This window comes from Neovison vison, chromosome 3, assembly GCF_020171115.1.
Source record: "Neovison vison isolate M4711 chromosome 3, ASM_NN_V1, whole genome shotgun sequence".
NCBI lineage: Eukaryota > Metazoa > Chordata > Mammalia > Carnivora > Mustelidae > Neogale > Neogale vison.
Genome location: NC_058093.1, coordinates 36,869,725 through 37,158,082, shown reverse-complemented (window position 1 = coordinate 37,158,082; position 288,358 = coordinate 36,869,725). Strand labels below are relative to the sequence as shown.

The following is a 288,358-nucleotide window of genomic DNA, read 5'->3' as shown; positions in this document are numbered from 1 at the left end:
TGTTGCTTATATCATTAGTTCATTTCTTTTCATTGCTGAGTACTGTTCCATGGTATGATTGTTACAACAACTCAACCACTCATCACTGAGGAGCATCTCCGTTGTTTCCAGTTTGGGGTTGTTATGAATAAAACTGCTACAAACATTCATGTAAGAATTTCGTGTAACTATAAGTCTTCATTTTTCTGAGTTAGATGCCTGGCAGTGCAATTACAGCATCAGATGACCAAACTGCCTGTTGTATGTTTAGTTATTTTAAAAACCTCCAAACTGCTTCCTAAAGAGGCAGTGCCATATTACATTTCTACTAGCAATAGATGAGTGATTCAGTTCCTTCACAACCCTCAACTTTTGGAGTATTGATAGGATTTGTATATCAATTTGGAGAGAAAATCTTTGCCATGTTGAGTCTTCCAATCTATGAACATGGTACATCTCTTCTTTTATTTAGATCTTTGATTTCTTTCATCATGATTTTATATTTTTCAAGATTCAAATCCTGTTCATGTTTTATTAGATGTACACCTATGTATTTCATTTTTGTGTGATTGTAAGTGGTATTTTAATTTTAATCTTAGTTCATTGTTAAAATATAGAAATAAAATCCTGTAAATTTTCTGAAATTAATAGTTCTAAGAAAGGAGTTCTAGGATTTTTTTTTGACAATTCCTTCAGATTTTCTATATAGAAAATCATGACATCTTGAAATAGAGACAGTTTTATTTCTTCCTTTCTGATCTATATGCCTTCTCCCCCAATTTCTTTTCTTGCTTTATTTCACTGGCTAGAACTTCCAGCCTCATGATGAATAAGAGTGGTGAAAGCAGGCACCATAATTTTTTTTTCCAATTTTAGAGGAAAAGTATGAGTTTTTCATCTTTAACTACAATCTTATCCATAGGTTATTTATAGGCTTTTTATCAGTTGAGGAAATTCTGCTCTATTCCTATTTTTCTGAGAGTCTTTATCATGAACATGTACAATTTTGTGGAATACTTTTCTTACATCAATTGATATATCACATAGTTTTTGCTCATTCGAGCGTTAAAATGGCTTCTTAAACTGATTGGCTTCCAAACACTGAACCAGGCTTGCATTATCTGAACAAACTTTAGTTTGCCATGCTGTTTTATTCTATTTTATATATTTCTCAGTTTTACTTGCTTAGATTTTGTTAAGGATTTTTCTGTCTTTTATTCATGAGGTATGTTATGGTTGTCTTTTTGTAAGGCATTTCATTTTGGGGGGTAATACTGACTTCATAAGATAAATAAATATTCACTCCCTTTCTATTTTCTGAAAGAGACTGTGTAGAGCTGGTGTTAAATCTTCTTTAAAAATTAAATAGAACTCTCCAATGAAACCATCAAGGTTTTGAGGTTTCTTTTTTTTTTGAAGTATATTTTTATTTTTAATCCACTTTCCTTAATATTTATAGAGATACTCAAATTATTTCATTTTTAATGAGTTGTGATAGTTTGTATTTTTTGTGGAATTGTTTCATTTCATCTAAATTACCAAATTTACATGTACTTAACTGTTTTAATAATCTGTTATACCTAGAAAATGTAATAACTACAAATTAATACTAGAAAAGTAAAGAAACTAATAAAAATACATCGTCAAAGTCCCTGAACAAACATTACATCAAGGAAGATCATTGGGTGGCAAAAACAAACAAACAAACAAAAAAACCCACATGAAATGATGTTCAAAATTCTCAGTCATTGAGAAAATGCAAATTTAAATCACAGGGAGGCAGCATTTAACCCTCAGCAGCTGGCTAAAATCAAAAAGACTGACTACACAAAGCATTGGTAAGAATATGTAGGAACTTAAGAGTGGGAATGCTCATTTACACCTACTGAAAATGTAAGATGGTACAACTACTTTGGAAAACAGTTTGGCAGTTTCTTATAAACTTGAACATTTATCTATCATATGACTCAACCATTTTACTTCTAGATATTCATCCATTAGAAATGAAAACGTGTCTCCACACAAAATGCTGCACACAAATATTCATAGCAGCTTTGTGTGAAGCAACCCAAATATCCATCAACAGAAGAATGGATAAGCACAGAGTGATATGCATCTACACACTGGAACACTACTCACACACAAAAAAATCCATTATTAGTCCATACATTAACACAAAAGCATTTCAAGTTAATTATGCTGTGTAAAAGAAGCTAGTTAAAAAAAAGTAAATATTGTATAATATCATTTATATAGTGTTCTAAAATCCAGATTAAGTTCTACAGACCGAAAGTACCTCAGTGATGGTTTGTGGATGATGGCAGTGGGCGGGGGAGATTAGGGATGGAGGGATTACAAAAAGATACAAGAAATTTAGGGTGATGACTATGTACATTGACTTGACTGTAATAATTATTTCCTCTGTGTGAAAATATTAAATTAAATTTAATCAAACTGTACACTTTTTAAAATTTTTTAGAGAGAGTGTGTGTATGCTAGTGGTGGTAAGGGGTGGAGGGGAGAAGGGGCAGGTGGAGAGGAATAGAGAGAATCTGAAGCCAGCTCCATGCCCAGCACAGAGCCCAATGTGGGCCTCTATCCCAGGACCCTGAGATCATGACCCAAGCCAAAATCAGAAGTTAGAAGCTCAACTGACTGAGTCTCTCAGATGCCCCAAACTGTACAATCTTAGTGTGTACAATTTATAACATTTTAATTATACCTCAATATAGCTGTTAAAAACACTAGAAATAAAGAAGAGTACGTCAGGAAGTTTACATCAATTTGTTCTAGTAGCCGTTCATAGCCAGATTCTTTTATTCATGGAAAATTTGTGTAAATTAAGAGCTTCGAAAGTTATTAATAAAAAAAAATAAAATACAAGTATTCATCCCTAAAGATTAACACTCTAATCATCCCAAGACAAAACATCATGTAAGTAACACCTCCAAGAGAGGCTGGTCATACTTTCATTCTTTTTTTTTTTTTTTTAACTTGGATAACAGCAAGATACAAACGTGAGGATGGAGGGTCTTGAAGAAAATTTTACTGAAGATGATATTTTTATAGTCTGGCATCAGACTTTGACACATGTATTCTCTGTCAGCAACTTAACAAAGTTGGTAACATTCTTAACACACCATGAGTGCCTTGTCAATCAGTGTTTCAAAGTATAGGGAAGGCTGAAAGATTTCAGGTGAGATTAAAAAAAAAATGCAACTGAACTTGTGAAAGCAGCATTATCACATTTTTATTTCAAAGATCAGCCATGAAAAAAAGCTAGTCTTTATCCAAAGGGTTCTATTAACTAGGTTTCAAAATGATATATATTTTTAAATAGCCCATAAAACTTCTACCTTTAAAGGCTGTTGAGGAGTCCATCTTACATTTCTATAAAGAATATTTTTCCTTTAAAAGGAAAGTTCTTTTGAAATTAGATAGCATATTGTTAACTGAAAATATGAATACATATTTTGAGTACCCATAAAATAAATAGAAGAAAAGCCCTATTAGCCAAGCCTAATACTATTCATGCATTTGAGGATAGACTTTAAACTAAATTTCTTTGGAATCATGTAGAATAAAGTGATTTCCTCTGCCAAACTGACCCCATATTCTCCCACAGTGCATTTCACTGGCTGTACATTAAAGCTGCCTAATAAATATTTTCCCTTCAGTTATTAGCAACTTCACTTTCTTCCACAAAGATTTTCATAAGTCCCTAAATCACTGCCCTCACCTAATGGCTCCATCTCTTCCATATCCAGATGGTCTCTGTATTGGGCTGGAGGAATACAACCCTAGCAAATTAAATGAATCTTAGTACCTGAAGAAGTGATTTTATGCAATTCAGGACTCCCATAATCCTTTCTCAGGGTGTTAGCCTTCTTCTTACATCAATGATACAGTGGTATTCTCAGTTTTTTAAATCTATGTAAACAAAACAAAACAAGGGGTGCCCAGCTAGCTCAGTTGTTCGAGCACTAGATTCTTGATCTTGGGGTTGTGAATTCGAGCACTATGCTGGGTGTAGAGATGACTTAAAACAAAACAAAACAAAAAGAAAAGAAAAAAAAAAAAAACCCTGTCTAACATTTGATAGCTTCTTGCCCTAAGGCAACATTTCTTAAAGTACACATTAATCATCTACATCAGACTTGATCAATCATTTCTAATCACAATATGCTGATTTCTATATCTATCACTAGTCTCAAAGTCATTGCCTATGTTTAAGTAGGATGGAGGTATAATTGGGCATGCTCAAGTCTGTTGTCCTAGGAAGCTGAATTCATTTTCTCACGTTCTCACTCCCACCTGATTCTACTGTTGGCCACAGTTACTAAGGGCATTTTAATGTCAGAGGGACCACTGTGCATTTTGGTGCCAAGGATATTAATTCAATTGAAAATGAAACTTGAGAGGGCCCCTTGGGTGGCTCAGTGGATTAAGCATCTGACTCTTGATCTCATTTCAGGTTCTTGGTCTCTCAGGGTCATGAGTTCAAGCCCCACATTGGGCTCCATGCTGGGCATGAAGTTCACTTAAAAAAATAAATAAATAAAATGCTGCTGCAGGAAGGGAATCCATAGTTCTTAACATAGTTTTGAATGAAGTAAAACAAGAACATGATTCTTTAATGTCCATCACATTTTCTTTTAAGATTTTATTTATTTATTTGCCTATTTACAAATAGGCAGAAAGGCAGGCAGAGAGAGAGGAAGGGAAGCAGGCTCCCCACCAAGCAGAGAGCCCGATGTGGGGCTCGATCCCAGAACCCTGGGATCATGCCCTGAGCCGAAGGCAGAGGCTTTAACCCACTGAGCCACCCAGGCGCTCCAAGTCCATCACATTTTTGAATGTGCTCCAGGTAAGTATGAAATGATAGTAAAACAGTGCTGGACTATGAGTTGTCTCATGTATGAACTGGATAATGCTGTAGAAAAGGAGAGAAAATGTGATAATGAGTGGAAAGATAGTTTAGAATACTTTAAGACTTCCAAAATGACACATTTTCGAAGAGTGAGATTTAAAAATGTCCTTTTCCCTGTCTTATTCCAAAGATTAATTTTTAATCTTCATATTCATGTTGTTTTTTTTTTAACACAAATTCTGTTTCATTCATACAAATGGCAGGTCTCTGCACTCAGCCACTGTAGTTAACAAAAGCTTGGACTATAGATCAAGATTATGACTCAGTCTGAGCTCTTCCACTTAAAACCATTTGAACTTTGGCTTTTTATTTCAACCAGTCTAGTTCTAACTTTTCATAACAGTAAAATAAGGGTGTATATTGTTTCCTAGAGTCATGGTAAGGACAAGGTATGTTACTATAGAAAAGCCACTACAACAGCCCTTGGTATTGTAGACACTCATTCACTCTTAGTTCCTTGTAGAGCTGTTGTCTCCTTCTTTGCGCAGCAGTCTGTAATGACAATGGAGAGAAGCACTTTGTGACTGCTACTTTTATCTTATATGAAAATCTGTAGTTGTGAACTAGATTTCAAAAGATAAACTGAAATAATGGCTTTTTTCCCCTCCTGATAATGATACTGAATATGCTGCAGATAAACATGAATGACTGCAAAACTGTGCTTGACTATTGGTTGCTTCATGAGTAAGTACCCAGTGAATGATGGTGTCTCCTTGACTTGTGTTATGTATCCAGGATCACAATTAGAGCTGAGGTTGAATATTTTAACTGGAGAATTTGGAGCTATTCTAGATGCTCTCTGATATTTAGTGAATAAAGATACATTAAGAAATGTTATGGGTTTAATTCATGCCCCTTCGGTGCCCAATTTCAAACTCAACCCAGAAATCAGAGTTTATTATTTATACCATAATTCTCATACTTGATACCTAGAAGAAATAGCTTTTCTTCCACCGAATAGGGAAAAAAATAATTTTTCTTTTAAGTATCCATGGTCCAAAAACTTTAGGCCTTGGCTAGACACGATATAAGGATGTACCATTTGGAAAGTGATTATACTAATTTAATTTTGTAAGCACCAGGTAAAATGTATCCTCTGTTTGTTAGGTGCATTCATTATTTTTGCAAATCGAGCAAACCCCCCCCTTAAAAACAAACAAACAAACAAACATAAAGGAAGCAGTAATCGCCTTTCCAACTTAAACATGAGGAGTCCTTACACCACCACTTTATGGTATTAACCAGCTTTGCTTTAAAAAAAAAAAAAAATACAAATGTACATTACTGGCTTTCATCATAGCACTACCTCCATCTCCTTTTTTTTTTTTTTTAAGGATTTTATTTACGTATTTGACAGAGAGAGAGTACAAGCAGGGAGGGACAGAGGGAAAGGGAGAAGCAGGCTCCGCACAAGGCAAGGAGCCCAAAGCGATCCTAGGACCCTGAGATCATGACCCAAGCTATTGACAGCTGCTCAGCTGATTGAGCCACTCAGGGTCCTACTACCTCCATCTTCTGAAATACTTTACCTCAATTTCTGACAATTTCATGTCCCTTTTCTATTAATGTTTACTTTTCATTAGCCTCTTATACACAATGTCTTGGCCAAATGTCATGACCATCACCTCTTTACACTGATGCCAGGTAAAATAATGTTTAAGAATTAGCAAAATGAATATCACTCCCTAAAGTTAATATATTATTCTAGCTTTTTAGCGCTTCTCCAATATCTGATAGAGATACTAAAGTTTTGTCAATGTTTTGTCTTATTTATTATACAAGTCATGGTTCAATGACTTATATAATACAAGTATAATATAATATAATATATTATATGTAATATATTTAATATAATACATTATATAATATAATGTATAATATAATATAAAATCACATACAAATCAATCTGAAATCATTACAAAATAAACTTGAAATATTTTGATAAACTAAATATGTAACATGTAAGAATCACCCTGCATAGTTTTACTGTTTACATGGTAATCTACTATTATTTACATGGAAATCTACAAAAAAAAAAAAAAAAAAAACAGCAAGCCTGGGCTGCTATCTTTCAAAGAGGTTGCTTTCAAGGTAGGCTGTTAGCTAACTCTTGGCTAGCTTCTGGAACTTTCCCTAACTGATAGGGTTGTTTTCTTATGCTTGTACATACAACATGATTTATCATTAACATTTCCTGGAAGTCTGGAATTTTGCTAGTTGCTAGCAGAGAATATGGTATATGTGACCTGCCTCAACTGGGCTTCTCTGGGCAGAAACATCACACACACACACACACACACACACACACACGCACAGCTGCATTTTTGCTACTAGAGGCTAGAGGGAGAATGTGCTCTGACTGCTTATAGGAAAGAGAGAACATGGGAAGGTGAATGTGTATTTAACCAGACAACTCCTGTATTCTTTTCTCTTACAGAACCAGCTGTGTCTTTGTACTGTGTTGATGTAATTTTTACCTCCTTGCTGACTTCTGACTTTTTTCTAGCAAATCACGGAACACATGGGTAGTCTTGGAGACCCCCCAAAAGAGTCATCTAATTATATAAAATACTAATTAGTATGAAATAAAATAGTAAAAGTTGCCTTTTTCAAACCCTCCAGAAACAACATCTCTTTTCTCATAGCACATATGTTACTTTGCTGCTTGAAAATCTGTCATCACTATGCACTGTGTTTAAGATCCTATTCTTCATAAACATCTACCAATTTCCTCCCCAAACTCCTCTCAAATTCCCTTGTTCCCTTGCTCCCTAGAATTTGGCCATGTTCTCCACCCTAGAAGAGAATCATGCATTATATCCAGTCACTAAATGGACCTGCTTCTCTCCTCCTTGCTCCTAATGCCGTTACAAATCCATTGCTCGGCCATAGCTCCTACAAATCACTTAATCTGAGGCACAGAAATGTGGGCATTGGATAATCTCCAAATTTGGTACTTTCTTCATAATTATTTATGAGCCATAAGATGCCTGAAACTAAGTTTAGCTGGCAATTCCTTTATAAACCATTTCAGTGGGTATGCTGTTTCCCACTTTGGGTATGCCAAAATTTCAGTATACACAAATCTTATCACTTAAGATGTGTTGACTGAGAATAAGGTCACCTTTGACTACATATGACTGAAACTACAAGGATATTTATTACAACTTACCTACCAAGAGCTCTGGGATAGGCAACTTCCAGGTCTGCTCAGGAGCTCTGCAGTATCAGACTACTGAAGTGACATTTCTGCATTTCTCTTAGCCTTCTCCTTTTAGCTGTGATTTGGCAGCTCTATCACAGACATCACACAACTAACTGTATTCACGCAGAAACCAGGGGTTAGGTGATGTGTTGGTAGTAAAATAGATTTTTCTTCACAGGCTGGCTCTCTCTTTTATCAGAAAGCGGAATGTTTCCCACAAAAGAACAGCTGGCTTCTCTTATAATGCATTATTGGCCAGAAGTAGTTGGCATGCCATCACTTATAGCAATGCTGGTGAAAATAAATAGAAGTCACAAGACTGGCTCAGGCCAATCATAACTTGATCCCAATGATGGCAGGAAAGACTTCAGCAAGTTGCTACTAAATGAAGCAGGAATTAGTTAGCAGTAACTATTGGATAGGTCAGTGGTTAATCTAGAGTACTAATTAGAACACAGATCTGGAGGGCCAACCACCTATTTCCGCTTTAGTTAAGTCTCACGTGGAACCCGAGAACCTACATTTCTAATGACTTCCTATGTGACACTGCTGCTGTTGCTTTGGTCGGCAAACGTCAGCCTCGACCACACAACTCCATGGGTTCCAGTTGTGGTCAAGTGTTATCAAGTTATTTACACAGTTAGGTAAGGATTAGTGCTGATATCATATACTGATATAGACAAGGCTTACACTTTGATCTCCCATACTAATGTAGACAAGAGTTAGTACTAGCCCATCAATCAGAGTAGGAATATAAATTGCATCAATTCCAGTTGTCATAGTTTTAAAATCAATTTTGTGATGTGCTTCATCATGTCAAACATATAAGGGAATAAACTATTAAAAAAAAACTCTTTCTTTGTGCAAAACAAATCAACTCTTTAAGTCAAAATATTGGCCAGTCTAGATCATTCAAAATAATAGGAATTCTCTTACAAAATTTAAATGTTACATAGTATTGTATTTTTCTCCAAACACCTGAATGTATAGAAATGGGAAGGTTAAAAATGTTTTATATTTTCTAAAAATATTACATCCTAGGAAATAGAATCTTGACATGGGTTAATGTCAAACCAAATAGAGGGCTGGAAAATTAGCCTGTTGAATACACTTTTATTGGTGGAGATTAAGAAAATTGACATATCATGTTGAAGAGACTCCAGAACATGTGCAAAAAAAGAATGATTTGAATACATTACGTAGAATAAGTACAGTAGGCAGATATGAATGTAGCAGGTAACATTATTGAAAAGTGTCTATTGGTGCCATATGCTATCGATATGGACTTGTTGATTTATTATGTATCTAGGGGGACAATAATGTCCTGTTATATGTTTGTAAACAATATATAGAGGCAAAAAATTTATCCACGTGAAGTGTCTAAGCAATAAAGAAAGGTACAAGGAAAGGGATATTTCAATGTCCATAAGCCCAAACACTATGATAAAGAGTTTGCACATGGCCTGCAGTAAATGGGAAAGACTCCACAGAGGAAAGTTCTGTCTCAGGTTATTCATCATAAAGGGAAAAGGAAGGAATTTTAAGTTAGGATAACAGAGGGGGGTAAGAATATTAAAAAGTTGGAGAATAAAAAAAGTTGGAAGTTTGATTCTAGGATGAGAATTTTAAACAATTAAGAAGTGTACTGGCTTTTGATCTCATTGCTTTATCCTGGTGACCTTCAGATGTGAATAAACAAGCCTAGGACAAAAACTGATTCAACTAAGCATTTTCACAGGGTAGATTTCTGAGGTTAGGATTTCAAGATTAAAGAACTACTGCGTGTGAAAATAAGTTCTATATAAAATAGAGAAATACTTTGCATGCCATAAGGGATAATCTTATAAACACACATCACATTTTACGTGTATGAGGAGCCAAAAAGGCCCATCTGTGCTTCAGATATTATTTAACCATCTAGAAAGAACTCGGGCTCTCCCTGAGCCTTATATTTGGATCAACACTTATGATCTCATATAACTAATTGCTCTTTTGTCTTGGGTACTTTCATCTTCCTCTTGATAAGCCCCATATTTTTGTTAATTTTTACTAGTACTTCCTACACATTGCCCATATTCTTTATGTAAGAAATCTGGGCTAATATCATAAAGTTGCTTTAAATGTTATTTCAAAGATAAGAATTTTTGGAAGAGTACAGTGAGGGGAAAATGCTTTATCTTTTTACTTCATGCACCTCTGTTTTACTCAAAAATTTTAACAGGCATTTACCATTTTTGATAAATGTTTAAGCTAATAACTTTTTATTGTGGTAAAATACGCATAGCATTAATTTATCATGTAATGAATTTCAATGTACAATTCGTTGGCATTAAGTACATTCACTTTGTTGTGCAGTCATCATTCATGACTGCACATCCAGTACATTCTTATCATCCCAAACTGAAACCCATTAGACAATAACCCCACTCCCTTCTCTTCTCAGCAACTAGAAACCATTATTCTATTTTCTGTCTGTATGAATTTGAACACTCTAGGTATCATAAGTGAAATCATACACCATTTGTCTTTTTTTGTCTGGTTTATTTCACTTAGCATAGTAGTTTCAAGATTCATCCATGTTGGAGCATGTTGCAGAATTCTATTCTTTTTTAAGGCTGAATACTCCACCGTATGTCTATATCACATTCTGTTTATTCGTTCTTCCATCAGTCCATTCATCCATGCAAGCAACACCTGGGTTGCTTCCACTTTTTGACCATTATGAATAACATTGCTATGAAACGGGTGTTCAAAAAATGTTTATGTTCTTGCTTTCCATTCTTTTGAGTGTATATCCAGAAGTGGAACTTCTGGATCCTTAAACGTAATTCTACGTTTAAGTTTTTGAGGAAGCTCCATACTGTTTTCCATAACAGCTGTACCATTTGACGTCCCCACCAGCTAGGCGTAAAGTTCCAGTTATTCCACATCCTCACCAATATTAGCTATTTTCTGGTGGTTGGTTGGTTTGTTTGCTTGTTTTTATCAGTAGCCATTCTAATGGAAGTGAAGTGGCATCTCACTGTGGCTTTGATTTGTATTTCATTAATAAGTAGTGAAGTTGAGCATCTTCTCATGGGCTCATAGGGCCATTTTGTATATCTTCTTTGTAGACCTGTCTATTCAAATTCTTTGCATATTTTAAAATTGGATTGTTAGCTATTTTCTTGGGTTTCATCCTTTTGCATGTGGCTATTTGTTGATAAAATACTCTTGGCACCCTTGTCAAAAATCATTTGACCATGTATGCAGAAGTTTATTTCTGGACTCTCTATCATATTCCACTCTTCTATTGGTATATGTTTATGTCATTACCACACTGATTTGATTATAGTAGGTTTGTAGTAAATTTTAAAAACAAGAAGTTTGAGTTCTCTTGGTTTGTCCTTTTTGAAGCTAGCTTTGGAAAGTATGTATTTCTGCCATTTTGCTATTTGTTTTTAGTATACCTTATAGCTCTCTTGTCCCTTATTTCCTGCATTACTTTCTTCTTAGAATTTATCTGATGTTTTTATAGTGAAATTTTTAAGTTCCGTTCACATTTTTCTTTTAAGTATATTCTCTTGCTATTTTCTTTGTGGTCACATCAGGGATTACAATCCTATTTGAATTTACCACAGCTTGATTTCAACCACATACACAAACTCTGCTCCTTCACAGCTCTGTCAGTTACTCCTTCTGTAACTAATGTCATAAAATTCTACCTTTATGCTTTGTGTGTCCAAAGCATATAATAATAATTTTTTTAAAGATTTTATTTATTTATTTGACAGATAGAGATCACAAGTAGGTAGAGAGGCAGGCAGAGAGAGAGGAGGAAGCAGGCTCCCTGCTGAGCAGAGAGCCCAATGTGGGGCTTGATCCCAGGACTCTGGGATCATGACCTGAACTGAAGGCAGAGGCTTTAATCCACTGAACTACCCAGGTGCCCCCTATAATAATAATTTTTAATGCATCTGTCCTTTAAATCATGCAAGAAACAAAAATAAATTACAAAAACCAAAATTATAATAACACTAGTTGACTCTAATATTTATGCTGAGGATAAATCTAAGCATCATTTATAAGTTTTCTAATTTAGAAAATGTTGGTATGAATATATATATTAACAATTAAATGAGATGGAAGCTGGGTCTTCTAGCTATTTATACATTTAGTGTTTCACTTGAAGTTATAGATGTAATAGAAAAAATTAAATTTTATTTACAGTATTTCCATAGAACATATTTTTATATAAATAATGGTTGGGCAAATCACTCTATTAAGGTAAATTGATATATTTTAGTTTTAAATCTCTTCTTACAGGGTAAGAAGATTTTTGTGTTTAAATTTCAAGATTAAGACCTGCAAAATGTTTTCAATTCTGTGATAAATATCTTCAATATGTTTTTGAGGTCTTAGGAGTAAATAATAGAAAAATATATTAAATAAAAGTCATGAGGAAAGCAGAAACACTGAAATACATAACATATTAGAGCTCGAGCTCAGAAGGACAGTTCTGCCTCAGGCCAAAGTATTTCCACCTAAAATAAGCAGTTTGGTGTATGTGTGTGTGTGTGTGTGTGTGTGTGTGTGTGTGTTTTTAAAGAATCTCTAGTTTTAATTCACTTGCACTTGTTAAAAAGCCAAAAAGCTTTGTTTCACAGTCTTTTCACTGTATTTTAAAACACAACAGTATCTATAGCTTAAAGTGTTTTTATAGACTTCTGGTTGAAATACATTTATTTAAACCATTTTTATTTTAGCAAATTGCATGGTTTATGGCAAAGTAGAGAACTGAGTCCTAATTTTTATTCAAGGATTCCTTACATGAGTAGAATTGTAAGTGAACTTTAAAGTAAAATTCTAATCCAGGATGAAAATATGAAAGGAAAAGGAAAAAAAAAAAAAATATATATATATATATATACATTTTGAAAGGAAATGAAAACAGAAATTATTCTATCACTAAATCAAAATTTAATAAATCAAAAGGCATCTAAAAGTTAAATAATTTTCATACATAATATTCAAATCATATTAAGACTGTTAATTTTAAAAATTCTTATATTCAATAAAGAGAGCAAAATATTAGTGGCACATAGAAAAGATTATTACTCAGACCCACACTTAAATATAGTAAGAGATGTGCCAGCCACAACCACAACTGTTTTCTACAGCTGAGAATTTTGCATGAAAGGAGAAATGCATAAATGCGGTTAAGGTTCTGGGACCAAATTCCAACGTGAGTTAGGGAGGTTTCCACACACATCCAAGTGATTCTCTGGACACCAGCTAGATAGCTTATAATTTAACTCAATTCCAACACTATCTAATTGAAAATAGCATCAGGTCCCAAAGGTTAAGGGCTCAGTCCTACAAGACTGCCCCCCACTTCAGACAGGAGTCACAAATCCTGGTTATCATCTGTGCTTGTTTTTTTTGTTTTGTTTTGTTCTTTGTTTGTTTGTTTTTTAATGGAGGTTTCATTACATAGACATGATTGCTTAAATCATTGGCCAATGGTGATTGATTCAATCTCTAGCCCTCTTCCCTCCCTGGAAGTCAGGGCATGGGACTAAAAATTTCTACCCTCTATCAAAATGTTGATTCTTCTAGTAACCAAAGGTGTGTTACAAAATCACCTCATTAACATAACAATAAGCACCTCCCCCACTTTCGAAATTGCAAGGGTTTTAGGAGCTCTCTGAGGGAAATGGAACAAAGACCAACTATGTATTCCTTATTATAAACCACAATATCACAGTGTTACTGGGTAATAATTAAGAGCAATTAGCTGGAGCCATTGGCAAGTGTGGGCCTTTCTTGCTCTAAAACCTCAATCAAATTTCTTAACCATTTTGTGACTTAGCTTTCTTGTTTGTCAAATAAACTTAACAATAGCACCTCAAAGGTGCTAAAGGTATTGAGAATTCATTAGTCAATATATGTAACATACTTAGGTGCGTAGTATACATATTCATGTTTTAAAAATTTAATTTGTAGTGAGATGATGATGATGTTGATGATGTCTGAGGTAGGGGAGAAATACTTAAGAATGGAAAGGTATATGCTGTTACAGGTTAAATTGTGTCCCCTAAAAATTTACATATTGAAGTCCTAACTCCTGCATGTCAGAATGTGACCTTATATGGAAATAGGATCATTGCAGATAAAATGAATTCATTTGATAAGTCATGCTGGAATAGGGTTGGACCTACTCCAGTATGACTGGTATCCTTTTAAAAAGGAGAAAATGTGGACAGAGACATGTACACAGGAGAATGCTGTGTAAAGATGAAGGAAGACATTGGGTATTGTTCTGTAAGCTAAGTCATGCCAATTATTCATAGCAAACCACCAGAACCTGGGAGGGTCATGAAACAGATTCTCTCCCACAGACCCTAGAGTCACCAACTTTCCAACACGTTGATCTTAGACTTCTAGCTTCCAAAACTGAGAGAGGAAATTTCTGTTGTTTAAGCCATCTATTTTGTAGTACTTTGTTATAGCAGTTCTATTAAACTAATGTGCTGGTATGTTACCGGTAATACATAAATCCATCCATATTCTTGATTTTCTGAAGTAAGGGTACAGGGAACAAAAGGAAAAATCTCCTTGCTGTATCCACCTGTGTTTTTACTGTTTGATAAATTGTTGTACACACCATGTTGTTTCATGAATCTCACAGAGCTGTTGAGAGGGTCCCTAAGTGAACTCTTGAAAGAGACTGTGATTACCAGGAGGAAATGAAGATTGGCCTTTATCTACTGGCTGAAATCCTGAAGGACTGCAGAAGCACATCCACCACTTGAAGCTGCTATGGACACAGCAGTAGGTGTGAGCCCTTCTGAGAAGCCAATAACACTTTCTGGAGTTTGAGGTTGCATATGAGCTCTAGACTCTTGCCTCTTTCTGTGGCGAACTCCCTGGTATTTTACTACTTTGACGTGTTTTTTAGAGAGGCAGTGTATTAAAAATGTTTATGGCTCTGGGGTCAGATTTCCCCACGTTGAAATTAGAGATGTTACTTTGGACAAGATACTTAACATAAATGTCCACATTTTGCTTAAGTGGGGATTATAATGATTGCACTTTTTTTTTTAAAAGATTTTTATTTCTTTATTTGACAGAGATCACAAGTAGGAAGAGAGGCAGGCAGAGAAAGAGGAAGAAGCAGGCTCCCTGCTGAGCAGAGACCCTGATGTGGGGCTTGATCCCAGGACCCTGAGATCATGACCTGAGCCGAAGGCAGAGGCTTTAACCCACTGAGCCACCCAGGCACCCCATGATTGCACTTCTTTTATAAGTTTTTGGAGAAATTAAATATAATGTAGGGGTGCCTGGGTGGCTCAGTGGGTTGGGCCTCTGTCTTCGGCTCGGGTCATGATCCCAGGGTTCTGGAATCGAGCCCCGCGTGGGGCTCTCTGCTCAGCGGGGAGCCTGCTTCTGCTCTCTCTCTCTGCCTGCCTCTCTGTCTACTTGTGATTTCTCTCTCTGTCAAATAAATTAATAAAATCTTTAAAAAAATATAATGTAAAATGTGTAGAAGAGCTTCTGCATATAGGAAATATTCAATAAATATTAATTATTATTATTCTGTAATATAATTTTTAAACATGTCTGTATTCAATAAAATGTGAAAAGAATCTCACAGTCAAAACTTAGTCAAATAATTCTCATGTAGATCTTTTGTGTTCAACATGATAGCTGAGTAGAAATACAGTCTCATGGCAGAAGATACAGGATCTGCATAGTTTCAAAAGAGGTAAGAAAATTCTCAAAACCTCCTCCTCACTTCAACATACCAATTTTTTTTCCTAATATGATCTGGAGTCAGATCAAGGAGTTGGGACTGAACAGTGAACAATCAGGGAAGCAGAGTTATCTTAGGGAAATGCCAACAGTACTTAATTATGGAAGAGCCTTAAGAGATAGTTTATAAGGAATTTGAGTCTTAGAATCCCATACCATGTCACAGTAGAGAGGAAACTAGAAAGAGACCCAGACTGAGTATGTTCCTTGTATTTACAGAGCACAGAAAGCACTTTTTAGAGAGGAGTTATCACAATTAAAGCTTACAAATCTTCCACAAATGAAGTCCAAATCATAAGTCCACAAACATCAAGTACCAAGGAAGACAAACTTCTATACATGAGAGCTAACAGAAATATAAAATGATGTTCTTATTTCTTCAAGGATCACAGATATTGGAATTGCCAAGTTCAGCTATGGGTGCATGTATTATGGAAATAAATGATTCAAAGATAAGCATGCAAAGGAGATCATCAAGAATATAATAAGAGGAGTTATTTAAAAATAGAATCTAGGGGTGCCTGGGTGGCTCAGTGGGTTGAGGCCTCTGCCTTCGGCTCAGGTCATGATCCCAGGGTCCTGGGATCGAGCCCCGCATCAGGCTCTCTGCTCAGTGGGGAGTCTGCTTCCTCCTCTCTCTCTCTACCTGCCTCTCTGTCTACTTGTGATCTCTGTCTGCCAAATAAATAAATAAAATCTTAAAAAAAATAAAAATAAAATCTAGTGAAACAAAAAATTAAATTTTGAATTAAAAATTTCAATAGATAGCCTAAATATCAGCTTAGAAATAATTGAAACATTTAGTGAAGTAGAAAATATAGAACTAGAAGATGTATCAGAAATTATACAGAAAGACAAATTCTGGATGATTTCTCTTATATGTGGGACCTAATATCCCACTCCCTCAACAAAATAAGCACATAGAGAGAACAGATTGAAGATTGCTAGAAGCAGGGAGAAATAGGTGAAGGGGGGCAAAAGGTAAAGGAAAAAAAAAAACTTTTAGTCGATGGAATAGAAAGCTTAGGAAAAGGAAAACTTAGCTACTGAGAACACACAGAAAATGTGATACTTAGTGGTGTAAAAGTAAGTATTCCCACAAAGATAGGTGTCAGATGGTATTATCTTCGAACTCTTGCTATTCCGGGGACTACTTAAAGAGTTGCTAAATCAATAAATTTGATATAAAAAGGAATATAAAGTTTGAAAGAAAAGGTTCAATTGAAATTGAATTGAACTCCAATTCAAATACAGTTATTTATTAACAATATCATTGTCTAGACAGAAAATGCAAGAAAGTCAAATGAGAAATTATCCATAAGTATTAGACTACTAAGTGAGATTAAAAAACAATACCACCAACACCCAGGACCCCATTCATCACTGACACACACAAAAATTCTAAAGTACTTGGGCATAAATTTCAAAAACATAAAAGATATAAAGAAAATTATAAAAGTTTATCGAAAAACTAAAAGAAGACCAAAAGAAATGGAAAGACATTTCTGAATGAAGTTTGTTATTGTATAGATTTTCCCTCAAATTAATCCATAAATTCAATTCAATCTTAATCAAAATTTTAATGTAATTTTTTTGGTAGAACTTGATGAATTTGTTTTAAAATTCATGATTATGGACTACTTAGAAGGACAGATAAGAAACTGATAATATCGGTTGCCTCTCAAGGGAGAACTAAATCATTGACTATAGGAGGAACACTTATTTAATTATTCTTTACCCTCTTGTGTTTTTGTATATAATATCATGTATTCCCTAGACAACAAACTAAATAAAATTAAACTATAGGCTTTGTGTGGGGCAAATCTATTTAAAAAAAAAAGACTTTTTAACAAAATATAATAATGGCAAATAGGAAAATATATAACCCATAATTAAAGGTTTTGGTATTGAGGCAGAAATAGTTGAATACATCAGTGGAGCAGAATTGAGAGCTAAAAACAGAGTCGTGTGTATATGGTGATTCTCATTATGATAGAGGTGGCATTTTAAATCAATGGGTAAAAGAATGGACTATTAAATAAATATTGAGCCTCTCAGTTCCCTCTCTGTAAAACGAAGATAGTGACTTCATAGGATTCTTGGGAGAATTAATTCAAATAATGTAAAAAAAAAAAAAAAAAGAAATGACAAAGAATGCATCACATACAGAGTCAAGAAAATGGCAAATGTGAATAAATCTTAAAAGATATGGAGGATAGACTGAGAATTAGGTACATATATCCAAGAGCAGTTTCATAAGAAAAGAAAAGGGAATATTTGAAAAGAGAAGTAATATTTGAAAAGATTAAAAAATACAAATATTCTAAACTGATGAAAAACACAAATATATGTATGGGATAACTACACACCCATGATGATAAATTAAATCCTGAAACTAATGACATAAACATTGGAAAAGAACGATTGGAAACTAATTAAACTTTTAATTTGCATATGATATAATTACCTATATAAACCTCCTAAAATCTACAGGTTCTTAAAATAATAACTTTTATTTTAAAAGGTGGCGAAATATAAGATAAATACGTAAAAATTAACTACACTTCTAAATTCCAGAAATAAACAGAAACTTTATTTTATTTTATTCTATTTATTTTTAGAGAGGGAGAGAGATCAGGTAGGGTGGGGCAGAGGGAGAGGGAGAAAAAGAATCTTAAGCAGGCTCCATGCCCAGGGCAAGCCTAATGCCAATCTCTGCCTACAAACCCGAGATTGTGACCTGAGCTGAAATCAAGTTGGACGCTAACAGACTGAGCCACCCAGGCACCCCAACAAAAAGAAATTTTTAAAAAGATCCCATTTATAACAAAAAGAAATAAAATGAAATGAATCAAAGAATTCATCAAATAGGTATCACTTATATCAAGAAAGTCATATAATTTTTTTTTAGAGTGATGTTTTTCTTTTGTTTGTTTGTTTCATTTTGGTTTTTTTTTCCAGTTTATTTATTTTCAGAAACAGTATTCATTATTTTTTCACCACACCCAGTGCTCCATGCAATCCGTGCCCTCCATAATACCCACCACCTGGTACCCCAACCTCCCACCCCCCCGCCACTTCAAACCCCTCAGATTGTTTTTCAGAGTCCATAGTCTCTCGTGGTTCACCTCCCCTTCCAATTTACCCTAACTCCCTTCTCCTCTCTAACACCCTTGTCCTCCATGATATTTGTTATGCTCCACAAATAAGTGAAACCATATGATAATTGACTTTCTCTGCTTGCCTTATTTCACTCAGCATAATCTCTTCCAGTCCCGTCCATGTTGCTACAAAAGTTGGGTATTCATCCTTTCTGATGGAGGCATAATACTCCATAGTGTATATGGACCACATCTTCCTTATCCATTCGTCCATTGAAGGGCATCTTGGTTCTTTCCATAGTTTGGCGACCATGGCCATTGCTGCTATAAACATTGGGGTACAGATGGCCCTTCTTTTCACGACATCTGTATCCTTGGGGTAAATACCCAGTAGTGCAATGGCAGGGTCATAGGGAAGCTCTACTTTTAATTTCTTGAGGAATCTCCACACTGTTCTCCAAAGAGGTTGCACCAACTTGCATTCCCACCAACAGTGGAAGAGGGTTCCCCTTTCTCCACATCCTCTCCAACACATGTTGTTTCCTGTTTTGTTAATTTTGGCCATTCTAACTGGTGTAAGGTGATATCTCAATGTGGTTTTAATTTGAATCTCCCTGAGGGCTAATGATGATGAACATTTTTTCATGTTCTGATAGCCAATTGTATGTCTTCATTGGAGAAGTGTCTGTTCATATCTTCTGCCCATTTTTTGATATATTTGCCTGTTTCGTGTGTGTTGAGTTTGAGGAGTTCATTATAGATCCTGGATATCAACCTTTTGTCTGTACTGTCATTTACAAATATCTTCTCCCATTCCGTGGGTTGCCTCTTTGTTTTTTTGACTGTTTCCTTTGCTGTGCAGAAGCTTTTGATTTTGATGAAGTCATATAATTTTATTTAAATATATTTAAGAGACTTCAACAAATAGATATTTTATTAGATGGGTAGAACGATTTTTCAATTCTCCCCAATTTGTCCTAAGCAATATAATTTCAATAAAAACTCAAGTTCATTTTATGCAAAACTTGACAAAAATATTTGAAAATGTACTTGGAAAAACAAAGGGCAAAATATACTCAAAGCAATCTTAAAAAATAAAAATAACAAAATACAGCTTTTTCTACCAGACATAAAAATGTATAAAGCCATTATAATTGATAGAGTTAATTTTGGTGCAGGGACTCACAGAGTCCAGGAAAGGAATTACAATATAAGATAAAAATAGCATTAAAAATCATTAAGAAATGAGTAATTATTCAATACATGAAAAGTAGATAATAGGATGCACCATAGAAAAATACATAAAGGACATGAAACATATCTTATGTAGAGGAATAAATACATATGGCTGACATATGAAAAGATGTTCAATCTCATTAGTGATCTAAGAAATGCAAGTAAAGATCACAGTGGGATGCTATCTCACATCCATTAGCCTGACAAATATTTAGGAAACTGACAAACATCAAATGTTGCTATGGATATGGAGCAACAAGAGCAACATATTTTCTTGTGGAAGTTGTAACTGGTACTTTGTCAAACAGCTTACTTTCCATTTTGTGGAAATGTAAAGAGAGACGTATCCATAACCCAGTAAATTCCTATCTTAAAGAAACCCCTGCATATTGTACACCATGAGAAGGGTACAAGAATATCCAAATGTTTAGGGGAGATAAAAGTCCATCTACTGGAAGAAAAGACAAGTCAATTTTTGTATAATCACCATGTAGTATTATACAGCAGTGAAAAAAAAATGAGTCTCATTTCCAAATGACTGAGATGAATTTTAGAAATATCCAATTGAGTTTAACATCTTGGGCCTGAAAGACAACATATGAATTTCACAAAACATATACACACACAAAAAAGCCTGATTATTGTATTGTTAAGCAATATTACATATGTGCTAAAATTGTTTTTTAAAACAGGGAACTAAAAAACATAAAATCAAAATATTAGTTACTTAGTTACATGTAAGAAAGAGCCAAGGGAGTGAGATGAGGATCCCACACAGATATGAAAGTTGTTATTCAAGCATATTGATTATATACTTATGACTTACAAGGAAGAAAAAAAGCCTCTCATTTAAGAAAACTCCATATTGAATTCCTATTCCTAAACATAGAAAATAGAGTTAGTATTTGGTCCTTATTAGGCACTGTGGGAATCTCAGTCAAATGTTACAAAACCAAGAAACCATCGTATAAAGGGGATATATCTGACCATCTCATTCCATTATAAGTCATAATAATATAAAAATACCAAAACATTCAGGGAAAAAAGTCTTTCTTTCTCAGAAAACCAACTTAAAATCATAGCATTTTCCTAGTGATTTGGTTGACTTTCTAATTGGAGGCCATATGGTTTTAAATGGCAGTGAGTTTTGTCAAAGTGTGCTGGTGCAAGGCTGCCATTATGAAGGATTACTTGAGGATATGTACATTGTGATGAAAGACAAATAGAAAAACATGTGGTGACTCACTGGGTTGGCCAGAAACAGCTGTCACTGAAATAATAGAATGTGGGGAGATGGAGTTCCTCCAGAGTTAAAATTAAAATATACTATGGTCTTAAACAGGAATGTGTTTAAGAATGCAGTTGAAATGTCAGTCTTTTTTGAACAAATTTATTTAACCTATTAATTATTTCTGATTCAAGATCAGTATTAAAAACTTGGATTTCAGGGAGAGAAAGGGAACAAGGGTCTAAGTATATATGTGTTGAAGACACTGGTTGATCCAACCTCCTTGTATTTCTCTCATAGTTGAGGTCAATTTCTTCTTCCTCTGTTATTGCTCAGAAAATCATCAGGGATTGTCCCTTATCTACCAGGTCGGGGATCATGGTTTTCCTTCTGCCAAAAATAATATTTATTTTAAATCACTTAGTGAACATCTAGGCATATATTTTGTTAGGCAAATAAAACAATAAAAAGTATTATTAGTCTCAAAAAAAAGCTCAAAATTTTTAACAATCAACAGTAACCATAATAAGGAACAACAGTTTCTTTTTAATATAAATTCCTAAAATTAAGATTAAATTATTGAAAGCTGGAAACCTTACAGGTGGTGGGTTTCTTACCCATAAACCAACACTTAGAAGTCATCCCACTTTATAGATAAGGTAACCCAAGCTCAGAAAGATAAACAACCTATGTTGAAAGAGTTTATGGGTACAAAAATGTGGTTCAAACCTTATTTCAAGAACCATGGTATTTGTTCCAAAATTTAGAATGGTTGTCTACTTAACACATGCTTACCCAATATAAGCCTCTGTAGGACTCATTTCCAACTCTGCTCACTCCCTGTTCATTTCATTTATTTGTTCCATACATACATATTAAGCACTTTCTCTCTATAAGGTCTCCATGTCATGGATTGAGTTAGAGAACCAAAAATTATAGTCTTTAGGGTTAGAAAGTAATTCTGGCTAATCACTGGAAAATTGCTACAGGAGGGAGACACCTGTACATATAGTCACCCAAAGACAACAGGCCATGCCTGCCCAACAGATGTCAGAGGACTGGAAGCAGGTATTCTCCAGGCAATGCAATCAACTTGAATAATGGCTGAATATACCAATAAGCAATAACTAACTACTAAGGGTAGAGGGATAAGGAAGTTAGAAAGGTTGGGTTTGGAATCAGAGCTCTGTCATTCACGAGCTGTGCAAACTTGGGCAGTTTGCTGAACCTTCCTATGTTTGTTTCCTCATCTGCAAAGCAGGAAAATAATAATAACCAACTTCTTGTAAAAATTAGATGAAAACATATAAAGTGCCAAACATACAGAAGATACTCAAACACAACATTTAATACTATCATTTTCATTGTACTCAAACTTTCCCATCACATACACCAAACTTACTCTGATAGAGAAAGGCATCATCTATTAATTTAATAGGACAAAAAATCATAATAAATTGCTACCAATTTAGAATTCTCATTCCGGAATTTAACTATAAATAAATGCTTCTTGAAAATTAGTTCTCTTTTAGAAGCTGAAAAGCACAATAAGCACATTCAAAGTGGGTTATTGTCTTTTAAAAAAGTGTAAGAGCTCAACTAAGTTGGATTTTGTTCTTTCATTCTGCTGTCATCAGTCAGGTCCCAGACATGGCTCACCTCCAAATTGATGTGAAGCTGAGGCCTCTCTCTTTCCTCTTGCCAGAAATCCTCACAACTGGCTTCCCATTGAAATCATCTGCAGAAGTTTAAAACCTACTGTTGTCTAGCTCCTCATTCCCAGATATTCTAATTAAATTGTCTGAGATGAAGGCTCAACATCAGGATTTTTAAAGCTCCCCAAGCAATTCTATGTGCAGTCAGGGTTGAGGGTCACTGCCTTGCCCATCCCTAAATAGCTTCATGATACACCTACCACTGACTAATTAAAATTCGATGTGTGGGTTGGAGTAGAAGAGAAAATTAATGAACCATATAATATGGCTGAGGGAATTACCAGAATGAAGCACAGAGAGAGCAAAAAATGAATGCAAGATAAACCAACATGGAGGATAAAATGATAGGATCAACGTGCTCTATGTTTCAGAACAAGAAAGAAAAGATAGTAAGTAGGTATCAATATGGCTAAGGCTTGTTCATTCTTGAAAGGAGAATAAAAACCCTCAATTTGGAGAAACATATCAAGTTGGAAGGGGCGAGGTGCTCAAGAGGACAGGATTTGGCATCCTGAGATACATTTATATCCAAGAGGGGTCAAGATCTAGATAATAAATGGAATATATTTGTAATTTAATTATAAATGAATGATATACCACTAAATTCAGTAATAAAAATGGTAATAACATCTGCAACAGACACTTCATTAGATACTTATATTTTCATATCTAGTAAAAACACTATGATAAATTCATTATAATTCTCATTTAAAGTTGAGAACACTGAGATTAAGAAACATTAAATATTATAGAGGTTATAGAGGTTCAACATGGCAGAGACATCATTTAAGCCTAGGAATATCTGGCTCCTGCAGCAAATGAACCAAAGAATTAACTTCACGCTGAGTCAGGGAATGGACAATGTCCTTTGGGAGACTATTGGTCACATGAAAGAAAGAGAAATTGTATTTTCTCATTAAGTCACCCATGCAACTCTTTGGAAAGCGAGCAGAAAAGCAAGCTTCCACTCTTCTTGTCATATATGCTGATCTCATACATGATTGCTTAGAAGTTCTTTTATGGCAGACACGTATTAGGCAGATAATATCGGGATAGAGTAAAATTAGGATTGCATATTTTACTCTGCTTATTTATTAGAAAGTTACATACCATTTAGGAAACACATGTGGGCTTTATTATGATTTTTTGGCAATTCTTGCAAGGGAGGTGACATGTAATAAAATGTTCTCATTTTAATACATCAAAAAGAATTGAAAGTAAAGTGTGAATAAATAATCTCAACCAAAAAATATACAAGAAAATAATTCAAAACATTACAGGGAGGCTGCCTATTAGGTTGTAGAAGTGGATGTGAGGATGGTTTTATTTAGTTTTGAGAATCCACTGCTTCTAGATTCTTTGCATTTTCGTAGTCCTGAGAACTGGATTGCATGCATAAATGTTTCTGCATGTGTTAAAATAAGTCCATGTGTTGGAATTTCCTATTGATAACGATTGCTAATAATGTGTGCATCCAGAACAGATCATCCACAAACAATGGTAAGTGTAAAATCTTTGCCTGTAGTAGCTTAGCTATCTATGAGATTTCTCTCACAACAAAACTCTTTCTCCCTCATTTCCTTGGGTATGGAGGCAACCTAGAGCTTTTCCTGCCTCTTCATCACCTGTCCCAAGGCTGCTGCACTACACAGCCTGATCTGGAGGAGGGAGGGGCACTACTCACATTTGAGTTGTGCTCCAGAGGTGCCCTTTATATATAAACCATGATATGAAGGTCCTTTTTGGGATTGTGCCACCTAGTAGCCCTGACCTGGCCACCTGCTTACCTCCCCAGCCTCTTCTGGTACCACACTGGCTTGTCAAACATTTGCCGTATTGGCTTCCTTTTAGTTGTCCAAACATGCCAAGTTTACTCTTCCTCATAGGCTCTGCACTTAAGCTCCCTCCCTCATTCATTCAACAAACACTTTACTTTTTTTTCAGTTTTTAATCTTTTACTAGAATTCAATATCCATTCTTTATTAACATATAATTTATTATTTGCCCCGGGGGTACAAGTCTGTGATTCATCAGTGTTACACAATTCACAGCTTTAACTATAGCCCATACCCTCCCCAACTTCCATCACCCAGCCACCTCATCCCTCTCACCCCCTCCCCTCCAGCAACCCTCAATTTGTTTCCTGAGATTAAGAGTCTCTTATGGTGTGTCTCCATCTCTGGTTTCATTTTTCATTTTTCCCTCCCTTCCTATATGATCCTCTGTCTTATTTTTCAAATTCCTCATATCAGTGAGATCAATAATAATTGTCATTGATAATTGTCATTCTCTGATTGACTTAATGATAGACTCTAGTTTCATCGATGTCATTGCAAATGGCAAGATTTCTGTTTTTGATGGCTGCGTAGTATTCCATATATATATATAAAATATATACATATATATCTCACAGATATTATATATATGGTGTGTGTGTATGTGTGTGTGCATATGTATATGTCTCACATATTCCTTATCCATTCATCTTCAACAAACATTTTTAAAATGATTTTATTATGTTTTCTTCTGTGCTGAGTTGTAGTACAATAACCAGGCATTGACAAGTTTGAGAAGAATTATTATTCATTTCTTGCTTGCATGGTAGAAGTATCATCACCATGGAAAAGCAGAATACTTCAAATAAAATTAAACATCACTCATACCATAGAACGGAACACTGTACTTTTATATTTTCACCTGTGTCCACTGAAAAAGAAAGAGCATATATGATCATTAGAACTCTGAGTCTTTAGTAACAGAAATTCATCTTAAACTGGTTTGGCAGAAAAGTGTAGTGGTGAAATGCTCAGATAACTGGGAAACCCAGAGACCATACCTGAGACCCAACAAGATCCAGAAGTCCAAACATTACATTCTGAACTTTCCTCTTACTCTTCTTTCTTTTTGTCTATGAATTGCCCTTTGGGTTACCTTCTCTTTTCCTGTTGCATTATTCCTTTGTGCTTCAGGCAAGCTTTTGTGGGATTTTTGTTTTGTTTTGTTTTTTGGAAGTCGTGATCTGCATCTTCAGAGACTTCAACCCAGAAAGAAGGAGAGGCTGTCTGTCAGCAAGCATCTATCAAATGTATGGCTAGACCGCTTGGTTCAATCACTGAGTGAAGGGGGATAGGATATCATTTTAACCAGGCCCAGGCCAATGCCTACACCCTTAAACTAGAGGCTGACAGTTCTTTCAGAAAAACTAAGGTAGAACATGAGGGGCTTCCTTTTAGAAAGTGGACATTTTATCAAGTGTAGGAAAAGGAAAATGTGTACTGGATAATGAAAACTGTAGTCTACCTGTCCTTATTCTGATTACCCTCAAAAAAGAATCTAAGACAAGGCCTTGGGTATGGATTGTGCCAGGAAACAGAAATGAGGAAACGTAGAAATGAAGGGAGACTAAGGAAGAAAAACCGTAAAGAATAAATTAATAATCAGTTTCCTGGTAATGTGATTAAGGCTTCATCCCACTTAGAACTCTTCAGAAACCTAGTGGAGTATACCTGAGAACTGGCATCCAGAAGAAGAAAGTGGGTGTGGTTTATTCACTGATGACCATTCCCCTTTGATTGAAGTTTGTGCTGATGAGGTGTTAACTCTTCTTACTTTCAGTGGAACAAGAAAGTTCTCAGGAAGACAAACAGGAGACAGGTGGGCCCTGCCGTGAGCAGCTGTTGCATACCAAGAATGGTGTTGCAGGCAACCACAGAGATATGAGACAAAGTATCAGCAGTGCCCACTGTGCTACCACAAACCAATACAACATAGAAAGAAACATTCCAACAAGAGCAGGGTGTGTGAAAATTTTAAATTTGCAATAAGATATGGGAAAAACAAAATAAGAAATTCTTATTTTTGGGGGGGCCCTCAGGAAAAAATAAATTTTCTTCTCTGTCCATTCTTTAAGAAAATAAGAAATAAACTAGTCTCCTCTAATATTTAATCTATAGGCTACCACTGTGCCATCCCTCAGTCTCCTGTGGTAAGCAAGGTCCACTGTGGGAGGAGAAAGGAATCACACAGAAACAGTTTCACAAGGTGCCTGCTTATTTCCTCCATGCACTGGGCATTTGAAGTTATTGCACTTTGCATGTGTCCAGCTAAGAGGATCTACAGATAATATTATTAACTAAATTGACACTCAAAAAATGGAAAGTGATTTATAGAGTTTGCTTTTTTGCTTTTCTGAAAGAACATCAGATGGATAATCACGACTATAATATTGTAACATAGGAGAGCAAGGAAATGCAGAGGTGAGAATTCTCTGGAGTAAGAGAACATATGCTATCATACATATGATTTCATTCCCATGTAATTTATTTAAACTTATATTAAATGTGGTAGATTTTGAACTAGATTTGAACTAGGTAGGTTTTGTGGATGAATGAAAAAAAAAAGGTGTGAATTTCACCTTTGCTCATGGCACTATTCTGTTCACATATATTTACTAAGTCAGATTTTCCAACCAGTTCAAACCAGCTTTAACTTCCTAATTTTTTGACCCTTAATTCTGTTGCCACTGAGAGAAGGCTTTTTAAAATCTCCCATTAAGTTTGTGGAAGAATGTGTGTGTATGTGTATGTATGTGTGTGTGTGTGTGTTGTGTGTATTGTGTGTGTTGTGTGCGTGTGTGTGTGTATTCAGATTTTTGGCACATGGCCTAAAATATGATCTGATCCCTACCACTTCTAACATGAAAATCAATTCATCTATTTAACTTCAAACATGCTAAATATATCATGAGATATAATTATATTTATTTTTTCATTTAACTATTTCAAAATGATCTCCTGATCCAGTCTAGTAGATAGATACAGTGAATTCTCATAAAAAAGAATGGTTCATCTTGGTAAACAAATTTCCTATAAATAGATGTTCTCAATGTATTTTTCTATGTAATATAATTGTTGATTCATCAAGTCTCAGTAGAAGGTTTAAAATAATCACCTTCAACAAAATAAAAAAGTATCAAAGCTCTTAAAGAATTAAACTTACAATTTGAAAAGAACATAAGAATATAGCTTCTAGAAAGAAATAAATAGCAAAAGTGAGAGGGAACAGGTAGTAAGGAAAATACATTGGAGGATAGATAATTATCTTCTAATTTTCCCCCAAATATATTCAAAGTTGTTTAGCTTCAGCATAAAAAAATCATTTTGCATTTTAAATTTGAAAACCTAGGAAAAAAATATATTTCTTTTTTTATACAAAATATTTGATTATTCCAAATGCAGGTGTATTCATTAACTATGAGGCAAGACTAAATAGGCATTTAATAGAATCATGACACAGAACTGGCACTCAATAAGCATTAGTTGAGTAAAAGAAGAGCCAGAATGAGAACAATCTAATGGATGTAGTAAATAAAAATTGTTCGTAGTAAAATCCAGAAGTATCTGACTACATTTCAGTGAAAGTTCAAAATTTTAAATGTATGTCAAATATTTGGACAAATGTTTATCATCATTCATAGGTAGGAACAGTGATACTCCCAGTTTGTTTTTTTTTTAAGATATATATATATATATATATATATATATATATATCACATGCACAGAAAGTGGGGTGGGGCACAGGAAGAGAAAGAATCCCAAGCAGACTCCAGGGAGCAGGGAGCCCAAAGTGGGGATCAATCCTATGACCTTGAGATCATGACCTGAGCTGAAATCAAGAGTTAGATGCTCAACTGACTGAGCCACCAAGGCACTGCATCACTTCCAGTTTTGACATTCTACTCCATCTTCTTCAAGTCATCAGCATGTCTGTAAAATTATTGTACTTGGACATTCCAAATACATTTTACAAACTATTTTATTGTATAAAAAATATTTATCTGGATACCCCCAATATTTGTTTTTAAAAGGTTGATCATTGCTTGAATGTCAAGAACAAAATCATAAGCCCCTTAGTAGAAATATAGATGAATATGTGTTACAGCTTAAGTAGAGAAAGATTTTTTTAAGCAGGACACAAAATAACATTGACTAAATGGAAAAGAGCAATTGTTTGTGTTAAAATTAACTTCTGTTCATTGAAAATGCTTTAAAGAAAATAAAAACACAGTTTATAAACTTGTACACACAACTGAGAAAGAAATAACTCTAAGAACTCCAATACTCAATTTAAAAAGCATAGATGACCCGATACAAAGGAAAGATACTTTGAAAAGCAGTCTTTTCAACAAATGCCATTGGCAAAATTGGACAGACGCGTAGAGAAGAATGAAACTGGACCACTTTCTTACACCATACACAAAAATAAATTCAAAATGGATGAAACACCTAAATATGAAACAGGAATCCATCAAAATCTTAAAGGAGAATACACGCAGCAACCTCTTTGACCTTGGCCACAGCAATCTCTTGCTAGACAAGTCTCCAGAGGCAAGAGAAAAAAAGCAAAAATGAACCATCAGGACTTCATTAAGATAAAATGCTTCTGCACAACAAAGAAAACCATCAACAAAACTAAAAGGGAGGCTGTGAAATGGGAGAAGACATTCACAAAGACATACCAGATAGGGCTAGTATCCAAAATCTATAAAGAACTTACCAAACTCAACATCCAATAAAAAAGAAAATCCAGTCAAGAAATGGGCAGAAGATATGAACAAATATTTTTCCAAATAAGACATACATATGGCTAACAGACACATGAAAAAATGCTCAATATCACTTGACATCAGGGAAATATGAATTAATACCATAATGAGATACCACCTCACACCAGTCAGAATGGCTAAAACTAACAACTCAGGAAACAGATGTTGACGACGATGTAGAGAAAGGGGAACCCTCTTACAGTGTTGGTGGGAATGGCTGGTGTAACCACTCTGGAAAACAGTATGGAGGTTCTTCAAGAAGTTGAAAATAGAGCTACCCTATGACCCAGCAATTACACTACTAGGTATTTTTTCAAAGGATATAAAATAGTTATTGAAGGGCCCCTGCACCCCAATATTTATAACAGCAATGTCCACAATAGCCAAACTAGGGAAAGAGCCCCAATGTCCATTGACAGATGAATGGATATAGAAGATGTGGTGTATGTGTGTGTGTGTGTGTTTATATTTATATATAAAATGGAATGTATATATATTCATATATATACATATATATTCACATATATAATAGAATATTATTGAGCCTTCAAAAATAATGAAATCTTGCTATTTGCAAGGGCATGGTGGAACTAGAGGGTATTATACTAAGCGAAATAAGTCGGTCAGAAACAGACAAATAAAATGATTTCACTCATATGTGGAATTTAAGAAAGAAAATGTTGAACATACAGGAAGAGAAGATAAAATAAAATAAGACAAAAACAGAGAAGGAGACAAACCATTAGAGACACTGAACTCTAGAAAACTGATGTTTACCAGAAGGGTGGTGGGTGAGAGAATAGGTTAACTGTGTGATGGGCATTAAGAAGGGCACGTGATGGAATGAGCACTGGGTGTTACACGCAAATGATGAATCACTAAATTTTACCCTGAAAATAATAATACACTATGTATTAACTAAATTGAATTTTAATTTTTTTAAAAAATAAAAAATGTAAAATAAAATAAATAATCAATTTCAGAAAAAAAAAATCATCCCACTATGCCAAGAAACAAATGAATGGATTTTTAACAACATTAGTGGAAAAAAGACAATATAATTGCAATGACGTGTAGTCATTTTACCAGGTACAAGTACATGCCACCCGATTGACAAATTTTAAGTCTGAAAAAACACAAAGTTTGAATAGGATTTTGAAACACAGACTCTGGGCGCCTGGGTGGCTCAGTAGGTTAAGCCGCTGCCTTCGGCTCAGGTCATGATCTCGGGGTCCTGGAATCGAGTCCCGCATCGGGCTCTCTGCTCAGCAGGGAGCCTTCTTCCTCCTCTCTCTCTCTGCCTGCCTCTCTGCCTACTTGTGATCTGTCTCTGTCAAATAAATAAATAAAATCTTTAAAAAAAAAAAAAGAAAAAGAAACACAGACTCTACTCTGCATTGCTTCTAGAAGTGTTAATTGGTGTCAGCACTTTGGAAAACATGGCACCACTATCTCCTGAAGTTTCACATTCATATATCTGAGGCCCAGCAATTTCACTTTTAGGAATATCCCAAAAGAAACTCTTGCACAAGAACAACAGGAGTCAATAAGAGGATATTGATAATAACACTGTTCATGTTGGCAAAAAATCTGCAGACAACAAAAGTGTGCACCGAAAGAGGATGAGTGAATAAACTATTCTTAAAATGGGATACTACAGAATGGTCACAATTAATGAAATATAACAATATGCAACAACGTGGAGGAATCTGGGAAAAATAAAAGTGGGTAAAAAATAAATGAATCTCAAAAGATCAAAAGATTTCATACCACATACCATTTTCATAAATTAACAGGTAAAATAGATATGCTTACTTTCTTAAGGAGTGGGTATAGATGCAATCAGATTAGACAAAAATGGAAGCAAAGTGATGATGAAAATGACACCCAAGGTGATGTTTGTTTCAGATGGGTGGAGGCAGGATGAACTAGAGGGTTACATATAAATTACATCAAGAACTCTGCTTCTATTTGAATGGTGGGCTTAAGGATGCTGACTACGTATATAAAAGGGGGCCATGCAGTGACCAAAAAAAGAGAGGATGTCATGACCATGGAATATATGACTACCCAATTCTGTGCATCTCATTCCAAAGAAGAACAAGAAATCAACCTTATGGTCCCTGTAGGGGTGGAATGGAGGAGCCATTCCAAACTGAGGGCAATGTGGGCTGCTGAGGATGGCTCTTCCAGATTCTCTGTAGTAATATGACCAGACAGCCTTTTGTTCAGTATCTGTGATGTACCAGCCATGTGAATGCACATATTTATATACATTATCTCATTCAATTCTTGTTATTAGATATATTTTCCATTGTACAGAGAAGAAAACTGCAGTCAAATGCTCTACCACTGAGCTATACCTCCTGTACAGAGAAGAAAACTGATGTTCAAAGGTTTTACCGTGTCTAAGGATCCAGCCCAATGTAGCAGAGTTGGCATCAGAGGGGCAGACAGGCAGAGCAGGGGTCTTATAAGGAGATTGCTGAAAACAAACAAACAAAAAGACAAAGACAAAAAGACAGAGTGCCAGCAGGAGACAGGAGGCATTTTCAGCTGAGACTGTGGCTCAAACTTGATAAATGGGATACTAACACAATTATGGGCAAGGTCAAGGAAACCAACAGGAGATGTGCCAGGGCCAGCCTCAGCAGGTCCAGGTGTCCCTGAAGGAGGGATGGTGTCGGCGAGAGGAATGAGAGCCACACAGCGAGTTCTGGTCAGTAGTCAGGCATCTCCATCTTTATTCTAATTTTAGAGCTTCTTATATAGGCAATTTACTTGGGGTAGGGGGTTACATTCGTGCAAAGGATATTAAAGGACTCAAGCACTTATCAAATAATTTCTCTTTGTTCAGCACCTATTATTCTAGTTAAGCTATAATGGGTACAGACTCACGCCTGGATTGGGGGATAGGGTCTTGCTTCTTGCGTAATCATGTCCTTCAGAAAGCCATGGGAGGTAGCACAAATATGTGCCTTTTGGTAACTTACTCTGGGGTCTGCAGGAAAACAGGATATAGGTTAATGGAAAACAAGAAGCTTTAGGGATAAACTAGATAGTAAAGAACTATAGGAAATCAAGAGATAGGTTAATGGAATACAAAAAGCTTTCTGAAAAAACTAAGTATATTGGAAAGAAGTAGGAACAAGAAGTCATCACCTTTGCAGGAGGCAGGACGTATTTTAATGGCTCAGCTTATGAAAGCCTTGGACAAACATCAGCCTAGGGAGGAAACCGTCTATTGCGGTACACATCTAAAGTTGTCCATTGTCCTAGGTACAGAATATTTATCTCCTTGAAGTTGCTCAGGCCCATAAGTTTGAGAGATGTTTGCAGCAGATTAGCAAAGGGCTCTTTATTTGAGAGAGATAAGGGGATCAGAGGAAAGGGCAAGAGACTATCAGACCCTGCTTATCTGCGGGGCTATCCTGCCCTCGGCAGGACTAGGCCTGCATTAGTTCAAACCTTAACCTAGTGGGGCAATGCCCTCCCCCAGGCCTCATGGCTCCCAACAGGGATGTTAAGTTTCTCTGGCCTAGCAAGCTCTCCCCCGGGAGGGGGAAGAGGAGGAAACTCTGACAAGAGTAGGAGCCTTGGAAGGGTGGGACCATCTGACTGGCATTGTGGTCAAAGAGAGACAGCTCCTACAGCAAGCACAGACCTCTCCCTGCAGCATCTCCTATTAGCTGAACATAACATGAAGCAAGGTCCAGAGATCTGGATACAGCAGTATATAGATGTCAGTCCCCTTGGGGCCCTGGTCTTGAGAGATCTCAGGATGAGGGGAGAGCAAATGGACAGGAAGAGCACAAGTACATTTACAAAGCGGCCATATAGACTATATTTCGAGATTCCTTTTTTGATGACTATGACAAACACATAATGTTTGTCCAGAAGTCAGTCATTGGTGGATCAAGCTTGTTCCCTTTCTTTCTCCTAGGCACACACAAATAGCATGGTCTATTACTTGAAAATGCATACTCAGTTCATAACACATGTTTAAGCAATATTTTCCCTTTTACTTTTAATCCTGACCCTAAAGATCTCTACCCCTTCTTAAGTTCTCCTATTATCCTATTACTAGACAACTACATGATGATTTACAGCATTGCACTAAAAAAGGGAAGACTAACCTGTGACAAAACATCATTGGTGTATTTTAATTTAGGCATTTATTTTATGCTTTGTGGGGGGAGAGTAATTGATATAAAATTGGAAAATACTTTGCAGCTTTTGTAGCCATTGTGTTGAATAATGATCATTTATGTGAAAGGAGTCATATTTTTCCATTCACTGGATGCAGTCCCGCTCTGTCTGTCGTGTCTTTGTTTTCCATCTCTTGATGACATCTCCAGTGGATCCCTGGTTTCTGGTCACTTCAGGTTATAATTGTCTTCCTTTTTTGATTATGCCACTTTTCAGATACAAAAAGGTGTATTCATCTAAATCAAAACTTTCTTTGCACATTCAGTTCAGCCTGGTAGAGGGCAGAGGCAGTGGAATATTCTGAGCTAGGAGATGGGAGCAGCCTACCTGAGATGAGGGCAGTAATGAAATGAATTAAAGGACTATCACCATCCATAGGCAAATTTAAACAATGTCTGCAAAATAGTCCTCCCCACAAAAAATCTTTTATATAATTCAACTTGTAAACAATTTCCAAGGTTATTGCTGAATTTTAAGAATACCATCTAAGTTTCAAATGAGCACATTTATCTCACTTTCCCTTTAATAAATGTGGTATTCTACACCAAGGCTAATTTTGGGAACTTCCAGTAATGGAGTTGACCCTAAACACACTGCATTAGCCACACATTAATTTCAAGAGTAAGTTAGCAAAGTCTCCAAATCATTCGAACTTGATAAGACACAGTTCATGTTACCAGCCCCTACATACTCTTGGATGTACACAGGATGTAACAAAGGGTAAAACGGTGAGCAAGCAGTGATACTGTATACAGTTTATTCTTTCTGAGTTATTTTTTTCTGATGTGAAGTTTTAGATGAATCTAATGAGACACAAATTTGCAAAACAATCAGAATCAAACTTGAACAATGTACAATGAATGATACACTGGGCTTTAAAACTGCTCATTGTAGAGAATGTCATTGACTATGCAAAAATAAAATGTAAGGAAATAGACTTTATATAGTGAAAAAAATAAAAATTTAAGGAATACTATGAGAAATGACAGAAAACGACTTTGTAATGCCAGAGACAATAAAAAGACGGTATTTGAATGTTTTGATCATTTTCACCAAGAGCCACACTTTTTAAAATAAATGAATCAAGTAAAGCTATTTGGCCATTTGCTTTGACTTTTGCAGAAGAAATAAATTTCAAAACTTCTTCCAAATATAACAGAAGTCTGTGTTAAATTTTCTGGTGAAGATATTTTAGTGGAAATATTTCAACTGTAGAGCTATTTCATTGCCTCTAGAATCGACTCAAGAAATAAAGATCTAAATAGTGTTGCAATTTCTGGAATTTATTATGAAATGATATTTTTATGAATTTCTGCCAAACTTAACCTTATGTTTAAGACTTTGGTTAACTATATTTAGATCTGTTGCCACATGTGAAAGAAACATTTCACAATTAAAATGAATAAAATTTTTCATCAATCAGATATGAGCAGATCAATGCAAAGAACAAATTTAACAGTCACTGGAATACTTGGAGAAAACTGAGATTATATTATTCATGGTTGTGGTAGATTAATATATTGGTATAGGTTTTTTCTTTTAAAAGTATAACAATACAATTTTAAAGTATCACTCCATTACATTTTCCTCCTTTTACCTTAACATTTATGTTGTTTTTTAAATATTAACTTTATTTAATATTATTTAATTAAATTAAATATTATTAAATATTTAATAAATATAATATTTAATAAAATTTAATTTAAATATTTAATAAATTAATATTTAACTTTATTTTCATTTTAAATTTCTTTTAATCTTTTTCTGACATGAGTGTGTGTGTATATATATACACATACACACACACACACACACACACAGAGACACACACACACATATATATATGAAGTTCAATTAAAGAAAATTTCCACCATCTGTATTTCTTTTCTTGCCATAATAATTTTTTCAAGATGATTACTGAAAGTAATCTTTTCATATAAAGGATGGTTTTTAAAAATATGATCTGGCCCAAGTGTTAGTATGCCAGTTACATCATAGATGAGTGTGTCTTTCCTCTCAAGAATTATTCCTCCTTGCTGTTTCTTCTTCCATACTTCTATTTCTAGTTCCTCCAAGGGGTGAGAAAGAGGGTTAAAGAAAAGGGCCAAACATCACTGTCTGGATACCTGTACTGCAGCTGGAGTCCCTGCTTGATGTTTGATGTCCTCTGGAAAACAATGGTGTTTTATGGGCTCCAGAACTTGGTTTCCTTGAGGAGACCCTCTGGGAGTTCTACTCTGGAAAATTCCTTGATGTGGCTGATGTGATTTTACCACTATCCCATCTTGGCTTGTATTTGGAAATACATCCTACAGACTTGCAGAGTGGCATCTCCTTATGCTGGCAGACCACTCTTGGGGAAGGAACCAGCTGTGTTTTATTGTGTCCATCAAACCCAAGGAAAACCCACCAATTTTTGCCATTCCAATCAGCGGGAACAAGGACTGCCTAAAAGTTACCCACTCCTCTCCTACTTAACAGAATTCTCTGGAGCATCAGTTATGTGTCTTGCTGTTCATGCATACCCCAACCCAAGGATGTGCCCTAAATTCCACACACAGCACGTTTCCACATGGCAGTCCCAATGGGCAGAGGTGATTTCCTATGGCATGAGTTTTTATGTGGAGTGCAATCCTCGTCTCCCATTCTTGCTTGCAATTCCAGTCTTGCTCAGTGTTTTATTGTTGCTTCTGTTGTTGGTTTTAGCTTTGGGACCTTAGTACTCAGAAGTGCAGAGAAGTCCCTTCCACAGGGACAATAGTGGCAGTCTGGACTCAAGCAGACTTGCAGGTTTTTCTAGGCAGGAATGGAGAAACCCTCCTTTCATTATTTCTATTTTGTCTATGAAATAAAAGATGAGACTATGGGAGGTACAAGAGAAGATAGAAAGGGAAAAATAAAATAAGACAAAAACAGAGATGGAGGCAAACCATAAAAGACTCTTAACTACAGGGAACAAACTGAGGGTTGCTGGAGGGGAAGTAGGGGGTGGTGGGATAACTGGGTGATGGGCATTAAGGAGGGCATGTGGTATAATGAGCACTGGGTGTCATATGCAACTGATGAATCACTAAACTACGTCTGAAACTAATAATACAGTTTGTGTTAACTAAATTGAATTTAAATAAACATTTCTAAAAAAATAAAAAATTAAAATGTGTAATACACTTACACATAAAATGTGTAAAAATGGGAGAGCAAGCTAATATGGGAGAACACATTTAATTATATAAATTGTTGAGTATTTACTATATACAAAATACTACCCATCAGGGAGGGAGCACACACGCTGAAGGATGACAAAGATAAACCAACATTGTCTGTGTAGATGGGTTGATCATTCATGTTACCATATATGGAATTCCTGAGATTTTTCACTCAAATTATCTCCAGACACTTCATTTTTGAAATTAGAAAGATAGAACACACTGAGGACAATAAAATTAAGTTTTAGTGCTCACTTTCAATAACATAATGTTCTTTATCCTTCAATAATAATATGGGTTCTTAGATACGTCTCTCTATACATATATATATGTATATGTATATATATACATATGTCTTTATATATTTGCGTAAGTTTATGTTATATATTTATTTATTCCTATGTGCATATTTATATATGGTTCTCTTACACTATATTTAAAAATTAAAGTTCCAGGGGCACCTGGTTGGCTCAGTGGGTTAAGCCAGCAACTCTTGATTTCCACTCAGGTCATGTTCTCAGGGTTGGAGTTTGAGCCTATCAGGCTCTGAGCTGGGCGTGGAGCCTGCTTGAGATTCTCTCTCTCTCCCTCTGCGCCTCTCCACTCATGCACATGTGCACATGTGCACATGCTCTTTGTTTCTCTCTAAAAAAAACTTAAAAATAAATAAAAAATTAAAATTAAAGCCTCCAGTATGTTTTGAGGAACACATCACATAGCTTAAAAACAGAAGTTAAATGGATCTCAGGTAGATAATTGGAAGAAAAGGCTCTAGTTTTCCAAGTCCAAAGGATAATTTTCACAGAGACCTTCCATTCTGCTGCCTCAGAGGTATTTACAGGACACATCATGATCTCTTCCTAAACAAAACCCTTCGCCTCTGCTATTTTTAGTTTCCTAATTCTCCTTTCAGTTGCTTAGTCCACAGCTTGACACATCTTTGGAAATGATCCCTTGGTGGGCTTAGTATATTCTGTAAAGGAGCAAAAAAGGCCTTTGCTTTCTTGCTTCATGTGTGAGATTCCCACATCTCACCTCCGAGCAAAGAACAACCACGTTGTGTGCTTTAATGCACATGATAGACAGTGTTGTCTTCATTTGCTTTTCATTAACCATCAGCATGGCATGTTTTTGAAAGGAGAACTATCTTATTTTCACACACTAGGAAGGATACACAGAACTTTGATGTTGATTTCTTAAGTGACAAATGTGACTGTTATAGAAAGGCTATTTGTTCCTGGTTGACTTCCTTTGGTTTACGGGGAAAATTTTCCTCTGTGAGTCATCTAAAATGCCCCACACATTACTTTCGTTTGACATCTCATGTAAAAGACTGTAATTCCCATTTTCACAGAGGAATAATTTGTAGAACAGTTTCCTAAGGGTAGGTCAGCAGTTTGCTTGTAAACCTCCTACTGACAGATATGCTTTCTTTTACAGCGGGCAGGAACATCATCACAATTGCCTGTGGTTTCTCTTTCTAAAATTGTCTGTTACATGTGTCTCCAAACAGGAATAGATAGAAATGAGAGAACCGATCTTCCTTTAAGGAAGGAAGGCAACCAGAGCTATTCAGTTGAAAAGAATGATATAATGTATGGTGGAATGAAGAAGTGGTATCAGGGGGAAAGGCTGAGGAAACAAGTGCAAGAATATGGGCCCAGAAAGCATAAAAAGGGATATTGCTTCCTGGAGGCATTTAGGAGGAAAATGGTACCATGACCTTCCACCAGATGGCCTTGCTTTGCCACTTGCTTTGAAGCAAGGGGCTAGTCAGTGGGCAATTTGAAAGGGAAATGCCCTTTGAAAGAGAAGAATTGTATCAGCCTGGCTGGGCTGGATCAACTACCACCCCAACATCCATGTCTCCATGTGATTCCCAGAACCTACCTTCAGGGATTGAGCTCTGGTCCTGGATGGTATAGTAAAAAAACTCAAAGATGAAAATGTTTTATGATCTTGATTTGAGAGGTGGCTGGAGAGCTGTATATATTTGTCAAAACTCGTTGAATTTTACCCTTGAAAGGAGTGCATTCTTGTTTGTGTATTAGAAACTCAATAAAGGTAATGTCAAACCTACTAACTATAAAAATAACAGATTTTATGGAACATTTTTGTAATACAGTGCTATTTTATGACTTTTTATGAAGATATTATTTCACCTTTAGAGTGGAAAAGAGTTGCTTGAAAAACTATGCCTGAAAAATGCACCATATTCCTGATGTAATCTAGAGTGATAAAATTATCTCTTCTGGTAATTAAAAAGGTTTAATATTAAGAATTTTTTAAAAAGCAAAACTAAAGTTTGACTCCAGTTTTGGTATCACCATTGAAGTTACTTTCTGACTTTTTCTTTCCCCATTCATAAAATGGGAATCTTATTTGTTTTACTAAGATCACAAGGTGGTTGTGAATATAACAAAAAATAGTATGTTATGAAACAACTTTATTAAGTGACTTATAAATGTTGAAGTTTAAGTTTGTAACCCATTTAATGCTCTACTTAGTCTCAAAGTGGTTCCTTGTTGTAGGATGGATCTTATCCACATTGTAGCCTCCAACAGCTATCATAACTCGGTGAGCATTCACGAGGTGCTTAATAAATATTTGTTGATTGAATAAATTATTGTAAGTGAGTATCAGCTATTACCAGAGGTTATAGCAAGCCCAAAAGGAAATACACATATTCATCAAATAAAGATCTAATGTGAAAAAAAATAACACTTATTCACATAATTAATAAGATAATTATTCCTCCGAAGGAATGTCACTTAAACAACAACAAAAATTCATTAGCATGGAAAGGAACTGGATCTTCTTGGTTCTTTGGTAGGAACATAATCTTTAGAGAAAAAATGTAATAATATAAGAGGAAAGAGGATTGAGTTACCCAAAATGAAAATCGATTATAAAGACCAGAATGACCATTCACTTGTTCAATACTAGAGATAAATCTCTCTCTCTCTCTCTTTCTCTATACATACACATACACTTATTTTCTCTGTATCTCTGAATCTGTATATTTTCTTTGTATCTTTAAATAATACTGAGAAACATGGACAGGAAAGAGCACTTAATTGAGAAAGTATTAGTAAACTATTGATTTAAAACCTTTTTGATTCTCCAGGGTCTTCAAATCTCATATAAATATTGTCAATAGGTTTTTTTTACAAAAAGAACCTCAAGAAAAAAAATCATCTTTCATTTCCATTAAAAAACAAGGCATCTGGGTGCCTGAGTGGCTCAGCTGGTTAAGCATCTGCCTTTGGCTCATGTCATGATCCTGGGGTTCTGGGATTGAGTCCCACATCAGGCTTCCTGCTCAGTGGGAAGCCTGCTTCTTCTTCCACATACCACTCCCCCTGTATGTGCTCTCTTTCTTTCTCTATCGAATAAATAAAGAAAATCTTTTTTTAAAAAAAGCATCTTTTTCTTTTTCTGGGAAAGAAGGAAGTCCTTCTTGGACAGAAGAAACATTTCTCTTGTAGCTAATGTGTCCAAATGTTGGGATCTCTTGCTAAGGAAGAGCTGAGGGCTTGCTGGATATAAGTGAAGTAATCCCTGTTCTCCTGTGAGGACATTAGATTCAGAGAATGGCTTCCTTGAAGCCACCAGATAGGTTTCTACTTAGAAACTATAGGTTTTTAAACTTATGAGGGTTTAGAATCCTCAGAAAAGTGTTCTGGCATACAGTAACAAATTCCAGGAGTCCATAAGCTCCTTTATTTAGCATATTTCCTAAACTTGAAAAAGTGTTATAATCACTCTAAATATTGCTATACCCAGAGCAGTCACTCATTATGTCCTACATTTGGTGCAGCCAATTAGTAAACCTAACCCATTATGCCCAGTGGGGACTCCAGGGCTAAAATTATTTCTTAAAGCATGTGATGAGGTTTCTATATCTTTTCAATCTTTGTAAAGCTGATTAGTTTTTCTCACTAAAGATCAAGTTACCTATCAATTTGGAGGAACCCTTAGATATATCTGCCTTTAAAAGTACATAAAATAAAAAGTACGTAAAATAAAAGTACATAAAAAAATGTTCTGGGGCACCTGGGTGGCTGTTAGTTAAGCAGCTGCCTTCGGCTCGGGTCATGATCCCAGGGTCCTGGGATAGAGCCCTGCATTGGGCTCCCTGCTCGGCGGAGAGCCTGCTTCTCCCTCCCCTCTGCCTGCCTATCTGCCTACTTGTGCTCTCTCTCTCTGTGTCAAACAAATAAACAAACAAACAAAAAATCTTAAAAAAAAAAAAAATTCCCAAAACCAGTGGGAACATTTATCCATTTCCTCTGATTTTTTTCTACATAAACTGAGGAATGCCCTTATTACCAAGAAGATCTAGCAGCAATTGTCCATGGTTAGCTGTGATATGAGCAAAACTTTTATGTGGAGTACAAATGTTTGCATGCTGGTCTTCTAACAATTGACTGCAGGGTGAAAAGTTTTATCACTGTTATCTCAACAGACTACCATCTGTGCTGGAAGTTTTTTTTTATATTGGTCAGCAGGTTGTGTTCCCGAGACAACCTATTTATGTCAGCACAAATGTTAGGAATATCTCAAACAGCTATTGAAAATCTGAAACCGTATGCGAGATGAGGCTATGTCATTTGGTCTATAACCAACCTGCCTCATGGAAATTATTTTCCTTTGTCTTCTTGTCCTTTAGTCATAGAAGGCTCTGGTATCATTTCTTTGTCAGAAAAAAAAAAACAAAACTAAATCTGGGATTTACAGGTTGTTCTCTGAAGCAAACCTGCATTGTAAATTAGGGAATGAAAGTGGTTTACATATATGCTAGAACTGACACAGGCCTTTTGGGTCCCCATCAAGGACATTGGGCTTAAACATAAAAGCCTGAGTTGAATGAATTCTCTAGACTTCTATTCCCAAGTATCCTGCTATTCATGGAGATTAACTCAGGTATTTTGTAAAAACATTCTAGCATGATCACTCAGAGGACATTTTAAAGTGTCAAGTGTGGTGATTTGCAAGCACTTTCCACTTGAAGTCTCCTTTTCATCCCCCTCCTCCAACAAGAGACAAGTGGCAGAAAAAAATGCATATTGGGCATGTGGTTATCTCTTGGGAGTAAATTTAGTTTGGTTAAATGTTCATGAAGCTGAAAGTGTCACAAAATGAAATGCGTTTACAAATTAGGTTGGAAATCTTTCAAGGATAGAGTTTGGGCAAAGGCTTCTCACACCTGATTTGAATAAACTGGGAAAATCTGCATAGGTTCACAAATCTCATATAAGAACAGTGTATTTTACTCTTCTTTTCTATGGAGTCCATATTTCTTTACAGTGGACTATGTGAATTTCAAGGCAACACAACCTTCTACCTTGAGTGGCCGAGAATAATACTCTTACTCAAATTCCCATCTGAAGACTTTAACTGCTTAAAGGATAATATCTCATTAATTTCCTTTGAAGGGGAAACCATTTAAAGGAATTTGAGGGATGTCTATTGTGATAATTTTGGAGGGGGAGAGTTGAGGAATCAGCATTGTGTTGACTGTTCCTTGAGACTCTTATTGTGTCCACAGTCCCTTCTAGTTGATTCTTCTTGTGCTGGATATTCTGATAGTAACCCCAGCCTCATCTTCAGCCTCACAGAAATGCCTGTACACTCTCTCATCCTGTCACTGACTACTAGGCTGTACAGTCCAGTGGCACAGAAACATCATTACATACAAGGTGACCTATTTTCTTATGTCCACTGTTTACCAGGTGCCAGAAAGTAGGTATTTCACCTAACCACTTTGATATTCAGTTTTCTCATTCATTCCTTTTTTCCTTTATCTATTAAACACATAGTCATTGAATGTCTACTCCAGGCCAGGTACAATGTTAGGTAGTTACAATAAAAACAGTTTCTCTAAATAGATTGTAGTTGCTGGCCCCCCCCAAGATGGCCAATTTCTTCCCTCCCCATATATTCAATCCTTTTTCTTATTGTAAGCAAGAGTTGATTTCCGCTCCTTTTATTTTAGGTAAGGGACTATTTGACCAATCAAATACAATGGACTTGATCTGATGTCAGTTTCCAGGACGGCTTTGAGGGACCACAGGTTTCCACTTCCTATCTCTTGGAACACTTGCTTGTGTGGAATCCTGAGCTCACCATGCAAGAATTGCAAGAATTCCAACTATCCTGAAACTGCCCTCTGTGAAGAAGCCCAGAGCTAGCGATGTGGAGAAGAAATGGGGGTGGGGGGGGTGGGCAGGCAGTTCAGGCTTGGTCAGTCTCTCACAGTTCCAGCCCCAGCACCCTGTTATATGACATCTTAAAAGTGAGTCCAGTCTCACTTGACATTTAACTTTAATGATGAAAAGGACCCAGGTGTCAGTTTCCCAGTATAGCCCATCAATTCTCCAAACTACAGAGAGTAAGAACAAATAGGTCTTCAAAGCAACTAAGCTTTAGGATGGTATTTACCTAACAATAGATATGGAATACATACTCACTGCCATCCCGGAGCCTAAAATTTTATGCAAACAGAAGAAGACTGAGCAAATGATCACAAAATGAATATAAAGTTACCCTGCAATTAATGTCATTGAGGGAAGATATATGGGGCTGTATATATAAGAGGGAAGCGGAACCACATTTGGGGTCAGGGAAAACTTCCATGGGCAGTGATGTTGGATTGCAATCCAAAAAAGGTACTATGTAACTGAGCAAGGAGAAGACGATCTTTTTTTTATGAGGATGGTGTTGTATGCAAAGGGAGTGTTATATGCAATGGCCCTGACTCGGGGAAGACCATGATGTATTCACTGGGCAGGAAGACGGCCAATGTAGCTAGCTAGCTGTGAATGCCAGAGGATAAAGTTAGCAGGAAAGGGTGGACCAATCATGCCCCACCTTCCACAGAGTTAGGAATGTTTCTGAAGCACCTGACTGATTTTAATGAGAAAGTAATAAAATCAGTTTGGTCATTCATTGAAAAGTAATGTACTTCCCCAGAAGGATTGCTGCTTGCCTCAAGTGTTATAACATATGGAAACACTTTATAAAACCAAAAGCATTATTAAAATGGAAAACATTGCAATTAATTATTACAAAAAATAATGATGACAGAAAAATTTTAGTGAGTTCACAAAGAAAAAGCCAATCCAGAGGATTTTGATCAGTACATTTTCAAGAAATATTCACAGTGAAGGAAAAACCTGGTATTAACCTAATGGAGTATGTGGTTAAAATCTATTACAGGAAAAGTAAAGCAAAACTACAAGTAAAACAGTTTAGTAATATTTTCTATTTGGTATGGTATGATCAATGAATTAGAAGTCAGAAATTGTGGTCTGTCATGTCAACAATTATCCATGTGACCTTGGGCCAGTCTCTATAGACATCAGTTTCCCATCTGAAATAAAGAGATGATATTAACTGATATTTTTCCAGCTCTATGATTCAAATTATATCTACTGTCTATAAATTTATTGCATGTCTAAGAATGTGTGAACATATAAAGAGAAAACTCTTGTATTATATATTTTAGAATTTCTGACAAATCTTAAGTTAAAATTGTTTATTTATGACAGTCTTTGCAATAGTTTATCACTCATAAACTGTTTCTTTCAAAGACTAACTGTCCTTAACAAAGTTACCAAGTACTTTGTTCTTTATTTTTTAAGGAAGCACATAAGAACAATTGATCACTCTGAGTCTTATTAGAATAAAATGTTAATGCATTTTGTAAAAGGTTGGTTATTTCTGCTGAAACTAACTCGTTGTCACATTAATTTAAAAAATCTTTAAAATAATCTATTGTTTTATATCTACTATTTGCAAGTCTCATACAAACTCTTTACAGATCTTTTTGTGAAGGGAGATGAAAGTTAACGCTACATTATGTAGCTTAAAATTTTGTGCGTTTATAATATCCCCAGTTTAGGTGAAATTTCTGGCTCACAGAACTCCACCATTAGAATTTACATGAATATGTATGACTAAATAGAAATGAATTTCTGTAGCACCGTCTATGTTCAAGTCTGCTAACTAGATGAAAGTGAGATACATATGAATAATACTTGGTCTTTGTCTCAAGTAATTTATAGTTCATTTAAAAAGCAAATACCCACACAAATAAGAATACAGTAAATTTGATGATGAAAAGAATGAAGTGGATTTCCCAGCAAGATAGCATGTTAATGACAGACTTCCAAAGACTATTTCCCACGTATCACTTCTGAGTAATATCTTTAGGCTAAAAGAGCAGAGATGAAATTAAAGGAAGTTATCAAAGAGGAAAAAACAATATATCAATGTGGTTTTTAAAAATACGTTTTGTGTTCATACACAAGTAGGTTAGTTTACCCACTTAATATCCCTAAATAATAGCAAGTCATGTAAATATTCTCTGTCTGACTCCACATCTGTAAAATGTGAATGATGGATATCTTCCTCACTGAGTTTTTGGGAGGTAGTTTTATTAAGAAAATAGCTACATCACAGATATCACAATGCCTGGAACGTAGTAAGTACTACCTAGATCTTACCTACCAGGATGCTAATATTGGTAAAATTTCTAACTGATGAGAATTAACAGATGCTGGTGTCTGCAAGCCAGTTGCAACAGTACACATACATGGTCACTGTTTTCATATATCAGGCAATACATAAAGAAGCATGTTGTACAAGCAAGCCCAGGGATGTAAAATACCTCTTGAAATAGAGTCTCACAGGTAAATCATGAAAGAGTGAAGATTGTGTTCCAGATTGCCACTTTACTGATAAGGTAAAATTTTTCTCCCACTAGTTGTAGAACAACTTCTCTGATACCCAGTCTCTTCACAGGAATTCTACTTTTCTCCAATGAAAGTTTTCTCTCAGTATCAGATTGAGAGTACGTACAAAGACCTGCTAACATGTTATAGAGCGACCCTTTCACAGAGATTCCCTTTATAAAGGACTCCAAAATTCTAAACAAATCTTTTGTAGGCACCAGTTACTGAGTGAATAAAGACTTTTCCATGCTGAGAAGAACGCAGATTCTCCTTCACATACAGAAAATTATGTCTATTTATCTATGACTAAAGCCAAACTTACTTTGAGACATTTGTTTACAATATCTGAAAAGTTAACTGTCAATAGGGTATAAAGTATGGAGACTATATAAGCTAATTGATGTATAATTAACGTATAAAAGTGTCTAGCTAATAAATATTCATTGATCATGCTCTTGTCATTGCGTGAATTCTTAGTTGAAGGGACATAATTATGCAAATAGTACAGGTTCCCAGGTTCTAAAACCAGTCCAAAAATAGAAATCCATGAACATTCTGACATTTTGATTGATTGCATGTATTTTATATCACTGTTTAGGTGAAATCCAAAAAGCTGTACAACAAGGTGCTGTATTTCATATCTCTTTGCTTTTTTTTTTTTTTTTTAAAGATCTTATTTGTTTATTTGACAGAGAGAGAGAGAGATAGATCACAAATAGGCAGAGAGGCAGGGGGAAGCAGGCTCCCACAAAGCAGAGAGCCCAACGCAGGGCTCGATCCCAGGACCCCGAGATCATGACCTGAGCCAAAGGCAGAGGTTTGACCCACTGAGCTACCCAGGCGCCCCTCTCTCTGCTTTTTAAAGTAAGTGGATTCTCAAAAATCTTAGCTCTTTATAAAAATGAGATAGGGGCACTTAGGTGGCTCAGTCGGTTAAGCATCTGCCTTCCACTCAGGTCATGATCCTGGGGTCCTGGGACGAGCCTGCATCCAGCTTCCTACACAACAGAGAGTCTGCTTCTCCCTCTTCTTATCCTTCTTTCCTTCCCCCACTCATGTTTGCACTCTCTCTCTCTCTCTCTCTCAAATAAAAAATAAATAAATAAAATGTTTTTTAAAAATGAGAACTACACACTCAAATGCCAGAGAGAAGATATAAATGGGTGTCATGCATGCTAAGTCACTGATCTGGTGGAGAACCAATAATTGAGTATGAGTGCACACAGAGCTGCATATAAATGGGCACAAATGAATGTTAACCTAATGGTTGTGACAGTAGAAAAAAAATCCATTATTTATCTATTCCCTAATAGTTAGCTGGCACTGATGTCAGCTGTTTTGCATACATTTGTTCTCCACTTTACTAACCACCTGGAGAGGCAGATACGACCTAGAAAGCTGAGGGTGAGAGAAATTAATGAACTCCCCCCAAATCACACAGCTAATGGGTTGCATATCTATGACTGAAACCTAGGGTCCCAGTTAGTCTGGGCTGTTGTAACACAGGATCAGCTGAGTGGGTTAAATAACAAAAGTGCGTTTCTCACAGTTTTGGAAGGTGGTGGGTCCAAGATCAAGACAATGGCAGATTCAATTCCTGATGAGGACCCTCTTCCGGGTTTGCAGACAGTCTCCTTCTCACTAGTTGTCCCAGGACAGGAGAGAGAATGAGAGAAAGAGAGAGCACTTGGTATCACTTCGTACCAGGACACCAATCCCATTCATGAGGGCTCTATGAGCTAATTACCTTCCAGAGGCCCCACCTCCGAATACGATCACATTGGGGATTAGGGCTCCAACATATGAATTTGGGGGAAAGGGGGCACATTCAGTCCGTAGCATCTAGTTTGAGTAATTCCATAGTCTGTCTCCTTCTCATTCTGCTAGTCTTCCTCATTATTCCCGTCTTTAACTACTTTGGTTATAAAAGAACAATTACATATTTTTTATTTATATAATATACATTTCTTTCATGTTGCACTATCATTTGAAATCTTAATGATAAGGTTTCACCTTGCTGCATTTTTAAAAGGTCAGAAATGATTTCCTTGTGTCTAGAAACAATGCTAATGTTGACGTTAAAAATCTGCCTCACATTCCTGGTTAACTTTCAATCCTTTGTATCTTATCTGATGAAAGAAAGGCAGGAAAGCCATTGGGTGAGACTTAGCTTTGTTCAAGACAGAGCTAGAGCAGTAATTACATAATGTCTCATCTCAAATAAGACAACAATTTCAAATATATCATGTCAAGGTTTAAATTTTTTTTTCTAATGTGGTTTATTTTGCAATACAATTGATATATAGCATTGTATTTGTTTTAGGTATACAATATAATGATTTGATATGTATATACACTGAGAATAATTGCCACTACAAGTCTAATTAACACCCATCACCGCACATAGTTAATTTTGCGTGTGTGTGATGAGGATTCTTAAGGTTTACTATCTTAACAACTTAGAAATGTAGAATATAAAATTGTTAACTTGAGTCACTGTGCTGTGACTTCCTCATGCCCATTACATGCCCATTATCTTAGAACTGGAATTTTCTACCTTTTGATGGTTGCTATTTCTGAGACAAGATTGAAAGTGAACTAAATAAAAATTGTATGCTGACAGGTGAGAGCAATTTAGTAATGGTGTTAGGGTAATTATAGGAAAACAAAGCCTGTCTAGGGTAAAACAATAGTAGTAATCACAAGACTCCAAGAGGGGGCCATCATGATATTTCATGGCTGCTGCATGAACCACGAGGAGCTGTGTTTCCTGTGAACCTTGCTGTTGGCTCTACCTAAGTCTGTCCTGGAGCCTGATTCTTTGGGTGCTATGTTTTCTTCTTTAATCCAAGCTGATTTTCACTCTTTCAGTTCAGAAGAGATATTTATCTTTCAATACCAATTCTGATTGTTGAGGTTATGGATCATTTCTATTTTATTGCCCTATACTTTCTAAAGCATATTCCATATTTTATTTGATTCCTTTAAAGATCATAAAAAAATACAGAAAATCCTTGTGAAGGAATCGTTGACCAGCAGTGATGAGCATAAAATCGATTTTCAATCAGCACTCCTGAAAAATAACTGTGTTTACATTTGTTAGTTCACATTAGTTACCATTTCTTACTTCCTCAAATCTCCCATTTGCATTATTGAGTAATAAATTTACATTTTAGGTAATATTTGTGTAAATTAAATGATTCATATATTTCAATCAAAACAGTTTTCTAGATTGTTTTATTAAAAAAAAATAAAAATGTTGATGGAAAAGAAGAAAGAGTGGAAACTCATAAGGGATGATGCTTTGTTTATTAGTCCAGAGTGGTATGACTCAAGAGCCATTATGGTGTATTTTGTCAATAACTCCAATGTGAAAGACTTCTGAATAGCACGAACAATTGTTACTCATGACGTTACCTTGTGTATTTAGTAGCATTTTCCAAATCTCAGGTGGCTGAACCGACATTTGGGGGAATTCCAAGAAGAGCTCTAATCCAAGTTCCATTCTGAAGGTGTTGAAAGAAAATGGACTAAAGCAAATCTGTTTTCTGCATCAATGAGTTATAATTGATTTTAAATTCAATTTGGTCTTTTTAGGTCCAGCTCGCAGCACTGAAATGTGTAAGGTATCTGGTGTGCCCACATGCTGAGCAGAATTGAGGGTTCTGATGGGCAGTTCCTCTTATTGTGTTTGGTGTCAGCAGGCAAACTGTGCACCATGAACTTCTCAACGCCACCAACACCATCACTGTTTTAATATCAACAAAAACTAAAAGATAGGACTCTGCGTGTTTTCCATTGCAGAGAAAAGCTAAAATTGTCCCCTTTTTTCCTGTTATATGCCTTCACTTTCTTTTCTGTCCTCTATTTTCTCAAAGGTTTGATGTGAAAAATAAATTCTGATTGTAGGACTTCCAGGAGCTGAAGAAATGAAACAAATCTTGTTATCAAGATGTCCAGCTAATTGGAAATGTGGCAGAAACATAAAGTCCCAATTCTTTAACTCCAAGATTCAGGACCAGGAAATGTAAACCTAACTATTTTTTTGTTACAAGCTTCTGAGATGGACTCAGGTTTATTTTTTTCCCATAATATATTGTACTCCTCTTTGTATTTATATACATACCAATACTGATTAAATGCTAATCCACTTTCTTTTGAAAATTTGTTTCAAGATGCTTATTTATCATTTGGATTCCTGTGTTAAAGCTACTTTCCCCATTTTCATTAGCATGTGCTATATATTCTCTAACAACTAAAGGATGTATACAGAGGTCCCATTATTCTGAAATCTATCATTTACTTCGCATGTTTCAGAAAACACTCCTGTTATCAGTTTTCCAGAAAAAAAAAATAATGTTTGGTATTCTCATTCTCCCTTTTATGTCAATCTACTCCATCTTCATAAAAGCATATTTGGAGTTTGACTTCACTCTAGAATATTCTAACTCACAGCTGAAAAGCACCTTCAAGTATTTGCTATTTCTATTACTGGTTGTGGTCTGTTTTACATTCTATTTACTTTGTATTCCTCCTAAAGGGAGTCCTAATGTGTTATCTGTATCCTAAGGAATTGGATTGAGTTCAAATCAGTTGTTTTGGCAAGAGATATAAATTTTACACAGTAATTTCCCATTCCTCTCATGGATCAACTTAGACTCCTTAAGCTATTAATAGCAGAAAGATTACTTGTGCTAAACCGATCTTCATGCTATAGTGCAAGCAACTCACATTTTCCAATGGCACCTTATCTTCCTCCTCTATCTAGTGTTTTCACCAATAGTTTCAAAGAAAGTCAAAATCTAGAGAAGAAAAACCTTCAAGTTTTTACTGAAGCAATCACCTTCATTTGAAACCATTCATTGAGACCCCACCTCTTTTTCTTTGAAGTTAAACTGGAACATGTTCCCTATTTTATTTTTTTTCATATTACTTTAATACTTTATTCCAGTAATGCATGGACATGGCATCAACAGTCCCATAGGATAAAATGATGGCCCCAAAACCCATACCTCTTGATACCCAAGGCAAATACTTCAAATTATTTTACAGTACTTCCTCAATATTTTAAATGATAGGCTCGTCTTCTAATCCTTGATTCCTAGATCCCAAATATCAGGCCATGATTTGTAATTCAGGTCACTGTGGATGAAGTGTCATCCCCTCTCTACATCATCAACCGTTTCCCCTCCCCCATAGTTCCAACCTGTGTGTGTTATGTTTGAGGACATGCATCAATAGCTTTCTTCCATCTCCTGGAATTTATTGTTTGCATATAAAATACATAACACTATTATAAAACATGATGTCATTTTATATATATTACTGCATATATTTCTTCTCATATTACAATAATTTCTCTCAAGGAGAAATTAGAATATTGGTCCACCTGACATTGAGAATTATCAAGAAATTGTTTTCAAGACAGTATTCAGTATTTTCTTCTTCTTCTTCTTCTTCTTTTTTTTTTTTTTTAGTACCAGCAAAGTATTTATTTAATTTTTATAGCCTTTATTTTTTTTAAATTTCTTTTCAGTCTTCCGGCATTCATTGTTTATGCAGTACACCCAGTGCTCCATGCTATATGTGCCCTCCATAATACCCACCACCAGGTTCACCCAACCCTCCACCCTGTCCCCTCCAAAACCCTCAGTGTGTTTCCCAGAGTCCACAGTCTCGCATGGTTTGTCTCCCCCTCCAATTTCATCCAACTCCCTTCTCCTCTCCAGCTCCCCATGTCCTCCATGTTATTCCATATGCTCCACAAATAAGTGAAACCATATAATTGACTCTCTGCTTGTCTTATTTCACTCAGCATAATCTCCTCCAGTCCTGTCCATGTTGATACAAAAGTTGTGTATTCACCCTTTCTGATGGAGGCATAATACTCCATAGTATAATTTGGACCACATCTTCCTTATCCATTCGTCCTTTGAATGGCATCTTGGTTCTTTCCACAGGTTGGCAACTGTGGCCATTGCTGCTGTGACATGTTCCCTATTTTAAAAGAGATTGTCCTGTTTGTTTCGGGGCTGTCTTCCAGAAGAGCAGTTTGCTCTCCATTGCCTCCTTGGTTCATTTCTTTCTTCTTAGCCTGGCAGGGGATAGTATAATCATCTCCACTGCCTCACCTCCACTTTGTAGAAAACTGGTTTCCTGCACTCCTATCCTCTTGTTTGTTTCTTTCATTTTCCCAATTCCAACATGTCTGACATCCTTGAACATTCCAGGTCCTTGCACAATTGCTTGCCTTTACAGAGGTTGTTTTCTCTGACAAGAATGCTCCTACTGTCCATCCTTCCCCCAGTTTAATCACTTGAATGCCACTTCTTCAGGGATGCTTTATTGTCTCTTTCTAGTAGAATTCATTGTTACTTTTCTTACCTAACTCTTTGTCTGCAACCTGGTTTGAAGCCTAACACATTGTATTGTGATGCAACTGCTTTCCTGGCTTTTTTCTCTTTAATCTGGGAAGGGCAGTGGGAAAGAGGTACACTGAAGGACCCCATTCTGCACGCCTGCCTGTGTCCACATTGTATTAGACAGGGTTCTCCAGAGAAACAGAACCAGTAGATGTCCATATATATAGAAGAGATTTATTCCAAGGAATTTGCTTATATGATTGTGGAGGCTAGCAAGTCCAAAATCCACAGGGTGGACCAGCAGGTTTGTGGAGACCCACAAAGAGCCAATGTTGCAGGTCCAGTTTGGAGGCCTCTTGCTAGGAAGAAGTCAATCTTTTTCTATTTAGGTCTTCCATTGATTTGATGAGGCCTACCTACATTATGGAAGGCAATCTGCTTTATTTGGAATCCACTGATTTAAATGTTAATCTCATCTGAAAATACCCTCACAGGAAATATCCAGAATGCTAGACCACAATATCTACAATGGTCCAGCCAAGTTGACACAAAAATTAACCATCAAACAGATTATTTTTTAAAGATTTTATTTATTTATTTAAGAGAAAGAGGGGGGGGAAAGGGAGTGAAGGGAGGAGCAGAGGGAGAGGGACAAGCCGGCTCCATGCTGACCATAGAGCTGGACTTGGGGCTCAATCACAGGACCCTGAGATCATGACCTGAGCCGAAATCAAGACTTGGACAATTAACCAACTGAGCCACTCAGGTGCCCCCATCATACAGATTATTTATATCTGTTCATGCACACCCCTGGCATCTTTCTGTGTACCCCGATCCCCTTTTCTTATAAGGACATCAGATTGGATTAGGATACACCCTAATGGCCTTATTTTGCCCAATGAGCTCTTGAATAGTCCTGTATCCTGGTCACAATGATCCTAAGGTGGGTAGGACTATCTGACATACTGAACAATAGCTTCTAAGTGTTCACATCACCCTGTCTTCTGTTTGGGAAACCCATACCCAGAAGCAAGTGCAGCCTCAAGTATAGAGGCATGAAATGGTTAAATATTAAAGTAGCTGCCACTTCCAGGGGATTGTAAGATCATTTTCACCTTTCCAGGTTGGAAATAATCTTCCTGCTATAAAAGTATAAATACTTTGGCATTTCCACAGAACCCAGAGAATGCCCAGACTATGTTGTAAGGCACACAAGCTAAGGACACACCAGGTACTAATTAAGGAGGAAATAAAAGGCTGTGTGAGAATAATATCACATAGCATTATAGTGGCACAGAGTCCCATTCCAGAATTTGGGTTGAGTCATTCTTAAGAAGTCACATTAAGAAAGCCTTCTACTTGTCATCCTATGTCACATGCAGATGCTGGTACTGGTGAGACCAGGCAAGATTCTTCACCAGTGGGAGCAACACCATGTAGACTTCATGCTGCCCCTCACAAAATCACATGAACCCACGCACACCCATATACACCTTCAAAAAAGTTTGTCTTTTAAAGTCTTATATCTATGTGGTACACAGATCACCAAACAGCCATCCAGATGTGGTGAGTCTTGAAGGATCACCCCATTAAAGAACATTGCATGTAAGGGAACTTCAAGGTCACATACTCTCATTCCCTCATTTTACACATGATTAAACTGGGAAGAACATAGGAGGTCACCTGAGACCACACAGCTTTCTTTAATTACCTTTCCTAATGCGACTAAGACACATTATAAAATACAGTAAAGTTCATATTTACCATAAGATCTCCAGACTTTGCATGTAGCTTTCTGGGGGGGAAAAAAAAAAGGAAAAGGAGAGAAAACTATGTGTAAAATCAGATATGTTAATGGTGTCCTCTGGAGTCCAGAACCGAAGAGTTTTCTGTTTTTGTTTCTTTTTGTTTTGTTTTACAAAATGCCCTAGGTAGATGGGAAGGAGTTTATGACAATGATATGATAATATAGAGTAGTTAAACCATCAAAACCTTTTCTTTGAGCAGAAAAACAGGTACAGCTCATTTCTCAAGCAATCCAGAACTTTCTGCTGCTATTTATTGTTACAAAGTTATTTCATCCTAACTCAAATCAATTGATCCTCCTCAATCAGGAGCTTTGAGGGGAAGAGAATTTACAAATAGGAACTTGCTTCCTGGGGTTTGGGGAGAAATCAATGGCAGTTAGGAAGCCCACTGCCAGCAAAGGCACCCATCACAGACACTTGAAGTGTAGGCTGTAACGAGGTCCTGGAGGGGTTTAAAGAATGCTCTTCTCTGCTCCTCCTTGGAAAAAGATGATCTCTAATAATAATCATTGTTGTATTTAGCATTTGTTAAGACTTTTAGTATATGTCAGGCACTGTGGGAAATTTCATGCAGCATCTCATTGAGTCTTCACGGAACTCCTATGAAGCAGCCACAGGGAAATTAAAACCCATGTCAAGAGGTTGGCAGTGGGAAAAAATGATTCAGAAAAGAAAAAGAATAAGCTTGTTACAGCTGAAGCCATGTAACTAGCTGATTGAGAAAAGGGTTCCATGAACATTATAAAGAAGAAAGAACGCACCACTCTCTATGAGACAAACGATTCACAAGCAATGAGAGTTGCAAGGCATCCTGTTATCCATGACTAGGAAGAGACATTTCATGAAAGTCTATTATCCATATCAAAGTAGCCATTTTCAGACTGGTCATGAAAAGTCAAACTGTCCTACCAACCCCCATGCACCTGTTAAAAGTGTGTAACATATTAGGTTGATTTTTTTTCTTATCCCTTTTTTATCACAATTTCTGTCTTACAGGGGCTCCTCTTTCTTGTGTGTTATTAAGATCATGTTAGTTTCTGAAGTCTAGTTCATTAGTTTTTATGTCCTCAGTATTTGGAAAATATATGATTACATAAATTATTCAAGCTCGTTTTCATTTTTAGACCAATAGCAGGATTCTCTTACAACTTTCCTCATCAGGAGCAGAAACCCTTTCCCCCTCTATCATATTATTTTATGATACAATTACTCTGTATATTAGTATTTACTAAGTTTCTTTCTCTAGGTGTTGTCTCATCTTTCAACAAAAGGTGTTTCAATGCTTCTAGGAAGTGGGGTTTCAAATGTCTAGGAAGTGTGGTTTAGGAAAGTTTCTTTCTTCCTTTCTTCCTCTCTTTCTCTTCCTTCCTTCCTTTCTCCCCCCACCCCTCTTCCTTCCTCTCCTCTTTCTTTCTTTCTTTCCCCTCCCTCCCCTTCCTTCCTTTGTCCCCTCCCCTTCCCTCCCCTCTCCTCTCCTCACCTCTTTTGTCTCCTCTCCTTTCCTTTCATCTTTCCTTCTTTCTCCTCTAGTGGAAATATTTGTATTTAAACATTTCATACTATCTTTCTTCTTTTTTGTACATAATCTTTCACTCTCTGATTTGTCCTTAGTATGCTTTGACCCCCCCATCTGTTAACGGTCAAATACTCAATGATCTTATTTTACATCCCCTTCACTTAACTTCTACTCCTAGTTTTTACTTGCATTCATTCCATTTCTTCAGAACAAATAATGTTTATTTGCCTTTTTCCCATTCCTGTTGTTATTCTTATTTTAGTCATAATTGTACAACTAAATTCATTAAATGTCTGCCATCAATCTTTCGCTCAAGTTTCTCTGTTTATCTCTTAGTATAAGATGAAATTCATCATATGGAATGCTCAGGAAAGGTCACTGTATTTCATATTCCATGAGTTATTGCATAATTAAAACTGCTCTTCTGCAGCCTCCATATTTAAAATATAGCTTGGCAGTGAAGAACATTTTTGCCCCATGATCTCTTTCTTTGTGTTTCTTGAAAATTCTGCTTTATTGTCCACTTGCTCTACATTCAGTTCTTATGAAGTCAAATGCCAACTTAATTTTCTGACTTTTATAGCTTGATTTTTTTTTTTTGTCTGAAGATTCTGGGATTAAAAAAATAATCTTTGAGGAATAACAATTTTGCTAAAAGTCTTAGATTTTTTTCTAAGCCAATTTTCTCAAATGGATTCTTTCAATATCCTATTTCAAAAAAATGTTTTACTGGAGTGTAATTTTGGATATTAGTTCTGATGGATTTTTTTATATGCTTGCTTACTTTTCTTCTTCAAGGACTCCAATTTCATGTATGTTGGAATATCTTTTCCTGGCTTCCTTCATAACTACTTCTCTGAATATTTTTGTTCCTCTTTTTATCTAATTTTCATTCTCTTGGCTCTTTTCCTATCTTTCCTCAATATGTCTTATTAAATTTTTCTTGGAATCTCTTTCCCTTTGAGCATCGCATTTCTGAGATAGTTTGTTTTCTTTTATTCTTTTCTCAAAGTTCTTCCCTACATTCAGAACACTCTGAAGCAAAGGGAAATATAAAATAAAGGTAATCAGATTGCAAAGAAATAGAGGACTTCAAAAATTGCATTTAAAATATTTTATTATTATGAATTTTGTCTAAAATATGACATGGACACCTTATTCAGATCTCTGCAAGGATGCCTAAAGGCCCATCAGTGTAAGGCTTCCTGAAGCCTAAGATTTACTAACATCACAGTAATTCCACTTCTGGTAACAAATGGACACCCAACAGCATACAAAGTACTTTGCATACATTATCACCCCTGATAATTTTATCCAATATCTACAGAGCAATTCTTTAGGATAAGCAGTGTTTTTTTTTTTTTTTTAAAGATTTTATTTATTTATTTGACAGAGAGAAATCACAAGTAGATGGAGAGGCAGGCAGAGAGAGAGAGAGAGGAAAGCAGGCTCCCTGCCGAGCAGAGAGCCCGATGCGGGACTCGATCCCAGGACCCTGAGATCATGACCTGAGCCGAAGGCAGCGGCTTAACCCACTGAGCCACCCAGGCGCCCCAGCAGTGTTTTTAATGCTCATTTGATGATGAGGGAAATAAGACAATAAGTGCGAAATTCTAGACTAGAATGTAGTCTCCCATCACTGGAGGTCTGTGTCTTCAGCCGCTTGATTTTGATGCCCCTCTGAATTACACACTGAGTACCCCCATCATATCCAAGTGCATCCCATTCAGTTGTTTCTGCCCAAGTTGCTTCTAACTCCACTTCCCTTCTGTCAATCTCTTCTTTAAAATCCTTTTTAAAAATATGCATTGCACTACCTCTTTGAAATCTCTGGTCCTAGTTCAGTTTTCTGCTTACTCATTCTGTTGCAAGTCCTTAAACAAGAAACACACAGGGCTTTCTCTACAGCCCTTGTAGCCATGGTAGATGTCCCTAGCACACTCACCACAGAGCTTTAGAAAATGAAGAGAACAGCATTAATACGTTGAGCAATTTGGCATCTCTCCCCCCTCTTGAACCTCCTGGCTTACTTACCACCCCCTATCTATGAGTATAAAGAATTAAAGAAGAGAGAGGACGGGGCTAAAGGATGACCACTAAGATGTTATCTTGAGCTTGTGGGTAACTGGGTAACTGTGGTATCATTATCTGAGAGGTAGAAGGTTGGTTGTTTGTGGTTTGGGAATCTTTAGTGACAGCTGGCCTCTCTTTAAAATGGAAGCATCAAAAATGGAGCTCAAAGTTAAGACAGGTATCTTGGAAGAATGAACACACAACAAGATTTAATTTCATGCTTATTGGATAAAAAAAAATTTAACTGTCGAATTTTAATGCCTTTAATAATCCTAGCAACTCAATTTTTTTTTTAACCTCGGAGAATATGGCAACAGTTTTAATAATGAGACTTTAACCAATATATTTATGTGTATATACAGACATTTATTTGATCATAGTTTGTTTTGGTTTATTTGTTTGTCTGCCTTTCGAACTAGGTCATGAGCTCCATAGGGAAATGAATCATGACTTCCTTGTTCATTGATATATCCACAGTACCAATTGCGATGTATTTGCACATATTAGGCACTGATAAACTCATATTGAATGACAGAATAAGATAATAACTTCAACTATGAAATGCTGTAATGAATATAAAATATTTATCAAAAATGGATTGGATTCTGGATTATTTTAATATTGATATCAGTAAGCACTTTTATTACTGAAATTAACATTTAAATTAAAAAGTTCATTCCCAGCAATAAAGTGATCATTCTTTGCTACAGCTCCCTGTCCAATTACTTACCAATGCACCACCAGAGCAGCTGCTGAATTGCTTGGTATCTACAGTAATTCTAAAAATTCCTGTTTCTTTGCACATGGCTTCAGCTTTCATTTCTTGGACTGTAGATGTGAAAAACAATAAGATAGCAAATTGTTTTCACTGAATCCTTGTGATGGCAGCCTCTTTGGCACACAGATATTAATTAAACCACCTCCAGTCTGCTTGAGGATTTTGCTCCAGAAAGAATGAGTTGCACTGAAAAGACATCAAAAATCCACAACATCTGCAGTACCATTGCTGTTTCTATGGGAAACACTTGTGCATAGAGGATATATAGCCCTTCTGGTACATTAATAAATAGCTTATGAAGTCTCCCAGGAAATGTATAGGCTATTGTCAGATGTCATGTTTCCCTTTTCCAGAACTTCTAGAAATATCTGGAATATGCAAATATATATTTTAGTTATATTTTTTAAATTACAATAAATTCTACAGAAATAACCTCCTGTGGCAGGCTGAATAATAGCTCTAACGATTTTCTTGTTCTAATCCCCCAAATCTATGAATAAGTTACTATATGTGTCAAAAGGGACTTTACGGATGTGAGTTAGCTAAGGATATAATCTTGAGATGGAAAGATTATTCTAGATTATCTGGGTGGGCTCAAAGTGTAATCACTGGATTCTCATGAGAGAGAGGGAAGAAAGTCAAAGGAAGGAGAGGGTGATGTGACAGCGAACGTATAAACAGGAATCATCCAGCCACAGATCAAGGAAAACTGGCAGCTTCCAGTGGTATATGGTAGGGAGCGGTATATCGTGGGAAGAAATAGGAAATGGATTCAGATTTTCCCCCTGATCCTCCAGAAAGACAAGCCTTGCTGACACCGTGTTTTAGCCTCATGAGAATCTTGTCACACTTCTGACCTTCAAAAGGCATTGAGTTTAAAACTTAACTAATGTCAGATGTGGGATATGAGAAGGGGGAACAAAAGCATAGAGAAGAAAGAAGAATTGCTAGACACTTCTTACTCTGTGTCAACTTGGTTTGCTGTGTTTGTTGACTAAGCTTCTTCTTAATTTGCTGCCTCCCAGGGGCTTCCTGCTTAATGCGCCTGAAGCAGGAAGAAACTGAGCCACACACAGGTCATGTTTCCACAAGTGGCAACCACTAGTTTTGGGGGTAGGGATCAGACAGTTCCTCAGTTTTAAAATTAAGCTGAATGGTTAATTAGTCTGTATGTCTGAGGATCAGAATTTGATCATCCTATAAAATAGATTCATAGTCTTCCACTTACCGTTTTTTAAATTTTTGCATTAAAATAATGTTTATTGGTCCCTTCTGATTAACAAAGTAATATCACTCAAGACAAAGTTTAGAATGCACAGATCAACACATAGAAGAAAATAGATTTTCTACAGTCCCTGTATCCAGAAATAACTATTGTTATTTTTATAGAAATCAATCTAGTTTTTTTTTTAAACTAGTTTCATATTTTTTGCTTGGAAAGAAACAGCAGCTTTCCTACTTGGATATAGTAAGCTGAAGAGATTCTCATTCCCATTCTAAGGACAGCAACAAAAACGCACAGAAAGTGAGTTTATGGCTGTCTTTGAACCTGTCAGAGATCTGAGGTCCCTCAGGGATGAACTGGCCTGAAATCCAGGTAGACAGAGGTACCCAGGAAAAAGACAGGGAGAAAGCAGCTGTTTACCTACAAGACACATGTAGGAAAAAATCAGCTAGAATAGTTAGGCATTGATGGAGGTCACGTGGGACTTGACAACAGAGTGTACAACACCTGGCACTCTAGGTCAATTGAGAGTTCTTGTGTCTTACAGGATTTTTCTCCATGGATCCCACAAAAATGTTTTATGAGGGTTCTGGGAACATATCCTTGTGGAACAGGCCTGGGTGAGAACAGCAGCTGCTGCAGAAGGAACATTAAATGGGTCCACCTCTCTCCCCATCTACTCTAAGGAGCAAAAACCTTAATGCTGGGACAGGGAAGTAGGGAGGAAGCCAAACCCAGTATCACCTTTAGGAGACTGTTGAAGCCCATTGCAGCTGGGGAAGTGAGCAGAAAAAGTTTCTACCCTGGGGAAGGAGCAGGAATACCTTGACCTGTACAGAACTACAGCTGGGAGAGGCAGCAAGGAGAAAGTCACATGCAAGAGGTCCAGGGACACAACGTGTGCTTTAGTCTGAGGTTTAGTGAGAACTAAAAGAACACGATAGACCACTCCCCACCATATACCAGCAGAACAGCAAGTGCAGAGTAACAGGTAACAGTGGAATGCTGCTTGGACAATGGCCAGAGCCTCGAGACACATCCAACATATGTAAGGAGACTCTAAGGGTGAAGGTGGGACAGATACTGAATGAAACCTTCTGGCAAACCAGCCCACCTCCTAAACATACTTCATCCTAGGGTTGTGAAGACTATAGGTTCTTCAGAAAGGGAAGCAGGCAGAGGAAGGGGCCAGAGTCTGCCATACAGGGCCAACTCCCCTTCACCTGATGAAAGCTCTCTCACAGAACTTCTAGGAATACAAGAATCTGGTCTCCTAGGCATTGTGAAGATACTTCAATCAAATAGGGCAATACAACCTGTTCTATTTAACAGCTTCTTAAACAACTTGCCATCAGAACATAGGGTTTGTGAACTTCTGTTGGTACTCTTGCCACAGGTCCCACAAATGTTATGGGTGTACCTGGGTGAAAGGGCACTTTCCTCGTGTCCTTCAGCATTTTAGACATGGAGGGGAAAGATCTCCTGGCTTCCAATTTCTTGTTTCTTTTTCTGTGCTTTTCCTACAACACCATGCACTCTCCCATAATTCACTTCATCTATTTTCAACATCAGTAGAGAAGTATTATTGAATTTCAGTAAAGATTCATACAGACTTCAGACATTAGAATCACCCACAGAAACTTCTATAAAATGCTGATGGCTGGGCACCATGTCCAAAGATTCTAATTTAGTGCATTTTCATGGGGCTTAAATTTTGATATACAGAGAGGAGGAAAGCACACCAACTCAAAGATCATGGTTTAACTATGTTCAAGACCAATCTTCTACAGGTGTGAGTTAATGTGTTCAGGTATTTACTGACAAAGTGGAAAGTGGATTGAGAGTTGTCTTGTTGAGTTTATCAATATCACCAATGCTGTTGCAGACATAAGGGAGGGATACTAAGAGGCTACCAAAAAGAGTTGCCGTAGATGGGTCCTCTGGGTACTTCTTCCCATTTCATTGCTATTCCTGAGATCATTATTGACTTTTGATTTCCAGACTCCTTAAGCAGCTGAACAAACTTTATATCCCACTTCTCCTCTTCTATACTTATACCTTGCAAGCTAAGTAGGTCTTCCTTTAATGCCAACTGAGGCAGATCTTTGTCATTGTCAAGCATTCAGGAATCGTGCAGGTCCTACACAATATTCTTAAAATTCTATGACTACCATTGAATCTTGGATATGAAACTTCTGAGTCCTTACATTCTAGCTTCTCAGACTTTTTCCAGAAATCTGAACCAAACCAAATGATTTCTGACTCTGTTTTAAGACCAGATTAAAAGTACAGTACCTGGCACCCCACCCACACCCTCAGGAGCTCAAATTCTGATGGCCACCATCCAGAACCATATGCCTAATGACACCTCTCTCTTCCTGCTACCATAATTGGTAGAAGCCGACATTTTGGAGAGCAGTGCCACAGGCACCAGTGTTGAGAAGCCTGGCGAAGCTAAGAAATTGAAAAGGAAAATTTTAGTCAAACTAATGTTTTGGAGAGTTCCATGATGCCATATTCTCCATCTGCTTTTTCTTTTAAATCTAAATTTCCCAACTGTTTATGTTAACATGATACATAAAAAGTTAGAAACAACCTCCATTAATTTTTTTGAAACATCATGGCTTAGTTGTTTTGCAGTGTACTATAATCATTGCAATTGCAAAACACAAGAATGTTCTCCTATGTTTTGTAAATTAAGTCTCTGAGTCTCAGGGGGTGCCTGGGTGGCCCAGTCAGTTAAGCATCTGGTCATGATCCCAGGGTCTTGGAATAGAGTCCTACATGGGGCTCCTTGCCTAGCAGAGAGCCTGCTTCTCCCTCTCCCTCTGCCTGCTGCTCCTCCTTCTTGTGTTCTCTCTTTCTCTGTCAAAAAACAAAAAACAAAAAACAAAAAAAAAAACAAAAAAAACCCACATATTTTTAAAAAAAGACTCTGAGCCTCAGTAATCAAGAAAATTTTAGGACTTTGAATGCACACAGATATTTTCCTTCTTTCATAACAAGTACTATACCCTAATGTGTGACGTATAAATTACAGACTGAACCACTTCTCTGCAACAGCCATTTCTTCCTTGATACTTTGATTTTTTTTTTCCTTATTTTTAAATGGGGAAATATATTATCATGCCTGTCACGTATCTTGGAAGAAAACCTCAATGCTTTCAGTGGTGGGTACAGTCAGTACAGATAGTTATGAGGACATGAAGAAACTCACAGGATAGGGGAAGGAAGGGGAGAGGGAAATACTATGTTGCTTACTTCTTGGATTTGGCTTTGACTTTGTACCCAACCTGAGAATGAATTGCGAAGTACAAGCTTTAGAGGGCCAAATCCTACATAGGGTAGAGGGAAAGCCAGCACAATGCAGAAAGTGTGCTCCTAGATTCAGGAGAAATTTCAGTAACTATTTCTTCTGCCTGTTGGCTGAGGTCTTTCCCCTAGATCTCTGCATGTTTAGCTCTTCCTGGCCTGGTGTAATCTTAAATGTTCCCTTTTAAGAAATATGTTCCCCAACCATTCAATCCAAAGTTACCTTGTTGTACATAATGTATATTGTGCCTTGTCATCTAAAAATCTCATTTTGTCTGCTTCCTCTCTCAGAATAGAAACTCCATGGGAGCAAGCAGGAGTCTTGCTGTGCTGGTTTAGCTTGATGATGCCTATCACCTACAGTTGTACCTGGGTCACAGGACCTGCTCATTGGTATTTATCAGATGATGAGAGTGTGAAGAGTCAGAGGAGAGGAGTGAAAGGAAGTTAACAGGTACAAGTCTGTAATAGAAAGTGTGGGACCAGAGACAACCTGGGGATTCTTGCAATAGTAGATTGTGTTTAAGAAACAAAGATAATGGCATGTCACTGCATTTGAGGTGCATTCTCCTGCTTCCCGCCTTGGCCCAGCAGAACAACTGATTGTGGTCGGTAGACTGGTAGCCCCTCAAATTCATTCCAGTGCCCCAGTCCCCAAAATGCCTGTGACTATGTTAGCTTATATTGGGCAAAGCAACCTGATAGATGTGATGAGCTTGAAGACTGAGTTGAGGAGATTATCCTCGATTATCCAGGTGGCCCAGTCTAACGGTGTGAGTCCTTGAAAGTGACCAGAAGCGTATGTCAGAGACATAACATATAAGAAGGATGTGACTCACCAGCACTGGCTTTAAGATAGAGGGAGAGAGCCATGATCCATGAAATATGGTAGCCTCTAGAATTGGGAATAGCCTTGGGTTTGCAGCCAGAAGAGAAAGGGGCACATGGGCTCCATAACAGTAAAGAACTGAATTGTACCAACAACCTGGATGGCCAGGAAATAGATTCTCCCCCAGAACCTCCAGGACAGAATGAAGCCTGCAGACACTTCAATTTTAGCCTAATGAGACAGTAACTAATTTCTAACTGCCAGTACTGTAAGATAATATCTTTTTTGTTATTTTAGGCTGCTAAGTGTGTAGTAATTTGTTATAGCTGCAGTAAAAACTGATCACAGAAGCCCTAGATTAGAAAAACAGAGTAGAGTGAAATGCAAGTAAAATCAGTGTAAGGTGTGGTGATGGCGAATGCACACTTGAGCCCTCACTTTGCCTGCCTGATGAGTCTTGTGATCTGTGGTTCTAGATACAGTGAAGCTGATCTTTCAGAGACCTGCTCCAACAAAATAGTCCAAAATCATTTTATTCAAGACCTACTGTAAAGTATTAAAAGCCTTTAAAAAGTATCCCAGAATGTTTCCTTAGTGGCAAAGTCATGATAGTGCATCTCTATTCCACTGTGGCTAAGATGGCTTCGTATCAGTCTCTCTTTTCTTCCCTCTCTCTCACTTCCCCTCTCTTCCTCCTTTCCTCCTTTTTTTTTTTTTTTTTTGTCTCTACTTATCCCTAATTGTCATTGATTATGGACACTTAGAATGCAATCATTTTCTTTCTTTAGTGGAGACAGTATAATCTTGAGAAAAATTTCTAAATTTGTCTATAGGTTCTATACTAATTACCCTATGGAATATACCAGATGATAATATTAAAACAATTTTTTCTTTTTCTTTTTTAAACTAAACTTCTTTTTTCATTTTTGTGTAATTATCATTTCACATGCAGTTGTAAGAAAGAAAAGAGAGTTAGCCAATATACTCTTTATCAGATTGTTTGTTCACACCTTCACACCCTCTAGAGCTTCTTGGGTGAAGTCAGAAACCAGCCCCCAAATACACAGGAAAAAGAGAACTGAGGAAAGTAGCAGACCATTCCAAATTGGTAGACGGCAGGTTTAATAAGCAAAGGAACTTACTTACAAAGCTTATCTTGCATGGCTACAAAGTGAGTAGCTTCCAAACTGGTCTCCAGAATTCTAAAAGTTTATATTGAGGTCTTAATGGGGTCCAGGCACATGTCTGTCCAGTTGGCCTCAACAACACATAATCTCAAGGCTAGATCTCCAGGGCACCTTCTAGCACAAGGAAGACAAAGTGCCATGTACATCTAAAGGATATGGAGGGAATGGGAGCTTCCATTTGCCTGGGTCTGTTGGTCAACCAACAGACAGAAGCTCTCCATGACTTCCTCCCACACCAATTTACCCAAATGATAACATGTTGCAAAATCTAGCATGCAATATCACAACTAAGATACTGACATATGTACAGGCAAGATCCACAATATTTCCATAACCACAAGGATCTCTCACGTTGTCATTTTATATGTACACCCACTTCCTTCCTGCTCCCAGACCCTCTCTAGCAACTGCTTTGTTTTTCTATAATTTTTTTTATTTCAAGTATATAATATAAACACAATCATATGAAAATGTAACATTGAAATTTCTTTTTTTACACAGAATAATTCTCTGGAGAGTCATCTAGGTTGTTGCCTATACTAATAGTTTGTTCTTTTTTTAATTTATGAATAGTATTCCATGTTATGGATGTACCTGTTAGTATAATCCTGCACCCACTTTAGGACATTTGTATTGTTTCTAGTTTATGTTATTGTGAATAATCCTGCTATAAACATTCAAATAAGGATGGTGTGTGAACATAAAATTTCATCAGCCTCTGAGATAAATACTCAGGAGTGAAATTCCTGGGTCATGTGGCTCCTAGAATATTTAGCTTTTAAAGAAACGGTCAAACTGCTTCCAGAGTGGTTTTTACATTTTCCATTCCCACCAGCAATACATAAATGATGAATGATTAGTTTTCTCTGCATCCTCACCAGGACTTGGTCTCATCAGTATATATTTTTTTAGCCATTCTGATAGGTATACAGTGAAATGGCATTGTGGTTTTAACTTACATTTCTCTAATGGATAATAAAGTTTAACATCTTTTCATATGTTTGTCATCAGCAAATCCTGTGCTTTGAAATGTTTATGTCTCTTGTCCAAGTTCTAGCAAGATTTTGTTTGTTGGTTGGTTTTTTTAAAGATTTTATTTATTCATTTGAGAGAGAGAGAGCAAGTGGGGGAAGGGGCAGAGGGAGAGGGAGAAGCAGACTCTTCACTGAGTGCAGAGCCTGATGCAATGCCTGATCCTAGGACCCTGAGATCAGGACCTAAGCTTAAAGCAGAAGTCTAACCAACCGGTATCTCTGCTTGTTAGTTAGTTTGTTTGTTTATAGTTGACTTTTGGGATGTTTTAAAAATATATTCTAGATACTAATCTTTTGTCAGATATCTGTCTTGAAAATATTTTCTCCCAGTATGGAGCTTGGCTGCATTCTCTTACCAGGGTTTTCTCAGAGCAAAAGATTTTAAATTCAATGTGATTTATCAAATTTTCTCTTTATCGGTTGTGCTTTGCCAAGTCTAAGAACTTCTCCCTAACCATAGGTCCCAAATATTTAGTCCTATGTTTTGCACTAAAAGTGTTATTGTTTTATATTTTACATGTCAGTCTGGGATTCATTATAGGTTAATTTTTGTATATGGTGTAAGACCTAGTCAAGGTCCATTCTTTTTTAACATAAGAATGTCCAATTTTTCCAGCACTATTTGTTGAAAAGGCTGTCTTTCCTCCATTAAATTCTTTTGCAAATTTGTTAAAAATCAGTTGCACATACTTGTGTGGGTCTATTTCTGGTTTCTCTATTCTGTTCCATTGATCTATCCTTTCTTTCCCCCATACAAACACAGCTTTAATTAGAGTAACAACATGTTAAGTCTTGAATTCAAGTAGATTTATTTTTACTAAAAACAATTTAAGCCATCCCAGTTCCTTTGCCTTTCTTTGTAAGATTTTACAATAATCTTGTCTATATTTGTCTGTATAGACAAAAAATAAGTGACAAAAACAAATAAAAAAACCCCACAAAAAACTAGCTGAGATTTTTACAAGAACAGTGTTAAACCTAAATACAAATTTGGGGAAAACTGACATTTTTACCATGTTGAAACTTCTAATTCAAGAGCACAGTATGTATCTTAATTTATTTATAGTCTCTTTGATTTCTCTTTTCAATATTTTGAATTTTCAGCTATAAGAGCTGTATATGTTTTATTAGATTCATAGCTAAGTGTTCCATTTCTTGTGTAAATTTAAATGGCATTGCATTTTTAATTTCAATGTTTATGTTCTCATTACCAGTATATAGAAATTGATTTCTGCATGTTGACCTTGTATTTTGCAATCCAGAAATTTTTAAGTTCTTGGCTCTGCAGAGCCAAATTACATATTCTAAAGGCAGAAGCACTTTTATTTCTTCCTTTCTGTTGTGTATGCTTTTATTTCCTTTTTATGCCTATTACACTGGCCAGAACTTCCAGCATGTATAGTGGAATAGAGCTCATCACACCTGTCAGGTTGCTTTGCCCAATGTAAGCTAACATAGTTGCAGACATTTTGGAGACTGGGGAATGAATGAATTTGAGGGGCTCTCAGTCTGCCTTTGAAAAGCTTACCTTGTTTCTAGCCCTAAGAGAAATGATTTAGTCTTTCACTATATATGTAAGTACAATGTTAGCTGTAGGGTTTTGGTAGATGTTTTTAATCAAGTTGAGGAAGTCCCTATTTTTCTGAGTTTTCTTTATCATAAATAGTTGTTCAATTTTATTTGATACTTTTTCTGCACTCATTGAGCTGATCTTTTTTTTTTTTTAATTGGTTAACATGGCGGTTTACATTGGTTTTCAAATACTGAACTACACTTGGATCCCTGAAATAAACCCCAGTTGGTCATGGGTGTGTTATTTTGGTAAGGATTTTTGAATCTATATTCATGAATAATGCGTACATAGTCTTTTTTTCTTTTAAGATTTTATTTATTTATTCGACAGGGAGATCACAAGTAGGCAGAGAGGCAGGCAGAGAGAGGAGGAAGCAGGCTCCCCACTGAGCAGAGAGCCTGATGTGGGGCTTGATCTTTGGACCCTGGGATCATGACCTGAGCCAAAGGCAGAGGCTTTAACCCATTGAGCCTTCTAGGTGCCCCCATAGTTTTCTTTTCATTTCTCTAGTTTTGTTATCAAAGAATATGGACCTCAATAAATAAGTTGGAGGAGTGTCTGGTTATGTTACCTCAGTTGGTTAAGGTTACAACTCTTGGTCTCAGCTCCACTCTTGATCTCAGCTCAGGTGTTGATCTCAGGGTTGAGAGTTCAAACACTATGTAGGGCTCCATGCTGGGTGGGAGCATACTTAGAACAAATAATTGAATAAATAAATAAATACATAAATATTCACTTCTCTTCTATGTTTTTGGAAGAGACTGCATTGAACTGGTATTAAGTTTTTCTCTAAGTAGTCACAGAATTCTCCAGTGAAACCATTTGGGTCTGGAGAATGTTTTAGGAAGGGTTTTCTTCTATTGCAAATGTCCTTAATACTTATAGGGCTCTTCAAATGATTTGTTTCATTCGGTCACTTCAGATGGTGTCTAAGTTTCTTAGGGCTTCTTTTTTTAAAAAAAATTTTATTTATTTACTTCGACAGAGAGATCACAAGTAGACAGAGAGGCAGGCAGAGAGAGCGGGGGGAAGCAGGCTCCCCGCTGAACAGAGAGCCCGATGTGAGGCTCGATCCTAGGACCCTGAGATCATGACCCGAGCCAAAGGCAGAGGCTTAATCCACTGAGCCACCGAGGTGCCCCTTCTTAGGGCTTCTATAACAAAATGCCACTAACTGAGTGGCTTTGAACAGAAATTTATTGTCATAGAGTTCCAGAAGCTAGACCTCCAAAATTGAGATGTTGGAAGAGTCCCTCTGAAACTTGTCAGAGAAGGATCCTTTCTTGGTCTTTCTAGTTTCTGATAGCGCCTTACGGTCCTTTGCTTACGGAAATGTAATTCCAATCTCTGCTTCCCTCATCACGCAGCTTTCTCCCTGTGTCTCTTCATATCATCTTTACTCCATATGTGTGTGTGTCCAAATTTCCCATTTTTATAAGGACATCTGTCATATTGGATTAGGGCCCACCCCAGTGACCTCATCTTAACTTGCTTTAATCTACAATGGCTCTGTTTCCCAATGTATTCACATTCTGAAGTAGAGAGGATTAGGAATTCAACACATTTTTATTTATTTTCTTTTTTTGAGATCACAATTAAATACATAAGAAATATTTTGTATTTTTCAAGGAATTGGTCCTTTTCATCTGAGGTGTCAAATTTATGTGTACAGAGTTGTTCACAGTATTCTCTTACTTACCTTTTGATGACTGCAGGATCTGTGGTGACACCCCCTATTTAATGACTAATTTCGTGATTTGTACCTTCTTGGCTTTTTGTTCATCTTGATAAAAGTTGGCCAATTTCACTGACCTTTTTAGAGGCATATCTGTTTCACTCAATTTTTGTTTTTCTGTTAGAATTTCATTAATTTCTGCTTCTGTCTATTATTTCCACCCTTATTTTTTTTTTTTAATCAAGGTTTATTCTGTTCTTCTTTTTGCTAAGTGCTTGAGGTGGGACCTTAGATTATTGATCTGGGAGTTTTTCACTTTCTAGTATGTACATTTAATGTGATAAATTTCCTCATCTGGCTAGTAATGTCCCACATATTGTGATAATGTTATATTTTCAGCTTCATCGAATTCATTGTGTTTTAAATTTTTTTTGAGACTTCTTCTTTGACCCATGGATTATTTATAATTGTGTTATTTAGTTTTTAGGTTTGGAGTATCTTTCTTTTATTTTTCTGTTCTTGATTTCTCTTCTATTACAGATGGGGAACACATTGGATATGATTTCAATTCTTTTAAATTTGTTGATGTTTGCTTTGTGCTCCAGGTTATAGTCTATGTTGGCATCGGTTCCATAGATTCTTAAAAAAATATAGGTATTCTACCATTTTTAGGTGTAATGTTCTGTAAGTGCCATTAGATCCTGTTGGTTTATGATGCCATTAAGCCCTTCTATATCCTTGGTGATTTTCTGTCTAGCTTATCAATTGTTAAGAAAGAGTGGTTGAAGTCTGCAACTGTAATTGAGGATTTGCCTGTTTCTCCATTCTGTTCTACTAGTTTGTTGCTTCACATGTTTTACAGGTCTGTTGTTTGGCGTGTACATATTTAGAGTTGCTATGCCTTCTTATGGGTTAAACTTTTTTATCCCTATATAATCTCCCTCTCTTTCTCTGGCAATTTTCTTTGTTCTAATGTCTACTGTATCTAATGTTAATAGGGTCACTAATGCTTTCCCTTGAATAATATTTGCATGGTATATCTTTTTCTACATTTTTACTCTCAACCTTCTTATGTAGTCATATTTGAATTCCTTATAGACATGATATAATTGGGTGAGTTTTTAATCTAGTCTGCCATTTTTTTTTGTCTTTTATTTTTTGTGTTTAGACCTTTTATATTTAATGTAATCATCAATATATTAGGAATTAAAATTGACATTTTATGGGTTTTTTTGTTTGTTTTTCTTTTTTTCTTCTGTTTTCTTTTGTGTGCCTTACTGTGGTTGCTTAGCATTCTTATTATTTTAATTTTATTCATCCAGAATGTTTTGAGCATATCTATTTACATAGCTTTTCTTAATGATTTCTTTATCTTTTGCATGGTGTATGCATAACTTATAATAGTCTCCTGGTGTTGTCAATTTACCAGTGTGAGTAAAATGTAGAAATCTAAGATCTCATATGTCCCTTTATCTTCTTTCCTTTATAATATAATTGTCTAAAATGTTTTCTCTATGTTTAGAAACACATCTGACAAGGGTGCCTGGGTGGCTCAGTGGGTCAAGCATCTGATTCTTAATTATGGCTCAGGTCAGGATCTCACAGTTGTTGAATCAAACTCCATGTCAGGCTCCATACTCAAGTGGGGAGTCTACTGGAGATTCTGTCTCTCTCATTCTCTCTCTCTGCCCCTCTCCGCCACTTGCACATCTTCTTATTATCTCTCTCTAAAATAAATAAATAAACCTTTATTTTTCTTAAAGAGGCACATCTGACAATGTTTATAATTTTTGTTTTAACTGTCAAATATAATTTGGAAAATTCAAGAAGAGAAAAAAATTCTTGTGTATTTACCATATTACTGTTTATTGTGTTCTTTCTTCCGGATGTTCTAAGATCCCTTCCGTATAATGTCCTTGGCATTTAGAGAACCCTCTTCAGCCCTGCTTTCAGGGTAAGTCTATTGGTGACTGATTATCTTATTTTTCATTCATCTGAGAATGCTCTGATTCATTTTAATTTCCGAAGAATATTTTCACTGGATAATGGATATTTTGTTGAGAGTTGTTTTCCTCAGCATTTGTTCTGGGAAGGTGAAACTTCTGACTCTCCACTCTGCCTCCTCTTACACTCCCCCAGTGCCGAATGGAAGCGGCCTCATTACTGCTGTGCTACAGGAAAATACAAGCTTCACTGACACCAAGGCTACAAATGGCTGGCTCCCTACTTAGTCTTCAAGGACACCAGCTAGGCTGGGGGGGAGGGTGCTTCTTTAGAGCCTAGACATAGTAGAATCTGGGTTTCCCAATTGTCTTTTAATGGTTTAGGTAAGGTGGGACTATGGGAATTTTTCTTTGGTGTTCTGACATAGCATAGCCATTACTGTCTATAAATTTTCTGTCTTGTTAGATTATCTTTTTTCTGGTCCTATAGCTAGAAAGAGGAGGGTCTTCCTGTCTGCACCCATTGACATTTCCAGTTTGCCAGCTTCTTCAGCCCCAAGGCTGGGATATGTGTGGCAAAAAGAAAACCCAGGAAGTCACTGTAATGTCAATCCTTGTATCCCAAGGTCCCTAGCTTGCCTGCCTTCTTCTGTGTACCTTCTTGTTTTCTCATATTTGTTTTGTAATCTCCAGTTTTTAGTTGCCCAGGAGGAATAGGGCAAAATACAAATACTCCATCTTCCCATTTGTGGGAGTTCTATGGTTTTCTTTTATATAAATATATTACATATATGTTTCATGTAATGAAAAAGGATCAGAGTCAGTAGTACCCTCTTAAGAGTCATTTGCTACGACGAATGTCTTTCTTCTTAAATATCATTTTTGCTCAAGGAGATACTGAAGCAGGCACTGAGGAATTTTTGTTACAGATCTTCCTCCCAGGGCCTGGGTGCTGGTCTCTGATGGATGGCCACTGTCATGGCTTTTGAGATCTGTGCACACAAGCTTCTAACAAGCAAGGCATAAGTGAGTCACAATTAAGCAAAATGAGTTAGATGAATTGTGAGAACCCGAAACAGGAAAGAGAGTCTACGTAAAAGGAAAATAGTTGGGGGATCAAGGAGAGCATTGCATTGCCGGCAGTTATCAGCCACTAACATTGCGGAAGGTAACAAAAAACTCCCCAGATCTAGAGAAGCAGCCAGAGGACTGGTGCGCGACCAGTGGGGAATATGGACATTGCCAGTAGAGCGTGAATGTGGGAAAGTGGGTGCACAACTTCGGGGCTGAGACCTGTTATACCCTAGAGGTAGAGGGAAGGAGACGCTACGGTGGGGCGGGGAGAGAGAAATTCTGTCGGAGTCATCTCTACTGGGCTCCAGGAGAGGCAGGAAAAGCTCAGAGGGAGCCTGCAGCAACCTTGCCTGGGGCTTCAGTGGAGAAGGGCAGGACGGGAGCAAGGCAAAGGACTGCAGCTTTGGCCCCGCGCTCCAGCCAGATCTGAGGGGCGACCGGGAGGGGATCTTCCAGCGGTCGCGGAGCGCAGCGCTTCCCGGCCGGGGCGGAGCGTGTCTCTACAGCGGTCCCAGCCTGCGCGCCTCTGTCCCCGCGCGCGCTCGTCCGTGCGCTCCGGGAACCAGATCCTCGCGCCACAGACTTCCGTCCTTCGCCCGCGCTTTCCGCCTTTTCTCTGAGCGCCCATCGGCAATGGATGGCAACTCCCTTCTCTCCGTACCCAGGTAAGACCTGCTCTCCCCGTTGCCCCACCCAGTGGCCCTCAAACTCCGCCGTGCGCCTCGGGTGGCTCTCGAGCTTGCGGGGCGTTAGGGTCTACGCTTGGTAGGGTCTGGCCGCCCTGGGGACGGGTGACCCCCGTCCACTGCCCCACAGGGCGCGGAGCTGGGTGCGGCCTGCGCGCCGGGGCAGCTCGGGGTTGGGGTACAGCTCCGGCCAGCTTCTGGGGCCGGGCCCGGGGTCTGCTCTCCGCGGCGGGAGCCAGGAACCGCACTTTCCGTGGACGCAGCCTGCACGGGTTTCGCGCCTTGAGGGGAGCTCCGCTTCAAGGTAGGGATGAGAATAGAAGGGAGCAAGACTCGGGCAAAGTACCCCCATCCCTATTCATCTGGATCTGAGCGAGTGTCCGCCGTTGCCGGGGTGGCAAGTGGCGCGGGGAGAAGGGCAGGGGAGTGGGGTGGTGAAATTGCCCCTAACCCCCGACGACATCTAGGCTGAGCCCCATTTGAGACCTGGGACAGCAGGACCTGGGCCGCTCCAGTCCCACCCGTTCCCGTATCCTAGACAACTCTGCGCTGGCCGAGCGCGTCCCCTGCCTCCGTCCCAGCCTGGGGTCCACACGGGGTAATTCAGGGACGCCACCTTCGACTCAAACCAGGTGGGAGCAGCGCGTTTCCCCGGTTTGCGTCTCCTTCTTCCCGCTTTGCCCCTGTTCCGCGCTCCTTCACACTCAGTCCTTTGTGAATTTGAGAAACTGAGATTTTTATATTTCAACCCCCCACAAAACGTTTAGGGGTAAATTGAGGTTGTAGCACCGGTTGGGTTCCCTCAGCTGGGCAGGTGGCTTTTGTGTTCTTTGTGCAGGTCAGAGGGTCCACCCAGAGAGCGGGAAATGTTGAAGACCGCTGGGTGCGGGGGTCTGGCTCCTGCCCTCACAGCCCCACCTCTACTGGGCGAGGGGCTTCCTGTTGCTCATGCTGTCATCCCTTCCTTCTCCCTTTCTTCAAGCTCCCATCTAGGCAGCTTCCCGCCGAGATCATCAGGCACAGGAATAAACATTTTTCAGCTCGCTTTCTTGGACAGCAGCAAAACCCGACATCCGCAGGCTAGGGCACACATGTAGCTGATACTATATTGCCAAGTAGCCAAGATGGGGGTGAAGTGGAGTGGAGGTGGCAGAGGAGGACGAAACTGCTTTTCAAGCGCGTTGAAGGCTGCCATCTAGAGACTTGAAGTATTTATATTCTGTAATGAAATAGAGCTTTCCCAGCTCCACAGGCAATTTCCTCTTTAAGCATCCCTTCACTGTGGGGGTAGCAAAGGGTTCTGAAAAGGCCCCTGGTGGTTTCAATGCCTGGCCTGAAGCTGCTCTCCAGTGCAAAATCTCTAACCCTGGGCCAAACATGGTCAAACTACCAGGAAGTCTCTCCATTTAGCCCTAATGCCTGATAAGGACAATAAGAATTGCAGGAAGCTTTTTGTTTTGTTTTGATTGTGTGTGTGTGTGTGTGTGTGTGTGTGTATGTGTTTTGGTTTAAAATTAAAAAAAATACTGTCACTGATTTTTAGGTAAAAGTGTGGGACACTTTGAAAGAAAGCCCACTGGGGCTTTACTTTCTACACCCCCTATTCTACTGCCTAAGATCTTTGGAATTGTAAACTGTGATTCCAGCATTCCCATAGAGACATCCCTCTAAGATAAGAAAGACCTTGCTTGCCTTACACACAGGTTTGCAGATGCCCGCGGTGCAGTGCCTGAGTAAGGACTATATTCTTATTCAAAAACTGGGACATTTTCTAAAATATTAAAAAATTTCTAAAATATTAAAATTCATTATGCTAGTAATTCTTTAAAATTATTTGTATTGCATTTCAGTAAAAATGATTTTATAAAGGGTTGACCAACTGCTATGATATTGCTGTGTCTTGTAGTATTCTATTAAAATATTAATATAGGTTTAATAGCAGCTACAACAAATTGAATTGAAATTTAAATAGTATTGTTTGTTTATCAGAACACATCATATTTCCACAAATCAGTGTAGTAATTCAGCTATTTTATTAACATCTTTTCTTATATAAGACATATTCAGTTAAAGCTTATAGAATAGCTAATTTGATCCTCTATTTCAATGAATGCAAGAAACATGATATTTTATTGGAAACCAGAGGCATTGATAAGCAAAAAATAAACTAGAACTACCAAACAGTGTGTGAAACTATTATATTAGTCATACCACTTGTCCAAAGAGCTTTGAACTTAAGGAATTGATGACTGGGAAGTTTTACAGTTTTTTTTTTTCCAAGAAACTGGCAATGATCAAGAAAAATCAAGTGGTTGTTCATCAATATTTGTGTTAAATCTGAATATTTTCAGTATCTAATATAATTAAATCAGTGATTATAAATCAGTTTCTCTTAAGAATTATAAAGCAGTTGAAGACATTCTGTTTAACACTTGGGTAGGAAAAACAAAATGATTTAGTAATACATTGAGTTAATTATAGAATTTTTCATGTGTTGGCTTTTACAGTTTCTTAACATTTTCAGTGAACCAAAGATATAGATGAAATTTTATTCAAGCAGTGTTCTGCAGTGATTGATCTCAAAATTGTTTTTGATTCATACAGTTTAGATACTTGAAGCATTTTTTTAAAAAAGGAATTATTTGTGTTTTAAGCTGTTGTATTACATTACTTCTGTGAAAGCTCCAATTAGTTGTTAATATTTTCATTTTTAAATGCACAATAAGCTATGTGGATTATAGTAGAGAGTTCTTTCAGTCAAAACTGGAAGGTGTTTCCAGACATGGGTCTGAGCTATGGAAAGACAAAATGTTCCCATCTTAGTTGCATTATAGATCCAGAAGCCAAGTGTGTCCCGACTAGTACTCAAGTTCAAGAAGAAAACATAAAAAAGGGGGAAATTTTTTTAGTTATCTATTTTACAAAAAGTTTATTTGATTTGCTAAGGTCACACAAGTAGCCCTTTTGAAAATAAAAGAATATCTAAAGACTCTCACCCAGCGTGCTTTGTTTCTGTAGTTCATGGTGCTACAATACAATAGCTACCCCTGTAAGTCCCAATTATATAGGTAACTGGTGTGTATAAAATAAGGTTTGTATTTTATGAAGTATTAGTTTATTAAATTGTTTGATCATCACATCCTGGTGAGTTAATATGATGGATATAATTATCTCTATTTCTTACTTGAAAAATTTGAAGCAAAAGGAAATTAAATGAGGAAAATAATTAGATTTACAAAGTCACACAACAGTAGCAGAGCTGGGTCATCCACAGAGTTCTTCTGGCTTCAGGTGAGGCTTTCTTTCTTGTACTGACTGAAAAATCCACACTTCCTTCCAAAAGAGATTTTGGTGTACAGTTTGGACAAACACTAATATCTTTAGAACACATGGGGGCAGCCTAAAAGCAAGATCATGTTTTAAAATCAACTAATACTGAAAATACTATTTTTGTAAACAGAAATAATTTGTCAACTTTGTCAAATATCTAAGGTTTAATTTGAAGTTTAAGAAAGGGGCTGTCTCATTTCCTAAATCACTTGCATTTTTATACTTTTTTGTTTTGTTTTGCCTACTGGATTCTATTTTAGTAATTTAGTTTTTATATGACACTTTGAGAAAATTATCAAAGATGAACTTTTGAGAAAACAAGGTATTTTGATATAGATTTCCTGTGAATTTATTTTAACAAACCTAAGATTAACCTAGCAACATTTCACCAAAATCTCAATGCTTTTCCTCTAAGAATGCTAGTTCTAGGGAAAAAGGAAAAAAAAAAAAACAACTGGATTTCCTTTCTTTTAATGGAGCAAACAACCCAATACTGTAAACTAGACTATGGTCTTCTGTCAACAAGTTTTTATTGAAAGGTTATCTGTTTTCAGATTCATACGAAAGGAAATATTCAAGAGTGTTATACTTCTGTGTACTAAATTCATACAAAAGGAAATATTCAAGAGTATTACACTTCTGTATTCTATTTATCTGAAACTCTCAGAAAAGATGAACCTATCACTCTTAACAAATAGAGGAGAAGGGACAAATAACAGATAATGTCTTAAGTATAAACCACAACCATTCTGTATCCTGAAAGTCATGCTCTCTTCAAAAAGCAGCTCTGACTTGACCACATTCTCCAACTCAGAATTCACAATGAAATGTGGCCCAAGAGGTGCTGTTTCCTACAAAGAAAGAAAGTGGAAATTGGTCCTGGTGCCAAGGACTCTGAGATCCACATTGCCTCAGGGTAACAGGTATCTGGAGAAGAGACAGACTCTGAAGACATTCTGGTCTCTCTCTCCATGTGGTTCCTGTGGTAGAATATGTATCTGATACCAAATACTCAATTTTTTAAAATGAACTGTAAAAGCTTGTCTCATTCACAAGAAGTTGGCTTTGTCTGGTACTAGTTATTTTAATGGGGTTTTATTCTGTGCATGAGAGTCAACAGCTACAGAGACTTGTACAGTGAGAAAGAAGAAATAGTGATGTATTTGATGGCAGGAGACCTGGGGTTTAGTCCTGTTCTGAAAGTGATGGCTGTGAGTGTCTCAGCATGTTGCTTGACTCCTCTGTCATCTCTTAGATGTCATAACATATACCCCGAATATTCTGTTCTTCTAGGTCCCTTTTACTTCTAACTTGTACTGCTATAGGCTTTATTGTAGCAGTGCCCTTTGGTTGTACATGATACGGATGAACATCTCATTCTTCTGAAAGAGACACATGAAATTAAGACATTTGAAAGAACAGAAGCATCCAATAGAAAGCCCAGCTTAGAGAATGGGTTGGCTTGTTTTTAATTATCCTGCCATAGGGAGAGGAGCATAATGTTCACAGAAAGTACAATAAAATCTTATTTATTGTAAAGAACACATTACAGTATCTTGGTTTTACTACTTAGCAGTTTGCCCACATTGGGGCAAACTGGAAGACTTGAGATAGCGTGTGTGAAGTATAAGGAGCAGTGAACTTTTAGCTGTTTCTGCTTATCATACTTGATAAACTCCTCCAAATTCAACTGTTTCATGATAGATTTTTAAAATCAGTGTTGGTGAATAGCCCACATAACTCAGACATGAAGCACACTTTAGCTGACCTTGGAATAGCTACTGCAGCTTCCTCTTGGCTTAACTTTTTCCATCTTTTTTCTCCTAACCTAAGTCTTCATGTTGAAAGTTGTTTCTTATAGATAGGCTTTTGTATCTTACTTTTTAAAAATCCCATCTGATAATCTCTTTCTTTTAATTGGTATGTTTAGACCATTCACATTTATTATGATTCTAGAAAGTCTGGATTAAAATTCACCAACTGACTAGTTATTTTCTGTTTGTGTTATCTGTTATTTGTTTCTTTTCTCCTCTTTTCTGCCTTCCACTGGGTTGATAATTTTTTAATGATTCCTTTTATCTTTATTAATTTATTTGTTTATACTTCTTTTTTAAAAAATTTGTGATAACCTTATGGTTTAGAATTTATAGGGGTGTCTGGATGGATTAATTGGTTAAATGTCTGACTCTTGATTTCTACTTGGGTCTTGATCTCAGGGTCATGGGATCAAGCCCCACACATGGAGTCTTCTTGGACTCTCTCTCCTCTATCCCTCTCCTCCGTGCTTTCTCTATCGCTCTGTAAATTAAATAAATAAGTCTTTAAAAAAAGAATTTATGTATATCATTACTAGCTTTCATTATTTACCTTCAGATTAAAATATACCACTTCATACCCAGTGTAAATCTCCTACAGGTATATATCCAAATTCTCTTCATGCTATTGTCATATATTTTGTTTTTGTGTATGCTGTAAACACTATTTATTGCTACTATATTTGCTTTATAAGTAAGCTGTTTCTTAGAGTAATTGGAAATAAGAGAATAAATTTCATTTTGCCCTCATGTATTCCATTTCTGACACTTTATCTGTGTAGAGCCAAGCTTCTGTAAATAAAACTTCCTTTAACTTCTCCTATAAGAAATGTCTGCTGGCAATGAATTTTCTGTTTTTGTTTGCCTGAAAAAGGCTATTTTCCCTCTACTTTTTGAATCATGTTGTTTGGACTATAGCTGTCTGTGTTGGCAAGATATTTTTTCTTTCATTGTTTTAAAGCTATCACTCCATTGTCCTTTGGTTTTTATGGTTTGTGCTAAGAAACTGTTTTCATTTTTATTTTTGCTCCTCTCTATGTTACATGACCTTTTTCCCTGCCTGCCTTCAAAATGTTCTTTTTAATCTTTTATTTAGAACAATTTAAATGTAATTTGCCAAGGGGTGTGTGTGTGTGTGTGTGTTGTATTTATCCCACATGGTATTCTCTGAGCTTCTTAGGATCTGTGGTTTAGTGTCTGTTATTAACTCTGGAAAAAAAAAAAAAATCCATGATCTCTTAATATGTTCTCTACCCTGTCCTTATTCTCTCTTTTTCTTCAATTGTGCATATATCAGAATACAGTTCTTAAATACTCACTTCCGTTTTTGTTTAGTTAGTTGGTTTTTTATTCTATTTTTTCTCCTTTTGTTTCAATTTAAGTAATTTGTATTGGCCAACTTCAAGTTCATTGATTCTTTCCTCTGCTAACTTGATTCTACTGAAGAATTTGTTAGAGGTGTTCTTCATTCCATTAAGTGGTTTGCATTTCTAACATGTCCATTTGATTTTTCTTATAGTTTTATGTCTCTACAGAAATTGCCCATGTCAGCTTGCATACAGTGTACTTTTTCCATCAGTCATTAAACTAATAATCATTTTGAATTCTTTGTCAGATAGTTTGAACATTGGTGACAGAGTCAAGTCTGGTTCTGTTGGTTGCTTTGTCCCTTGAAAGTGGTTTTTTTTGTTTGTTTGTTTTAATTTCCTCATTGCCTTTTAATATGTATTATAACTTTTATTAAAAGTCTGGTATTATGTATAGGGTAATAGAATTTCCTGCAGTGGAAACTGGAAGTCAGTGCAATTATTTTTTCCCATTTTAAAGATGAAGAAATTTAGGCTTAGAAAAGTTAAATGACTTGTCCAAGATGATACAACTAATGAGAGACAGAGTCAGAAATTGAACACTGCTTTTTAAATTCCAGTGTTTGAAGGTTGCCAGACTACATCATTGTCCTTTTCTGTTTCCTAATACATGCACTTTCCTACTCTGGAGGCCTCCAAGACACTTATCCATGCCACATGGCTTCATGTATTTCAGGTATTTTTGAACTTCTAAGAAAGTTACTGAGGCATATATATATAATAGTGAATAAGAAATGATTCTTGCTCTCCATGACCACAGTATATAATTTCAGCATGCATTTCTTTTGTTAAATGTTTTTTGATTCAACTATGGTCCCTAAATCAAAAGCAACTGAGAAGACAGGTGGATGTTGCAAGAGATTTTGACACAACAACAAGAAAGCAGTGGAAACCCAGCACATGACTGCCAATAGAGTCAAGCACATGAATGAAAAAAAGTTTGTATCTGTTCCCAAAGAGGTGTAAGAATCCAGGCACTGAAAAATCTACCTGCATATCAAGCCACACTCTGTAGGAAATAGAAGAGATGGCATATTAGACCTATGGTTTGAGAGAATTTCTCTCTAAAGAAATAATATGCAGGCCAGTGTGCTTCTTTTTATTCCTTTAATTTAAAATACATATTGCATGGCCAAATTATTGAAATAGTTAACAGAATCTCTTAGAGTAGCCATGGTTTTAGAAGTACAAGCTAGTTTAAAAAAATAAAGGTATTATATTAGTTTTTCTATTTTGCTTTAACAAATTGTAAAATTATTGGCTTAGATCAACATAAATTTATTATCTTACAGTTCTCTACACTGGAAGTCTGCTATGGGTCTCACTGGAATAAAATCAATGTCTTCCCAGGTCTGTATTTTTTTCTGGAGACTTTATGGAGGAATTTGTTTTCTTGCCTTTTCCAACTTTCAAAGGCTGCTTATAACATTTTCTTGATGACACCTTTCCTCCATCTTCAAAGGCAGCAATGGTGGCTTGTGTTCTTACATCACATCCTTCTGGCTTCTGACCTCTTGTTCTGCCTCCCTTTTGCACTTGTAAAAATTATAAAATTGTAAAATTACATTGGATCCTTACAGATGATTCAGGATAATCTCCCTACATCAAGGTCAGCTGATTAATAACCTTAATTCCATCTTGAAACTTGACTCTACTTTGCCATATAACAACATATGCACAGGTTCTGGGTATTTGAAAATGGAATCTTTGGGGGTCAACACAGGTGTTAATTTAACTAAAAAATTCATCATGCTGGCTCTGAAATGGCACTTGAGATTATACTAAGAGTACCCTCTCTCTCTCTCCCTTTCTCTTTTTCTCTCTCTCCTTTTTTTTTCTTAAATAAAAGGGAAAAGTGACCGGATGATTTGTTTCTCCACTGCTATATATGAGTCATTCATTGTAGCTGAACTGACATAATGACCCAGTTCCTGAAGTTTATTTAAGAACATAAGACCAGGGCACCTGGGTGGCTCAGTGGGTTAAGCCACTGCCTTTGGCTCAGGTCATGGTCTCAGAGTCCTGGGATCGAGTCCCGCATCGGGCTCTCTGCTCAGCAGGGAGCCTGCTTCCCCCTCTCTCTCTCTGCCTGCCTCTCTACTTGTGACTTCTCTCTGTCAAATAAATAAATAAAATCTTAAAAAAAAAAAAAAAAAAAACATAAGACCAGGGGCCACCTGGGTGGCTCAGTTGGTTAAGGATTAGACTCTTGGTTTTGGCTCAGGTCATGATCTCAGGGTGTGAGATAGAGCCCCATGTTAGCTCCATGCTTAGCAGGAAGTCTGTCTGGGATTCTCTCTCTCCCTCTGCCCCTCCCCCTGTACTCTGTCTCTCAGAAAAATTTAAAAAATAAAATAAAATCTTTTTTAAAAAAATGACCATGAAAGCAGTTCAGAGTAGAACTGGTGACCTTACAGAATTCACTGTTTGGTGCATCTGTTTGTTGCAATGGCCATTAATGGTTTTCAGCAAATATTTCTAGCTGTGTTCCTAAGCATGGGGTAGGATTCCAGTTGCTCATGTCTTTGGTGCAAGCTATGGCCATATAGCTTGGGCCATATAGCTTGCTTGGGCCAATTGTAAGTATGTAGAAGGGACATGTGTCTTTTCCAAATGGAAGTATTAAAGAGGGCATTTATGATTGCTTCATTTCTCCTGCTTTCTGCCATAGTGAATAACAGATTTCACACAGTGCATGCTCCACCAGCCTGAGTTTTAGAGTGATCACAGCTTGAAGCAGAGCTCTCAGCCAATCCATGATAGATACATAACATGAGCAGGACATAGACCTTTGAGATTTTAATTCTCCGGGATTTTGGAGTTGTTTGAAACTGCATTCAAACCTAGCATATTTTGCCTGATCTAACAGAATTCTTTCTTTGCTTTGGACTTCCAAAGATCCTCATCACTAATATCCAGTGATATGAGGATGGGATTGGAGAAAGGGAGAGATGGAACTCACCTGGACTAGTTGAAGCAGTCAGGAAGCAGGCCCTATGCACCAGATCCAGATAATAATGAATACTGTGGCCTGCAGGTCTCTCCTCCTGAGGACATGGAGTGTGAATGGGAAATCATACTCATCCTGATGTCAATTCACACCTTGCCCATTTTACAGTCCTCCAGAGCTGCTGCTATTTATGCTATAATGGCATACCATAAGCACATTTAACCCATGCAGATACAATGCTATATGTTTATTTTCCTTTTTTAAAAATATTTCATTCTCCGGCTCTTTCTCATTATTAAAAACATGGTAAGCTTATATTTATTTGTATTTTTATTACATATTATATATTTCTACATAGTACATACACACACAAATAATGTTATAAGACTTTTTTGCAAAAGTCAACATGCCATAATTTATAAATTTCTTAAGGAATTTTTAAAGGTTATTTTAACTGCACACCCTTTTCAAGAAAAGGCAATCGCATGAGACCTTAAACTCTGCATTAGATGCTTCTAATTCTGCACAGTGATTCTGGTAGCATGTCAACAGAAGAAGAGGAAGACTAGTGACAATTATTGATCGGACACTCACTTCTGACACCTTCAAGATTCTGAGATAGGGTAAGACTGAGTTTCTGTCCTCCTTACATGTCATACTGGGGGCAGGTGGCATTGCAGATGGAGGCAGATATACTGGGAGGTAGATACTGAACACATGTTAACTCTAGTTTCTCCTCATTTCCTAAGAGACTGCTCTCTGGCTAACCAAGCTGATCAGTTCTTTTATTTGATTGAGATTGACAGATGACCCCTAACTTCTTTAACCAACTGTTTAAAAACAACTTCTTAAAACAATTTCTTCCCTAGTAAGAAATTTACCTATAGGGGCGCCTGGGTGGCTCAGTGGGTTAAAGCCTCTGCCTTCGGCTCAGGTCATGATCCCAGGGTCCTGGGATCGAGCCCCGCATCGGGCTCTCTGCTCAGCAGGGAGCCTGCTTCCTCCTCTCCCTCTGCCTGCTTCTCTGCCTACTTCTGATCTGTCTCTCAAATAAATAAATAAAATCTTTAAAAAAAAATAAATTTACCTATAAAATATGTTTTTTGAAAGATCAAGTGTTTTCTTTCTGTACTGGAGAGATGGGAACCTATCAAACATGAGATATTAGAACTACAAAGAACTTCTGTAAAGGTTATCTTGTTCAATGCCCTTCCTTTACAGATAAAGAAATTGAAATCACAAAAAGTTAAATGAATTACTCAAATCATACAAATATTTAGAGACTGGGTGAGTAATAAAACCCTGACCTCCTGATTCTTATACTTCCCATTGCATGGGATTTATTTAAAATAATCCTAACAATAAACGCCAAAACACAGAAGCTCTTGGCATTTTTTGGTGCAGCAGAATTTGTCTATCACCCACATCTAAATATCTTCTCTACTTTTCCTCAAGAAATAGAATATCTATAGAACAGCCCATGTCTCCACTTCAGCTGCCAGAAAGCCCAGAAACAAATTCAAAGTTCACTTATAACTTATAAACTTGGAGTTTATTACCTGAATATCTGTGCTGTTTTTAACCATGATACTGATCTTTTGCTATAATTTCTCTTTTGTAAGTATTTTATTTATTTATTTGAGAGGGAGAGAGAAAGCACAAGCAGGGGGAGCAGTAGAGGGAGAGGGAGAAGCAGATTTCCCCCTAAGCAGGGAACCCCATGCAGGGCTCCATCCCAGGACCTGGGATCATGACCTGAGCCAAAGGAAGACGCATAGCCATTTGAGCCACCAAGGTGCCCCATGATCTTTTGTTATAATTTCTATTTTCCTTAGCCTTGAGTTTTAACTTATGTTTTACCATTTTACTGTATATATCTTTTCTGTTAGCAGTTACAAATTCCGAGTGCAACAAGATGGAATATCCATTATTAAATGACCCACATAATCAATCATTTTCTTTAAAAACAATGCAAAAATTTTCCTTTGTATTGGAGGAATTAAATTGATCTGTGGCAAAATGGAACTCATATAAAATAATGGTCTATTCATATTTAATTAGACTTCTAGACTTTCTTTAATGATAGCTTGACTGTATCTAAAAAGTTAGAAGCAGTTTCTTTAAAATGATTATCAGATTTTTTTTAAAAAGATTCTATTTGTTTATTTGATGGAGAGATAGAGAGCACTAGGCAGAGTGGCAGGCAGAGGGAGACAGAGAAGCAGGCTCTCCACTGAGCAGGAAGCCTGATGTGGGGCTCGATCCCAGGACCTGGGATCATGACGTAAGCTGAAGCCAGCTTCTTAACTGACTGAGCCACCATGCTGCCCAAAGATTATTAGATTATTAACGTTAAAGTAAAGCCAACTCTTTCGGAACAAACATATAATAAAATAGAACGCTAAAGTTTTGTGAGATATATTTTTAATTATTTATCATATTATACATAAATTTTTAAAAGTATGTGTGTATGTAATGGATATCAATTTGTGTCAAATATTTGTGCCCAAAAGTGCCCTTTTTATTTATTTTTTTTGTGGTTATTCCACTATTCTTATTTTTTTTTTCAATTTATTTATTTTCAGAAAAACATTATTCATTATTTTTTCACCACACCCAGTGCTCCATGCAAGCCGTGCCCTCTATAATACCCACCACCTGGTACCCCAACCTCCCACCCCCCCGCCACTTCAAACCCCTCAGACTGTTTTTCAGAGTCCATAGTCTCTCATGGTTCACCTCCCCTTCCAATTTACCCAAATTCCTTTTAGTTTGTAAATTTTACATTGCAGCATACTTCAAGTATTAAAATGTATTAAAAGGAGAGAAATTTTAAAATATTTAATTTTGCTTCCATAGATACTAGGAGAATTGATAATTTTCTGTCTGTATACTTTAGTATTAACATAAGTTAAGCAATACACTTAATTGTTTTTTGTCCTAAAAATTTATAATTTTTAACATAATAACATAAGAATGCCATAAGTAACTCTTGATAGATTATGCCTATGAGTAGATTTATTAATTCATTTATAGTTTGAGTAGCCAATACTTCCACTTAATTTATACAGACACATAAAGAATGTATCTCATTTATTTAAACAACAACAACAAATTCAAGTAAAAAATAAAGGACCAGTTGAAGTCAGTTTTGCATTATGAAATCTTGGCCCCACCTGATGTGCTCATTGCTGGCTCATGCACTCAGTATAACCTGAAGGTTTTTAATTTCTACTTTTTTTTTCCTGAATGAATTAACAGTGCTTAAAAATAGCAATTAAAAAGGTACATACACTTCACCTCTCTGATTATCAACAGGTCAGTGAGCTGACCTGGCATTCTTTTAAACCATTAGTATTTTTTTCTTGCAAAGGTAACAAAAAGGTGGTGACTTCATTGCAGCCTTGTTAGGAAATGAGCTATAGTTTCATCATATGAATCACTATTAAAGAAGTATCCAAAAAGGTGATTCAGTATCCAGAGAACATTTTATCCAGAGAAACTGTCATCCCAGACTTAATCACACCAGTCCTTGTGGATCATAGTCATTCTTCATAAAGAAAACATATCATGATACAAAATATTAACAATGGCACTTTTCTCAGTTTTTCCACTGGGTCTGAGATATTTTCCATAGGATGGATAAGGGCATATATAAAGAGGGAGGCAGAAAATGTGGAGATCTAATCCAAGTTTTAACCTTGAAGATTGTATGTGACTGGTATGGTTGTTTGGGAGAGGGGGAAAAAAAATAGCTGGGAGGACTTACTTGCTTTACTTGAGAGGAGAAAATGAAACCTAGTGACTTGAATGCCATCTTCATCATGTGAGGATGACAGGAACCTGAAAAGGGGCAAATGAAGTAAATTCACTATAAAGAAGAATAAATGTCATTAAATAATGAAGATAATTAATGTATTTGACTAGAAATTTATCTGAAAAATCATAAAATTTATAAAAATTAGTTCATTTTACCAATATTTTAAAAATAACAAGAGTTAGACAACAATGGAGTAGGTGTTGATTGGGTTGGATGATCATAATTTTCCCTTCAAAATTGTTAACATGGCACTTTGACCACAATATCATAAACAGTGTTAGTACTATATTCAGCAGCCTCATCCGTTTTGCCAGTGCTCCCTTTAATTCTTTGATTCTCAAGTCAGTCTCTTGTGAAAATATTTGTCACGTTATCCCACTTATTGATTTTCTCTTCTTCCAATGTTAACTGATCTCACTCTACCAGTTGCTCATTTGCAGATGGTTTGATATGTGATAAAGAGTTCTCCCGTATCATTTTCTTCTCCTTTCTGATCCCTGCATCCTTTGCAAGATTTATTTCAATTGGTTAGCATTTGATTTAGATAAAAAGTTACAGTCTTTGAACTCATCAACAGAAAACAGACAATGAAGGTGTTGATGCAATGCACAGAGAAAAACACTCAAGTGGGAAGGATCTTCTCTGGAGACTAATTGTTATCTGTCTGTTGGTTTGCTTTCTTACACGATTTTGAAGCTTCAGGGACTGGCTCATGAATAACTAGGACACCTGCTCTTTGTGGGGGATAAGGTCCAATGACTTTAAGTTTACCAGATTTTCTCCAGGGAATGACACTGCTGAAAACCTTTTCTATTTTTACAAACATTGTCGGCAGATGAGCAAATTATCTAATGAAGTCATGCAGGTACAATTTAATATTTCAAAAACTCAATCTTCTGGAATCTTCACTGTAGTTAAGATTACAGAAGTCTTAGTGTTTCTAAAATATCTCATAATTATTAGTCATTTTTAATGGGAAGGTAGTAATTTAGATTGAATGTATGAGAAGGCATCAAGGAAGGTGAATAAATTAAATATGCATTTTACCTGATAATTCTTGAGCCAAGTTTACCTATGAGTTCAGAGAACATAGATGTTAATATCTCAAAGGGGAGACCAGGAAAGTCCAGGTAAGGGAAGAGGAACTGAGTCTAGGACCCTGGATCCTAACATTTATTACCTTACAAATATGCAAAGGGTTAGAATATGTTGAAAAAGTACACGTCAAAAATATTCATTGTCCCATCAAAGTATCCTTGACTGGTATACAAAAGTCTACTCTTAACCAAATAAATGTATCAAAGCATTTGATTGAGAGGGTTCACATAGTTCTAAGATCATTTGAATGTCCTTGTTGTTGAGAAGATGTACATCCCACAACATTGCACAATTCCTGCTTCTCAGCCCACAAATGCCACTGACAACATCGCCTCTCAGATTCATTCAAAACACTGAACTAAGCTGGAATTACTCCTCTTTAATCTGTATTTTGGATCACTTCTGTCTTCCGCACAGGGATGAAGGTTTTATATTAAAGCCCTTCCCTGGCAGCTGGAGATAGCACCCAGATCTCCCAGTTTCTATAGGAAGGAAAGAGCCTCACTTCTATAGGCACCTTTGCTCTAAGTTATAAAACTGTCTCCTACCATGAAGACATGAGAAAGTTTACTTTTCCTTTGCTAATTCCAAATAACACCACAACCACCTCTGCTCTTAAAAACTGTCCTACTCTTGTGTGTGGTGTAAGGAAATGGTCCAATTTCATTTTTCTGCATGTGGCTACTCTTTGTTTGCAGGGAGTTGAATTTAGACTACAGTCTCTCCTTTTGCCCTATATAAAGTCTTCCTTACCTGGTTAGCTTTGGTATAATTTTTGCTTTGACGTCATGTTTAGAAACCTGGACTATGTCCAAGTTGGTTAGCAAGACAGTGGTGGGAGAGCTCAGACCTGGGGTTCCCACAATCTAGACTAGAATCCTGATTCCACTGTTCCACAAGGCAGTTGGTGGACAATTGGTACAATAATTAGGAAGTTGTTCTAATGCGTGATCGACCCTAAACATCAGCACTGGTTAAATTCACTAGATAATTGCTGCCTTTTCCCTGTTGCTTGGTTTTAGTGCAAAGTCATGGATGAAATGAACCTGTGAGTGTGGTGTCCATTCTGCTGTATTATTCCTGACTTTCTGCAAACATATTGGTCATAATTAGCTTCACTGAACTAGGCATGCTGTTTTGCCCCTGGCATTTCCACATCAGTCTTGTGCATTCTGAAGCAGGGGAATACAGCTTAATGAATAGCAACATTATTGAAACTTTGGTTCCTTGTTTTTCTTGGTAACTTTACTTTCGAGAATCATAATTATTCAACTTAAACAGAACAATTACTGAGCTTCTGTGGCCATCCAAATAATCCAAATTGCAGCCGAGGTGTTCATTTTCAAGACTCTCCAAAGAAGGCTTTCATAGCAATTGTAAAGCAGTCCAACTCTTCCAAATTCCAGGGTCTCTGTGAGCTATCCCTGCCTTTAAGAACATATACTTCTCTCTTTCTTCCATTGCCTTTCCACCAAAATGATGTCTCTTTACTCCTGAATTAATAGGCCAAAGCTATAGAAATACCTGTAAAGAGGCAAATAGACTCCGAATCCCTCTGAAAGTAATTTCTATAAAAAACGAATAAGAAACGGAAATAACAGGTGTTCCCTTGCTAATTATCTGGCTGCTTCATTCTATTCTTATAGAGTCCTGCTCCCTCTGAGCCTGTGAGTCGAGAACCCTGAAATATTCAGATGCATATTTATTCTTTCAGAACATTTGGATATCTCATCTCCATGGTATTCAATACACAACTCTTTGCAAGCATTTAATTTACTTTGGGTACTGTGTAGACAGTGCTTTGTAGTGGAAAAAAATCCTAAGGCATGGAATTGGAAGACCTGTGTGTAAGATGTTCTTCGATGTGCTGTGATTTTGGCCAAATTATTTAACTATCCTGAACTTGTGTGTTAATGTTTCTTGACCTAATTCTCATTGCTTATGTGCAAAGAAAACCAAACAACCTATGTGAAAATATTCAACTTCATCAGAGTAATATTCAAGTATTATTTTCCTTAATCTTTTACATGTTCTACTTTTATATGTTTGTTTGTTTGTTTCTCTCCACCAGTGCAACATAAATGCCATGAAGTCAGGGATTTTGGTTTTATTCTTGTAGTGTCTTGACCACTTCATACAATGCTTGGTGCTCAGTAGCTATTTATTGAAGGAAATTAAAAAAAAAAAAAAAGGTGCCTGCAGATTTCTATTTAGTTTTATAATTGCTTAGAAAGGCTTATGTTCCATTCTGCCCTTTCTGCTTGTAAAGTGGCTATTAGAACTTAACACATTGTTAAAAAGGAATGTCTTTTTGTTTGAGCATTTCAGGAAAAATTAAATGCTTGTGTGTTTCTTGAACATCTTGCCTAAGAAAATGAGAGGCTCAGAGGTAAATCTGAATTGGTGGGTCAAAATGATTGAGATATATAACTGACTATTTATTGACATTAGCCCTAACTCTTGTCATTTTTTTGGAGATGTAAACTTCATTCATCTACAGGGGGAAAGAATTGAGCCCTTTAGGCAATCCTAAGCATACATCAAGAACACTGATGTAAGTAAGGTTTCCTTGTGGTTGCTGTTTGTAGGTCTGTCACAGTCAGGATGTAGCTACATTTGAGACGTGCACATCAGATTCTCTGAGAAATCAAAACGTAGACACTGTGAACGTATACCTAAAAGATAGTAGTCTTATCTTGAAACCAGTGTTGAAGAGGAAAGAAAAACTCTTGTTCTCTTGGTTGGCATATTTTAGCTTAAATCTTTCAAAAGGGAAGACCTTTCTAAGCGGGATGATCCCCTGTCTAGGACACATTCTTTTCACTTTGCTGAGAACCAGTCTAATAAGCTGGATGGTCTGTTGCTTTCTCTCCCTGAGCTATAATTAACGGCAGCTCCTAAACTTTGAGCCTTTGTTTTCCCTCTTTGCCTGTGCCACATAGCTATTTGATTGCCTGTTTGCAACTATAACTTGCCATTAAATATTAAATCACAGGATTTGTCTCAGAAACATGTTTATTGTACTTTGAACACTTTGGAAATAAGAGAGTGAGTGTTTCAAGGCGCCAAACAGCCTGGAAATCTCTTTACATAATCTCCCTAGTTGGATTTGCTGACTGCTCTTGGTTCACTTTTCTCAGTGGCGTCTAATGAGGCAACAGCCTTAACCTGCTGTGACAATGGTTATATTGTCCTAATAATGATGAAACACGTTCATCTGCTCAGCCTCAGTAAAATTCCGTGCTCTGTGTCCCCTAGAAAGGATGAAATGTGATTTCCAAGAACAAGTCAAGGTGTCTTGAATCTTGGCTATTTGGGAATCTATGGAGTTATACAATCTGAAATGCATATTTGTATGCATTTTATGGTCTTTTTACTGCGTGAACTTTTAGGTTGCTGTAATTTGTATGTGACATAATACTTGAGGTTTTCATTAATAAGAGTTGCATGTAGATTCTGTTTAATCATTTGTGTTCTGATTGCTCTGTTCTCATTTCTAGCTTTAGAAAGCAAATGTCAAATTTTGTCTCAGAGATAGGTACCGCAGAATAAGTGACGAGAGTATTCATTGCTGACTTTCCAACAGAGATGCTGGTCTTAGCTCTAGGCCTCGATTTCACCTCCCAAAAGCAGAAGGATTGGGCAAAGTTAGCTTTAAAGATGAAATAAGAAAAACAAATCCTTTAAAATTCAATAATTGAGATTAATCTAGATGAAAAAATACTATTGGGACAGTTTAATGATGCCTCATGGTATCTGGTAGAGTCACTTGGAATCAGGAATATGATTTACACAAAAAAGGAAGAATGTTGCTATATCATTAAAAAATGCTTTTTTAGGTGGGTAAACTTATAAATGGATAGTTGGCTTAAAAATAATTTATCTAAATTTGTGCAAAGATATAGTTTACCAGTAATATCAATTATTCCAATTTCTTATTTTTTTTAGTTGCATGAACCCCTGAGAAAAGAGTAGATGTTTGGATTCTTTCCTTGATGTCTCCATCTCATTCTAAAACCTGATCATTTTTAAATTGCTTTTTTAAAAAAATAAAACCAGAGTACAGTGATAGAAAAATTGATCATTCTGCCTGTCACTCTAACATATTGGATTGTGCTACTCAAATTCCATTAGGGTAAAAAATGCGTTGTGGAGAAAGCAATTTAGATCTGGTAAGGAGATAGCATGCATCCTATCTGAATTCTGTATGTGAGTCACTTACTTAAGCTTTTTCTACAAAATGAAATCTATACACACAATGACAACATATTGTTATAATGAATTTATAACACAAAAATATAATATTCAATGATTATCAGTAAATTCAGTTATTGTGTTTTCTGTGCCTTCGCATTTTGATATATTGTGTAGAGGTAAACTTGCTTTAAAGTATGCCTGCTTTCCTAGAAAAAGATTGTGTGCTATATTTATCTATATATGAAGACCATATTTTTCAAACTTTCCAAACTTTTCAGCACTTAACCTGCCAAATATGTGTTTTTGAAGTACAGTTCTGTAAATGATTTGAAATCAGGTCCATCCTGAAAAATGTAAATCACATCAGCTGAATATTAATCTTCATAAAACATGAAGATGGTTTTATTTAACTTCTAAGTGGTGATATATAATAAATATTATTGCCATCATTGTTTCTGCTTTTGCTATAGTGTCCTGCTCTTGCATGAAATGTCTGAGTGACTAAATATAACTTCACGTCATTTAATTATCTACTCCCTTCTCCATCCCACTGCTTCTCATTCTTCATGAAAAGCTTTTCAGAAAATGGGTTAATTGTTTTTAACCTGCATTTTTCTCATCCTTAAAACCTGTTGGTACTATTTTCCTCTCTCTGTGTCCTTCCCCACACCATCAGATAAATTTGAAATACCTATGAGTTCTAATTCCAGGAATATAACAAAGTTATTCACCAGTCCTCTTGCTGAAAATGACTGAATTTTAGTACATTTAAAATTTACTAATAGAATTTATAGGTTGATATCATCATAAGATTTTATTAGCTAAATATCACCAGGCCATCAAAGAAAAACAAAATGTTAAAAGTAGCTAGAAAAAAAGATACATTACCTTTAAAAGCTAACAATTAGATTGAGAGCTTGTATCAAAAAAAGCAACAATGGGAACCAAAGATAATGAGGTGATTTCTTCACAATATGAGGGAAAGAGTTGCCAGTTTAGAAATCTATGCTTTGTGAAAATATCCTGCAAGAATAAATAAAGATATTTTCTCACAGGCAAAAACTGGGAGCGTTACTAAGTAAAATTATGAAGGATTTTGTACATATCAGTAATTACATTAAAAGTAAATGGACTAAATGCTCCAGAGAAAATGCAAAGATTATCATTTGGATTTTGCAAAATCAAAGAAAGTAAGACATTTAAAACATAAAATACTGGGGCACCTGGGTGGCTCAGTGGGTTAAGCCGCTGCCTTCGGCTCGGGTCGTGATCTCAGGGTCCTGGGATCAAGTCCCGCATCAGGCTCTCTGCTCAGCAGGGAGCCTGCTTCCCTCTCTCTCTCTCTGCCTGCCTCTGTCTCCATCTACTTGTGATCCCTCTGTCAAATAAATAAATAAAATCTTTAAAAAAAAAAACATAAAATACTAAAAGAATGGAAAAAATACACAATTAAGTAGCTAACCCAAGAAAATAGATGTTGCTTTATCAGACAAAATAACCTTTAAAGCTAAAGAGCATTGCTGGAAGTTGACTATGTCACTGCATGATGAAAAGGGTTGAATAATCAGTAAGGCATACCTGCTGTGTATGCCTTACACATTTAAGGCATACCTTAAATGTGTATTCATATAACAAAGTATCCTTAAAATAAAAAATGGACAGAAATACAAAATAATTTATCCAAAAAATATCAGTATGTACTTAGAAGATCTATCATAATCAACTTAACTTAATGTACATACCTAGACTATGATAACCCAAACCTGCAGATGACATATAACATTTACAGAAATTGGCCACATACCTGGATTACAAAGCAATTTGTCATACTGAAGATCAGTGTTAGCCACATCATGGTATCTGAGTAAAATGCAATTCTATTACAAGTCAGTAATGAAAAGATAGATTGAATTTTCCATATAAATGGAAATAAAATCAACAAAATTATAATGAAAATTAGAAAGTCTTTGAATTGAAGGTTAATAAATATACCACATTTCAATGCAGGTAAAGCCATCATAAGAGAAAAATTCATGTCTTTAAAGACATACATTAAAAAAAAGGGAAAGCCTAAAGATGATAGTAAATATTGATCTCTTGAGATTTTAAAAAGGAACAACAAAATAACCTCAAAGAAAGTAAATAATAATGAGATCTGAAATTATATGATTGAAAGTAAACATAGATTCTAAATCAAAAGATGTTTCTTTGAAAAGGCAAAAATCCCTGACCCATTTAATTTAAAAAGGAGATAGGTGAAGCACAAAACCACGATTTTAGGAATGACAAAAAAAATGAACAACAACGAAAAAAACTACAGATACTATAGACAAAATTATAGTAATAGTATAAAACATGTCAATACACACACACACACACACACACACATACACATACATACAACTAGGATTAAAATGGCAATTTTAAATAAAAACAGAACCTACCAAAGTAACTGAAGAAGAAATAGGAACCATGATAAACATTAGAAATATTGATTTTAGTTAAAACCCTGCCAACAAGAGAGCTCCATTCCCAGACAGCCTCACTAGACTAGTTAATTCCTGTACCACCTGAGCTCCTCCAGCAAATAGAAGAGAAATACCCTAAATCTCTTTTATGAAACTGGCATAACCTTGATACCAATCTGACAAGGGAAGAAAGGAAATACAGTCAATCTTATTCATGATCACAGAGGGAAAAAGAGTTTCCAACCAAATTTCTAGCAAGCTAGGTCTCACAACATATAAAAAGGATAATACATTTGTAATCAAATTGAGTTGATCTCTGGATTTAATATTACCAATCAATAGTAATTCATCAAATTAACAATCTAAAGGAAGAGAGTGATATGGTTATATCAATTATTGTAAAAACACTTTTGATAAAATGCAACATTCTTTTATTATTGATAGGATAAAAGCACTAGGAAAATATAAAAAAAGATAAGAACTTCCTTAATAAAGAACTATAGGAAACATAATACCTAGTGGTGTAACTTTAAGGGATTTTGAATTACTCTATTCAACATTTCACTGAAGACCCTAGCCAATACAGAAAAACAATAATGAGAGATCAAAAGAAAAAATTGTGACAAAGAGGAAACCAAAATTCTCAGCATTTGCAGTTTATTTGCTTATGTGCACAGAAAACCCAAAATAGCTGAAGATTAATTATTAGAATTAATAAATTAGTTTAGCATGCTTGCTGAACATAAATCAAAGCACATACATAAGGTACATTTTTTTTCATATGACTTACAAGCAAAAAGTGAAATTTAAAAAGGAAATTTTTATGCTATCAATAAATTGGATTTTTTTTTTAGGACTAAGTCTAAAAAAGCAGACAAAAACCTTGTCAGAGAAAACTATAACCTTTAGTGAACGGCGTAGATTGGAGGTCTAATATGACCACATATGGTGCTACCCATGCCGCCACATCAGGTATCTCCTGTTTTTATAGCTCTCATATCTTACTGCCTTGGTCTTCTCTGGCATCTTTATCCACACAATTCATTTCTTAAATTTTTTTCATTTACTGCTAACTACCAGCCATGGAGTTGCAAAGATAATTTCACTGTCTCCTTATACATCTGTTATATATCTGATGCTCTTATAAATCTGATGTATAAGATATAGATATATCATTGTTTTTTCATAGTTATAGTGACTTTCTAGCTTTTGAGATTTGCGGTATTAACATACTAACTTGATTTGAAAAAAAAAAAATAAAAGGACTAGAGCATACCTACAGGTAAGCATTGTATAGAAACTTGATTACAAGGCATTCAATTTCCAAAAAATCAGTTGCCCTACTTTTCTCTTACTATTAAGCTTAATATTAAAATATTAAACTTAAGAAGCAAAAATGCTCCTGACCTACAGATACCCAAAAACTAAGTTAGGAGGCTCTGAAATTCTTACCTACAAGATGTGGGTTATTTTTTGATGCATCAAAGACATGAAGGCAAGTCACACATCCAGCACTTTACGCAAAACAGAGGCTATCTGAAAATATGTATGCAATCTTTGAACCCTTTTCTGAGGTTTTTTCGTTTTGTTTTGAATTATTAACCACCTCATCATCTAGCTACTTTTGTTCTTTTTAAGGACAGACTTCTTGAGTGTACCTTTCTCCTTGAATGACACTAAAACTTCTATTTCTTTTTTTTCCCCACCCTGTTCCTCTCCTGCCTCTTCTCCAAATCTGCTGGTGTTTGTAACTTCTTTATTGTGGGTGTGGTCCTCTCCATCAGCCATGTGGGTAGTTGAACCAAACTCACCTACCAGCCTCTCTGCTGCCTTGTCCACCAGGAGACACTCCCAGGAATCCAGGTTGGTTGTGGGGTGTGGGGTCCAGGGCATGTATGCAGCCAAGTCATAACTATGGCTTCCTCTTTCATTCCAGCATCCCATGGATCCCCTGGGCTCCCAGCTCTCAGAGTTTGACCCTGATTGCAGCCTTTCTGGTTTGCAACACTATTTCTGCCAAACTCCAAACTGCAGTGCATGTTGTCTCTTTCTTACCATCAAATTTTACCCTTTCTGTGTCCCATCCTTTTGGAGTCCTGCTCCCTCTTTCCATTTGAATGACTCTTAAGGCATTTGCAGTGACTCTGGCATCCACATTTGCTAGGTGGCAGAAATTTTTGATTAGGTCGGAGCTTTCCTCATCCTTGAAATCACAAAAGGAGGTTGTTTTTCTATTCCATTTTCATGGAGGCCTGGAGCTGGCAATGTGTTTGGCTGAAGCGCCCGTCTCCTTTTAGGACTGGTTATCCAAGCTGGTGCAACAGCCAGAGACATCCCCTCGGGTGTACCCTCACCTCTTGTCTGCAGTTTTCTTCTCTAGGCCCAAAGGTCCCCATAAAATGGGAGCATCGGAAAGAAAAACAGTTCTTAAGGAAGTTAGCGTGTGACCAAAGCAAGTCGTACTATGTGAAGACAGCTGGGCACCTGAGAGAGAGCATAGGCCAAGATTCATCTAGGTTTGCATTCCAATTTGTGCCACGTAATTAACTGTGTAACTCTGAGAAAATTCTAAACCTATGAATCTTAGTCTTATGGAGATAATAGGCTAACAGCCCCTCCCACTATCCTGATGCTGTGAGGCTATGCAGTGACAAAGGTAAAAGTTCCTGTCATAATGACAAGGGTAGAGTGAATGTCAATCAAGCGGATCTGCTACTATTGGCTGAGATTTTTCTCCCTCCAACAGCAGCAAATCATGAAAAGTAACCAGTATTGGGGCACCTGGGTGGATCAGTTTTTAAGCGTCTGCCTTCAGCTTGGGTCATGATCCCAGGGTCCTGGGATCAAGCCCCATATCGAGCTCCCTGCTGGGAGCCTGCTTCTCCCTCTCCCGCTCCCCCTGATTGTGTTTCCTCTTTCACTGTGTCTCTCTCTCTGTCAAATAAATAAATAAAATCTTTAAAGAAAGAAAGGAAGAAAGAAAGAAAGAAAGGAAGAAAGAAAGAAAGAAAGAAAAAGTAACCAGTATTGGTCTCATTTGACAGATGAGAAAACTGAGGCTCAGGGAGATGAAGTAACTTTCCTAAGCTCAAATTAGTAAGAGTGACATTTGGGACCCAAACTTAGGTCTTCTGACTTCCACCACACAGTCATGTTTTCACTGTATCATATGGCATAAGAGTTTTTCAGTTTGAGCATATTTATATTAACTGCTTGTCTTCTCATCTGGCTTATTTGTTTAACGTGTGGGTGTTGTCACATCTCTTCATTTATTGTGGTGGTTTCAAATACTGCAATTATAATTTACATGAGTTTCATCTTGACAAAAACCATGCTATTGCCCTTATGGTTTATATGGATTATTTCTAGCTGTCTGATAGTTTCATTAACATTTGTATTTTAGGACTGTAGACTATCAGAGACAAAAGCATGAAGTGAGAACTGAGAGCCTGTCTTTACTTTTATCTGATAAAGACAAATCGCTAAGATTTTAAGTGGTACCGTTTATTGGCCCTACCATATTTACTGAGCACTGACTAATTGTAGGTGTTGTGCTAAGCACATTCTGAGGTTCAGTAGTGAATTAGATGTTCTTTCTCACCTCAAGAGCTAAATAACAAATTTGGAAAGAAACTAGCAATTTTAATTGACCTGAACTAGACTGTAGAACCCCTGTTCATTTGATATAAAAATACAGATGCGCCTTATAATGGAAATCGATACATATTAATTTGATGGGTGAAGATTTGTTTCCTGAATTGTGATTTCCACAGATGTCGTGGACCAACAAAGAACCAAACAAAGACCAACAAAGAACCCTGCATTTGTGCAGTGTATTGCCTGTGGGGTGTGTGGAGATTCATAACAAATAATAAACAGTAGAGAAATACCTTCTGTTCTGTGGGATGTTAGAAGATGATACTGATACTAGGAAGAGCAGAGCAGGATAGGAAATATTAGAAGCTGGGGACAGGGAGGTCTGTTGGCAGTTGTAAACAGGATAGTCAGGGGAAGCCACATCCAAAAGAGGCCTCGGAGAAAGACCTGAGAGAGATGAGGAAAGGAAGCGTGCAGGTCTCTGGGCAAAGAGCATTCCAAGCTAGGGAAGGCACTCGGACAGCAAAGCCAGTGGAGGGAGACCAGGAGAGCATGAAGGACATGAGGTCTCAGAGGTGACAGGGACATCAGGCACTAGGGCCTTACAGCCCACGGCAATGACTTATGGCTTTCTTGGAAATAAACTGCAGTAATACTGCAAAGTTTTGAGCACAGAAATGACCTAGAATAACATTTTGTGTTCACCTGTGTTCATTTAACAGAGCCACATTTTCCTGCACCTTGTTCTTGGGGGGGGTGGCTGCGGGGGAAGAAGAGACATTATCGTAATGTCTGCATACTAAATTCAGCAGTGTATCTGTTGGTAACATATTGTTTGTTTTCAGCTTTTTCTATTAGTAATACTGAGTTGAATATCTCAGGACATACTTCATCTTGCTCTCCGTGCCCTAGAACAGATTCCCGTAAAGGGCATTTCTGGGTGACTGGTGTGCATGGATAAAAAAAAAAAAAAACCTTGAAAAGCATGTGCAGATTGTTTTCCTTAGCAGTCATTTCAATTTACATATTCCCAGAAGCAACATGCATTATATCACACATTGTTTTTTTTTTTTTTTTCCAAAGATCTTATTTATTTAAGAGTGAGTACTCAGTGGGAGGGGTTGAGGGACAGAGGGAGAGGGAGAAACAGACTCCCCACTGAGCAGGGAGCCTGACCTGTGGCTCACTGCAGGGTTCCATCCCAGGACCCCAAGATCATGACCTGAGCTGAAAGCATATACTTAAGTGACTGCATCACCCAGACACCCCTTCATATAATTGAATTTAAATATAAGTGTCCGGGGTGGCCTGGGTGGCACAGTGGGTTAAGCATCCACCTTTGGCTCAGGTCATGATCCCAGGGTCCTGGAATTGAGCTATCATTGGGCTCCTTGCTCAGCAGAAAGTTTGCTTCTCCCTCTCCATCTGCACCCCCCCCCCCGCTCATGCTCTCTCTCATTCTCTCAAATAAATAAAGTCTTAAGATATATATATATATATATATATATATATCCAGCATGCATGGTTCAAATCTGGATCCCACCCCCCTAGTAACAGTTCTTTAATTCAGATCCATGATGTGATGTTTGTGATAACTGAAGGAGGGTTCCATGGAAGCCTAATTTCCAGTATCTCCAGAAGAAAGGGTATCCCAAGCAAATGAAGAGGGCAGGCAGAAACACAGAGGGAAAATATAAAATGCCCTAGAAAAATTACTTCTATGTATTTATTATGGTAATATTATTAAATTTTTTTCAACTAAAGTGGCATTTTGGCAATACATCTACCTTTCCCTAGAAACACTTTCAATCAAATTTTCAATAATATCAGATGAGTCTTTTGTGAGCTTTGTGAATTTGCTTCAATTTTCTGGATATTTTCCCATGCTGATAAATATGAAAGTTGATAAATATAGAAACTATGTCTGAATGGGTCACATCTTTGTACAGAATTCAATGAATTCTGTGTTTTCTTGGATTTTAAAAAAGTCTTAATTATTCTTCATTTTATAATCTTGTGATGATAGTCAAGAGCCAGCGTAAGTATGAAAATCTTTATATATTTTCAAAACCCACGTCTGAGAACAGGAAAGAGAAATGTCACTGTAAGAAGTATTTATGCATTTATTCAAAAGAGTTGTATATGTTTAATTTAATATAAAAAATTTACTGAGGGGTGCCTGGATGGCATAGTTGGTTAGGTCTCCAACTCTTAGTTTCAGCTCAGCTTGTGATCTCAGGGTCGTGAGATTGAGCCCTGCATTGGGTTCCATATTGAGCAGGGAGTCTGCTTCAGACTCTTTACCTCTCCCTCTGCCCCTCCCTGTTGAGCTCTCTAAAATAATAAATAAAAATCTTTTTTTAGAAGTGCCAGAACTCCAATAGGGAAATTATTATGAATAAATTAGTTTATAGGGGTTAATGCAATATCATTTCTCGATTTATTTTTTTAAAGATTTTATTAGTTATTTGACAGAGACAGAGATCACAAGTAGGCAGAGAGGCAGGCAGAAAGAGAGAGAGAGAGAGGAAGGGAAGCAGGCTCCCTGTTGAGAGCAGAGCAGAGAGCAGAGAGCAGGGCTCGATCCCAGGACCCTGAGCCAAAGGCAGAGGCTTTAGCCCACTGAGCCAGCCAGACACCCCTCTTTCTCAATTTAATATAACCCTATGCCAACATCACATTACTGGTTTACAAGAATAACCCTATTTAACCACCAGAACAGTTCTGTGACAAAGCTTCTATTATAATCTGCATTTTACAGATGAGGAAACCAAGGCTTAGAGAGGTTTCAGTAACGTGTCCTTTTCTTTTATTCAGAGAGGGCGGAGGTACGTGGGAGGGCGAGAGAAACTCTTAAATAGAGAGGAGCCTGATGCAAGGCTCAATGTCACAATCCTGGGGTCATGATCTGAGCTGAAATCAAGAGTCAGACACTCAGCTGCCAGCCATCCAGGAGCCCCTCCAGCTCCATCCAGGGAATAAGTGGTAGAGTGGAAACATGAATCTGGGTTTCTCAAATGCCAAAGCACTGGGCTGTGGCTGCACTAGAACTCATTTGTATGTCCTGATCATAGAAGCAAAGGATTAGATGGAATATGAGAGATCTTAGTGCAGAAGAACATGGTAGAGTGCTAAGAGAAGCAGGTGAAATCTTAGATCAGTTATTTACAAGTAATATAACTTTGGATCTACTATGTTAACCTCTAATTCTTTACTTCTTATCTATAAAGGGGGTAAAATATTTCTTAGCAAAATATTTCTTAGAGTTCTAAGCACCCACTATACATTAAATGATAATAATTGTTGTTAAAGGTAATATAGAGAAGGTAAAATAGAGAAGATTTTATAAAAACACTTGGCCAGGTGGTTTGGTGGAAGAACAGAAATCCTTGGGTGCTGAGGTGGTTCCTGTAACATACATTCTGAATGTATCTGAAAAGTTTAGATATAGTAGAATACAGTGACATACATAAAGTGTTTTGATGATGGAAACAATAGGCACTTAACACTTTTTTTTTTCCCCAGAAACAGCACTTAGGCATAAATACTTCAGTAGGAAGTATCTACTAATCTTCATGGATAAATACATATTCATCCAACACTAAATTAGCAATGGTGATGTGTGTGATGTGTACTTTTTGCCTTACATTAAAATAGTCTTTTTGCAAACACAATTTGCATGATATTTGCCTTGCAAAATTTCCTTATAGCCCTCATAATCAAAAAGGGAAAAAGAAGCTAAGTAAGCCATCATACAGTTTTGCTTGATCCTCTTTTCTGAACAAAAATATATAATTTTAAAATGATTTCTTGGGGTCTTGGTGGAGCTTGAGATTGTGAAACAGCTTTTTAAGGTCCAAAGCTAATAAACCCCATATTAATGATTAGATTCATGAGGACATTACTTGCTGTTACCTCTTCTTAGAGATAATATGTGGACTTGCAAAGCATAACATCTGACACACATATATTAATTTTCTATTTTATATATGAATTATATATGTATTACCCATCTATATCTGTAGCTATATTTCTATTTCTCTATTATCTATATATATATTACACAATATATATAGATATAATCTTCAGTAACACTGTATTCAACAGTATTTTTTTTTTAAGATTTTATTTATTTATTTGACAGAGAGAGATCACAAGTAGGCAGAGAGAAAGGCGGGGGTGGGGGGAAGCAGGCTCCCCACTGAGCAGAGAACCCAATGCAGGGCTTGATCCCAGGACCCTGAGATCATGACTTGAGCTGAAGGCAGAGGCTTAACCCATTGAGCCACCCAGGTGCCCTTGCCATTTCTTATAGAAAGAAGTTGTTTGGTCTTTTCTATTGTAATCTACTTATTTTGCACTGTATCTACATATGATGAGATTTAGGTTTCACTGGATATATCTGACAGATTTTAGAGTTGTCAGAATAAAAAGTCTCTATTGAGTAATTTTCTATATAATTTCTCAGGATAAAAGACTTCAGCCTAACTAGTATTAAAATAGAGAAATCACTAGCCCTTAGTATACGAATTGTATCCCAGATGTATTAACTATGCTATAGTCATGTGTCTTTTTTGTTTATTTTTATTTTAAAGATTCTATTTATTTATTTGAGAGAGAGAATGTGTGCACAGGTTTGCCTGTAGGAGAGAGAAAGAGAGAGAGAGAGGGAGAGTGAGCACAGCAGGAGGAAAAGCAGGAGGAAAAGCAGACTCCCTATTGAGCAGGCATTCCCAACACTGGGCTTGATCTCAGGACTCTGGGATCATGACCGGAGTCAAAAGCAGACACATAACCAACTGAGCCACCTAGGCACCCCTGTTTATTTTATTTATTTATTTTTTTAATAATCAAAATTAAGTTAGAGTATATCTAATTTGAAGCCACTATTTTTGCTAAGAAGAAGCTACTTGTTTTATTATTCATAATGAATGACCTGTTTATATTCTGCTTATTACCATTTGCTAGTTCCCAGACTTAGGTCTTCAACTACAGTTTCACTGATTTAAAGGCAAAAATGATAGTGAAATGTATCAACTATCTTTTCTTAAAAAGAAATAGTCTTCATTCTTAAATAATCTATCATAGTTTTTTGTTACATTGTTAAATGTCCTTTATTTGAAGAATTATGGTGAAAGCAGAGGTAGGGATTTATTTTTACAGTTCTTATTGGGAATACAAGGATGGTTGCTTCATAATCTTACTGCTGTTCTTATTGTTATTTCACTGGTCCAGGAGATGGGAAAATATGAAATTCACCATTCTATAGTTATTAAGTTGCCTTTTTTTTTTAAGATTTTATTTATTTATTTGACAGAGATCACAAGTAGGCAGAGAGGCAGGCAGAGAGAGAGGAAGGGAAGCAGGCTCCCTGCTGAGCAGAGAGCCCGATGCAGGGTTAGATCCCAGGACCCTGAGATCATGACCTGAGCTGAAGGCAGAGGCTATAACCCACTGAAGCCACCAAGGTGCCCACTAAGTTGCCTTGAAATATTGAAACAGGACATTCAACAATACTTCCAAGTATTTTCAAAACTTGGATAGTTCTTCCCTCTGAAAAGCTTACTGAAATTAATGTAAGCTTACTGAAAATCTTACAAAATTAATGAGGACCATTTAGGTCTGCCACTAATGAACTGGGGACATATTTAATTTGTATGGGTGGCATGATAAGAAAATCATGCTCTGAAATCTCCAACATAGAAAAGAAAAATACGAGTATAGAAGAAAAAGAAAGAAAGGAAGGAAGGAAGACAGACAGACAGATGGGAGGAAGGGGAATGAAGGAAGGAAGGAAGGAAGGAAATGAAAGAAAGAAGGAAAGAAAGAAGGGACTTCATACCTAGGAGATAAAACCAGAGAACTAGCAGAAGAATATAAGAGCATACATTGGAAACAAAAACTTTTGCACCAAGCACTTGCTAAAAATGCAAGACATATTTTATTTGAGTTACTGCAGTAGGGGAGAAAGACATCAGTATAGAATATTGAGCCCAGCTCCACAGACAACAGGGACAAATGGGGACTTACAGCCAATAGGCAGAGTGAGGGGGTCAGTGTACTAACTGGAAATACTGAGAGTAGGGAGATTCTTGCCAAAATGGCCTAATAAGTATTCTTCTAAAGGTCAACCAAAGATGTAGCTATCAAAGGTGAGCCATGAGGACAGATGTCAGGGGTGGAGAGATTCTTGTTTAACTAACTTAGTAGGATTCCTTGCTGAAAACTAGGCTCAGTGGGTCAAGGAGAGGGCTGCAGTTCAAGGTCAAGATCTAATTGAAAGGACAGTTGGGGGAGGCTGACTAAAGTCTGGTCAAGGAGAGAGCCTTTGTTAACAGACTGGTCAGAAGGTGAAGGTCATGGTCACTGATTTGTTAGTTGCATGTATCACCCAGTGCTCATCACATCATGTGACTTCCTTAATGTCCATTATTGAACTCCCCAAAACTAAGGATGTACTATATCTTGACTAATTGAATTTAAAGAAAAAGGAAAAATGATTTTTTTAAAAAAGAAGATGAAAACAAGAGAAACAAACATCATGTGATTTTAAAAACAAATCGGTTTTTGAAAGATTGACCTAAACCTCTGAGCTTTGAGTAAAAAGTTAATCCGTTTGGGTGAGAGTAAAATAAGGACATCCACTTGAGCACACTTTCACCCTGAACCACGTGAAATTGTGTTTTAAAGTCTTCTAAATTCTTAGTTGGTATGCCATTAAATTGAATTTAATGAGACCATCTCAATTCCTTTTCAAAGATCTCTTCTGATAGATGCAAGCCTTTATTTTTCTTTCAGTATTGAGACGAAAGGATTTAGTATAAAGCTCACGAGTAAATATCCTTAATAGGAGAGAGATAATCAAAGGAATGGAAATTGCTACATTTTACTGCAAACATTCTATAAGTGGGCAGGAAATAAGAACAAATCTTACCTTTAAGAATCTGCTAAATTTATTTTAACTTTACACTCTGTTTACTTGAAATTTGAGCGATAATAGCAGCAGGATCCCTTTTCATTAGAACTATCCTGGGAAACTCTTTAAAATGATCTCCTCAGATGTGGCTTATCTCACCATCTGTCACCACTGCAGAAAATTGAGCATTGAATTCAAACACACTTTTCTGCCTGATCTGTTAATGTCCACCAGGACGCTCAGAAAGGTAAGAACAAACAACATGAATAAGGATTAATTCTGCATCCACCCCTGCCTGGTGCTGTTCTCCATCCTCCTAACAGGTCTCTGTTCTTTCAGTATTGACAGCCTAAAGGGGAGATAAACAAATATTAAAAAATCATATGCCATTTGACAAGTGCTGTAACAGGACATGGTACAGGGTGCTGTTGGAGCACACGAGAAGAGTGCCCGTCCCATTTCTTGGGTTAGGGTAAGGTTGGGAATAGGAGGAGTGGTTAGAGTGTGAGTGTGTTTGTGTTTTTGTGAGGCACTGGTGAAATGTTGGAGAGAAATAGTGGCCTTCTCGGGGAGGAGGGAGGTGCAAGAGGTGATTTGTAAATGGAAAAGGTAGAGTACGCATTATTCAGGAGGAAGGAGGGGGCCTGGGATGGGTGTTCTTCAAAGAAGAAACACCACATGCCAAAGATTTAAGGGCCAATGGGAATGTGTATTTAATTTAACACGTCAGATGAATGATTCTCAAAGTTGAACAGACATGTGAATCCCACAGGTTGAATGTTAACATGCAGATTCTGATTCAGTAATTCTAGGGAGAGACCTGAATTCCTGGGTATATAACCAGCCCCTAAGAGATAGCAATGCTGTTGGTTCACAGACCAAACTTTGAGCAGCAGCATACAGACAACTTGATTTCCCGTAACAGGACACTTCTCTCTCTAAATCTGGATAAGTCACTGACTATTCCCTAAGCCATTGTCACTACTGATGGTGACCTACTTATTCACACTGCATGAATCCTTGATGATTGCCCTGTGGTGATAACTCAGCACCTCATTCACATAAGATATTTTCTGTAAGGGAACCTACTTCTCATCCCATAGTATTGTTAAATTCACTACTTCAAACTCTACTTTTGTACCTTCTTTTCCACCTTGATCTACCTCCTCATTGAAACACATTTAGCAGTTTCACCATGAAACCGACTAGAAAGGATGTGCTTAAGAAATATTGTCAACATTTGTCAAAATCAAAGAAAATGTCCTGGGAAAGAACTTGCAGCCTTCCTCATTAGGAGCAACTTATAAAGCTGTACTGTATCTTGACAGCAATTCTTTTAATGCCAATTTGTACTCATTTTAATAAATGCATGAGTCTCATCTTGCTGTCTTTGTCTCATACTGTAGCAGTCAATGTTCTGCTTCTCCAGAGACCAAGGAGAGCATCTTTGCAAATACTCTAAAAATTCCTTCTCCCTCCCAAAGGCATGGGAACAGATTGGGCTACATTATTGAGTTACTTACTGGGAACTCACACCCATGTCACATGGTCTAAAAGAGAATCCTCTCTATGTATATTAGACGTCACCAAATTGATTTTAATGTGTTTCTGGGGACTAGAAGTTGCTTTCGCTTTGAATATTGGTGCAGTGGTACTGTGTCAGCTTTATCAGATAATGCACTGATTTTACTCCAATATGAGACTACTACCATGTTTAATTTTCATAATGATAGATAAAATAAATTAATTCATAAATAAATACACACATAGATGCAGATATATATTTAAAATCACTTTCTGTATTAGTGCTATACAAAATTAGCATTAGGACTAAGGAGTGAAACTTAGAGGCAAGCAACACTTTCAAGGTCCTTCCTCACCTTCATTTCCAGCTGGGATCTCAGAGTCCTCTCAAAGGCAGTCGGGCTCTCATATCAAGGTATATGTGGGTAGACTTTTCATTTCATCCTTCCACTAGACTAACACAGCAGTCTTTAAACTATTTTTTTTAACCTTCATTTTTTTTTCATTTATTTATTTTCAGCATAACAGTATCATTATTTTTTCACCACACCCAGTGCTCCATGCAATCCGTGCCCTCTATAATACCCACCATCTGGTACCCCGACCTCCCACCACCCCCACCACTTCAAACCCCTCAGATTGTTTTTCAGAGTCCATAGTCTCTCATGATTCACCTACCCTTCCAATTTACCCCAACCCCCTTTTCTCCTTAAATTTTTTTTTATGCAGAAGATTACCATAGCACCTTGTTTACTTGCAGTCATATACAACGTGCTTTATGGGGAAACAAGGAATTTCCATGGGTGATCTTTTACTTTTTTCTGTGTTCCCATTAACCCTTGCTTTGGACCTAGGTAACTCTCCCCAAGGTAGATGTCATTCCCCTCTAGAGCAATCAGAGATTGGTGACGCTCTTTTCCTACACTGTTTTATATCAGATCTGTCTCAACCTCACTTCTCAGTTACTTCCTTCTTACTCTTAAGGTTGTGAGCCCTGTAAAGAGAAATGTGAGATGTCCTAACCCTGGAAAATATTATTTTTTTGACTCATGAGCCAAGTTATTGCAGACCCAAGTTAGCTTGGTCTATTGGCTTACCTTCCACACCTACCAATGATAAATGTTTGGCATTTGGGTAAAAGCTGAGCTGTCTTCAGGCCAGGAAAGCATTCACAGGGAATCTGGATTTGGGTGTGAGGGATAGTCACATTTAAGTGTCAGTTCAAAGTGACCAGCCCCACATTGTGAGACACCCATAAAAATAAGGCCATGGGCTCTCCATGATGTTTCGCAAGTGATTTCTTGCGCCAGAAAGGACCACAGACTTTTCTCCCAACATTCATTTAAAAATGAAGGGACAGACCCAGAGAGCAGGAAGCAGAGGCCTAGGAATCTGGAGCCAAGTACAAGCCTCCTTTCCTTTTTCCTTTCATGGCCTTTTCCTAGTTAAGCAAGGATTAACATGAGTGCACTCCTTTCACTTAAATTAGCTCACTCTAGTCCTCAAGGTAGCAATTACTCAGAAAATAATAAAGAAAATTTAAAGTAAAACAGATTTTGTGTGAATTAATCTGTGTAATTTTTAGCCAAAGCTGTGATCTGATATATATACCATCCTTAGTTATTTAAAAAGAAACATTCATAATAATTAATAATGTAAAAACTAATAGACACCACATTTATGTATTTCTGACTTGTGTTTAATTCCAATGGAATGAAAATGGATTTAGAACTTAAAACTTAAATAATTTAGAACTTAAAACATGAGGGTTATCTATTAGAAATGCATTAACTAATCTATTTGCTGTTTCTTTTAAGAGAAAATTGTTAGATGTTGGCTTGATAATTATGTAAAGAATTATTAGATCATATTCCAAAAAATGTATTTTGAGGAGTTGTTCATATTCTATGTGATCAAGAACAACAAAAATAAAATGTGTAGACTTCAGATACCCATACCTTTTTTTTAAAAAATTCTTAGTATTCATGTTTTCAGAAGAGAGATATTTAGGAATCCATTAAATCAAGAGGGCTTTTTGTATTATAATTCAACCAAATTCAAAATCTCCCAGCCATATCATGAAAAGTAGGATTGGCAATGATTTTCAACTAGACATAGGGAGACGGGATATAAGTCTAGAGTTTTGGAGACAGAGAAGTTAAAGTAATGCTTCCAGCCAGAGAGATCTAAAGAGGTGATGTGCCTTTTTGTAAAGCCCACATTCTTTTCATGGTAGCCCTACCTCCTGATCAAAATTATGTTAATGTGGCATTCAAAAAGCATTATTTGGCTTTTAAAAATGCTTGCTTAAGAAAAACTAGCAGGCCTGGAAGTCAGAAAGATGCACCTGTGCACGTAAGCCGCGAGAAGTCCCTGGATTACAGTGTCCTGTTCCCAAGAGAATAGCTCACATTGGTTCCACCAATTACGGGAGCAAAGCCAACAGAAACAGTGTCAGCAGGATTTGCAGTTTCCATGCACTCTGAAAAGCTGGCTTTTGCTAAAGCACATCATGTTTCTTCTCTTCTGAATATGGAGTTGTCTCACCAGAATGTGTTCTCTTTTGTGTTTTGGGCACCAACAGCAACTTGGAGTCACCACTGATGTACGAGGTGTCAGCGGCACAGGAGGGCATTGCCAGCGGGAGCTTGAGAGGTGGCCTGGGGAGCTCCATCACAGCCTGTAAGAAGGTAACCTTGCCCTGTTGAACTTGACCGCTAGTGTAGTTTGACTCTCCGAGTACTTCTCCTAAAGCAGAAAACAACAACAACAACAACATCAAACACTGGAGTAACCCACAGTTTGCTTGACAGGTTAACCTCCGATGCCACTAAAAATGTAATTCATGAGAATGATCAGAAAGCTCGAGAAATTCAGATAGGTAGGACTTGAAAGCTATAAGCCTCTGCTGCGGGTCCACCAAAAGTTCCACCTCTTCCCTTCACAAACTTGGCCATGGGTAATGGCTTCTCATTTCCTTTCATGCATCTCCTTTCAGAAAAATCTTCCGAGGCTTTGAGTGGCTCCTCTTATAGCAGACACCTAGGTCTGTACCTAAGGAACACTCTTGGCTATTCTTTTTCTGATACTTTCTTAAAGAGAAGGGTGTGCTTGGCTTATTTTATTATGAGACACAGAGTTATATTTCCTAGAATATAGACTTTAGAACTAAAAGACAAGTCTTGCTTTAACACACTTGCTGAAAGTTGTCATTTGAACATTATAAATTCATCTACTTTGTTTTTCCAGTCAATCCAACCTAAGGCCCAGAAACTTAAAACGTCTGCTTTCCCACCGGTAGCTTTTGTTACTATTTGCTGCAGAATTCCAGAGGAAAATGTGTTTAATCTCATCTAACCTTAGATGAAATCACACTGCATTATTTCATTAATTATTTTAAAAAGGTAAAATGATTAAAGATACTCATGATTATAGGAGTATATACCCCTATAATATAGGAGTATGTCAAGACAAATTCTCTTACCAAACATATTATATAGTGTGTGTATATATGTATGTGTGTGTGTATGTAATTATGTATAAATATTGTAACATCATGTATGCATAAGTATATTAATTTATTGATTACTATACCCAGTTAAGCAGTCTTATTTATCCTCTGCTTGTGTGCTTTTTATATAATTTTCAAGTACCAAGAAAATGAAACACACATATCTGTGTTAGAGAAGATATGCTATTTATAGAAAAGTAGCATTAAACATAATTTTACAAAAGTATTTGCATGCGTATGTTCATAGCCAGATATAAAAATAAACTGGTCTAATCAGTTCAAGGCTCTAATGTTTATGTGTTGTATGATCTATTATTCATTCTCCTCTAATAAAATTCTTATAGTAGAGTCAGTGCTATAAATGTCCATTTTTAATGCAGAAAACTGAGGTAGTATAATTCAAAGTGATTTTGAGTTACTTCTATAAGAGAGCTAAAACTGCAGGTCTTCAAGCCTTGGGGTATGTTCTATCAGCTCTGTAACTCTTCATCAGATCTACACATTTCCCAAAGCTAAATGATTTTTCATTTATTTTAATTTTTAAATAACTCCATTTCTATTGATTAGAGTCCATGTGGTATTTAAATTAAGGATTGAAACCAGACTGCTTGTATTTGACATCCAGTTCAATCATTACTAGTTGTGTTATCTTGAGCAAATTATCTTACCTCATCATGCCTCAATTTGCTCATCTGAAAAAAGGAGGTAAAGGGTGAGGATTCAGTGAGCTGATAGATGTGAAATGTTTAGAATGGTGCCTGGCTTACCATAAGCACTCAAAATGAAGACTATCTATGTGTAACACTATTCTATAGCATAATTTTTTGATAAGTACATGGTGCCAGAAAATAATTCAATATACATACTGCCATGCTGAGAGAGTTAGCATTTTATGCTCTGTTACCTCGACTACATTTTTTTTTCCTGGGGAAAAAAAGTAATCATATTCACTTCTTAAAAATCATGTCTGGAAGCTACTGAATAGAGCTCTTTGGGGCTAATGTCTATTCAAAAAATAAAAACCCAAATGCAATCATTTATTTTATATATATATATATGTGTGTGTGTATATATATATATATATATATATAATACCTGTGTGTATATATCTATGTAGGGGTGTGTGTGTGTGTGTGTGTATATATATATGTATATGAATTTAAAGTTTTAAATATAATCATACTCTTACCACAACCATTTCTATAACTGTTAGCAGGTTAAACCATATGAAGTTTTCTTTTTACAGATTAAAAATGATCAATTATAGGCAAACTCATATGGCCTGGTACAAATACATTCAAAATTCTGTTAGATCTTGGGGAGAGATACAAGAATGCATGTATATTTATAGGCTAGTTTGGGAGATAATACTGGTTTCTCATTTGAAAAGTCAAACAGTAATTCATATGTGAGATAACTAGATAGTAATATCTGAAGATAGTCTCAATTATGGGAAAATGAGTATTGTGAGCATTTATAATGAAGAACAGAGAGAAACTCTGGACCTGAAACAGACAACAACAGTCTTCAGAAAGAGAATTGGATCTTAATTTGGGCTTCCAAGTATGATCAAGATTTGAATGAGTGAATTAGATTGATTATCCAACCTATTTTAGGAAGGGTTGCTACAAATTAATGCAGAAGTTAACACCTTTGTGTCCTGGAGTATTTTTCTAATGTTCAGAAGTACATGCCTTTCCTTTTAAATGTTCTCTTAAGCTTACATAATAATTGCATTTAAAGAAAGTTTAGTAGTCTTCTGTGCCACATGTTAACTTCCACGTGGCTCTGATTGTTTTCCTACCCTTCAAAAGAGTAGTTCACTGTTGTTTACTTTTTTTATATCTGGAACGGAGGCCCTCAATAAGAAGACACTGAATATCGAGTGAGTTCATGCTTTTATTTTATTATTACATATTACTACAAACTGATTTAACTGATCATTGATCAATTTGAAAAAACAAATCTTGTTAATCACAGATAATGGGCCTGGGCAATTGAGAATCTATAAATGCACATATAGAGTGTACTCGAAGAGACAAAAGACAAGGAGAGCTCTATCTTAGAAATAGCAAGGCTGTCCAGCTGAATCACCACAGTTCACAGTCAATCAACCTTCAGTAAGAGTACCATGGATAATTGAAATCTGATTTTATGTAATAGCCTCATCTTCTTCCCCATCAAACCTTCTTATCAGAACTGACATATTGCTAAATTAACTGGTGGATGAAATAAAACAAGGTTCTGAAAGATAATGCACTAGTTGGATAATCAGCCTCTGAAAAATTGCAAATTGGCTGAGTTTCTCTCCTGTGTGTCACATTGAATCTCCAAGGGTTTCAGGAATCCCACCCATGTGCAATTGCTTCAGTTCCTCTTTGCTGTTGGGGAAATACAGTTGCTGGGAGCCACAGCTGTGAAAAAGCCATGGCATCAGGAAAAAGATTTGGGTGGACTTACTTGAAGAAGGAAGTCCCTTAAGGATAAGGGACTGCCTTTCCCCAAAGCTAAGATGACTATACCACCTAGCCGTAGTTTACATATATTGTCCTTGCATTTTGTTAATAGACCCCCTTTTGCTGTCAGAAATGGCACAGTAAGTCATAGGATTCTATAGAATGAGCTCAAGCTTCAGAACGATCCTTTCTCAGTCTTCTTCCCTTCCTCTAAATGCTAGGAAAGTTACCAGATAAATTCTCACTGAGGTAGTAATGATTGTGTAGGTTAATATAGTTTCTGCTACTGCTGAACTAGTTCTGTTGCCCCCTCCCTTAACTTCCATTGGTAATTAATCCTATTGAACCCGGACTTGAATTCAGAATTCTCCAAGTCTTGAAGCTCCAAGCTTCAAGACACCATCAATTCATCCAAGTTGGAATGTGAGATCTCCTCTAGGTCACAGTAATTTACTGATCTCTGAACTCAAAGAAAGTCTTAATGTGTGCAATGTGATCATCCAAAAACCATGTGTTTAAAAGGATGGGATTTCAAAATTTTACAGAAAAAAAATGGGAGAGAAAGAGTAGCTGGTGGAGAGTGAATGCTAGAGCCCTGTGTGCTGCCTCTTGAATCTTACCTCACATAGATCTTATCTGATGTTACTTCTTCTCGTAGGACTAGTCCTTCCTACAAGACCAATACGATCACTATTGTTAAACTGAATCATAGGGAATTTTCATTAAATGAGTTAAATGATAATAAATGCTATGATTTTATATCTGTTAGACACAAAATGAAAAAAGCCTTTGTATTCTCTTTATTATAAATCAAAACCTCATCTCTAGGCGGCAGTAGGGTGCCATATTAAAAAAAAAAAAAGACCTAGAATCTAAAGATCTGAGTTCGATTGCAGATTTCTCTTTTACTGTGTGATCTTAGGCTAGTGACATAAGTTCTCTGACTCAGATGTCTTAGGGTTGGTGTGATGTTTATATACAAAAGAGTTTGGGGTGGGGGGTGCGCCTGGGTGGCTCAGTGGGTTAAAGCCTCTGCCTTCCGCTCAGGTCATGATGTCAGGGTCCTGGGATCGAGCCCCACATCGGGCTCTCTGCTCAGCGGGGGGCCTGCTTCCCCCCTCTCTCTTTGCCTATCTGTCTACTTGTGATCTCTATCAAATAAATAAAATCTTTTAAAAAAAAAAAAAGGTCTGGGTAAGTTCTTTAAAAAAAAAACAAAACATTTATTTATTTGAGAGAGAGAGAACATGTGTGTGTGATTTGGGGGAGGTGCAGAGGGAGAGCAAGGGAGAATCTTCAAGTAGACTCCCCACTGAGCACAGAGCCTACTGCAGGGCTCGATCTTTTGACCCATGATATGAGATCATAACCTGAGCCCAAACCAAGAGTTGGATGCTTAATGGACCGAGCCAGGTGCCCTGCTTTGTGTAAATTCTCAGTACACACAGCTGATGCTCAGTAAATATTAGCTGACTCCAAATAAATGATCTTTACACAGAGCAGTATTTATTTATCTAGAATTTAAAAGCTAATCTGAGGGGCACCTGTGTGGCTCAGTGGGTTAAGCCTCTGCTTTCGGCTTAGGTCATGATCCCAGGGTCCTGGGATCGAGCCCCGCATCGGGCACTCTGCTCAGCGGGGAGCCTGCTTTCCCCTCTCTCCCTGCCTGCCTCTCTGCCTTCTTGTGATCTCTGTCTGTCAAATAAATAATAAACAAAATCTTAAAAAGAAAAAAAAAGCTAATCTGAGGTAGCATGCACTGTCCTCTCATTATGTTGAATCTCTGTTAGATTTTCTTCTGCTTTGAAAGCATCACACTCCATGTCACATTTTCATAGTAACTGGACATTTTCAGTCCTTGCTTCACTTCATGGGACTGAAGATTTGCTCTTTAGGGTATCATGGAATCAAGTCTCTGAATAGGATTCATGTGATGAAAGAATTGTTGGGGAAAAATCAACCCCCAAATATTCTTCTCTTTTTATGACATGTTAATTAAATCCACATTAAACCCGGACCTACCAAAGGCAGCAGAGGGAAAAGACTTGAGTTTCCCAGAGGTGGGGTTTGATCTTCATAAGATACCTGATATTCTCTTTGAAGTTTCAAGAACATTCTTTGCCATGACAGGCCTCCTTTAAACTGAGTTAAATTTGTTGTCAACAGTGGCACAGAAACCTCTGAAGGATTGTCGGAATGGATGTCCCTGGATGCTCCATCTTACTCTGTAAAATACACTTTCATCTAAGCTCAGATAGTCTTGATGGCATGTAATTAACAAAACCAATTCAATTAATGCGTGTCGGCACAGACATATAAATTGGGAGGCTTTCTCAGGATCTGATCTCTATCTCCAAAGACATTTTTATTAGTCAGAATTGTATTGCTCTGGGCCAAACGCCCCATTAATACTTCTAGGAAACACATGATAGAAAATAGCTGTAATATTCTGTGCTTCTAGAAGCTGATTCCTTACCGGAAGGAAGGACTTTTAAAAAATGTAAATACATAAATAAAATTTTAAGAATCAGCATAATTGGGCATATTCACTTTCTATAGAAGGAGGATACCAGGCTTTTCATCCTGGAGTATGCAGGGCTCACAGTTTTATAACAACTCTCTTCTGATTAAGCAACCTGGCTGTGGTCTTCAGATCTAGCTCCTTATACCACAATGGGCTAGTTAAGTTTTGTCAAATGGCTAGGTGTCCTATTTTATCATCATTCTGCAGGAGTAATCAGAGGCATTGAAGAAATGGGGAGCTCTTAAAGAAAATATATGGATTGCATGGAGCACTGGGTGTGGTGCAAAAATAATGAATACTGTTATGCAGAAAATAAATAAAAAATAAATTTAAAAAAAAACAAAGACAAAAAAAAAGAAAATATATGTAGAATTGTTTTCCTAAAAGTGATGTTTGAAGAGAGCTCATTTATAAAGTTGTAAAAAGAATTCCTTAGAGCAAAGGGAGACTGGAATCTGGAATGCCAGGAGGCGAACACGTGAGTTGGGTAGGAGAGTGGGGAGGGGAGAGGCTAAACCTGTAACCATGCAGTGGGAGGAGACATGTGCGGAAGTCCAGATCAGGACTCCCTGGCAGTGAGAGTTAAACAGGACCATGAGCTCTGTCTATTTCAGCTCTGAGTGGTGGTACCACTGAGGTCACTGGGAAGACGAGAGAGGGGACTAAGTAGCAAAAGAAGTCCTTGCATTTAGATTTAGCCAGCAACAAGATTCCATGACCACCTAAGGAAACTTCTTTAGGCATTGACCATACTGACATCTGGGAAGTCACAGTTGCACTGGGACCAGAACGCAGCTAAGGAGGGCTGTGGCGGGACGGATTTCCTCTGTCTTCAGCAGAAACAGGCCCGAATCTTGCACATCTCTTGGCATGAAAGCAGCCCGATTCACACTGAGATGGGGGGGTGGGGCTTCATGTACTACACACATGAGTTCCTTCTTCAGAAAATGCCAATTCAGTAATCTTCTGTGGGAGATTTTGTGTAAAACTATCAATTATGGCTTATGTTGTAGTTTGAATGTGATTTAGCTTCTCATTCCTACATTGTAAGACGTCTGTTCACCTCTCTCTGCCTCCAGCAATTGCTCTGCTGTGCTTGAGATCCCAATAGGCTAGTCTTCTGTCCTCTACAACTTGGTTCCTTGAGCATCCTTTTTGCTATGTATGAAGAACTCCTGGAAGGAGCTTGCAGTGCCTTTTTCTTTTCTTTTCCTTTCTTTTCTTTTCTTTTTTTCTTTTCCTTTCTTTTCCTCTCTCTTCTTTTCTTTTCTCTTTTTCTTTTCCTTTTTTTAAACCAAAAAGTAGGACTCTGAAAACCCAAAATAGCTTAGAACATTTTGCGGAGTTGAGGATGATGCTGCATGGTGGGAACTAGGCAAGTGATCTTTTTTTTCCTGAATTCTTGCAGTTTCTCCAAACCTTTATAGTATGTATTAAATATCCCTGGTTAAAGGGGTCTAAAGTTTAAAAAAAAAAAAAAACTCATACAGCATTCATAAGTCTCCTCCTTTCTATTTTGGGGTGTTTAAAAAACACCTGCCATCCCTGCTCCCTACCACTTACCTTAAGGGTTACCCTCCTTCCAGTCTCCCAGATAAGCAGCCCTCTTGATTTTGGAGTCTGGAGTAAATGGTGCATCCCCCACCAGCCCTAAGAGCTTCTGCTTTTCCTGTATCCTGTCAGGTTTGCTATTCTGATTGAAATGCCCAATTGTCACTTCCGCAGGGGTCAGAGAAGGAAAGAAGGATACGACCTGGATAAATATGAACCTTTGGCTCATGAATCCCTGAGAATGAGCCCCCTCATTTCTGTGTTCATATTTAGGAGACTTATCTCTGCGTTTCAAAAACGAGACCCAACATGAAAGACCCGTGTGAGGGCTCATACTCTCCAGGATGGAGAGCATCCAAGAAACAGGTGTCTTCCTTAGCAACTTATGTGTCCATCTGCTTACATCTTAGAAGGTTGGCTTTTCCAGTAGCTTCTTCCAAGCAAGAGAAGAGTGAAGAATGAGAATTGCCCCTTTCTTATAATTGCCAAAGGCCAAAGGCATGCATCTATGCTCAAATAATACATGACCATTAAATCCACTGTCCCTTTGACAATTGGTAAATTTTGTATTACCTATGCTTTGGAAGCCTATACAAAACAATCCAAAATCAATGATAAGCCACGATGCATGTCATAGTTTCTGACAGGTGTGTTTTTCTTAAATGTTGCTTCTCCTAACATTAAAAATCACATTCCCCTTTCTGATCGTATCAACATTGCTGCATTATACTTCTTCTAAGTAGCAATTAAATAGCAATCAGCTTTCCTCTATTTATACATCTAACTTTATTCTGTTTAAAACATTGCTGACCATTCATAAATTATACTATATTTGCATTTCCTGAGCCTATCTGCAAGCCTAACTCTTGCATTTTGTACTTGAGACTCAAACTCAGTTATCACTTTTATACAAAAAAAGCTGTGATCAACTTTCAAAGCATTCTTCAGCCAGCTGACATCTGTGTGATGTGGCAGAAGTAAACAAGTATGGCTTGATATTTCTGAGTTGTCTTCCATGCTCTTAGAGCATTCTGTGACTCCACAGAGATACAATGTGGTTTCCAGGAAACAAGTAATTGTGTAGCCCGAGAAAAGCAGGCAGATAATCCATAACTGTCCCTGAGGCTCTGTCTAGTTCACTTCTTGCCACAGTAGGATGCACTCTGGCCCAGGTCAACACACAGAGTCTCTAAATTACATACAGGAGGATGTGAATTTTGAAGAAGAGACCCCTTTTTGTTCATGAAAAAAATCTCCATTTTAGACTCAGACAGGTCCATCCATTTGTGACATTTGTCAGAAATGGACAGTCCATAAATCAGTTGGTTCCTTGTGTATTTATCAAAGGCAAGTTTAGTTAGACCAGGTACCTATTGCTAGAAGCAATAGGGTAATGACTTTCCTGCTATAAAAATACAGTTTATCTAGAGATACGTTTATGATGAGGTAGGACAATGTTGTCTTCTTTCCTATCTTGGGGTATTGCCTCCTACCTCCTGCACAGTAAAGACAGAGAAGGAGGTGCAGATCTTGTGCTTACCATTTCCTTTTTCAACCTTCCCAACCAACTATGATCTGGTGCTATTAGGCATTCCCTTCCTCAATAATGGAGGATTGTTTTATTCCAGGTCCTCCCTTATTTTCCAATGTTTTAAAAATATTTGTTGACCAAGAATTAGAGACTGCTGACCAACCAAAAGCCTGTATTTGGGGTCTTAGACATACAGTGGACTGAAGTTGAGTGTGCTCGGAATTGCACGTGGGGAGTACAGGCTTATAAAGGCAAAAGCTACCAGGTCACGTAACTCATTTTGAAGGAATCGTGATTGGTGCTGACGAAGTTAAAGTGACTAATGTAGAATTGGCCACTTAGCCAATAGATGTTTCATTATTTCAGTCCAAAGCAGAAAGATGTATTTCAGAAGGTGGTCCCGTCACTATAGACAAAAAGTCAGAAGTTTGTGGTGTTCCCAGAATCGAAACAAGAGAAGGCATAAGCTCTACTTCCTCCATGCCCTCACCACCTTATTTTGAAAGGACGCTCTTAGCAATGCTTAGTTCACTTTGGAATCTTCTTTCACGTCATCAGTTACACGATTTCCAAAATGGCAGCAGTTGTCAGTGTTAAGAGGCAAGAACGCTTCACATTCAACCAGCAGATAATCGTATTACAGACTATGTCCAAGGAATAATCAAACATGCCTTGGATAACAGTTTCTCCTATTTGTCAAAGGACACTAAGCAGACAAGAACTCAGGCAGCTAGCCACTAGAATCATCATTAAAAGGAAAATGTTATTTTAACATTTAATGAAACCTTGAGAGAAACTAAGACTAAACCACTGAGTTTTCTATGCTAGTTTTTTTTTTTCTTTCACACAATTTGATTTTCAGTTTGTATAGTGTCTCTTCTTAGATTCTCCATGTGCTTTAAGTAAGCATTATAGTTTCCCCATGAAAAAATGCAAAGACAATTATTTTCCACGGTGGAAACAAAAGATTTCAGAATTCTCAGTTTGCTAAAGCATAGATTAAATTAGCATGAAATTACATGTGTAAAATTATACAGACCTCTGTATAGATCTGTACAGATCTTCTGACCTCGCATGTGTGTGGTGTGTGTTTGTGTGTGGTGTGTGTGGGGGGGGCTTTAAGCTATTATAAAAATTTAAGCTAGCAGTTAAATGGTATTTAAGCCAGTGAGTAAGCATTCCAAAATTATAATGAAATAATTTCATAGAATCTTAGAGTGTGTCGAGACAGTAAAGACCACGTGGCCAAGCTCAGCACTGGATTTCTTTTCAGTGAAAGCTGAAAGGTTCTTTCTCGTCACTTCTCCCCTGCTTACTCTGCGTAACCATGATTATGTGTCTGCTGTTTGTCCAATACAAGCAGCACATTCCTGCTTTGAGTCTTTGTTTTTCCTGATGTTCTCTGCCTGGGCTGCTTTTCCCCCAGACGACCGTGTGCCTCATTTCATTCAGCTCTCTGCTCAGCGTCCCCCTCACCAAGGCCTGTCATAAATACTTTTCCACATAGCATCCCTTACTTCGTGATCCATGTCTCTGGCTTTATTTGTCTTCACATTGTTTTTCATTCCCTTCCTCAATTTCTCTTTCTTTCTGTAATATTTATTTGACTATGGTCTGCTTTCCCCCAACAGCATGAGAACAACACAGTGTCTGTTTTGTCTTTATTCTTGCTTTGTTCACTCCTGATTGCCCAGGTAATTAAGCAGCACCTAGTAGATCCAGCAGGAGTGCCCCTCCTCCCTGTCCTTGGCAGCATTATTTACAACAACCAAGATACGAAATCAACTGAAGTGTGCATCCATGGATGAATGGGTAAAGAAGAGGTGGCATATATACACAATGGGATACCTATAGAAAGGAATGAAATCTTGCCTTTCACAACCACATGGATGGACCTCGACAGTATCAGGCTATGTGAATAAATCAGACACAGAGAGACAAATACTAACATAATGCTGCATCTCGGATAATTGTACTCTACACTTCATGTACATAGCAAACAGAGAGAGACATAAATGTTGAATATCTATGTATATACTTTAGAAGAGTTTAACAGATATAATATCTTCTTACTACATCACGTCCTGGACTGCCAGGTCTACACACTCTTAACTGGCTTCCCCATTGTATATAAGCATTTTATGAAAAAAATTTAAATAGCAAAACAACAAAACAAGACTTAAAACCCCTCAAAGCCAGTATGTGCTCCACAAGTAGTTGTGAAGTGAACAAGTGAATGAATCAAAACTTACGGTGGGTGACATTACCTTTCTCTTAGAGATGGCATCCAAAGTTAGCATCAAATATAGTCTAGGGGCATCTGGGTGGCTTAGCTGATTAAGCATCTGCCTTCTGCTCAGTTCATGATATCAGGGTCCTGGGACCCAACCCTGCTTCAGACTCCCTGCTCAGCAGGGAATCTGCTTCTTCCTCCCGTTCTAACCCCTTTCCCTGCTTGCTCTCTCTCAAATCAATAAATAAAATATATTTTTTAAAAAACTTATAAGTAGGTAGTCTAATTTATGTGTTATGGTTTTATGAATGTGGTTTGCACCAAGATAGAATCTAAATTAAGATTTTAATTTTAAAAGAAATTTAAAAAGGAAGAAAAATCATATCTTTACAAATTAAAAGGAAAATAAGCCGAGATGGAATAGCACTATGAACCTGGTAGAACATCTAAAATGAACTGAAAGCAGAAAATGACAACATCAGATACTGTTGAGGATGTGGAGCAATTGGGGCTCTCATACCTTGCTGGTGGAATGGAAAGTGGTAAATCCAGGTTAGAAACCAGTCTGTCTGTTTCCTTTTTTTTTTAATTATTTATCTAAATTCAGTTTAGTTAGCATATACTGTATTATTAGTTTCCGGGGTAGAATTTAGTGATTCATCAGTTTCAGATAACACCAGTGGTCATTACATCAAATGCCCTCCTTAATGCCCATCACCCAATTACCCCAGCCCCCCACTGACCTCCCCTCCAGCAACCTTATTTGTTCCCTGTAGTTAAGAGTTTTCTATGGTTTGCCTTGATCTCTGTTTTCATCTTATTTTATTTTTTTTCCCTTTCCCTGCGTTCATCTGTTTTGCTTCTTAAATTCCACACACGAGTGAAATCATGTGGTATTTGTCTTTCTCTGACTGACTTAAAAAGTTATCATATTACCTATTAACTTCATTCTTAGGTACTTACTCAAGGCAAGACAAAACCTTAATTTCTGACAAAAATCACTAGGCATATGTTTATAGCAGCATTATTGATATTTACCAAAAAATAAAAATAACCCAAATGGTCTTCACCTGGTAAACGGGTTTTATAAAAAAATCTGTCTACATCCATACAGTGAAATGCCACCCCACAATAAAAGGAAGAAAAAAATGCTAAACACACAACCATGTTGATGACTGTCAAACACATTAGGCCAAGTGAAAGGTACATGCTACCTGATCCCACCTACATGACATTCTAAAAAAGGCAACATTTTATGGGATAGAAATCAAATCAATGGCTGCCAGGGACTGGGACTTAGGAAGCATTTGACTCTAAGGAGCAGGAAGGAATTTAGGGAGATGGTGGAGCTGAAGCGTTGTTCTTCATCTAGTCTAGGATGGTGGTGACACAATGATATGTGTTTTTTAAAACTTTACAAAACTTTACAGGGCAGCTGGGTGGGTGGCTCAGTTGGTTAAGCATCTACCTTCCACTCAGGCTGTGATCCCAGGGTCCTGGGATCCAGCCCCACACCGGTTTCCTGCTCAGCAGGGAGTCTACTTCTCCCTCTCCCACTCCCCCTGCTTGTGTTCCCTCTCTCTCTCTCTCTGTCAAATAAATAAATAAAATCTTAAAAATTAATTAAAAAAAAAAAAACTTCAGAGAACTTTACACCAAAAGGGGGTGAATTGTGTGGGATCATGATATCTCCATGCAGGATTACCTCCAGTAGAGATGCCATTAATTATACCACAGAGCACAGAGTTGACAGCATCTATGAGCAGTTGCCTTCATCTTAATCAGCTCTTTGCCATCTCTCCCACTTACTATGCAAATCTGATGGACCTGCTCACACTATAGCCTTCTCTAAGAAACATTTACTTAAGTTTCTTAGAGTCTAGAACACCAGTGGGGCCTGGAGATTCTTCTCGGAATGATGCCATGGCTCTTCCAATGGGCTTCTCTTGCTCCCTTTATTTTATAGCTCTTGCTTTTTCTTTCTTCCATGAAAATCGTGTGTCACATTTGTAAGAACGATTTCTTTGAACCGTGGTTTCCAAAACTTTTTTTTGTATTACAACTTCTTTTAAAAATAATGTTTGTTTGAAACTTTGAACCGTGGTTTCCAAAACTTTTTTTTGTATTACAACTTCTTTTAAAAATAATGTTTGTTTGAAACTGTTGAATGAGCAGATGACCAGGGTTCCTTACCCTGGAACGGTCACCCAAGCCCCTGTTCACATTGATGTCTAGAATTCCAGCACCCTAACTTCTCTGAGTCTCCTTGTTTGGAGGGGCAGATGAATCTCTGCTTTTGAAAAAAAATGAATCCATTTTTCTGATGGTATTTTTCGGTTAATTTTAAGCAGCATTCCATCATTAATCACAATGCATACATTAGGAAATTTCCTCTCTTAAAAGCTTTGGGGCTGCTTTACGTCTTTACACTTACAATTATCAGAAAATGAAATTTGATAATGTTTTGATAGCAGAGCACTACAAAAATGCAGATCATGCTCTAATTTAAAATTCTTTGTTATCTTGGCATAAAAACTTTAAGAGAAATAAAAGCCTTGCAGAAACATAAAATATCATTGTGTGCCTAGATTTAACTCTCAAATTTTCTTTGTATCGAATAAATCACTCACAGGATTTCTTTCTGAAACACAATCACTGGAAAAGAAAATTACAAATATACATTACATCAAATACAAAATGTTCTGGTGCCAAACAGCCAACAGTTTTTTAGTATCAGCTATATGTCAAGAGATAAGTGGGGAACACAAATTGAGTAATATACTCATCCACCCACATCAGAATTGGAAGGAAAAGGCACACATGCACATTCTAAAATTCTGGTAGAAATATCGTTTTCATTATAGAGATTTCACCAGAAGAGGGAAACACTTGCTATGGGGAGAAGAGCGTTGGTTCAATTAGTTCTTGATGGTTAGGGAAGAACATTGACGGAAAGAAATCAGGGGGCAGATGAAAAGATATGAGGAAAACCCCATGCATCATAAAGACTGTGCTTTTTAGTAAACTGGTGGACTCTAGCAGGATATGTGTAGGAAAATAATTGGAGACAAAGCTTGGAAAATAGCTAAACTCGGTATAGGGCTATATCTTAAACATTGGAGCTTCATAAATGTCCATGAAATGATTAGCAGGTGGGAGCTGAATTAGGATCTGTCTATATGTATTTATATATATTTAAATTCAATTAGCCAGCATATAGTACACCATTAGTTTCAGGTGTAGAGTTCAGGATTTAAGGCATTGCTTCAATGTGTCCAGGTTACTAAGAGTTTATTTCTCCTTCCCCATTTCATGTCAAAATAAATTTATGTGAGCCGGATCTCTCTATAAGAAAGAGAAATTACTGAAAAACGGAGCAGACAGATCTTTCTTTATTATTTAGAATACCTGTTCATTTTTATGAGAATATGTGTCGTTATTACTTCAAGTTTGTGAACACACAGAATATTTATTATTAGCTCTTCATCTGAAATATATAAACCTGCAACTAAAAATATCGGATAAATAAATGAGCTATGGAGAACCTGGTGAGTTTTTCTCTTTTCCCCCTCAGAAAGTGACTCTCTCAGCAGGGAGGTCATATTCATAAGGCTTCAAAATCATTAGATTTTCAAGTACGTATTTTTCCTTCTAGCATTCCTGCGTCTCTAATTGTTTGTCTAAAAGCTCTTCACAGGTTAAAATTGCCTAACATATGATGCTAAGTGGTTTATTGAAGGCTGAATTTTTATTCTCTTTGCTTATTTGGCCTTTCATATATCTGGGAGAGGAGGAGGCAGGGGGGGGGGGCAAGCCGGAGGAGGAGGGGGAGAGTTCCATGCTGCTTAGTATAGAAGTTACATGCCTTCAGATCACAAGAATTAATTGCTTACAAAAACTGAGGCTGGAAGCTAGTGAGTGATTTAACCAAACAGTAGGCTTGGAACTGGGACTCAAACCTCCTTATCACCCAGAAAGAGCCCTGAGAGAGAGAGAGAGATGAATAAACACATAGACTGGGATTCCTTAAAACACAAGGACAAGAAATTACGTATTTTACCAACTTGCAAAGGAGCACCAGCAAATGGGGGCTTTGGATTGGGAGAGCCTTTCTCAAATCCTAGTTCACCACTAACTAGGTAAACTATTGACTCCTCTAAGCCCAGGAGAAGAGAATAATCATTATTATGATAGCTAATGTTTATTGAGAACTTGCTATCGGTTCTCTAAGCACATTACATATATGGGCCTTAAATTCTACCTTGTATGTCCAGAGGTTTAATTCAGGTAGTATATATATTAGGGCCTTAGTCCAGAACATTCTCAGTAAATGTAGTATTATTTAGTCAATAGTTAAAGAATATAGGTATTATCTCTATTAATGAAATGTATAGGGCAACTTTATTTTCATTATTAACATAATCGAGTGAACTATTTCTTTAATTATGATGAATAAAATTCAAATTTTAAGGTTACATAGTGAGTGAAGACTTTCATCAAACAAAGCTCCTTCAAAATATTTCTTCTAAGGCATTGAAAGATTTAGGTTTCATTTTTAAATGTGACTTCTTTTCTCAGACATTTCTCTTTCCTCTGAACCAAAGGTGTACCATAGAAAAGACACTTGGTATCCCAGGGATATGGAATAACCAAACAGGAAGTCTTTCTAGCATTTTCCACTGTGTAAGCAGATCCAAAAAGCTGTTTATTTTCCTCACGGCTAGGATAGGACAGAACAAGTTCTTTGCATATTTTCGGTTATTATTTACTTTAAAAATAGGTGCAAAAATACCCTTAAAGTAAAAGACTTGACAGATTCATTGTTCTGCCCTCATTTCTCTGTTGAAGAAGTTAAATGCAGGAGAAATCCGGCAAGTTAGCCAGCTCTGGTCACATCAGCCTCGTCATGAGGCGGTGTGTATCACAGCTGTGGGCATCTCACAGTGGGAGGTGTCAAGCTGAGGCCTTTGGGTGTCTCCATCTCTGCCTCTCAGTGTTTCACTAGGAAAATATGCCAACCCAGCTCCCACTTAACTGAAAGACCTGAGTGACTGTGTCTGAACTCTGTCCTCTTCCTGAGGCTGACCTTGGACCAAAATAGTTCATATGCTCTGATAAATGACAGTTGCTTTCATTTGTGGACATATTTTGTTGCAACCATAATTCCATGTTCTTTGAATATGTAGAAAGCAGAAGATGCCCAGTGCCTACTTTTTGAGGAGTGAGCTTTGAAATGACTAACAAGTGATTATAGTTGGAGTGTTTATTATACTGCACAGTGAAGTATTATTAACTGGTATATTCATTTGATGTCTCCCTTTTAAGTCTCTAACATTCTTATAGTTCAGAGTGAATGGAAGCTCTATTCTGAAACCATGTGTGTTGTGAATTTTAAAGATCACAGAAAGGCAAAGAGCAGAAGCATGACAATATGGGTTTCTTTCAGTGTTAACACAAATAGATGTAAAGCCACGTTTTGTTTTGTTTTGAGAAATTCTAATACTGATAATACAGGCCAAGTGGATTAATTTAAATATCATAATTTACATCACAAAATGTTTCTTCTCCTTAAAGAAAAATGTTACCTTTGAATGTCACTCATGGAAAATAGCCTTAAAATGGAGATCCATGGGGCACCTGCGTGACTGAGTTGGTGTCTGACTCATGATTTCAGCTCAGATCACCATTGCAGGATTATTAGATCGAACCCCACTTTCGGTTCCACACTAGGCATGGAGCCTGCTTAAAATTCTCTCTCTCCCTCTACCTCTACACTTCCTGCTCATGCTTTCTATCTCTTTAAAAAAAAAAAAAAAAAAAAGGAAGTCCATGACAAAGTATAGTTATAATAATAAAAATGAGATGTGCATAATGTTTGGGAAACATACCCCAAATTAGAATCATTTTGTATGGGTTATGGAGGAATGCATAATTAAATTATTTCACCTAAAGACCTTGGTACTTTCAAAACCAAATCCAAAGCCAGTTTCTGAACAACTTGGGTAAAAAACTCAAATCTCTCTGAGTCTCAAGATTTTCACCTTCAAAATAACAATTTCTGTGAAGATCCTTATCTTTAAAATAACGCCTACCTTGTAGCATTGCAATAAGGATTAAATTAAAAGGTAAAAAAAAAAAGACAAGTTTAACACATTTTCCAGCACACTCTAAACATACAAGAAAAAATCATAGCTGTAACTATTAATACTATAAAATGCAGAACCAAAATCAAACCTTAGATTAGAATATTTGCTAAGGACAATTTGTCTTCACAGATCTGAAATGCTTTCAAATCCACTAATTTCAAGTGAAAGCATTCAATTTTCTATTTTCCTTTGTAGTTCATTTCAAATAGCAATAGTGAAAAGCACATATTAAGAGGATAACCTGCTATCTGCATGCCACAGTGTAAGACACTTGTCATCGCCCTGAATATTCAATGATCCCACCAGGTTAGTATTATTTTCTCCATCTGGAGGTTTGCAAGCTGAAATCAGAATTGAAGTTAGCTGCCCAAGATTATTCTACCATTAATTACTAAGCTAGGATTTCAACTTGGACTACTCATACCCATGCTCAACTCTATTCCATACTGGAAGAGAAAGTGATTAGCAGTGAGGAGTGGGGTGGACCAAGTGCCTTTTTCTACTTTAAATAAAGTGAGTCTAGATCAATAGTTCTCAGTTTTGGGGGAGAGGGGATTGAAATTCACTTACACTCTAAGAAAATTATTGAGGACCTTGTGAAGCTTTTGTTTATAGGGGTTGTACTTTCTGACATTTTTCAAATTATCAATTAAAGCTAAGAAAGGTTTTTTAAAATTATTCACATTAAAATAATAATAATTTTTATTTTAAAAATACTTGGAAAACAATAATAAACACATTACATGTTAACATGCATATTTTAAAGTCTTTATTTAAATTCCAGTTAGCATACAAAGTAATATGAGTTTTAGGTGTAAATATAGTGATTCAACAGTTCTGTTTAACACCTGGTGTTCATCAGGACAGATGCACTCCTTCTTCTCATCACCCATTTCACCCATTTCCCCCATCCCCACCCCTCTGACCAGCATCACTTTACTCTCTATAGATAAGAATCTGTGTCTTGATTTCTCCCTCTCTCTCTTTCCCCTCTTTGTTCATTTGTTTTATTTCTTAAATTCTACATATGAGTGAAATCATATGACTTATTTCGCTTAGTATTATACTCTCTAGTTCCATCCATGTCATTGCAAACGGCAAGATTTCAGTCTTTTTAGGGCTGTGTAATATTCCATAGTATATAGCCAACTACCTTGTCTTTATTTTAAAAAATGGCTAAAATCAACAAGGCAGGAGTTAATATGCATTTTTTTTTATGTAAAATAAAAGTGTTATTTAAAAAAAAAAACTTTTAGGGGCACCTGGGTGGCTCAGTGGGTTAAGCCGCTGCCTTTGGCTCAGGTCATGGTCTCAGGGTCCTGGGATGGAGCCCCACTTCGGGCTCTCTGCTCAGCAGGGAGCTTGCTTCCTCCTCTCTCTCTGCCTAACTCTCTGCCTGGCTCTCTGCCTGCTTGTCATCTCTCTCTGTCAAATAAATAAATAAATAATCTTAAAAAAAAAAAAAAACTTTTAGTGAGAAGAGGAGTGATTTCATTTTAGAATTTAGCAAATCTCCTTAATATTTCCCTTGACATAAGACAGGCAAACTCTGCTCTTGGCTTCTGCATGCAGCCAGTTGTGCCCTTACACTGTCGTGGGTCCTGGAGAACTCCACGGGAACCTTAAGAGACAATCATGGTGAAATAGACAAATAAAGTCTTCCTGTTATTATAAATATAGTTTGATGGCTGGCCTCCTTGGAAGATCTCAGAGACCCTTGGGGGCCCAGCCTGCACTTTGAGAACCACAGTTTAGGTAAAATGTGCAAGAGAACTGAGAAGCTCTGTTGTCAGCTTTAGTTCACAGTCATAGCCTAAGTTCATCATTCAAAATTACCTGCTTGTCCACAGCATGCCTCTTTGTATTCTCCTAGAAAAAGACAATGGAATCTGTCATCTCTAGTAATAATAAACATTGAGTGAGAAAGATTTAAAGGTAGTAATATTTCTCAGCAAAAATAAAAAAGAAGTGTTATGGAAAATGTATGAGAATTATATTTGGTTAACTCACACAGACAAAAATTCACACGTTTTTATCTATACAGCGTAACAATCCTTTGTTATACAGATGGAATGTAATTGAAGTGTCATTCTATTTTTGTGGCAATAACCAAACTGATTAAATCTATTCTATTGCTCAAGTGAAGGTAGTGAGTCAAATATTAGCAGACGTGTACCCTAATAAAGTAGAGGGCACCAGGGGAGCGTTGGAAATCTCACATAAGTTGGGAAAAATCTTATACACTGTTTGGGTAGTGTTAAGACACATTAAAATTTGAATTGTTTGGCTATTCATGAGATTGCAACTTCAAAATGTCTTGTCACAGAAATAAAATTTTTCTTCCTTGCTTTAAAATCCAAGCCCAGAATCCAGTTATTTGTTAATCATATTTGGGTTTTTTTGATTCATAAATCCAAATTTGTTTTGCTTTACTGTGCTGTTTCAACGTGGAAAATGACTGTCATGATACACTTTACTTATCCTTAATAATTTTTGAACTTAACAAATTATATTAGGTATTCTGTAAGAGTTGAACTCTATTTAAAAAAACAGAAAGAATTGAACCCCGTTTCACAGACATGTTAGCAAAGCTGAAGCTGAAAGCATATCATTTCAGTAGCAATACTGCACCAAAAAAAAAAAAAACACTAATTTTTTTAAGATTGAAAATATCCCCAGAGTGCACCAACACTACCACTAAAATGAACTTTGATCCCCATTGTCAACTGAACCATACCCCAAAATAATCATTTGAAGTTTCCACAGGTTGGACATCATTGAAGTTTCCAGATATTGGATTTGATGCAGAAGGAACATCAGTATTAACATCAACGTATTTCTCTAAAACCAACAACTTGCTGAATATTTTACACATTCTAAAGGTGCTTTTATCATCTAAGTTTTTTTCCAGTATCCAGATGCTCTGACGTGAAGAAAACACGTACAGATCCTTCAGAAAACAGCTGCTTGTTGAACTAGAAAATCTGGCCGTGTAACACTAAGAACACTAAGAAGATTTTCTCGATTCCCTCCAGGTTCTTTGCAGCAACAGCCTGCTCGAGTCTACAGACTACTGGCTACAGAATCAGAGGACTCCCTGCCAGATCGGTTTTGTGGAAGACAAGTCTGAAAACTGTGCTTCTGTAAGTAAACACAACTCTCTCAGGGTATAATTTGAGAAAGCAGGGAGTCCGGCGCATGTGCTCATGCTAAAGATGGAAGTTTCATAATTCATTAAGTACAAGGTTAGGAAAGTATCGTTTTGAAAATGCATAACAGGTTTATAGGGACCATTAACAAAATGGCATACTGGGCTCTTGTCTCTACTCTCATTTTGCTCATTTCAACGGGTAAATTAACCTGATCAGTTCTCTGAAAAGGAAAAACGATGTTTATATTTTCAAAACTGACTGAGAAAGAGATTCAGAAATAGAACTGGATGATGAGAAATAAGAGACCATTCAAGTGCTCTCTTGGATTCTTTTCAATATATTTTATAATTGCTGCTAGTAGGTTATTTTCCAACATGAAAATTGTATAGAAATTTTCTACCATTCTTATAAGTTATAGTCATCATCTGAAAACCTTTTCAACACAAGAACTATGAAGCCATGAATTTTAATATACAGGAGCTGAGCTTTACATACAAAACCTTCCTTTTCAAGGCATGTTCTTATAAACAAATGTTTATAAGAAAGAAATGTTCTTATAAACAAAATTATTATCTTAATATGTGGGTACATATTCTTGATAGGAGAAATCAATAATATGATTTATTTTTCCTGTTGAAAGATGCTCCTTCCTCTGTGTTCTACAAAGTCACATATTTCATTTTAATTGAAATAACCTAGCCCTTATGGGGTCATAATTACAGAGACTGGGGTAGAGCATTTCCAAAGTGGAAAGAAATGTAATTCTCATGACTAAACTGAGAACTTCAGCTCTGAGCTATTCTTGGAGGTAAGTTGAATGCCAGCATTTCTGTTAAAAGAAAAAAAAATAAAACAAAAAAAGAAGGAAGCTGAAAATGGGATGAAGAAGCTTTTTATATAAAATAGGCAGAACCAGCACTGGCAGACAGAGGATGTAAAACATTTCACGCTGCAGAGTCTCATCGGACAAGGAAAGCAGAGTCAATTCAACAGACTTATTTCAGTCTCTGTTTATGCAAATGATTTTAGTGTTTTTTTTTTTTTAAAGATTTTATTTATTTATTTGAGAGAGAGAGACAGTGAGAGAGAGCATGAGCGAGGAGAAGGTCAGAGAGCGAAGCAGACTCCCCATGGAGCTGGGAGCCCGATGTGGGACTCGACCCCGGGACTCCAGGATCACGCCCTGAGCCGAAGGCAGTCGTCCAACCAACTGAGCCCCACTACTTCTAGAATGTTTAATCCTTTATCCAGATAACTGGTTGCTGTCCAGAAATCTTTGGGGAAAACAAAAGGGATTAGGTGGCAGGTAATTTAATAGTGATAACCTCCTTTACAAATTCACTTCTGAGGTCAGTTAGAAAATTCAGGCATCTGTGGGGGCGCCTGGGTGGCTCAGTGGGTTAAGCCGCTGCCTTCCGCTCAGGTCATGATCTCAGGGTCCTGGGATCGAGTCCTGCATCGGGCTCTCTGCTCAGCAGAGAGCCTGCTTCCTCCTCCTCTCTCTCTCTGCCGGCCTCTCTGCCTACTTGTGATCTCTGTCAAATAAACAAATAAAATCTTAAAAAAAAAAAAAAAAAAGCAGGCATCTGTGGATACAGGTTTCTAATCACACAGCTGTCCATTGTAAAAGGAAGAGAAATGGAGGGTAGAATCTCTCCAGCTACATTCTGGAAAAAACTGTCATCTGAGCAGCTCCTGTATTAAGAAGTGTCCTACTTGGAGGGGCATTTTGGGTGGCTCAGTCCGTTAAGCATCAGACTCTTGACTCCTGCTCAGGTGGTGATCTCAGAGTTGTGAGATGGAGTTGAGCTCCGTACTCAGCTGGGAGTCTGCTTGAGATTCTCTTCCCCTGCCCCCCAAATTAAATAACTAAATAAAACCTTTAAAAAATGAAGGCTCCCATTTGGAGAAGGCATGAAATTTGGGGCACTAAAAATTGTGCAGTGGAAGGTGAAGAGGTCTTCTTGAATCTTTACATTTTTGGAATCTGGACTAAAGATCTGCAATTAGAAATGCTAAATTTATAACCAGATTAAAGATTACCATTGGATCTCCCTAAGTGAAGAGAATTCTCCTCCCACTCCCCACCAGTCCCAGTGGATTCAAATTTGGGCTTAAAACCACATGACTTCCTTCCTTAAATCTTTGTCCCTTTATATTATATTGAAATATATATATGACAATATATATATTGTCAGATGACAATAGTGAGGTTGAGTTGATTCATCTTGCCTTTACAGTTCTTTCTATTCTTTCCAAAAGGGGAAATTCAACCCAAACACTAATAAAAGGTATACTGGAAATTTTGTTTTCCCACATGTTTATAAAAATTACCCATGACTCTAAAGCTAAAAGAAAATTTGAAATCCCTATTTTGTAGTCCTAAATTGTCCCAACCTCTTGAAAGTATCCTTTAGTTCCTTTTTCTTAATCTTTCTTTCTGACTTGGCACAGATTTCTAGGATGAAAAGAGGAAACAGAGTCCAGAGCTGAAGGGAAGCAATTCTAGAGAGAAAACAGAGGTGAACCATGGAGATATCTAATAAGGACCAGGACCTTTTAATCAAAACAATATATAGGAGTGACCAAAATGGTCAGGATTTGGGGGGTGGGGTGGGTTTTTTTTTTTTTTAGTGTTTTATTAATTAATGTTCTTTATTGCCTTTCAAAAACAAGTTCTCCATGGCAGGATGGAAATGAAAGGTATAATTTAAGGGAAAAATTACTGTATTGTAAAATCATGTCTTCATTCAAGTTTCATTTTAAAATTCAGTTTAATAAAATCATCCCAAAGCCAAATCTCTTTTCAAATAACCAGAACAGAATCTGAGAAACCTGTAGCAATGTTGGCTCATATTTTATCACTTCATACTCTGTTCATAGCTCTATGTTAATCATTGCTTTTTTAACTGATTTCTTCCTGATCAAAATTAGCAGCCAACTTTTTCAGATCCAACTTCTGTTGGCTTAGGATCCAACATACTGAAGTCCAAGCGTCTGGACTTGCAGTTTCTTAGAACTCAGAACGTCAGCATACCAACATTTTCTGAATTCAAGACTTCCACTTAAAATTTTTATTGAGGGACAAACTCAGACTTGGAAAACCTTCAGAGTGTGGTGCACATGGGTCAGTAAGACTGTTAGGAGTTTTTTTTTTTCTTTTTTCTTTTTTTTTAGTTACTATTTCAATAGAGAACTGCATTCATTTCACAGCTAAAATGAAGAGCCTTAATGAAGAGTAGTTTGAAGCAGTCAGATACACCAAACAGGAACAGCTTGCCAGGAAGTCTGGCTCAAGCAGCCCTCTAGAGGTCATCCTTGAAAGTTTTTCACTAGGTATCAATTATAAACAATTTGCTTATTTTCCTTTTTTTTTTTTTTTTTAAGATTTTATTTATTTATTCGACAGACCGAGATCACAAGTAGGCAGAGAGGCAGGCAGAGAGAGAGGGGAAGCAGGCTCCCTCCTGAGCAGAGAGCCCGATGCGGGGCTCAATCCCAGGACTCTGGGATCATGACCTGAGCCGAAGGCAGAGGCTTTAACCCACTGAGCCACCGAGGCACCCCTTTCTTATGTTTTCCTAAATAGAATTCTCCTCTCAAACTATATAATTTCATTTTCTTTCTGATTTGTCTTCCCGAAAAAACAAACAAACAAACAAACAACAACCTTAACCTTCAGAGTCTTCTTTTTAACCTGATTTTTAAAAAGATTTTATGTTTTTATTTGAGAGAGAGAGAGAAAAAAAAAAAAAGCAAGGGAAGGGGAAAAGGGGGAGGGAGAGAGACAAAACAACCCCAAACTGAGTGTGGAGCCCAACGCTGGATTCCATTTCACAACCTCAAGATCATGATCTGAGCCAAAATCAGGAGTTGGATGCTTAGCCGACTGAGCCATCCAGGTGACCCTAACCTGATTATTTAAACAAAGGAAATGTGGAGGAGGTTAATGGAATTGGAAGCCAATTTCCAAACCCAACAGCTGAGACATTATCTTAATAGAGGTCCTTAACACAAGGAGTAGGAATTGGAGTTTTCAAGTCTCTTGACTTTTTTTTTTTTAATTTAAAACTAATTTACTTTTTAATCTGCTATTATTACCCTTTGCTATTTACTCACATTTAATTTTTTTTTTCAGAAATCTCTTTTTTTTTAATGCTTCATTAAAATTACCTTGACAATTCACATTATTTCTATTTATAGCTACTGTCAGTATCTTTCCTTACTGGTCATTTTAAGACTTGGCTACCTTTCTGCAAATAAATTATACCTTCCAGTGTGCATCTTAATTGACGAATCACAGTATTTGAAAATGTGTTACATTTGCCTTCAATTCTTAAATAAACAAATTAAATTCTCAGGCAGGCTTCAACATCCCACACATGATATTGCAAAACTATGAAGATATTTGACAGCTGTTTAGTGAGCCTCTGATGTCAATGCAACCCAGGGGCAAAAATGACAAAATGGCATCTTGGATGACTGTTCTTTATTCTATATTATTTCTCAAAATATTTCTATACCAAGTCTATTATGAAATTTTTCAAAAGGTAAGTTATGGAAGAGACAAACACTCTACTTGGTATGCTGATCTATAGAAAAATCTAGACTTCCATGATTCAGGAAAAATATAATAGAACAATGAAAGGACATTTTACATTATCTTGTCCAGCTGTTTACCAAGCTTTCTAGGAACTTTAGTGTTTTTTTCCTTAAAAAAATCAGGTTTGGAAGTTATTTTTTAAATTCTTTAAATTTAGACTTATAGAAAAATTGCAGAAATTTCTAGAATTACCAGATTCCCCACATACTAACATTTTACTGCCTTTGCTTATCCTTCCCTTTGTGTGTGTATATCCATCTATGTGTGAGTGTCCATATAGGATTTTTTTTTCTAAAACTTCTGAGAAGGATCTGCAGATACGATGTCCCTTTACCCCTGCATATTTCAGTGTGGAATATAAATATTTAAAACCAGGATTGAACCCAGAGCTGCAGAAACCCTTGTTCAGGCTCATAATTTGGTACCAACTGCAAAATAATGTTCTTTAAATATTTATTCAACAATTTTCAAGGAGAAGTTAATGCTGCCCCCATAAAAATGAAAAACCAAATGCTGACAGTGGAAGTCAGGCAGCCTGAGCAGAACAAATGCCCTGTATTTAAGGGAACCCGCTCTCAGGAGGCAGTGTAGGGACTGTCAAGGGTCACTTGCCCACCTGAGAGGGAGCTCTCGACCCTCAGCCCTGGTAGATTATTCCTGCCAACTTCATCCAGGACTGCTCTTGAGCAGAAGTTCTGGTAAGTTACATTTTGTCTATGCTGATTTCCAGGGGCTTTGGTACCCCACCCCCCATGATTGATCCAGAAGAACTTTTTAGAGACTTGCTTCTTAATCCAGCCCTAGATGAAACAGAGAAAGCAAGGCAGCTCGGGGTACCGTCAAGCAGATGCCCACAACTGGTCTGTGTGACCTCACCTGGCCCTGGGTAGTAGTTCCTGAGGCTTTCTGGGAAATCCACGAGTCCCAGAGAAAGTGTTGACTCTCAATGAAAAAAGTTCCACTAAACTTGACCAAGACTCTAAAAGTCCATGAATTAGAAAGAACACTTTATGGTAAAGCATGACGCAGAGGGGTGATAGATAAAAGAACCCCACCACCAAAGCAACCAGATGTCTCTAAATCTGTAAGGTCACACATGGGAAACTGACACCTAGAAACATGATAAATTGAACTGAGGTAGAGTTTTGTTTGTTTATTTGTTTTAAATATTTATTTATTTGTTTACTTGACAGATAGAGATCACAAGTAGACAGAGAGGCAGGCAGGGAGAGAGAGAGGAGGAAGCAGGCTCCCCACCGAGCAGAGAGCCCGATGCGGGGCTCGATTCCAGGACCCTGGTATCATGACCCAAGCCAAAGGCAGAGGCTTTAACCCACTGAGCCACCCAGGTGCCCCTGAGGTAGAGCTTCTGATACAACTTGAGGTCTACACCTACAGTGTGTGACCAAATAGTACAGTAGTAATATGGGTGTAGACGTTAGACCTAGTCTGTATATTTATCATGGCCATGGATACAAACTAGGTGGGAGTTTTTACAAGTTTATTTGAATAGAAAATTGAGTTCGTATTCTGTCGCTATGTTGTAGGTAAAATGCTGCACAATAAAAATTAAGATCCTTGATTTTATTTAGTGGCTCAAGGAATTACAGAGTATATTTAAACATTAAACAGGTGGAATAAGACTTCCAATAATTCATAATATGAAAAGGGATTAAAAGGGAAATCTAGGTGGTTATTTGTATGACTATTTAAGCTCAGTGCAGCTCCAGAAACCAATTTTTAAAAGCTTACACTTCAGTAAACAATAGAAACAAAATGAAAAACAAAGTAAAAAATGTGTGTGTGTGTGTGTGTGTGTGTGTAGTCTCAAGGTGTTAGTCTCAATGCATAAAGAATGATAAAGAAGGGCCAGAATTCATTATGAAAAAGTGAAATATCCGATATCAAAGTCGGCAGAAAGCCAAACATAAGAAATTCACTGAAAGGGTGCCTGGGTGGCTCATTGGATTAAGCATCTGCCTTTTGTTCAGGTCGTGATCCCAGGGTCTTGTCATCCAGCCCCACACTGGTTCCCTGCTCAGCGGGGAGTCTGCTTCTCCCTCTTCTTCTGCACTTCTCCCCAGCTTGTGCTCCCTCTCTCAAATAAATAAATAAAATCTTTAAGAAGTTCACAGAATAATACAATTGTTAATTTAGACTTGAAAAAATAACTGCTCTAATAACCAAGGATAATCAACTATAACTATTATAGAACTTGTTTCCAATAAGCTGCTTAAGATTGTAAAATTATTATATCCAGTGTTGTTGTAAGCACAGTTAAGAGGGCCCTCTCAACCCAACATACGGAGTGGAAATTGACAAAGTTAGTAAAATATTTCTGAAGAAAATCTTTGTAATGTGTACTATCCAAAACATTTTAAATATTTATGACTATCGATCCACTTCTGGAAATAGATTCTAAAGAAATGACCAGAGTTACATGGGGACTGATTTAAAATACAGTCAACTTGCAAGGTAATGAACCCAGCGCAACACACCAGACTGATTTAGAACTGGACTCTGGAGTCAGGCTGCTTTGATTTGAATCCCACCTCCCTTTTCTAGCTGTATACTCTCAAGCAAGCTGTTTAGTCTCTCTGTGTCTCAGATTTCTCATTTGTCAAAGGGAGATGTTATAGTATTTATCTTGTGGATTGTAAGGATTAGATGCATTAACATGTCTAAAGTTTTAGAATGGTGCCTGCACATAGTAAACATGCCTAGGTATTCAATGAACTCAACAACATGTGATGGCAAAAAATAGAAAAATCTTCCATGACCCATAATATAGGAGTGGTTAAATAAATGTTGGACATTTATACCATGAAGATCAATACATTCTTTACAAAGGTTTGTAAATAAAAGTATTTCAGCACATGGAAAGAAAGTCTCATGATATAATTATGTATAAAAAAGGACTCCAAGGGGTGCATGGGTGGCTCAATGGGTTAAGCCTCTGCCTTCGGCTCAGGTCATAATCTCAGGGTGCTGGGATTGAGCCCCGCATTGGGCTCTCTGCTCAACAGTGAGCCTGCTTCCCCCTCTCTGCCTGCCTCTCTGCCTGCTTGTGATCTCTCTCTCTCTCTCTGTCAAATGAATGAAAAAAATCTTAAAAAAAAAAAGGACTCCAAAATTTTACATAATATATATTAAACAAGACAAGTTAATCAGTTGGATGAAGGAAAGAGGGAAGTCAAGAATAAGTACTATGGTTTGGGCTTGAGCTCCAAATGGATGGAGGTTTCATTGACTGTAATGGTGGAGCAAGTTGGGATGGGAGGAGGAGGATGGTGCTGAATGTCTTTCAGTCATCCAAGTGGAAATGTCAAGTTGGTAGTTGGGTGTACAACTTAGTGTTGTTGGCAAGATCAGATTGAGAGATAAGAGTTGAGGGTCTTCACAGGGACCCTCGGAGAGTAGAGAAGATCCGTCAAACCAGAGAGGGTATGTAGGTAGAAAAAAGGGTTTGCAACTGATCATGGGGTATTCTAATAAGTGCTGAAATGGTGATCCCCATGTCCCAGGGTCCCCCCCAAAAGCAAGAGATTATTATTTAAACATGTAAACCTGAGTTTCAAATACAAAATGGAGCATTTTATGTATCCTGATATTTTTGTGCTTAAAGTATAGTCCGATGAATAAACCTGAATGTACTTTTAAACCTTGGTATTCATGCCATTTCTTAACTGTTTCTTTAAAATTTATTTTGACAAAAAAATTCATTTTGACAGAAGAATGCATTATTAAAATAGCTTAGAATAGCTTTGAGTTTCAAATTTCATACAATTCCTGCTATTATAGCAATTTTCCTCTGAGTGAAAAGCCTATCAATCAAGAAAAACTGAAAACAATAAACAATGTTCCTCATTAAATACCTTTCAGCTTTAAGGATATTGACTATATAATTTCTATTTCTTTTTAGTAGAATTGTTTGTTTGGACCAACATGTCTTTCTTAATCAGTTCTTCCAGAATCTCAAGAAGACTAGTTAGAAGTAATAGCATTTTTTTTTTACAACTTAGAGTATCAAGTTTAAAAAAAAAAAGAATTTTTTAAAAAAAGATTTTACTTATTAATTTGATAGAGGCACAGTGAGAGAGGGAACACAAGCAAGGGGAGTGGGAGAGGGAGAAGCAGGCCTCCTGCTGAGCAGGGAGCCCCATCGCAGGACCCTGGGATCATGACCTGAGCTGAAGGCAGAAATTTAATGACTGAACCACCCAGGTGCCCCAAGAAGAAGAAATTTTAAAAGCGGGCCTCACTAATAACTATGATAGGATGTCTGCTTTTTAGGTCAGAGCCTCTGGAATACTCTTTCTCTCTTTTGTAACCATATAAGCTCAACCTCCAGGTTTTTTTTTTTTTTAATATTTTATTTTATTTATTTGACAGAGAGATCACAAGTAGGTAGAGAGGCAGGCAGAGAGAGAGAGAGAGAGGAGGAAGCAGGCTCCCTGCTGAGCAGAGAGCCCGATGCGGGACTCGATCCCAGGACCCTGAGATCATGACCTGAGCCGAAGGCAGTGGCTTAACCCACTGAGCCACCCAGGCGCCCTCAACCTCCAGGTTTATTAGGAAATATGAAAGTGCTAAGAGAAGAATTTCTGCCCTTCCGTATTTGAATATTACTTTCTTATTAAGACCAGAGACAGCCCTTTACTTACATTTCAGACAGTACCAAGCACAATGGCTAGTCCATAAAATCTGTCATGATGAAATTGGATCGGATAACCTCAAGGCATTCAGTGTTCTTTCCAGAAACATCTGAAGGGGCCAGAAGGGGCTAAGGAAGGTTTGCTCCTTGCTAAGTTGTTCCTTAGATTTAGTTTAAAACAATAATTCAGCAGACAACCTAAGTCAATAGTAGCTCTGGTAATTTTCTTAGGCACACAGGGATGATTTCTTCTTAAGCAGGATCAATCAACTTTGACCCTATTGTTGGATTAGGCTGGATGATTCTTTGTTGTAGGGGGAGCTTTTTTGTGCATATGAGGGTATTTAATAGCATCCCTGGCCTCCATCCAGTAGATACCAGTAGCATCTGGTCTCCAGTTGTAACAACCAAAAATGCCTCCAGATGTTGCCAATCTCTCCCGGCTGGGGTGGTGGATGAAGGGCAAAATCTAACCCGGTTGCAATTGCTGCTCTAAAGTTTCTCCAACTTCAACCTCTAGTCTCTCCTAAAGTATCCTTTATTCATAGGCTTCAACTTGAGCTGCCCTCATGCCTGCAGAGCCACGGAGGGAAAGCAAAACCTCCACTACTCCCAAATGATCCTCGCTCCCCTATAACCCCCACCCCCATCATCGGCCATATGCACTGGGAGGGAGGACTGAAAAGGAAAATTCATGGGACAATCAAAACCAGCTCAAAATACCTACCTGTGGGTCGAGGTCCATTAATTTATGGCTGCTGCCTCTACCATACATAGATTCCAGTATCACTGGAACATCCCAGGCAACCAATTTTTAGATTGAGGGGTAGTACATTTATTTACAACGTATCTTCCTTCTTTTATCAAATACAATGCAGTTACATAACATATAACTAGAAAGCAAAAAGAAAGAATAGCGCCCTAATTCTGATGCCTAATGGATCAACTCTTGGTACCCAGATTCTTTCTTTCCACCCTTTCTACCACAAACCAAAAAGAATGAGCATATCAGCCCATTTCAATTCCAAATGAGAATATGGACCCTGGGTTGAAGGTCTCATTTTTAAGAGAACTCAGAAATTTTGTTACCTATGTGAAATCTGATTCCTAAAAATTGAACAGTTGTGAAATTTTCTTTCAATGTTGTATGAACAAAACAGAGCACATCTATTGGATAGAATGAGCTGGTAGGACTCATTTCTGATAGCTGCCATTTCATCGGGTGAACACCTGCTGTGTCATTCTTGTTACCTGCCCGTTTCTATTTGCCTTTGAACAGGACTTCCTTCACTAAACAATCCCTCAAGTGCTCTCCAGCTCAAAAATTGTTAGTGTAGGACCAAGTACATTATTATAACCCTCTTTCTCATTACCTAAATTAGCTTCTCCAGGTTTTTACCACTCTCCATGAATAGACAACACCATCTTCTGTACTCTCTGAAAGATGAGTACTCTCTCTAAAAGATGATTTGGAAAATAAGGTCCTGACTAATCTGGAAAATAAAGGACAGTGGACATCAATTATGTCAACTTATTTCCTTTATTCATATGTGTGTGCATATAGGTACATATATTCATGTATGCATATACAAATAATATATACTATATATTATATATGTATTTTATAATATTATGTAGAATATATTTCTGTTGAAAGTGTTGTTCTAGTACATAAACAATTCACTTCACAAAGACTCAACCAAAAAAGAGTGGTCCAAAAGAAAAATATTAATCCAATAGGTATATTTGGGCCCAAGCATCCACTATGAGAGCCTTCACCATCTGCCCTGTCCAAATTTGTCTTTTGATCAGCCCTCACTCTCAGCTACTGTCTTTCCCCAAGTTTATTGAAATACTTTCCATTCTTCAAACATCAGTTTCCCTTTGCCCATGCTATTTCCCTGTGCTAGACTACCCTGGAGCCAGCCTCTTGCCTCAAAAATTCTTACAGACTTTTTTAGTCCAACTATGTTCATACAAAACAGTCATTTCAACTTTTTTTTTTTTAAAGATTTTATTTATTTATTTGACAGAGAGAAATCACAAGTAGATGGAGAGGCAGGCAGAGAGAGAGAGAGAGGGAAGCAGGCTCCCCGCTGAGCAGAGAGCCCGATGCGGGACTCGATCCCAGGACCCTGAGATCATGACCTGAGCCGAACGCAGCGGCTTAACCCACTGAGCCACCCAGGCGCCCCACAGTCATTTCAACTTTTAAGCATTGCTTATTCATGACAACTTGGGAAAAAATATTGCATTCTTCTTCCAGATTAATTCCTGGGAAACTCACTGTAATTTCCTGCATTCCTTACTTTTTAGGAGCCAACAGCTAGTTTGTCTATTACTTTAATATTGCATTCCTTAAAATCACTTTGTCTTTAAAGAAAAAGTGGTCATCGTTCTTAATAAAAATACTATTCACTGCTGTGCTGTTATTACTTATATATACTTTTCCATTCTTACATATACTTATGTTACTCCAAATCTTCCTTAAAAAGCACATATTAAGACAAGCAGAAGACACTTTCCTAGGCCCTCTCTGCCTGTGAAACCATCCCATCATATATTCCATGATCACCAAACTTAAAAACTAATAAAAAGCGCACTATCTCTGTCTACTACCTGGCTCTCTCACCATTCTGTTGAAATTGCTCTTATCAATGTCACCAAATCCACTGATGTATTTTCACTCTTTATATTACTTAGCAGAATGCACTGAACTCATACCACCACCCAGATTCTGAAAACTAGCTCTTTTCTCCATGGCTTCAGGAACATTTTTCTTCTAATTGTTTTCCTGCCTCTGGGGTCATTACTTCTTTGTTTTATTTCTAAACTTTTGCTCTTCACCACCTGGCACTTTGTGGTGGCGTTTTCCAAAGATCTGTGCAGAAGCCTGGTCCCTTCTTCATGACTGCTTTCCCATTCAAACATACCTCATGACTTTAGCCATGTCTACATGCCAGTGACGCTATCTGTGTACTATAGAATTATTTCTAGCTACTTGCTGGATACACCCAGCTGAACATCTCAGAAATAACCCAAATTCAGTATAACTAGAATTAAGTATCTAAAAATATGTACTGCCCTCCAAATTTTCAATTTCCATTGATGGTTTTGTAACCTACACATTTCCCATGCTATGCTCCTTAAAATCACACTCATCTTGTGTTTCTCCTTTACTTTTCATTTCTAATTGGTTACCAAAATCTGTTTTGATTTTTCAAGTCTGGCTGTGCATTTCCATTCTCACTGTCACTAGTTTATTGCCTAATGCCCCACATATTTCTTCTCAAGATTTAAACATGCAAAAATCAAAAGCAAACACAGTGGTGGGGGGGGGGGCAAAAAAACACCCTGGTATCTTTTTCTCCTGAAATCTTTTGCAGCGACAAATTCCTAGATTTATTTTAAGGTTCTGGTGGTAGGAATAAATTACATCCCCAGTCCCCACTACCACCCTCAGCATCACAGAATACCTCCAGGGGCTGGTGAATCAGTTCAGTGTCTAATTCAAGACCATGGCTCTAGTTTGCAATTGGACTGAATATGAATTCCAAAGAAGCTGATTCACCATCACTCTCCTGATTTTTTAAAGTGCTACACTAAATCACAGGCCAGTGAAGAAACACTTTGACATTGGCAAACTTTGACATTGGAAACACAGTATTTATTTTCCAGATCCTACTGGTAGCACCAAAATATAATATTAACTGGAACACATATTTATACCACATGCTAAGCAAACAGAATGCACTGGTGTTCTCCTGTTATGTCAAACTAAGTAGCTAAGCTTCCATTTGCGATGTCGTAGAACCCAATGGTTGGAATAAACCTAAGAAGATATATTGCCCATCCCTCCCATTTTTCAGGAGAGAAGAGAAAATTGCAATGAGGAGAAGGGATTACTCAGGGCTATGGAGTGAATTAGTAGCAAGGCCACGTCCAAACCCCAAATCCAACAGCTCTCAGTGCAATGAGTTTAGTTTTTCAATATTATGGTAGGTCCCCTTCTCTGTAAAATATAATTATTGTATCAAAATGTCATAAAAAGTATAATTTCTTCATTATAGGATTGGCATGAGAGATTTGCATTAGTAATCCAAGCTGAAGACCTTAAATTAGTATTACTGAGAAGTTCTAAGATACTTAGCTTTTTTGGTTGTTTTTAGTAAATTTAAGATTGTCACATGTTTGAATATAAATTACTGTTGATTATATCTGACATAGCTGGTTATATCATTATTCATAGGTATAAATGTCATTAAGATCTCATCTCAAGTCTATGCTTACTCATCCATCTGGCATTTATTGGGTCTTACTAGGTGCAGACTACTCTAACAGACCCTTTGAGGGGTATGGAAATACTAGCATAGAATCTCTGCATCTTAAGAAGCTCAGAAAATTGGACATTTTAGATAATATAGCAACTCTGAATACTGATTCCCTTCTCTCTCCTGGGCTTGTTTTGTTGTTATTTGATTTTTTTTTAATTTGTTTTTGATTAGGCCAGGTTGCTTTAGTGAAATTTATTTCCCCACTATAGTGTGAAACCTTTGGTGTCACTCCTCAGAGATGCACAGCCTTGGACCTAGGCACAGTCACCTAGGATGACATTTGTCTTAGCAAGTCTCTCTTTGTCTTCTTCTGATCTTTCTTTTAAGTTGCCTGCTTCATTTGATATTATACCCCTGCCTATTTGACTTTACTATTTTACCAGCTGACTGCTTTGTTGCTTTTAACAATGCTCTAGAGCTTACATTGCTCAGCCATCTGATCCAATTAAATTTAGGCAGGCATAATTTTTGAGACCAGGTTTGAGTTTTACTCTGACCCTATGAGAAATCTTCTTAGCTATGTTTTTTTCCTGGTTCCCTCTAGTAAACTGACTGGCCTGCAGTTTGGCGTGTTGCTTTTAATTAAGAGGAGCTCCTGTTTTTGAGAGTGCCCTTATCTTGAACTTCCACAGATTCCATTTCAGATTATCTCTGTTCCTTTGGGGAGAGCTTCTGAGCTCTCCTTTGTCACAGACTACATTTCCTCCAGGGTACAAACTCTCTGAATCGATATTCTAAGTACTGGGTGGGGCAGTAGCCTCCAGAGCGCTCAGTCCAGGGTGCCCCTTGAACCTTGGTTCTACAAAGCAGGCTGAGTGAGGGTGGTCATGGCCCCAGTGTTATCAGTCTGTCAGCTCTGGGGTAGCCCCTGAGTGGGGCCCAGATGGAGGAAAGAAGCCCCTGACTTCTTGGCTTTACTCCCCAAGAATTTAACCTCTTCAATTCAGAGTTAGGCGGGTTGAGAAATGCTGGCCATCTCTGACTCTCGGTAAGAGACTATAACCCTTGTTTGGGAGGGGAAGGGAAACCTAAATGGCCCTGTCAGTTTGAACTGGGTGAAGGGGAGCAGGTAAAGAAGAAAGTGAGCTGTGGTTTAAATGGATTAAATGCTACAGATTTTCCCTGTTCTGAATGTTAGATCTTCTTAAAAAATATTTCTCTATTTTCTGTATGTCCTGAGGACAATTTCTTGAGAATTAGGATTTTGCTTTTATGGGTTTTGCCATCTGTTTCACTGGGGAGTTGGTCCCTGGAGTTCCCCATGCTGTCATCCCCGACCTGAAACTCACTGTGGCTTCTTTTTCTAGCCCATGTTACTCTATACCATGAAGGCTGGTAACCCAAGCAGGGTCTCGAACTCTAGTCAGGAGCTTCCGGTCTCCAGTTAAAGGTAGCTTAATATCCGTTCACAATCAGACTTATTGAGGGTAGAGCTGATATTGCCCCTGAAGAAGAGCGTCTCATTTTTAAAAATTTATTTATTTGTATTTTATTATTTTGTTAGTGAAGCATAGTCAACACACAATGTGATGTTAGCTTCAGGTGTACAGCTTAGTGATGCGACAACTGTATACACGTCCGCCACAGGTGGAGTTGCCATCTGAGAGCATTTCATTTTTGTGTAAAGTTAACAAGTGAGTGTTAGTCAAGAGAGAGCAAGATTTTCCCTGGGGTGGGAGGGGGGCCGCGGTGAGAATGGGAGTTTCCTGTAATACCTGGAGTCCAACTTCAGAAGACACTTTTGTTTATTTTATTCTGAAAACATGTAACAGGGGTCACTCGATGTCCAGAGCAGCCATTAAAAACTTGTTAAATGCATTGATTTTTTTTTTTAATTTTAAGGAATATAATTTCAAAGTGAACCCACAAAATAAACTGAAAGACCCTTCCCCCAGTTAACTAATTAACTGCTCTTTTGCCTTTCTGTAACCGCTTGGCTTTTAGGGGGTGATACTGGTCTCCTGTTTGAACAAGATACCTTCTGCTAATAGCCGAGGCATAGGCAGGAGGCAGGGGGCCGCATAGTCACGTAGGCAGGATGCTTCTCTGCTGAGTAATAAGGTCCAACTCCCCCTACTCACTCCCCCTTCCCGCCTTTTTCTTCGCTCGCGGGTCCTCCAAAGCCAATCCGCAAACACCAAGTATGCCTTTTTCAAATGTTCGAGTTGTCAGCCAATCAGCTCTGCCCCATCCAAAACTTGTTTGTATCTGTCTATAAAAATCCTGCACCACCCCAGCCTGGTGTGCTCAGCTAGCAGGAGTTGCTGACCACCCGCAGGCGCCTGCGCTACAATAAAGAACCTCTTGCTGTTTGCATCCTGTGGCAGTGTTGAATTCTTGGGTAAGGGGATCCGTGGGTCTTACAAAACATTGTTAAAATGTTCCCCTAGATATTACATGCCTTGATTTGCCATCTAGTTGTTGGCAGGAAGGTGATTAAACATTAAATGAGATCTGACAAATGATGATAAATGTCAAATAGCTAAAACTGAGTCATCCTCTGTAGTACTAATTGCACAGAAGGCCCAGTTGTCTATTTATGCCACCATTTGTTCCTATATAATTGTTTTACCAACCCACAAGACTTTAGTCATGTATTCTTGAAAGACACTAGAATTTTTTTTTCCAACCAGAAATTCATGGATAGATTTATCTATAGCAAAGATAATTCTCTGTCACTGCATTTTTTTAATCTAGGAACATTGATAATAATATGAGGTAGATGCAGGCTAAAAGGCCGATCAGAAAATTAGGGCTTGGACTTCATTTATCACCCAAATTCCCAAGTCACCTGGTGGAAGTGAGCTCAAAAGTTTCTTTCAGTTTTAAGACTCTTTCAAATGCTTATTCATTGTTCTTGACAAGGAAGTATTGGAAGAAAGGGATATGTTGCTCAATTAGAGCGGCATAATGTTTCTGCCTTTATTTTATCTTACTTTTTTATTTTACACTGACCTTCACCATGGTATTCTGTTAACTTAGCAGATTTGCTGTTGCTATGATGCTTCATCTCTGAAAACACGTTCTGTCTGAATGACCTAAGAGGCAAAAGACATAGGGATATATTTTTGGTTTACCTTAGTAACTGCAAAAGGAATTCATCAATCAAAGCCACAGACTTCAAGCTATTCTTATGACAACTCTATTTTATTGACTATTTTTCTTCCTTTAGTAAGCTTGTCGGCGAAGATACCCTTTTTCCTCTGTCCATCATAACTCCTTCTGACTCGTCTTCCAGGGAGTGATCCCTTTGGTCTAAAGAGAAGTGATTTGAAAGAAGAAAAGCACAGAATTGGACTCAAGCCCTGTTCATGTGCCTGGAAACTGAAGGAGGAATTTAATTTGTTTAAGCAAAGTCTACTTGGGTTATAGTTTTGAAAGCACTTTTCCAAAATTAATCAAGGGTGAACATTTTAGAGATTGCCTAAAACAAAGCTTCACATTTAAGATGGTACAGAAGTAATGGATTCCTATGGTGCATGAAAATTTATGTCAGCTCATTTGTTTGAAAATAAGACCAAACAAAAACTTGGCTAACCTACAATAAATAATATTTATGTAGGAATATATAAAAATGTGAAATGAATGGACCTGATGTTTTCTTAGTGTTATTGATAATGATGGGAAAAATTCATGCAGGTGTTAAGCTACTTTTGAATCTGTGTAGTCATTTATTTACCTTCCTATTTGTAGGGCTACTCTGTTATGAATATCATGTTTTGTTTAAAATTTTTAAAAAAATTATATTGGGGGTGTGTGGATGACTCAGTCGGTTAAGCATCTGCTTTTGGCTCAGGTCATGATCTCAGGGTCCTGGGATCAAACCCCGTGTCCCGCTCAGTGCTCAGGGTGAGTCTGCTTCTTCCTCTCCCTCCACCCCTCCCTCCTACTCGTGCGTGCTCACTTGCTCTCTTTCTCTCTCCCCACCATCCACTCAAATAAATAAATAAAAATTTTTTAAAAAGTAATACTAATTATCAATGTCAATTAATAACACACCCTGCCCTTACAAGATGAAATGAGCAGGGTTTTTTTGTCAGCCAGTCCTTTGAGAGGCAGGTGAAGGAAGGTTTCCTAGCCAGTGTTGCATTCTATAGTCTACATCTGGCGGCAACCATTTATTAAGGTGGAAAGTCCCTGTGTATTGTTTTAGGGCTTAGACGTGTGTAGGAGAAATGAAAAAAGGCAGTAGATCTAAACACTGCTTTCTTTTTCCTGTGAAGAAATAAATTTCCTATAATAATGATAGAATTAAATTTGTTACCTCTACTGAGTTCTGGGCAAAGTAATGAGCTTTTTCATAAGTGTTCAGAGATGGGATGAGCACATAAAGGTGATTCAGGCATCTGGTAAATGACCTCTACAGGCTCTTCCATTCTAGACTTACATGACTTGGTGAAGCTTTTCAATAAAAAAAGGACTGATGTTTATCAAATACTTCTGGTCTGCCAGGCAGCTCTGCTAAGAACATTATGTGGATTCATGAATTCGTATAACATTTCTACAGAGTAGGGAGTATTATTTTCTCCAGGCGAGGCTGACGTGGGTGGTGTATGTGAGTCACACAGCCGGTAAAAGGTAGAGCCAGGAATAAGACACAGGCAATCAAATCAAGAGTGTTTTCTTCCAGCACTTTCTGCATAGTCTCCATACTGTTTTAAGCCATTTCTAGCCTCTAATTTCATGGTAACTGAACAATCTGTCTGTTGCATTTTATACAAAAACGGAGGGCTTCTGAAAGTGAATATTTAGTGATTCCATAAATTTGCATCTGTTTTATTCCTACTATCTTAGGTTCCTATCTAACAATTTTTCTGCTCACTTATCCCTGGTTAGTAATGAGAACTTTATAATACTTTAGTTTAAAAAGTTTTTCCACTAGTAATATTATTTCCCTGAGTTTTTACAGACACTTTATGAAGATTCCAGAATAGGTATTGTTACAGAAGAGATGCACATGGGTGTTAAATAGTTTAATGCTAGTCCAGGATCATGAAGTGATGGAGTTGGTGCTTCAAACCAGATTTTCTAATTACATTTGTCCACCAGCCTCTTCCTGACCATGTCTTTTGCCAACTAAAGGATTAATTGGGAAAGTAAAGTCTTATGATTTCATAAGTTTGATTTTCTAGAGCAGTAGTTGGCAAAATACAGTCTGGTTCACTTCCTATTTTGTAAATAAGGTTTTATGGGGTCACAATCACACCCATGCACTTAGGTATAGTCTATGGCTGTTCACCACCACAGTAGAGTTGACTAAACGCAAACAAAAACCTTATGGCCTGCACACCTTAAATATTTACTATGTGTCCCATTATAGAAAAAGTTTGCCAACCTGTATGCTAGAACAAAGAACTAACTCTTTGAAAGATAAATACTATTTCTCTGCCTTATTTTTTAGTATGGATAAAAATAAGACTATGTCTGTTTTATTTAAAGAAACTCCCAGGTCTTTTTTGCATCAAGTGTTTGAAGGAATTTATTTTCCACTATCAAGACTTTAATTGCCTAATCTCTTGCTTCTCATTGCATAAAGCCATGATATGATTTGGAATCTTTATCAACATGACTTTTCCTAATAATTTCCCACATATTTTTTTTTAAATATTTTATTTATTTGACAAAGATCACAAGTAGGCAGAGAGGCAAGCAGAGAGAGACAGGAGGAAACAGGCTCCCTGCTGAGCAGAGAGCCGGATGAGGGACTCGATCCCAAGACCCTGGGATCATGACCTGAGCCGTGGCAGAGGCTTTAACCCACTGAGCCACCCAGGCGCCCCCCCAACAGATTTTTTTATTCTTGTTTCATGTTAGTAATGTCTTTTTGTTTTACCTCTAGCTTTTCCTTTTTTGCCCGCCCCTTAGCTTCTTCTAACTTAACTACTCAAAGTGTCCTAAGAAATTACACGTTCCATAGCATTTTCCCTGACTTACATCTGAGAATTACACAGAGATACACTGAGTTTTGTTTTTGTTTTTGTTTTTCTTTTTCTTTCAGTAAAGAGTAATTGGGCATCTTTGGGGAGAACAATATTGCTTCCTGCATAAACCTTGACTTTGTTTTTCTCAAAGCTGTAATTACTAACAGTATTTTTAGTCCTGTAAGCCTTAATTTGCCATCCCATTTTACTGTAGCTTGTTAATCACAACCTACCAAAAATTGCAAAAGCCATGCTTGCAGTCACTGAAAAATCTTTGATGTGTGATTTGCAATTCAGAGAGAGAATCAAACACTGGTCAGCTCTTTAGAAAAGGAAAGTAAGTCCTTGATAATTCAAAGGGGGTTTGGATCAGAGGATATGTTTCTTCATTTATGGGCCTCACATTTCAGGAAGTTAACAGGGCTATACACCTGAGCTCAAACTAAGTCATTATTAATTTTGAAAAACAGACACATCTGTGTATACCAGAAAACAATATGCTAAAAAGTTATTACACACATGATACAAGAGAAGAACATAGCTATTATAAAAATCCTTTTATTTTTGAAATCCATTTTTTTATAATATTCTGTAATTTTAACTAGGGGAATTTAATAATTCCATAATTATGGTCTTCCTTCCTCAATAGGCCTTGTGCTACTCCCTGAAACTACAATGGTGACTGGACACAGTCTCTACTTTTGGACCCAAAATTTTCTTGGCTTTGAAATAAGATGACCTCATTTTTTCTGTGATGACATTGGTTATCTCATGCTGAACAGAAAATTGAATGGCAGGAATGCATGTTGAAAAGAGACTGAGAGAGGGAGATGTAAGGAGAAGGAAGGAAAGAAAGAAGGAAAGAAGAAAGAAAAGTAAGGAAGAAAAAGAAAGCAGCAGGCTGAAAAAAAGAGTCATATACAATCAAGGGAATACTTCTGATGACTTCAATAATTCAAAATTAATCTTTCCATGGGCTTAATATAAAGTACACATAATGGTTATATTATATCAGTTAAATCCCATTACAGAATAGTTTTATGTTTAGATACACTTTTTAATTATGGTATATATTTATAGTAACTATTGAATTGCTTACACCTTTTTTCAAATTATCAAAAAATGCAACCTACCTTGCTTGGCTTAAGGTCATAAGGACACATGATAGAAACTTCGACCTTGAGGTTAATTTCCAGAAGCTTATCTTTGTTCTCCTGTATGGGAATTTTTGCAAACTGAACATTGAAATGGCTTTGAAATTTTTAAAAAAAATTTGTCTCATATTTCACAGAGTGGTCCTATCCTACATAACCATAAGTCATTGGTAATGATTCTTTGGTCTTCCTCATAGCATCATAGCTCTGGTAATTTCTGATTCAACGTCTTTGATTATATGCTCTAAAAAAAAAAAAAAGATATTAAATGATAACAGAAATAGCTGCTAAAGTAACTTTGAGCAAACTTATTTACAGAGGGGCTGAAACATGTAAATCTTCAGTCCACAATGTCCTGAGGGCAGTAGTTTTGTCCCTTAGGAGATAGAGTGGAGTGACCAGAAGGCTAGTTGTTAGAGTTCACAGTGCACCAGAAAGTATGTGATTGCTGATGTGCTGCTTCAGTTTGGAGAGAACTGTGGTACAGCTGAAAATATGGGCAGCACACTCACATGTGAAGAGTTCATAAGGGTCAGGCTTTTGTTTATGTGACCATGTTTTAGTTCTTTTGGCATATTAAACAGTACATTAATAATGCATTTTTTTCAAGACCACCCATCTAATAATTCTAGGCATGCTCCCTTGGTAGTCATACTTCTGAGTCAAATGAATCAGAGTTAGAAAAATTCCCACATCCCCTTAGCCCCTATGTAGCACCTATATATTCACACATATGCATACAGTAAACACTTTATGTAGACTGGTTGCCTAGTATATTTGAAGGCACACAGTAACTTTTGGGAACCTCAATGCCATTGGTCTTGCTTTATGACCCTGAGTATCTGGAGCTATATGAACAATCATTTAAAGAGAAAACCTTATCCCAATTCACTAACTCATGTAGGGCATTCCCTACCAGACCAGGACTCTTCTCATCACAAGGAAAGAAAGACGATTGTTTGCCACAAATAAGGTGTTAGATGATAAGTTAATTTTTCTGCCCCCTGAGCTAGTTTTATTATACATAAAATAAACTTTTACTATATTTTCTCAAAATTCTTTTACATCTCTAATAGTCCATGATTCTCCAGTTATCTGTTCCAGTTAATATGGATGCATAGCCAATTGTCCCAAAACTTAGTACCATTAAACAAATTTTCAATATGCTCATAAATTCTGTGGGTCAAGAATTCAGACAGGGCACAGTTTCTACCCTATAATTTCTGGGCCAGGACTCAGCAGGAAGACTAGAAGTCTGGTTCCACTAGACATCAAATAAGTTGGCCAGAAGCCTGCAGACTAGAATATCCAAAAGTTCACTTATTCACATGTCTAACATCTGGGCTGGAAGACTCAAACAACTGTGATCTCAAATAGTTGGGCCTTGCTGTACATATTTCTTTATTTCAGTGTTTTTGTTTTGTTTTGTTTTGTTTTGTTTTGTTTTATCTCACTGTTTCTCCAAGTGACTTTTCCAGGATGAGGCTTTCAGAGTAGCCAGACTTGTTACATGGCAGCTCAGGGTTCCCATCATATATCCCAGGAGCCATATGGAAGCTGTAATATCTTTTTTGGCCTTTCTTCATGTATCACCAGGGTCGCTTCTACTGTAGACATGGGCTAAAAAATAATAAAAGATTAAAAAAAGATAAAAGGTAAAAAAGGAAGAAATGACCCCACCATTGACTGGAGGAATGTTTGTGTTCTGTTGTAAAAAAGAGGATGTAAAGTGATGTATATTGGTGTAACTACCTCTGGAAATTACAGTATCATGTCATGCAAAACTAACTTTTTAGTACGTTTAATCTAGTATAGATAGAAGTAATATGCCATAGTTTCCACTTTCTTGAATTCTCATATTATGCTGCCTATAAGTGACTCATTTCAGCCTTAAGGACACACAAAAGACTAAGAGTGAAGGGATGGAAAAATATATTCCAAGTAAATGGTAAACAAAGGGAAAAAGGGGTAGCTATACTTAAATATTTTTTAAGAGAGAATTTAAGTTTAAATTAGTCACAAGAGTCAAAGAAGGTCATTATATAAATGATAAAGAAGTTAATTCATCAAGGAGATATTACAAGTCTAAATATTTATGCACCCAACATTAGAGAACCTAAATGTATAAAGCTAACACCTATTGAACTAAAAGTAGAAATAAACAACAATACAGTAATAGGTGGGAATTTAATACTCGACCCTCAACAATGGTTAGATCATCCAGACAGAGGATCAATAAGAAAACAACAGATTTGAAGTGCTACATCACCACACCGAGAGCAACAAGAAGATCTGCAAGATTGTGCAGGGCTACCTCCTCAAGGATGGCAAACTGATCAAGAACAATGCTTCCACTGATTACATCTGACAAGAACATTAACCCTCTGGGTGGCTTCGTCCACCATGATGAAGTGACCAATGACTGTCATGCTGTAAGGCTGTGTGCTGGGAACCAAGAAGTGAATGCTTGCTCTCTGCAAGTTCTCAGCAGGCCCTAGAGAAGATTGACCTTAAGTTCTTTGATACCACCTCCAAGCTTGGCATGGCCAATTCCAGGCCTTGGAGGAAAAGAAAACATTCATGGGACCACTTAAGAAAGAATGGATTGCAAAAAAACAAAAACAAAAACAAAAAGGAGTTTAATGCCCACAACAAATTGTGCAGTTGGTAGAATCTCAATAAAAATTATTTTCAAGTGGGAAAAAAAATAAAATGAAACAACAGATTTGTAAAACACCATAGACCAAATGGGTTTAACAAACATATACAGAACATTCCATCCAACAGCAGCAGAACACATATTTCTCAAGTGCACATGCAACATTTTTCTAGGATAGATACATATGTTAGGCCACAAAACAAGTTGTAGCAAGTTTAAGAAGATAGCAATTATATGAATTATCTTTCCTGACTACAATGGTATGAAACTAGAAATCAGTTAAAACAGGAAAGCTGGAAAAATCACAAATACAAGTAAATTAAATAACATAAATCTGAACAACTAATGGATCAATGAAGAAATCAAGAGAGAAATAAAAAAAGTATTTGAGACAAACAAAAATGGAAAAACAAAACTTGTGGTATACAGCAAAAATAAAATTCTGAGAGGAAAGTTTATAATTATAAATAATTGTATCGAGAGCAAAGAAAGGTTTCAAATAAACAGCCTAACTTTACCTCTCAAGCAACTAGAAAAAGAACAAACTAAGCCCGAAGTTAAAGAAAGAAGAAATAATAAAGATTAGAGCAGAAATAAATGATAAGGAAAATAAGAAAGCAATAAAAAAGATTAACAAAACTGAGGGTTGATTATTTGAAATAAAGATAAAAAAATTTACAAATATTTAGGTAGAGGTAACCAGAGGGGGGAAAAAAAAGAAAAAAAGGAGCCAAACAAATAAAATTAGAAGTGAAAGAAAAGACATTACAATTGAAATCACAGAAATATGGAAGATCAGAAGACACTACTATGAGTAATTTTATACCAACAAATTGGACAAACTTGAAGAAATGGATAAATTCCTAGAAACATATCACCCACCAAGAATGAATTATGAAAAAATGGAAAACTTGAACAGACCAGTAATGAGTAAAGAGATTGAATCAGTAATCAAAAATCTTCCAACACGAAATCTTTCGCCTTTTACCAAAAAATCTTCCAACACAGAAAAGCCCAGGAACAAATGGTTTCCCTGGTGAATTCTAAGCATTTAAAGACTTGATGTCAACCCCTCTCAAACTTTACCAAAAAATTGAAAAGGAGGGAACACTCTCAAATTCAATTTCTGAGGCTAGGATTCAACTGATAAAAAAGCCAAATAAAGATGCTATATGAAAAGAAAATTACAGACAAATTCCCTGATGAATGTGGATGCAAAAGTTGTCCAAAAAATACCAGAAAACGAAATTGAGCAGCACACCGAAAAGCTCATAACATCATGATCAAGTGGGATTCATCCCTGAGATCCAAGATGGTCCAACACAACCAAACCAATGATTGTGATACATAACATTAATAGAATGAAAGATAAATATCATATGATTAACTCAGTAGATGCAGAAAATGCATTTGAAAAAATTCAACATTCTTTCATGATAAAAACTCTCAAGAAATTGGGCATTGAAGGAATTTATTTGTATGTAATTAAAGCCATATACTGCAAGCTCCCAGCTAACATCATACTCAGTGCTGAAAGTTTGAAAACTTTTCCTCTAAGATCAAGAATAAGTCAAGGGTGCCTACTCACACCAGTCCTATTCAACATAGTACTAGAAGTCCTAGCCAGAGTAATCAGATGAGAAAAAGATGTAAAAGAATTTCAAATTAGAAAAAAAAAAAAAAAAGTAAATGTGTCTGTTTGCAGATGGCATGGTGTTATATATAGAAAACCTTAAAGTCTTTACCAAAAATTGTTAGAACTAATAAACAAAACCAATAAATTCGTGGAATTCAAAATCAACATACAAAAATCAGTTGCATTTTTCTATACTAGCAATGAACTATCAGAAAAAGAAATAAAGGAAACAATCCCATTCACCGTAGCATCAAAAATAACACAATACATTGCAATAAATTTAATCAAGGAGGTGAAAAGTCTATACTGAAAACTATAAGGCATTGATGAAAGAAATCGAAGAAGACACAAATAAATGGAAAGATATGTTCATTGATTAGAAGAATTGATACTGTTAAAATAGCCATACTGCCCAATGTCATCTCTGGATTCAGTGCAATTCCTATCACAATTCCAAAGGCATTTTTCATAGAAATAGAAAGAACTATCCTAAAATTCAAGGAGAACCACAAAAAGCCCCTAATAACCAATGCAAATATGAAAATGAAGAATAAAGCTAGAGGTATCACACATCCTGTTTTTAAACTATATTTTAAAAAACTGTAGTAATCAAGAGTATGGTATTGGCACAAAAACAAAAACCAAGACAAATGCAACAGAATAGACAGCCCAGAAATAAACCCACACATAAGTGGTAAACTAATAGTTGACTAAGGAGCCAAGAATATATGATGGGGAAAACAGAGCCTCTTCAGTAAATGGTGTTGGGAAACAGCATATCCACATCCAAAAGGATGAAACTGCACCCCTGTCTTATGTTCAAAAAAATTAATTTGAAGTGGATTAAAAACTTAAACATAAGACCTGAAATATAAAACTCATAGAAGAAAACGGAAAAGGCTTCTGGACATTGATCTTGGAAATGATTTTTTTGATATGATACCTAAAGCACAAGCAAAAAAAGCAAAAATGAATAAATGGGACTACATCAAACTAAAAAGCTTCTCACAGCAAAATAAATGATCAACAAAATGAAAAGGCAACCTAAAAACTAGGAGGAAATATTTTCAAATCACATCTGTTAAGAGGTTAATAACCAAAATATATCAGGAACTCATACAACTCAATAGCAAGAAAAGCAGATAATCTGGTTAAAAAAATGGGCAAAGGACCTAAAGAGACAGTTATCAAAAGAATACATACAAATGGCCATCAAATATATGAAAGGGTGCTCACTATCATTCCTCATCAGGGGAAATCAAAACAGTGATGAGAAGTTAACATACACCTGTCAGAATGTCTATAATTGAAAACACAAAATATTGCAAGTGTTGATGAGGGTGGGAGAAAAGGGAATCTATGTATTCTGTTGGTAGGAATGTGAATTGTCAGTCACTATATAAAACAGTATGAGGCTCCTCAAAAACTTAAACACAGAACTACCATATGCCCCAATAATCCCACTCTGCATGTATACTCAAAGGAAATGAAATCAGTGCCTTGAAGAGATACCTGCATCTCACGTTCACTGCAGCATTATTTATAATAGTCAAGACATGGAAACAATCTGCACATCCATTTACAGATGAATGGATAAAGAAAAAAATATATATATATTATATGTAATATATACAATATATAACATGCATATATACATATATATACACACACGTGGCATATATATACCACATATATGAATATACACATGTATACAGACACACACACGATAGACTTACTTTTCAGCCAAAAAAAGTAAATTTTTTCATTTGCAACAACATAGATGAAACTTGAAGGCTTTATACTAAGTGAAAAATGTCAGAGAAAGACAAAAACTGTATGATCTCATTTATAGGTAGGATCAACAACAAAATATAGAAACAGAATACATTGGTAGTTGTCAGAGGTGAGTAGGTATAGGAAAAAGATTAAGGTAGTCAAAGCATACAAACTTTATTTTCTCAGGATCTAATGTACAGCATGGTGAATATAGTTAACAATACTGTAAAAGGGCAAAAATACTGTTTTATATAACAATACTGTATTATATAATAATACCGTATTATATAATAATACCGTATTATATAATAATACAGCACTGTATTATATAATTGGAAGTTGCTAATCTCTTCTGGAAACACCCTCACAGACACATCCAGAAATAATGTTTAACTTGCTATCATGGCCCAGTCGAGTTGACCATAAAATTAACCATCACACTGCTGTTAAGTTTCTTTGGCTGCTTAGCGTATGAAATCCCTTCCTATATTTAGGGCATTCATTAATGTTTTAATTCTTTTAGAAACTGAAAAGGACAGATAGGTACTCACTCTCCAGCTAGCACATGGGTGTGTGACTTAAGCTTGGCCAATAATCTGCTCTTGTTCCCAACTGGGACAGGAAGTGGGGACAGTTCAGAACTCGTGCCCTGCTGGTGGCACTCCATATTAAGTGGCAACAGTGCAAGTCACAGCTGACTCCTGTGACAGTGGCAGTAGCACCTAATCAATCTTCCAGTGGTCTGATCTGGAGTGGATCCAGCTGCTTAGTTTCTTGCGGCTTCTGTATGTTTTCCAAGCTTGACTCGTTCGAACTGCTTCCCTCGGGTTCTGTGAGTTACTCAATATCCGTGCAGTAGATTTCTGTTCCGTTTGCGTCTGCCAAAATCCACTTCAGTTGCTTATAAACAAGAATTCCGTTCGTTATAGTAATGAAACATTAAATTATTTATAAATTTAATAAATATCAATGGAACACTTTCTATATACCAAGTACAACGCAAGGAGCTGGCAATCTAATGGTGAATACAGATCAGAATATTCCCAGAACGAGGTGGCTTCATGGGTCCCACATCATTTTTGCACCCAGCTCTCTCTCTTCCATCCAGCTACTTCTCTTGAAAGGGAGACTCTGGGGTTCCTAGACTGACCAGGCTTGGATAGTACAGAGTACTTAAGGAAACCTACTCATAAGACAGAAATGAATTCTTAACATTGAAAACCATTTTTTAAAAACTGAAGATTTCAAGAGATAGGTTGAATGGAAGACAATTGCTATAGAGATTCAAATTTCTAGGCCGGGAGGAAAAGCAGAAGAAATATCCCAAACTGCTAATTTTGGAAAACAAAAGCATTCAATAGCAAGATAGATGTAGGAAAGTGAACAGGAGAATGACAAGCATCTGAAGAAGAAAAAGGAATGTTAGGGAAATGAAAGGAAAATGCTAAATAATTTAAAAGAAAATGATTACTTGAACTTAAAAAAAAAAAAAAAAAAGACGAGTCTGCGGACTGATATGGTTCACCAAGTAGCTGGAAAGATTAAGGAAAATCGAGATAGCAAAGTAAGGGCATGGGGACTGAATTCTTCCATTAAAAAAAGAGAACAAAAAGAAAAGGGGGGAAAAAAAAGAAGAAGAACAAAGGTGATCCATGAGCTTCATAAGAAAACATGTTCCAATTTTAAGCTTCTTAGTAATAAGAAAACACCTATATTACTGACATGGATGCAGGAAAAGAATGTTCTCCCGTACTGCTGAGGACATCTAAATTATTCCAACGTGTTTAGATAAGAAACTGAAACATTTGTTAAAATTTAAATGACATGTGTGCCCTTCAACACAGAAATCCCACTTTTGGTATGAATCTGTTAAAGTAACTGAAAATGAGAATCTATATATGGCATTCTTCATAGTGACAACAACAGAAATAAACAAACCAACAAACCTGGAAGTAAAGCGCCTCCCTTTAATAAGAGAGCGGTTGGATGAATTCCACTCTGTTGGCCCAGAGGACAGAATGCAGTTAGTATAAAGAAGGCCCTGGAACTGTGTCGCTACACTTGGAGGGATTACCAAAATACACCAATGAACGGGAGAAGTCAAATATAAAGCAAGATATATAATATGATCTCATTTTTATAAAACAATGTCCACATCCCCCATATATGTATGTACACATATAAACACATGTACACACATGAATACGTATACCAGATTCTTTACCATAGATCTGGGTGTGGAAGGAATAGGGATTTCACATGGAAATAACAAATAAAGGAGTAGGGCAAATTAAGTATAAAGGAAAAGAATAAAAGAAATCACACTTTCCCTCAGTAATCCTCTGAAATATATTCTCACATCCTGTGGATGAAAAACCCATCATGTATTATATTATAATCCCATTTGTTGAAAACTACAGTGCGTGTATGCAAAATTAGAACAAATATATAGAGATATATGGGTGTCCATGTGAAAGCCATGTTGTAACACACATAGTAAAATTCTATTCTCACAAAATCCTTGCACTTATGTGTACATGCGTGTATATGTTGATAGAGTTATATATCTAGATAGATATAGATGGGTTGGAGAGAGATATGGAAGGACATACCTTACACTGTTAACATTTATTACTTCACTGGAGATCCATTTTGTCTTTACTAATTTTTTGTTTCCTTTATTTGCCTTTGGTCATGCTTCTGCCCCTGCCTAGAATTCTCTTCCCTATTTTTTTTTTCATCTAAATAATGTTTTCCTACTTTTCATGCTACAATTTAAAAACATAATCACATCTCTGCTGGAAACTACTTTTCAGGTTTAGCTTTTTCCCATCACCTTCTCTGACCTGAAATAACCCTTACCTCCCCTGTGATCCCACCTCCCTTCATTAGTACCTTGGCTGCTAATATATCACCCTGAAGGGGAGCTGAGAGAATATCAATCTTTCCCCATCTCCAGAGTACCTTGTAGACATGACTTACCTAGCTTTATTTAATTTGTTCTAAAAATGTTTTATATTTTTTACAGATAATGTGTTCACTAGGTTTGATACTTACATTTAAGGAAAATCCTAATGCATCGTTGAAGGAAAGGACTATCTGAGTTCCATGTTTTAAGACCAGAATCACCACTTCATAGCTGTTTGGTGATTAATTTTCATCAAAAATGAAACTCTGTAATATTAAAACCCAAAGAAATAAAAACACAAAATACCTGAAGTGAGAGTAAATGTTTGAAACTAAATAATAACAAAGATGTTTTAAGGATAACTGAAGAACCAGTGCTGATCTACTTTAACCTCCTTTAGTTAACATTTTCAAAGTGTTTTTGGTCCCAAAGACAAATGCAAATTTCTATCTCCTTATATATTTAACAACTGAAGCCAAAATTTGTGACTATACATTTGTATTTGTAAGAAATTCATATGAATCCCCTGAATATCCCTAGCATCATGGTCTCCTGTTTTGTTTTGTTTTGTTTAAGATTTTATTTATTTATTTGACAGACAGAGATCACAAGTAGGCAGAGAGGCAGGCAGAGAGAGGAGGAAGCAGGTTCCCTGTTTAGCAGAGAGCACGATGGGGAGCTCGATCATAGGACCCTGGGATTATGACCTGAGCTGAAGGCAGAGGCTTTAACCCACTGAGCCACCCAGGTGCCCCAGTGGTCTCTTGTTTTTTTAAGCGCAAAAGTCTTTTTCAAATGAGGTCTCACCTGTCCCCCAGTATATAAAAAGAAAATAGAAATGTCGAAATGCTTATTTGAAGTCCTAGGGCCCTGATTGGAATCAAACTCACTCACAGCTCTGAACTAGAGAACCTTAGAAACCTGACCAAATGACAGTGTGTCTCTCTAACCAGCTGTCTGTCTGTCTGGTATCTGGCTGACTTAGCCCTCAAGAGGGCCTGTCAATCACAGAGTCAAGATGATTGTGCTAGAGCATTTGAAACCTCAGCTTTCCCACATTTCTAGCTCCACATGTGTATTTTGTAGTTTAATGCTTTGCAAATTGTAAGCTCAATATTGATCTTTATCAATTTTATTTCATTGTATGATTTTAAGAAAAAATCATTTTTTACTCTGATTGGAAGCACCCATTAGTATTTCCAACGGTATCAGTGAGTCTCTTGATTTAAATTACTTGGTGTCAGGGGCGCCTGGGTGGCTCAGTGGGTTAAGCCGCTGCCTTCGGCTCAGGTCATGATCTCAGGGTCCTGGGATTGAGTCCCGCATCGGGCTCTCTGCTCAGTAGGGAGCCTGCTTCCCTCTCTCTCTCTGCCTGCCTCTCCATCTACTTGTAATTTCTCTCTGTCAAATAAATAAATAAAATCTTTTTAAAAATAAATAAATAAATAAATTGCTTGGTGTCAGTAGTGTACAAATAAAAAAGGCAAATACTCCTGCCATTCAGTTCTTTTATGGTTAGGCTGAAAGAGAGAGGCAAAAGAGCCAATATCCTCAGTGAAAAAAGCCAAGATTGTTTGATCTTTCAACACATATTCATTCAGTGGTTTGTGCTTTTCAAGTCATGTCCATGGTGCTGAATTTTCACGTCAGGTAAAGGACGATCCTGAATATGTTTTGCAATAAGGAGTAAACACAATGAAGCAGGACAGATGAATAAAGAAGTGAAAGGAAGCCTAATAGGATAGTACATCAAAAACACATTTACAGCCTTTGAAGTATTAACCGCTTCGGTCTACTGGCTTTGTTTAAAGGGGTGCTAAAAACAATGGGTGAATTTTAAGAGATTTTCTGCTCCAGTAAGTTTGTGCTATGCGAATTTATTATAGAGCGAATGCTCCTGTTGCAGCAAACAGCTCGACTAGCTGAGCAATGTGTTCCCTCTCTTGTGGACGCTGAAATGAGTGTGATTTGTCACCATCTGAGCAATTTGCAACCTGAAACTGTGTGCTCATCCCAGCCCTGGGCTCTGCCTCCACTGCCCCCACACAGCAGGGCTGCAGGGCCCTGCCAACTCTTTTGCTCTCTCTTCTCTCCGGAAGGTGAAGGGGAGCTTTGCATCTACGGATTCAAACAGCTTGACTCTAACTTAAAAGGAGACAGAAGGTAATTGGATAACCTTTTGAAAAGAGGATAAACTTCAAAGAGGCACAAATTACCATTTTATAGAAAATGAATTACTTTGTGTCACTATGAGACCCGAAGAGAGAGGCAAGAAGGGGAGGTGCAGGAAGGGTGTATCTGTGGCTGACGATGAGGTCAGACGAGGACCCTGGCATCGCCAACCTTTGAAGTTTCTGAATACAGACGTATTTCAGCTGTAGTGTAGAACACATTTTATTGGGAAATGAGATCGAGGCAAATCCAAGGGAAAACATGAGGAAAAATAAACAAGAGCCACTTGGAGCTTCTCTGGCTCTTATTTGATTGTCTAATCATTAGAAAAAGTGAAACATACCTCTTTCCTTCTTTCTGGAACTTCTACGGTTTCAGTTATGCTCTGGGCCTCTGAAGGCGTATTTAAGTTCCACTGTGAATGATGACCTTCCAGCCTGAACCACAGGGGCCCCATGGGATCCACGCCATCTGAAGCTTCACTCCACTCTTCATTAACGCCTCCAATGTGAATCATTCCAACTCAACTCTGCACAAACGATTCTCACTCCTCCAACCTCCCTGCTCCCCACTTTGGTGGCTGACGGCTATTCGTTGTTCATGCCTCACTGGTCAGTGTCTATTTCTCCCTGAAATGTTTCTGGAAGCTTGAGGGCTAGAAATGCGTCTTGGACACCCAGGTATCCTGACACTGAATTTAGCATACAAAAGTGGCCCAGAGCTGAGTAGAGAGCCCGATGCGGGGCTCCATCCCAGGACCCTGGGATCATGACCTGAGCTGAAGGCAGAGGCTTTAACCCACTGAGCCACCCAGGTGCCCCTATAAACAAACTTTTGACAGCAATTAGGTTTGTCTTTTCAGCCCTCAGAACTCCATGGAAACTCCTCTTACCAGAGTATGGAGGACCATTGAGAGCCTTCTCCCATCCTTATCTCTCTTGACCTCTCATCAACGCTGATGCTTCCTTCGCTGAATTAAGTGTCTGTCAAGGACTGTGAAGGAGCGGAGATTTTGCCCTGGGTTCAAGCTAATAATCTAGCCTATTACTCTTAGGCCAATGTGGAGAAAAGACATGACACTGCTGGGTCAGTGCAAAAGGACTTTACTCCTTAAACCCACCAGTGGTCAGAGTCATTATGCTTCTATCATATTCTCTTGCCTTCCAAGAACCACAGGGCCAACACTAGTGGATCCCAGGTATAGGTTATGCACAGTGTGCATTTGCACACAACCCAAGATGATGAGCTTGAAAAAACCACTACTTTTATAGTGAGCCAAAAACGAGCCTATTCTTTTGTCGATAAGGAGGGGAAACATTGCCTCACCATGAAAAAGCTTTTGAGTTTGACATAGTTCCATATGTTGACTTTTGCTCTTGTTGTTTGTGTCCACAAAAATCATTGCTAAGACCAGTATTGAGTTTCTTCCCTGTATTTTTTTCTAGAATTTTTTTATGGTACAAAGTATTGTGTGTCAAGTTTTTGATACATCAGTGTTCATTTTTATAAGTGATATGAGATAGAGGTCGATTTCCGTGTTCTGCATGTGCTTCTCCTATTTTCCCAGAGCCATTTGTTGAAGAGACTGTCCTAACTCCATTGGGTTTTCTTGACTCTCGTTGAATAATAGTTGGCTAAAATACCAGGATTTAATTTTGGGCTCTCTGTTCTGTTCTATTGGTTTATGTGTCTATTCTTGTGCCAATGCCATACTGCTTTTATTACTATGCCTTAGAGTATAGCTGGAAATCAGGAAGGGCAGAACCACAAAGACCCTGAAGAGCCAAAGCCATCTTGAGAAAAAACACCTCGTCCTTATCCTTTTTGCAAACTCAGGGATAGGAAATTACCCTGCTAAAGATTAGTCAGGGCCTTGTGTTTTTGGCATACCCAGTAGGAATGTACAAGGATGCTCAGGGATCCTGGTGTATTGCCTCCGCGAGTGTTATCTTCTCTCAAGTTTCACAGCACCATATTTTCCGGGATTCCATCTACTTCTCTGGCTATCCATGTCCTTTGTCAGTTCTCTTACTCTTCCCCCATGTCAGAATCTGAAGAGTTCTGTTTCCTCCTTTCTTCTTCGACATTCTCTTTCCCTTCATGATCTCATTCTTAATTAATATCTGTATCAGGGAACACAGACCCAAATGCTCAAGGGGTAAGGCAAGTAACGTAATGAGTGACGCACAGGAATAAAGCCAGCATCTGCCAGAAATAAGATCATCTGTCATTCACTTTTACTAAACAGAGGCAAAAATACCTAAAGTAATACAAACATGATTGACACTGAAAATAATTTTAACTATATATTGTAAAAATAGAAACATCCTATTATTACAGTTTTATATGGTAACTCATTAGAACTCGATCTGAAACTAAAAATCTGAAAGCTTTTCTTCTACACAAGATGTCAAAGGCAGGTTTTATATTTTAATCTGCAATGTGTAACACAAAGTTCAGCCATGAGTCCTCTGGTTGAGTGTGATACTTCCTTTTGTTACTTTCCGTAATAGAAAGCAACTAGTCTTAAATGCAGGTACTACCAAGGCTGAATAGATTCATGCTTCTTATATTTAAGGTAGTTTATGTGGGAGAAAGAGAATTATTGTATCCTGATATTATCATTTTTAGATTAGTTATGGTTCTCTATTTCAGTAATCTCCCCTGGTAGCTCTTTCTTCACAATTTTAATATCGAAAGAAAAATATTAAGAGAGAAAAATGTTGAGAGAAAAATTAAGCAATGTTAATTAATTTTACCTGTAGTTTAACCAGAGACCAGAGAAAGCTTCTTAAACCTCAACCTTCAAAGCCACCGTGTGGGTAATATGGTTCAGTCCTATTTGGAAAACTGAATTTAGCATACAAAAGTGGAATAGGTTATTTCTTCCCAGATGACATCTCCAAACGCATAATTTTAGGGTTATTGGACCCATGAAGGCATGCATTCTGATAGCTGTTCAGCAGTTAGATGAGTTGAACTGGTAACTGAAGTGGCCAGATCTTTAAGGCAATGAATAAGTTGATGTTTTTCAACAGTTGAAATCCTTTTCAGCATTTTGTGATACCGAAAGCACCAGCACTGTGCAGTATTTCATGTCCATGCATCCTGCAGTTTTACCTTGACTCAGGAATATTGAGTTCATAGGAGCATATTAAGTTCATGTAGTTATTGGCATGTCCATAACATTGTCTAGTTTTAACTTTTTAACCAAAACAGGCAAAACCAGTTTATAATGAACCACATGCACTAAGATTATACATTCTTGAAAAATGTTGCCACTGTATATGTTAGTCGCATAATGAATCTGACTTTAACACCAACCAGAGCAGCACTACTACCTCTTATTAATTTTAATGAGTTGAAAATAAACTATTTGACCTCTCTCAAGAAACAAGGTAAGGTATTTCCTGACATTATGCCATCAGGAGCGCCATATCCAAAAGTTATGAGTTAAAGCAGAATTATCATCAACACCAGGCACAAATATAATTAACGGGATGGTACTACATAGAACAATGATAGATTGTGGATAGATGGATGGATAAATAGACGGAAATCAATCTGTGCTTTTGACAGATGGCGCAAATAATTTTCCATGTAAATTATACGGTAAAATTTCAGCAGTAGCTTCAACATGCCAAACAACATTATTTCCAACTAGAATTTTGTTTGTAAAAGCTTGTTTCTGTTCAGAGCACATGATTCCTGCAGCACTCAGTAGACATTATTTAATAAATATGCCGTCTGTAAAAAGCAATTGTTCAGACAAGTTATTTTCCCTAATGCATAACTAATTCTGCAAAAGTATCACATAATTCACTCTAATCCAAAACAAATGCTTTTAAAATTTCAGTCCTTTTTTACAGATCACGAAGAGATGGGTTCAGAGACCTATTTTTCTACTGTTAAAAAAAAATACTATGCAAAACACAATGACATATGACACTTGCCATTAGACCTCAGTATTCACCATGCACTAGAAGTGCATCACCACTTCCTAGGTAAAGACTGGAGAACAGGGGAGTAAGCCACTTGAAAGGGTCTGCAGAATTGTTGCCATATGGAAATGAAGGCTTATTATCTCAGAGCCTTTATAAAGAAAATTCAGGTAATTTCTTTTATAAAGAAATCCATATTTTTATGTGTGAAATCATCCAATTATTTATTTTTTAATTTTTATTTAAATTTAATTTAGTTACCATATAGTGTATTATTAGTTTCAGGTGTAGGATTTAGTGATTCATCATTACATACAAAATCTTCAAGAATTGTCCAAAGTTGGCCCCAAATCCAGTGTGAATCATGGAACTTTTGTCACCAACTTCAACATGTGCTCTGCTCCTATAGATGATGCCAAGACATTGCCCTCTCATGGGCTGCTTTTGGTAATGCCTCTTCTTCTCATGGTACTTTCTCAGTCACCCAACTCAGAGTATCTGAGTTCTCTCACCCTTTTCCCTGGGGACACCTCTTCGATCCTGGGCCACCCATCTTGGCAGCTACTTCACGTACTTTGTGGATTTATCCAACCACCAACTGAACCTGACATTAGATACCTCTTGAGGAGAAAAATCCTCAACAACCTTCATGGCTTCAGCAACAAATACATTAAAGCCCTGGAAGTAAATATCACATAGAGTAGTGTTTAGAATAAGTCATTTTGCAATGAAAACCATTAGTTAAGGTTTCTCCAGCCCCTGATAACAAGGTCCGAAGTTCTGGTTCTGCAAGATAAGTAAGTTCTAGAGATCTGCTGAAGAACATAGTGCCTGTAATTAACAGTGCTGTATTGTGCACTTAAAATTTTCTTAAGAATGTGGATCTCATGGTAAGTGTTCTCACCACAATAAAAAAATAAAAATAAACAAAATCATTAGTTCAGAGCAGTCCATCACTGATAGATCTATACCATCTTAAGCTATGGCAGATATTAACATTTCCCTTCACCCCACTCCATGCCCCCAAAAATGCATCCTGCAGGAAGAAACATTCCAAGGAATATCCTGGAATGTGAAACATCCCTATAGAAATAGATTGGACATGTCCAGGTCCATCTCCATTGAATGTAGATTAGAAGAAACATATAAATATTGGAAATTGTACCAGGGATAACTATCTTTCAAACATTATTAAAATTCTGAATTCAATAGCAAACCTGAAAAACACTTTTAGGTCCTATTTTTTAACCCACTTAACTTGGAATCCCCAGAATGCCTGTGAACATCTTGATACATGTGGACTAACATTTCGTTTTGGTAAGACAACTTCCAAGCTCTCCTTGTACTCTGAAATTGTGACAAAGGCTCTGGTTCCACACTAAAGTCCCTAGTGTCCAGCTCTTATTATAACCAGTAAGCTATAAACAAAAAGATTTGGAGTCCAGATTAGAAATGGGCTCTGAACCAAACCACAGCCGATTCCTTCAAATGTGATTGACCTTGGTCCCTAAGTATGGGGTCCTTATTTCAATGAGGACACACTGGATCCAGCAAAATAAACAAGCATACTGATATTTAATCTTCACTCTTATACACGGTATTTGCCTGACTTTGCAGGATTTACTGAACCTATTTAAGTCCCAATTCTTCAGCTAGAAAACAGAAATCACAATAACCACATCTTTGGGTGTCCAGAGAACAAATTAAGTAATGCATAGCACAGTGCCTAACACTCACTAACACAACCAGTACATGTTATTACAACCTCTACCATCCCTTCTAGACTTTGGGTCTTTGGGTTGATATTTTTATGTCCCTTGGTGACTTTTATTTTATTTATTATTTTTTTTCTCTTGATGACATTTAGCATAGAGTTTTACACACTGTGGTTACCTTTCCTGTGTCTTGGTTTCCTGGCAATAATTAGAGTAATTGCTGCACAAGATTGCTATGAAGAGTAAGTAAAATAATGACACAAAGTGTTTTGAATGGTGTTTGACTCAATAAATGTTAGTTACTGTTTTCATTCTCACTCAGTAGTCATCTTTGAATGCAAACTCATTAATTTTAATTATTTATCTGCAGCAGCTTCCTCCTGCTTTTATTAGTCTTTCCCCTCTCATGAAATTCTAACTCCTCTGTGGTGAAGACTCATTTGTAAAGCCAGAATATGGAGAAAAATAGATTATATATATTTGGGGGGTTATTCCTGTGAAAAATGGTGGAGGAGGGGAGAAAGAGAATCTGAACATAATACTGGCTCACATCTTCTACAACTGATTGGCCCAGGTAGAGAAAGCAAGTTGCCATTGCTAACTGAAAATAAGTCCACAAAGATCACATTCAAGACAAGGTTTTGTACTCCACTCATCTGAGTGGCTAAAAAGCTGCTTAGGCACCTCAGCTAAAAGCTGGTTAGCTATTTAATTTTTTAGGCTGTATAGCTGAATATCTCATTACTGGTTACAAAAGCCATGGAGGCAGTGAGCAGTGAATTGTGTGATTAAATTAAAACTCTATATTTTAATCATAACTTGGAAATTTTAACATGACACAATCTGACAAGATGTGAGAAAGACATATGTAAATCTACACACGACATCAGAACATTTCCTACCCAACAAAAGTACAGCTACCAAATGATTTGGGAGGAATTTTCTAAAGAAAAATGTGTTTTTAAGGTAATTCAAGAAAGAAAAGTTCTGCATGCCAATCCAAAGAAAGTATACTTATGTTAATACTATTTTATTCTTTTCTTCTCATTTGGTTTACTTTATCTGAAATAAATTTGTCTCAGATCTCCTTATTTCTTGCCTGGTATGTGCAGATTTCTGCCTGCCAAAATAACACTCTCGTTTTTTTGTTTTTGTTTTTTGTTTTTTTGTTTTTTGGTTTTTGGTTTTTTTTTAGATTTTATTTATTTATTTGACAGAGACAGATCACAAGTAGGCAGAGAGGCAGGCAGAGAGAGAGAGGAGGAAGCAGGCTCCCCGCTGAGCAGAGAGCCCGATGCGGGACTCGATCCCAGGACCCCGAGATCATGACCTGAGCCGAAGGCAGCGGCTTAACCCACTGAGCCACCCAGGCGCCCTGTTTTTGTTTTTTTGGTCCACTTTTATTTACCCATGTCTAAATAATGATCCCTGTTTAGTTTGATGTAATTAGGCAAAAAATATTCAAGATTACTCTTTTTATTTTATTTGTACATGTTTATGGCTTAAACAACAGAAATTTAGTTTTTCACAGTTCGGGAGGCTAGAAAGTTGAACATTAAGTTCCAACAGGGTTTCGGTTCTGGTGAGAACTCTCTCCCTGATTTGCAGACTTCTTGCTATGACCACACACAGTGTAAAGAGATCTCTTTTTTCCTCCCATATATATATGCATATATAGGTATATATATATGCATGCCTTTATTTTTTTTCTCTACACAAATCTTAGCATTTTGTATACAATGTCTTGTTTCTTGCTTTCTACACTTACTATAACATGGAGTCCCTTCAATATTGGTACCTACTGAACTACCTCATTTCTTTGCAATGCTAACATTGCATAGCATTCCATTTGAAAATAACATGATTTTATTGAACCAGTCTTCTGTTGATGGACAGTAATTTCAAATCTAATTTTTTACATAGAATTATAAGTGATTTCAATTCCATTTTTACAATATTTTATAATTTAAAAAAATATTTTTAGCCCAGAAATATTTTTTTCTAATCCAATACTAATGAGCATTAGTTCTGGTTATAACAATACAATCAGTTTGTGTGTGTGTGTGTGCATGCACTCATCTGTGGTGAGAACACTTAACGTGTACCTTCTTAGCAAATTTCAAGTATATAATATAATCCTGTTAACTATATTCACATTATTGTACAGTAGATCTGCAGAACTTTTTCAACCTTCATAACTGAAGTCTTATAGCTTAATATCTCCCCCAGGTCCTTCTCCCCACAGTCCCTATAAACCACCATTCTACAATCTGGTTCTATGAGTTTGACTATTTTAGATACTTCATATAACTGAGATTATGCAGTATTTGTCTTTGTATCTCTTATTTTGCTTATCACGATGTCCTAAAAGTTCATCCACATTATTGCAAATGGCAAGATCCCCTTCCTTTTTATGGCTGAAATGGCACATTTCTTTACAATTCACCCATAAATGGACATTTAGGTTGTTTTTGTAGCTTGCAATTGTGAATAATCATGATGATGCTGTGAACATAGAAGTGCAGATATTCTTTGAGATTTTTATTTCCTTTAGATATGTATCCAGAATTGGGATCACTGTATCATAAGGGAGCTCTGTTTTTAGCTTTTGAGGACACTCCATATTGCTTTCATAATGGCTATGCCAATTTACATTCCCACCAACAGTGTAAAAAGGCTCCCTGTTCTATATCCTTACCAATACTCATCTTTTTTCTTTTTGATAAGAGCAGTTCTAGCATGTATGAGGTAATATTTCATTGCTACTCTGATTCGGGTTTCTCTGATAATCAATGAAGTTCAGCAAAAACCTGTATTGCTTTGGCCATTTGTATGTCTTCTTTTGAGATCTATTTAGGTTTTTTCATTGATTTTCATCTATAGTCTGAGGTAACAGTCCGGTTATATTCTTCTGCATGTGGATATACAGTTTTCCGAACACTATCAAAGACACTATCCTTTCCCTGTTGTGTCTTCTTGGCACCATCATTAAATGTCAGTTAACTTTAGATGCATGGATTTATTTCGTGCTCTCTGTTTTCTTCCATTGGTCTATATGTCTGTTTTGATGCCAGTGCCATACGTTTTGATTCCTTTAGCTTTGTAATATATTTTGAAATCAGGAAATGGGAAGCCACCAGCTTTGCTCTTCTTTCTTATATTGCTTTTGCTACTCAGGGTCTTTTGTGGTTCCATGTGAATTTAAGATATTTTTTTCTATTTATGTGAAGAATGCCACTGGGATTTTGATAAAGATTACATTGAATCTGTAGATCACTTTGGGTAGTATAAACACTTTAATATTATTAATTCCTAAACCTTAAATCCTTGAAAATAAGATATCTTTCTATTTATCTGTATCTTTAATTTTCTTCATCAGTGTTCTATAGCTTTTAGTGTACAAGTTTTTCACATGATTGGTTATGTGTATTTCTAAGTGTTTTGTTATTTCTCCTACTACAGCAAATGGGATTTTTAAAAATTCCTTTTAAAATATTTTGTTATTTGTACAGAGAAACATAACTGATTTTGTGTATTGATTTTGTATCCTACAAGTTTATTGAATTCACTTACTAGTTCTAACAGTTTTGCTGTTGAACCTTTAGGAAGTTCTCCATATATGACTATGTCAACTGAAAACAGATCATTTTACTTCTTCTTTTACAATTTGAATGCCTTTTATTTCTTATTTCTTATCTCATTGCGCTAGTAAGGACTTCTAGTACTATGTTAAATATAAGTGTTGAGGGTGGGCATTGTTGCCTTGTACTGGATTATAAAAGGAAAGATTTCAGGTTTTCCCCATTGATTATGGTATTAACTGTGGGCTTCTGTGTATGCTCTTTATTGTGTTGAGATATCTTTCTCTTCTACCTCTTCTGTTGAGAGTTTTAATCATGAATGGATATAAAACTTTGTCAAATAACTTTTTGTGTGTCTGTTGAGATGATCATGTTTTTTGTATTTTGGGGTTTTTTTTGTTTTGTTTTTTTCCCTTTCAATATGCCAACTTGGGGAATGGGAGAAGCAGGTAAAATGTTCCTGACAACTTTCTATGCAGCCTCAGTTTGGGGCCTCCTCAGGGGGCTGCATCTTCTTAGTTATACTCAAGAGTTCTCTCAAGGCTATTTTCATTATTGAGCGGTTATTAAATGGTTGCTTTGGGGCAAGGTCTAGGATCTCCTAGTCTGCCATATTATTGATATTATTCCTGGTATTATTCCTTTTAAATATTAAAGTAAATTTTGTCACTGAGTCACAATTTTAGAAGACCAGCAATGAATTGTCATCCCTGGTGGAGTGAAAATAAATGTGGTGAGATTTTCTGTTGCCTTTTTTTTTAACTTTAATTCATGTTAAATAATCCCTTGTTATAGAATTTTATCAGATAGAGACCATGAATTCTGTGTTGAATAAGGATCTTAAAATATGTATTCAGTGATTTCCACACAAATGAGTGTGCTCATTTTCTTAAAATCACTTGAACTTAATGGAGATTTTAGACACATCTTTTTGATACTGTTAAATCTGTTCATTTACTTTTCAGACTCTTCTTTCATAGGTCAGGCATGGTGATTTAGTGGCTCAAACAACAAACTGTAACATCACAGCTGTCTTCAAATTTTTTTTTTTACTACCTATTAACTGTGTGACCATGGGAAATTAATTCTCTGCCCCTGAATATTCTCATCTATAAATAAGTGTAGAATTAGTGCCACATTTATATGATTGTTATGAGGTGAGCTAAATTATGCATAAGCACTTAACATTGACCTCAATAAATTTTGAAGACTATTACCGCTCTTACTATAATAATCAGCATAGATAGCACTAAAATAAATAAACCACACTCACTGAAGGAAGGAATCCTTTGTTCTTTATTTGCTTATCCTGCATAACACCTAGTAGGGAGCCTTAACTATGGAGTGTGCTACCTATTAGTCTATACTGATAAGATAAAATTCATCACCAAGTCCATATATTAGCATCTGAACAGATGCTTTTTGCTGTATTTTAAGTTTGACATCACTTGAAAACTAGAATTGGAGAATAAGGTACCAAATTCTGAAATCACATCTTGAAATCAACCTTTCAGATTCTATTTTTCAGGAGGAGAAATTTCTTTTCTGTTCCTCTGTCTCTCTCTTTCCCATGTTATAACAGTCTTTGTAGCCACTGGCTGGAACATTTACCCAATACATGCAGTTTCCCCTTTCTTTTGCAAGACCATGACTGCAGTTCAGCCTTACCACTTGCAGAAATCCATTTGGAAAATGTTGTGGAGACCATTTTTCATAGGCACATGAAACCATTACAAAGGTGAATAATCAGAAAATGAAAAATGTTACAGCCACTCTGGAAGACACTTTGGCAGCTTCATAGTGCCCGAGTGGAATGAAACCCGTCAGTGGTGACTCAGTAAGCAGGTGAATGGAGGGGCACCAGGGTGGCTTGGTTCAGCATCTGACCCTTGGTTTCAGCTCAGGTCGTGATCTCAGGGTCTTGAGATCCTCCTTGCTCCATGGGGAGTCTGCTTGAGATTCTCCCCCTCTGCCTCTGCCCCTCCCCCTATTCACATATTTCTCTTTCTCTCTCTCTAAATAAATAAAATCTTCAAAAAAAAAAAAAAACCAACAACAGGTTAATGGACATACAAACAATAGAACCCTGCACACCGAGGAGGAGGAACAAACAACGGATGCACACAACATGGAAAAACCTCAGATGCATTTTGCCAAGTGGAAGAACTCAGTCTGAAACAGTTACACACTATACAAATTCCACGTATATGACATTTAGGAGAAGGCAAAACTATAGGGGCAGATAACAGGTGGGTGATTACAGGGATTACAGGGGGGAGAGTTTCTGCCTATAAAGGGAGCAGCAAAAGGTAATTCTTTATGGTGTTGAAATTGTTCTGTTTCCTGTGGGGCTTAGTGGAATCTCTGCATGTATAAAACCCTGTAGGACTGTACACCCCCCAAACTGGACTTTATTGTAATTAAATTTTACTATATACAATTTTTAAAATGAAAGTGAATAAGTAAACATTTGTAATAAGGAGTTCATGAACTACTAAAAAAAAGACCCTTTTAGCTATTGACATGACTAGTACAATGCTATGTAACAGCAGTTAGGAACAAATGTTTAGGGGAACACAGGACTTCAGAAAACCTGCAAATGAAGGCATTGAAGAAGACAGTGTATTAGTTGATGTCTGAATGGATGCACAGAGGAGGGGTGGGGAGCACAACGCCCCTCCCCCCTAGTGCTAAAAGTGTGAGCAGAATTGTGGAAGAAAACAAGTCCTGGGCATGTTCAGGCAATTTCACTGGTCCCTTTGGCTGGAATTTAAGGAGCAGAATTACAAGTGAAGTGCATCAAGGTGGGAATGCCTACCTTACCTGGGGGCGGTGAGGATTAAATGACATTATGCAATATAAGGCGTGCATAATGATAAAATGCACAGGAGGATTAAAGTGTACAAAGTGTAACATAATGCATGTATAATGATATAATGTATGTATAAGCCCTTAGCACAAGGAGTGACTCACCTGTCTTGCTAGGGTTCTCCTGTCATTAAAGGAAAATGGAAGCTTTTTAGCTGGGGAGAAGCAGGATACAGAATGCGCTAGAATGGAGATAGTTGGAGTTGGGGATGTCACTTGAAGGCTTTTGCTTCCAGTCACAGAGAACGAGGTCCTGGATCAGGCAGCTGCAGCAGGAATGAAAAAATTTAAGCCTATCTCTTCAGCTCTGTACGTTAACAAGGATCTGAGACTAATGTTAATCTGATTTAGAATTCAGGAATGGCAGAGTTCAGGGGAAAGAAACTGTCCACATAAGGTCTTTCCAAGATAGACGCATGAAGTTATGGATTACATGTTTGTGTCTCTGCAGAATACACATGTTAAAACCCTACCACGTGGAGTGATGGTATTAGGAAGTAGCCTCACTGGTGGGTAATTAGAATTAGATGTGGGCCCTCATGAATGGGATCAGTGCTCTTATGAGTCACCAGGCAGCTTGCTTCTCTACTCTGCTCTCCACCACACAAGAGCACAGTGAGAACTGGGCAGTGTGCTGCTGGAACCCAACCACGCTGGCCCACTTATCTCAGACCTCCAACCTCCAGAGCTATAAGAAAGAAATTTTTGTTATGATCCACCCAGTACATGGCTTTGTTATGGCTGCCCAAGCTACTAAGACATACGATGCTGTCATCTTCCCCTCACCTGGGGGTCTTTCTCTTCCCTGGTTTTCCACTGCAGTCAAGATAAAGAGAACATCTATAAACCCCCCTCCGAAGTCTGTTATAATCTGAAGCCTTCTCATCCTTCTGGCTTCATCCACCATCCATCTGTTAATTCCCTACCTTCCAACCACCTTCCTATCAGTTTCCTAAATGCACTGCTTATCCCCTACCCAGAGCCCTTCTCTACCTTGCTGATTTTCCACCCATGCCCCCATGTCACCTCTAACACTCCCAAAACTCCTTTCAAACTCCACCTCCTCAGGAAGGCTTCTTCTCCTCCTTTACCAGTTCAGTGTCCTCTGGAGGCCCTGGGCTCTCCCTTATAGTGGTGATTGCACAGCTCTTGTTCTCATAAATACTGCTACAGCAATCCACCTTAAAATACCCTTGAACACACACATATGCAGCCAATCAAAGGAAAAAATCCCCTTCCATATCAGCCACAAAAAGGGTGAAGGGGATTCTGCCCATTCATACATCAGAAGCTACCTCAGATAATTGGCTTACAAGCACACTTGTCAATACTTCATAAGCAGACTTTCATTTACTGTATTTACTCACTGGAAATAAGATGCCCTCTGTCTCATGCCCATAAGTAATACTTCTTGAAGAGCAAAGATATTACTTTTTTTTGATTCTTTGATTTAGCTCCTTGTTCATATTTAAAATTTAAAAAAAAAAATACTCTAAGATGCTCCCAAGTCTGAAGGAACGAGAATTGCTAGCTTAGTGCCTAGGGAAAGCAGGTCCTGCCAGACCATGCTAAAATTAATTACAACATTGCTTCCAATCAAATCTGGCAGGAAGCAGTAGTCCAAAACAATACAGATTTGGGCCAAAATAGATCATTTGATATAGCCAATTCAAGAACTCTCTATCTTCATCTATGACCTGGTCATTCTTCATTAATTTAGCAGCTATTTACTGAACATTTGTGGTGCCAGGCACTTTGATAGATGTTGGGTACACACTGATAGCATTCCTACTTTACATGAATCTACCTTCTAACTGGGGGAATAAAAGGAAATAATTCAGCAAAACTTATGCAGAGTGTGATAACTGCCATGAAGAAGTGCTTGGTGCCGTAAGAGATGGTAGCAGGATGATTGTATGACATCATTTTGAGGAGGTAGCTTTTAAGAAGTCTGAGTGAGGAGAGGAAAAAAATGCACTCCCATGCCTGACCTGATTGACCCCATCCAATCCTTCAAGACTGAATGTTAAGGTCAGGTGTGCAAAAAACAAAAATCCATCCTGTGGACAGCGTCAGAAGTATCTCATCAAACTCACATTGCCTGTTTCTCACATCTGGGTACTCTAGGCTGTTGCAGATCCTGGCAACAATGTGCTGAAAGGAACTAGAGTAGCAGTTTGGAATCTTGGGGTCTCTAAGAACTGTGCTTAAGTCCTTAAATATTACTGTTGGCATTTTCAAGAGACAGAGGTTTGCCATAAAGCACAGCTTTCAAGAGAGTAATGGATTTAAGACGGCAGACTCATCTCCATCCCTGAATGCCACCAGCTGTCATCAGAGTGCACATAGCTCTCCCTGAGGAAAGGCTCCCCAGCTCTTATCAGCCTCTGAGCTGGCTGAGATTCTGCTGTCACCACTATTAATCCTCTCTATCCTCCAGGTATATGAGAACAAATGCCATAGCAATGAATCTTACCCGGTCAGGGGGAAGAAATCCCAGGAACTGGTAAATGGTGCTATTAACTGCTTGAACTTTCTTAGTCATACTATTACCTTTTTTCCATTCAGTTGTTGTTTTCTGTTACTTTTTGTTTTTAGTTTCAGGCGAAGTATTTAGTGATTCATCACTTACATGCAACATCCAGTGTTCATCACAACAGTGCCCTTCTTAATATTTATTTAACACATTCGCCTACCCACCTTCCCTCTAGTAACCCTCAGTTTGTTCTCTGTACTTAGGAGTCTGTCTCTTGGTTTTTCCCTTCCGTGTTCATTTGTTTTGTTTCTTAAATTCCACATACGAGTGAAATCATATGGTATTTGTCTTTCTTTGACTGACTTATTTTGCTTACTAATACACACTAGCTCCGTCCATATCATTGCAAATCTTGCAAATGGCAAGTTTTCTTTCTTTTTGGTGGCTGATTAATATTCTATTGTGTATGTATACCATATCTTTTTTAACCATTAATCAGTCAGTGGACATTTAGGCTGTTTCCGTAATTTGGCTATTGTTGATAATACTGCTGTGAACATTAGGGTACATGTAGCCCTTCAGATCAGTATTTTTTATCCTTTGGGTAAATACTTTGTAGTGCCATTGCTGTGTCATAGGGTAGTTCTATTTTTAATGTTTTGAGAAACCTCTATACTGTTTTCCAAAGTAGTTGTACCAGTTTGCATTCCCACCAACAATATAAAAGTGTTGCCTTTTTCTGCATCCTCACCAACAACTATTGTTTTCTGTGTTGTTAATATTGGCCATTCTGACAGATGTGAGGTGATATTTCATTATAGTTTTGATTTGTATTTCCTTGATGATGAGTGATGTCAAACATCTTTTCATGTGTCTGTTGGCCACCTGTATGTTTTCTTTGGAAAAATGTTGATTCATGTCTTCTGCCCGTTTCTTAACTGGGTTATTTGGGGTTTGGGTGTTGAGTTTTTTTAAGTTCTTTATAGATTTTGGATACCAATGCTTTATCAGATATAACATTTGCAAATATCTCTTTTCCATTCAGTAGATTGCCTTTTAGTTCTGTTGATTGTTTCTTTCACTGTGCAGAAGCTTTTTATCTTAATGAAGTCCCAATAGTTCATTTTTGCGTTTGATTCCCTTTGCTTCAGGAGACCTATCTAGTAAGAATTTGCTATAGCAGGGCCTTAAAATAGAGTTATTCATTGAAACTTTGTGTCAAGAAGAGCTGGACATCTAAACTCTCCCTAATCGGACATAGGAGGCCACCATCCCTTCCTTCTCAGCAAGAAGTTTTTTCATTTCACTCCTAGCACTTCACACATTAAATGGAGCATAGAATACTCGGCCAATGATTCTTCAATAAGCCAATGGTTTTGAAGGTTTATCCTGTAGTGACACTAAGCCAGTCTCCAGAGAAAGATAAGGGCAAATCACAGTATTAAAAACTAGGTATAAGTGAAAGTCCAAGTGCTAAGTGATAAGACACTCCTCCCAACTCCTATACCACCAAGATCCCAAAATGCTGAAGTCAGACTTTTAATTCCAATGCTCCAAGCAATAAGTTGAAGAATTCCACTTTGGATAAACAGATTGATTGCAAGGAGGGGAACCTTTACATACTGATAACAAGGGATTCTTCCAAGGATATGGCTGATCCTCCATTCAATCAACCAATAAAGAAATCCATTAGTTAACAAACACTCAGTGGCTTCCAATCTGACTTTTAGTTCATCATTCCTAAATATAAATATGTAATTAAAGACAAAAACTTGAAAAAAGCCTCTAACATAAAAGATAAAAACAAAACAAAAAGGACTCAAAAGAAATAAAGATACAGGCAACAAAAGTAATTCCTCCACAAATAAATATCCAGAATGTTTACTATCAGAGAAATAAGTAAGACAACGTGTTCATAAAATAAGAATAGGACTTATTCTTTTAAGCGATTATAAAAGGGAATGGAGTTTAAAATTGTGAGTGCTAAAATTTTTAAGTTCCATAGACATATTGGCATATAAATTCAAGAGCATCTTTCAGAAAGTGTAACAAGAAAATGAAAGCAAAGAGGAAATAGTAAAAAAAAAAATCTGAGGACCAATTCAAGAAATCCAGTATCTAACTAATATAAATGGTAGAATGAAAACAGAAAATGGAGGAGACAAAATGATCAAAAACATAATAAAATTTTTCAGATTTGAAAGAGTGTTTTGCTTAATAAAACTCAGAAAATAGGCCAAAACAAGTAGGGGAAATCCACAGTAAGTCTTAACATCATGAAATTTTATAATGCCAGGGATAAAGAGGATTATAAAAGCTTTTAATAAGAAAAATTATCCATTAACACAAGGAAAAGAATCAGAACAGCATAACACTGTTTGACAGCATTGCTGGAAGCTGAAAGAAATCAGAGTAATGTCTTTAAATTTTTCAGTGGAAGGATTTTCAACCTAAAATTCTATACCCAGTCAACCTATCAATCAAAAGTGAGGATTAAAATAAGGCTTTCTCAAAAGGAGTAATGCCTAAAGCTGTCTTCCATGAACCCTAAGAAATCTACTTGACAAGTGTGCACATTCAAAACAAGAGAGTAAATCAGGAAATAATAAATTGGATACTGAAAGCAGAAGATCCAAATAGGTGAGGCTGGAAAGTCCTAGGAAGACAGCTGTGGATGAAACCTGAAGGACAAAGAACCTGTATGAGACTAGAGGGCAAAGGACTCAATAAAACCTCTCTAGGTTAAAGGGGAAACAAGTAAGTAAAAGTCCCATTGTTTTTAATTATATGAAAAGTAATTTTGTAAATCTATTAGAATTTTTAAGAAGATTACTAACTGTAAAAGAGAAAACCAATCGGAAAAAATAGGTGTAAGAACTAGATTTTGTTGTATGAGAGTCAACCACAATGTTTCAGTGGTATCCAAAATTATACTTCACCTGGGTCTCCAGGTTGTCATGGGGTTCCCAATTTGGGCTTGGCTGAGTCTGGCTTGAGTTACATCTGCTAAGATCTCATTGGCCAAAGCAAGTCACACAGCCATATTCAAAGTTAATGGGCAAAGAAATAGATTCTTTCTATGGAGTTGGTAAAAGATGAATATTTGTGGAACAGTGATTCAATCTTCTATGTAAGGCAAGAATTGAGTCCAGTAAGTTTTATTGAAAAAGGAAAATCACAGTAAACAACGTGGCCCCTACTGATCAATAATTACTCAATTACAATATGGAAAACATGAAATATTGATTTGTCAAAAATTGTGATACAAAAATATGAAGAATAGAGAGTGGAGAGAAAGTGGAGTGGGGATTAACAGTCTAAGAGTGCTAAAACCTCATCTACTTAAGAATACAGTGTCTAATATTTGAAATCAGTATATCACTACCCTTGAAGAAATTGAAGGAGGAGTTTGGGAAATGGTCACAATTTAAGGGGGGGGCAGGGTATATGACAGATATTTTTCAGTAAAAGACTACTAAACTGTATATGTATTTTAAAGAGTTAAAAATTTTTAAATATATATTGGTAAGCATATGGAGAAGTAATAATAACCATAAAGTAAAAATATTCATTGAGGATTTCCTGTGCTAGGCTTTATAAGGTCTGTGTCTTAAACCCTTCCAAAAATCTGGCAAGATGGGTACTGTTGTCTCCTTGTCTCATGGATGAGGATATGGAGCCTTTTAAGAGATTGCTAAGGTGGACAAGAGCTGGGATTTGAGTCCAGATCTCAACTACAGTCCTACACTCCCATTCCTGTCTTCTGCTGTGTCAAGACTTCAGCAAGGAAACAGTAGTACATGATAGAGAATTTGAAGTTCAGGAATAACAAGGAGGGAGTAGATGAGGAGATGAGATGGAAGAAAAGGAATGAAAAATAAAGGGTGATGGCAAAGGGGTAAATACTCCCCGCGCGCACACACACACACACACACACACACACACACCCCATCTTCACCAAAAGGTATTTACATATTCTACTAAACTCAAAGGGCTGGTGTGTATAATTTTTTTTTTCCTGTGAAAACCAAAGAAATGATTGAGTTCACACCAGACTTGATCTCTAGTAAACTGGCCAAACTTGTAGAAATCTATAGAGGATGCTCCACTTTTTTGTCAGTGAATTGAGATATTAAAGGTAATTGAAGGAGATTTAAGGGGCACCTATCCTCAGCTGACAATGAGGCAAAAATAAGATACAGCTTTAATTATCTTCCTGTTGCTTCCCAGTGCTTAAAATGGAAAGCACAGAATCCTATCAAGACAGTGGAACCTTTATCTACCATTTTTCCAGCTTTCTCTTCCAGCGTATCTACCTTTCCACTTTGTTTCCTAGATTAATTTATTCAGAGCTCTTTATCTGGCCTCTCTAAACCTCCATGTCTCAAAGCCCACCCTCTTTTCTTGTCTAGATTTCATTATCATTTTAACTTGTACCTCTGTTGTACCATCCATTCCTCTCTGTCTTCATTTACAATGGTCTGATTTCTGGTAAATAAACACTTTAGTATTTACTTACCGGAACATAAGGAAGTGAAGGATCTCAACCCTCTTACTATTGTATATCTATACTTATTCCAACAAGCATAGAAGAGCTGTCCACTAAGTTTTCTTTAAATGAATAAATGAATGAATAGAATGGGTAAAGTACATGCAGGAAGGGAGAGAGGGAGGGAGAGAGAGGAAGGAAGGAAGGAAGGCAGACAGGCTAGCTTTGGAATTTTGCATGCTTTGTTTACCTGGATTCAGTTCCCTTTCAGATGAAATGAAAGAGTTGAATGGGGTTATTTTTTTAAAGATTTATTTATTTATTTTGAAAGAGAGAGAGTGATCAGAAAGGGGCAGAGGGAGAGGGAGAGAGAGAATATTGAACAGACTCTGTGCTGAGTGTGGAACCTGATGTGGGGCTGGGGCCCACATGACCCTGAGATCGTGACCTGAGCTGAAGGCAGAGGCTTAACCTACTGAGCCACCCAGGTGCCCCAAAACACATTTTCTTATATGTACTTGCACTTAACATTTTAGAAATTATTTGTTTTGATTGTTCTCTTATTATTTACTTCTAGTGAAATAAAAATTTGACAAAGCTATTTGAAACCCAAGAAGGTTTCTTTTGTATTACTCTGCTTCCCTTTCATGTGGTAAATATTAGCTGGCTACAGACATGCTGTGATAAGGTTTGGGCGTTACAAAGGAATGGTCTTCGTGGCCTCACGGCCCAAGCTGGCCCTGTCTGGACAGTGCTGTTTCTCTTTGCACAAAACGAGGTCTTTTGGAGGCTTTCCAAAGCTACAAATATGCAATTCACAGTATTCTTCAGTTGAAAGCTGGAATTGTCAACCTCATACGGGAAACTGTAATGATATTTATTTTTTAATTTTCCCTCTTTTTCTGTAAATGATGAGATCAGATTAATGGGCATTTTCATGATTGAAGTCAGAAACATTGAAACATGAAGCGTAAAAAAGAAAAACAAAACAAAACAACAGCTCCCTTCCTTATTCATGTCCATGTTTTTTGGAGTGGTTAGAGTATGAAGTGTTTGCCGAGTTCCTGAGTCACCTATCTCTTGAATACTTGATTTCATAATCAGAATTGAAGGTTTATTTGCCGTATTACTTACCAGCTTCAGTGAACTTCAATTAGCCCTTTCTCCAGAAGTCATTACCTAAAACAAATAAAGTTTAAGGAAGCAAACTGGATAAAGAAGCCTGAAATCAAGACATATATAGATTTACCAAGACACACATGCATGCGCGCACACACACACACACACATGCACACTTGCTGTATTCATTATGCAGAAAGTCCTTTGAAACATGGATATTTTAGTAATTAGTCAGAATCATTGTCAAAGGAAACAAATATGAAAGACTAGTCTTTATCTTTTTACTATGGTAGATGTTCTCATGTTTTCTGTTTCTCTTTCATTATTTGAGCTATCTAATTATTAATTCATGGTGTGCAAACTATAGTCTTCTAAATTCCAATTTTCAAAGTCATAAGTTTTAATAGTCATTTAATTGAAAAGCAAGTTTTTTTTTCAATTACAACAATTTTTTCCTGTGGATTTTTTTATTATGTTGTTAGTCACCATACAGCACATCATTAGTTTTTGATGTAGTGTTCCATGATTCACTGTTTGCATATAATATCCAGTGCTCCATGCAATCCATGGAAAAGCAAGTTACTTCTGAGGACTTGCCAATCCATTAGGATATTGTAAGTTGAGCCTCTTAAGGGCCCTCAGGATCCAAGCTATGGGGACAGTAATTGGGACACAGGCCTTGAGCTAATGGCTTCACATGTAGACCTAGAGCAGGCCAAAAAGAATGAGCCCAGTGACGTGGAAGGAACAACTGTTTTCTGGTGCCATTCATCAATGTAGATAGTCAGTCTAGATCTGTTCAAAGGAACAAAAGTTCCTTTCCTGCCTTACCAGCTAGACTGCAGGACTAACTTCTTTAGGGAGTTGCTCCACTTCCCTGCATTACATCACCCATTATGTGTGCTTAGAAGTTGCTTTTGAATGTTATCTTTCCACCATTTTTATCTATACTGGTAGACTACAGCATGAATTATTGGGGATACACAAAGTGTTTGTTCAAGTATACCTCAGGCATGCTGGAGAGATAAAGTTTGAAGTTATTGATGGGTTTGGCTGTCAAAAATATGAGATGTGCTAGTTAAATGTCTAGTTTAGATCAGTTATTTGCATTTTAAAATTAGATTCACTACCATTTATTCCTAGTAATTTTAATCACTTAAATTGTTTTTCATCTACTCTAACATAATTGAGCTACTCAGACCACAAACATGCATATCTACACTTTCACATTTTTTTGTGTAAATGTATATGACTTTAAGGAGTGGATAAAGGTGATAACTGGAAGTTTATTTGATTTTATTATTTTAAAGGTGAAAAATCAGAAATAACCTTTAATGAAAGCTTAATTGAAATGTTAAAACATAAATTTCTACAAATTTTTTGCTTTCCAATTTTATTTAAATCTAGTTCACTAACATATAGTGTAATATTGGTTTCAGGAGTATTTAGTGATTCTTTGCTCTTTTGCAACACCCAGTGCTGATCACAAGCACCCTCCTAAAACCCATCACCTATTTAGCCCTTCCCTGCCCACCTACCTCCATCAGCCCTCAGTTTGTTCTCTATTATTAAGTCTCCTATGATTTGTTTCTCTCTCTCTATCTTTAAAGATTTTTATTTCTTTATTTGAGAGAGAGAGAGAGAGAGAAAGAGAGAGAGCATGAGAAGGGAGTGGTCAGAGGGATAAGCAGACTCCCTGCTGAGCATTGACACCCCCCCAACCCCCACCCCTCCGACGTTGGACTCCATCCTGGGACTCTCAGATCATGACCTGAGCCAAAGGCATTTGCTTAACCAACTGAGCCACCCAGGTGTCCCAGCTCTCTCTCTCTCTCTCTCTCTCTCTCTCTTTTTTTTTTCCCTCTTTCCATTATGTTTATCTGTTTTGTTTCTTATATTTCACATATGAGTGAAATCATATGGTATTTACTTTCCTCTGCTGACTTACTTCACTTAGCATAATATGCTCTAACTCCATCCACATCATTGCAAATGGCAAGATTTCATTCTTTTGACGGACTTAGTAATATTCTATTGTGTATGTATACCACATCTGCTTTATCCATTCTTTAGTTGGTGGACATTTGGGCTCTCTCCATAGCTTAAGTATTGTTGATAATGCTGCTATAAACACCAGGATGATGTAAACTTCAAATCTGTATTTTTGTATCCTTTGGGTATATACTCAGTAGTACAGTTGCTGGGTCATAGGATGGTTTTATTTTTAACCTATTTTTTTTTTAAAGATATTATTTATTTCAATCTCAAGTAGGTGGAGAGGCAAGCAGAGAGAGAGAGAGAGGAGGAAGCAGGCTCCCCACTGAGCAGAGAGCCCGATGCAGGGCTCGATCCCAGGACCCTGAGATCATGACCTGAGCCAAAGGCAGAGGTTTAACCTGCTGAGCCATCCAGGTGCCCTTATTTTTAACCTTTTGAGGAACCTCCATACTATTTCCCAGAGTGGCTGTACACATTTGCATTCTCACCAGCAGTGCAAAAGTATTCCCCTTTCTCTGCACCCTTGAACATCTGTTGTTTCCTGTGTCTTTCATTTTAGCCATTTTGACAGGTGTGAGGTGGTATCTCATCATGGTTTTAACTTGTAGTTCCCTAATTATGAATGGTTGAGCACCAAGGGGTAGGGAGAGAGACAGAGAATCTCAAGCAGGTTCCATACAGAGCACAGAGCTGAACATGGGGCTCAGTCTCACAACCCTAAGACCATGACCTGAGCCAAAACCAAGAGCTGGATGCTTAACCAACTATGCTGTGCAGGTGCCGCTGATAAGTTCTTTATACACTTTGGATACTAACCTCTTATCAGATATGTCATTTGTAAATATCTTCTCTCATTTTGTAGGTTGCCTTTTAGTTTTGTTGATGGTTTCCTTCATTGTGCAGAAGTTTTTTTGTTTTTTTTTTTAATGAGGTCCCAATACATTCATTTTTGCTTTTGTTTCTCTTGCCTCTGGAGATGGATCAAGTAAGAGCTGCTATGGCCAATGTCAAGGAGGTTACTGCCTGTGTTTAGCTCTAGGATTTTGATGGTTTTCTGTCTCATATTTAGGTCTCTCATCCATTTTTAATTTATTTTTATGAAAAATTCTATGCCAGCAAACTGGGCACTCTGGAAGAAAATGATAAATTCCTAGAAACATACAAATAACCAAAACCAAAACAGGAAGAAATAGAAAATTTAGCAGACCCATAACCAGCAAATAAATTGAATCAGTAATCAAAACTCTCCCAACAGGGGCTCCTGGGTGGCTCAGTCAGTTAAGTGGCTACTTTTGCCTCAGGTGATGATCCCAAGATTCTGGGATCAAGCCTCTCATTATCAGGCTCCCTGCTCAGTGGGGAGACCGCTTCTTCCTCTCCCTCTGCCTGCTGCTCCCCCTGCTTTGGTCTTTCTCTCCATTTGACAAATAAATCAATAAAATCTTTTTTAAAATCTCCCCAAAAAAGAACCAGCTGGCTTCCCAGGAGAATTCTACCAGACATTTAAAGAAGAGTTAATACCAATTCTTCTCAAATTGTTCCAAAAAATAGAAATGGAAGGAAAACTCCCAGACTCATTCCCAGCATTTCCTTGATTCCAAAACCAGACAGAGACTCACTAAAAAAGAAAATTATAAAGCAATATCTCTGATGAACATGGATGCAAAATTCTCAAAAGATACTAGCAAACTGGGTGCCTGGGTGGCTCAGTGGGTTAGAGCCTCTGTCTCGGGCTCAGGTCATGATCCCAGGCTCCTGGGATCAAGTCCCACTTCGGGCTCTCTGCTCAATGGGGAGACTGTTTCTCTGTCTCTCTCTGCCTGCCTCTCTGCCTACTTGTGACCTCTGTCTGTCAAATAAATAAATAAAATCTTAAAAAAAAAATTCTTAAAAAAAAAAAAGATACTAGCAAACCAAATCTAACAGTACATTAAAAGAATTGTTCACCATGATCAAGTGGAATGTTTCCTGGGCTGCAAGAGTGGTTCAATATTGACAAATCAATCAACACGATACACAATAGAAGAAAGGATAAGAACCATATGATCCTCTCAACTGATGCAAAAAAAAAGCATTTGATGAAATACAGCGTCTATAAACTGAGGGTTTTGGAGGGGAGGGGAGTTGGGGGTTAGGTGAGCCTGGTGGTGAGTACTAAGGAGAGCACATATTGCATGGAGCACTGGGTGTGGTGCATAAACAATGAATCTTGGAATACGGAAAAAATAAAATTAAGTTAAAAATAAAAATAAAATATTTAGAATTTAAAACAAAATTATTTATTTAGTTGGAAGAGTGGGAGAAACTGCAGGTGAGCAGAGGGAGGGGCAAAAGGGGAGGAAGAGAGAATGCTCAAACGGACTCCTTGCTGAGCACTGAAACTAAGAATTGGGTGCTCAACCAACTGATCATCCAGGTGCCCATAAAGTGTCCATTCTTGATTTAAAAAAAAAAAAATCCTCAACAAGTAGGAATAGATGAGATGTATCTCAACATCATAAAGGCCGTATATGAAAGATCCACAGCTAATATCATCCTAATTGGGGAAAAACTGAGAGCTTTACCTCTATGGTCAGGAAGAGGTCAGGGATATCAACTCTCACCATTGTTATTTAACATAGTGTTGGAAGTCTTAACCTCAGCAATAGGAAAACAAAAAGAAATAAAAGGCATCTAAATTGACAAGAAATAAGTCAAACTTTCACTTTTTTTTCCCAATTTATTTATTTTTAGAAAAACAGTATTCATTATTTTTTCACCACACCCAGTGCTCCATGCAAGCTGTGCCCTCTATAATACCCACCACCTGGTACCCCAACCTCCCACCCCCCCCGCCACTTCAAACCCCTCAGACTGTTTTTCAGAGTCCATAGTCTCTCATGGTTCACCTCCCCTTCCAATTTACCCAAATTCCCTACTCCTCTCTAATGCCCCTGGTCCTCCATGCTATTGGTTATGCTCCACAAATGAGTGAAACCATATGATAATTGACTCTCTCTGCTTGACAGATTTCACTCAGCATAATCTCTTCCAGTCCCGTCCATGTTGCTACAAAAGTTGGGTATTCATCCTTTCTGATGGAGGCATAATACTCCATAGTGTATATGGACCACATCTTCCTTATACATTCATCCGTTGAAGGGCATCTTGGTTCTTTCCATAGTTTGGCGACTGTGGCCATTGCTGCTATAAACATTGGGGTACAGATGGCCCTTCTTTTCACGACATCTGTATCTTTGGGGTAAATACCCAGGAGTGCAATTGCAGGGTCGTAGGGAAGCTCTATTTTTAATTTCTTGAGGAATCTCCACACTGTTCTCCAAAGAGGCTGCACCAACTTGCATTCCCACCAACAATGTAAGAGGGTTCCCCTTTCTCCACATCCTCCCCAACACATGTTGTTTCCTGTTTTGTTAATTTGGGCCATTCTAACTGGTGTAAGGTGATATCTCAATGTGGTTTTAATTTGAATCTCCCTGAGGGCTAATGATGGAGACAAGGATGCCCACTTTCACCACTCTTGTTCAACATAGTATTAGAAGTCCTAGCAACAGCAATCAGACAACAGAGAGAAATAAAAGGTATCCAAATTGGTAATGAAGAAGTCAAACTCTCTCTCTTCGTAGATGACATGATTCTTTATATGGAAAACCCAAAAGACTCCACCCCCAAACTACTAGAACTCATACAGCAATTCAGCAGCATGGCAGGATACAAAGTCAATGTGCAGAAATCAGTGGCTTTCTTATACACTAACAATGAAAATACAAACTTTCACTCTTTACAGATATGATATTCTATATAGAAAACCCTAAAGACTCAACCAAAAAACTGTTAGAACTATTATATGAAATCAGCAAAGTCATAGGATATAAAATCAACAAACAGAAATCTGTTGCATTTCTATACGCCAATAATGAAGCACCAGAAAAAGAAATCAAGAAGTCAATCCCATTTATAATTGCACCAAAACCAGTAAGATACCTAGGAATAAACCTAACCAAAGAAGTAAGAGATCTTTACTCTGGAAACTATAAAACACTTATGAAAGAAACCGAAGAGAACACACAAAAAAATGGAAAAACATTCCATGTTGATGGACTGGAAGAACAAACATTGTTAAAATGTCTATACTACCCAAAACAATCTACACATTTAATTCAATCCCTATCAAAATACCACTAGCACTTCTCACAGAACCAGAACCCAAGCAATCTTAAAATTTGTTTGGAACCACAAAAGACCCCAAATAGCCAAAGCAGTCCTGAAAAAGAAAAGAAAGGATGGAGGTTTCACAATTCCAGACTCGAAGCTTTATTACAAAGCTGTAGTCATCAAGATGGTATGGTAATGGCATAAAAACAGACACATAGATCAACAGAATAGAATAGAAAACACCCATATGGACCCACAGCCATATGGTCAACTAATATTTGACAAAACAGAAAAGAATATCCTGTGGAAAACAAAGACATTCTCTTCAAAAATGATGTTGGGAAAACTGAACAGCAATATGCAGAAGAATGAAACTTGACCACTTTCTTGTGCCATACACCAAATTTCTAAAAAATTTTGAGGCACCTGCGTGGCTCATTCAGTTGTAGTGTATGCTTTTGGCACAGGTCATGATCCCATGATCCTAGGATCCTGAGATTGAGTCATCCATCAAGCTCCCTGCTCAGCAGAGAGTCTGTTTCTCCCTCTCCCTCTGCCTGCCAGTTCACTTGCTTGTACACTCTCTCTCTGTGTGTGTCAAATAAATAAATAAAATCTTTAAAAACAATTTCTACAAAATTTAAAACCGTGCAATATTTATAGCCAATTTATCAAATCTACAGTTGCATTTGGTTCTTTTTTTTGGTGGGGGGGTTTCTTATGCCATAGTCAAAGATGAGTTGCTTCATCATATGTGGAGGAGGATTTTTGTCAATTTAACTGATAAGCTTTTCCAGACTACTTAAAAAGTGTATTCCTGGCTGATATTTTTAAATGTTTAAAGTAAAGCGAATCCATATATCCTTTTATATACTGTATCAAGAAACTGAAATCATGCATTGGATCCTAGTGGTGGATTTGTACACATAAAAGTATTTACTCGTTCTGATTCAAGATCTTTCTTTATAATGAGAGTCTCTGCTCTGTTTAGGTCTATAAGTTCTCACAAATAGCACTATTCATATTTAGTAATTTATATGATAATGATTAGACAGTGGTTGATGTTTTTAACTTGCCTACAGTTCTGCTTTAAATTACTTTTTACTTCTATATATGCACTTGCCTCCCTCTTTCATGTCTATTGGAATCATCCACTGGTTTTATGAGTGTGATACCAGGCAACACTCATACCCATGGTGTACATTTAGATGAAATACATCATAACTACTTTGGGAACAAGAGGGAAGGTATTTCTTAATTAAATATTTGATAGCCCTAAAAAGCAAGGTGTCACTCTATACTTATATATACCCAAAACATAAATAATAAAAATTTAGAAAACATAACTTAATGTTTTTAATCAATAAATAATGTTTACATAATTAAATGGGAACTAAGATTTATACCAAGTAAGTAAGATCTGGGTAGATGTGGGGGTAGTTATATGTAAGGACCCAAATTTTAATTGCTTTATATTCTCAGAAATAGCTGCACTTCATATATATTCCATGTCAAATTATTTAGACTGGGCTTTATGAAATTGCCATTTTTGTCTGAACAAAGAGCAATAACTTCAAATAATTCACTCTTTAGACAATAACCCAGAAATCAATAAAATGACATCCAACTTTCCCTGATGTTCTTTACTTTGTCTTTCACTTAGTCTTCATAGAAATTCTGCGCAGTATTTTATGATAGCCTTTTAGACTAGGATCTAGCAAGCACAGATCCAGGCTTCGAAGCTCAGCTTGACTCTAGGCAAAGCACAGCCTCCTGCTTCTTGCGCACTATCGTACCTCAAAGATGAGAGAATGTTCCAGGCATGTAAGGGGAGCACATTCTCCCAAGAGCCAGCTGAAGAGTTTAAAGAGTCCATATGGGTAAGTCATTTATTGTGTCTGGAATTTACTCCATTGTTCTAGGGTGAAACTTAAAGAACTTTAACACTCTGAACAATGATGTGTTCTGTCCATGGAAAAATGGGATTATTTTTAAAATATTCGAAAACTAGGTAGTTTTGGCCACATAGCTTTCTTGCTTCTCTCTTTCTTTGCTGTTAGTTCTTTTATCCTCATCATTCATTCTTTGGGGGTCTGGGTTATTCACAGGTTCTATGGTTCAGGAATAGCCCCGTTTTCTCTCATGCTTTCATTTGAGCATACTTACCCAGATTAAGCAGAGTTAAAGGTTTGAATTGAAACAATCCAAGAGAGTGGTAAGAGCTTACTTAAAAAAAAAATTTAAAAAAAAGAGTGTGACTACAATGAATTTTGAAGGATGATATGTATAGGATTATCATTTTTGACTTCATAATGGGAAAGCATTTCATGTTCTAGTATGAGTGATTAAGGATCAGCAAACAAATTATCTCGACTACCACCTCCTGAGGTCCAGCTCATCTATTGGAAGTCATGAATTCTCTGCCTACTTCTTCCTTCTCAGTACATGCTCCAGAAAAAGATTTTCCCTATTATACTTGTTAGTGGATTGCTGTGGCTCCCCCAAATTTGGCTTACTTGCTGTAGTCAAAATGAAGAGTTGAAAAGTCTTCTTGATTCAAAAAGAAACAAAGGTCAGCTGATGAATAAAAGGCCCCTCGCCATCATCCATGACATCTGAAATAATTCAGCTGCTTGATATTTGATACACATTTGACTTTTCTTTGTCTGCACTATCCCAGAGCATGACTCCTGAGAGTTCAGAAACATATCTCAGCTCTTTATGTATTAGAAATCTAAATAACTTCACTGAGAGAAAAAGTAAGCAAAGTGGAACCAAGTCTATCATATGTATTTATTTTCCCTTCAATTTAAGATAAAAAACAAGGTAAAGCTCCAGATAAGTTGTCTTCCAAGGGAAATTTGACTCATCTCTGCCCCCACCATCCTTGGGCATCATTTTTCCATAATACTATCCTTTTCAGTGAGAGAAGATGACAGGAGAAAACTCTCACCACTAAGGAGACGAAAGATGACAAAATTATAGTCAAAAAGATTTTGTGTGTGTGTGGGCACGTTCAAACAAGGGCCAGTTGGGAGGGGAGTGGGGGGGATGGGTGAAATAGATGAAGGGGATTAAAATGTACAAACTTCTAGATATAAAGTAAGTCACAGAGGTAAAAATTACAACATAAGGGATATGGTCAATAATATTGCAATAAGTTGGAGGGTGACGACAGATGGTGCCTGCACTTAGCATGATGAGCATAGAGTCCTGTGCAGAATTATCAAATCAAAGTGCTGTAAAAAATTACATTAGTCACCAAAAAACACATATCGAGTGACTCTGATTATCTGAAATGTCCACAATAGGCCAATGTGTAGAGACAGAAAGATGAGTGAGTGCCTAGGGCTAGGGAGAGGGTTTTTGGAGAGAAATGGAAGAATGCTTATAAATACATTTTCTTTTGTGGGTGAAGAAATATTCTAACATCGATTGTAGTAGTGGTTGCACAATCCTGTGCATATATTAAAAACCATTAAAGTATACTTTAAATGAGTAAGTCACATGGCATGTGAATTATCTCTCAGTAAAACACATCTATAAAATGGCAATTTAAAATAAATACAGTGTGTTCTTTAACTGGTAAATGTATATCAGATATTGTATATAAGGATACTCTTTTGTTCCAAAAGAAATGTCTTTAGAAACAACAAACGTAGGGGAAAATAATTTCCCTGAGTAGCATACTTCTCCTTTATTTTTTTAGGTTAGCGATAAAATTGGCTAGATGTATGGCTAGTTAAAATATCTGGCATTGTTTAGAAATTTTGATACCTTTTACAGAGTCTCTTATCACAAACTGCTCAAACAGCTACCCTCAAAACAGCAATTTGAAGATATTTTAAAAAATATTGACAGTTTAAAAAGCAGAGAGATTTGACAGTCTCCAGTGTGGGTAAAACTTTGCATTTCATTTTGTGTGATTACTGCAATCACGTTAAAGCAGTAATAACTGAACACAAACGCGGTTATCCTTCCAAACGTCAAGTGGGTTCCAAGAATGCCTGACAGCGCTATGGCATAGCAACACGGATGCATAAACTGCCATTTTAGTTGTCATTAGTCTAAAATACTAATCAGGGAAAATGTCATATCCTTTCAAAGATAATTTTGGTCCAGGGTCCTGAACCTAGAAGGAGCCTGTGGATTGGGGTAAGAAAAGAGGCAATTTTTTCTTCAGAAGATTTGTGGATCAGCATTTTAATACCACCAAATGAAGAGATCTCATCCTCTCCACATGGCCAGATGGCTGCATTGTTAGAAGCTGCCGGAGGAAAGGATTGGTTTTCTTCTAAGATAAAACTTAAGTATGTATCTGGTAATAGTAAACATTCAAATGCTCCAATTTGAAAGGCAATTCGACATCTTGCTTTTTGTTAACAGTTTCTCCTTTCTTTCTTTCTTTCACTCTTTCTTTCTTCTTTCTTTCTATTTACTTAATTTTATTTTTTCCGTGTTCCAAGATTCATTGTTTATGCACCACACCCAGCGCTCCATGCAATACGTGCCCTCCTTAGTATCCACCACCAGGCTCACCCAACCCCCCACCCCCTCCCTCCAAAACCCTCATTTTGTTTCTCAGAGTCCACAGTCTCTCATGGTTCATCTCCCCCTCCAATTTCCCCCAATTCACTCTTCGTTCCTTCTCCTAATGCCCCCCATGTTTTCTCTTATGCTCCACAAGTAAGTGAAACCATATGATAATTCACTCTTTCTGCTGGATTTATTTCATTTCCTAAACAGGATCTCCATATAGGATGACTGTCTTCATGGGTGTTAGCTGATTTCAGGAGAGATGAGAAAGTACGCAGCAAAAGCCAGCGGCCCCATACTCTGGGCTAATAGCCTGCTGACAAACAAGCTCTGGCACCGAGACGTGCCCCTCCTTGGCCCATAAGGCAACAGCATTTCTCGACTATCTCATTAACTGTCTGAAGAGTCCATGAAAAAATACAACTGCCCAGTATAATGGGAGTTTGCTCTTGGCAATCAGCATCAGTTCTTTGTGATTTCAATTCAAAATGTCAGCCCTGCATTTTATACATGACATAGAGTATTGCTTCTGTCAGACACTTTTTTGTCTGACTTAAAATGGCTTTTGTCTGAATTCTACAATAAATACATAATATATAAAACCATTTTTAAGTGTAATTAACTCACAAAAGATGCAACAAATTACAACCCACTTTAAATTATTTTTCTTATTTAACTTTATTATTTTTTTACTTATTTTTTATTTATTACTATTTTACTTACTTTTTCTTACTTATTTTTCTTACTCCATTTTAATGTTAACCTTTTCCTCATAGTGGCTTGCACCAAAATATATCCCTTTTTTAAGATTTATTTGTTTGAGACAAAGAAAGAGTGAGCACTTGGGGGTACGGGCAAAAGGAGAAGGAGAGAATCTCAAGCAGACTCCATGCTGAGCAGGGAGACTGAGGCAGGCTTGACCTCAGTACCCTGAGATCACGACCTGAGCTGAAATCAAGAGTCAGATGCCAAGCCAACCTTGCAGGGGCATCTGGGTGGCTTAGTGGGTTAAGCCTCTGCCATTGGTTCAGGTGGTGATCTCAGGGTCCTGGGATCAAGCCCTGCATTGGGTTCTCTGGTCGGTGTGGAGCCTGCTTCCCCCCTCCCTCTCTCTCTGTCTGCCTCTCTGCCTACTTGTGATCTCTCTCTGTCCAATAAATAAATAAAATTATTTTAAAAAAATTTAAAAAAAGGAAAAAAAGAAAAGGAACAGCAAGGGACACCTGGATGGCTTGGTGAGTTAAGCCTCCAGCTCTTGATTTTGGCTCTGGTCTTGATCTCATGGGTTTCTTTCTATACTGTGGAGATTCTGGGCAAAATTCAGCAGACTTTTTAAAGAGTTGGAGTAAAGAAGACATCATCATTTTATGCTATGCTCCCTGTGCCATGAAAGTTGAGAAAGACCTGAGGGTTAGAATTTCCCTCCCAACAAGTGAGGCTGCTCCCTGTGTTATTGGCAGCCAGTTGTAAGGAAACTTACGCTAACAGAAGTTGAAAATAATCCTCTGCGGGCTTAGTTAGGGTGAGTGTTCTATGTGACTAAAATATTAAAGTCTGGAAGATTTTGCATTATGGTTCTATGTGTGTCAAAACAGGTCCTTCAGGGTCTGGAGAGAATTCCTTGAGTGGGGAGGCTGAGGCTATATGTTGGAGATACCAGCCAGTTGGGAATAAGATGTAACTTCTCTGTGTTGATTCTTCATCTCAGTCTGGAGTGATGTATTAGATTGCTTGAAAGCAAAAATCATAAAGTGGCATCATTTTCTCAGTGACACTTGTTCCTCCAACACTTTATTTTAAAACTGTAATAATGACAAAAGAGAGGCATTTGTATTTAAAAGGTACATACAGCCACAAAATTGGCTTTCTTCAGTAGGCAAGAAAAGAGGTGTCTGTGTTCTCGCAGCGATGAGATGTGTTTCCATCTGCCTCGGCTGTGTGTGTCTGCAGATGGTCTAAACAAGTACGCGTGCGGACACAACAGGAAATGTAGTTTATGTGAAGAGAAAGGAACCTCCATTGCAAGAAAAGTGTTTATACCTTTTTATGTGTATTTATCACCAATTGCGGTTCTCAACTTTCGCTTTTATCTGTTTTTTAATAAATCCTTATTCATGAAACTAAAAAGCCAATCTAAGAACTTTACACAGTACCAACTGATGGAGTAACATTAGCTCTGTTAATTCTATAAGTTCTCCATCTACTCCCTTATATCCTTATTGGAAGAAACATTTTATTGACAGCATCGGAACTGACAACATAAATAGGAAAATAATTATTATGGGGTGATGTCCACAATAACTGAGACAATGCTTCCACTCCATGCATGCATATGCATTTATCAACATTTATTGAGCACCTACCAAGTACCAGGCTTTGCTAAACACTAAACTATCAGGACCTGCCTTCATGAATAAACAATCTAGTAAAGGCTGAAGGGAAATAAATTATGTTTAAGAGACTATTAAATAAATGCAGATACTTAAAAAAATTTCCCTGGATCATTTGTTATATTTGGATTTGCCCTTTCAGGTATTTTACACATAACCTAATAGCCCTTAAAAACTAGATCATCCTCTATAACCAAGGTATGGAAAGATACATGTGTCAAGTATAAGTAAATTATTTGTTTATGTATGACTTTGTTCTAGTCTTGGCCCTAGCAAGTGTGGAGGGTTTCTTCCAAACCTAGGCAGAATTTCACATAGCAGCCCAGGATGAAAAAAGAGAAAGTTCATCTTCAGAGAACAAAAGATAGTATCAGAGGGCAGGGAAGTAGTTACTACAGATCCCTTTCCTTGGTCTCTGTGTTATCTTCTCCCACTGTGATAGAAGATAAAAGTCTTGCAGTGCCAGGTCAAGGTAATACACCTTTCTTTAAGATGAATGGAAAACTGTCGAATCAGTTCAGTAAAAGCAGTCCCAACTGCATGTTATTCAAAGCCCCTGACTATGAACAGGTATTGAACCAGTTTTCCAAGGGCAAAGTTCCAGTTATTATATGAATATTCACAAACTGCTCTATACCATGAGCTCCTTCAAAGCACCATCTCCTATTCATGCCTCTCTTTGTACTGTCCCTGAAGGAGCTCATGCCTGGTTCCAGTTTAGTCATCCTGTTAACCTAATGGAGGAGAACCTCTGAGTTAAGAGTGTGGATGGCAGTTTGTGTCCCTTCTTCCCCCAAATGCCCATCAGGTTATTCTTAACAAGCAGATACTGTACCCTAGAGATGCTGCAAGGATGTTGTGAGTTCAGAAATCCAGAAAACCTTCCATCGGGGGGAATAAAACAGTAGTGAGCTTTACACTATAGCACTGTACAACTATTGTAGTTCTTTTTTTTTTTTTTTCTTTTTTTTGTTTCCAATTTATTTATTTTCAGAAAAACAGTATTCATTATTTTTTCACCACACCCAGTGCTCCATGCAAGCTGTGCCCTCTATAATACCCACCACCTGGTACCCCAACCTCCCACCCCCCCACCACTTCAAACCCCTCAGATTGTTTTTCAGAGTCCATAGTCTCTCATGGTTCATCTCCTCTTCCAATTTACCCCAAAGCACATACCCTCCCCAATGTCCATAACCCTACCCCCCTTCTCCCAACCCCCCTCCCCCCAGCAACCCACAGTTTGTTTCATGAGATTAAGAGTCACTTATGGTTTGTCTCCCTCCCTATCCCATCTTGTTTCATGGATTCTTCTCCTACCCACTTAAGCCCCCATGTTGCATCACCACTCCCTCATATTAGGGAGATCATATGATAGTTGTCTTTCTCCGCTTGACTTATTTCGCTAAGCATGATACGCTCTAGTTCCATCCATGTTGTCGCAAATGGCAAGATTTCGTTTCTTTTGATGGCTGCATAGTATTCCATTGTGTATATATACCACATCTTCTTGATCCATTCATCTGTTGATGGACATCTAGGTTCTTTCCATAGTTTGGCTATTGGGGATATTGCTGCTATAAACATTTGGGTGCACGTGCCCCTTTGGATCACAATGTTTGTATCTTTAGGGTAAATTCCCAGTAGTGCAATTGCTGGGTCATAGGGCAGTTCTATTTTCAACATTTTGAGGAACCTCCATGCTGTTTTCCAGAGGGGTTGCACCAGCTTGCATTCCCACCAACAGTGTAGGAGGGTTCCCCTTTCTCCGCATCCTCGCCAGCATCTGTCATTTCCTGACTTGTTGATTTTAGCCATTCTGACTGGTGTGAGGTGATATCTCATTGTGGTTTTGATTTGTATTTCCCTGATGCCGAGTGATATGGAGCACTTTTTCATGTGTCTGTTGGCCATCTGGATGTCTTCTTTGCAGAAATGTCTGTTCATGTCCTCTGCCCATTTCTTGATTGGATTATTTGTTCTTTGGGTGTTGAGTTTGTTAAGTTCTTTATAGATTTTGGACACTAGTCCTTTATCTGATATGTCATTTGCAAATATCTTCTCCCATTCTGTCAGTTGTCTTTTGGTTTTGTTAACTGTTTCCTTTGCTGTGCAAAAGCTTTTGATTTTGATGAAATCCCAAAAGTTCATTTTTGCCCTTGCTTCCCTTGCCTTTGGCGATGTTCCTAGGAAGATGTTGCTGCGGCTGAGGTCGAAGAGGTTGCTGCCTGTGTTCTCCTCAAGGATTTTGATGGATTCCTTTCTCACATTGAGGTCCTTAATCCATTTGAATCTATTTTTGTGTGTGGTGTAAGGAAATGGTCCAATTTCATTTTTCTGCACGTGGCTGTCCAATTTTCCCAACACCATTTATTGAAGAGGCTGTCTTTTTTCCATTGGACATTCTTTCCTGCTTTGTCGAAGATTAGTTGACCATAGAGTTGAGGGTCTATTTCTGGGCTCTCTATTCTGTTCCATTGGTCTATGTGTCTGTTTTTGTGCCAGTACCATGCTGTCTTGATGATGACAGCTTTGTAATAAAGCTTGAAGTCTGGAATTGTGATGCCACCAACTTTGGCTTTCTTTTTCAATATCCCTTTGGCTATTCGAGGTCTTTTCTGGTTCCATATAAATTTTAAAATTATTTGTTCCATTTCTTTGAAAAAGATGGATGGTACTTTGATAGGAATTGCATTAAATGTGTAGATTGCTTTAGGTAGCATAGACATTTTCACAATATTTATTCTTCCAATCCAGGAGCATGGAACATTTTTCCATTTCTTTGTGTCTTCCTCAATTTCTTTCATGAGTACTTTATAGTTTTCTGAGTATAGATTCTTAGCCTCTTTGGTTAGGTTTATTCCTAGGTATCTTATGGTTTGGGGTGCAATTGTAAATGGGATTGACTCCTTAATTTCTCTTTCTTCTGTCTTGTTGTTGGTGTAGAGAAATGCAACTGATTTCTGTGCATTGATCTTATATCCTGACACTTTACTGAATTCCTGTATAAGTTCTAGCAGTTTTGGAGTGGAGTCTTTTGGGTTTTCCACATAGAGTATCATATCATCTGCGAAGAGTGATAATTTGACTTCTTCTTTGCCGATTTGGATGCCTTTAATTTCCTTTTGTTGTCTGATTGCTGAGGCTAGGACTTCTAGTACTATGTTGAATAGTAGTGGTGATAATGGACATCCCTGCCGTGTTCCTGATCTTAGTGGAAAGGCTTTCAGTTTTTCTCCATTGAGAATGATATTTGCAGTTGGTTTTTCATAGATGGCTTTGATGATATTGAGGTATGTGCCCTCTATCCCTACACTTTGAAGGGTTTTGATCAGGAAGGGATGCTGTACTTTGTCAAATGCTTTTTCAGCATCTATTGAGAGTATCATATGGTTCTTGTTCTTTCTTTTATTGATGTGTTGTATCACATTGACTGATTTGCGGATGTTGAACCAACCTTGCAGCCCTGGGATAAATCCCACTTGGTCGTGGTGAATAATCCTTTTAATGTACTGTTGAATCCTATTGGCTAGTACTTTGGTGAGAATTTTTGCATCTGTGTTCATCAAGGATATTGGTCTATAGCTCTCTTTTTTGATGGGATCCTTGTCTGGTTTTGGGATCAAGGTGATGCTGGCCTCATGAGTTTGGGAGTTTTCCTTCCATTTCTATTTTTTGGAACAGTTTCAGGAGAATAGGAATTAGTTCTTCTTTAAATGTTTGGTAGAATTCCCCTGGGAAGCCATCTGGCCCTGGGCTTTTGTTTGTTTGGAGATTTTTAATGACTGTTTCAATCTCCTTACTGGTTATGGGTCTGTTCAGGCTTTCTATTTCTTCCTGGTTCAATTTTGGTAGTTTATATGTTTCTAGGAATGCATCCATTTCTTCCAGATTGTCAAATTTGTTGGCGTAGAGTTGCTCATAGTATGTTCTTATAATAGTTTGTATTTCTTTGGTGTTAGTTGTGATCTCTCCTCTTTCATTCATGATTTTATTTATTTGGGTCCTTTCTCTTTTCTTTTTGATAAGTCTGGCCAAGGGCTTATCAATTTTATTAATTCTTTCAAAGAACCAGCTCCTAGTTTGGTTGATTTGTTCTATTGTTTTTTTGGTTTCTATTTCATTGATTTCTGCTCTGATCTTTATGATTTCTCTTCTCCTGCTGGGCTTAGGGTTTCTTTCTTGTTCTTTCTCCAGCTCCTTTAGGTGTAGGGTTAGGTTGTGTACCTGAGACCTTTCTTGTTTCTTGAGAAAAGCTTGTACCGCTATATATTTTCCTCTCAGGACTGCCTTTGTTGTGTCCCACAGATTTTGAACCGTTGTATTTTCATTATCATTTGTTTCCATGATTTTTTTCAATTCTTCTTTAATTTCCCGGTTGACCCATTCATTCTTTAGAAGGATGCTGTTTAGTCTCCATGTATTTGTGTTGTTTCCAGACTTCCTCTTGTGGTTGAGTTCTAGCTTCAGAGCATTGTGGTCTGAAAATATACAGGGAATGATTCCAATCTTTTGATACTGGTTGAGTCCTGATTTAGGACCGAGGATGTGATCTATTCTGGAGAATGTTCCATGTGCACTAGAGAAGAATGTGTATTCTGTTGCTTTGGGATGAAATGTTCTGAATATATCTGTGATGTCCATCTCATCCAGTGTATCATTTAAGGCCTTTATTTCCCTGTTGATCTTTTGCTTGGATGATCTGTCCATTTCAGTGAGGGGAGTGTTAAAGTCCCCTACTATTATTGTATTATTGTTGATGTGTTTCTTTGATTTTGTTATTAATTGGTTTATATAGTTGGCTGCTCCCACATTGGGGGCATAGATATTTAAAATTGTTAGATCTTCTTGTTGGACAGACCCTTTGAGTATGATATAGTGTCCTTCCTCATCTCTTATTATAGTCTTTGGCTTAAAATCTAAGTGATCTGATATAAGGATTGCCACTCCTGCTTTTTTCTGATGTCCATTAGCATGGTAAATTCTTTTCCACCCCCTCACTTTAAGTCTGGAGGTGTCTTCGGGTTTAAAATGGGTTTCTTGGAGGCAACATATAGATGGGTTTTGTTTTTTTATCCATTCTGATACCCTGTGTCTTTTGATTGGGGCATTTAGCCCATTAACATTCAGGGTAACTATTGAGAGATATGATTTTAGTGCCATTGTATTGCCTGTAAGGTGACTGTTACTGTATATTGTCTCTGTTCCTTTCTGATCTACCACTTGTAGGCTCTCTCTTTGCTTAGAGGACCCCTTTCAGTATTTCCTGTAGAGCTGGTTTGGTGTTTGCAAATTCTTTCAGTTTTTGTTTGTCCTGGAAGCTTTTAATCTCTCCTTCTATTTTCAATGATAGCCTAGCTGGATATAGTATTCTTGGCTGCATGTTTTTCTCGTTTAGTGCTCTGAAAATGTCATGCCAGCTCTTTCTGGCCTGCCAGGTCTCTGTGGATAAGTCAGCTGCCAATCTAATACTTTTACCATTGTATGTTACAGACTTCTTTTCCCGGGCTGCTTTCAGGATTTTCTCTTTGTCACTAAGGCTTGTAAATTTTACTATTAGGTGACGGGGTGTGGGCCTATTCTTATTGATTTTGAGGGGCGTTCTCTGAACCTCCTGAATTTTGATGCTCGTTCCCTTTGCCATATTGGGGAAATTCTCCCCAATAATTCTCTCCAGTATACCTTCTGCTCCCCTCTCTCTTTCTTCTTCTTCTGGAATCCCAATTATTCTAATGTTGTTTCGTCTTATGGTGTCACTTATCTCTCGAATTCTCTCCTCATGGTCCAGTAGCTGTTTGTCCCTCTTTTGCTCAGCTTCTTTATTCTCTGTCATTTGGTCTTCTATATCGCTAATTCTTTCTTCTGCCTCATTTACCCTAGCAGTGAGAGCCTCCATTTTTGATTGAACTTCATTAATAGCTTTTTTGATTTCAACTTGGTTGGATTTTAGTTCTTTTATTTCTCCAGAAAGGGCTTTTATATCTCTGGAGAGGGTTTCTCTAATATCTTCCATGCCTTTTTCAAGCCCGGCTATAACCTTGAGAACTGTCATTTTGAACTCTAGATCTGACATATTACCAATGTCTGTATTGATTAGGTCCCTAGCCTTTGGTACTGCCTCTTGTTCTTTTTTTTGTTGTGAATTTTTCCGCCTTGTCATTTTGTCCAGCTAAGAGTATATGAAGGAGCAAGTAAAATACTAAAAGGGTGGCAACAATCCCAGGAAAATATGCTTTAACCAAATCAGAAGAGATCCCAAATCGTGAGGGGGGATTTCTCCTCCCTCACAATTGGGTGAGGGATCTCCTCTGATTGGGATCTCCTTTGATTGGGATCTCCCAATCTCTTCTGATTGGGATCTCTTCTGATTTGGGGATAAAAAGAGGTTCAAAAAGAAAGAAAGAAAGAAAAAAAATAAAAAAAGAATTAAAAAAAAGAGATTGAATTAAAAATTCAATCAAGAATTTAAAAAAGAATTAAGAAAAAAAAAGATTGAAGAGATTAGGATCTCTTCTGATTTGGGGATAAAAAGAGGTTCAAAAAGAAAGAAAAAAAAGAAAAAAAAAGAATTAAAAAAAAGAAAATGAATGAAGAAAAGTATAAAAAAGAAAAAAATATATATATATTAGATAATCTAGTTAAAAAACGTTAAAAAAGTAAAGGGTAAAAGTTATAAAAATTTTTAGCAGAAGAAGTGAAAAAAAAATGAAAAGGAAAAAATTAAATTAACTGCAAGACTAAAAAATCACAGGCAGAAAGCCATGAGTTCTGTGGTTTGTTTTCTCCTCCTCTGGAATTCTGCTGCTCTCTCCTTGGTATTGAAACTGCACTCCTTGGTAGGTGAACTTGGTCTTGCCTGGATTTCTTGTTGATCTTCTGGGGGAGGGGCCTGTTGTAGTGATTCTCAAGTGTCTTTGCCCCAGGCGGAATTACACCGCCCTTACCAGGGGCCGGGCTGAGTGATCTGCTCGGCTTTGCTTTCAGGAGCTTTTGTTCCCTGAGCGCTTTCCGTAGAGTTCCGGAGGACGGGAACACAAATGGCGGCCTCCTGGTCTCCGGCCCGGAGGAGCCGAGACCCCGGGGCCCCGCTCCCCTGTGCGCCCTCAGCGAACAGCTCCTAGTAACTCGCGTCTGCCTAACCTCCCGCCGCGCTCCGAGCTCACCGAGCTTGCGACCAGTTCAAGGCAACTCCGAGCTGCGAGTTACTGTTGGCTCTGTCTCTGCAGCCGGCCTTCCCGTTCCAATATCCGCAAGCTCTGCGACACTCAGACACCCCCGATCCTTCTGTGACCCCACGGGACCTGAGGTCACGCCGACCCCGTGTGGGCTTCGCCCCGGTTTAGCCTCCGGAGCGATGTCCCTCAGCGGAACAGACTTTTAAAAGTCCTGATTTTGTGCTCCGCTGCTCCGCCGCTTGCCGGGAGCCGGCCCCTCCCCCTGCGGTCTATCTTCCTGTCGCTTTGGATTCACTTCTCCGCCAGTCCTACCTTTCAGAAAGTGGTTGTTTTTCTGTTTCTAGAATTGCTGTTCTTCTTCTCTTCAATCTGCCGATGGATTTTCAGGTGTTTGCAATCTTTAGATAAGCTCTCTAGCTGATCTCCTGCTAGCTGAGGTAGTCTCAGCCTGCTACTTCTCCGCCATCTTGACTCCTCCCCGAGACCACTATTGTAGTTCTTAAAGACTTACCCCAAATCTTTCAATTATGTTTTTTTCAATTATGTAAAAAAGAGAAAGGATAGATTCTGAGAAACCATAACCCAGACAACTGAAATCAGAAGGTCCCATATGCTTCCAAGCATCTACATAAGTCCAAACATCTGACTAAATATTCAGATAATTAATGCTATCAGTTTTATATGGGCAAATTAAATTGTTGAGAGTAAAAAACTTAAACCACTATGTACACCTGAAACTGATGTAACATCGTGTGCCAACCCCACTCAATAAGTAAATAAATAAGATTCCAATTAAATTGATTTATTTATTTAAGGGAAAAGAAAAAGAATATATCTCACCTCTTTATGTTTTAAGTTTTCTTCTCCCCATCTCCATGCAAATGTCCTTAGCAGATTTTTTTTTTTGATGCTCTGTGAGATTTAAACTACAACAATTCTCTTCTTGTTGTTCTGAGTTATTTTTTAAGATTGTTGCTACTGGTTTCACAGTCCAACTTATTCAGACATTTATTTAGGATGGCTAAAAAGAGGCAAACTATACAACAGGTTTAACTCAACGAATGAAAACTATGAAACAAAGAGAAAGCTCCTTATCATGTACTGGACTAAAAATGAAAGGAGAAACTAGGGAAAGGAGAAAAAAAGATAAATTAAAATGTTCATTGCAATTAAAAACAGAAGTTTAGAATATTGTAGGTCTTCTCTCCATGTCATGAGATTCGATAAACCTTTGTAAGTGTGAAGACTTGTTGTGACTTGGATTGAGTTGATACATACAGACGGTTGTTTTGTTTTGTTTTGTTTTTAAAGATTTTATTTATTTATTTGACAGAGAGAGATCACAAGTAGGCAGAGAGGCAGGCAGAGAGAGAGGAGGAAGCAGGCTCCCTGCCGAGCAGAGAACCCGATGCGGGACTTGATCCCAGGACCCTGAGATCATGATCATGAGCCGAAGGCAGCGGCTTAACCCACTGAGCCACCCAGGCGCCCCCATACAGACGGTTTTGTTTGTTGGGCCATGGATGGAAGATGGGATCGGGTGAATTGTGCCTAGGGTGTTAGAGGTTTGCACAGAAGCCAAAAGGTACAGTGACTGTTTTTGTGCCAGACCAACTATACAAAATGTGCAGGATTCTCAAATCGTTTGCCTGAAATGGATTCCATGCTTTTTTTTTTTTTTTTTTTAAAGAACTGCCAGGTTTTTCACTTACTTGGTTGTTTTGGGGCTTTTTCCCAGGTTTGCTTCGTGAACCTGGATGTGAACAAGGATGCTTGCAGCACAGAGCACCTGCAGCAGGTAACACTGGGAGCACAAACTCTCCGGGAGCTCGGGACAAAGACTGGCTGAACCGACCAGAGAGCCGACAGGACTTCATCTATAAATGGCACTCATTCAGTTGGAGAGTCTTTAGTAGGATAGTTTCTTCAAAACCCTTTTCTGACCCTTCCCCTGCCACCTCCCACGCAGGTTGCCTTCCTTATACTTGTGAAACTTGCTTCCCCAAGATAACAGGGCTGCTCTCCAGAGAGATGCTTCCCCCTGCCTACAGGGCCTGATAGTGGCTTTCTCTGCCCCTACCTCTACTCCCAAACCCTCTTGATATCAGCCAGCCCTTCTCTGAGGCTCTCAGGTCTGCTCCTTCCTTCTGCTTTGATCAAATTTGTGTCTCTAGCTTTGGTTTCTACACTCTTAACTACAGTCCTACATTCAACTGGGACTTGGACTCCTTGTATTCTGCAGCAGCTACATATTCCAACTAAATCCAAGTTTGGGAAGATCCTGTTGTAAACCCTTGATAACACACAAGAACTTAAAAGGCCCCTCAGTCCTCTGAGCTAGAGCCAATTGGGGGTCAATAGAAAGAATTAATTTGCATGATATGGTGATCCATCCATACCCAAAGCTGAAGATGGTTTGACTTCACTATTTGGTATAATGTAGTGGTGTAACAGACACCATTTGCAGCTTGACAATCTGAACAGTAGGCCAGTCATTACTCAGTTATCCCTGTGATGTTTTTTCTTAACAGTGCTGCACCTGGGTTTGAAACTTCTCAAACCCACTTGCCCATACAGATTATCCATTATAGATTTCCACAGAGCTTCAAGTGTCATTCATCGGTGTAGTCCTGGAGGAATTTTGGGGAAAAAAAATTTATACATACGATTTCATTTAATGGACTTATGGTACAGACAGAGTCTGTCAAAGAGAGAGCAAGAGAGACCAGAGCAAGTTGGAATCTTGAGGACTCTGTGTTTGAAGATTTATATGAGCGATTTGAGACAATCTTCTGCTATGGTTAAGAGTAGAAACTTGGCACTGATTTAGCTGTATGAGCTTGTGTAAACTAATCTCTGGACCTCAGGCTACTTACATATAAAAAGAAAGTAATAATGGTATCTAATGCATGTGGGGGTGTTGTGGAGATTAAGTGTACTAAGATGTAAAATGAATACAATCTTTAGCATAGCACCTAGTGCACAGAGTAAAATAAATATTGGAAATTATTTTGTTATTGATATTATTATTGACTGTTAGAACAGATGATTATTAATCAACAAATCTCTTATTACAAGAGTTAAAATAAAAAATTTTTAAAAACCCTACAATATATACCTGTGTTGTGACATTAATTATTAAATACCTACTTTGGAAAATTTAGAACTAACAGAGTTTTTAAAGCTTTATGTTTAAGTAATTTTCTATTCCAATCTAAACTTTTATGCTTCAATTTCACACAGTATCTTCTAGTAATAATCTTAGTAGATTAAGTAATCTATTGTTTGCATAAGTTATGTATTAGTTTTGCAAGTAAATAGTTTTGGAGTAGTGTTTTCGAGATGAAAAGAAATCTAAACTAACTTATTTCTTCCACTACAGAAACTGGTCAATGTTTCACCAGATCTTCCAAAACTCATCAGCTCCATGAACGTCCAACAGCCAAAAGAAAATGAAATCGTCCTTCTAAGTGGGTTAACATCTGGAAATCTCCAGGCAGATTTTGAAGTTTCACAGGTAAGAGATGTCAGCTCTTTGTCGCGGCCAAATCGACCAGGAACGTGAGGGTAAGAGGATGAAGAAAAGAACTCGAGAAGCAAAGAGATTGGGGCAGGAAGAGCACTGAGGAGGATGTCCAACAGTGCTAAGTTTATTCAAAGCATTAAGGCCATATATATAGTGATATTACAATAGGAGAAGCAATACACCTGTGTCTAGTTAAACAACCACGAGTTCCCATAATAAGTTTCACAAGAAACTATACACAGACCTCGTGATGCCAAACGGCTGATGCCAATACAATTGTTCTGTATTGATACAGCAAACCTGAAAGTAATGTATGGGCTGCACTAGGGCAGCAAGGACCAGCCATGAACTTATGACCCCAACCGAATTGTTCTCAGTTGTTTAGCAAGCGTGTGGGAAGTCACGTAGGCGAGCGCACAACACATAGCACAGACCCTTTCTCAGTGCTACTGTACTTTTCTCGTCCTAAACCTTTTGTTACATTATTCGGACTTTAAAGGAGGCACAAGTCAGGGCCTGGTTTGGTCCTCGTCTCAAGCCTTATTGCGGCCTCCCACAGCTCTTAAGAAAATATTCATTAGTAATAAATTATTTATGGTCAGCTCTTGACACAAGTCAGTACGAACGTCATCCTGCTACACATATGCTCCCATAGCATAGGACTCCAAAATCTCTTTGCAGTCAAGAACAGTCTTCATATGTGTTTCTTCTAAATATGTACTCAGAGTTTGACAGACACAAGAATGAATGTCTTCCCTTACCTCAACTGCTAACATTTATTATCTTCTCAAGTACATGATGCTAACTTGCACTGAACTAGACTGTTGTTTCTAAACTAGAACCAACAGAGTAGGCATTGACTGGTTAGCTTGGTTTTCTTCAAATCAATTAGAGAATCAAAAACAGACTTGAACCATGAAAGACTATGGACTCTGAAAAACAATCTGAGGGTTTTGAAGGGGGGTGGGTGGGATGTCGGGGTACCAGGTAGTGGGTATTATAGAGGGCACAGATTGCATGGAGCACTGGGTGTGGTGCAAAAATAATGAATACTGTTATGCTGAAAATAAATAAAAAATAAATTTAAAAAATTTTTTAAAAAAAGACTTGTCTTCTGTTTCATAACAATCTCGAAATTCTAATTCATACCATAAGTTCCCAGAATCCTAGCATTTCTTCATTCTTCTTATATTTATTTCTTAGGATATACCAAATGAGCCAGGCAGAGAAATACAGGATAGCAACTTTATGGCTGTTAAGTGAGCTTCCTAGAAAGAGTCAGGTGATTGAGTGAGTTCTTAAAGAGTTAGTTTTCCTTGAAAAGCAAAACTCTTAGAAGAAATGAACATTACTAAAAATAAAGCAGGAAATCAGATACTGTTATTCTCATTCAGTGCACTGATGTTCGTTGTTATTAGATAAATCATTATAGCATTCTTTATTTGAAGATAAGGTTTTACAATTATAAATTTAGTCAACTTACAGAAACAAACATGATTTCTAAAGGCACACTGTATCAAAGATTGTGGATATCCCCAAATACGACATGCTGACAGGGACAGATAACATAGCTACAGATTAAAATGATGAAGGTTTGTTTCTCTTCAGTTGTTCTTTTTTGGGTTTTAGTTTTACTGTAAAATTTTAAAATATTCTCTTAGTCTTTAGTCCTTCAAAATTAAAAAAAAACTCAGAAATCCACCCACAATTTCTTGCATCTAGTCCAGATGCTTTGTAAAAATCTGCACACAACTTATTACAATAGAAAAGGGGCACCTGGGTGGTGGTACAGTCAGTTAAACTTCCAACTCTTGGTTTCAGCTCAGGCCGTGATCTCCTTGTGGTGATCTTGCTGTCATGAGATAAGTCCAGTGTCTGTCCATACTCAGTGAAGAGTCTGCTTAGGATTTTCTCTCCCTCTCCCTCTGCCCATCCTGTCCTGCTCATGCTCTCTTTCTCTCTCTAAAATAAATAAATAAATCTTTAAAAAAAAAAAATGACTGGAACAACATTTCTCCTGGTCAATCTAATAACACATTTTCTTAGTGAGAAAATTAGTCACCTGTCACCTGAAAAGAGAAAACAGAAGTGGTTCTAAGTGCCCTCTCTTTATATTGGGCAAAACTATGATGACCAAAAGTAATTTTCGAATCTTATTTTGAGTAGTATTTTTGCACCAGGCCCATTAGGATTTGTAATTAAACATGACAGAAAACTAGATTATGTATAAAAGAATTATACCATCTCATGTAACTAAACAGCATAGTGAGTAGATTATTACCGGGACATGAACAGTGTATTCAGGACATGGATCCCCTTGGGACTTCTTCCAGCTATCCACTATCAGACAGTCTCTTTCCAGGAAGTAGCACTGTCCCTTTGGATTCAGTGAATGTCTCCTCCAGGTGGCTTACAGCAAAGGTCTAACTGTGTTTTATTGACTCTCATGTGTCATGTGCCCATTTCTGAACCAATCACTATGGCCTGAGGATTGCAGTGTTCCAGCTGGCCAGGCTGGCTCACATGATCACCTCAGAGTTTGAGGTCAATTAACTCCGTGTAAACCACTGGGGCTGTGAGTAAACCAGAAAATGGTGCCACACAGAGGATGTAAATCAGAAGAATGTTGAATGATGTTGTGTCACAAAAGCAACACAGATGTTAATTGGGGTCAGGGAAAGTCAAAATTCCCAGGATTCATTAAATATCATCCATTAAAAACATGCTTAATTTTGCAAAATTTTCCTAAGAGCTGTCCAGAATTGCCTATGAGCTGTACACACACTCTCTTTCTCTCTCTTTTTTTTTAATGTATAATGCATTATTTGCTTCAGGGATACTGGTCTGTGATTCATCAGTCTTACACATTTCACAGCACTCACCATAACGCATATCCTCCCCAGTGTCCATCTCCCAGCCACCACATCCCTCCTACCCACTTCAGCAACCCTCAGTTTGTTTCCTGAGATTGAGAGTCTCTTATGGTTTGTCTCCCTCCCGATCCCATTTTGTTTTACTTTTTCCCTCCCTATCCCCCACAATCCCCTACCTTGCCTCTCAAATTCCTCATATCAGAGAGATCATATGATAATTGTCTTTCTCTGATTGACTTATTTCATTTAGCATAATACCCTCTAGTTCCCATCCACGTTATTGCAAATGGCAAGATTTCTTTTTTTTTCTTTTTTTTTTTTTGATCGGTGCATTTTATTCTTCTCTATCCAAGTCCCCCTCGCTTCCTGCACACCATTTCACCTTCCTCTGTCCTCTAAAGGCCTACCTCATTTTCTAGGTACCACAGTCCATGCATTTTAATAGATCAGCAATGTTGAGCAGCATATCAGTATGGGATCCCATGTTAGCCAACCACAGCCAGTACTTAATTGTTTAGGGATAGTCTCAATTTGGCTATCCTGCCAGGAGAATTAGTTACCTGTTAATCCACAAGTAGTCATGGAGATATTGGCACAGGCAGCTTGAGCTGGGTTAAGTAGGGGGAGTCTAAATCAGTTCCCAGGGCATAGCTATTGTTCCCAGTGACCCTGTGAAGAAGGGAATCAACAAGCCACTTGGCACCTTTGAGGCAGAAAATTGCAATCCCAAAGATTTTCGGTAGTCTGGATGGCAAGTTACCTTGCTTCTCTCAACTATAATTTCCTATTCTATTAAACGGAGATTTTAAAAAAATTCCTTTTCTCCATTCTCAGAGACTAAACATAGTGATTTAATAAAATAATAAGAAGGCACCTCGAGGTCTATTCAAATGCAGTGTTTTCTTTCCATGTCCAAAAAATTGAAGAAAGGCTAAGTAGAAAGAAAATGTTATTTAAAGCAAAATAAGGGGTACCTGTGTGGCTCAGTCTGTGAAGCATCTGACTCTCGATTTCAGCTCAGGTCATGATCTGACAGTCATGAGATTGAGTGTCACATGGGCCTCTGTGCTGGGCATGGAGCCAGCTTAAGATTCTTTCTCTGCCTCTCTCTCTGCTCTTCCCCCCTTCTATCCCAAATCAATCAGTCAATCAGTCAGTCAATCAAAATAAGATACCAGGGTGGACTACTATGCACAGTAAGAGTAATTATCCATTTACAATCTGACCAGGCTCCTTTGGGGAAGAGAAATAGAATACTGTCACAAGGATAATGTGACTCCAGAGGAATTTCTTTATTTATGAACAGTTTTCTCTTTATTTATTCATGCCTTCATCTTTCCAGTTCACAAATGACCCTATTGCTTTTTTATATTCCCACATTACTTGATAATTGTACAACTGAAAAAATGTAAGAAAATATTTATAATATACCTTATTCATTCATATGTAAATATTATAAACACAGTAAATATTGGTTGAATGAATGAATATATTGTATATTATAAGTGTTCATCACTTTTCTAGGTGTTGAGGATACAGTGGTAAATAAGCTGGACATCTTGCTTTTAGGGAGCAGTTTACAGTCTGACATTCTCTTTGACCTTATTTATTATGGATATTATTAAATTTATATAAACTCATGCACAACTATCCATACTAATGTGTTGCAAAAGACTAATGAATAGAGGGGTGCCTGGGTGACTCAGTTGGTTAAGAGTCCCACACTTGATTTCAGCTCAGGTCATGATGTCTCAGGGTTGTGAGATCAAGCCCTGCATCCAGCTCTGTGCTGAGTATGAAGCCTGCTTTGGATTCTCTCTTTCTCTCTCCCTCTGTTCGTCTCCTGCCATGCTCTCTCTCTCTCTCTCTCTCTCTCTCTCGACTAATGAATATATACCAGTGAGCATTAAATGAGAAGTTGGCATGACATTTTCCTTCCTCCAACCATCCTTTATAGAGCCTTAGGATAAGTCTCTAAAATATCTTAAGAAAAATCATGACAACAGCCAATAGTCAGGTAAAATATTAAATGGAAAATGCAAATAAGATCAATTACTTTTCTACAGAGGAAAATTTTTTCTGAGATGCATATTATGTATAATAATAAGATCTACTTGCAGGCATGCATGAGTTCAAGGAGGTCCAGGTGCAAACCACCCTCCTTTCCAAATTGCACATTGATTAGACCAGGAAGCCACGGGGTAAATTGGAAGGGACACAGGAATTGGAGTCCAATAGGCCTGGATTGCAATGCTGGCTCTTCCACTTTATATTTGTGTAGTCTTGAAAGGATCAGTTAGCCTTTTTGTGCCTGATGTCTCCTCTGTAAAAGAGTAATGGCACCCCAACCTCACAGAAATAATGTTTATATTAAAGGTAATAGGATTGTCAAAGCACCTAATAGATGACAATAAACATTATATAATTATACCTGCCATTATTTTATAGGATGCATATCGTTTGACCCTCATTTACCTAAGACTCCTAGGATGTTTATTTACTTTCAAGAAGAGAGTTAAGAAAATAAATTTTCTGTCTATGAATGCAATAGCCATGGAACATTGCACATACACTACAATCCTTTCTCTAAGTTTATTTTGAGGTATTACTTAACAATTCATGCTGATGTACTAATACCTCTTTTGATTCCTGACACAATATATAAAACTTTATGTTATATATATTTAATCTAAATGGTATGAAATGTCAATACGGAACCATTTTACCTATAAATATGGTAATTTCATTTGGTTCAACTTTATCATTATTGGTATTCATGCCTGTCCACTGACAGTATTTTGTGCCCCACCTTCCGGTCCCCATCCCCCATCAATTTATGTTTGTATCTCCCAGCACACCTTGCATATAATAGACACCCAAAATGCATCTTTTAAATTTCAGGTTAGTTTAGTATATCTGAATTCAGTAGAAATAAAATTAATGAAGCCAGCTACTGTTACTCTACAGCAGTAGTTCCTTGTCATTGTGGGGGAATCTCAGACCCTTTGTGAATTTCATAAAAGCTACATCCCAGTGGTTCTCAAATATTAATACATGTAGGAATCACCAAAAGATTTTTCTTGAAAATGCAAATTCTGATTTACTGGCTCTGAGGTGGCTCCCGGGATTATAGATTTCTAACCAGCTGCCAAGTGATGCCAAGGCTGCTAGTCCTTTGAAAAGTAAGGTTATGAACCCCTTCTTTGAAAAACAGACCTAATTACATAAGCACATAGGTCAATTCTATTTCTGAGCCCCCTGGACCCCTTAGAGAATGACTGGATTTTACATTTTATAATTACTCTAATTATAATATTCAACCAAAAAGATTACTAAATGATATTTATGTAAGAAAAAGGTATACTACTTTCAGAAATACAATATCGATGTCTATGTGTCTGTATTTCTCTGAGTGTACACATACTTACCCCTTACACACACACGTATTCAGACTCAAGGATTCTAAGATGGCAAGCTAACTAGGATTAGACCCAGTGAACTCTAACTGCAGATAAGCGTATGATTTAAATAATCCTTTTTATAAGACACACATTTATACATAAACTACTTCCTCCAAACATTTCAAATTCCAGCTTGATATAAATTTATTTAGGTTTCTCACCACTAACTCCCATTTCCATTCAAAGAATTTTCTGTTAAAAATTACTGTGAATCAGCATATTATTGTTCCCTTCATAAAAATAAAAATCCCAATGCACAGATATGTTTGTAATTTACTAGTCTTCTGTGCAGGAGCAATTGAAATTTTTTGCTATTCTAATGAACAACAATATGGATAGCAAAAAGTGTGTAGTGGAGAATAAGGATATGGTCTGTTGGGGTGCCTGGGTGACTCAGTGGGTTAAAGCTTCTGCCTTCGGCTCAGGTCAAAATCCCAGGGTCCTAGAATTGAGCCCCGCATCAGGCTCTCTGCCTGCTTCTCTGCCTACTTGTGATCTCTGTCTGTCAAATAAATAAATAAAATCTTAAAAAAAAAAAAAAAGGGATATGTCTGTCACCCTAGAACAGGAGGAAATTAATAGGTCTCACAGGGACACCACCCAATGATTTAAGCCTCCTCATCACTGCTTTCTTCATATGCTGGCCTTTTCAAGATAATCAGTGCTCTTCCAGTGAATTTCTTTATACCTCATTGTGTCTGCTTCTTCAGATGAGTAACATACATTATAAATTCTAACTGTAGTTAATAGAAACACTGAAATACTGACACAGGCTTTACTGAACATCACCAAAGCAGAAAAGGATCATGGTGACCAAGACAGCCTTAACATTCCCCTCAGCTTGACTAGACTTCCAGCTCTCTTCTCCCAGACTGGAAGCACTAAAGCCCCTTTTTCTCAGAATATTTACCCTAGAAAACATGGTTAGGAATCTCTGCCCCTTTAAGATGTAAACCATTTGAAAAGCCTCTTCTCAGGTTTATAAGCCAGGAGTGTATTTTTCTTTTTTCTTTTCTTTTTTAAGTGTTGATTCTTTTTTTTTTTTTAAAGATTTTATTTATTTGGGACGCCTGGGTGGCTCAGTTGGTTAAGCAGCTGCCTTCGGCTCAGGTCATGGTCCCAGGGTCCTGGGATCGAGTCCCACATCGGGCTCCTTGCTCAGCAGGGAGCCTGCTTCCCCCTCTGCCTCTGCCTGCCATTCTGTCTGCCTGTGCTCGCTCTCTCTCCCTCTCTCTCTCTGATAAATAAATAAAATCTTTAAAAAAAAAAAAAAGATTTTATTTATTTATTTGACAGAGATCACAAGTAGGCAGAGAGAAGTGGGGAAGTACGCTCCCTGCTGAGCAGAGACCCCCCCTATGAGGAGCTCGATCCCAGGACCCCGGGATCATGACCTGAGCCCAAAGCAGAGGCTCAACCCACAGAGCCACCCAGGTGCCCTAGGAGTGTCTTTTTCAAAGACCTGAGAACCATCTCTGAAGTAAGATCATCAAAGAAAATAGTGTCCCTTTCTCTGTGGAAGGATGGGAGCCTAAGGTCAGCAGGAGCCTGACTCCAAGTTCCAAAACCACTTCCTCCCATGCACATAAGCCCATCAGCAAGTCCAGAAGGCCTGCAGCTGTCTGACACCAGCTCTTTCTTTTTTCTTTCTTTTTTTTGACAGGTTAGCTTTTATTGTGTAGTTGAGGAAACAAAGACATTAAAAAAAATCTAATATGCAGAATGAAAGTCACAGAATAGGTCACGGCAAAAACAAACACTTGTGCTTTTTAAGGTTTCCAATGTATTGGTAGAGAGAGACCACAAAACCATTTTACAAAAATACGGACTTTACTATGTTGGGATTCGATAACTTTTTGAGGTTTTTGTTCCAACATTCTGACATAAAGAAAGATTTGTAGTAACGAAGTCAACTAGAAAAATTTTTATGTAATTTCTAAGAAATTCTGTTTTCTTGAAGTTCTGTAACACCAACATCTTGTATCCATTATTTTTTTAATTTCTTTTCAGTGTAACAGAATTCATTGTTTATGCACCACACCCAGTACTCCATGCAATACGTGCCCTCCATAATACCCACCACCTGGTTCCCCCAACCTCCCATGCCCCACCCGTTCAAAACCCTCAGGTTGTTTTTCAGAGTCCATAGTCTCTCATGGTTCACCTCCCCTTCCAATTTTCCTCAACTCCCTTCTCCTCTCCATCTCCCCACATGACACCAGCACTTAAAAAGCCCACGGCCCTTTTGTTTCAGTGGAGTTGTGATCCAGCTCCGTTCTGGTCCTTTTTCCTAATTTAAGAGCTTTGAAGAAAATCTTCCTTAACCTGTTTAACTTTGCCCGGTGCCACTTTTGCTTTAGCAGGAGACAACAAAAATATGTGATGCAACTGGTGTAGTTTCCCCGACGTCAGACTTTCTCCTGGGTACCTTGTGTGCTTTATTTTCCTATTTATTTATGCTATTTATTTTTGAATAGCACTTGAATTTTTTTTCAAGCAATGCATCCATCGAAGCCCAGAAGATATTCCAAGTATTTTAAATGTCCCCCATTCCTTGTAACAAGAAAGATTGGTAGAAGAAGAAAGGTCAGAAGTGATGGTTTTTTATTCTCTTTCAATAAATATGTTCTTTCCTCTCTACTTTCAGTGCCCTTGGCTGCCAGATATCTGCTTGGTCCAGTGTGCAAGAGGGAATAGGGCAAACAGTACCAACTGCATCATCTTTGAAATCAACAAATTTTTGATCGGTCTTGAACTGGTGCAGGAGCGGCAGCTCCATCTGGAAACAAATATCTTAAAAGTGGAGGATGACACCAACTGCTCCCTGTCTTCAATCGAGGAGGACTTTCTCACTGCCTCTGAGCACCTGGAGGAGGAAAACGAGGTGGAAGACCATAGGAGCGGTGAGAACTGCCCCATGAAACAAACGCGCATTAGTCACCCTCTAAAAATGACTGGGATTTCAGGAAAGTTTCAGCCCATGTCGGTTTGGCTGACACATCATAATCTTCACTTACAGAGTTTAGGGAGGACAGAAGGATAACAGACCATGAGTGAGCTGCCGACTCAAGCACTTTGACACAATGGTTGGATGGTTCCATTTCCCTAAAGATGCCTTGGGGATGCTGAAGGACATCCTCCTGCCTGCCAAGAGACTAAGACTATCACAGGGAGGAAAGTTATCTTCCCTGAGACTTCCATAAAGCCACCATTAGCTGATGCCAACTTAAACTGGCCTAATTCTTGCACTGCCTCTTAGAGCCTGGTTTGGTTACCTAGTCCTTCTGAGCCCCAGTTTCTTTATCCAGTATTTGGGAGTGTAATAGTGCCTCTTAGCACTGCTTAACACTTACTATATTCAGCTATATGTATTTATAATATTTACCTGTTATTTATGGTAAGGACATAAGGAAATAAGGCAGGAGAGTACTTAGCCCTTAGCCTTTATTCAGTTTTGAATGACAGATTCAAAGAGCTCAGTGAACAATGTGTTCTTCTTCCCCCACTCTTAGCCACAGAGGAAGGGATCCTGCTGTTTTCAGTCCCTGGGACAAGTCCCACCCAAACTTCAGAGCAAATTTTTGCAGCAAAGCTTTTGCAGCAAAGCTTACTATAGAGGTTGCTGTAAACATTCTCCCTCCTCCTTCCATGTGCACTGGGAAGCTCTGAGATGCAACTGTCTGGGTTACTTTTCCCATGGAGCCATAGGGAAAGATAATTAAGGACATCCAGGTGGCTCAGTCAGTTTAGCATCTGCCTCTAGCTCAGGTCATGATCTCAGGGTCCTGGAATCAAGCCCCCGAATCAGTCGGCTGTCCCTTTCCCTCTGCCCCTCCTTCACACCCCTCGTGCTCTTTCTCCCTCTGCTCTCTCTCTCTCTCTCTCTCAAATAAATAAATAAAAATCTTTAAAGAAAGAAAGTAAGGATCCGCACTCAGCTCCCACTGCCATCTTCTCCCACTCTAGTGCGAACATTTATATCCCACATCGAAAGACATTTTGTTGAGTGTGGTCCTATAATGAAACTCAAAAACATTTTCGGATTCATTGGTCTTTCTAAGTGCTGTTTATTTGGGGGTGGGGAGAACCACCCGTGGTGCTATAAGGCATTTTTAAAAAGTAATTGTTACTTTTTTTTTTTTAATAAGGCATTTTTAAAAAGTAATCTCATGAGATCCTGCTATCCAAAAAGTAACGGTGGGCCCTCATTTTGTCTTCAATAGGTTATGAGAATATAAATGTCTCGGCTAATGTTTTGGAAAGTAAAAGGCCAAAGGAAGCCACTCAGGAGGAATGGAACAACAAGGAAAAGTTGCTTTATGCTCTGGAAGACAAATATATTGGCAAATACCATCCAATGACGAAGGCAGAAGGATCGGTAGAAAAAGTAGAAGACACCCCTTTGCAGAGCCTCGGTGCATCACCCGAGCCATTGGAATGGAAAGGTGAAGCTGTGCAGAATAAGAGGCCAGCCACAAATTATTATTATTTAGAAAATGTTAAAGGTCACGTGGAAAAATCACAGGCACCATATATTCCTGGGGATGCTTACTTCTCCAGGATGGTTAAGAACGGTGGGCCTCCCATATATAGTGCCCTTGCTAAGCATGACAACAGCTTGGATCCAGGGGACCGTGAAGATGGCACAAACTCCTTTCCTCCCAAACAGGATGGAGAAGCCACTACTGGCGAGTATGCTACAAATTTAGCAGAATCCGTGCTGCAAGATGCATTTATTCGGTTGTCCCAGTCTCAGCCTACATGGCCCCAAGATTCCGCAGTCAGTGTTTCTGTCGGAAATGCTCTGCTACCCAGTGGCTGTTCCACTAAAGGTATGGTGGTCCCTCAGTCATGGAACAAGCTCCCCAAAATTGTCATTGTTCAGAGTCCAGATGGCAGTGATGCTGCCCCTGAGGCGGGCATTCCCTCCTGGTCTGAGGTGGAGGTCTCCGTCGAAACCTCAGGTGTCCTCTCTGGAGAGAACTCCAGCAGACACCCTCAGAGTGCTCTAGAAGTTGCACTGGCTTGCGCGGCCACTGTGATTGGAACCATTTCCAGTCCTCAGGCCACAGAAAGGCTCAAAATGGAGCAAGAATCTTTGGTTTCAACCCCTCCAGTGGGAGGCCCTGAACCACTGCAAACTCAAATATCCCAAGTACTCAAGGAGCCTTCCATCAGTGAATACTCCTTTCCATCTGCTCTGTGTGGCATGACTCAGGTGGCGAGTGCCGTTGCTGTGTGTGGCCTGGGTGAAACAGGAGAGGCGAAGGCTCCGAGTGGCCTCTCGTGTGCAGCTGAGGCCTGTGCAGCCGTCCCCCCGCTCTGCAGTCTGGCGACAGCGGGGAGCCTAAAGCTGGGAAATGAGGCCATTGCTTGGGCATTGCTCAAGGAGGCTGCTCTGGTTTTAACAAGGCCTGGTCCCTGCAGCAGCATTGGAGACCTCATGGAATCCATGAGCAAGAGAATCATAGAAACTGCTTCAAAGCCTCAGGTCTTTGAAAATGTCAGCTCAGAAAATGTCCTCAAGAATGATCTGGCACAGACCCTGTCCAATGTTATCCTGAAGCATTCCATTGATGAAGCTCACCAGAAAAACAAAATACTTGATCGCAACGACAGCAGGCATTCACCTGAAACCCTCGACACCCTGATGGAAAGTGCCAGTCAGCTGCTCTTCCGTGTGATATGCTTTACGTTCAAGAAGATGAGTCATTTTGTACAGCTTGGGGAAGGCCCTGCTGTCCTCGCTAATGAGACCATCAGCCGGACAGAAACGGAATTAGGCTGCTGGCCACCTGACCAGGCTGGCAGTCTAGCCTGGACCAAAGCCATTGAGTATTCCAGCAGCTATCCACTCAGCAATCCACGCAGCGCTAGTCTTGTGATCAATGATCTTGTAGATGAGGTGTGTCCGAAGCAAGATAGCAAGGGCCCAGCGAAGCCAGGCCTCTTCCAGAACCCCATGCTGCAATCTCAGTGGCCCTGTAGACCCAGAGAGCCTCATTCTTCAACTGCTAAAACACCCCCCAGAGAAATAGATCAAAAAGCAACGGCAGGAGAAGACCCAACCGACCCTCATCCGACGCGCTGGCACAGTGAGAATGAGTACGGAGCCGCTTCGGAGGGAGAGTGCACACTGGCAGTGCGCAAGGGCAGCAGAGGCTCCCAGGACGCAGAGGACGGCGCCAGTGCAAACGCCCAGGAGAAGTATAATCGTGCCTCCCCTCTAAACAATGAAGTTCAAGTGAACCTGTCATTGTTAGGGAATGACTCGCTGCTTCCTGCTCAACCTGAGCTACAGGCAAAACAGGCAGATATATACTGCATTACGGACTTCGCCGAAGAATTAGCAGAGATGATTGTCTCCATGGCAACTGAAATCGCAGCAATTTGCCTTGACAACTCAAATGGAAAACAACCCTGGTTCTGTGCGTGGAAGAGAGGGAATGAGTTTCCGGTTTCCCCGAACGTATCCTGCCGGTCCTTGAAGAGGAAGAAGGAAAGCCAGACCGGTGGGGCCGCAGTGAGGAAGCACAAACCACCAAGACTCAGCGAGATCAAGAGGAAAACTGATGAGCACCCGGAGCTTAAGGAGAAGCTGATGAACAGGGTCATGGATGAGTCGATGAACCTTGAGGACGTCCCGGATTCTGTCAGTATTTTTGCAAACGAAGTGGCAGCCAAGATCATGAACCTAACAGAGTTCTCCATGGTGGACGGCGTCTGGCAAACCCAGAGCCATCCCCGGAACCGGTTACTCAGTGGAGACAGGTGGAACCGGCCGAAGGCCTCCAGCTGTGAAAGCATCCCAGAGGAAGACTCGAATGCCCAGGCTTATGTAAACAGCCTGGGTTTAATGAGTACCTTAAGTCAGCCAGTTAGCAGGGCCAGCTCTGTCTCCAAGCAGTCCAGCTGTGAGAGCATCACTGAGGAGTTTTCCAGGTTCATGGTGAACCAGATGGAAAATGAAGGAAGAGGGTTTGAGTTACTGCTGGATTACTATGCGGGCAAGAACGCCAGCAGCATCCTGAACTCGGCCATGCAACAGGCATGTCGTAAAAATGACCATCTCAGTGTGAGGCCAAGCTGTCCCTCTAAGCAGTCCAGCACCGAGAGCATAACCGAGGAGTTTTATAGGTACATGCTGAGGGACATTGAAAGAGAAAGCAGAGACAGCACCTCCTCCAGACGAAGCAGCCAGGATTGGACCGTTGGCTTATTGTCACCTTCTCTGCGATCCCCATTGTGTTACAGACAGTCGTCCATGCCAGATAGCAGATCCCTGGGGGCCAGGCTGACAGTGAATGCACCCATCAAAGCCAACTCTTTAGATGGCTTCGCTCAAAACAGCCAGCAAGATTTCCTAAGTGTACATCCAGTCAGTAGCGCTTCCTCCTCGGGTCTCTGCAAATCTGACTCTTGCTTGTATTGGAGAGGTGGAACTGACCAAATCACCAACATGTTAATTCACGAGACGTGGGCAAACTCAATCAAAGCCCTCATGCAGAAGAACAAAATTATAGTGGATGATGCCGAGGCAGCTGAGGTTGATCCTGCCTCTGGTGGCTCTCCCATGCAAATGGAGAAATGTGCAAACAGACCAGCTTCAAGCAGAGTGCAAAGTGGGCCAAGTCTTTTTGTTCAGGAGCCCATTGATAACCCAAGGAAAGGCTCCGTTACGGAAAGCAAACAGCCCTCAGCGTTGTCTCAGAGCAAAGCCGCTCCTCTTACAAACCACAACAGTTTAGATTCTTTTAAAAAGGAAACTTCTTCGTGCTATGGGACTATGCCTGTAAACCGCACCAGGAGGTCACTTTGCTCAAGAGAAGTGCCTTTAATTCACATCGAAACGGATCAGAGAGAGGAGTGTGTTGGCGAACCTGAACACTCCCCCTCTGAAACCGGGCCCCTACAAGAAGCAGAGGAGCATTTGAAAGATGAAAATGTCCCAGATGTGGTGAAGGGTGGAGACACTGCCGGGAGTGCCTGCCAGAACCCCAGGTGAGTGAATGACCCCTTAGACTAGAGAGGGTGTTTGGGACTGGAGTTTTCCTCTTAATTAGTATTTATTATATGGGGGCTTAAGTGGGTAGGAGAAGAATAAATGAAACAAGATGGAATTGGGAGGGAGACAAACCGTAAGTGACTCTTAATCTCACAAAATAAACTGAGGGTTGCTGGGGGGAGGGGGGTTGGGAGAAGGGGGGTGGGGTTATGGACATTGGGGAGGGTATGTGCTATGGTGAGTGCTGTGAAGTGTGTAAACCTGGTGATTCACAGACCTGTACCCCTGGGGATAAAAATATATGTTTATAAAAATTTTTTTAAAAATTAGTATTTATTCTAAATCCTAGGGACTTCACTGATGCAAGAACTGAAATCCTGAGACAATAAATGACCTTTGTGGGTTAATATACATTTACAATAGAAAGTTGGAAGTAATTTTTTAAAATCTCTTAAACAAATTGTGTTTATCTATATAAGGGAGGAAATAGAGTTTTGTTTTCCCCATGAAAATTAATATCCCATACTATGTTACCTCTTAAAATTAAGTCTTGAAAATTTTCAAGCAAAAAGGAAAATTACATCAACTTATTTGAAAAAACCCTAAATTTAAATTTTAATATTGGAATGTGACATTAAATACTTTGGTATCATTTTTCTCTATCATCTGTTAAGATTTTCTGTTTTGTTTTGTTCTAAAAATCTTTGCAAGGACACCATGCTCCACAAATGCTGGACCTTTAGAGCTTGGCCCAATCATGGTAGTGTTACAAAGTAAAACTAGAATTTTGCTATTTCAATAGTTCCTTTCCAGAAAATTGTAGTGTAGGTGATGATGTATTCTGAATCTGAGACAAAGAAATTATTTCATTCCAGGTGCTTAAGGAAGAGTCCATCCTTTTACATCTCCCCTTTTCTGTAGAAATTCATAATATTCTTGAATATGAGACCATTGTACCATTTAAAAATTTATTATTGAAGTTTAGTTGACATATTATATTAGTTTCAAGTGTAAAGCACAGTGATTGAACAGTTCTACTATATGCAGTCAAATGCTCTACCACTGAGCTATACCCCCTTGTTCTACTATATGTTACTCAGTTCTCACTAATGTAGTCCCCATCGGTCACCATACATTGTTATAGTATTACTGACTATAATCCCTATGCTGTACTTTTCATCTCCATGCTTATTTGTTTTATACTTTTTTTTTGTCTCTAGCTACACAAGACAGAAAAAAAAATTAAGCTACTACCATTGGAAAACATAAGTTGAAGAAATAACCTATGTTTTCTTTTCAGGGACATATGTCTATTGTACAAAGAACCCATTAGTTAGGTGCAATAAACAAGTTGAAACAGTCTTTATCAAATTTCAACTGCTCTAGAAAATCCTTAATACTTCCCCACCCTACCAGGGAAGCAGATGGGTGCTCCCTATTGCTATAGGGCATCATTATAAGGTATGGATGGTGGTGGTGGTCCAGGTGCACATGAGTATTTCTTTCGTAGCCACTTAGTACTGAGAACTTTCCAATTGATTTAAATCTTGGAAGAATTCGAGGGGGAGGGGACTAGAAAACTTACAAGCAAAAGAACATAAAGTTTAAAAAAATGAAATATAGGCCAAGCTGACCAAAACAAGTTCAGTAATTCTCCAGCTTTAGACAATATTTATCAAAGTCTTACAGAAGTACCATACCTCACTTTAGTAGTGAGGTGGTGACCTCCAGGAAGTAGAGAAACTCCAGAAACAAGCTTTTTAAAGTGATCAGAGTTGAAGAAACAAAATAACCAAATGTGAGATATATGAAAATGGAAAAGTTTTATTTTAAAGATTTTATTTATTTATTTGACAGAGAGAGATCACAGGTAGGCAGAGAGGCAGGCAGGGGGGTGGGAAGCAGGCTCCCTGCTGAACAGAAAGCCCGATGTGGGGCTTGATCCCAGGACCCCAGGGCCATGACCTGAGCTGAAAGCAGAGGCTTTAACCCACTGAGCCCCCTAGGCACCCCGGAAAAGTTTTATTTTAGATTCCAGGTGTCTGACATAGCATCTTCTTCAATGTCATCATAAACCAGCCAAGATATTTAGCCAAAGAAAGTTAGGGAGCGTTTTGAACAAGTAGTTCAACAAGATTCATGGCTACAGGCTCAAATCAAATACTGATTGCCTCTGAAGTGAAATAATATTCATTATACAATTTTGAGTGGAATGTCACTAGTATTATGCTTAAAATATATACAACCTAGAGACTTCCAAAAAATTGAGGAAATGTGCATAAATAAAGCCTCCCACTGATTTAGATTCATATTCCATATAAGGACCCAAGCACATATTCTTTCTACTCATAATATAGACTTCTGATTTGGTTTTCCAACAACCAAAGAAAAAAGAATATAGAATCATTAGTCTTAGAAATTCAAGAGCTGACTCTGTTTCCAAAACATAACATTGAATTATATTTTTCTTTGTGAAGAAAACATAACATTGAATTATATATTTTTCTTTGTGAAGCAGTATACGGAATTATTGAATGCCACTAACTAATTTTGAGGAAGTTCCCTAATCTCCCTATGTCAGTTTACTCACCGATAGGGATAAAGCTCTTAACTCAGTGCCTCGTCCATTAGAAGTATTCAATAAATGTTTACTTTATGGTTGTCGTTGTTGTTGTTCAGAGTTAGGGTATATGATTGCCTTTGTTTTAAGAGATGTTTTTTCCCAAGAGAAACCTGTTATGAACAGTGTGAAAATTTTATTAAAACAAAAGTACTAAGATTTACAAGGAAGGAATTAGTTATATTTAGATCATGTTTTCTAAGCTCAAGGTTGTTATTGGGGATTTGATATGTCAAAATATAAAACTCAGTACTCTGTGAAATAGTTCCTGACTACTTAACACATGGAAGGAAGGTACGCAGACACTCTTGATTCTGTTTGGCCATAGGGAGATGTGATGTCCTGAAGATACTTCTAGGCTACTCTTTGAAGGACATTTTCACAATTCTGCCAAAAACTTCATAAAAACCCAACATACTGAAATAAAATCACTTTCTTAATTTTCTTTTATTTGAAAAAAGAATAACAATTTCAGAATTAATTATGGAAGCCATGTTCAAATGGAAATAGCTATTGTATTTGAAGCTGCCACATTTGTCCAGATACCTGAATAACCCCTCAATTATAAAGAAGGTAAATGACTTAGGATAGACCAATTCTTGATTTCTGGAAAAAAGAGTGTCCTATTGGTAGGCAATAATACATTCTTAACTCAGCTGTCTTCTCTGAGATTATTGAAGAGCAATTATATAACTTTTTGACAATTTGATATCACAAGTTATAAACAACAAGCTGAGAATTCTGAGCATTCGTATATTGTCCTCATTGGCATAATCTGGTTTTTTAAAGTGTATTTTATGTTGCGTTTTGATTTCTATTGCTTCAAAAAACAATTATTCATCCAACAAATATTTGCACGTCCATCCTGTGATACACACTGCCCTTGGGGCTAAATAAACAGTAGAGAATAGAGATTTAGTACCTGCTGTCATAGCTCCTACACACCCAGTGGGAGACAAGACAATATGCATGGGAAGACCCTTTGGGAAGAGATTATTACAGTGTGTCAGGAGAGGAAAATAAAAGGAATAATGTGATGAAGAACAACTGGTTGGGGAATGCGGTTACTTAAGATAGAATGTGGGCATTTGGATGAGACCTAGGACAAGAGAGCGTGCCAACCATGTAAAGAATTGAAGTAGAAGATGTACATTTGTGTTTCAAACAGTACTAGTGTTCTATCTAGCCTAAAAAATTCCTCCCACCACAGATCACCTAGAAATCCCACATTAAATATTGTAAATATCCCTTTTGAATACAGAGCTGCCCTTAACAGTAAATAAATAATGACAATAAAATCTTGGAGGCAGAAAATGAAGGATATAGAAATGAAAGTAGTAAACAAAAGTAGTAATTCTGTGCTTGCTCTTGAGGACTTTCCAGTCTCCCTAATCTACAAGTTCACTTTCTAAAAGCTAGTGAAAAGTAGGAAATAAGACTGTGGGTCCATGAATGGTGAAGACTTGGGAATGACACCAACCTCTGTATCTTGAAGTGTTATGCCCTCAGAAAAAGTACAAACAGTAAAAAGTTTCACTCACCAGAGAAAGAGTTGATAAGAACAGTTATCTTTTGGGGTTAGGGCTCTAGATAGAAGGGGAAAAGTCCTCCAAGAATTTATATCACGGCTTCCCTAATGTATATGTGAGGCTTTAATTTACACCATCTGTGTGGTCCAAAAAACCCCAAGTTGTTAAATTAATAAAGCAATTTAACAACACTGTGAGATCTTGGCAGAGACAACAATAAATCTCTGGATATTTAAGCCCAAGTCTCAAAAGCTTTCAATAGATAAAGCCACATCAAATAAACAGTCAGAACCTCAAATCACAAGATACACAAAGAATCAAAGCACTGTGAGCAAGACTCAGTACAAATACTAAATACTAGGATTAGCCCTAATAAGGATTTCATATGTAGGAATTATTAGATACAGAATATAGAATAAATATTTTAAAAATATTTTTAAAAATAAGGAATATAAACTAGGAATGAATAAACTACAATTAAAATAGAATGAGGCAGGCTTAAAAATTAGTTAAATACTACAAGAGATGACAAATATAATCACTGAAATTAATATGTTTATTATAAAAAAATTACTAAGAAATAAAACCATTGAAATAAGGCTTTAATGTCATACTTGCAGAGAGAACTATAGAAAAAGATAAATGTGTAAGGAACTTTGTTCCCATTCATGATGGAATAACTAAAGCTAAGTTTACTCTGCTTCTGTAAACAACCAGAAAAATGTGCAATATATATGAAACAATTGTTGTCAGACTTTCTACAACAAGAAGCCCTTTGAAAGAGGTAAACAAACATGGTGACCCTGATAATTGCCCCAAAACTCTGCCTAAATTCTTTTCAGGCAACAGTGTAAAGTAAACAAACCTAAGCAGAGCTCAGCAGGCACTTTCAGTTAAGAAGTCCGAGATTAGGGGGTGCTACACAGAGAAAGAACTCCAGTAGCCTACAGAGGGATCCCCCTGAGCCTGTTGCTGAATGTTAAACCATGCATATATAGGTGAAGCCCCATGAAGCCAAAGAGCTGTAAGCTGAAGAATTCCACAGGTTCACAGGGGACTTGGAGAAGTTTATTTCCAACCAGAGTAGAGAATCCATGTGAAACACTTGGAACATTTATCAGAGACCCTAAAAGCATCACATTATAGATTTAAGGCTAAATTACCCTTAAAAAATAAAAGCTAATCTAAACATGCTCTTAAAAAACTTGAAAATAAACATTGAAAAGATCAAACTGAATTGAAACTCTAGATTATCCTAGAGTGAGTCTAACACACTTTAAAGAAATACAGCAAAATCCAGCATAAATTTACAACATAAGATTCAATTTAAAAATGTTTCACATATACCATAAAAGATCCTGCACTCTAGGAAACAAACTGAGGGTTGCTAAAAGGGAGGTGGGTGAGGGGAAGAGATAACTGGGTGATGGGCATTAAGAAGAGCACCTGATATAATGAGCACTGGGTGTTATATGCAACTGATGAATCGCTAAATTCTACTTCTAAAACTAATAAAAAAAAAGAGTTAAAAAATTGAAATAAAAAAAGCAGAAAAATGTCACTCATAACCAATCAATATAAATATATTGTCACTCATAATCAGTCAATATAATAAGTCAATATAAATATATTCAGGAAATATATTCAGGAAGTAGAAAGATGATGAAATTAGCAAAAACTTTAAATAGGTATTACAAATGTGCTCCAATATTTGAAGGTACGCATGAATATATAATTTGGTGAAAATTATAAACTCACAAATCATGAAGTACAGTGAATCCTAAGCAAGATAAAAAAAAGAAAACCACATCAAGGCACATCATAATCAAAGTATTATAAACCAAAGACAAAGAAATAGTCCTAAAAGCAGCTCAGAGGAAAAAACAACTTACACATTGAGGAACATAATGAAGATTTCAGGTTTCTCATCAGAAAAAAAATGAAAGTTAAAGGATGAAGAATGACATCTTTCCTGTGTAGAAGGGAAAACTGCCAACTCAGTAGTCTTCACTTACCAAAAAAAAAAAAAAAAAAAAAAAAAAAGGGCTATCAAAGGATAAGAAGACTCAATATTGTCAAGATGTCAGTTTTTCCTAACTTGATTTATAAATTTAGTGCAATCCCATCAAAACTCCAGCTTGTGGGTTTTGTGGCTATGAATAAAATGATCCCAAAGTTTATGAAAGACTTATTAAAGGAGAATAGCCAGGACAATATTAAAGAAGAAAGAGTCAGACTGCCACTACCTGTCTTCAAGAGTTACTATAAAGCTACAGTAATCAAGACAGTGTGACATTGGCAAAAGAATGACAAATGGGTCAATGGAACAGAATAGAAATCCCAGAACTAGATCCACACAAATATAATTAATTGATTTTTGGTAAAGAATCAAAGGCAATACAATGGAAAAAGGATAGTCTTTTCAAGAAATACTGGTGGAACAGCTTGATACTCACAAGCCAAAAAATAAGTCTAAAAACAAAACAGTTTTCAAAAATTTAACTCAAAATGGATTCTATATCTAAGTGTAAAATTTGATAAAACTATAAAACCCTAGGAGATGACATATGAGAACATTCAGGTGAGCTTGGGTTTGGCAATGACCTTTTTTAGATAAAAATCAAAGACATGATTCATGAGAAACATAATTGATAAACTGGACTTTATTAAAATTAAAAACTGTTGCTCCCTGAGAGACATTTGTCAACCAGACCAGAAGACAAGCTGAAGACTGGGATAAAATACTCCCCAAAACATATCTGATATAGGACTATTTTCCAAAATATATAAAGAACTCTTATAAAAAAATTCCATAATAAGAAAACAACCAATCTGACTTTAAAAGTGGGCAAAAGGCTTCAACAGACACCTCATCAAAGAAGATATACAGAAGACAAATAAGCATATGAAAAGATGCTCAATATCATATGTTTTTAGGCAATTTCAAATTGAAACAACCAAGAGATGCCACTACACACCTACTAGAATGGCCAAAATAATTTAAAAATATATATATTGGCAACACAAAATGCTGAGAAAAATGTGGAACAATAGGAATTCATATTTATTGCTGGGAGGAATGCAGGCATGGCAAACCACTTTGAAAGACAGTTTGGCAGCTTCTTACAAAAATAAGCATGCACTTATCATACGATCCAAAAGTCATCCCCTTAGGTATTTATCAAAATGAGTGGAAAATCTATGTCTACATGAAACATCAACCCACAGGATTTTATAGCAGCTTTACTCATAATTGACGTACTTGGAAACAACCAAGATTTCCTCTAGTAGGTTAATGAAGAAATAAACACTGCTACATCCAGGCAACAGAAAGTTATTCAGCACTAAAAATAATTGAGCTATTAAGCCATGAAAAAACATGGAGGAAACTCAAATGCATATTATTAAGGGAAAAAAAAACAATCCAAAATGTTACATACTGTATGATTCCGAGTGTATGACCTTCAGGGGAAAGACAGCAAAAAGATCAGTGGTTGCCAGAGGTTAGCAGGGAAGGAAGGATGACCAGATGGAACCCAGAAGGTTTTTAGAACAATAAAACCATTCTGTGTGATACTAAACTGGTGAATACATGTCATTATAAATTAGTCCAAATCCATAAAATGCACAGCACCAAAGTGAACCCTAATGTAAGCTATGGATTTGGGGTGTTACATTGATTGTAACAAATACATCACTTTAGTGCAAGATGTTGATAGTGGAGGCTGTGCATGTGTGAGGCCAGCGGCACATAGGAACTCTTTGTTCTCTCCACTCAGTTTTAGAACCTAAAGCAGCTCTAAAAAGTAAATAAACAAATAAATAAAGCCTATTGAAAGTTTTTTAAATAAGAGCAACATAGTAACTTCATAAACAAACAAAATCTCCGAGAGAACATGTCACTTGGAGATCTGCACAAAAGGAAGTGCTAATGGAAGTCATTAGGCTGAAGGAAAATGATACTGGTGGGATCTTGGACTACATAAAGGAACCGAGATTTCCACAAATACTAAGTATGTGGGTAAATACAAAACACTTTCTCTATGTTTAAATTTTCTTTAAAATATAATTATTTAAAAGAAAAAGATGTTTTATGATATATGTAGAACTAAAATATATGTTGGTTATGATGCAAAGGATGGGAAGGAGAAATGGAAGTACACTGTTGTAAAAATCTTCTATTCTATGTGACTTGGTTATGTAATCTAAGGTGGACTAAGAAATTGGATGCATACTATAAACCCTGGGATGATTACTAAAAATATAAGACAAAGACCTATGCCAATAAACTAATAGGGGAGATAAACTGGAATGCTAAAAATACTTCAGTTAATCTGGAGAAATGCAGGAAAAGAGGAGAATAGAAACAAAGGACAGATGACACTAATAGTAAATAATTATCAAGGTGATATTTAAACACAATCCTATTGATAACTGCACTAATTCTTAATTGTCTAAACACTTCAGTTAGAAAAAAAATTAAAATAAAAAAATAAACATTTCAGTTAAAAGAGAGATTGTCAGACTGAGTATAAAAGCAAACCTCTGGGGGCGCCTGGGTGGCTCAGTGGGTTAAACCACTGCCTTTGGCTCAGGTCATGATCTCAGGGTCCTGGGATTGAGTCCCGCATCAGGCTCTCTGTTCAGCAAGGAGCCTGCTTCCTCCTCTCTCTCTCTCTGCCTACTTGTGATCTCTCTCTGTCAAATAAATAAATAAAATCTTTAAAAAAAAAAAAAGCAAACCTCTGCTATAACACTTTATAAGAAATGTGCTTCAAATATAAAGACATATACAGGTAAAAAATACAAGAATGGAAAAAGAAATATCAAATGTGAAATAAGATAGGATAAAAAGAAATATGGAGTAGCTATATTAATATCAGACTGAGTAGATTTTAAAACATGGAATTTTATCAGGTTTAAAGATGGATATTTTATAATGATAGAGGACCTGGTTCAGTAATAAAGCAGTAATTGTAAATATGTAATCACCTAAATAACAAAAATTCAAACTACATGAAATAAAATCTGATAGAGCCAGAGCTGGAGGACTGGAAGGCAAAATAGACAAATGCACAATCAGAGTTGGAAAGTTTTGCACTCTTCTATCAGTAACTAGCAGAGTAGTAGAGAGAAACTGGATAATGATATTTAAGATTTGAATGTTTTCGGTCAAGTTGACCTAATTAACATTTATTAAACCTTCCACCAGACTATCCACCAAGATGATCTAACAATTGTAAATATCTATGCTCCCAATATGGGAGCAGCCAATTACTTAAGAAAACTGTTAATCAAGATAAAGAGTCATATTGATATGAATACACTAATCATAGGGGATCTTAACACGCCTCTCTCAGAAATACACAGATCATCGAAGCAGAAAATCAATAAAGAAAGAAGAGCATTGAATGACACATTGGACCAGATGGACCTCATAGATATATACAGAACATTCCACCCTAAAACAACAGAATACTCATTCTTCTCAAGTGCACACGGAACCTTCTCCAGAATAGACCACATACTGGGTCACAAATCAGGACTCAACTGATACCAAAAGACTGAGATTATTCCCTGCATATTCTCAGATCACAATGCTTTGAAACTGGAGCTCAATCATAAGGAAAAGTTCAGAAGGAACTCAAACACCTGGAAGCTAAAGACCACCTTGCTTAAGGATGCTTGGATCAATCAGGAGATCAAAGAAGAACTGAAACAATTCATGGAAACCAATGAGAATGAAGACACTTCAGTCCAAAACCTATGGGATACAGCAAAGGCGGTCCTAAGGGAGAAATATATAGCCATCCAAGCCTCCCTCAAAAAAATTGAAAAATCCAGAATTATGGCTGTCTCTACACCTTAAAGAACTGGAGGATCAACAACAAATCAAACCAACTCCACACATAAGAAGGGAAATCATCAAGATTAGAGCTGAGATCAATGAGGGAGAAACCAGAGATACAGTAGAACGTATCAATGAAACTAGAAGCTGGTTTTTTGAAAGAATCAATAAGATCGATAAGCCACTGGCTACACTAATCCGAAAGAAAAGAGAGAAATCCCAAATTCATAAAATTATGAATGAAAAGGGAGAGATCACAACTAACGCCAAGGAAGTAGAAACAATCATCAGAAGTTATTACGAACAGTTATATGCCAATAAGCTTAGCAACCTAGATGAAATGGATGCATTCCTGGAAAACTATAAACTCCCAAAATTGAACCAGGAAGAAATTGACAACCTGAATAGACCGATATCTAATAACGAGATTGAAGCAGTGATCAAAAACCTCCCAAAAAACAAGAGCCCAGGACCTGACGGATTCCCTGGGGAATTCTACCAACTTTCAAAGAAGAAATAACACCTATTCTCCTGAAGCTGTTTCAAAAAATTGAAGCAGAAGGAAAACTTCCAGACTCTTTCTATGAAGCCAGCATTACACTGATCCCCAAACCAGGCAATGACCCTACCAAAAAGGAGAATTTCAGACCAATATCACTGATGAATATGGATACTAAGATTCCCAACAAGATCCTAGCCAACAGAATCCAACCGCACATTAAAAAGATTATCCACCATGATCAGGTGGGATTCATCCCTGGGCTACAAGGATGGTTCAACGTTTGCAAATCAATCAATGTGATACAACAAATTAATATGAGAAGAGAGAAGAACCACATGGTCCTCTCAATTGATGCAGAAAAAGCATTTGACAAAATCCAGCATCCATTCCTGATTAAAACGCTTCAAAGTATAGGGATAGAGGGAACATTCCTGAACCTCATCAAATCTATCTATGAAAGACCCACAGCAAATATCATCCTCAATGGGAAAAAGCTTGCAGCTTTCCCGTTGAGATCAGGAACAAGACAAGGATGTCCACTTTCACTACTCCTGTTCAACATAGTATTAGAAGTCCTAGCAACAGCAATCAGACAACAAAGAGAAATAAAAGGTATCCAAGTTGGCAATGAAGAAGTCAAACTCTCTATCTTCGCAGATGACATGATTCTTTATATGGGAAACCCAAAAGACTCCACCCCCAAACTACTAGAACTCATACAGCAATTCAGCAACATGGCAGGATATTAAACCTTCCACCAACAGTGCAGTAAATACATTCTTTCAAGTGTACTTGAAACATTATCCATGGTAGGCCATGAGACCATAAAATAAGTCTTAATAAATTGAAAAAATAACCTAGAATATCATGGAGTATTTTCTCGATCACAGTGAAATTAAACACAATCAAAACATCTAGGAAATCTTCCCAAATATTTTGAAATTAGCAACACACTTCTAAAGTACCCATTGGTCAAATAAAAAATCATAAGGAAAATTAAGATAAACTTTAAAGTTAATGAAAATGGGGATGCCTGGATAGCTCAGTCAGTTAAGCTTCTGCCTCTCACATAGGTCAGGGTCCTGGGATGGAACCCCACATCTGACTCCCTGTTCTGTGGGTAGCCTGTTTCTCCCTCTCACTCCTCCTGCTCATGCTCTTTCTCAGGATCACTCTTTCTCTCAAATAAATAAATAAAATCTTTCTTTTTTTTTTTTATTTTCAAGTGAATGAAAACAAAAACACAATATATCAAAATTTGCAGGGATTTTTTTTTTTAAAGAAGAATTGTCTAACATCAACAATCTGAACTTCCATCTTAAGAAACTAAGAAAAGATGGTCAAATTAAATCCAAGGTAATATAAGGAAAGAAGTAATAAAAATAAGAGCAAAGATCAACAATTAACAGAAATAGAAAAGAATAGAGAAAAATCAATGAAACAAAGGTTTTTTTTAGTTGAAATATTAGTGAATAAAGACATGTTTATGCATTTAAAGTTAAAATAAAATATTTAAAATGTGTATGTTTAACAAAAACAAGTTAAAATGGACGAAAGACCTAAATGTGAGACAGAAACCATCAAAATCCTAGAGAACACAGGCAGAAACCTCTTGGACCTCAGAAGTAACAACCTCCTATAAATATGTCTCCAGAGACAAGGTGAAAAAAAAAGCAAAAATGAACTATTGGGACTTTATCAAAGAGCTTCTGCACAGTGAAGGAAACAATCAACAAAGTTAAAAAGCAGCCTATGGAATGGGAGAAGATATTTACAAACAACATACCTGATAAAAGGTTAGTATCCAAAATCTATAAAGAACAAATCCAACACTCAAGAAACAAATAATTCAGCTAAGAAATGAGCAGAAGACATAGACACTTTTCCAAAGATACCCAGATGACTAACACACATGAAAAGATACTCAACATCAATCATCATCATGGAAATAGAAATCCAAACCATGATGAGATACTATCTCACACCTGTCAGAATGGCTAAAAAAGCAAAACAAGAAACAACAGTTTTCTTCGGAATGCAGAGAAAGGGGAACCCTCTTGCACTGTTGGTGGGAATGCAAGATGGCACAGCCACTCTAAAGAATGTATGGAGGTTCTTCGAAACATTTAGAAATAGAACTAGCCTACAATCCAGCAACTGAACCACTAGGTATTTACCCAAAGGATATAAAAATACAGATTCCAATGGTACACACACCTTGATGTTTTTAATAGCATTACCAACAATAGCCAAACTATGGAGAGAGTTCATATCCATCAACTGATGAATGGATAAAGAAGATGTGGCATATATATATACAGACAATGGAATATTGCTCAGCCATCAGAAAGAATGAAATTTTGTCACTTGCACTGACATGGATGGAATGAGGTGGTATTATGCTGAACGAAATAAGTCAGAGAAAGAAAAATACCATATGATTTTGCTCATATGTGGAATTTAAGAAACAAGACAGGTGATGGGTGCTTGGGTGGCTCAGTGAGTTAAGCCACTGCCTTCGGCTCAGGTCATGATCTCAGGGTCCTGGGATCGAGTCCTGCATCGGGCTCTCTGCTCAGCGGGGAGCCTGCTTCCCTTCCTCTCTCTCTGCCTGCCTCTCTGCCTGCTTGTGATCTTTCTCTGTCAAATAAATAAGTAAAATCTTTAAAAAAAAAAAAAAAAGAAAGAAAGAAGACAGGTGAATATATGGAATGGAGGGGGAAAGGAAAAAAAAAGGAAAAAACTATGAGGGACTTTTAAGACCGAGAACAAAGTGAGGGTTGATTGAGGGAGGTGGGCAGGGATGGGTTAGAGAGGTGATGAGTACGAAGAAGGGCACTTGTTGTGATGAGCACTGGGTGTTGTATGTAAATGATGAATCACTGAATTCTACTCCAGAAACCAATATTGCCCTGTAAGCTAACTAACTAAAATTTAAACTTTAAAAAAAAAAAGTGTGTGTGTATGTTTGTTATGATTTCCCTCTTCAATGGGCTTTTTATAACTGAACAAGTAGATGACCCATTGGAAAGAGGGTTTTTACTGTAGTTCTATATTTTTTATTGTTACCTCCTACCTATGGAAAGATATTTCTATTTTCCATTTACAGTGATGATTCAAAATTTCTTTATTAAAATAAACATTTAGGTTACCTAAACCAGTTTTTACAACATTTACAAAATACAGGGGGAATTCAGGTATGGCAAAAATCATGACAGTGGTTTGCTGGTAAATTAAGTTGGGGGAATGTTAGGCTAGATCATTTCTGAAGTCCTGGCTAACTCAAAAATTCTACAATTGATTTTGATATCATATGAGAAAACAGTCCTCTGAAGCTCTGTATGTGAACTATGAAATCAGAAGTGGAAAAAGACCATCTACATATATTTGCATAACACATCTGTGCATTATTCATAAATAAATGAGCAAAGCTATCTATTTATCTCAAAAGAAAATGAAAACCAGTGTTTTAGATCATCATTATTCATTTTAAATTCCCGGTTATGTGACACAGAATATGAGATTTACTGTAAATAGACCATGAAATTAGATAAAATAAAATATGCCGACAGACTAATTTTTAACCTGAATATCCAATGTCAATCACTGAGATTTAACTTCTGCTTTAGGGAGAAATACCCTGGGATTAGTTTTTCTCATAATGTAAGGTTTTAGTTTAGTAAAGAATTAGTCTAGGAAATTTCTTTCTACCTAAGCAAACAGATGGTTGTAGAAGCCTCTCCTTTGTGCTCAGTTCTTGGCTTATTTACCTCTTCAAGGGGATTATTTGTGTTTTCAATAAACTTTTCTTTCATTTGAATTAAACTAAATTCACCCAATGTCTTTTCGGTTGAAGTCACTCTCTCACTTTCTCCCTACTCAATTTGGAAATATCTAAACATTTTAGAAAGGAAAATCAAGCTTATTAAGGACTTTTTATTTCATCAAGTATTAGTCGCACAGAATGCTAGAAACAGACACACCTTAATACTGTATCTATCCAGAATGCTGTGGGAAGGATTCTTAGAAGCCAGGCCCCAAAGCTTTTGTGAAATTTTCTAGGTAACCAGTTCACATATCAAAAAGGAAAATTTTCATCAAACCCCAGAATTTATACATTTGAAACTCTACTCTCTATATTAGAACTCATTTAAAAAATTTTCAAGTATAGCCAGTTTTGGAGAAAGGATAATGGTACTAATCCTAAGACTGAAGAGAATTACATAGAATTTTCTGCAGCCAATATATTATTTTCAATGAAGGAGATTGAGTGCCTTGGATTGCATCCCCTGGGAACAGACCTTAAGAGGGAGAGTTTCAGGTTGATAATCTGGTAGGATGTGCTTTCCAGAGATATGTGTGCATACATCTGTAAGTAGGTAGGAAAGGCAGGATTGTATGGAGAGAAGGTTTCCTTAAATATGTTTGCAACTGAGGTTTCAGCACATCCTACAGGAACCCCTGAAGAGGAAATGGTCTGTCAGGTTTAGTGCCAAGTGAGACAAGAACTAGCCTTTTGTGTCTTTGTATCACCTGGTTGATGGGATGTTCACTGAGAGAGGGTATGACCTTGGCCAGACAACTCTCTGCCTGCTGGTTATTCCCAGTGTGCACTGTCAACAGCCAATATTCTCTGCAGTCAGTGTGCAATGGCCCAGAAAAGCATTCTAGTATCCCCTACACCAGGCTGTCACATTTTTTGTTGTCGCTTCAGGGATACACTCTTACTTTTTGCTTGCGTTATTAAGGTGCTTCTCTTCTATACTATTAATTTTGATGACTGTCAGTGTCAGGAGAAAGGTTGCTTGCATATGTTCATATTTCTGTACATCTGGCCTTCTGAACAAAGAGTGTTGGCACCTGGATCAAAGGACGATTGAATACAAACCCTAAAGATAGAGACTTTTAGAGAGATACAGATTTATGTTCCTGAAGCTATTTGTTTATCATCTAGGGTGGTATAGTAGAGACCATTTCCTTCTCTCTTCAGGGAGCATTTGGATTTGTTTATAAGTGACCTCTCTCACTTTCTTTCACTTTCTGTCAGTCTGTCTCTCTCTTTCTCTCTCCTTTCTCTCCCTCCCTGGTGAAGAGATAAAATTTAAAATCATTTTTTTTTAATTTTCAGCATAACAGTATTCATTATTTTTTCACCACACCCAGTGCTCCATGCAATCCGTGCCCTCCATAATACCCACCACCTGGTACCCCAACCTCCCACCCCCCCCCCCGCCATTTCAAACCCCTCAGATTGTTTTTCAGAGTCCATAGTCTCTCATGGTTCACCTCCTCTTCCAATTTCCCCCAGCTCCCTTCTCCTCTCTAACTCCCCATGTCCTCCATGCTATTTGTTATGCTCCACAAATAAGCGAAACCATATGATAATTGACTCTCTCTGTTTGACTTATTTCACTCAGCTTAATCTCTTCCAGTACCGTCCATGTTGCTACAAAAGTTGGGTATTCATCCTTTCTGATGGAGGCATAATACTCCATAGTGTATATGGACCACATTTTCTTTATCCATTCGTCCGTTGTGGTATTTGTCTTTCTCTGTTTGGCTTATTTCACTTAACAGTATACTGCGTAGTTCCATCCATGCTGTCGCAAATGGCAAGAGTGTAGTTTTTTTTATGACAGTAGTATTCCATTATATATATTTATTATATATTCTTTTTTTTAATTTTCTTTTTTTAAGTTTTTTTAATTTATTTGAGAGAAAGAGAAATCACAAGTAGACAGAGAGGTAGGCGGAGGGGGGGGAAGTGGGCCCCCTGCTGAGCAGAGAGCCCAATGTGGGGCTCAATCCTCGGACCCTGAGAGCATAACCTGAGCTGAAGGCAGAGGTTTAACTCACTGAGCCACCCAGGTGCCCTTTTTTATTGTATATTCTTTATCCACTCATCTACTGATGGACATTTAGGTTCTTTCCATATCTTGGTTATTGTTAATAGAGCTGAAATAAAAAGGCATGTCTATGTCCTTTCAAATTAGTGTTTTTGGTTGGGGGAGATAAATTCCTAAAAAAGGAATTTCTGGATCATATGAAAGAGGAGAAATAGTTGGGGCTCAACTGTTAGAAGGTCAATAAAATATAGTCCAGCCAAGGAGTAATGATGCAATAGCCATGAGTCTCAAAACTTGAGGTCTCATGTCTGCTACTAATTCTTGTTGCACCTTGGACAAATCATATAACCTCACCAGGCTTCTGCATCCTGATCTACAGGAAATCTCTGAGGTTCCCTCCAAATCTAAATTCAAGCAATTTAGAAGGATCTAAATTAAGATAATTTCATGAGCAGAGAGACAGAAAGGTCAATGGAAATAAAAAACACAGGAAGAGGATGGGAGGGTAATCAGAATTCGTTTAAGATATGTTGATTTCAAAATGTTAATGAGACAGATTGAATATGTTCAGAAGACCAACTGAAAAGAGAGCCCCAGAAGCAGGAAGAGAGGCCCTGGCTGGAGTTCAGATTTAGAAGCTATTTCCATAGACAGGAGAGTAGATGAAATTGTTAGGGACAGACTGGAAAAGAGGGCAAGGATGGAGATAACAGCCCTGAGAGGCAAGTAGTTTCTTCGCAAAGTGTGACCAGAGAGCCAGAAAGTCCTGGGAGGCTAGGGACCAAAACAAAGGCTTGCAAGGAGAAAAGCCTGTCAGATCAAGGGTTAAATGCTTTGGAGAGCAACTTAACCTTAAAAAACACTCATCTAGAAAGGCGGTGCTGATATAAATCAGAGGTTTCAGAGGGAGAGGATGGTTTAAAAGGGTAGCTACAAATGCAAAATGTGTTCAGAGGCATTTGCAAGCAATTTGACTATGTAAACCTCCAGAACCTGGTGGGTGTTTTACTTCCAACATGGTCCTCATGCCACTTGCATTAAAATTACCTGGCATGGTTGTTCAGAATGCAGGTTTCTTGGTCTCCTGCGAAACCAAAGATTTATAATCTGTGGAAAGGAGGCTCTGGGTCTCTTCATTAGAAACACTACTGCCATATATTTATGCTTATGTGTTCAGCCCAGGGTGCTTCAATGTGTTTTTGAAATGAATGGTGGGATTCAGTAGAATTACATAAAATGAAGATTGGGGAAACTAATGGACAGCAATCTTGAAAAGGCAAAATGGGACCTAGGCATCAGGAGAAGGAATAACCTGGAAGAAAGACTCCATCCATCTCCAAGGATATCATGCTCCCTGTGGCAGAGACTCATGCTCAACAGAGCAGCCAGCAAGGCCTCCATGAAAAGTTCTGTCTTATGTCTCCACTCTTGGTAATGATATCTTGCCATCTACAGTGACAGTCTTGATGCCAGAGAGGTAACAGGGGCTGAAGTCTCAGCAGAAGGCAGAGCCCCCGATGAGTTCCCCAACCTTTCCGGCAGCAGTGGGGAGAGCACGGACAGCTGGTCCCAGCTTGCCAATGAGGAGGACAATCCAGATGACACCAGTAGCTTCCTGCAGCTCAGTGAGCGATCCATGAGGTACCTGCTCTTTACTTGACTTCCCAGGGAAATAGGTCTCAACACAGATTCTAAAATGCTTTATAAATGGTTCTCTACAAAGGGTCCCTGATAGAGCAAGAAGGAGAGCTCCCGCTAAGTCAGGGTGCTTGCCTGTCATGATTTATGCTGAGAGGTTTCCTAATATCCAGTTGTGCCTTTAATTACCTTGGCCAAGGTTAGGAGTCAGCTGTATTCTTCTCTCTGCAAGCCCCAGCTAGTGCATTCAGTAACAACTGGGGAATTTTAAATAAGAGCTGCTGTTACACCTGGTGTGTTTGATACTTTCTCTCTGGTTCATTTGTATTTCAGATGCAACCCAGGCTGGGTTTACATGAGGCAAGTGTTTCCACATTGTGTTGTGTTGTTTGGCCTAATTGTTTCTCCCTTTTCTCTCCCCTGCCCCTGTGTATTGTTGACTCTGAGAAAGCAAGAGAGAAGTTAATGAAAAATCAGATTTGGAAGGACCCAAGCCCATCAAGAGAAATAAACTAAAAACTGTCTCTCTGTGAGGTGGAAATGAAAACAATCTCCACATTTCTACCTTATTTGATACTGGACAAAATCTGCAGATTTTCCAGAAAGGCCAGTGGGGAAATGGGATTCAAATGCATCTGGGTGTAATGGCTCCTTGGTGGTCTTATTTCTGGCAGTTCATTGTGCTTAGACTTAGAAAAAATTCACAGTGTTACATACTTGGTCTAAAATTCCCCCAAATTAGTGGGAAATATTACAGTATAGAGATAAAAAAACAAAGAATTTAAATCTCTAAACTTAGCAGAAGTTTATACAGTTAATTGCCTTCAGCACAATGTTTGAATCATCAGATTTCAATCAGTGAATATATTCAATGCCCCACATGAAACCCAAAGCAGTTGAAGGAGTCCATTTTGTTACTCATGGTAGTCCCCAGGGAAGACTGTCCCGTTACACAACACACCGGCACTCACCCTTTGGAAACCTGACTTGGAAGAGACATCACTGGGAGGTAGTGGGAATATGAGGAAACTCAATGGGTTTGCTGAAATTGGAGGCATTCCATTCTGCAAGTAAAGACAGAGCCTAAAAATTGGCTCAAGTCTACTATGTTTCAGCAACTAAGTTCCAAGCTAGTAACTAGACCATATGTTGATTGTGTAACCTATGAAAATGATTCAGCAGCCCTCCTTCTCCATGATACACAAGGTATCAGGTGCTGCTTCTCATAGATTTTACGATAAAGGAGATAATAAAACTTTGACATTGCACAACTTCATATTTGTAAATTCTGCAGTCCCACAGGAAAATAATCAGCCAGGTGCATATTCTGTGGAATGTCCCTCAGAAAAATCCCTTGACTGGAAAAAGGAGAACATGTGTCTACTGGTTTCTGTCAGAAGTCAAAAAGCAGACAAGTGAGCATTCTGATATCTCCCCAGCCAGCATTCTCAGAAGAATGTCAGTCTCCATGGGTATGCCAAAGAGTCTCTTGCTGACAGATAAACATCCTCACTGTGACTAGAATGAGGAAGACAAAAGTCATGCTGATTGTCGCCCACTAGGTGTGGCTCACTAGGTCTGAGACCAGTGCAGAAATTCAAAACCAGTGATGATGATGATTATGATGATGATGACAACTATGATTGGCTGGAGCCAAAACTGTCTTTTGTTACGTCTTCCCCTAATTTGTCCAGAAATAAATATTAATTTAGGAGTCCCCCAACAATATTCTTCTGGGGACCAAAAGAAGGACTTCTTAGAAAGAAAGATGGAACGTCAGTGTTGGCCGTGTGGTCAGATGGTGGAGACAGGCATTAATATGTAAACTTTTGCTTTGTCAGCAATGGCAACAGTAGTGCCACTAGCAGTCTTGGCACTATGGACCTGGACATTTATCAGGAAAGCATGCCATCTTCTCCCATGATTAAGTAAGTAGCCACTGAGATGCAGTGATTGTGAGACCACTACTCTAATTTCATCTGGAAATCCATTTTGATCATTCAGATTGCACCCAACCACTGAATCATCATGTCTATACTGCCGTGGGTCCATGTCGCTGGAGCAAAAACTGGGGCTTAGAATAGTCCTAGCTAGCACCACTGTTTTCTGGATTTCCAATCTAACCCCTCTGATAGAATCATCCCAGAAAAAGTTGATCCATATAATCAGAAATGATATGTCATTTTACTTAATTAGACACAGAGAAGCAAAAATCCTTTTAAATCATACCATGTCAACCAACAAAGACTATTTTTCAATAGAATATAATGTGAATGATTTTCCTCTACTTGTAGACACCTGGGGTAATCACTACTAAATGTGTCTAATACCAAATGGTGCCACAAAGCAGATAGGTCATTGCCACATAGTGACTCTGCTTCCCAAGACCTTGGTCCTTCCAAAAGACCGAGGGGGAAAGAAATAGCACTTAGAGAAGCGCAACATAATAAATAACACAAAATACAGTTCAGGAAAGGAGGACAACAGGAAGTCAGGGCTACATCCAGAATTTGTGATTATTCTGGAAAAGTAAATGAATTGAAATCTATTTTTGACCATTGTGACTTGGCTTATTACTATTTGGAGTTCTCTGAAATCTCAGAAAGATAAAAATGAAAGATAAGACGAAAGCTGCTCCCTGATCTACTTCCTCAGTTACTCTCTCTAGCTCAGTCATTTTTGTAATCAGGTATCTTGCCTGTGAGAGTATTCCTCAGGGAGTGAAGGAATCAGTCCTTCGTTTTTCCTTACTGCCATTATTCACAAGTAGAGATGAATGTACACATGACCTTGGGTTTGTTTTGTTTCATTTTTGTTTTGTTTCATACAAACAAAAAATTATTTTGGGGTACATTTATTTTTATCCTTCAGGAAACATTTGCTTAGCTACTTTTTTCCATCTTTCTCCAGGGTTAGAGCGTAGGACCCTATACATGTAGATGCATTCAGGGAAAACAAAAACAGCCACTACACATATCAGCGTCCTGAAGTTCAACAAGGGCAGAAACTGTTCCTACCATATGTCATTTCACTTATATCACTTGCAAGGACTCTTGGGAAATTGACATTTCTTCTAAAAATAATTCTGTATGCATGGCAGAACAGCTAAACTTTCTCTCAACATCAGGAATACAATGGAATTTATAGCCAGCAAATCTTAGCAGTAATAGAAAATATAAGAGAGAATACTCTTTCATAAAAATACACATTTTAAAGAGCTCTGTGTCCTAATTCCCAGCCCGTACAAAAATATAGGACAACCACAAGCTTCCCAAGATGGTCAACTCCTTTCAGCTGTTGGGACATATGCTCTCCTTTTGGAAGCAGTCACTGAGTCCTGCCATTACATCGAGGCTTCCTTACAAGTATTCACTGTATGAAAACACCTCAAATATCGAACATGAATGTATCTAGTGAAATACTTCAGTTATGTCTTTATAGTTTTTTATCACCTCCAACCTACTCATCACCTCCCGATTAAAAAAGAAAAATTCCAATTTTAATTGAGATATTTTGTTGTACAATTTAGGTTCTACAGCTCATTGGATGTTTTTTTTCCCTTATTCCAGATCAAGATTTTTTTTCCCCTTATTCCAGATTCCCTTATTCCACATTAGAAAAAATATTAGAAAAATAGACTAAATGCAAATCATTGTGTCAGGATGACAATATATGGTCCTTTAAATGACAAGTAAAATACAGAAGAAGGATAAGTCCCCAAATAAGATCTAGTTGTCTACAAGATATTTCCTTGATTGTTCAAACCAGTGAAGGTTTATGGAAGAGAAGTTGAGGAGAAGAGAAAGATGCAGTTCTTCGTCTCCCACAGCAATTATCCCAACTAAAACTACATAGTTTATCTGGCCCTTTTTAAGGTCCTCTGTTTATTGCAGACCCAATGATTCTATGTAATACCCACATTGATATTTCCCCAGTGTTACTTCCCTCTATGAAAATGATAAATCTAGAATGAACTTCAGAAGGTTTTAGGTCAATAAGATCCATTGCCTCATCGTCCATTTGCAGCTTACTCTTCCTAAACATTACCAACCATATACTGTTGTTTTCTCCCAAAGTGAATTAGTAGAAGAAAAGGAGATTCTTAAAGGACAGTCAGAAAACATAGAGGGTAAGCCACATTCCCATAATTTTGACACACAATTTGCCTGTGATCTCCCCATGGAAAACGTAGTAAGTCTGGGCTTGTGTCTGTGCTCAGAAGGTGCCTCTGGAGTGCCGGTGGGAGCGGCCAGTCCCCAGGGGAGCCTGCTGGTGATCAACTTTGACCTGGAGCCAGAGTGTCCTGATGCTGAACTTCGAGCCACGCTGCAGTGGATAGCTGCATCTGAACTTGGGATTCCTACCATCTACTTTAAGAAATCTCAGGAAAACAGAATCGAAAAGGTACCCCATGCTTTCGGGGTGTTGGGATGTGTTGGAATGTGAATAAGTTGTGCTTTTATTACTTATTAAATTCCCAGTCAATTCATTTAAATTTGAACTGTTTGCCCTTTTCACCTAAAAATTGTGACTAGAACTAGAAAAATTGTGACTAGAACTTTGAAGCCTTCCACCTGCATCAATATAACCATGGTAACTGTTTCTTTGACTCTCAGTTGGTCTCAGCTCATTGGTGACAATGAGAAAGTGAAGTGAGGAGATGGGAACTTTCTCAGAGTCTGGTGTTTTATATCTGTGTTTGTTTTTGTTTTGATGTTTCCTTGCTCTGCAACCAACCTCCTCGTCCCACTCATTTAAATAGATAGATGGGAAAGGCTTGATAGATATGAGAAACTAAAGTAAGGCCATACTGATATTTAAAACAGACTGTGGCATGGTGTCAGTGGGAGGCGTGTGTAATCCCCTACTAAATAGGTTTGCATTAGACAGACTTCCTAATGAGGAAGTCACTCACCACTTACCAGAAATATAAAGTCGGGGAATAGATCCCTTGCCAACTTCTAAATTAACAGCAACTATTGCTCTAACTCCCAATCTCTAAAACTGGCCACTAACTGTTCTAGAAAGTTAATTATTAAGATTTAAGCACAAATCTACCTGCCAATGTCTTCAAGCTCAACTTCCCATAATTTAAAAGTGTGCTCCTTCTAAAGATGTTTAAATCAATAGTAATGTTGCTGTGTGAGTTTCCTATTGCTGTGTAACAAACTGCCACAAATTTTCTAGGTTAAAACAAGACCAACTAGCTATGTTGCCAGAAGCTGGGTGAACTCTAATTTGCTCTCTGCTTAGGGATTCACAAGGCAGAAATCAAGATGGCAGCCTGGCTGGGAACTTGTCTGAAAACTGTGGGGAAAAACAAGCTTCCAAGCTTGTTCAGGTTGTTGTCTTAATTCAGTACCTTGTGGTTGTAGAACTGATGATCCATTTCTTTGCTGTGCCCCTTCTAGAAACTTCCAGCATTCCTTGTCATATGGGACCCTCCATGTTCTCATGCAGTCAATCTCTCTTACTTCTTCTGCCACCAACCAGAGAAAATGGTTTTTAAAGGGTTTATGCAATGAGATTAGGTTCACCAGATAGTCTCCCTTTTGATTAACACATTATTAATTAAAGAATCCCTTTTACCATGTACTTAATAAGGGCACAATTTTCTCATCCTAGTCATGATAACGAGGATTAAGGCAGAAATTTGGGGAGCTGTTTTAGGATCCTACCTATCACTGCCACAGTGCATTTTGTAATGTCTTATTGTCACAAAGTACACCCACATATACATTATACTTCTTCCTCAGTAACTCATCAATAACCCCCACTCATCAATAGCCATTGGATATTATCATCCTTTTTTAATTAGCAGGTCAGGACTTAGAGAGGCCACCCATGAGAGAGTCCTCAGGTAGTAATGGCTGAGCCTGGTACTAGAAACTTCTCAGGAGTGTCTCTCTCAGATTAAATTGTCTTGGAGTTATGATCTGGATTTTTTTAAATATGTAATTGTGTTATAATTCTCATTGTCAAAATCTACTGGCCTGAGATGAAAAATCCTTTACTCTGTTGCTCATGCACATAGAAATTAGAACAGCTTCCCCATTTCTGCATCACCAGCCAATGGCATTAGCTACTGGAAAAACTCAGAAGGAGACCTAATGTATACTGCCCTCTCCCACACCAGCCTCTCTCTCCAACCAGTAACTTACATTTCTCTTCGTGTCTAAGACTTCCTACCATTCCGTACCACCTGAAACTAGATACTATCCTATACTTGTCATAGCTTTGTTGGCAAGGCAATGAGAGGTTCACTATCTGATAAATACTCCTTTCACCTCACCACCCGGCCTGCCCCCTGCAAAGAGGGGAGTGAAGGAACACTCTACATTGGACTCCTCCTTCTCATCATACACAATCCTGATGGCTCTCAGCCATGGGGAGGAGAACAAGAACATTCTCAGGCAAAGTGCATCCTCAAATTCCTGGAAAAATGAAAGACAGGCTTGTTTCCAATTTTATCTCCAGAGCATTATTTAGTACATTTTTGGATGGTCTTTTAATGATGTAGATTTTTATATGATCCACCATTTCAAAGAAACTATGCAGTAGTCTCTATGAATATGTGTCTCATAAATCCTTATCAGGTGAAAAGACAAATGGTGTGTCACTAACTTGATTGCTAACTTGATTATGTAAATTAGGCCCTGACTTGATATTTATTTATCCTCACTACTTTTCAATTCTCAGAGGGATACCTGCCTTTTGCTCATAGCAGTTTTTCTGAGACAATAAATGCTCCACTGGTGTTATCAAGAAAAACACGAAGTAATGTTTTACTCATTCAATGTGTCATCAGGTCAAGGAACATATTTCTAAGTACTGTAACATTAAGGACTAAATATTCTAATATTTTTCAGAGTCAGTTAAAGTTCTCTACATAGGGTGTCTTCTCCATAAATGGGCATTATTTGTTATCTGAGACAAAACTGGTCAAACAAAGCAAACCCATAAGCAACATGCTGACATCCTTTCTTTTATCAATGCTGTATCTGGAAATCTCTTTCTGATTGTCTTTTCTTAATTAATTAAGTAGTTATTCAAGTGTGGAAGAGAGATTGTGGCCTCCCATGAGGCTGTGTCATATGTAAAGACAGCAGTGTTTCACGTGCTCCTTCTCAGTTTGGAAAGGATTAAAGAAGCATCTCTTTTAAGTTTGGAAATGTCATTTTCCCACCACCACCCAAGTATTAAACATCACTCACAGATCTATGCCCTGAGTCCCCGTTTGTGTGAATTCTGGATTTTTAAAATATATCAATTTTGTTAACAATTTTCACACTAGGGGTTCCATGCTCATCAACCCACCTGCCTTCTGACAATAGAACCATGAGCTAAAGGGGAGAGGGTATCATGAGTAAATAGTGAAGCAGTTTATCTTTCCCACCACTGACCTGGGAGTTGAAGGGCACTTAATTAAAGTCAGCTTATAATGAATTTCAGTCCCATTTCAACTCAAAAGGCAAATTCCAAACAGTTTTAGTGCCTAATGTAGTGTCACTCTTTTCTGGTAAAATGACTTTCATTTTAAAGCTTTCTCTTTAATGGTGGGTTTTTTTTGGGGGGGTTTTTTGTTTTTTTTTTTTTTTTTTTACTCATTAAAATGTTATGTTCACTTGAAAGTCATACACTCAGAACACTCATCAAGTGTTTTTCAAGCATGTACAACACACCAGGCACTGTTCTAGGTCCCAGGAATATAGGAAACAAAAGAGACAAACTTCCGACCCATGGAGTTTCATTCTAGTTCAGGAGGGACCCAAAGTAGGGTGAATATAAACTAGGAGAAATTCAGATTCTAAAGAGAAATCTTGAAATGTGATGGAAACTTATTTTAGAAATGGGAGATGATAAACACATGGAAAATGGGATTTATCACACCTCCACTATGAGCCAAATGCACAGAATTACCTGGGACAGTTGTTTACAATCCATATGCCTAGACCCTTCCTTGGCCCTGATCACTTCCAGTGGGGCCCAGAAATACACATTTTTTAACAACTTCCCTCAAGTGAAGTCATTTTGATGAGTACTAAAGTTTGAGACCTCCTCCCATAAGAAATATCCTGAAAGAGTGGCAGAATTTGATGTACAATTAAAGTATTTAGTGTTTAGTATTAGTATTTAGTATTAGTATTAGTATTATATGTAGCATTTAGTATTAGTATTTAAGTATATAGTATTTAGTATTCTAAATTCCAGGGCAAAAATTGCTGAGAATCCTAATGCCTGATGATCTAAAACAGTTTGTAAATATCATTCACAATGGCTGACAGTAGATGCAACTGATGAATCACTAAATTCTACCCCTGAAACTAATAATGCTGTGTATATTAACTAAATTGAATTTAAATTAAGAATTTTTAAAAAAAATTTGGTCTACTTCAAGTGAACAAAATCATGAAAATATTTTTTTTTAAGTAACATAAATTGGCCAATTATTCTGTCTTTTGGATACAAGGTATCATTGCCCTCTAGCTCCCTTTCTAAATCTAATGAGCTTCTGTGAGCTGGAATGGCCTGATGACCAGCTTCACTATAAATCAGTGCCTTTCTCATCTTTATGCATTTGAGAATTACTTCCTTTTCCAGGAGGCAATACAAAGAGCAGAGAAAAGAGAGGAAACAGTTGTATGCATACCTCTCCAAGAAAGTGAGGATCCGAAGAGATGTGACCTCACTGCTAATTTCTCATTCCATTCTACATGAAAAGTGGTGGAAGGACAATAAGAAAAAAAAGGAAGGAAAAATATACTGTCTTAACTTAGACAACCTTAACAAAATACCATAGACTGAGTTGCTTATACAAGACATTTACTGCTCACAGTTCTGCAAGCTGCGAATTACAAGATCAAGGTACAAGCAGATTCCATTCTTGGTGAGGGCCCTCTCCTTCCCTCTGTCGTCATACGGTAGAAAGAAAGACAGAGCTCTGGTATCTCTTCTTTTTCTTATAAGGTCATAAATCTTATCACAGGAGCCCCATCTTCATGACCTCACCTAAACCTAATTATCACCCAAAGATCCCACCTTGCAATACCATCACATTGGGGCTTGGGGTTTCAATACATGAATTTGGCGGCAAACACTGACATTAAGTGCATAATAGATAGTAAATCTCCTCATTTATAAACATAAGAAATTGTCTTGAATTGAACCCTTTAGTCAAGGTTCTCAAATTCAGTGTGCACCAGAATCACCTGGGGAGATTTATAGGCCCAGATGCTCTGGCCAATTAAATCAGAATCTCCTCTTGGTATGAAGCCCAGGCATTGGAATTTACTAAAGGTCTCTGGTGGTTCCAGGGTACAGCCAACACTGATAATCACAGCTCTACAGGCTATAATTGCAGAAGCAGTATAAAACCAACTCACTTGTGCTTAATAAAATGGAATTCTGCCCTGGAACAAAAGAAGATAGTTACTTTCAGAAATCCAAGCTGTTTTTTTAAAACTCTCATAGCTTGCAAACAACTCCCATAGATTCTAACATAGGATTTTTGTAAACAATTTATCTAATTTAGTAAATGTGTCTGTGAATATAAAAGTCCTCTACCATGTGACACTCCTCTTCAAATGAGTCTGTCAATGATGTACCATCACAGGATGTAAATCCTCTGGCTTCCTAAGACAAAATATTTGCTCAAGGAAATACCAATTATTATCTATAGAAAGGGAACCTAATTATTATTGACTATGAAATGGCAGGAAATGAAAATATTTGATTTTTAATTTTCAATGCGTTGAAATAAAAAAACTCAGATCCTTGACATACTGAAGCTGATTCTAAAATTACCAGAGCAAACACATGGTCAGGCAAAATGAAAGATCTAGGGCCAGCTGCTAAATTGAATATGGTTTGGAAGCCTATAGTAACAAGCTGGGAGTGTCTTTCTTGGCTTCTTCACAACCTTAGCCTCAATTTTTATTTAGAAATTTGTTGTAGTCAAGGAAGAAAAGAAAGTGTAAGACCTTCTTGCTCATCAGACCCACAGATGTTTCAAGGTCTTAATGTCTGAGATTAAGTCATCACAGCCTCAGAGTAGGCTATATTTAGTGGGGCTGGATCATTTTTAAAAGCTGCTTTATTGGGATATCAGACTGAATTTAGAAATCATGAGACAGATCCTAGCCTGTTACCATTTTACAAACTACTGGCAGATGGCTACCTGGTGGGGCATTTTGACAACTTTTGGTCAGTCAACATCATCTTGTAGTCATCCCCCCTCTTTCAGCAAGTCCTAAATAAACGGAAAGATGCTTGTAATTGAGCTTCTAAAGAGGTCTAGACTGAGAGTCTTCTGGGAAACGCTTAGCAAATATTGACATCTGCCCCAGAGTTTTGATTGTCTTTTAGAGAAATGACTCAGGGATAAAAGTTGGGAACAAAATGGTAGCCCAGCGAGCCAGAGTTTACAGGAAGAAAAAAAAAAGGAGCTGAGGCTAATTTTATATTTCTGTGTATTTTATGTTGACTGCATCTTTGTAAGACATGTTAAGGAAGAAGAGACAACCTCCAGGGATGGGCCTGGCCTAAGGTTATTTATGACCCTGAAATTGTGAAGAGATTTCACGATTTCACCAACCTATGAACCTCTCACAATGAGACCTCAGAAACTTGATGTTCAAGCCTTGTCCACTGGTAACACCTACTTTCTAGACTTCTACTTTCTAGAGCTGGAAAAGTCTGATTTGTCAAATCATGCAAAGACATCCTAGACTTTCTCTCTTTTTTCTCTGATGCTTCATGTTTTTATCATGTGTCTGACAGAAAACCTGCCTCAGATCATTCATACATGACAAGATATAAGTAATAGCTCAGCTAGTAGTCTCTGAAATTCTATTACTGAGAGCAAGGAAGCTGAATGAAGCTAACATTCCATTGCTGTTCTAGTAAATAGTGAAGAGAGGTCCTGGCTATACATGACACTGTCAGTCACAATGCAATAAGACAGATGCCCCATGATCAGCTTTTACTGTGCTTGTTGCCCACAGCCATTTTCCCAATCTAGGCTCTGTTCAGCTTCAGCCTACAATCACTTTTGTGGAGCAGACTATCAATAGAAAATGATTGACTAAACAGCCTCAAGATATGCATATTTAAATTACATATGTGCAAATTAAAACTTAAGAATACTTAGATGAGGTTAATCCTCAATGGTTCTGGATGCCATCCCATATTTCAAATAGTCTTCTTGCTCATTTTAAATGTATTTGAGTCGCATTTGATCATTTGTTCCTTCTCTCATTTGGCCAATTTTATTGAACACCTATCAGGTACAGGCACAAGATAGTAAGATAGGGCTTAGGTATTGTCCTTCCCTGGGGAATTATTATCTATAACCTAGTTGCTATTGACCTCTATCTGTTTCTTTTTTTACATCACCCCATGGGCTCATGCCCATGAGTTCATCTCTCAAGACCTCAATTTTTCATCTGTCAATGCCTGCTTCACAGTGTTGTTGACAGAATTAAATGAGATTATATGCACAAATGTATTTCCTACAGGTTTTGGCCCTTAATAATTGTCACTTTTCTTTAAAAGTGTCTTCTTAAGGAGTATGGGGAGGTCTTCACTTTGGGCTTCATCTCACAGTGTCATGAAATGAGCAATCTACAGTAATTTCCCATCTTCCAACACTTCAGCTCACAATTCACCTTCAGCCAAAAACATTATCTCTAAATTGTGGTACCAGTTGAAGCTGGTACCAATACCTGGGACAAATCTAGGGTGTTTCTTCAATCTTTCCTTTTCCTTTTATAATGGAAAGTCAGTGTCTCTTAAAATGTGACGGGGGAAGAGATTTTTCAAGATGGAGGAAGGAGCCAGTAAGTGACTGCACTCTAAAGTTTAGCATTTGATTTATTTACCCTAAACATGTACATCCAATGAGAGATCATTTGAGACAGGTAGAAAGTCCTGGGAGCTATGCTGTACAGTCCTGTCAGAGAGAGTCCAACCCAGAGAAAAGCAGACCTGAGGAAACTCTTGAAATATCTAAAAGACTCTTGAAAGAAGAATTCTATCTAATCTCTGGCAATCAATGGATGACAACTGCTCTGAAGGAGAAAATTCCAGCTCACTTGAAAGAACTTTCTAACAATCTGAATTGTCTAAAAAGAAAATGGACACTCCTGGAAAATAGTTCCCTGTCACCAGAGATTAAAAATATAGCCTTGAGAGCTTTTGGCTTTGGAAGAATGATTGAATGAGATGACTTTGAAGCTCATTTGTGATACCTGAGTCCTAATTCTGTGCTTTATTTTAGTTTTTAGATGTCGTGCGGCTGGTTCAGCAGAAGTCCTGGAAAGTGGGAGATATCTTTCACGCAGTTGTTCAGTATTGCAAAGTGCATGAAGAGCAGAAGGAAGGGACCCCAAGTCTCTTTGACTGGCTCTTGGAACTGGGATAAGACAGCTATGCCCTTAGAGTATCCCTTTCCATTATTCCAGCTTAGATTACAGTGGTTTGCTCTAAATGCTCTAAACTTTCTCAAAACATCCATCATATTGGCAGAGCTATAAAAAATCTGCTATTCAAGTCCATGGCACATAGAATAAATCTGAGGAAAAGCAATAGGTCTGTACAAATCAATACAACCTATGAACGAGTTCAAAAGAGCTTGTATTAGAATGGCTGGAAAAACAAAAATTTTAATGGGCCCTAAACTAAAAGCTTACAACTAGGCCCAAAATCCAGGAAAGCTGTTCTTAAATATTTTTAATAATATAAAATGGTGTGTAATGTCTCCAACTATGTGATTCAACTGGAAGTCAAGTCACTAGTCAGTATAATTTTGTAAACTATGATGTAACCTTTATTTTACTTTTTCAAGCTGATAATGGGGCTCTCAGCCCAGATCAACACTTAAAATATGGGTGAGAAATTTCCAGAATTTTGATACAAGGGATTTTCACCATCAGACCAGTATCAGTGGATATTAACAGAAAAGCAAGAGTATTATTGATGTCCTCTACTGAGGTGATTTCATTTTTTCACTGCAACTCACTGATAAATGCTCAACACCTCCCCAGCAATATCTGTGTTTCCAGCTAACCAGAAAACTCTTGGTTTTCAGTCGCGAGAGAGAAAGACTGAAGGTTGTCTTGTTTCTCTGTATTACTTGCATAACATGTTCGCAGAATTCTTACCATAAGAAAAAACTTTCTTACCAAAAAAAAAAAAAAAAAGTCTTTTGAGATAAAATCTGCTTGTGTGTTAAAATATATAAGATATAAACTTTCATTTTATTTTTATTGTAAATGATAAAGAGATTATCTTAAATAATATATTGAGTTATCTTAGAGGTTCATAAAATATGAGGGGATTATAGTCTTAAGTGTCATATCTTGACATGCAAGATCAGTACTTTTATTATAAATGTGTTGGTTCTAGTATGGTAGACCTTACCTGGATGATATTTTTGATGACAGACACAGGATTTGATATAACCCGTTAGGGTGATACATTCTTCCTGATTCAAAGATATTGACATTTAATTGGGGAAGAAGAAAACCTTATCATATTTAATTTGTTTAAATAACAGGGATTTACTCTTCTGAAAAATAAAAAGTATCTAACTTCTCTTCTCCCTTCAACTAAATGAGATACCCTGGCTTTCATTTCCTTGACCAAAGAAGGTATTTACCAAGATTCTCTGAAATACCATGCTTTTATTCTATTTTTTAAAATTGTGAAGTAATTTTAGATGTGAAAAAGGCCCCATGCCGTCAATGCTGGCCTTATGTGTCATCCACATCTTGAACTGTCAAGAAAGCTTCCTTGTAAGCCTTACTTCCCTCTTCACCACATACTGAGGAATCCTCCTCAGTACTCATTAGACACTTATTATGTTACTAGTCCAAATTTAGGATATGTGTTTAATTTGTCACATTAACAAGATGTCAAATTTTAAAACATATCCATTATCTCAAGCTGAAAGTTCTTTGTGCTACTAAATGGAAAAGGATCTATTTATTTTTAAACAATCCCAGAATATTGTGTGTAGACGTTTGTTGTGCTCAAATGAATGTTTACTTATCCTAAAAAGCACAAATACTGGATTGTAACCGTGTGATAAAGTTATATACATGTTGTACCTAATGTTGCAAACTAATCAATAAATTTTTGTTCCCGCATTGTCGATCCTTTTTTTTTCTCCCAAAGTCGTAAGTGCCTCATAGAACACAAGAGCCACAGTATGATCGGATGAAGGAAGATTATCTTTTAGACAAGGTTTACTGTTACACTTTCAACTTTAGAATAAGCCAATGTTCTTTGACTAAATTAGTTGGCATCAGTGATATTCATGTAAATTAGCATTTCTCAACCTTGGCACAATTGACATTTGGGACTAAATAATTCTCTGTTGCAGGGGGTTGTACTGCGACTTCTAGAATGTTAGCGGCACCCCTAGCCCTTATCCAGTAGATGCCAGTAACCACTTCCTCCTGTCGTCACAACAAAAGATGGGTCTCCCAACATTGCCAAACATCCCGTGGGTGACAGATTCACCACCAGTTAGGAGCTGCTCGTATAAATACATGCACGGAAGGAGCAGAGCCTGAGGCTCCAGAAGGTGTTAGGGTAAAGGAAGGGGAGCCTGTAGTCTCTAGTCTAGGGAATCCCAGTAGGAACCTGACAACCAGGCATTCCGGCTCGCCTTCCCACGGCCCATGAGCTGTGCTTTTATAGCAAGTCTGGGGAATGGGAGAAAGAAGCACAAGGCATACATGGCTTGGACAGAAACTGACCTAGACTCTAGTAAACTAGAGGTAAAATTGTCAGGCTTAGAGGTAAATGGATCAGTGCTCTTTGAATTCAGGAAATAGATTAGCAGAATTTGTGCAAATAAAGCTCTGAGACTTCTGAGCACTTTTTATTATTCACTAATAAGAAGGCATAAATCTGCCATGTAAAGGATTGTCCAGTCAACCACAGGGTAATGTTGAATAAAATAAGCCCTGGACATTGGCAAAGAGGGATTTTATTTGACAGGATTATAATAAGAAGGAGAAAGGGGTTGTTGCAATGGTCACAGAGGTAATGGTAACAGAGTGCTCCCACTGGGAGACCTGCCAGCATCTCAGGGCTGTGAGAGTAAACAAAAAAGAGCCAGGTTTGGACAGTGGGATGGACCAGCCAAGCTGGTGGAAGCAGCAGGGTGGCAGGGAGGAACAGTAGGGGAGAGCCCCTTGCATCCTGAGCTCAATCTGTTTTTAGGAGAGGCTTCTAACTTTTTTTTTTTTTTTTTAAGATTGATTGATTGATTTGATAGACAGAGAGATTGAGATGGATGAGTGGAGGTAGTAGCAGAGAGAGTCTTCATACTTTCAGCAGACTTTGTGCTGAGTGTGAATCTGACAAGAGCTCAATCTCACAACCCTGAGATCATGACCCTGAAATCATGACCTCAGCTAAAACCAGTATTTGGTCGCTTAACCAACTGAGCCACCCATGCACCCCCTCTGGAGGGGCTGCTTAAACAGGCCGGAGCAGGCTGAGGACAGGTCAACATTCAGGGGCCTGGACAAAGGACAGAAGCACCTGAATTTGGGTGAACTGAATTTGTGAACAAGCCCCTTGCTCCTGTTGGTCTGTGGGTGTGAGCCATTCAGCTAATCATTTATGAGGCAAAGAAGGGGAATTTGGGGGGGTCCCTATCTGAGGCAAATAAGGGGGACATCCAGGAGTCCAAGTTTCAGAACTTAGCTCTTAGGAACCATCCGGAGGCAAGACCCGAAAACGAGCCTCTTTTCAGGACCTACAGGGTTTGAGCAAGCCAGGCTTCCTGACACCCTTCCCACCCTTGGCTTCTAGCGTAGTAAGTGGAATTCCTGCATCTCTGAGCATTGATAATAGTGACCACTGTAAGCTCCCTGAGGGCAGAGCCACCATTGACTCCATGGCTCCCACCCTAGTCCCCACACAAAGCCTTGCCCACTGGGAAAGCTAGTAGGCTGTAACTTCGGCTTCCAACTAACGATATTTACACTACTTCCAGAAACACAATTCTACCAAAATCTTCTTCTTAGCTTACCAGAGACTGCTACCTGCTCTAATAAGCTTCTTGAGATTTTTTTTTTTTTATGAAATTGCTTTTGGATGTAAGCAAGTGAAACTTTCTATTAAAAACTACCCTTTATTTTAGTTGCATAAGAGCATTTGATCGCAGAACTGAGAATGTATTCATGGCATTGGGATACATTTAAATTATATTCAGGACATTATCAGCAGGACTTTGAGGCCAGTTGAGTATAGACACCTTTGAATACAGTGGACAGGGCAAAAAGCATCTGAGTTTCCCTTCCATCAGCAATAACTGTGCTCGAGAAAAGCCAACAAAATGCAGTCCACTGCTATTGCTGCAAAAATCCTTCAACCATCTAAACTTTCCATTTCCTGTAATAGTTCCCTTAAAATGCTCCCCCTCATTAAAGCCCCATATCCAGTTTCATATGCTTCTTTTCAGTTTTTACATCACCTTCCTGTTTCCTCCCCATCTGTCCTTCAGAGATGACCTTTTGCTAAATTCTTATCAACAATTTATTTGCCTTTGGAAGGTTCTCACTGCTTTGTTGAACTCTGTCCCATTTACTGTTTTAGTCTCTGCTGTGCCTGTTTCTGGCCAGAATGTGGCAGGGACTCCAGATTCTACCACGATGCTCGAAGCACCACAGAACCCAAGTGCAGAGATGGTTTTCTGGCAGATTGTGTGGTCCCAGGGCTGAACACCTGGCCCAAGACATTTTTTTTTTCATTCTTTTTATAGAAATGGAGTTGACATACAATGTTGTATTAGTTTTGGGTGCACTACATAGCAATTTGACAACTCTGTCCATTACTCAATGCCCCCTACAATGAGTACAGCTTCCATCGGTCATTCTACAGTGTTATTACACTATTTCTGACTACTCCCTATTCTGTAGTTCTCATCCTCATGATTTAGTTAGTTTAGAACTCGCAATATGCACCTCATAATTCCCTTCACCTATTCTGCCTATTCCTCCCTTTGGCAACCACCAGTTTGTTTTCTGTATTTATGAACCGGTTTCTGCTTGGGGTTTTTTGTTTGGTTTGGTTTTGGTTTTGGTTTTGGTTTCGGTTTTGGTTTTGGTTCCACACATATAAGTGAACTCGTATGGTATTTGTCCTTCTCAGGCTATCTTAGTTCACTCAGCATGGTTCCCTCTTGGTCCATCCATGCTGCCACAAATGGCACAATCACGTTCTTTTCAATGACTGAGTAATATTCCATTATCATAATCTCTTCCACCAATGCACCATAATCTCTTTACCCATTCGTCTATCAATGAACACTTAGATGGCTTTTCCATATCTTGACTATTAGAAGTAATGCTCCTGCAATAAACACAGAAGTGCATATATCTTCTAGAATTAGTGATTTCATTTTCTTTATATAAATGCCCAAGAGTGGAATTCCTGTATCATATGGTATTGCTATTGTTAATTTTTTGAGGACTGTCCAGACTTTTCTATAGTGACTGTGCCAATTTACATTCCCACCAACAGTGGGCGAGGTTTCCCTTTTCTCCACATCCTTGTCAACACCAGTTATTTCTTGTTGTTGTTGTTGTTGTTGTTTTCTATTAGTCTGACCCAAATCTTTATAAACACAAAACACACCCCTTTTTTGCCACATCACAAACAACAGCATGCAACACAGATAAGGTAGGAGAGTTTTGCTTTTAGGGAGGAAAACAATGAATCACCATTTGTTGAAATCAAATGATAGTGGTTAAAACCAGAACAGTTTCTAGTTTTGAGTGTACTGGATTCTTCAGGGCCGTGTTTGCCATGTGTGAAGGGTCCTCTGACCTACTCTTTCAAGCAACAAGCCAATTATCTTAAGGCTAGCAATATGATTTATAGTGATAAAGGCAGTAGGCCTCATGTCAGCCTTTTACCAAAGCCTTAGAAATCTCTAGTAAAGACTTCTTCAATTAGATCAGTGTCTCCTTCTTCCTTCATTCAACATCTGGATCATCTTTTAAAATGTAAGTACAAGGATCTATAGACAAAGCAGTCATTTCTAGTCTCAGGTACATGTGCCCTCCAGCCCCTAAACATTTTCTTTATTCTGAAACATTTTGATTTGTTTTTAATGAAACAGATAAAAGTATGCAGATAGGGGTGCCTGGGTGGCTCAGTGGGTTAAGCCTCTGCCTTCGGCTCAGGTCATGATCTCAGGGTCCTGGGATCGAGTCCCGCATCAGGCTCTCTGCTTGGCAGGGAGCCTGCTTCCTCCTCTCTCTCTCTCTCTGCCTGCCTCTCTGCCTACTTGTGATCTCTCTCTGTCAAATAAATAAAATCTTAAAAAAAAAAAAAAAGTATGCAGATAATATGATATACAAAATCACTTCCAGCTGCAACCTTCTACACATTGCTGTTTCACAGAAAGAATGGAAAAGGTGGTATTCCCAGGAGGAGCAAAGGGGTTCTTCTATGGAATTCTGTGTCTCAAGAAAATAAAGATTTGAACAGGCCTCTTATTAAACATCAAGCAGCAGGTTGTCCCTTGGTTTCCTCGATGTTTGGGGCAAGATGCAGAGAAATCAGATTTGAGCAATTTTGGATAAAGAGGTGAGAGTACTCAGAAAGACAAAGGAAAATGTAGTTACAATTCTGAGCATTGGTATAGGCTCTTTCGAAAATCTAAGGAAAACTCCACATATGTAAAATTCCGGGATTACCTGTATGGTTTCAGGAGGATTATCTATGCCATTTTCAGAATCCTGCTCTAGACACTACAGTCTCTAAAACTCTACAACACATACACTATCACCTTCCAGATCCTTCCTCTAGAATCTGATCTATTGTAGTACCAAAAGGATCCTCAGTATCTATTTGTTTAAAGAAAACCCCCTCTGGGAGCTCATGGATTTGTGCGGAAACCATGTCAAAACAGTCAGATTCTAACTAAAAAGAATACTATTTTTATTAATTATTTTTATTAACATATAATGTATTATTTGCCCCAGGGGTACAGGTCTGTGAATCACCAGCTTACACATTTCACAGCACTCACCATAGCACATCCCTCCCCAATGTCCATAACTCAACCACCCCCTCCATACAAAAGAATACTATTTTAAAGGTGTTTTTTGTGTGGAATATGTCCTAGTCAAGGAAGGAAGGAAGGAGAAGAAGGAAGAAAGGAAGGGAGGAAGGAGAGAAGGAAGGAAGGAGGAAAGGAAGGAGAGACAAATGAATGAAGGGAGGGAGGGAGAAAGAAAGAAGTGAAAAAGGAAAGAAACCTATGTAACTCTTCTTTTTTTTAATATTTTATTTATTTATTTGACAGAGAGAGACACAGTGAGAGAGGGAAAACAGGCAGAGGGAGTGGGAGAGGGAGAAGCCCGATGTGGGGCTTGATCCCCAAACCCTGGGATCATGACCTGAACCAAAGGCGACGCTTAATGACTAAACCACCCAGGTGCCCCCTCTTGTAACTCTTCAAGGAATATGTAATACTTTTAAAGTAAGAAAATTCTAACTCTAGCAGAAGTATGGAGTTGAGTTTATATAACATATGTCATGGCTAATGCATGACAAGATAAATGTCCACATTTGCTGCTTTATGCTTCATTCGAAGTCTTGGGTCCCCTTCATGACTCCTTAATTTTTGAGAACTCTCCAGACTATTTTCTATCGCGACTGCACTGATTTACATCCCACCAACAGTGTGTGAGGCTTCCCTTTTCTCCACATACTTGTAAACACTGGTTATTTCTTTTTTTTTTTAGTACTAGTCTGACCCAATTCTTTATAAACACGGAACAGGTTTCCATGCAACAACAAGACCTTCTTCTAGTTCCTTTTCAATGGCCAGGGGATGAGGTTCTGATGTCCGTCCCCCAATCAAACCACATGTATTTTTTCCTTTGTCAAAATTTGCTGAAAACAAAGATAACCATTCAAACCATCTGCCAGTCCAAGCAGATTAAATGTATTATTTTTAATTTAAAATGTACCCAGAAATGAAACAAGATGGGATTGGGAGGGAGACAAACCATAAGTGACTTATACCTTAATGAGGAAGAATAAGAATTATATATAATTAACAGAATAATTGTTTCTACATAAGTACCTTGTCTAGACATGAAGACTTGAAAACAAATTACACTTACATAGTTTTACTAATAATTTGCATAATGTAATTAGCTAAAAAATAGTGGAGACAGCAAATGGCTTTTGTATTAAGTTATTAATTATAAGTATAATAAACAACAATAAAAGTGTATGTTGTTATTAAAAATAACAACAATGGTTAAGTAGTAAATTTCATATTATTTCTTTTTACCATAAAAAAGCCATTCAAAAAGGCACCAATTACATCAGAGTTGCCATAGATACCTCTGAAGAAATAGGAAGCTATAGGTTCTTATGCCCTTAACAATGTGTGACTGTCCGGGTAAGCATTTCTTGACGGTTCAGTAACCAATTTATAGAAAAGAAAGTCAAGAAAAGGAGTTCAGTAGAATGCCTGGCATTCTGATAGGCATTCTTATTTAGCCCTTTCATTTCCTGAATGTTTATGAGGCCAGGCATGACAAGCACTGTTTAAGATGACCCAGGAAAATGTGATAGAGAACAGACCATGTGCTTGGCATTTTAGAATTTCCATGCCAGTGAGGGATACAGATGATAAACCATAACAAAAGCACAATATAGGAAATAAGTTTAATTGAGCATAGAGCAGTAGTGAATAGTACTGGGTGGGGGAAAAGCAGGGTGAGGTGAAAGAGGGCAGGGCAGTGTTCATTTGGATCATGGTTAACCCCAGTAGTTCCAAGTTCCTCTCTAGGTAAATCTGACAGTTTTTGAGGAAGTCAAAAATTTGTCACTTGAAATGGCCCCGACCACTTATTAGTCAATATAAACATGTGATTTGGGGTCCTAAGGTAGAAGGCATCTGCAATGCCAGCTACTGTCTACACATCCAAAACTGAGAGAGCGGAGCTGGCTTGTTCCCATGGCAACATTGACACGTGCCTCCAGCAAGCAATGGTGGGAATAGAGTTGAAGAGTTAACTATTCCAAAGAGCAGACTGTGCAGGAAGCCAATGTACTCCAGTTCTTTGGCAGGTTTTCCTCTCACTTCCATGTCTCTCAGGCTATATATTTTTCCACTCTCAACTAAAATCCCAAAATGTTCCCTTAGGGCATTTTCTGGACTATCGTCAACCCTCAGTGTCCCTGTATGTGGCATTTTCTTGCCCTGCCTGAGCACAGAGTTGGTGACACATGAGCACACTCTTGCCTGGGTCATGGAGTCCTATCTTTTCGAATGTCAAGGGCAATCCTGTCGTCATCAGAACTCCTCTGATTGATGAATAAATAACATACAAAAATAAAGGAATTTATTCCTGGAAGAAAATTAATCCTCTCAGCTCGGCATGAAGGTTTTGGCAAGCCCTTGAGCTGAAAGATAGTGACATCTGCTAATGAGCGTCTGACATAAGTCCAAGCAAGGCCAGCTTCTAATGATCCTGAAAATAGAGGACAGCTTTGTCAAGAAGCTCCCCACTGTTAATTAGCCAACATTTTACTAATGATTCCTCCTTCTGTGCCTCTTGATCAAGTCCCTATAAATCATTTGAGTGGAAAAAAAATTATGGACCTAATTTTGTAGATAAGGAAATTGAGATTTAAAAAGGTAAGAGGACCTCATAAAGGTATCAAGAATAAGAAAAAAAATAACAACCATCACCAATGACATTTATTGACCACTTGCTCTATTTTAAGTTCTCTACATGTATTAACTCATTTAATTTCCACAACAGCCCTAGGAGATGGATATTACTGTTATGATTTCATTATTGAAGAATCTGGAACCCAACAAGAGTAAATAGCTTGCTTAAGGTCACAGAGCTAGAGACAGGCAGAGCAGGATTCATTTTAAATTGGCATAAATTAGAGGCATGAGAAGTGAGAGAGGTCAAAGGATAAACAACATAGAGGGAAAAGGAAGCAGAATCACAAAACACAAATCATTCTGTATCAGTTCAGTCATATATTTTCTCAGCTACCAAACATCACTCTCCCAAAATAGAGAGTGAGCAATAAACAAAACTCTGTTACTTTGACAGTAAATCAGGCTGAGGAAGTAGAATTGAGGACTATTTATAAGGCCGAGAGAACTGTTTGAGAATACCCCCATGCAGAGATACTTCTAGATCATTCACAATAGCTGACTCCAAGTAAATACTTCATGTCAATGCAAAATGTTAAGTTGCCTTCAATATGAATGAACACTAGGTTATAAGATGTTTTCCAAAGCTTTAAAATCACAATAAAATTCTCTTCACCAAGAAAAAAAAAAGGAATTTTGCTTCTCTCACAATGCTTTTAGAAGCATTTTTCAAATGGATCATACCTAACCTTTTAAAATGTTATAATACATTTAACATTCTTAACCAATAATGAGCACTGCACCATTTCTCTGCTTGAAATGAAAGTTAAACAGCCAGCTATAGGGCAGAATCATTCAATGGAAGACAGAGGAAGTATACGCCAGCCAAGTGTTCAGAATGGGAAGTATAAACATCTCAGACACACTGGGAGGTGATTTTAAATTCTGTTTTTAGAGCTTGACTCTAGGAGGAAGAAAGAAAAAAAAATAGAAAGGATTAAAAGGAGAGTATTTTCTTTTTTAGAAAAAGATTTTACTTATTTATTTGAGAGAGTGAGTGAAAGAGAGAGAGCAAAAAAGCAGGGAGAAGGAGAGAGGCAGAGGGAGAAGTGGGCTCCCCACCACACAGGGAGCTGGATACAGGGCTCAATCCTAGGACCCTGGGATCATGACCCAAGCTGAAGGCAGATGCATAACTGACTAAGCCACCCACGGGCTCTGGAAAGAGGGTATTTCAAAGTAAGAAATTGCCAACATTGACTCATGATGGGTCTAGAAGGTAGTGGGGAAAGGGTAGGGATGATGAAGTGACCACAGCACACAGGGCTGTTGGTTTTCAATTACATGTTGTCACCAGTCCTTTCCCTGTCTGGGCATGAGTGACTCCCACTGACAAGGGAATGAAGGAGATCCTTGTCATGGAGAAGCCCAAATGAAATTGGCCAACACCACCCAGAGCCACATGGGTCATTACTAAGGTGGAAGCAAATGATTATCACATGGTGTGGCCCCATGCAATAGAGTTTGGGTGGCCTCCTCAGCAGCAACCTGTGTCCCTCTCCTCCTTAACTGATTTTATGTAGAAGCCCACCTTCCTCCACCTAACCCGTGTGATGCAGAAGTTGATTCAATCTCAGGGACCAATGCAGGCTGGACAAAGCCCATCACACAGAGCCCAGACTTCCATTATTGGAATAATGATGAATTCAAGGGTGGACATGGACCTGATGTGCCCAAAAGGAAGGGAAAGAATTATACAGTAGGTTCTCTCTCTTTCTCTCTCTCTACAACCCTCAACAAAAACTAAACAGGAAAGCATTTCCCCAGCTGCTTTTAGCAGTCGATTTGAAAATGTAAATGCTTTAATAAACAATCTGAATTGCATGAGGCAAACAAAAACATGATGCATCGTTAAATTTAACTATTAGGCCAACTGGGTTTTGTCAAATTTCTTTTTGCCATCAATTATGCATCTGGGGCAGACCCCATAGTTTCCCGTTGTTTTCATAACTAAAATCTCCAGTCAGTCTAATCCAATTTACAGCCTAGTTCTTACATGCGATGTAAAGCCCTTGTTCCCTTCTACTGAGCACCAGCCAGGCTGTGGCCTAAGGAGCTTGAAATGGGAAGAGGGACAGTGCCTGCTATTTTTATCCTTTTTTCTCTTCTGGTTCTCTCTCTCTCAGTGCTGGGCACTGGGGAGCAGGAAGGGAAGCAGAGCAAATGCTTCTTTTTCTATCTGGAAGCACAACTACAATTTTCTATTGACCGTTATTGCTTCTCTTTTTAATACCACCCCCTTGGCAACACCCCCCTTGGGGCAGAAACCCAAACATCCGCTCTCCCCATGGGATATTCGTGCGTGTTTTGGAAGGCCCCATGGAATTATTCATTTCTCTGAAGAGGGAGACACAACTCCAACTCCGGGTCTGTCTCTTCCTTCCTTTCTCTCTCCCCCTCCCCCATCCAAGCTTCTTACTCCTGGTTCTTGCTATGCAACAGACCACCCTCTTAAACAGACTACCAGCAAAGTAGCTCAGGCGCAGTTACCTACTACAATATCCCAGTAAATTAAGGCAAACGTACCATGCCATACAGCGACAGCCTTATCTGCACCAAACCCTTCCCTCTTCCCACCTTCACCTCAGCTATGCCTTCTCTCTGGAATTTTCTTCTCTGCTTAGATGTGCTTAAAGTAAAATAATCAAGTCTGCTGTCTAAACGAACAGCCAACAAAAAAAGTAAACAAACCAGAATCCCTTTCTTAAGGGATGATCTTGGTATTCCCTCCTTTGATTTCAAGAAGAGAAGGAAAAAATACTCTCCATCCCAGGAGGAGAAGGAAAAAGGCAGAGGCTGATGACACATTAGTCATGCAGCTGGGATGATGGCTGAAATGGCTTAAGAAGTACAGATATGAAGCTCTATTTTCCCATTTCTAGAGGCCAGTTTCAGCCAGAGAAATAATGACAACTGAGAGAGGGTCTTAAAACTGGCCAGATAAGTGGGAGATATGTGTTTCTTTCCTTTTCCCTCTTTCTATACCAACTTGTTGGAGCTTGAAACCAAGAAAGCAGCACCAGCTACACAATTGGTTGGCCTCAATCCAAATGCAGCACCCCTTGTTCAAAAAAGTGTTAAGAATTTCGAGAGAATGACACCAGAGCAATAAGTCAATCACAAAGCCTTTCTCAGTGGAAGGCCATGTATATGGCCAGGTTACATGACCCAGTGGATACAGAAGGCAGAGCATCAAGCCAAAGAGGACTGTTCTTGAGCCTTAATCCCTCAGGAAGTTTACCTTGTTTAGTCGTGGACGTGCCAGGAAACCATCACCTCTTCCTTCCTTTTTATCTCTCCTTTTTGGAACGGTAATGTCTATTTTATGCTGTTCCACCATTGTATTTTGGAAACACACAGCTCCTCTGGTTTTGCAGGTTCACAGCTGTGGAAGACTTCGCATCAAAATGAATCTTTCCTCAAGTCTCACCCACATCTGATTTAGATAACATTTAGTTGAGACATTGGACTTCCGACTTTAGAGTTGATACTGAAATGCGTTAAGAATTTGGTGGCTGTTGGGATGGAATGAATATATTTTTTATTTGAAAAGGACTTAGTTTGAGGGGGATCTAGGTGCAGAATTATGTACTGAATATTTGGGTCCCCCTCAAAGTTCATATGTTAGAGCCTGCATTCCCCAGTGTGATGGTATTTGGAGGCAGGATCTTTGTGAGCTAATTAGGTCATGAGTGTGGATCCCTCATAGATGAAATCAGTACCATTGCAAGAACTGACCCGAGGAAGATTCTGTCTCTCTGTTCTCTACCATGTGAGTATATAATAAGAAGATGGCCATTGGCACACCAGGAAAAATACTCTGAGCAGACACCAGATCTGCTGGTGCCTTGATATATTGGGCTTTCCAGCCTCCAGAACTGTAGGAATAAAAGGCTTGTTGTTTTAAGTCCCTAGTCATGGTATTCTGTTATATCAGCCAGAGCTAAGGCAACTCCAAAGAACCTCAGTGCCCCCTTCTGTCTTTCTATACCACACACACATTCTGAGACAGAAAGATAGGACTGGACAGGAATACGGTTACAGTGAGAAAGCTTGAGGGGTCTGCTGGAGAATAATGACTTTGAGGTTCTACATGACCTGTGCCTTAAAGCCCAGATCAAATTTGGAAAAGAAGAAATGGAAGAGGTGTTGGAAAAATAATTCTAAGCAAAAGAAAGTGAGTCTTAAAACAAAGGCAATATAGGACAAAGAGTATGGAAAATGGGAGGACTTATGATTTAAAAGTGGTTGGAGCCAAAATATGGAAGTCATTGAAAGAAGATATAGAGTCTATTCAAGCAATGTGTTTTATGCACATTTGTTCTGAAAGTAGGTTACTTGCGTTTTATATTATTCTAGTATTTTGACTCTAGACAAGCTATTGCTATCATTCCAGATTCACAGTGTAGCTTAAAATACAATGTAGACTCTGTGATTTAAGTCATAGTTTACTAAGTGAGAGACTTCTGATAATGTCTGCTTTATTCATGATGAGGAGCCAAAGGAATGCAGAATTTGAGATAAGGGAATACAGCCTTGTGGTGCATTTGCCACTGAGAATCTGTGTATCTTCTGGGGAGATCATTAACCTTTCTGAGTCTCAGTTTATCCATCTGTAAAATGAGATCAATATACCTTCTGTTCAGGGTATTGTAAGTATTTGATTTGAAAACATCTGTGAACATGCCTTGTAGGCAACAAGCTGTTATCCGAGGTATAGTGTCAATGTGACTCCCAAATCCTTGACTGTATTTTGGAAAGGTCACCCCAATTGATGCCTGCTTGAAAAATGACACATAAACCCACAGAGGTAGAATTAAAACAGGCTGGAGTATTTATAAATCTGGTTCTCATCTGGTCAAAGCTTATTTTATTGTAATTCTCAAGGGATGTTCTCAAGTGTCAAGTTCATGGACCCATGAATAGAGCCTGGGGGTAGTCAACACAGCTTGAAGTAGCATTGCTAGGATCTTGGCGAGTATAAAATTCTTTAAAGGAGAATTTTATTTAATACTTCTGCATTTATACTCCCTCTCTATATTTTCCTAGTCCTATATCTCAGCTCCATAAGAATACAGGTCTCTGCATTTTGAAATGAGTGTTGATAGTGAAACAATTATGTAATCACCTCTTAGTGTTACATAAGTAGAGTCTGTCCCATTTGGTTTAGTGGACAGAGCCTTTAGATGTTATTTACTCCAGCCCGTAACAGTTTCTTGTCATTTCCTTACAAATAATCCATGACCTTGAAGAACTTTACAGAAGCTCTTTTCTCTGCTTGGAATATATATTCATCTATGATGGACTTGGTAGTGTCTCTTCTAGTATCTCTTTGTCCCATCCCAATGATTCCCAATTTCCATCTTTGTATCTGCTTGCTTAAAGGGAAACTAATAGCTTCCCAGTCTCTAGAAGTTTGCACACAACCTAGGCTAAACCATTCATTATTCTCTATTTCCTTGGGCACAATGGTTGATTTAGGGTTGGATGTATGACTGAGTCTAGAGAGTGAAGCAAGAGTTTATAGACTATTGTGAACTAATGAAATAGATCTGTTAGGGAAAACAGGCTTATTTTTACATTTATTTTTATCTTTTTCATTTTTTTAACTTTTCACTAGGTATTTGTGATATTACATATGGTTTCTTCAGTAACATAATTGAGGTTTCTTGAAACTAAAATTTATTCTTCTAAATATTGGAAAGATAATTCTGACCATCTTTTAAAAGACTTTGATTAATAATGGAGTTAAGCATAAAAGAAATTAATTAAATATCTCTTCAAAGAGTTCTCTTGGTATCTTTCTTTGGAATGAAATGGGCTTAAGCCTGGCATCTCTCCTCTAGAAACTGGGAGACCTATAAAATCTCTTATAATTGATGCCCAAAAATACACCATGAAAATATCAAACAACCTTGATTAAGTTATTTCAATAATTCATTCCTCTAAGAAGAGTCAGCCTTAGTTTATATCCAGCTTTTTATAGTTTTGGAGGGTGATATTTTTTAAATGAACACAAGTTATCTGACACTCCTCCAACTGAGCAGTGTCTGTGTTCCCTGCACTTGAATCTGGGTGGGGTTCTGTCATTTTCTTACAACAGTGCTTGGTAGGAGTGATACTATGTGATTTCTAAGGCTAGATAATTAAATGTCATTCAGTTTCTGCTATTGACCTCTCACTATGAGGGAATCCAGTTGCCATATAAAAAAAAAAAATCAGACTAGCCTGAAATTACCTTGCTGGAGAGAACAAATGTAGACATTCCTGCTGGCCATCTCAGTGAGTCTGGGCTTCAAGTCATCCAGCCCAGGCACCACACATCATGAAGTAGAGACAAACCATCCCTGCTGTGTATTATCTAAATTCTTAACCTACGGAACTCTTTTAACATAATAAAATTACTATGTGCAATGCCACTGAGTGGTTTTCTATACAGCATAATAATAGGAAAATTTGTCTTTATTCCTTCAAGGATAAACCTAAGATTTTTATTTGATGTGTTTTAGCTTGTGTGTGTCTAAATATAGCATTCTTTTTGTTATATTTAGGATTTAATAAACTTCTTGAATCTGTGATTGCTCTCTTCAAAGTTCTAGAAAATTCTCAGTCATTACTGTTTCAATCGTTCATTTTCCATATCCTTATCTCATCAAACATGTTAGACCTTTACCCTGGGTCTCCTGTTTCTCACCCACTCTTTTGGTGCCTATTTATGCTAGATAATTTCTTCTGAACTATATTCCAGTTTAAAGATTCTCTTTTCAGCTAAGTCTTCTGTTAAACCCATTCATTGTGTTTAAATTTCAGTTTCTGTTTTTTAGTTGTAGAAGTTCTGGGGTTTTTAAAATCTGTTGTGTCACTTTTTATAATTTCCTGTTCCCTACAGATATTTCCCAGTTCTATTTAAAAAATAAATATCCTTTATACATAGTAAGTATATTTGTCTTATCATTTGTGTTCTGGTAATTCCAAAATCTGAAGTCACATTGGATCTATTGTTACTGACTATCATTCTGCTGAATCTCACTCATGTCATTTTGATTCTTTGTGAACCTGATGTCTTTGATAACATGTTCAATATTCTATTTGAAAAACTCTTTGTATAAATAATTGTAGGCCAATGATATTGAAACATTCTTCTAGGGAGGATTTTTGCTTGCTTCGGCTAGCAGTCTTTCAGTCTAGATTGCTTTAAGCTCATTTTGTATTTTACTCAGCTTTTTTGGTTGTTTCATTGAAGGTTTGATCCAAACTGCATAGCTCACTATTACCTAAAACATAAATTCAGGAAATGGTAAACTAATAGAGATCAGAGCTTCTCAAACTTTACAATGCATACACATGAGCTGGTATCTTGTTAAATGGTGGGTTTGTCAACAGGAATACAGATTCTCATTCAGTTGGTCTAGGGTAAGGACCAGAATTCTGCATTTTAACAAGCTCCCATGTGATATGCTCAACTTTTGAGTAACATGTGTAAAACTGAATAGGAATATTGAGTGGCAGTTGGGAAGACGAAAACTCATGATAGAAGACATTCCAAGTATAATTTCTAAACAGTATGCTACTCCTAATCAAACACATTTAAATATTTCCTTGATAATATATTCAACACTGAGCAACCAGAGAGACTGAGGTATGTTTGAAGGTACCTGACATGGTGGTACTCCCAGTGTTACTTTGATTTTTTTTTTTTTTTTTTTTGCTACTTTGATTTCAACAGAGATGATTTGCAAGGAGTAAGAGGTTCATGAGTTAGACGGGGAATGATGACAGAAGATAGTGTGATATCTGCCTCCCACACTACATCCCTTGATCAGCTAAGTCCATGCAGGATGGGTCTGCAGGTGAAAGCTGAGGAACCGTTTTCTTGTGAAACTATGCAAGAAATAAGGGTATAAGTAGGTGGCTATTTATCATCATCAGGACTTGCAGCTTTGGAAGCTCTGAGAAAAAAACATGTGACCTCTCCTCAGTAACCGATACCAAGTAAGCAGATTTGTAGAATGGATAGTCCCCCTCAATTTCAAGGACATGTTCAAGGCAGTACAGAACAAAACACCTCAAGTAAATTCAGCTGTCATGAGACACTTCTAGGATATGCATGTATCTGTGCATATATATATATATATATATATATATAAAAGCACATTTTAGCATCTAGAGACCCATATACATCAAATAACCAAATAAAGGGTAATTCTGTGTTCATGGAGGTAGTACAATGTATAGAAAAGTGTGCAAGATTTTTAAGCAGACTTAGGCTGCTTAAAAAGACTTAAGCTTCAAATCCATGCTCTGTCATGGGGTCACTTCGGGTTAGTTACTTAGCATCTTAAATTCCAGGAAGTTTGTGAAGCTTAAAAGTGAAAACAATTACAAATTACTTGACACATATTAAGTCTTTAATGATAAATGTAAATATCCTTCCTTTCTCCTTCCCTCAGCAACAACTTAAAAAATACATCTAAATCCCCAGCCACAGCTTTATCCACTTAGGATTTTGAAGAAAGAAGATCTGGAATATTTGGACAAGAGATGCTCTAAAAAATCAACATCGCTATTGCATAAGAATCCAAAGCCATAGAATTGTAAGTCCTCTTCTCCTCACTCTTTTTTCCCAAAACTAATGCACCAGGCAGGGAGCAATGATTTATTTGATCACACCACTCCAAAGTTAAAGGAAACAGACTTAGGATAATTAGCTAATAAATTTAATTCTTATTTAATAACCAAGGGAAAAGATGGTTCTTCCATATCCTCAAAGTAGGTCATTCTTTGAGTCTTCTAATAAAAATATGGTAAGCACAGCTGATCAAAAAGTTTTATTATTGAGAGAAGACAGAAATGCCAAAATATGAATATAATTTTCCCCTATATTCTTACTCTGACCAGTTCAGACATATTTATTAATAATCATTTGTGGAAACATAATTCATAAAGCAGATTTTCCTAGAACAATCATGCATTTACTTATCTCAACAGTACCACATGCTGATGCTCGTCCAGCATTCCTAGAAATAATTATTCAACAGCAATATGGTAAGTTTAAAGTCAGAAAGAAACTAATTTAAATACTGAAAAGTTCGCTTACAAATTAACCTCTCCCAGGGGCGCCTGGTTGGCTCAGTGGGTTAAGCCTCTGCCTTCGGCTCAGGTCATGATCCCAGGGTGCTGGGATTGAGCCCCACATTGGGCCCTCTGCTCAGCGAGGAGTCTGCTTCCTCCTCTCTCTCTGCCTGCCTCTCTGCCTACTTGTGATCTCTCTCTCTGTCCAATAAATAAATAAAAATCTTTAAAAAAAAAAAAAACAAATTAACCTCTCCCAAAATGTTCTCCATTAACAAAACTCTGAACTCAAAGTATACTTTTTTATATTGGAAATTGCTCATGTGAGCTTATGAAAAAATATATTTTATAACAGATTCTCAGCTGGGCTTAGGACAAAACATATTTTATAACAGATACTCAGTTAAGCATGTAAACATTGACTGCTTCAGAATTTCCATATGGGAAGTAGAGTTTAGTAGGAAAAAAAAACTTATCATATAGCAAAAACACACTGGCTTTACAGATCATTTGTGTTTCATTAAAAGAGCTTTTGAACATGGTGGGGATGTTCCAGCCCCTCAATGAACCCCTTGTCATTCCTGGTTTGCAAATATGTATATATATATCTCTCCTTCTTTTTTAAATATTTATTTATTTATTTATTTATTTATTGAGAGAGAGAAAGAGCAAGAGACCCAGCATGAGCAGGGGGAGGGGCAGAGGGAAAGAATCTCAAGCCGACTTACTGGTGAACTCAGAGCCCTACATGCGGTTTGATTCCACAAAATAGATCATGACCTGAGCCAAAATCAAGAGTCAGGTGTTTAAAAAACTGAGCCACTCAGGCACCCCTACAAATGTATTTTCTTTCATGGAAAACAACAGGTGGTCCTTACAAGAAGATCTGCCCTGTAGATGTTTCAACTCTCCTCAATTATTCCTACAGAAAATAAAAATATGTTAGGGTTGAAGTCTGCCATTTGAGTGGCCTTTCCTGGTAATAAACAGACTTGTGATTGGTTTTTATGTATGTCTTGGTTCAGATCTCAGTATGAACACCAAGAGAGAAAATCTGAAGACTGCCAGGCTCCCACAAAAGGAGTATAGAAGCATTAATTTTCACAATCCCACATAAAATATCCTCCAAGGGCCCTGTAAGAATGTTTAACTTTTGACAATGGACTTGGCTGCCTGACAGATTTAATTTGAATGCCACTTTCGTTGTTAAATAAACACCCGAGCATCACTGTACTCAGACATTCTGGGATCACCAAAGCTAAGCACAGCATCCCCAGAGAAGCAGTCTTGTGTGCCAACAACTACAATACACAAAGACTAGCTCTTTTTACCTTCTTTTCTTCTCTTTTATTGTGGTCAATGATAGTTTTCTCTCTCTTCTTTCATGTGCAATTTTATAATTACCCAAAGTGTGTGTGTGTATGTGTGTGTGTGTGTGTGTGTGTGTGTGTACAAGTTGGATATTTCCTGTGAATAAATGCTAGTTCTTGATACAAAAGAGTCACGCAGAATTATGATAAAAGCATAAACAATAGTCCATGAATTTATTGCTTCAAACTGGAGACTTTCATCAGAAGATCCAAGCACAAAAGAACAATTTTCTAGAGCTCTGTGATGGCTCATTGGTCAGACCAGACTGTATTTGAAACTCTTCTGTTATCTGTCTGTCTTCCTTATTTTAAAACTGAAGACTTCAATCCAGTTAGGATTTTATCTTTCCTGCTTGTTGATCTTTTAATAATATACACAAGTGGATGAAGATTTATCCAAAGAGATCGCTAAAGTAATTTAGGGAAGCTTCCTTTAAGAGATACATTTCCACACCATAACACATTAGTCACTGTGTTTTTTGATAGAGTTGGAGATACATTTCCACACCATAACACATTTGTCACTGTGTTTTTTGATAGAGTTAAGTATTTAAATTATATTTAAAAATCAAAACTTTACATATGTCAACTAGATATCTGAAAACACAAGGAGCCTCAATCTGAAAATTTATTTGAATTCCCACTAAGCTCCTCTTTGACATAACTTCCAAATTAATTAAATCAAAAAGACATGAACTAGACCAAAAAAAAAAAAAAAAAAAGTCAGGAGGCCCAAGTTCAAATATTGCCTAGAATACTTGGTCTTGCCTTAATTTGCTTGTAGGTGGTACCATTTTAGAAATGGCAAAGCTAAATTAACACAAAAAGAGTATCAAGTTCATACAGCAAATTAGAAGAATTAATGAGTACCTCTACCTTCCTTTTCTTTGAATAAATGTTAAAACAATTCTCTCAATGTGAAACAAGATTCAAATAAGCACTAGATGAACTTGGTAATCACCGAACAAATATTTGAGCATCCCTTGCACAAAAGACATTGGGTGATAGGTACAAACCCCAGACTACCAGGAGGCTGATAGCTCTAAGGCTTGAGACTCTTAATCTCAGGGAAAAAAACAAGGGTTGCTGGGGGGTGGGGGTGGGGGAAAGGGTGACTGAGTGATGGACATTGGGGAGGGTATGTGCTACTGTGAGTGCTATGAATTGTGTAAGATTGTATAAGACCTGTACCCTCGAAGCAAATAATAAATTAAATTTAATAGAAAGAAAGAAAGAAAGAAAGAAAGTAAAACTAGAGTCAATCTACCCATGCATAAGATGCAAGACTTCCAAGCCAGACAAAGAAAAGGTAAAATCTGTTAACCATCTTGCCCTTGGTCACCACCTTGATTTGTTTACAGAATAACTGTTGTATATCCATCTGATTGTATTATTCAGAGATGATGTCTTCAATACCTACACCCTCCAATATGGTAGTCAGTAGTTACCTATGGCTATTGAGTATTTGAAATGTGGGTAGTGTGACTTGAGGAAGTGAAGTTTTGATTTCACTTACTAATTTGATATTAATAGTACAGAGTTGATAGCAGGATTAATGAATTTACTTAAGTTGGACAAATGTAACTTTGAAACAGATGCTTTTGTTTCAAAGCCAAATCAGTTCTTCCCATAAAAATGAACCAAGTCAGGCGCCTGGGTGGCGTTAAGCCGCTGCCTTCGGCTCAGGTCATGATCTCAGGGTCCTGGGATCGAGTCCCGCATCCCGCTCTCTGCTCAGCAGGGAGCCTGCCTCCTCCTCTCTCCATCTACTTGTGATCTCTCTCTGTCAAATAAATAAATAAAATCTTTTAAAAAAAAAATATGAACCAAGTCTGTCAATGTGGGTGCAACTATAAAGGAAGATGATTATTTGGTATCCAATTTAATTATTGGGAAACTTTCAGTTATGGCTGGAACAACTTAGATATGTGAGTGTAACTTTTTCAACTGGAAATTTTATGAAATCTAAATATAAATCAAGTATTTCCAGTGAAAATTTAACATCTGGATAAAGATGTGTCTGCCCCAATGCCACTCTGTTATAGAATTGTTCTAATTCTCATTTGTCCTGGAGGGAGGTTTATGAGAAGTTCACCCTCTGAAAGTCTGTTCATGAATTTCTCTGATGAGGCAGCTAAGTCCCATATAGGATGCACTGGGAAATGCAGAAGTTTGAGAGGCCCTGAGCATAGGGCAGCCTGTCTTCCTTTTTCAGCAAGCCTCCAATCTTCAGAAGTGAGACATGTGGTGACAGCACTGGTCAGTGGTATTTACCTGACCAGGGGAGAAATCCTGGAACTACATTATGGATTCTCTGCAGAGCCTAGCCAGGTTCACTGAAAATACTTTTACTTTTCAGCACATTAATAAAAATTTATTAAGAATTCCTGGGGGGACGCCTGGGTGGATCGGTTGGTTAAGCGGCTGCCTTGGGCTCAGGTCATGATCCCAGCGTAATGGGATCGAGTCCCAAATCGGGCTCCTTGCTCCGCAGGGAGCCTGCTTCTCCCTCTGCCACTGTCTGCCTGTGCTCACTCTCTCTCTCTCTCTCTGACAAATAAATAAAATCTTTAAAAAAAAAAAATAGAATTCCTGGGATGGTGTCTATTGCCTCCCAACCTGGAAGGAGGAACCAATACTACAGGGAATCAGTCAGAAATCACACTTCCCAACACCTCTGGCCAAAACAGGGAGGAGCAAAGTCGTGCCCCTGGGAAATTGGCCAAGACTTGTTCATCCAAGAAGGGGTGGGATGACAGATACAGAAGGGACTGTCGCCTGATATTGGGGGTAGGATAAGATGTGCTGCACCCCAAGCAGAGTCCTCAAAAAGCAGGGAGAGAAAAAGATCTACTTCTTCTCTGGGAATGGGGTTCCTGGTCACCAGGCTCATTTCTTACCCTTGATGAGTCTGTCACTGCCCTTAGTAAAACTTTCATCCTGCAGATTTCAAGACAAGGTTGTCAGCAGTGAGACAGATAAGTTTCTGTGATGTGGCAATCCTCCTGGAGATGTTCTGGGCTTCCTGGATCTTGTGCAATTTGATATAGCCAGGGTTCTTGCTCAGAGCTCCTCTGACAAGAGCAGGTTGGGGTATGGGTTCACACAAAGCCCATTTTGAACCCCAGCCCCATCCTTTACTACTCCAGCCCTTCTCTTTGCTGTCAGATCCAAGACTGTACTCAGATGGCTCCTGCCACTGGTGGGACCCCCTGCAGGCAGCTGCCAGGATCCAGAGGCAAGGCCAGCAGAGCTATTGATCTGTCTTAGAGAGAGGGACAGGCCTCAGGCACCTGGCTAAGCAAATAGACTTTTTAATGGGGTACTTTCTGGAAGAGCTTTTTGCTTTTTTATTGGGTCAAAAAGAGGAATTCTGGGGCACCTGGGTGGCTCAGTGGGTTAAAACCTCTGCCTTCGGCTCAGGTCATGATCTCAGGGTCCTGGGATCGAGCTTCGCATCGGCTCTCTGCTCAGCAGGGAGCCTGCTTCCCTCTCTCTCTCTGCCTGCCTCTGTGCCTACTTGTGATCTCTGTCTGTCAAATGAGTAAATTAAAAAAAAAAAAAACTTAAAAAAAAAAAGAGGAATTCTGAAGAGATGAGGGTCAGTGAGTAGCTGGATACCTGTGGTATCACAGGGAGTTTCTCTTTATGGATGCTGTCATGGCGGTTGGAATCATAAAGGTCTCACAGTTACATGTCTCTGTTCTTCTACTCCCAGGAGTCCCAAATCTGTGGACCTGTAGATCTGAAGAGCGAATGAGGTAAGAAGCACCTGCCTGGAGAGGAAAAGTAGATCAACTACATGCACATACACAGAATTGCCCAGTCTCTAAGAGAAAAGAAAACAAGGCTTGTGAATTCATTGAATACCAAGTAAGCATTTACTATGTGCCAGTTACTGAGCTAAATGCAGAGATAACAAACCAAATCAACTAGATCTTACTAATGAGCCATCCAGGGAGAACGACCTCCTCGTGCAGTTGCCTAGACCCATAGCAGATTTTGCATAATTGAGAAATACATTTCTCTTTATTAACTGCCTGAGAATTGAGGGTCTTCTTTATTTAATGGCATCTTGACCTTATCTGTCCTGACTGATAACTAAGAATACATGGCACGTTGTCCGTGACAGGTGTACAATCCAGGAAGGTAACTTTAGGTATTCCAGTGGCTTCAGGAAGCATTCATTTTTTAACCAAAATAACTGTTTCTAATTTATATAGGTATATGTAAGGGTGATGAAAATTTTATCAATATCAAAACATATATAAACAAGACAACTAGAAATTTCAAGTTCATCAGAGCGGTTGTTCTCAACTCTGGTTACCTGTTAGAATATCTCTAAAATGCCAGTGCCTGGAGCCCTAATCCCCAGAGATTCCAACTTAATTGGTTCAGATTAGGATTCAGGCATTAGTATATTTTAGCAAGATTTCTCATTTAATAGTTGCATTAAGCTCCTGGGATAAAGTCTCCTAAGTTAAGTTTTAAAGTGAACATCAAATTTAACTCTTAACTTCCAGCTAAACAAAGGAAAATAGATCATGTTTTTCTCCTTCCTGGAAATTATGATATTTTCGCATGGTTTCTTTAATGTTTTTCCCTATGATGGTCAGTTTGTGTCAATTTAGGCCACAGTCCCCAGTTATTCAATCAAACACTTGCTGTGAAGGGTGTTGTAAAGGTATTTGGTAGAGGTGATTAAAGTCCATTAATAGGGACGCTTGAGTGGCTCAGTTAAGTGTTGGACTCTCCATTTCAACTCAGGTCATGATCTCAGAATCCTGAGATCAAGCCCCACTCCCCACCCTCATTGTCTTTGGGCTCCCTACTCAGGGCGGAGTCTGCTTCTCTCCTTCTGCCTCTCCCCCTGCCCCTTTCCATGCTCTCTCTCTTTCTCTCAACTAAGTAAATAATTCTTTTTTATTTTTTAAGATTTTATTTATTTATTTGACAGAGAGAGACTACAAGAGAGGGAACACAAACAGGGGGAGTAGGAGAGGGAGAAGGAGGATTCCTGCCGAGCAGGGAGCCTGACACGGGGCTCGATCCCAGGACCCTGGAATCAACATCTTAGCCAAAGGCAGTCGTTTAACCAACCGAGCCACCCAGGCACCCCAGTAAATAATTCTTTTTTCTTTTTAAAAAGATTTTATTTATTTATTTGACAGACAGAGATCACAAGCTGGCAGAGAGAGAGGAAGGGAAGCAGGTTCCCTGCTTCTGGGCTGAGCAGAGAGCCCAATGAAGGGCTTGATCCCAGAATCAGGATCGTGACCTGATCCGAAGGAAGAGGCTTTAACCCACTGAGCCACCCAGGTGCCCCCCCCACCCCTAAATAATTCTTAAAAATAAATTAAGTATTCTCCTGAAGCTGTTTCAAAAAATTGAAGCAGAAGGAAAACTTCCAGACTCTTTCTATGAAGCCAGCATTACCCTGATCCCCAAACCAGGCAAGGACCCTACCAAAAAGGAGAATTTTAGACCAATATCACTGATGAATATGGATTCTAAGATTCTCAACAAGATCCTAGCCAACAGGATCCAACAGCACATTAAAAAGATTACCCACCATGATCAGGTGGGATTCATCCCTGGGCTACAAGGATGGTTCAACATTCGCAAATCAATCAATGTGATACAACAAATTAATATGAGAAGAGAGAAGAACCACATGGTCCTCTCAATTGATGCAGAAAAAACATTTGACAAAATCCAGCATCCGTTCCTGATTAAAACTCTTCAAAGTATAGGGATAGAGGGAACATTCCTGAACCTCATCAAATCTATCTATGAAAGACCCACAGCAAATATCATCCTCAATGGGAAAAAGCTTGCAGCCTTCCCATTGAGTTCAGGAACAAGGCAAGGATGCCCACTTTCACCACTCTTGTTCAACATAGTATTAGAAGTCCTAGCAACAGCAATCAGACAACAGAGAGAAATAAAAGGTATCCAAATTAGTAATGAAGAAGTCAAACTCTCTCTCTTCGCAGATGACATGATTCTTTATATGGAAAACCCAAAAGACTCCACCCCCAAACTACTAGAACTCATACAGCAATTCAGCAACGTGGCAGGATACAAAGTCAATGTGCAGAAATCAGTGGCTTTCTTATACACTAACAATGAAAATACAGAAAGGGAAATTAGAGAATCGATCCCATTTACTATAGCAAGAACCATAAGATACCTGGGAATAAACCTAACCAAAGAGGTAAAGGATCTGTACTTGAGGAACTACAGAAACACTCATGAAAGAAATTGAAGAAGACATAAATAGATGGAAGACCATTCCATGCTCTTGGATCGGAAGAATAAGCATTGTTAAAATGTCTGTACTGCCCAGAGCAATCTATACTTTTAATGCCATTCTGATCAAAATTCCACCGACATTCTTCAAAGAGCTGGAGCAAATAATCCTAAAATTTGTATGGAATCAGAAGAGACCCCAAATTGCTAAGGAAATGTTGAAAAACAAAAATAAAGCTGGCGGCATCACATTACCTGATTTCAAGCTTTATTACAAAGCTGTGATCACCAAGACAGCATGGTACTGGCATAAAAACAGACACATAGACCAGTGGAACAGAGTAGAGAGCCCAGATATGGACCTTCAACTCTATGGTCAATTAATCTTCGACAAAACAGGAAAAAATATACAGTGGGAAAAAGACAGTCTCTTCAATAAATTGTGCTGGGAAAACTGGACAGCTATATGTAGAAGAATGAAACTCTACCATTCTCTTATACCGTACACAAAGATAAACTCAAAATGGATAAAAGACCTCAACGTGAGACAGGAATCCATCAGAATCCTAGAGGAGAACATAGGCAGTAATCTCTTTGATATCAGCCACAGCAACTTCTTTCAAGATATGTCTCCAAAGGCAAAGGAAACAAAAGCGAAAATAAACTTTTGGGACTTCATCAAAATCAAAAGCTTCTGCACAGCAAAGGAAACCGTCAAAAAAACAAAGAGGCAACCCACGGAATGGAAGAAGATATTTGCAAATGACAGTACACACAAAAGGTTGATATCCATGATCTATAATGAACTCCTCAAACTCAACACACATGAAACAGGCAAACACATCAAAAAATGGGCAGAAGATATGAACAGACACTTCTCCAATCAATACATACAAATGGCTATCAGACACATGAAAAAATGTTCATCATCATTAGCCCTCAGGGAGATTCAAATTAAAACCACATTGAGATATCACCTTACACCAGTTAGAATGGCCAAAGTTAACAAAACAGGAAACAATGCGTGTTGGAGAGGATGTGGAGAAAGGGGAACCCTCTTACACTGTTGGTGGGAATGCAAGTTGGTGCAGCCTTTTTGGAGAACAGTGTGGAAATTCCTCAAGAAATTAAAAATAGAGCTTCCCTATGACCCTGCAGTTGCACTCCTGGGTATTTACCCCAAAGACACAGATGTCGTGAAAAGAAGGGCCATCTGTACCCCAATGTTTATAGCAGCAATGGCCACGATCGCCAAACTATGGGAAGAACCAAGATGCCTTTCAACAGACGAATGGATAAGGAAGATGTGGTCCATATACACTATGGAGTATTATGCCTCCATCAGAAAGGATGAATACCCAACTTTTGTAGCAACATGGGGGGGACTGGAAGAGATTATGCTGAGTGAAATATTTAAGCAGAGAGAGTCAATTATCATATGGTTTCACTTATTTGTGGAGCATAACAAATAGCATGGAGGATGGCGAGTTAGAGAGGAGAAGGGAGTTGGGGGAAATTGGAAGGGGAGGTGAATCATGAGACACTATGGACTCTGAAAAACAATCTGAGGGGTTTGAAGTGGCAGGGCAGGTGGGAAGTTGGGGTACCAGGTGGTGGGTATTATAGAGGGCACGGCTTGCATGGAGCACTGGGTGTGGTGAAAAAAATAATGAATACTGTTTTTCTGAAAATAAATAAATTGGAAAAAAAAATAAATTAAGTCCATAATCAACTAACCTTTAGTAAGTAAGGAATGTTAAATAATCTGAATGAAGTGGGACGCCTGGGTGGCGCAGTTGGTTGGACGACTGCCTTCGGCTCAGGGCGTGATCCTGGAGTCCCGGGATCGAGTCCCACATCGGGCTCCCAGCTCCATGGGGAGTCTGCTTCGCTCTCTGACGTTCTCCTCGCTCATGCTCTCTCTCACTGTCTCTCTCTCTCTCAAATAAATAAATAAAAATCTTAAAAAAAAAAAAAATCTGAATGAAGTAATCCAATGAGTTAAAAGATCTTAAGAGCACAACTGAGGCTTCTCAGGAGAAATTCTACCCATGAGCAGCTCCTTCAGCTTGTGCCTGAGAGTTTCACCCAGCTCATCCTGATGGCCTGCCCCCAGGCTTTCAGACTTTTCTTGTGAGCCCCCAAATCATCTGAGCCTTGCAATGAATTTCTTAATGTGTTTCTCCTTACCAATTCTGTTTCTCTGACTGAATATTGATTAATATACCCCAACCTTCACTAGACTATATACTCTGAAGTCAGAAGTATCTGTGTTATTCATCATGAATCTCAGTTCCGAGCCCCATGCCTGCTCCCTAACACGTACCAATGAACACTTATCAAGTAAGTGAATGAACGAACCATCTGGTTGGGGAAGTAGAGTATGCAACATAAAAAGCTGGCAATGAGACACCATAAATGCTTTGCAATTCAGCATAAGGAGAGAGCACATCCAGCCATGGGGATCAGGGAAGACTTGCAACATGACCTGCGGTCTCAGGATGGAGGTTCAGGGAAGAAAAATATGGAGACCAGAAATGGCAAGCACAGACACATTATACAAGCTAGACTAGATGACAAATTTATGTGAGCAAGTATAAGAAAATGAATTGGGAAGAATCAATCCTGGCCAGATTTTGCATGATTAAATGCAGAACTTTAATCTCTTAGCCAGTGGTGGCTCTCAGTCTCTCTCTTAAGGATTCCAAAACCATTCTCTGAATGCATTTTATTTGCAGGCTAAAATCGGGACTAACAGAAAAGCTAAGTTCCTCTGGTAAAGAAAGATCTGGAGGACATGGTTCTCACTCACTGGCGTGGATGCCTTTAAGAAACCCCTAAAGAACAGCTAATGTCCCATAAAGCATCTGTTGAAAATTAGCGCTAAAGTAACAGGCCAGATCAGTATTAATTAACTCATTTAACCAGTCCATCAGTCATTCACTGTTAGAGCGCTCTACCATGCCACATTCTGGAGAACTCCAGGGTGAAGGAAAGACTGTGTCTGCTGGTGGTAGCCTCAGGATGAGAGGCAGTGATTATGCTCCTGAGGTCCTGAAGGGTGGCCTCCTAAGGGTTTTGCAGTTTGTTGCAAGGGCAATTCCTGATAGAGGAGACAGAGTTCTGTAAAAACTGTGGATCTTACTTATCAGGTCTTTATCTGACCTCTTCTCTCCACCATGAGCATGTGCCAGAGCCCTGGGGAGAGGACGCAAAAATTAAATACTCCATCATAAAAATCTCTGAGACTCTGGGGGAGGGACTATATGGAAAACCAGTGCCAGAGGGTATCCTCTTCCCTTAAAGTGGAACATATTCTAAAAATGGAATATGAAAGAATGTTACCCATCAGATGGGGGAAAGGTGAGGGTCATTGCAGAGGCAGGAGTACTCGTCACCTCAACTGCATCCTGTCTTAGAAGACACAGACCGACAAATCCAAAGTGGCCCAAGAAGACTTCAATCTACCTGGTTGGTTGACTTTGCAATGCAGATTTTCCATTTTCACCCCCAACCTTCTGATTCCAAATGCCCTGGGCTCTTTCTAGCTGAAGAGCTTCTCATTACCTAGAAGGGCTTCTACCAGACAGTTTTCTAAGACTCATCTCCTGGTGGTAACTCCCTTCCTCTCCTGTCTCTGTTCACTGCATTGCCCATACACCACAGCAAGTCGAGACTGTGCTCACCAACACTCTCAATTTTGACTCCTGCCCTGTGTCCTGGTCTATCTGTCAACCCCAGCCCAGAACCACTTGTAGGATATGCCTTCTCCACACCTGTGCTGTGCAGCCACACACCTTGGGAGAGAATCACATCATCACAGCACACAAGGCTACAAACATCTGAGGTCCCAGCTTTGGTACAGCCCATCAGCCTTTTTGATTTTCTTCAGTAACTATCAAAAAAAAAAAAAAAAAAGTCAATGTCCCTTGGTCTGTAAGCACTGCATTCTCAGCCAACAACCCTATAGAACCCAAGGTCATCAGGCATTTATCAGCCAGGTCTTAGTGTTGCTACTGCCTTGACATCAAGACAAAAACAAAACCACTCCATTAGAAGTCTGAACACAGCAAAAATAGGAGCGCGGTTCAAGCACAAAAATGACCAAACAGCCCCCTCTCCTGGTGAGTATGAATGGTGCCTCTTCCCTTACTAAATTACATAAAATTTACCAATTGAATAGAATTGATGAATATACACAATAACAGCATTCCTCCTGCTTCCTTATAGCATCCAATCTAGAGCAAAGAGCAAAGTCCCTAAACAATCCCCCAGAGAACCTAACATAAACACAAAACCCTGTAATAAATCCTTTCTGACATTCTCTTTCTGAGATGCTCCTTGATTCCCCAGGCAAGTGTGTTCTCCCTCCAAGGAGCAATCCTCCCAATCTGTTCTTTGGCAAGAGGGCACTGGCATAGCAATAAGATTTACTGTTATCACCGTTGTTGGGTTCTGTGCTAAGTACTTCACACATGTTGTTCATTTAATCCCTTGATGACAGTGACAATTTTGCCCACTGTGGACCTGGAAACACAAAAGACTGAGCAGAATTTACAAGCCATCTGGGTCACAGATTCAACATGACGGATGAAGAGACTTAGGAATGTGTCTCTGGAGCTCATGCACCCATGATTTCAGAAATAATAATCCACAAAATTAACAAAACTTGTTTCTTTCTCACATTATCCCCTCTAGTCTCAGTACATGAGCTGTTTTTCTTTCAATGTCAAGCCCTCCTTCTGTCTGTTCTTCGACCACCTCTTCTGTCTCCTTTAACCCTTGGTTCTAACAAGTTTCAATTTCCGTCTAATTCTTCAACCTTCCTTTTGCCACTAGAACAACTTCTCAGTCTAAAATTGCGTGTAAGTCTCGTTCATTCTAAAACAAAGCATGGAGACATCTGATGGCCCCATGGCCCCTTCATCTTTTCCATCTTCAGACCAAGTCCTGGAAACTTAGTGTCTATTTTCAAGAATAACATAATTTAAAATGATAAAATAGGCATGTAGAAATGGAATTTGGGAAAGAGACCTTTTCTACCTTGGAGGGGTAAGGCTGGGTGGGAGGGATCAAATAAAAATTCAAGGAAGAATTGATATCTGGAGCAAATTGTAAAGCATGGGGGGAGGGCAGATTGCCAGCCAGAGATAGAAGAAAAGGAGTTTTAGGGCAGATAGGTGTCCTACCCCCAAAATTCATCTATTTAAATCTAACCCCCAATGTGATGGCATCAGGAGGTGGGGTCTTTAGGTGATAACTAGATTGTGAAAGTGGAGCCCTCATGAATGGGATCATATGTCCTTATAAAAGAGACCCCAGAGAGCTCCCTTGCCCCATGACCATGTGAGGACTCAGCAAGGAAATGGCCTTCTATGAACCAAGAAGTAGGCTTTCACCAGACCCTGCACCTGCTGGTGACTTGATCTTGGGTTTTCCAGCTCCTGAAGCAGTGGAAATAAATTTCTGGTGTGTATAGTTCCACTCCCATATCCCAATATCTATGATAGTCTTTTGTAGTAGCCTAGTGGAATAAAACTGTAAATAAAAGTAAAATCACTAAGAAAGGAAAGTCTGGCACGTATTTAAGACCTGATAAGTGGACTCATTATCTGTTATATCAGTCAGCTCAGGCTACCATAAAAAAAAAAACACCACAAACTGGGTGGTTTAAGATGCAGAAATGTATTTCTCACAGTTCTGGAGGCTGGAAGTCCAAGAGGAAGCTGTTAACAGGTTTAGTTTCTCCCTGGGCTTCTCTCCTTGTCTTGGCCACCTGCTCACTATGACTTCATGTGGTCTCATCTCTGCCTGTGTGCCTCCCTGGTGTCTCTTTGTGTATGCAAATTTCTCCTCTGGGTACCAGTCAGATTGGATTTTGGAACCATCTTAAAGACCTTAACGTAATCATCTCTTTAAAAACCTTATCTCTAAATATAATTCCATTTTTATTGCATTTTGAAGTGGATTAGGACTTCAACCTATGAATTTTGGAGGGATACAATTCATCCGATAACATCTGGGATAACAGGGAGCAGGAAAGTTTAGGCCAGAAATGTAGATTAAGACTAGCTCATGGATACCTTGAAACATAAGAATGGGAAATTTGAGCCTCTTCTTTAAACAGTGAACTGTATGGATGCCTGACATGACATCAACTCATCAAGCTATTCAAAACGGAAGGTGAGACCTGCTAACATGATTCATTACTAATAAATTATCTATATAGGTTATACGATATATTTTGCAGCAACTGACTTCCCTCAAGAGAGACTAATTTTCAGATATATGTATTTACATTCTCCTACTTCTATCCTCCTTCTCAAACCAAATCTGAAAGATCCTATAGATATTTCGAAGATTTTCTGCAACAAAATGTTTACATTTAGCCAATGCTTAAAAAGTTTTTGTGATTAATGCTTGTCAGCATTAGCTCAAATGCATAAGAAAGTAGCTGATGCTATTCTAAATATAGGCCACCTGCTTTTCCCAAGGGAGTCAGTAAAATCTGAATGGTTGAGAGAAGCACATTTGGGAAGAAAGGGCTCTGGCCTTCAGAAAAATAAAAAAGGCAGGGAGGCTGCCCTGGCTCTCATCCATAAGGGCAGGTCATGCAAGATCTTCTTTCCCATCACTCAAGTCAGCACTGATTCCAACCTTGACCTGGCTGTTCTATATGGAGCAATGCAAGGTCAAGGACACTTACTGACTGCCAGATATACTACAGTCTTTGAGTTAGTTTTTCTTCATGGTAGTACAAACCAGTCTCTGGTTATATTTCCATTGTAGAGATAAGGAAACAAATCCAGGAAGGTAAAAAGACTTATCCAGAACAATAGAAGGATGAGTTGAACACTTTCTCAGACCAAAGTGCACACTCTATGCCACACAGTGTATTAAGTGGGGCTTCTCTCCCATGATCACGTATGTCAAGCTGTCATCAGCTGTTTCGGGATGAATTTGATAATTCAAATTATCAAATTTAATTTGATAAAATTAAATTTATCAAAATTAATTTGATAAATTCCCTCTGCCCTTTACCTTCTGCCCCTGCCCTCTGCCCCCTGCAGGAGGAGGACACCAGGCTGCAGTAATGGATAGTGGGTCACCTTCAAGGATCTTTTTGAGAACAAACATGGACATAAAAATCTCTCACCTTTCACACATATGGCAATATATTAGGGTGAACCAGATGGAATTACTTTTTGGAGATCAAAATTTGTCAAGAATGGCAATTTCATATGACGCAACCAAATGGATTATTCATGGTGATAGCCCAAGGGTTGATAACTTATATAACTTACACTGGAGATTTTCTAGCCTAGAAAATAATTGTATGTGTCCTTTTGCCTCAGGCACACCTAGAAAACAGGTCTTCTCCTGCCTGGGGGAAAATACCCAGCGTCATCTTCCACTGCAGGAATGTACACTCCTCCGGGAAAACAGGGAAAAACCACATCTAAGTGGAGCAGAAATTTAGGCATTCTTCCCCAAATTTCCATTTCCATATTTAAAGATGAGAGTATGTCCAAGAAATACTTGCAAATAACAAAGGGTTTCAGATGATGAATAATACTAACCTAGGAAACACATCACAAAAGATCCCAAGGGGATTACTGCACATTTGAGATAAGCCCAAACCCGAAACATTACTGGAGGTAACTACGGGAAGTATGACTGTAGTCACTCATACTGAAGGGGCACCGGCTTCTTTAACAGTGTAAGTGTTAAAATCCAAATTTGGGGGCATTTGTCAGACAACTCCCCAAATACATGTAAGTCACTAAACTTGTAATAGGCCCATCAGCACACCCTGGGGACTGTTTTCACCCTTAAGATATTTTTGAGAAGTATTTGGTAAATTCCCTCTAATTTTCCTAATAAGAACATCTTCTCAAGTACTGAGAGGAGGTTTTCAAGAAGAATTTTAGAATTCTGCTTAACTAATGGCATTTGCACCTTCTTCAACTATGATTTCCTTGGCTGTGCTGGCTGGACAAGGCTTTACTTAGAAGTGCACAGTTTTGCAAAAGGGGAAAAATCCAGAAAACCTGGGCTGACTCAGAGCCACGGACAAAACATGTTTATTAAGGTGAACCAAAATTTTATTCACATGCCTGAATCCGTGAGAATCCATGACAGATGGGCACTCAAAATATCCCCTGCATTTATTTTATTCCCTCTTAGTTTCCTAGGAGAAAGTGAATCGGAAGGTCTTTGTCTATTGCAGGGACTCCCCAAACCATAATAAATTAATAAGAAAATTTACCTTGAATGTGCAAATCCCTTCTCAATTCTTAAATCCTTTAAATCTAAATCATTGAAGCAGTGTCCACAAATAACACAAGCTGCCCATTAAGTGAATGTTTATGATGTGTCAGCCTCATTATGTACCAGTTAACTTACTTAATCCTCACAAACCCCCCCCATACTATTGTTAGTCTTATTTTATAGGTGAGAAAACAGAGGGGTGTTTGAATTCTCAAAGTCCCATATCCAAGAAGTGGCTGAATAGGATATTAAAACAGGCATTCTGATTCTTGAATCCGTGTTTTTTATTTCCAAAACACTGTACCTACCTGGGAAAGGGCTGTTGTGGCAGCCACCTCCTGACCACCAAATAAGGAATATTATGACAGTTCGATGACAACAGAATTGGCCCCCACTTATTACAGGAAATAGCCACCACACACACACAAAAGAAAGAGAGAAAGAAAGAATAGAAAAAGAAGAAAAAAGAAACTCCGCCCACCACATTGAACCATTCTTCCTTTGAATTGTCCTCAAGCTGTTTGTTTGCTCCCTTGCAGTCAACCAAGAACTATCAAAGGTAGCTGAAGACCAATTAGAAAGTCACCTCATTTCCAAAGTACCCATCTTAATAGAACACTTGTCAGAAACTCAGTATTTCATCATTTCACTCTATGAAACTGACTCTCCTTTGCAACCTCAAACTCCTGCTGGAATGAAAGTGATAGCAGATGGCTTTCTTTGGGACAAATTTATGATTTAGCAGCCTTTGTTAAGTTAGTCTCAGACCTACTTTTATCTTTGATAACCCAACGCAAACCAGTTTGACCCTTTGACTTACGGTTATGTTAAAATAATTAATATTCCAAGTATTTACAATTCTTAGACTCTCAACCCAATGATATTATAATAAACTTTATTAAAATTTAAATGGAATTTATTTTATACTCTGATCAGGTATTACCATTAAAAGACATAATTGAATGTTGGATTCCTTGATTGATAGACTATATTTTAAGATATTAAAACTGGCTTCCAATTGAGGGACTTATAGAGAAAAAAGAACTATCTCTCATTCTCCTTACTGGTCTGAGTCCTCATAGATGGAAAAATATCTCTACACTGTATCAAAATTAATGAGATCTGTCATCTGCCCCAGATATGCCAAGATGGTCCTAAATTTAATCCATATCAAAATCTGAGCATTGTTATATATCCCCACATAACCCTGGTCATTAAAGGACATAGAATAAAAAGTTCACTCTTTATACTCCTCATTTGTAGCTTTTGAAACAATTTATCTGCTAAAAGATAAACACTGCCATCTGCTGAAATGAGAGAATAAAGGCATGCAAGTCTATGCACTTGAAGAACATAGCAACATTTTCTGCTTTACATTAGTGAGAGCATTAATTACTTCATTAAGATTTCACGGCCCTGGGGTGCCTGGGTGGCTCAGTGGTTGGGCATCCAACTCTTGGTTTCAACTCAGGTCATGATCTCAGAGTTGTTAGATGGAGTCCCGCATTGGGGTCCCATCTAGGCTCCAAGTCTGCTCAAGAATCTCCCTCCCCCCACTGCTCCTTTCCCCACTCTCTCTCTCTCTCTAAAATAAATAAACCTTTTAAAAAAACCTTAGAGTTCCAAGAAAATAATAGCAAAGACAACTTTGTCCAAAGAGATGCATCCAACATTTCTCAAAAGGTAGAATGAGTATCAGCCCTGGTCTTTGTTGTATTTAGCTTCCAGACAACTTTTCTGGGGTTTCCATCTCTTGCATTCCCAAAAACTCATTTTTAAATTCAAGGTAATGCAAACTGAAATTCTGAACTCAAAAGGAAATTTAGGAGTAGAGAGAAACTAATGCTTTTGCCTTAATGTGAAGAACTCAAAGAGCCCTGTGAAACACACATATACACATAGGCACACACACACACACACACACACATACCTTTATCAATTCCTCACCATGTGTTAAACCAATATCCATTCTGGGCATAACCAGCGTGTTTCAGGGAAGAAAAAAAAAAATGGAGGAAGGGTAGTAAAAAGGGGTAAAAAAAAATCAAAGTTACACCAACTTCCTGTTGGAGTCTTCTGGAGGTTATAATGAATTGGCCTCAGAGGTCTGTAAAATTTCGCTAGGTTACCCTAAAAGAGCAGGGTACTCCTAAAAGTAGCATTCCCAAATGTAGACTACTCTCATATCACAAACCCAAACTCAGAAAGTATCAAACCAGAAACTATTATGAGAAAATATTTGAAGGCTTCTGAGTCTTATAATTACAAAAGCATCAAATACCAACTGGATCCTCCCTTTCTGGCCCAGATTTTATGCTAAAATAAGAAAATGTTTTTCTTGTCATGTTTCAATCATTTCATCCTTCAAGTTTTATTTGTTTTTTTATTAAAGTATACTCCTCCAAAATATACTCTCAGTTCTAAAAGAAGAAAAGAAATTTCCAAACTTTCACAACCTCCTTTCCCACCAAAAACCTAATCAAGTTGTTTATAATTAGCATAGTGTCTCAGAGATAGTAAGTAATTAATTGTTGAAAGACATGATCCCACAATGAATGAATCTTTCTAAAAAATTAAACAAATATCTTTAAGGCTTATGTCTTTTTCCTCATGAGGTCAATGCTTGATTCCCCCTTTAAATAATATGCCTCTAAAAGACAAAAAACTCCAGGTATACGATGCTGCAAAAACCAAAATAATCGACCCCTTACCACGTGCAAAAGATTGTGAAAACAGATTGAACATTTGGAAAAGTTTTTATTGAGATGAAATTCACTTAACATAAAACTAGCCGCTAGCCATTAGCATTTAGTAGTTTTACAATGTTGTACATTCACAATGTACACAATTTACAATGTTGTACAATCACCACCCCTAATTCCAAGAGGTTTTTATGATCCCAAAATAAAACTGCACCCATTGAGTTACCGCTCCCCATTGCCCTCTATGCCCATCTCTGGCAACTGCGGATCTGTGTTCTGTCTCAACAGACTATTCTGGATGTTTCATATCCATATATTGGGGTTACCCAATACATGGCCTTTTGTGTCTGGATTTTCTTACTTAGCATAATGTTTTAAACATAAGCTTACCTATTTGGTAGCATGTATCAGTCCTTTATTCGTTTTTATGGCTGAATGATATTCCATTGTAAAGATGTATCACAGCCCGTTTATCCATGCACCCATGGGCAGATGGGTGAGCAGTTGTGAATATGCTGCCAGGAACATGAGGGTACATAGGCTTAAGTACCATTTTTCATTTTGGTGGTGCGGGGCATTTACTTAGGAGAGCAATTGCTGAGTCATTTGGTAATTTCATGGTTAAATTTTGAGGAATCTGCATACTTGATTTTTTAAATCAGGAAAAATAACAAAGTAAAAGATAGAGCTTGCCAATAGAAGAGACAAATGAAGTCACAACCAATCATAATCTAATCTGGTTGGGATCAGGGATTTCACCAAAAGGAGTACAGCCTGTGGAGAGGACATTTTGCTATGGTAGAATCTCTACTCACTTTAACCATATTGATGGACCTGGCCCATATTTAAGAATGATAAACTCCCTCTAACATGAGGGAAAGAAAAAAAATATATGTGAATCATAGTCTGCCACTGGCTTATTGTATTAGTAAGTCAAAAATTGTTACCTTGGATACAAACTGCATTTAAAAATGAAGTCCTCTGTAATAAATAACCATTACAGAAATAGCCAGTGTCAGAAATGCAGTTATATGAATCAGAGAAAAAAATGATACAGTTTTCCCATTAATCATATTCTTTTAATAAAACATTGATTTCATTAAACAAAATTAACTCAATTTACTTCACATAGAGAGTATTTTTACATTGGCTTTTGTGGTTTCTTTTGCTCTGAGTTTTCTAAACACTTCAGTATTTTTCAAATACTTTGTTTTATATATACCATTATGTTGTGATTAGGTTATTTAACCATGCAATTAAACAAATACACATTTAAGAAGAGCAGTCTTACTTTATACACTTGTGACTTCACCTTTGTTCTCATTGTCTTGGCATGATTTCAACACCCTACATTTGTGAAATGGGTTCCACAGTAAGAATGAGTGGAAATCCAGCCTTACTCTGCTTGTTGATGCTGGTAAGGAAACTTCCAAGTGAGAATAAACAACTCACTCTTACAAGTTCACACAGGTCATCCTATTACTAAGCAGAACTCCTAGGTCATTACTGCATCTACCTTTCCACTCGCCAAGTGTGAATAACAAGAATCTGAGCACTTGCTCTTTTCTACTTCCAAAAGTTTTTATTTTTAATTTTCATTTAGTATCTATAAAGTTTGGAATAAACAATTCTATTCTGTTGCGATATAATTGCT

General features: G+C 37.8%; 1 protein-coding gene across 4 annotated transcripts; it reads left to right on the top strand.

The window, feature by feature from the left end:
* Window positions 1–72,903: 72,903 nt before the first annotated feature.
* LOC122902384 (SPHK1 interactor, AKAP domain containing) lies at window positions 72,904–251,460 on the top strand. 4 transcript variants are annotated; one of them, XM_044241767.1, is made up of 13 exons: window positions 72,904–72,999; window positions 108,686–108,791; window positions 129,089–129,196; window positions 203,204–203,263; window positions 204,848–204,982; window positions 213,973–214,228; window positions 215,549–219,326; window positions 237,131–237,316; window positions 237,647–237,673; window positions 239,155–239,241; window positions 241,390–241,442; window positions 241,533–241,717; window positions 249,591–251,460. In XM_044241767.1, the coding sequence occupies exons 1-13, from the start codon at window positions 72,968–72,970 to the stop codon at window positions 249,732–249,734; spliced, it is 5,157 nt and encodes a 1,718-aa protein (XP_044097702.1). In that variant the 5' UTR covers window positions 72,904–72,967; the 3' UTR covers window positions 249,735–251,460. The 4 variants fall into 4 exon arrangements, with proteins under 4 accessions (XP_044097702.1, XP_044097703.1, XP_044097705.1 ...); XM_044241768.1 differs by lacking the exon at window positions 237,647–237,673; XM_044241770.1 differs by lacking the exons at window positions 237,647–237,673; window positions 239,155–239,241 and having other exon boundaries at window positions 241,536–241,717.
* The last annotated feature ends 36,898 nt before the right edge of the window (window positions 251,461–288,358 follow it).

What these genes read in the sequence shown, in the direction of transcription:
- LOC122902384 (XM_044241767.1), top strand. Translation starts at nt 72,968, where the DNA reads ATGGATGGCAACTCCCTTCTCTCCGTACCCAG. An exon ending in CCATCACAGCCTGTAAGAAG is followed by an intron (nt 108,792 to 129,088) that starts GTAACCTTGCCC and finishes GATTCCCTCCAG; the next exon opens with GTTCTTTGCAGCAACAGCCT. An exon ending in CCATCTTCTCCCATGATTAA is followed by an intron (nt 239,242 to 241,389) that starts GTAAGTAGCCAC and finishes TTTCTCCCAAAG; the next exon opens with TGAATTAGTAGAAGAAAAGG.